Source organism: Capra hircus, chromosome 1, assembly GCF_001704415.2.
Source record: "Capra hircus breed San Clemente chromosome 1, ASM170441v1, whole genome shotgun sequence".
Lineage (NCBI taxonomy): Eukaryota > Metazoa > Chordata > Mammalia > Artiodactyla > Bovidae > Capra > Capra hircus.
In genome coordinates this window covers 85,335,718-85,624,075 of record NC_030808.1, presented here as the reverse complement: position 1 = coordinate 85,624,075, position 288,358 = coordinate 85,335,718, and the positions used below count along the sequence as shown (strand labels likewise).

The 288,358-nt window shown below is 38.3% G+C and overlaps 1 pseudogene; it reads right to left on the bottom strand.

Annotated features, from left to right (window-relative positions):
* Positions 97,453-210,402, bottom strand: LOC108636353 (annotated as a pseudogene).

Sequence of the window (288,358 nt, the reverse complement as noted above, 5' to 3'; positions counted from 1 at the left end):
CTTGCAAAATAAATTGATTTAAAAAATACTTATGACTCTTGTAGAAAATCATAGCAAACACAGAGAAGTATAGGCAGAAGAATAAAAATCATAGTCCCACAATGAGAGATAACCACTATTAAATATTTTGTTATATTGTCCTTTAAAGAATGTTTTGTTTTACCTGGTTGAAATCATATTCAACTTTGTAGCTTCCTTTTGCTTATTTAAAATTTTATCATAAGTGTGTTCTCATGTCATTAAATGTCTCTATAAACATTTTAATTGCTGCATGCTATTCTGTCTTATGGCTATACCATAACAGATAATTGTCCATGTATATTATACACCCTTATTTTTAAAATGCAAACAAAAAATCTAGGAGAAATTGTAAGAATACTTTCTAGAGAGAAAATTACACATAGTTTATGTGCAGAGATATAACACTGTCTCAATTTCAAGTGAGATGGGATTTTTGAAGTCATGCTGTGTGACATACACAGAACATATGTTTATATCACAGTGACTAAGCTAAATGTTAGTGTGTGCAGAGGGCACCAGAGATGCCATGAGAGACTCTAGGAGGCTTTAGGAGAGTGCCATAAACTGAATGTTTGTGTTCTCCACCCCCCACAGATTCTTATGTTGAAACTTAATCCCTATTGTAATAGTATTTGGAAGTGGGGCATTTGAGATATGATTAAGTCATAAAGGTGAAACTGTTGTAAATGGCATTAGAGCCCTTGACTTGCCAGGTGGCGCTAGTGGCAAAGCACCTGCCTGCCAGTGCAGGAGACATAAGAGGCATGGGTTCAGTCCCTGGGCCGGGAAGATCCCCTGGAGGAGGGCTTCACAACCCCCTCCAGTATGCTTGCCGGGAGAATCCCATGGACAGAGGAGTCCATGGGGTTGCAAAGAGTTGGACATGACTGAAGCAACTAAACACAAAAGAGACTCCAGATAGTCCAGTAACCCTTCCCCTGTGTGAGAATATAGTAAAGAAACATGGCCAGTTATGAACTAGGAAGTGGGCTCTCACCAGATACCAAATATGCTGACACCTAATCTTGAAAGTTACACAGCCTCCAGTACTATGAGAAAAAATTTCTGTAGTTTATACAGTCATCCAGTCTGTAGGATTTTTCTATAGGTTCCTAAGGGGACTAAGACATGGAATCTGTATGAGTGGTGGAAGTAAAGTCTCCTGATCCATTAATTCATTAAAGAGCCCTTTCTTAATCAGGTCTGTGGTATTCCCCATGCATTTCCTTTAGGCCATGTGGACACAAGGGACTTCAGTCTGGCATCAGGAAGGGTCTACAGATTAGGTATATGGCATCTAATTTTGATTATTTCTTCCTTTGCAAACTATTGGGGAAGCCCTGTTTCCATCTCAACCCATTCACAAACATGGAGGGTCAATAATACCTCACTAAAAGCCATTAAATTAAAAGACGCTTACTCCTTGGAAGGAAAGTTATGACCAACCTAGATAGCATATTCAAAAGCAGAGGCATTACTTTGCCAACAAAGGTCCGTCCGGTCAAGGCTATGGTTTTTCCAGTGGTCACATATGGATGTGAGAGTTGGACTGTGAAGAAGGCTGAGCGTCAAAGAATTGATGCTTTTGAACTGTGGTGTTGGAGAAGACTCTTGAGAGTCCCTTGGACTGCAAGGAGATCCAACCAGTCCATTCTGAAGGAGATCAGCCCTGGGATTTCTTTGGAAGGACTGATGCTGAAGCTGAAACTCCAGTACTTTGGCCACCTCATGCGAAGAGTTGACTCATTGGAAAAGACTCTGATGCTGGGAGAGATTGGGGGCAGGAGGAGAAGGGGACAACAGAGGATGAGATGGCTGGATGGCATCACTGACTCAATGGACGTGAGTCTGAGTGAACTTCGGGAGTTGACGATGGAAAGGGAAGCCTGGCGTGCTGCGATTCATGGGGTCACAAAGAGTTGGACAGGACTGAGTAACTGAACTGAACTGAATGTGTGAATTAAACATGAGATAATGTTCTAGCTTTTAAGAAAAACAATAGATAAATAGACAAACTGCAATGAAATGTTGTAAGTGATATACATAGAGAGAGAGATGAGAAAAAATAGAGAAGAGGGTAAGTAACTCTGCCTGGGAAGGCACCTTTTAAGCCAGACCTTTGGGGTTGAGAGGAAGATGAAGGAAGGGTAGGGTTGTGCAGGTTATTCTACATGTGCCCCTCTCAATCAATTCTTTACTGGGCTCTGCCCTGTTGTGTACCCTTGGAAGTTATCCCTCAGAGTCTGCATCAGCCAGGATCCTTTCTGGCTTCCATTTGGATTCAGCAATTGGAGATTAGAGCAGGAGGTTAGAGGATAGGAAATGGCAACCCACTCCAGTGTTCTTGCCTGGAGAATCCCAGGGACAGGTGAATCTGGTGGGCTTCTGTCTATGGGGTCGCACAGAGTCGGACACGACTGAAGCAACTTAGCAGCAGCAGCAGCAGAGGATAGGAGGAGAGAGACAGTGGAGTATTTCTTTTTCTGCTCCCTGCCATCTTTGCTGCATCATTCTGCCAGTAATTGGTTTCTCCACATCTGGAATGATAAATTGGAGGCTGATATGACCATCACTGTGTTTTGGGAAGATGGTGGCTGACAGAGCTAAGCATAGAGTGTAGTGGGAAGAAACAATCAAGAAGGCTAAAGAGAAGTAACTATTATAGTAGTTCCCACAAGAGATGAGGAAGGTCTGTATTAAGGCCTGTTTGGACAAGGTGGCACATTTCAGAGACATCTCTGAGGTAGCTACTGTGAGATTTAGAGATCAGTTAGGATAAGGAGTGAGAGAGGAGTTAAATGTGACAAGGGGTATTGTATTTGGGAAGTTTTTATAAGGAAATTGGTGACAAGATAATGGGAAGGTGGGGGTGTGGGGAGAAACTGGAAAAAAATAATGAGTTTGGAATACTGTTTTGAGCCGATTAAGTCTTCATTGCCAGAAAGACATTGGGTTGTACCTATATGCCTCCTTGCATTTATTAAGGAATTTTAAATTAATTTGAGTACCTAAAAACCTACTATGTGTAGCACACTTAAATTACCATGCAGAGATTATAAGATGGGAGTTTTAGCCATGGAAGAGTTCAGTGACTCTCAAATTAGCGATAATACGATAAAGAAAACTTTCATCCAATGCTTTAAAAGTATAAAATCATAAGTGAAAATATTTTGGGGAATGTGGAAGCGTGGAGAAGATTTGAAATAATTGAGAATGAGTGCAAAAATAAGTAGCTTCTGTTGTTCATACACGTTTTTCTTTTTAAATTTGGCATTATTCCTGGCAAAATTTAGTTTTTAAAGGGTAGCTTTATAAACCATTATTGAAGTCAATTTCCAAGGCTAAAGTGTGAGGGATGATTTTCCTGTCATTTGTCACCCAACAGCCTACACTTTCAGTGCTGTGATTATTTCGAGGTGAAAGGTGAGAAGAAATGCCCCTTAAGGTTTATTCAGCTAGGATGTCAGGAATGGTAATCTCAGTCGCTATGGTGTTTGAACCTGTAGGCTCTGAAAGGATTTACTCTTTTTTCACAAAGAGAGCAGAATGGCAGTGTCAAAGATAAAAAGAAATGAGATTTCGAAAAAGTGGATTTCTGTGTCCACAAAATAGCTTTTTATTCAGGGAAGCTTTAATAGGAATTAGTAGTATTGTTTTACATAAAGGGCCAGATCAATGCAGTGTGATGAAAGGTAGATGTATTTATAGTTAAAAATGTATACTTTTCTGTGACATAATTTGAATCAAAAATTCAGCGATGCATGTAAGGCTATTTCTTGTGTAATTATTAAAACACTGCTATTTTACATTTATAAACATATACATAGATTGAAACATTTTATCTAGAAAGATCCTTTTTTGTATCTGAGGTGGTGGAAGAGAGCAGGCAAACCCAGGCATTGGGAAACAGGAAGGACCTTCCTTTCTGTAATTTCAGTCAAGGGCCATATCTCCTTGCTGTTTGACTATGATTTCTGCAAATGGTGGCATTAGACAAACTTTTGGGGGAATCATTTTATATATACTGGAAAAGTTGCAGTGAACAAGAAGATACAATATCAGCTCTCTAGGAGTTTATAGACAGACAAAATCAGTGGCCTTAGAAGTAAATAGATCTCATTTTTATTTTAGTTGCTTCTGGTCTTGGAAATGGGGTTTTAGAGATAATATCCAACCCATTCATTCATTTTTCAGATGAGAAAACTGATGCTTGGAGATGTTAAGTAACCTGCCAAAGGTCTCAAAGCTAGTCTGTGGCAAAGCTAAGACAATTTAAGCCCAATTCATTTTCTGGGGGTACAGCACAGCTCACTTTGAGCACATTGGAGGAAAAGTGAAGAAAAGGGGGGGGAAGTATGTTAGTAGGGTCACTCTTTGACTCTGATTTTGGGGTCTTTAATAGTTCATGCTCATATTTACTATTTTCTCAATGTAGACTTCATTATTTCAGGATTAAAGGTTATTTCAGAGGTTAAAGTCATAAAATCAGATGAGTGAGGTAAAAGGGAATAGAAGTGAGAGGTTAATGTTAGAAAATCAGATGAGTGGGGTGAAAAGGTAATAGAAGTGATGTACCTAGAGCCAGACATCCTGCAATGTGAAGTCAAGTGGGCCTTAGGAAGCATCACTATGAACAAAGCTAGTGGAGGTGATGGAATTCCAGTGGAACTATTTCAAATCCTGAAAGATGATGCTGAGAAAGTGCTGCACTCAGTATGCCAGCAAATTTGGAAAACTCAGCAGTGGCCACAGGACTGGAAAAGGTCAATTTTCATTCCAATCCCAAAGAAAGGTAATGCCAAAGAATGGCCAAACTACTGCACAATTGCACTCATCTCACATGCTAGTAAAGTAATGCTCAAAATTCTCCAAGCCAGGCTTCAGCAATACGTAAACCGTGAACTTCCTGATATTCAAGCTGATTTTAGAAAAGGCAGAGGAACCAGAGATCAAATTGCCAACATCTGCTGTATCCTGGAAAAAGCAAGAGAGTTCCAGAAAAACATCTATTTCTGCCTTATTGACTATGCCAAAGCCTTTGACTGTGTGGATCACAATAAACTGTGGAAGATTCTGAGAGAGATGGGAATACCAGACCCCCTGACCTGCCTCTTGAGAAATCTGTATGCAGGTCAGGAAGCAACAGTTAGAACTGGACATGGAACAACAGACTGGTTCCAAATAGGAAAAGGAGTACATCAAGGCTGTATATTGTCACCCTGCTTATTTAACTTATATGCAGAGTACATCATGAGAAATGCTGGACTGGAAGAAACACATGCTGGAATCAAGATGGCTGGAAGAAATATCAATAACCTCAGATATGCAGATGACACCACCCTTATGGCAGAGTGAAGAGGAACTAAAAAGCCTTTTGATGAAAGTGAAAGAGGAGAGTGAAAAAGTTGGTTTAAAGTTCAACATTCAGAAAATGAAGATCATGGCATCTGGTCCCATCACTTCATGGGAAATAGATGGGGAAACAGTGGAAACAGTGTCAGACTTTATTTTTATGGGCTCCAAAATCAGTGCAGATGGTGATTGCAGCCATGAAATTAAAAGACGCTTACTCCTTGGAAGAAAAGTTATGACCAACCTAGATAGCATATTCAAAAGCAGAGATATTACTTTGCCAACTAAGGTCCGTCTAGTCAAGGCTATGGTTTTTCCAGTAGCCATGTATGGATGTGAGAGTTGGACTGTGGAGAAGGCTGAGTGCCAAAGAATTGATGCTTTTGAAGTGTGGTGTTGGAGAAGACTCTTGAGAGTCCCTTGGACTGCAAGGAGATCCAACCAGTCCATTCTGAAAGAGATCAACCCTGGGATTTCTTTGGAAGGAATGATGTTAAAGCCGAAACTCCAGTACTTTGGCCACCTCATGCGAAGAGTTGACTCCTTGGAAAAGACTTTGATGCTGGGAGGGATTTGGTGCAGGAGGAGAAGGGTACGACAGAGGATGACATGGCTGGATGGCATCACTGACTCAATGGACGTGAGTCTGAGTGAACTCCAGGAGTTGGTGATGGACAGAGAGGCCTGGCGTGCTGTGATTCATGGGGTCGCAAAGAGTTGGACACGACTGAGCGACTGAACTGAACTGATGTGTCAGAAGTTTGGGTTTCCTTTGAGCTTCACTGGCTGTGGGATTTTGGACACAGTTTCTCAGGTTCTCAGCTAATACTTGCTTTTTAATATTACTATGATGGACATTTCGTGGCCTCCCAATATCCATTTCTCTCTCTTTTTTAAAGACAACAGCTTGATATCCTTTTTGGGATTTATTCGGACTATTACTCAAGGTGTCATTTCTCTCATCAAAGAGCGGACATTCAAACTAGCCTATTAGTCTTTCTCTGGAACTGTGTTTCCTGAGAGGATTTACAGAAAGGTGAAAAAAGATGTCTCATTTCTGGCTTATGTTGGTGGTGAATTCCTTAAGAGGCATCTGTCAGTTCTTGCTACTTGGATCCCTGGAATTGCCTTTATTTTAATTTCTCCCCAGATGAACAGATGCTTCTTCGGCCTTCCCTTCAAGTTATCAAAACAGTAGCTAGATTTAGTTTCTATTGCTTACAACCTGGGTTGATAAACCAATAGACTTACCATGAGGCTAAAATAAGAAGTAAGCCTCTGCTCAGATAGATGTTATCATTACTCATGTATATTACTCCTTTCATTCTCCAGTATTTTCTAAATTATATATCTTACATGTCTTACCAACTGGGTATGTTGTGTTCCTCAGTTATTTTATATTTGTGCTGCTCATGTCCATCCTTATGCTCATGTCATCCCTTATTATTTCTCCCCCATTCCCATGTCATTAGCCCTCTGAGAGAATGAAACATTAAACAGGAAATTCTATATTAGTCAGAAGGCCACCCACAGTGTTTCTTCTACAATGACACCGTGAGAAACCTGTGAGAATACCTTAATCATTTTGTAGGAGGTCCTTTTATGTAAATATACATAAAGCAGTTGTTGTTAAATTTTAGCATGCATCACAGTTCCTTAGGAGGCTGGATAAAAAGGCTTTGGGCACCCATCTCTGGAATTTTTGATTCATTTGGTCTAGGGAAGGTCCAAGAATCTGCATTTCTAATGATGCTAATCTGAGGGTCATGCTTTGAGAACTGTTTATCTAGGATAATATTTTAAGTAATAAATTAATATGGTTTCACTTATTTTTTTGGTTGCTCAGATTGGATGTTATGATTACTCACATATATTACTCCTTCCATTCTCTGGTATTTTCTAAATTATGTATCTGTTTGGTGTTAAATATCTTATCAACATTTCTCTGAGATGAGGGTTGGGGCTTAAATTAGGGTTGTAACTGTATGGGGTGTAAAGAAAAATAAAAAAAAAATTAACTATTCCAAAGAAGAGTTTTCAAGCATACAAGGTTGACAGACTTGAAAGTGAGAAGTAGGTTGTTAAAGAAAAGAATTCTGTAAACTCCATCTCTTCGTTTAACAGAAGAAGAGGCAAGCCAGCAAACCAGATCATGGAGTTTTCATTTTCTTTTGCTTTTCTGACTATAGAGTTTTAAATATGGAGGGACTTAGCGATACAGGGGAAAAAGTAAAAGCGGGTTTTTTTTTTTTTTTTTAACCCTCCTAGAGTTAGAGTTGAAGGAAATGGCAACCCACTCCAGTATAGAAAAACTGGTAATGAGATGTCTTTCTATGCTGCAGTCTTACAGGGGGAAGTCATAGATACAGGGATTCTGCTCTAGTTCCTATTGCAGTCCGGAATCAGGTAACCTGCCTGGTTATGTCCAAGTTATTTTGGCTCAACACAGTTGAAGAGAGTATCCAAGTTATTAGGTCTAAGTCTCCCTTAGATCCCATGTATTGTGGAAAGGATCCAGAAGTTCACTTGTGTCCTATGGAGGGATAGGAAAGATAGCTGGTGCTGAGTTTATCTAAAGGGTCTTTCCTTGTGATGGGGACCAAGTCTATAGCCAAGGGCTGTGGTGTAGACACTTGAACCAGAAACAAACTGGGAGTCCCCAGGCTGCTTTAGGGAAGATCATAGCCCTGCTGAGAGCTGGGATGGGGCCTAGTTCAGCAAAGAAGTGACCAGTGCTCCCTGAGAATATTGTCTCAGCCCAGAGAACACCTGTAGCCTTCAGTAGCATCAGGTGCCTGCAGAATAATCAGGGATGGAACTAGTCACACCTAACTGGTCAGCAATCTGTGAAGCAGCTAGAACATCCACTCTACTGTGGAAGTCATCAAGGAGTTCCGGGAACAACTTGTGGATGAGAGAATCTAATTCTCCTCCAAATCCCCCAGGCCGTATTTCTCTCTTACACACCTGCTGCTGCTGCTGCTGCTGCTGCTGCGTCACTTCAGTCGTGTCTGACTCTGTGCGACCCCATAGACGGCAGCCCACCAGGCTCCCCCGTCCCTGGGATTCTCCAGGCAAGAACACTGGAGTGGGTCGCCATTTCCTTCTCCAATGCATGAAAGTGAAAAGTGAAAGTGAAGTCGCTTAGTCGTGTCCAACTCTTAGCGACCCCATGGACTGCAGCCCACCAGGCTCCTCCATCCATGGGATTTTCCAGGCAAGAGTACTGGAGTGGGGTGCCATCGCCTTCTCCGTCTTACACACCTACATACTTTGTTAAAGAGTCATGGTAAAGCTCAGAGCTCTGTAATACTGCAAAGTCTTTTAAATAGTTCAGTTCAGTTGAGTTCAGTTGCTCAGTCATGTCCAACTCTTTGCGACCCCATGAATCACAGCACGCCAGGCTCCCTGTCCATCACCAACTCCCGGAGTTCACTCAAACTCACGTCCATGGGGTCGGTGATGCCATCCAGCCATCTCATCCTCTGTCATCCCCTTCTCCTGCCCCCAATCCCTCCCAGCATCAGAGTCTATTCCAATGAGTCAACTCTTTGCATGAGGTGGCCAAAGTACTGGAGTTCCAGCTTTAGCATCATTCCTTCCAAAGAAATCCCAGGGCTGAGTTAAATTATTGGTTTTAACTGAGGTTACCAGATAAAACTAGTGTATTCTCCACCCTACCTTCCCCACCTGATACTACACAATCACAGAGAAATAAAGATGCTTTCTTTGTACAGTTGAGGGTGGAATTGTTAGGTTGTATATTGGGAAAATCTAATAAGAGTATCTCAGGCATTGTTGCCTATAGGGATTCAAAGAACATCTGCAGAATTTTCTTTCTATCTGTCAGGTCTGTTTTGTTTTGTGTTGACTTTACTTTCAGACAGGATTTAACAAGTGGTGGTAAAGAAGGTCACTAGCAGCTCATTATGCTTCGTAAAATCCTAACATGCTGATCAACCCTCCCAGGCAGACTCTGACACTGTGAGGTCACATGCTGTCCCACTTGGTGGGAGGGGTAGGGCTAGGTAATTGACATCTTCACCTGGTTGATGAGGAGCCTTTTCTTAAAAAAAAAAAAAAAAAAAAAAAAAACTGAACAAGCACTTAAAAGAGATGGTCCAGAACATAATTGTGACCATAGGCCCCACTGTGATCATGATTCTGCCTGATACCTGGGCGGAAATAGCTTATGGGAAATTATGAAGTGTCCCGGTGTCATTTGCATGTGTGCCTTTGGAATTTGGAATCTGAGAGAGGCTTATTAAAGGAATTTGAAGAAGCAGTATCTTCCACATGTGTGACATTACACAATTTTAGGGCAAAGGAAATGTGTTAGGAAAATACTTGAGACAAGATACCATTAGCTCAACTTGGATGTCTGCTAGGTCCTCCGCCCTCTTCTTCATTTGGTTAATTCATTCTTTATCACTTACCTCAGGCAGTGTTTCCTCCCGGAAACCCTCCTAGTGCTGGAGAAAGTACCTTTCCATGGTTGCTATAGTATTCCTATGAATATGATCACATAATTTATTGTCTACCCTGGGACACATTTGAAGTCAAAACTATTAATAGTAACTTAAAAAATTATGCTAGAATAACAGGTATGAACTGCATTTATCTGACGCAGTGGAAAGTGTGGTCCTCCTAACTACACATGCCCTGGCAATTACTTACTTGTTTGTCTTCCCAACTAGCTGGTGAGCCATTTGATAATGGAGATTATTTCCTATTCCAAATGCTCAACACAATGCTTGATGAATGCTTTTTAATGTTGAACAAAAAAGCCCTCTGTGGTTCTTGAGGGCTGGCAGATTTACTAAAGTCTCCCTGGATCTAGAGGGGTTAATACATGCTTCAGGTATATATGATCATTTCCCTTCCCCTTCCTGTTTATTCTTGAATGTTGATGCAGATACATGTATTTTAAAGGTCTTCCTTCCATATCACTCCAATTGGATGAGGCTAAGGATGAGGCTAATTACATGACTCTGTTTTTATCAAATCTGAACCACCAGTAAAAGGGAATCAGGCTGGTTCTACTAGTGTTTAGATCCAGTAACTAACTCTTTCCTTTAGCTTTATTTGAAAATTCTTATTTCATATATTATCACGCTATAAACCAACAGACTAAACACAGTAATAACTTAATTTATTTTGCTTTTTTTATGGTAGGTTTGTATATAAATGCATTTTAAAATATAATCTTCTAAACTCACAGATATTCATGATCATTTAGAAATGATTTTAAAAAGTTGTCAAATACCTGTAATTATAGAAATTGTCACTCAAATTACAGGAAGCTTAGAAAAGCTTTATTGCTGTTTAGTTTTGTTTGAATGCTCCCGAGTGTGCTATTGAGAGAGTTGATAAATCGAGAGGGCTGAAAGAAGGAAATGGTCATAGTGTTTAAGTTATGTTACACTTAAATCCATTTAATTAGCTATTTTCACAAATATGGTGTTCTTTTGTAAGAAACATTAAAAAAATCATTTTTCTTCTGTGTTTTCCTCTATAGAACCCCCCCAAAATTATCCCTGCTTGCTTTTGTATTTCTCATTCTTTGGTTTTCTTCCAATGCATGTATATAATTATATGTTCATGTTGTCATGGTGATTCAGAGCCTGAATTGTAAGACTGTTGTAATCATTTGCCTAAGCCTGAAACCTGCTGTCCAGCCCAGCTAAATCAGCAATGTAATGATAGATGGTCAATGTATTCTTTGTTGAAAATTAATCTGTTGTTGAAATATTCTTAAAAATATTTCTTTAACTATCAGAATTTATTCAATGTATAGCAACAATTTGTATTAGAGAGTTAAAAATGTAGTTCTTCAGCTTCTTATATTTAAATTTCATTATGATTTTTTTTTTCAAAATCATATTGTTAGATGGCATCTTCCTTCCTAGCTGTTTTTCTTCCTCCTAAGCATATAGTTTCTTCCAAAAAGGTGTATATATACATATATATAGTAATTTATAAAAGTAAAACATGGCATTTAAAATATTAAAGTCTAAAGTGTTGGGTGCTCAGTTGTGTCTAACTCTTTGCGACCCTATGGACTGTAGCCCACCAGGCTTCTCTGTCCCTGGACTTCTCCAGGCAAGAATACTGGAGTGGGTTACTATTTCCTTCTCCATTAAAATATTAAAAATACATAAATCCATAAAACAAATGCTTTCTCTACTTTAACTTCCTCCCCTCAACTTAATAGCACCACAAGATAATCCCTTTTCCTTCCTTTTCAGCTGCACAGAATGGGCATGCAGGATCTTAGTTCCCCAACCAGGCATCAAGCCCATACCTCCTACAGTGTAACCATGGAGTCTTAACCATGGATGGCCAGGAAAGGTCCCCCACAAGTTTACTTTATCCTTTTTAACATCTGCATAGTATTCTGCTGTTGGAGAAGGCAATGACACCCCACTCCAGTACTCTTGCCTGGAAAATCCCATGGGTAGAGGAGTCTGGTGGGCTGCAGTCCATGGGGTCGCTAAGAGTCAGACACGACTGAGCAACTTCACTTTCACTTTTATCCATTGGGGAAGGAAATGGCAACCCACTCCTGGAGAATCCCAGGGACGGTGGAGCCTGGTGAGCTGCCATCTATGGGGTCACACAGAGTCGGACATGACTGAAGCAACTTAGCAGCAGCAGCAGCAGAAGTTTTCTGCTGTATAGATGCAGTATAGTATCCTTGATAAGTCCCTTAAGTGCCTCACCTTTATATTGTTTCTTACCTTTCCAACTACAAATTAAATGGACGAGCATTAGATACATATATCTTTTTGGACTTCTATGTGTGTTTGTGGGAAACATTCTTAGTCATCCTTACCTACAAGCTCAATTATATAATACGTCTGAATGTGTTTATAGTGGGTTGAAGAGACATGTACACATAGAACTTCATAATGTGACCTTATTTGGAAAAAGGGTCTTTGAAAAAGAATTAAGCTAAGGATCTAAAGATGAGATTATCCTAGATTTAGGATGGACTAATGATTGGTGTCCTTATAGGAGAAAGGAGAGGGAGATTTGACAGACAGACATGGATGATAGAGGGCCATGTGAAGACAGAGGCAGAAATTGGAGTGATGTGTCTACATTCCAAGAACACCAAGTATAGTTGGCAATCAAGAGACAAAAATTTACCAATCTAGAATTCTGCATCATGAAAAATTATCATTCAAAAGTGAAACAGAAATAGATTTTCTCAGGCAAACAAAAATTGAGAAAATTTGTCACCAGTAGTCCTGCCTTGCAAGAAATATTAAAAGTTCTTTAGAGCAAGGAAAATGATAGTTCAGAAACTTTGGATCTTCATAAAGAAAGGAAGGACTTCAAGGAGTGCCTAAGTGAAGGTAAACTAAAAATGTTTACTCTGATTATTAATTGATATAACAGACAGCATATGAATACTTATGAATGGGTATGTATAGGTGAAATGAATGACAGCAGTGATACAAGGGAGAGGGTGGAGTGATTAGGAATATTGTATTATAATAAGGTACCTGCACTACCAATAAAGTGAAAGTGGACTTGGAGTAGTTTTAAATATATAGCCCAAACTTTGGGGCAGCCAAAGTAAAAAAAGTAAAGTTCAAGTTATATCTTAAGGAAGAAGAGAAAATGGAAGCAAATAAAATGCTCAAACTCATAAAAGGCAGAAAAAAAAGTAGAGTACAAAAATAGGAACAAATAACAAGAGTAACAGAGAAAACAGTAACAAATATGGTAGACAGATATCTAATCATATCAATAATCACCTCATACATCAAAGGTCTAAATATATCCATTGAAAGATATAGATTGTCAGAGCAGATTTAACAAGACCCAACAATATTGGCTTCATGAAACCCACTTTAAATATAAAGACCCATGTAGATTAACCCATATAGATTGACTGTGTAGATCACAACAAACTGTGGAAAATTCTTAAAGAGACAGGAATACCAGACCACCTTACCTGCCTCCTGAGACACCTGTATGCAGGTCAAGAAGCATCAGTTAGAACTGGACATGGAACAAACGGACTGGTTCAACATTGGGAAAAGAGCATGTCAAGGCTGTATGTTGTCACCCTGCTTACTTAACTTACATGTAGAGTACGTCTTGTGAAATGTTGGTCTGGATGAAGCACAGCTGGAATCAAGATTGCAGGGAGAAATATCAATAACCTCAGATATGCACATGATGCCACCCTTATGGCAGAGAGCGAACAGGAATTAAAGAGCTTCTTGATGAAAGTGAAAAAGCTTGCTTAAAACTCAGCATTTGAAAACTAAGATCATGGCATCTGGTCCCATCACTTCATGGCAAATAGATGGGGGAACAATGGAAACAGTGACAGACCTTATTTTCTTGGGCTCCAAAATCACCATGGATGGTGACTGCACCTATGAAATTAAAAGATGCTTGCTCCTTGGAAGAAAAGCAATGACAAACCTAGACAGCTTTTTAAAAAACAGACATGTATACTATCATGTAAGAATCGAATCGCCAGTCTATGTCTGACGCAGGATACAGCATGCTTGGGGCTGGTGCACGGTGATGACCCAGAGAGATGTTATGGGGAGGGAGGTGGGAGAGGGGTTCATGTTTGGGAACGCATGTACACCCGTGATGGATTCATGTCAATGTATGGCAAAACCAATACAGTATTGTAAAGTAAAATAAAGTAAAAATAAAAATTAAAAAATAAAGTGAGAATGATAAAAAAAAAAAGACAATACTTTGCTGACAAAGGTCCATCTGGTCAAAGCTATGGTTTTTCCAGTAGTCTTGTATGGATGTGAGAGTTGGACCATAAAGAAGACTGGGCACTAAAGAATTGATTCCTTTAAACTGTGGTGTTGGAGAAGACTCTTGAGAGTCCCTTGGACAGCAGGGAGATCCAACCAGTCCATCCTAAAGGAAATCAGTCCTGAATATTCATTGGAAGGACTGATGCTGAAGCTGAAGCCCCAATACTTTGGCCACCTGATGTGAAGTATTGACTCACTGGAAAAGACCCTGCTGCTGAGAAAGATTGAAGGCAGGAGAAGAATGGGAGAGGATGGGATGATTGGATGGCATCACCAACTCAATGGACATGAGTTTGAGCAAGCTCTGAGAGATGAAGGACAGGGAAGCCTGGCATGCTGCAGTCCATGGTGTTGCAAGGAGTTAGACACAACTGAGTGACTGAACAACATATAGATTAAAAGTAAAGGTATGGAGAATGATATCCAAGGTAACAATAATCAAAAGAGTAGGAGTAGGTATGTTAATTTCTGACAGCAGGATTCAAAGCAAGGAAAAATATCAGAAAAAAATGGCATTAATTAATAGCATAATGCTAGAGGGATTAATATCCTAGGAAGACATTATACTCCTTAATGTATATGTGCTTAACAGTAGAATGTCAAATTATGAGGCAAACCTTGATAGAATTGCCAGGAAAGAGAGAAATCCACTGTTAGCAAATCTTCAGCTAACGGTCCCCTATTAGAAATCAACAGATTCAGCAGAAAATCAGTAAGGAAGTAATTGAACTCAAAACACCAACAACTACAATCAATTGGATATAACAGAACTTTTCATAGGTTATTTCACCTAACAACTGCAGAAAACACATTCTTCTCAAGTTCACTAAGATTACATTCTGGGTCAGAAAACACACCTAAAGTTAAAAGTATAGAAATCCTACCATGTCTGCTCTCAGACTAAAATAAAATTGAACTAGAAATTAATAAGAGGGAGAGTTGAAAAATCCCAAGGTTAAATGACAAACTCCTAAATAATACACGGATTAAAGGGGAAATGCCAAGAGAAATGAAAAGAAAGTATTTGGAGCTAAATAAAATCACAACCTATAAGAATTTGTGGGATGCAGCTAGATCAGTGTTTAGAGGCAATTTATAGCACTGAATGCATATTTTAGACAAGAAGAAAGATTTAAAATGAATCATCTAACCACCCCTTTATGAAATTAGAAATTGAGAAGCTAATTAAATCCAAAGTAAGCAGAAGAAAAGACTAATTAGCTATTAGGCAAAAGCCAGTGGAATTAAAAAGATATGTATCACAAGAGAAAATCAATGAAACCAAACACTAGTTTTTTGGAAAGATCAATAAAATTATAAGCCTCTAGTCAGGCTAAGATAAAAAGGAGCACAAATTACTAAAATCAGAAATGAGAGAGACGTCATCACTGTAGATCCCATGGACATTAAAAGTAAAAGTGAATTCTATGAACAACTCTATACCTACAGAATTGATAACCTAGATTAAAGGGGTCAATTCCTTGAAAGACAGTCTTCTAAAACTCACGCAAGAAGAAATTGACAATCTGAATAGGTATATGTCTATTCCAGAAATTTAATTAATAATTAATAAATTTCTAAAAGAGAAAGCACAAGGCCCATCCACAAGATGGATTCACTCGCAAATTCTACCAAACATTTAAGGAAGAAATTACATCAATTCTCTACACTCAGAAGATATTAATAGAAGCAGAGGGAGTACTTCTTAACTCATTCTGTGAGGTTGGCATTACCCTCATACCAAAATCAGACAAAGATATTGCCAGAAAAGAAAACTACAGACCAATATCTCTCGGGTGTAAAAATCTTCAAAATTTTAGCAAATAAAATTTAACAATGTAAAAGATAGTCATACATACAACCAAGTGATATTTATCTCAGGTACTCAAGGCTGGTTCCATGCTAAAAAATCAATTAATATACTTTATCACAGCAATAAGCTAGAGAAGAAAAATTACATAATTATATCAGTCGATGGAGAAAAAGCCCTGACAAAATCCAACATCCATGAATGATGAAAATTCTCAGCAAACTAGGGATAAAGGAAAGTTTCCTCAATTTGATAATATTTACCAGACTTCCCTGGGGGTACAGTAATAATTCACCTGCCAATTCAGGGGAAATGGCTTTGATCCTAGTCCAGGAAGATTCCATATGCCTCGGAGCAACTAAGCCCATGCGTCCCAACTACTGAGCTTGCACTTTAGAGCCTGGGAGCTGCAACTGCTGAGCCCATCAGCCACAAGTACTGAAGCCCCTGTGCTCTAGAGCCTGTGAGCTGCAACTCCTGAGCCTGTGTACCTGGAGTCTGTGCTCTGCAGCAAAAGAAGCCACTACAATGAGAAGTCTCCACACTGCAACAAGAGAAAAGCCCACTCACAGCAATAAAGACACAGTGCAAGGAAAAATAAATAAATTAATAAAAAGCTTTTAAATTTACAAAAACCTACAGTTAACATCATAATTAATGGTGAGAAATTTGATACTTTCGCTTAGTATGCACATGTTTACAAATACATTCTTTCTGAGCTGTGTGGAATATTTTCCAGGGTAGACATTATACTAGCCTATAAAAGAAAAGAAGTCTTAATGTACTTAAGAGGATTAAAATTATATAATATGAACACAGTGGAATTAAACTAAAAATCAACAATAGAAAGAAACTTGGAAAAATTCTCAATTTTCAGAATTTAAAAATACATTTTTGAATAGCCCATGGGTCATAGAAAAAAAAAAAACAACGAGAAATTAGGAAGTGTTTTGAACTAAATGAAAAAAAATATATCAAGATTTAAGGTATATGCCAAAACAATGTTTAGAGGAAAATTTATATCAATAAAAGCCTTTACTAGCAAAGAAGAAAAAATTTAAATTAACATTAGATTCTGCCTTAAACTTGAAAAAAATTAACCAAAAGCCAAAGAAAGGGGAAGGAAAAAAATAATGAAGTTAGAACATAAATCAATTAAGCTGAAAACAGAGCAATAACATTGACAAAAGATTGGGTAGATTGATCCCTTGGCAAAGAATGGAGAAGACAAAAATTACCAAAATCAGGACTGAAAGAGATTTTCTTTCCTCAAAATTTAAAAACCAATTTTATGCCAACAAATTAGATAGCATGGATTAAATGGACAAATTCCCTAAAAGAAACAAACTACTAAAGTTGATTAAAGAAAGAATATTTAAATAGACCTGTAACAAACATATAAATTGACTTAATATTAAAATCTGTGCACAAAGGAAAGCCCAGGCCCAGATAGATTTATTGGCATAGTCTATCAAATATCTAAAGAAGAAGTCATATCAGTATTTCAGAAGCTCTTCCAGAACATAGAGGAAAGGGGGACATTTTCCAGCTCATTTTATGAGGTCAGTGTTATTATTCTGATACCAAATACAGAGCTACCATAAGAAAAGACTACAGACTGATATGTGTCATAAATATATACACAAAAAATCTACAACACAATATTAGCAAACCACATCCAGAAACCTACAAGAAGGTTATACCTTGTGATCAAGTGGAATTTATCCCAAGAATGCAAGATTTACTTAATATGTGAAAATTAGTGTAATACACTATCTTAAAAGAATAAAGGAAGAAAGTCACATGGTCATTTCAATAGATGCAAAGGAAGGGCATTTGGCAGAACCCAACACCCATTCATTTGAGCAAACACCAGGAAATAGTAAGGACAAGGAAGCCAGGTATGTTGCAATCCATGGTGTTGCAGAGTCAGACACGACTTAGAAACTGAACAACAACTTCCATTCATAATAAAACTCTTAGATCAGGGATTGAAAGGAACATCCTTGACCTGATAAAATGCATCAGTTCTTTAAAAAAGAAAAATCCTTAGAGCTAAAATCATACTTGACAATGAAAGACTGAATGCTTTTCTCTGTAAGTTTGGAAATAAAGCAAGGATGTTTACTCTTAGCACTTCAGGTCAACAGCATTCTGGAAGGAAAGAAAGGAGAGAGAAAGAGAAAAGAAGGAAGAGAGGAAAGGATGAAAGAAGAAAGAGAAAATGGAAAGCAAGGAAATAAGAGAGGCAGGGAGATAGGAAGGGAAAAGAAAGATAGGAAGGAAAGAAAAGGTAGGGAAAGAAAGGTGGGGAGAGAGAGGGAAAGGGAAGAAAGGAACAATAAAATTAAATTGGAAAGAAGAAGTAAATGATTTGTATTTGCAAAAGATATAAAACCTTAAGGAATTCATAGTTGTAAAGAATTTGCCGGCCAGTGCAGGAGTCATAAGAAATATGGGTTTGATCCCTGGGTTGAGCATGGCAGCCCACTCCAGTATTCTTGCCTGGAGAATCCCATGGAGAGAGGAGCCTGGCAGGTTACAGTTCATAGCATTGCACTGAGTCAGACACAACTGAAGTGACTTGGCACACATAATAAATATGCAGTGTTGCAGAATAAGACCAGTATACAAAGATCTATCATATTTCTCTATAAAATCTCAAGAGGCATATTTTTGCAGAAATTTGACATGGGAATGCAAAGGATACCAAACAGCCACAATAGCTTTGAAATAGAAGAACAAAGCAAATGTAGGACTTAAACTTCTTGCATTCAAAAATTACTCTAATGCTACAATAATCAAGACAGTGTGGCACTAGCATAAGTATAGATTAAGAGTTTAAAATATTTATGGTCAATTGATTTTGGACAAATGTACCAAACCAATTCAGTGGAGCAAAGGATTGTCTTTTTTATCAGACATTGCTGGGGAAATTTGATATCCATATACACAAAATTCAGAAGATTTTATGTTAAATATAAAAGCCAAATTATTAATTTCTAGGAGAGAATATTTGTGACCTTCAAGTTCAGTTGCTCAGTTGTGTCCGACTGTTTGCAATCCCATGGATTGCAGCATGCCAGGCCTCCCTGTCCATCACCAACTCCTGGAGTTTACTCAGACTCACGTCCACTGAGTCAGTGATGCCATCCAACCATCTCATCTTCCGTCGTCCCCTTCTCCTCCCACATTCAATCTCTCCCAGCAACAAAGTGAAAGTGAAGTCACTCAGTCATGTTCAGCTCTTTGTGACCCCATGGACTGTAGCCTACCAGGCTCCTCTGTACATGAGATTTTCCAGGCGAGAAGACTGGAGTGGGCTGCCATTTCCTTCTCCAGGGGATCTTCCCAACCCAGGGATTGAACCCGGGTCTCCTGCATTGGAAGCAGACGCTTTACCATCTGAGCCACCAGGGAAGTCTCCAGGGTCTTTTCAAATGAATCAGCTCTTTGCATCAGGTAGGTGGCCAAAGTATTGGAGTTTCGGCTTCAACATCAGTCCTTCCAATGAATATTCAGGACTGATTTCCTTTAGGATGGACTGGTTGGATCTCCTTGCACTCCAAGGGACTCTCAAGAGTCTTCTCCAACACCACAGTTCAAAAGCATCAATTCTTCAGCACTCAGCTTTCTTCACAGTCCAGCTCTCACATCCACACATGACTACTGGAAAAACCATAACTTTGACTAGACAGACCTTTGTTGGCAAAATAATGACTCTTTTTAATATGCTATCTAGGTTGGTCATAACTTTCCTTCTAAGGGGTAAGCATCGTCTTTTTATTTCATGGCTGCAGTCACCATCTGCAGTGATTTTGGAGGGCCCCCCCCCAAATAAAGTCTATGACTGTTTCCACTCTTTCTCCATCTATTTGCCATGAAGTGATGGGACCAGATGCCATGATCTTAGTTTTCTGAATGTTGAGTTTAAGCCAACTTTTTCACTCTCCTCTTTCACTTTCATCAAGAGGCTTTTTAGTTCTTCTTCACTTTCTGCCATAAGGGTGGTGTCCTATGCATACCTGAGGTTATTGATGCTTCTCCCGACAGTCTTGACTCCAGCTTGTGCTTCCTCCAGCCCAGCGTTTCTCATGATGTGCTCTGCACCTAAGTTTAATAAGCAGGGCAACAATATACAACCTTGATGTACTCCTTTTCCTATTTGGAACCAGTCTGTTGTTCCATGTCCAGTTCTAACTGTTGCTTCCTGACCTGCATACAGATTTCTCAAGAGGCAGGTCAGGTGGTCTGGTATTCCCATCTCATTCAGAATTTTCCAGTTTATTGTGAGCTGACTGTATAGAGCTTCTCCATCTTTGGCTGCAAGGAATATAATCAGTCTGATTTCACTGTTGACCATCTGGTGATGTCCATGTGTAGAGTCTTCTCTTGTGTTGTTGGAAGAGGGTGTTTGCTATGACCAGTGCATTCTCTTGGCAGAATTCTATTAGCCTTTGCCCTGCTTCATTTTGTATCGTAAGGCCAAATTTGCCTGTTATTCCAGGTGTTTCTTGACTTCCTACTTTTGCATTCCAGTCCCCTATAATGAAAAGGACATCTTTTGGGGGGTGTTACTTCTAGAAAGTCTTATAAATCTTCATAGAACCGTTCAACTTCAGCTTCTTCAGCGTTACTGGTTAGGGCATAGACTTAGGTTACCATGATATTGGATGGTTTGACCTGGAAACAATCAGAGATCATTCTGATCTTTTTTGAGTTTGCATCCAAGTACTGCATTTCAGACTCTTCTGTTGACTATGATGGCTACTCCATTTCTTCTAAGGGATTCTTGCCCATACTAGTAGATATAATGGTCATCTGAGTTAAATTCACCCATTCCAGTCCATTTTAATTCTCTGATTCCTAAAATGTCGACGTTCACTCTTGGCCTCTCCTGTTTGACCACTTCAAATTTGTGACCTTGGGTTAAGCAGATATCTTAGATACAACAGAACCATGACCAATAAAAAAATAAATTGATAAATTAGACTTCTTCAACATTAAGAACTTTTGCATTTCAAAAGACGTTAAGGAAATGAAAAGACAACCTTACAGGATGGAGAAATACTTTCAAATTGTATATCTGATAAAGGATTTATATCTAGAATATATATATAGAACTCTCAAAACTCAATAATAAAATAAAGCAATCTGATTAAAACTGAAGATTTCAGTAAATATTTCATCGAAGAATATATGCAAATGTCTAAACATGAAAACATCTTGAACCATTAAGGAAGTGAAAACTGAAACCAAAATGAGATATCTCTACAATGTCTAGAGTGGCTATAATAAAAAAATTTTAAAAACTCAATATCTAGTGTTGAAAAAGATGGATAAACTGATAGGACTATGAACTTGTAAAGCCTCTTTGGAAAACAGGGTGGTATTTTCTTAAAAAGTTAAACAGAAACATAGTATATAACCCAAACAATTTTATTCCATGAAAACTACCCAAGATACTTGAAATCATATGTTCATATAAAGATGTGTACAAAAATATTCATAGCAGCATTACTTATAATAGACAACCACTGAAACAATGAAAACATCTAAGAACTGATAAATGAATAAGCATAATGAGGTATATCCACACAATGGAATATTATTTAGCCATGAAAGGGAATGAGGTACTGACATGTGCTGCAACATAGGTAAACCTGAAAAAAATAGTGGCTAATTAAAAGCAGCCACGCACAAAAGATTATGTAGTATAGGACTCCATTTACATAAACATTTCAGGAAAGGCTAATTCAGAGAAACAGTAAATCAGTGGTTGGCTCGGGCTGAGGGTAGGAATTGAGGGCTAACTGCAAAAGGACACGAGTGAACTCTTTGGGGTAATGGAAATATTTGTAGTGATGGTTGCATAATTCTATAAAACTTACTAAAAATCATTAAATTGACACTTAAAATTTTATTATGAATAAAGTATGCCTCAATAATGCTGTTTAAAAATATTGTGAGGACTTGAAGCCTACAGGAGCAGATTTTCAAGTTCCTAGAACCTCTTAACTAAAAATAAAACTGAAAGTCTGTATGTTAATGATTTGAGGACTTGTGGCAATATTAAGAAATGTATGGTAGGTGTGATCTGCATTCGGAGTGTGAGTATGTTATGAAGGCAAAGAAGAAATTGTAATTTTGTTCTGTGAAAAAGAAATCAAGTTAGAGTGTGCAAAAACTGAGGTGGTGGTACACATTTATTATTATTATTAAGTCGGCTGTTCAGTTTCCATCTCTTGCTAGGCAAGGAACGTGTTAATAGTCTTATCCAGATGTCTTGAACAACCACACTTTTGTTGATAAGGCTTGCTTGTGCTTGGTGTGTGGTACAAGATTAGGGCAGAAAAGTGGAATGATTTTGGGATCGGGAAAGACAGAACACAAATTCACCATAACCTGGATTGAAATGTACCTAAAACAAATGTTTTGTTTTTTAAACAGACTTTATTTTAGACCAATTTTAGGTTCACAGCAAAATCGAACAACCAGGTACAGAGAATTCCCATATACCACATGGTACATTTGCTACAATCAATGAACCTACACTGACACATCATTATTACCCAAAGACCATAGTTTATATTAGGATTTATTTTCTTTATTTGGCCACACTACATAGCATGTGGGATCTTAGTTCCCTGACCATGATTGAACCTATGCCCCCTGAAGAGGAAGAATGGATTCTTAGCCACTGGACCACCAGGGAAGTCCTTAGGGTTAATTCTCAACGTCCATTCTATGGGTTATAACAAATTATGGTAACATGTTATCAACCATCATAGCATAATACTACCCTGCCCTGAAAATCCTCTGTGCTCTTCCTGTTCATTCCTTCTTTCCCTCAATTCCTGACAACCATTTTACTATCTCCATACTTTTGCCTTTTCCAGAATGTCATATAATTGGAATCATACAGTATGAAGCCTCTTTAGATTGGGTTCTTTCACTTAGTAATATGTATTTAAGGTTTCTCCTTATCTTTTCATGGCTTGATACTCATTTCTTTTTAGCAATGGGCAGTATCCCATTTTATGGATGTCTCATAGTTCATGTACTCATTTACTGAATGACATCTTGGTTGTTTCTGAATTTGGCCAATTTTGAATAACATCTGTGTACAGGTTATTGGGCAGATCTGTTTCCAGTTCATTTGGGTGAATAACAAGGAGTGCAGTTGTTAGCTTGTATAAGCAAATGTCTTTTTGATAAAGGACAGTATGCTACCATTACTGAAGAAAAGATATGATGTTAACAGTGGATTTAATTATTTTTTAAATTGTCTGTTGTTTATTTTCCTTGCTACAACTGAAACTCTGGGGGGGCTGGAGTTTTGTTTATTAGCTTAATGTTGTATCTCTAGCACCTAAAATAGTCATAACTGTAGCATCTAACACTTATTGAATGATTACTTTGTGCATGCCATACATTTTCTTTCATTAAATGCTTAAAACAGCTTTGTGAAGTGGATACTATCAGTATCTCCATTTCCCAGTTTAAAAGACAGAGACAGACAGGTTGGGTAACTTGCCTCAAACAACACACTATTGAGGCAGAGCTATGATCTGGACCCAGGCAGCCTGATTGGACCTGTGCATTTAACCACTGGATTAGACATTTAGTTTAAAGGGTTCAAGGTCTAGAAGAGACATGTCTGGATCCAATGGAGAGAAGTTCATGGCACCTTCAGAACTTCTGGCTAGATGCAGAAACATACATAGCTTTGGGTTGTTTTCCTTGTGGGAGAAGTGAGTGCTTTCCTTTACTGTATGTGTACATGTTGGAATAGCTATGTTAGAATAGATGTCTGTTGATGGTGTAAAGTGCAGTGGACTTCTGTAGTTTTTATCTGCCCAGCACACCATTCTCTCTTCTTTAAATGTTAGCCTCCCTTTTGCTTTGAAGGGGCTTCCCTGGTGGCTCAGACTGAAAAAAAAATCTGCCTGCAATTCAGGAGACCTAGGTTTGATACCTGGGTTGGGAAGATCCCCTGGAGAAGGAAATGGCTATTTACTCCAGTATTCTTGCCTGGAGAATTCTATGGACAGAGGAGCCTGGCTGGCTACAGAATCCATGGGGTCACAAGAGAGTCAGACACTGAGTGGCTAACACTTTCACTTTGCTTTGAAGAGTTTTTCTCCTTGCTTCAGTCAGAACAAGCTGTCTCCTGCATCTGTCTACTAGAGCATTTCCCTGGGATTCTTATATACTAGACTAGAAAGGGAGCCCCTTCTGTCTTTTTCTCCTCCTTGAGTGTATTAGCATTTGAATTTAGAATTCCATAAAGACAACAAAATTTTCCAAGACTGACTGCCCCTGTGTGATGGAGTAAAATTACATTCAATTTACAGTAGAATTAAGTTAAGCAAAATTCTTTTCACATTAAATGATGGTAATTATGCTTACATTAATTCCCAAATATCTCATTAAAGCATTAGGAAAAGCGCTTAATTGAATATGATTTGTCTTCTGGTCGAGGAGGGTTCCTTTCCTTGTACAAAGTTCTGCTGGTCTTCTGTGAGTTCTACTGTGGTCCTGTCTCTCAATAGTCTATGCCAGGGTTAGTTACTTCCTTTCATTGGAGCAGCTTGTTCTTGCAGTAGCCTGAAATATGGGCCCCGCACCCTAGAAAGATATCAAGTCTTAATTTCTGGAATCTGTAATGTTACCTTATTTGGAAGAAAGATCTTTACAGATATGATTAAGACTCGCGATGGGAAGATCATCCTGGTTTATCCTAGTGGATCCTAAGTGCCATCATGTGTATCTTTATTAGAGGGAAGCAGAGGGAGATTTTGTTCAGAGATGGCAATATGAGGACAGAGCAGAGGGAGATTTCAATATACTGGCCTTGAAAACTGAAGTGATGTGGCCACAAATCAAGAAATGTTAGAAGCCACAGGAAGTTGGAAGAGACGAGGAACAGTTTTTCCACTAGAATCTCTGGAGGGAATGCAGCTATGCCAACACCTTGTTTTTGGTTCAATGACACTGGCTTCAGACTTCTGGGCTTTAGAACTGTAGGAAAAGAATTTCTATTGTTTTCAGGCACCAAGTTTGCGGTAATTTTATACAATAGCCACAGGAAAATAATACAGTACTATTTCCTGACACTTCTTATTTATCCCTAAATCCTTTTAATTCAAATCTTTGTCAATAGTATTTTCAAGGTGGTTTTCATTTTTTCCAAAAATGTTTTGTAGAATGTGGGTTGCTTGCTCTATTTTTGACTCACGTAGTATGCACATCTTTCCTCTTCTCTCACCTTCCCTCTTTTCCATGCACTCTTTGTTTTGGCTATGATATTTTAGTTTGGTCTGTTTCTGTATTGACTGCCCTCTGGGGTGTATCAGGATAGTCATATTCTCATCCTTCTGATAAAAAGTAACTTTATTATTGGGAGCCAAGCTGATACAAATTTCTCCAGTGAGAAGAAATATGAATATCCCTTATGGCTGCTAAGACCTGGCAGTTACTAATAATGTCATTTTAGGTCAGGAAGCAACAGTTAGAACTGGACATGGATCAACAGACTGGTTCCAAATAGGAAAAGGAGTACGTCAAGGCTGTATATTGTCACCCTGCTTATTTAACTTCTACGCAGAGTACATCATGAGAAACACTGGGCTAGAAGAAGCACAAGCTGGAATCAAGATTGCCAGGAGAAATATCAATAACCTCAGATATGCAACTAACACCACCTTTAAGGCAGAAAGTGAAGAGGAACTAAAAAGCCTCCTGATGAAAGTGAAAGAGGAGAGTGCAAAAGCTCAACATTCAGAAAACGAAGATCATGGCATCTGGTCCCATCACTTCATGGCAAATAGATGGGAAAACGGTGGAAACTGTGTCAGACTTTATTTTTTTGGGCTCCAAAATCACTGTAGATGGTGATTGCAGCCATGAAATTAAAAGACACTTACTCCTTGGAAGGAAGCTTATGACCAAACTAGATAGCATATTCAAAAGCAGAGACATTACTTTGCCAACAAAGGTCCATCTAGTCAAGGCTATGGTTTTTCCAGTGGTCATGTATGGATGTGAGAGTTGGACTGTGAAAAAGGCTGAGTGCCAAAGAATTGATGCTTTTGAAGTGTGGTGTTGGAGAAGACTCTTGAGAGTTCCTTGGATTGCAAGGAGATCCAACCAGTCCATCCTAAAGGAGATCAGCCCTGGGTGTTCTTTGGAAGGACTAATGTTAAAACTGAAACTCCAGTACTTTGGCCACCTCATGTGAAGAGTTGACTCATTGGAAAAGACCCTGATGCTGGGAGGGATTGGGGGCAGGAGGAGAAGGGGACGACAGAGGATGAGATGGCTGGATGGCATCACCAACTCAATGGACATGGGTTTGGGTAAACTCCAGGAGTTGGTGATGGACAGGGAGGCCTGGCATGCTGCAGTTCATGGGGTCAGAAAGAGTCAGACACGACTGAGCGATACTGAACTGAACTGAATGCTCAGTAGCGTATAAAGTACCTTTTCTTCTTAGTATGTCTTAAAACATTTTTGTATACTTTAGTAAGTCGAAAGAAAATTCAGAGGGCTTTATTCAATGTGAATATTTTATTGTGTGAGAAACAAACTGCTAACAGGGAGACTTCAAGTGGAAAGTGGTTAGACTTTGGCTTTCAGTAGTTATACTTTGGCTTATAAAGCCTGAATGAATAAGCACATTGTTTTCTCTTGTGATTGGTTAATTTTGTGTTTGTTTGATTGCCTACACTTAACTTGATTGTAGCTGGCAAGCAAGGAGGCTGGAAAGTCTTGCTGTAAGGACATGAAGAAAGCTTAAGTTTTGTTTATGATCAGCATTTCTAATAAATCAGGACAGTTCAAGTTTTGGTTATTGACTGAGTTTTTTATTCAGTGGTATATTCAAACAGTGACCTCAATTTTTTTTTCTTTAGCAGAAATGAAAGTGGGCACCTGAGATCAAAGTACTTGGGATTAAATCTCAACTCTTGCACTTCTTAATTAATGACTTTTTGTAAATTGTCTACACTAACCTGTTTAAGCCTTGGAATTTCTTATCTGTAAAATATGGATGGTGATAAGGTTATTGTAAGGATTAAATGAGTTAATATATGCAAAGCACTGAGACACAGACAGTGTCTGGCACATAGCAAATGCTTGTCCAATGCTGCTTCTATCATCATCATCAAGATCATTGTCAATGATGATGGCATCATGTCCATTGGACTGGTTGGATGGTCCATGGACTGGTTGGATGGCATCACTGACTCAATGGGCATGAGTTTGAGTAAACTCCGAGAGTTGGTGATGGACAGGGAGGCCTGGCATTCTGCAGTCCACAGGGTCATAAAGAATTGGACATGACTGAACAACTGAACTGAACTGATGACGGACTGAAAACACAAGCTAATAAAATAACAGCAGGTTGAGTCAGATACTTCGAGGACCACAAGCCAGATTCTGAGAAGAAGACAGGAAACAGCAAGGTTACATGGGGCAGGATGGGTTCCAAGGTAGCAGGGGAAGGCTCTCTGAGGAGTGGACATCGAGGAGAAATTGATAGGATGAGAATGAGTCTGACATAAGAGGAGCTGCAGAAAGAACATTCTGGTTAGAGGGTATAGCACATGTTTGTGTGTTAGAAGATGGCAAAAAATTCCAGAGTGTCAGTAGGGAAGAGGACAGCTCTAGGAGCTATAGGAGATGGCTTTGTGGCCGTAGGCATGGGCTGCATCACGCAGGAAGTGACAGGTCCTTGGAAGGAGTTTGGATTTCATTCCAAATGCAGTGGGAAGCCTTTGAATAATTTTAAACTGTGGAGTCTTAAGAGGGCTATGGCTGTAAGAGGACTGGGGAGGGAGGTGGGCCTTGGTGGTTGGAGAAGGGGAATGAGAAAGGTCAGTTGGTTTGCCCTTGGCATCACTTCAGACAGAGGTTATGTTTTCTGGACTTGGGCCCCAGCAGCCTATAAGAGATAGATCGGCCATTTTGGGGGGAGGTAAAATCAAAAAGACTTGTCGACTGATGGGATCTGGAGTCTGAGGAAAAGGGAGGGATCAAGAATTATGTCAATGTTGTAAAGTAATAATAGAAGTGTAACTCATGAAATCAGTCATGGTTCTTCTTGTTAGCAAGTCATTTTTATTTAGAATGTATGCAGGTAGGATTAGCATATGTGCCACACTATCATATAGTTATCTATATTTCGAAATCAATTTGATTTTTCTCTGGGACCAAAGTGGTTCCATTGCTTAAAAAGCTCTGCCTTGATCAGTGCCTTTAATAGCCATTAATATAAATAGAAGTGTTTTAAATTTTGATTAGGATAGCTAAATTTTGCTAAATCAGACTGATTGCAAAATTGACTTAAATAGTTTGAGTTATGTAACATTTTTCAAGGGAAATCAGTTTTATTACTTTGAAATTCATAGAACATCTCAAACTAGACTAAGAAAATACTGCCAAATAGAGGAGATACCATAGGACCCACTTTAGTGATTGATAAGATGGTTTTAATTAGCACTGCAAGTATTCATAATTGAATGTTACTATAATTTTTGAAATTTTTATTCTACAGTAAATTAAGTGCATCCATTTCAGTTTTGCTTACATTATTTCCTTGACAAGATCCTTTTAAAAATAGATACTACAGGTATTATTCTATGTTTAAATTACTTTCATTTGTTATTAATAGAGTACCAGTAACAGAGCTTTATAGTTGTATAACTTCTCAGTCAGTATTTAAATGTCTTCAAGTTATACAACAAGAAATGTCTGCTTAAAAATTGAAGCTGAGGAGAACTGCAAAGTATCTGTGTGCTTTTATTTTTCTGTGTTGTTATCCTGAGTAGCTATTTCTTAACTTAAAATCCATTCATTTGAAGTAGACTAACCCCTCTTCCAGTTAGGCCTCTCACAGCTCTTGACAGACAAGAAACACTTGTGTTTCCTCTATAATCTTCAACCCAAGTGGTAGTTCAGCCTGTCTGAACATTGTAAGTATTAGGGATAAACCCCTAAATGAGCTCCTTTTATTTGGTTAGGGACCATGTTAAACTAGATACTTGTTTATGTTGATATGAAAGTCTCTGTAGCTTTTACTCGTTAATTTTAGTTTGACTCACAGAGCTACTCAGGACATATGTGTTGCCCTTCCCCGCGTGAGGAGGTGTGTGTTTGCGTCTACACCCACATCTAGATGGGCATCTACCTGTACATCCACCTCCACGCCTGCACCACAGGCTATGTCTGTGTCTCTCTCTCTCTGTTTTGAGAGCTGCATTAACTTAAATGTGAAGCGAAATTTTTCTTTTCTGAAAGGTGTTTTGACTGATCTTCTCTAGTTTCTCTAGATTTTTCCCCCTCATAATAATGAACCTCAAGGGAAACACTGGTGCATTTTGGGTTGTCCTCTGCTGGACAGATAGCATTACCTTGAGTTAGTTCTGGGGCTGTTACCATTTGAAGTTTTGCTACCTCAGGTGTGTTGAGTTCATGACACTGCCATTCTTAGAGCTGAAAACTCCCTCTCTCTGCTCAGTTTGGGGAATCTTACAGAAGTGAGGCCACTTTTCCTCTTCAATCATGGAACTCTGAAGCCTTGGTGTTTTCCCTTCTGAAACACTCCAACATGATATCCATAGGCCTAGGGCTTTGAAAACAAAGACCTGTTCAGGGTTGACTTGGGAGTGGCCCAGCCCATCTAACTCTTCTTTTTTTTTTTTTAAACAAAAACGAAAAAGACTCACCTCCCCCTTAGACCAAGGCAAGTCCAGAGTTGAAGGACATAAGGCTTGGCCAGTATTCTGTTTTTTAAAATAAATAATTGTTCAGTGCTTATTCTTCTCCCTACTCTCTGTCAGGTACTATTTTAGGTGCTTAATAAATAATGGTAACCAAACCAGACAGTATTTCTGCCTTCATGCAGCTTATATTTTTGGTGGAGGGGACTAATGCTAAATAATAAACATGGTATACAGCTAAGGATGATATAAGCGTTAAAGGTGATATGTACTAAAGACAAAGTAAAACACTCTCCTGTGTCATGTGAGGAGTCCCATTTTTACTCCCAAGTTAAAATAAGAAGTTAGATTTTTCAATGTTATTCCCTTATATTAAAAATCCCAATAAATTGCCTAGCTGTAATCATCACTGCCATACCTGAGTGCCTACAGTGTGGCAGGTGTGTGGTAGATATTGTTGTATTTAATTCTTACATCAGTACAAATGTTACAGAGCACTTACTATATTCTAGGTAAATTCTAGATACACACATTCTAGATACTGTGTTAAGCATTTTATGCAATGTTATCTCACCTATCTTACCCTTGGAAAATTAAATATAATATCCTCATTTGCAGGGGGGGGTGCTTCCTGGGTAGCTTAGCTGGTAAAAAATTTGCCTGCAATGCAGGAGACCCTAGTTCGATTCCTGGGTCAGGAAGTTCCCCTGGAGAAGAGATAGGCTACCCACTCCAGTATTCTTGGGCTTCCCTGGTGGCTAAGATGATAAATAATCTGCCTGCAATGCAGGAGACCTGGGTTTGATCCCTGGGTTGGGAAGATACCCTGGAGAAGGGCATGGCAACCCACTCCAATATTCTTGCCTGGAGAATTCCCATAGACAGAGGAGCCTGGCGGGCTGCAGTCCTGGGCTGGCAATGAGTCAGACACAACTGGGTGACTAAGCACAGCACATACTCATTTTTCAGAGGAGAGAGTTGAAAACCTATGAGGTTAGGTAAGTTGTTCCAGGTGACACAGTCCTACGGGACAAAGTAGGGATTCAGAAATGAAAGAAGTCAGTCTAGCTGAAGCCCACAGCCTTCCCTAAGATTCTGGACCACCACTCAAAGGGATGACTTTGTCCCTGTGTGGTCCCCTGCTGCCTCAATACTGGCATATTGAGGGACATATTTCATTAATGCTGTTATTCATTCATTCCTGGAAAAAACATTGACTGTGCTAGGATTCTGATTTTCAAAGATGGAGAAGCAATAGCCCCGACCCAGAACGAACTCATGGTCTGATGAGGAAATAGATATGCAAAAATTTATTTTCATAAAATGTAATCAGTTTTATAATAAAGGTATGCCTACCATGGCAAAGCTCTGAGGCCCTTCTGACCTCTGAACTTAGAGAAGGCATTTTAGGGCACTTTAGGACTTAGAGTTTCTGGGGTTTATACCTACAATAAGAAATATATTCTAGATCATGAACAATACACATGTACACATGCAATTAAAAGTACAGTGTTTGGCTGAAACAAAAATTTCATGGAAAAACAGCTCATGCCGAGTGCAGACACTATTCTAATATGCTTTCTTTAAAACACTTATATTCTTGAAACAAAACATTTGGTCTTAAGACCTTGTATGAAGATGTGAGACTAATCAGGTATTGCAGGATGAGGTAGGGAAGGGTAATCTGGAAAAAGAATGTCTTCTACAAAGGCCCTGAGGCAGGAAAGGAGTGTGGAAGGATAAAGGCTGAAGCTGAAGCTGGAAAGATACATGGGCAGCAGCTTGTGAAGGTTGTGACCAGCCTATGGGTGAGCTCACATGTGTGCATGTGTTCTGAATCACTTCAATCGTGTCCAACTATTTGTGACCCTAGGGACTGTAGCCCACCAGGCTCTCTATCCATGGAGTTCTCCAGGCAAGTATATGGAGTGGGTTGCCATGCCTTCCCCCAGGGGATCTTCCCAACATGAGGACTGAACCTGCATCTCTTGCATCTCCTGCATTAGCAGGAGGGTTCTTTACTACTAGCGTCACCTGGGAAGCCCACTGGTGAGCTCACAAATATATTTTATTCTTTAGATCAGTGCGTCTCAGATTTAATGCCCACATGAAACACCTTGAGATCTTGTTAAGATGCAGATCTTGTTCAGTAATTCTGGAATGGGGTCCTAGTTTTTGCATTTCTGACAAGCTCCCAGGTGATGTATATTGGTTAGCGCAGCTCTATATCATGGGGGTACTATTGAAGAATTTTAATCAGAAATGAAATGAGTAGATTTTTCCTTTAGAAAAATTATTGTAATGTTCAGGTAGAGAATAAATTCTGAGAATCTGAGTGGGAACTCAGTTTGGACATTGTAGCTTAAGTCAAATCTGCTTGAGAGCCAAATGAGAATAGGAATTTGACTAAAAAGAAGAGGAGAAAATGTAGAGGAATTTATAAGATATAATTCAGAGGTTTTGGTGAGTAATAGAGGTTGAGACTGAAAGGCCAACAAGAATGGGCTTGGGATTTGTTGCTTGAGAAAAAGTGTTGCTTTTTATCCAGATAGAAAAGGAAGATTGTTTGCTCTGAAGAATGTTTGTTTGAGCTGCCCTTCCCTTTCTTTTTCCTCCCCTCCCCTCTCTGTCTCTCCAGTCCTGCCCCCACAACTTGCTTCTCCCATTCCCTGAAGCCTTGTGGAAAACAATGAGGTTGATTTTTTAACATAATGAGCTGGCTTTAGGACTGGAGTTAGGGGAGTGGATTTGGGAACCATTAGCATACAGATCAGAGGAGATCTTAAAGAGGAAAAGGTGGCCTGAGATTATGTAGAGAGAAGTGGATCAAAGTAGAATCTTTCCGAGATGAGGGAGAGTCCCTCATTGAAATTGCTGGAGCCAGGAATGTGGAATTAGAGGCACTGGAGAATCAGGGAGGTGGTCAGAATCCAAGAATCCAGGGAGAGAGAGTTTCAGGAAAGGTGAGTTAGAGAGTTAACAGACAGTGAGTAAGTCAAAGGAGAGAATTACTGCTTTCCTGAATGAGGCCATGGAGAGCGATGAGAGGGTTAATTACAGAACCTTGAAAAATTATATGTTATATTTTCAGGACTGTATGTGACTTAGGAAAGAGCTGGAAGTCTGAATACAGTAGATCAAGGAGAAAATTGACTCATATTTATTGCCTGTGAAGCACAAAAGAAGGGAATGATTCAGATATGTTGTCGTTATTTTGGGTTTGGGCACTTAGGATGATACATGAACAGAATCAGAGGGAATCAGGAGAAGGACCTGGGGTTTTTTGTGTGTGGGAAAGGGCATATAAAGATATTTTGGATATGTTGATTTGAGGCTTCAGTGTCATAGCCTAATAGAAATGTCTTATCATTTACCATCTGAGCCACCAGGAAAGCCCATAGTTGACCTGAAATGTGGCATTAGTTTGGATAGGCCAGGGTTGGAAATGTAATTTTTCAATAAAATTTGTAAGAAGAGGGAACCCTCCAATACTGTTGGTGGGAATGTAAACTTGTGCAGCCACTATGGAGAGCAGTTTGGAGGTTACTTAAAAAACTAAAAACAGAGTTTCTATATAATCTAGCAATCCCACTGCTGGGCATTTATACAGAGAAAACCTTAATTGAAAAAGATCCATGCACCCCATGTTTATAGCAGAACTATTTACAATAGCCAAGACATGGAAGCAACCTACATGTCCATCAACAGATGAATGGATAAAGATATGGTATATATATGCATATATATGTAGTGTGTATATGTATATACACACACACAATGGAATATTAGTAATGAAATAATGCCATTGGCAGCAACATGAATGGACCTAGAGATTAGCATACTAAGTGAAGTAAATCAGGCAAATATTGTATGATATCACTTATATGCGGAATCTAAAAAGTGATACAAATGAACTTATTTACAAAGCAGAAACAGACTCACAAACACAGAAAACAAACTTATGGTTATCAAAGGGGATAAAGGTGGGGGAAAGGATAAATTTAGAATTTGGAATTAACAGGTACCACACTGCTATATATAAAGCAGATTAAGTCCTACTGTGTAGCACAGTAAGTACTCAAAATCTTATACTTCTTTCCTATAATGGAAAATAATAAAAAAGAATACACATACACATATATATTTTTACAGTATATATACATCCATATAAATATATGATGGAATCACTTTGCTATACACCTGAAACATTGTAAATAAACTATACTTCAATAAAAAATAAATACCATTCACAGAGATGTGATTGTAAGAGTTGGGTTCCTTGTAATTCTGAAAGGAACACATATTTTAGACCTTGAGTTATTTTATCTATTTTAGGGAACCCTTGTCTATTTTAGGGGCCTGCTATGTTAAGTCAGTTTTAAAATTTGTACACTTCACTGAGATGCCAGAGGGGTAAATAGGGGGCAAAATCTAGCCAGGAGTTATGCTGATCCAGTGTATATATCCATCCTGGGGTGGGGAGGGGGGTGCCATTTAATAACTCTTATTCCCAGAGGAAACATCTTTCATTAATTTGCAGAAAGGCACTATATGTATCAACATGCCTTGAAAGGGAGCCAGGCTGATATGTGGACAGATGAAGAATAATTATTTAGATTTACCAACATGAATGGTAATGTTGGTTATGTGCTCTTTGTAAATGAATTGGCCATCAAGTCCCTGGGAAAACCCTTCTGTCTGAGTTTCAAGCTCATAGTTTTCTTCTTCACATGGTCTTCCATGCTGTCAACACAGCTATGCCTTACTGAAGCATATAAGGTAATAGCACCATGGACACGACTGAGCGACTTCACTTTGACTTTTCACTTTCATGCATTGGAGAAGGAAATGGCAACCCACTCCAGTGTTCTTGCCTGGAGAATCTCAGGGACAGGGGAGCCTGGTGGGCTGCCATCTCTGGGGTCGCACAGAGTCAGACACGACTGAAGCGACTTAGCAGCAGCAGCAGTATACATAATTGGATGTATACCCAGAAGTGGAATTGCTAGCTATGGCACTTCCATATTCTAGAAGTTTTCTTCTTATTAACAGAAGTTTCTTGAAAAGTCTAGCACTTAACTGCCATTGCTTATTCCTTGTAACAAAGGCATGATATACATATAACTCCTATACTGAGTAATCTGTATTCAGTTCACTTCTCTGCAGCTTCAACTATGCTCTGTCATGTTCCTGGCAGTTAATAATATCTTGGGATATTCCATAACTTTACAGTCACATATTGTTGCTAAATACTGGTGCACCCAGTTAAACACTCTGGGCTTCTCACTTTCCTTCCCTCCCCTTGCCCCCGCCCCCGCCCCAGTTCAAGCTTGACTGAGCAATTAACAGGGGTAAGGGGTAAGGTCTGCTCTTCCATGTACCTCCCTTCCTGTGCTTAGTTTATGGCTCCCCATGGGTACAAGGAGAAAAAGGCCAAGTGCCTACCTCTTGGTTTTTACTCTCCTTTTCTAGACATTTGCCATAGAGAAGCATTTCCTTGGCTGCAACTAGCAAGTCTCTATATTTAGCCTCACCTGCAACAAAACTACTTGGGCCCTGTTGAAACTTCTTAGGAGTCTTCGGCTTTGTCTTCTGCCCCTAACTGATTGGATCTCAGTTGTCTGTGTTTATACACAGAATCTGTATATATTGGTACATGCATATCTTCCCCTGTTGTCTGATGCCTTTGTACTGACAGCTCCTTGGGGCAGGAATTTTTGTGGATCCATTATGTTTGGATTTTGTTTGTATCTTAAACTTTAAGCTTAGCAATTCCCAGTTGTGGAAGCACATCTCCTTTCCTTATCTTAGTGCTAAACACTGAAGCAGGTTTTGGCATAGATTCTGACTTAGCCTGTGTGCTGTGCTAAGTTGCTTCAGTAGAGTCTGACTCTTTGCGACCTTATGGACTGTAGCCCACCAGGCTCCTCCTCTGTTATGGGATTCTCCAGGCAAGAATACTGGAATGGGTTGCCATGCCCTCTCCCAGGAGATCTTCCTGACCCAGGGATCAAACTGGCATCTCTTATGTCTCCTGAACTGGCAGGCGGGTTCTTTACCACGTAGCACCACCTGGGAAGCCCTCCCCTTAGCCTGGCCTACCTCTGTTTCATAAATACTGCTGTGGCTTGGTGCTCCTCCTAGTTTTCCTCCTTCTTCATAAACAACTCATAAAAATAAGAGTTAAAAAATGTTTAATTTCCTTTAAAAATTAAAATGTAAAAAGAAAATAAATGTCACTTGAAATTACATTATCCAAGAATAAATACTATTGCCACTTTTAATGTATATATCTATATTACATATATAAAACACATATACTATTCTCATATATATATATATATATATATGTATATGTATATATATCTCTCAAATCTGTGTGCTTAGTCTCCCAGTCGTCTCCAACTCTTTGCGACTCCATGGACTGTAGCTCACCGGGGTCCTCTGCTCATGGGATTCTCCAGGCAAGAATTCTGGAGTGGATTGCTATTTCCTTCTCCAGGGGGTCTTCCTGATCCAGGGATCAAACCCAGGTCTCCTGCATTCTCTACTGTCTGAACCACAAAGGAAGCCCATATCAAATATACATATTTGAAATCACATAATATATGGAGTTTTATATCCTTAATTTTTCAGTTAGTATGAATATTTTCCCATGTCAGTAAGAAAAGGATCTCTAATGGGCGTACTACATTCTGTTGTATTTATCACAATTTAGTTGATAATTTCCAAATGTAAGCATTTATAAAAAAAATATCTAATACCTATTTAGTACTTATGATGTTTCAGCCACAGCTTTAGTGCTTTATATATATTAACTCTTTTAATTTTTGTAATACACTTTTGATATCCCCACTTTACAGATGAGAAAACTGAGGCATAGAGGAGAGGTTAATAATGAAAGTCATGAGGTTGTCATTAGAAGCTGGTGAAGTTAATTTGGAACTCAGCAAGTCTGGCTCGAGAACTTGAAGTCCTAATCACTATCCTATAACTGTCTGACTCACTGTATAATTATCTTTGTGGGAAGAAAATCTTTATCTGCATTTCTGATAGTTTGTACTAGGAAGATTCCTAGAGATGGAATAACTGGATTAAGAGTTATGAAGGCTTTCAAACTCTTGAAGAATGCTGTCCAGTTTACCCTTCGGAAAGTTCATATCCATTTACATTTACACCGATAGTGGAAAGAGCTTGCAGGCACACTGACTTCAATCAGTGTAATTTAGTTCCTTGAAGTTATGGTCTCTCTGAGTGGTTAAAATAGCTGAGGGATCAAGGGTCCCCTAAAAACAAAGAAGGTAAAATTTTATACAAATGAATCATTTGTGTATATGTCTCAGATAATACTATAACCTTGTTTTATTGATCTTTATACAAGTGACCTTCTGTATGTCATTACTACTATGTATATGAGTGTATACTCAGACTGCTTGTGCCCAGGATTTGGGGGTCATTACACCTGTCAAGGGTGCCTTTCAAAATGCAGCCTTATTTTGACAGCTGCTGTCACAAGTGATATTTATGGTTCTTTCTCAAGCTTTCAGGCAGTTGGAAGCCCTTTTATATTAATGATCTTATACTACCTTTTGGTTTAAAAAATAGCACAGTAAAAATATATCCTGCTCACATGTCTTTTTACTTTTCATTTGCTTTATGTGATATGCAGAAAGTGTTACATGTATCTGCATTTCCAGGTAATAATAACCTTTAGTAACCCAGGTTTTATCTCTCTGAGACATGAATTCTCTACTATCATCCTGAATTCAAGGAACACTAAGACTAGCAGGAAGAAATTCCAATTATTTTTTTAAAGAGAAGCTGAAATTTCTTTGCAAGTATAATAGGGAAGAAATTTTTAGCAATTTCTACAGTGATCTGGGCAACTTCAATGGGGAATCTAAATTATTCCTTGTGGTTGGATGAAAATCAATCACCTTTCCTACACTACTTCTTTGATTTGTATTTTATCATCACTATTCTTCAAAAGAATCTTCATAGAATCACATTTCATTAGGCTTCATTAAGATTCTATTTCTTTTAGTCACAGGTCCAGGTTAGGCTTCAGATGATTTAAAATATAAGAAAAACATGCACACGGAGAGGCAGGCAAGAGGCTGGTAACCTGGAGCAAAATAACAAATGCACGTTCAGCTGTGTAATATCTTGAAGCCTGTGCTGCTTGGGATTCTTTCTAGTTTTTATTTTTAAGTGTGACTCTTGGTTGAAGCTTTGTCTTGAACACAATGCTGTTGTTAATAGTGAATGAAATGACTGGAGCTGTGCTGAGGAAAAAAAAGAAGTCAGCTGAAGGATTTAAAGCAGACCACTGCAAACCAAACGTTGCAATTATCTGCAGCTGAAAACAAGTAGCTTTTAATGTGTCCATTTGGCCAAGAAGAGAGGAGAATTATAGACCATTGCTCTTTCCTCTCTCACTCTCACACTCTGTCTTCTTCTTTATATAGTTTATCATCCATAATTTCAGGATGTATTTTGCTTCTTTAAGCTGTTTTATCTGTAGGCTTATGAGGTCACTCATGTGTGAATTCCTTTGTTAGTCATCTCACCTTTTGCCTTGATGATAGAAAATTGATCAGGCCTAAAGTACAAGTTCAATAGACAACCCCCTTGGTCCTTTGTCTAGGAGAATAGCTACCATTGAAGGCCATGAGCAGGTTGCTATTAATATGACAGCCTGCTCTATCTCCCACTGTAATTTATAATGAAATACCTAATCTCCATTATTTTGATCCAAGCAGGCGATCCCATGAAAAAGTCTTTTCATCCAGTTCCCAATGGCTGTTACATGAGAAATGGCAAACCAATAATTTTTGTCAAGTTTTTTAAGCCAACAGAAATGCTTTTCCACTGCTACAGTTTCAAAAGGCACAGATAAAGCTCATTCACTGAGATGAATGAAAAAGCCATCTGGGGTTTTTCTTTTTGACTTCCTTTCCTTTTCTCCATCCTTGTAATCAAATTTGAGCAAAATCAAATGGGGCTTTCTATGAAAGTACCTTTTGTTGATCTGAACGAGCTGGTAATTTACAAAATACCCTTCCTTTGTGAGGAAGGCTAAAGAAAAAAAGAATCAGTAGCTTTTAAAGCTGGGCCTTAGTGGGACTCTAAATGCAATGAAAGCAGTCTGTGTTGAGAGATTGAAATGCATTTCAAAGCCAGGCCTGACTCGGGTACAAGGAAGAACAGACCTATGTGCATTTTGTAGGAAGAAAAATGTGAATGGAAAAGAGAGAAAGGGAGAGAAACGGGGAAATCTGGATAATACATTAAAGTAACCACAATTTTGGAGATGCATTCGTCTTACTGAAATTGTGTATGTAACCAGAGATACGGAAGTCGGATATTTGCTCACTCAGGATGCTCAGCAATTTAGCCTTTAAAGTTTGGAGCTGCATGGGTTTGTGGAGAAAGTCGGCTGGTGATGTGTGTGATGTTTTTCTCCAACTTTTTCTTCATTGGTTTGGGATCCTTTGGGAAGTACTTCAAGAAAACCTGAAGATGCTAATTTTTAGACAACTAATATTTGCTGTTTTTCTCTCCTTTTGCCTGATAGATTTCCTCGTGGCAGTGATTCTTCTTCACCCCTTTGAATTCAGAAGGATGGCATAGATGCCTTCAAAATAGTAAGTAATGTGTGATTTTTTTTTTCAATTACTGTTAATAGTTAAACATAGTAAAGCTGAAATTCAGTTTTTGGAGTAGTTTGGAATCAGCATGCATGCTTAGAAGGAAAATACGTTTTGTGCAGCATTTGCATTATTTGATGTGAATGACTTTTGGTTCGATTTAACTATCGCAATATTGTGCTGATGAGTGTCTTTTTCACTACTACTTTACTCTGTGTATTCTGTAATAGCTAAGTTTTGTGTGGCATGTAATGTACGCATTCTTAGCACAACAGTTCAAGAAACAATGCACAAAATTGCAGGGAACTATCTTGGAGATGAAAGATAGAAAACTATCTTTTCTCCATGTACCACACAATCTTCCTCACACATTTATAGTTCTGACTCCTATCCATCATGCCCTTTCTACTTGTGCTTGAAATAAAATTCTTGTGTAAGCTACATGAGCTTACTTCTTTAAAGCAAATATCCAGAGACAGACGCAAGAGTTGTTATGATATTATAAACTAATCAAACATTTTTAAGGCTCTTTAAGTTACATTTCCTGTAATTTAATAAAGCATTATAATTGAAATGAGCTTTGTTGAGAGAGATTATCCCTTTTTAAGAAAAGTGAAAAGTCTATTTTCAGCTTCCTAAAAATAATGGCATGTGTTGTCTAAGGACATGTTACTTTTAATGAGAGCACATGTCACAAGTATTTTTTTTAAACATACTTGCAGCATTGGCATTCTTACATAACTATGGTGCATATTTAAAATATGTAAATACTTTAAATTGGAACAAAGGGATATGGGGCAGCATCAGTTCTAATGTCTCCTGGATGAACAGTAACTGCATTAGTGTGGGCACTGCCAACTCGAGTGTGACCTGAGAATTCCACATAGGCAACCCTGAGACCTTTCTCTGGACCCAGAAAACAAGTTTAAATGAAACCGAGACCTATGTTGTTTAACCCTTAAGGTAACCAGTTTCTTAGAGATGATGAAATGGGAAGTAGGATCCAGAAGGTTTCACAGAGGTCTCTATGAGGGCCAAATACTTTCTCCTTCTAACTATTCCTCATAGCAAATCTAAATTCCTGGAAGTTTGTATTTAAGATGAAATCTGTTTCCTATGCTTTTGCTGCTTTGGGTCTCTTTTCCAACTTTATCTTTGCCTGTGGTTTTGAGCCATTTGCTGCCTCCTAATGCCTAGCTGTAAAATAGCACACGTGGCAGACTGCCAAGAAGGTGGCAGTGGGTATTGGTTTGTATTGGATTTGAAGTTCCAAGGTTGTTGTTACCCATAATTTACAACAGTTGCTACAAAACAGATGATTAAAACCTGAGGGGTGGGAGGGAGGGAGAAGAGTAAAACTAATTGGCACACTTTTTCATGCATCTAAGTGGTTTTTTCCTGCGAAAGCAAGTCGAATTGTTGTGTCATCTACATGGACACAATAATGTTCTAGACGTTCTGTACTGTACCATTGTAATCACTGCCTGTGATCTCAGACTGATAGAGAAGCTCAACATAAAAGAGCTTTTGTTTGAAAGATGTATTTAATGGTAACAGTTACACAGATTTTTCTTATAATGTTGATTTCATTTCTTTTTCTAAAAATTAAACTTGTTTGGTAAAGATTGTTGCCAGTTCTTAAAGAATAAGTTTATTATTTAGATGTCTTAGTTTTATTGCTAAGCCAAATTGGTGCCTGAACAATAATACTTCGTCTTTTACTTACTAATTTCATGTCTAGTCAATCTTGTAAGCCTTTTGCAAAATTGTTCTTCTATGTTATCTTGAAGTGCTTGTGGTAAGGGCTAGAGTTAATTTGTTTTGGTGTAGTTGTGAAGAATGATGATGGTGAAGACTTGCTAAGGAATATACAATCCACTCTGAAAATCAGCTAAGGTTCCTGTTTGCTTGGTTTGTCAAGGACTGCCTGCTCTAGAGCTCTTGCTAGTGGAGAAATGAGTGTTTCCTCTTTCCATCAACGTAGGTGTAAACACTGTTCTGTAAACACCTGGATTTGGGGAAATTGGAGAGCATGGTATCTCCCAGCTAACCACTGGGGCAACTTCTCAAGTCTTTTGCTTACAGCCTCTGTTCCTGGATATAACTGATATGCCATATGCTGTACTATTTGCTAAGCCAAAACAAAACCAAAGACAAACACGTGAAAACCCACTTCTGGAAAGTTTAGAAACTTTGGTCTTTGTGCTGTCTTCAGAAGTTATCAGAGGAAAGGAAAAGGCCACACATTTGTCAGAACTCTAAAGCACCTGTGACTTATTTTAAAGTTCTGTTTTCTTTTGTGTAAAATTGAAACTTCCTTGGGTTTTGCACTAGGAACTGGGTGCTACCTTTCCATTACAATGATGGTATTGAGATTTTGATGCCTTCATGAACTTGCAATAAATTTCAAAGGTGGAGATGAGGCTTGTATAGCTCTAATCTTTCCAAGGTTGGGGCTCTGGCCCCTGCATAAGCTGTGTCATTGAAAGCTATTATCTTCAGTAGAATCAAATAAATGTGCCCATGACTTGATGTTCTGACAAGCTATGGATTGTCTGAGTAAACGAGTGTGTTAAGCACTCACCTTCTGTAGTGCTGAGAATGCAGGAAAGTGATTGGCTGGGTTTTAATTTCAGTTTTGTATTGATGATGGACTGATCACTGGCATTTTGGGGCCTTGCTTCTCTCAGTTGTGATAGAAATGTTATCTGTTGCTTTTGTTTCTTTTCTTGCCTCCTATGGATGGGGCAGGCATTTTGGCGTGATTGTGATGGTTGGGTCTGATCAGCTTAGTTGGTAGTGATGTAAAGATAAAGAAGATAAAACCAAGTTTCCACAGGCAATGCCTCATTGCTAATCCCAGATGGGAGCCAATGCTAGATAATAAAGGGGACAAGGCAAGACAGTTTGGGACAGGTTTTAATCAATGCCATGGTCACTCCAAGTATTGGTCATACAACTCCGTGAAACTATAAGCAGGGCAGCAGCATTTAACATGGAAGAAGATGCTCCAATTCCCTTCATGTCCTAAAATTCACTATGGGGATCTGGAGAGGATAATAGAAATTCTTTAATACCACTTTTTACAAGGGTTTTGCTGCAGATTGTAATACAACAGAATAGATATAGGATGAGCAAATAATTATGAGTAGAAAAAATAAAATTTGGTTTAAAATGCAGGAAGAAAAATACAACACATCTGAAGACTACATTTCATTTTCTTTCTTTTTTTTTTTTGAGTCACAGACTTGGTTCAGGGTTTTCAGCAGCTACAGCAAAAATGGGAAAAAACATCATTAAAAAAGTAACTTCCATATAGTGAGTATTTTGTACATTTTAGCCCTAATCCTCCTGAAACCCCAAAGCCTGCTATCATTACACCCATTTCATAGTGGACATACTGCAGGATCAGAAAGATGCAGTGACTGGACTTTGTTAATATAGGCAGTATGTGACTATGTGGATTAATTCCCGGTCTGATTTTTTTTGCTGTTTCTTTTTTAAGTTATGAAAGTATATTAACACATTTACCTGAGACTTGGAAAATATAGAACAAAGTTAGATATAGTTATACTATATAATACAATTATTTCTTAAGCAGATAAATTAAGATTTTTAGTTGCCATTTCAATATCAAACTCTCAAAAATTAATAGAATGAATATACAGAAAAGTAGAAGGATATAGTGGACCTGAAAATCACACTGAATGAGTTCTACATAGTTAAGAAATGTACAATTTCTCTCTGATACCTGGGCCTTCTTGGGGTAACACAGATATTAGCTGACCTTGCGTCTCTGGCACATGCATAACCTCTTTCTGGTTTTGTCCAAGGTCAACCCACAGTCACAGATACCAGCTTTTCCTTATGTTCGCCAATAGACCCCTCTTTCACAGAGGAGTGAGTGAGCAGTGAAGATCTTACCGAGGGAAAGGTGAGGGGAATAGTTTATATGTATATCTGATGTCAAACCGCTCGAACATTCTGGCTTGCACAGTGCCTTAATTTGCCAACACTGAAGGTTCCTCTCTGGCCCTTCCCTCATACTTTACCCAGCTTCCCTAGCTCTGCTATCCCTGGCTTCCCCCTTCTCCCTCCATCTTTAAATTACTCATACCTCTATTATGCAGGAGCACCTTGACTTGCCCAGCTCCTAAAACTAAACATGCGTATCTAAGCCCAGTGATCTGCTTAGCACACCCTCAAAGTTTTCCTGGTAGTAGTTCTTATCCTACTTAATAGTCTTGAGAATTATGTAGCAATTGAAAAAAATACCATTACACATTTTCCATGAGGGAATAAAATATCAGTATCTTAGCTTGTCAGGCACTTAGTTATGAAAACAGTATTTTTCAGTGGGACTTCTTGGAGGATGCAGAGGACAGTCTCCTTGATACTAGGACATAAGAGGGATTTCATGCACATTTGCTTGTTGCTGCCCATGGGGATGAGTCCAGGGTGCTAAAGCAAAACTCAGACCTTACTAATCTGTATGGAACTTTGAACAGAAAGCTAAGGATGGAGGAAAGATGACATTAAGAATGAGAAAAGAAATAAAATATGGAGAAATAACTCATTTAGTAATATGCTGGATATGAATTTGAGTCTCTTTTTTCAATTGTGTATCATAAATTCTACTGTACACTGCAATAGAGACTATATTCTTAAATTGCACATTAAATGATCAGTGCAGAATCTACTTAAATAATAATAGAAAGTTAATGCCTAGAAAGAGGCCACGAACACCGAAACCAAGTCCGGAGCTTTAATACCACAAAGGTATAGACTTGCAAGAATACATGAAATCACATGATTAGGTGCAAGGGCTTTTATCAGTTTGGCCTCTTTTAGAAAATTTGAAGGAAGCAGTGCATGCGTTAACTATAATGGCTCAACACATGTAATTTGTTTGGAGTTTGGGGCGTGGAGTGAGAATTGAGAAACACTTTACAAACCCTTTTGAAAAACCAGGTTTAGAAAGCTTTCAGGAGTCTATTGCCTACACACTCGTATACTTTCAGCATAGGTTTTCTTTAAGTTGATTAGGTCTTTGCTTCTGCTTTTTGGCTTAAGCAATTGGTGTTATAAGATTCTTGGAGCCTTGAACTTGACTGTCAACAGTGTAACTCTTAGGCAAAGTTGTCCAATCTGTCAGCCATTCAAGATTGCCTATGTTGTCATAGTCTAATGAGTATGTCCTTCAAAGAGGAAACTGGAGGCTAAAAGAAATGCCTTTTGATTTTCATAGACTCCTTATAAAGTGCTCTAAAACCAAGGGCAAGATTGTAGTTTTTTTCTTACAATAAGACAGTTACAAAAACAGATTTAATAATGGAAGCTAGCTTAGTGAGGGTAAACACATAGGTAAAATGACAAAAATGTACTGTGAAAAAAAATAGCCCAAAGTTATTTTCAATTTCTTTCATAAATTGAAAGAAGGGCAAAGCACTTTTTCCTATAGTTTAGCAATTCTAACATTTCTAAGATATGACCAAGCAGGACACAGTGAAATAAAGATGTGAGCAGAAGGAATGTTAAGACTTCCCTTCTAGTTTTTGCTGTGCAAAAAATTTGAATTCAGCTATGGCTTATGCATGAATTCAGTGAATTTCTCTTGTTTGCTTGGGAATCCAGATCTGGAAAGAAGGCCTTTCTTCTCAACCATGCTTGGAAGTCTTCCCCAAAGCAACTCAGAAAATTTTTATTTTTTTGGACTTCCATGTATAACCAAGGACATGGTCACTTGCATTTATTCATAGAAAATTCCAAAACTGACAAGTTACTTTTCTGGCCTCCCAAAAAAGAAATGTCCAGCTGTCCACAGGGATAGCACAATCCATGATCAATGCAGTGAAAATAAGAAAAATAAAAGGGGTGGGTGTTTAGAAGTATGAACAGAGGTTAGAGGACAGAGGATGAGGGAAAGAAAGGGAAAATGCCACAAATATTCAGAGATCAAAACCACTTAAACTCTTTATAACCAGAAGTTGCACAATTTTTGAGCTGTACTCAATCTTAAAGAGCTTCTAACCCTGGGGTTGTCAACTGAGAGGATGAGCAGTAGAAAGGGAAATGCGACTTCAATCCACTATGGGCAGCAAGATCTTCCAGAAGCTATATACTGTTTCAAAAAGCCTATGAATACATTTAATATTATAGTATAATTTTACATTTGGAAAATACAACAAGTGCTATTATTTTAATAGTTTAAACACCAGAAACTAATGCTCCACAGGATCATCTTGGTCTGATGGAAATGTACAATCATGCTCAAGCTGTAAAAACCTCTGGGTGAAAGGTGGGCAGCTCTGTCAGAATGTGTTTGGTACCGAGGGGCATTTGGATTTTATATTCTAATAAAAAAGAGGGTACAGGATAAAACAGGCTAAGAAATGCTTACCTAGACCAAGAAGAGCAGACTTGGGAGGTATTCTCCATTCAACAAATATTATTGTTTAACATTCAGTTTAAGGTGTCTTTGCAGACAATGGGGTCTATAAACATGGAGCTGAAGTTGAATTTTGGGCTCAAGACAAAAACTTGGGACCATCTTAGAACTGAAGTGTCAAGTATGTTAAGGACTGAGAACAGCACACTGTATTTAGCAACAAAGAGATTGTGATTAACTTTGCAAAAGCAGTTTTGGGTAGAGGGATGATGTGGAAACCAGATTGTGGTAGGCTAAGAAGAAGGTAGGAAGTGTGAGAGGGGAGACTGCATCCATTTCATGGGCAGTTATTTCAGGCAGCTTCACTAGGGAGGTGTTTGGGTCAAAGGGTTTAGGTCAAAGTTAGAGATGAGCTTGAGCATTAAGTGAGAGTTAAAAAAAAATCTTTTTAAAGAAAATAGGCTGATCAAATGTGACTCAGAAGGAAAGAGGGTGTTGAATCTGAGTGCACCTAGAAATAATCACATTCAGAATGCCCTATTTGCTGAAACTTGCTTCTTGAATTAAGGAAAATGTTTTAGATAGGAGATAATTAAATGCAAAGTATTTAATATATATAGCTAACCAACTATTCATTCACTAAAAGTTCATTGAAAATACATTTTGAGATGGAATGTAAAATAAAGAATACACAGTTCTTGCTCTAAGAAAGTTTGCAAGCTAGGTCACTCAGTAAGGCCAATCGCTAATCACAATAATTGGCTGGAAATATTATGACCCATCAAAGTAGTATAAATAGTCCTATGTGGATTAACATATCAAAGATCAAAAGTTATTTACCCCTGTGGGATCAAGAAAAGTATTATGGAGCAAGCAGACCTTGAAAGGATGAAAGATTACAACAGAAGGAGTTTGGGAACCAAACACAGAGAATGTGAAAGGCCATGTTAGGTTTTGGGTTATACAATAGTCTTAAAAGATCATGGAAGGCACACCGGAATTTTACTGTGGGGTGCTGAATTCCAAGTTCATATGTATGGTTCAATTCTGTGAGCAATTGGAAGGTTTTTGTGTAAGATAAGGATGTGTCCCACAGATCTACATTAGGAAAATTAACTTGGCAACCAACACGTGGAAATGTTTGGAGTAGGTTGAAAGTAAGGAAGCTGGTTAAGAAACTTGTAAAATAGACCTGGTAAGAGGGAACTAGAGTCTCAGTCAGAGTTGTGACAGAAGGAATGGAATGAAACAGAATTTACTCAGTCATTAATTCAACAGATGTTTACTTTGTGCTTGCTATGTGTTAGGCAGATGTAGAGTCTTTAATCTCAAGGAGCTCTCAGCCAAATGTGTGATGTGAGTAAGTTCTGTAATAGACAGATAAACTCAACTATGAGATATTACACAGGAGGGAGAGAGATGTGTATAGAGGAAACCAGAAACCAAGGGAGCAGACTTTCAAGAAAGAAAGAGTGCTATAACCAAAGGCAAAGAGGAAAAGGAGTCCTGAAATGATTCAGGACTGCTGGTTTTTCAACATGGAGAACGTTAGTGATGTTAACAGCAGCAATTTCATTAAAGCAGAGCTGTTATAGATTCAAGACTGATTAGGAGGTGAGGAATTGAGGACAGGGAGACAGGGGAAACATTTTAGAGATAAACATATGGTAGCCGCTGAGGTCAAGGTAATGAAGGATAAGAGAAAAGAGTGATTCTATGATTTTAAGTCTCAGGGAATGATGCCATCACTTGGCAAAATAGAGACGTCAGGAGAAAGACAAGTTTAAGGGATCTTTGGTTTTGCCCTTGATTGAATTTGAAATATGAATAGACATTTAGCCTATGATTTGAAAAAAGGATAAAAAACTTTAAGTAGTGTTAGGGCTACACACAGCTAGTTTTGATTTGTATAAAACAGGCAGTTGAAGCCAAAGTCATAGAAAATACAGTTGACCTTTAAACTCTATGGGTTTGAAGTGCACAAGTCCACTTACATGCAGTTATTTTTCAATAGTGAACACTACAGACCTCAAGGTAGTTGGTTAAATCTGTAGATGTAGAGCGACCATGCCTGTGGAGGGCCAACTATAAACTACGTGTAAATTACACACACACGCCTCTCCCCCGCCCACCACCAGATGCTCAAAGGTCAACTGTGAAATTATAAAAAGAGAAAAGAGTATGGAGGACAGGAGAAAGGGATGAGAAAGAAGATTAGGAGCCAGTGAAGCTGACTAAAGAGAAGTGGTCAGATAAGCAAAGGAAACAACAAGGGTGAATTATGGCAGCCAAGGAGAGCTTAGCTTCCATGGTTGTTTAATCTTGGTTAGAATGTTATTTACTCTAAAGCAGAATAAGTACCAAGTAAACGTCATTGATTGTTGAGAGCTAAGAATTTTTGGTTTTCTTGGGAACCATTAGCCGTTTTAGTAGATTAATCCAAAAAAAAAAAAAAAAAAAAAGAAACCGAGTTGTGAAGGGTTAAGGTGTGAGTGGGATTTCTTTTTTATTTTTGCACGGAAAGTGAGACAAGAACTTAATTTGTGATTGTGGCAAGGTTGAGAGGAAAACTGAGGAAGTTTATATGTATAACTATGTGCAGAGAAAAATAGAGTCATCAGGGGTGAGAACTGAGGAAAAGGAGATAATTGATGATGAAAGTTTGGGTAGAACAACCATACGATTTATCTTCTATCTTGGTATTTCTATCAGAATTTAATGAGGTAATGAATATGAAGTATCTGATAGATTACTAGATTTGTAACAAATGTGATGTATTAGTAATTTGGAGTCAAGTGGAATGAAGAAAACAGTCATTGAGCATCTGCTCTATACCAAACCCATGTTATTTTTTTTAATTTATGTTTAATTGAAGTGCAATTGCTTTACAGTATTGTGTTGATTTCTACCAAGCATCAGCGTGAATCAGCCATAGGTTTACCCATGTCCTCTCCCACTTGAATATCCCTCCGTCCTCCCTTCACATCCCACTCCTCTAGGTTGTTATCGAGCCCCAGTTTGAGTTCCCTAAGTCATATAGCAAATTCCCCTAGGCTATCTGTTTTACATACGGTAATGTATATTTCCGTATTATTCTCTCCATACATCCCACCCTCTCTTTCCTCCCCTCTATGCAGCCATGTCCATAAGTCTGTTCTTAATATTTGTGTCTCCATTACTGCTCTGCAAATATGTTCAGCAGTACCATATTTCTAGATTCCTTATATGTGCATTAGTATACAATGTTTTTCTCTTTATAATAGGCTCCATGTTCATCTGCCTCATTAGGACTGATGCGTTCCTTTTCATGCAAGCCCCCGTTGTTTAGCTTCACCTTCACAACAGTCCTCTCAGCCAGGTGTCATCAGCCAGTTTTATACACAATAAAACCTAGTGGTTGTCTTGCCTAGGTTCACAATGAAATATTAGCAACTGCAGAGCTGGGATTTGAGCGCAAGCTTATCAGATACTAAAGATACCATAAGGCCTTTTAAGTTTTTTTGAACCGTTTTGGTTTCCCATGGGGTAACAGAGTAAGAGAAGTAATTAGAAAGCATTCTTATTGTGCAGGCTTGGTGTTCTTTATAAAATGAGAGATTAGATACCTGCTGAGAAGGAGGAGGTCCATAAAGAGAGATGGAAATGGGGAGGTCCTTATAGAGACAAAGGAATGAGTTGAAACAGCAACTCTAGGGCATTCAGTTCAGTTCAGTCGCTCAGTCATGTCCGACTCTTTGCGACCCCATGAATCGCAGCACACCAGGCCTCCCCATCCATCACCATCTCCCGGAATTCACTCAGACTTGCGTCCATCGAGTCAGTGATGCCATCCAGCCATCTCATCCTCTGTCGTCCCCTTCTCCTCCTGTACCAGTAAGAGATGAAGAGAAGAAGTGGTTTAGGTAGCATGGATTTCAACGAACCTTGTTACATATTGAAACCTCAAGGTGAGGTCTGATTCTGCAGCAGGATCTGCTACGTCAGGGACCAGCAAACTTTCTGTAAGGTGACAGATTGTAAATATTTCAAACTTTGTGGGCTGTGTGGTCTCTGTTGCAGCTACTCAACTTAGCTGTTGTATCATGAAAGCAGCCATGCTGCTGCTAAGTCACTTCAGTCGTGTCTGACTCTGTGCGACCCCATAGAGGGCAGCCCACCAGGCTCCCCCGTCCCTGGGATTCTCCAGGCAAGAACACTGGAGTGGGTTGCCATTTCCTTCTCCAATGCATGAAAGGGAAAAGTGAAAGTGAAGTCACTCGGTCATGTCCAGCATCCCTATGGACTGCAGCCTACCAGGCTCCTCCATCCATGGGATTTTCCAGGCAAGAGTACTGGAGTGGGGTGCCATTGCCTTCTCCGGAAAGCAGCCATAGATAATGCATAAATGAGAGTTAGCTGTGTTGTAGGAGAATTTTATTCATGTTGGGCGATGAACATAGTCCTATGATATCATGATGAATACACAGATATACTATACACTTATCCAAACACACAGAATGAACAACATAAGAGTGAACCCTAATATAAACTGTGAACTTGGGGGTGATGATGACGTGTCAGTGTAGGCTTATCAGTTGTAACAAATGTCCCATTCTGATGAGTGATGTTGATGATGGGGAAGCCTGTGCATACATAGAGGCAGGGGCTATCTGGGAAACCTCTGCATCTTCCTCTCAATTTTGCTGTAAACCTGAAACTGTACTGCTAGAAAAATAAAGTCCTTAAAAAGAGAAAAAACGAGGGACATTGAAATGTTAATATTTTCGTGTCATGAAATAGTCGTCTTCTTTTGATATTTTTTAAATCACTTAAAAATATAAAACTTTAGCTTGAGGATAGTACAGAAACAATGAGCCACATTTGGCCTATAGACAGTAGTTTGACCGCTCCTGTTTTGGGTAAAATATAGATTACTGGGTTTTACACTAGACCAACTCAATCAGAATAATTGGGGTGGGGTCCAAGAATCTGCATTTTAAAAGAGAGAGAAATTTTGTGTGTGTTTTAATATACCATTCTGAGGCAATTGCTTAAGGCCAGTGCTAGTAAATAGAGAATAAATTCCCTAAAAAATAACAGAGTTTGCAGATCTCAAATCATAAGGCAATGCTCAGCGGCACAGGACTGGGAGCCAAGGAGGGCCCATAGTGGTCTGGGACTTGGCATGGAAGGAATGGCAGAAAATACAGGGGCAGGGAATTCTAGACTTGTGGTTAGTGCTTCACTGAATGACCATCCAGGGCACCCAGGTTGGCAGGAAGGCAAAGAAAGATAGGAGGAAGCTGATTAACTTAAAAAATCAGGAGGGTTGAAAGGATTAGGTTCCTAAGAGTAGGACACAGACTTGGAAGTCAAGGATCAAAGGGAGATGAACAGATATCTGTGGTCAGAGAGGACATCAGAAGAGATGTGAACTGTATTGGAGAATGAGGTAGGACTGTGTAAGGAATTGTATGGTGGTGTGGAGCTGGGTATTACTGGAGATGAGAGGTCAAGGACTTTTGAGGCCAGGGGCCTACAGAAGATTATATAACACAAATGGACAACACAGCTAGATAGAGTATCCAGGATAGAAATGCAGATGGCCAGAGGGGTGAGAAGAGAGGCTTGTCAGCCTGGGCTGACAGTCTGGCCAACCAGGCCCAGAGAAGAGTGTAAATGTGATGTTTAGATAGGTGGAAAGCAAGGAGGGGAGGAGGAAGGAGATAGATCTTGGTCATCTGCCCTGTTCCTGTTTAGTGGCTCTCACTCATACCAGCTCATTTGGCCTTTGCAACAAACCGCCTATTGGAGCATTATACACATTCAGAGGTGAAGAATCTAAAGTTTATAGAGGTTAAAAGTCCAAAACCACACAGAATAAACTGAGAAACTATTGTCTTTTCCTTTTTTATTTTGTGTATCAACTCTAATAGGCTTGTCAGTAGTAACTTCCTAAAGCACTGTGTTCAGAAATATTCTGAGGTAGAAACTAAGATCAGAAAAAGTTGTGATTAATGAATTAATGTGCCTTGGAAACTGGATGGGAGGGAGCTTCCCAGGTGACACTAGTGATAAAGAATCCGCCTGCCAATGCAGGATTGATATAAGAGACAAGGATTCAATCCCTGGGTCAGGAAGATCCCCTGGAAGAGGCCATGGCAGTCCACTCCAGTGTTCTTGCCTGGAGAATCCCCATGGACAGAGGAGCCTGGCAGGCTATGGTCCATAGGGTCGCAAAGAGCTGGACACAACTGAAGTGACTTAGCACACTTGCACACATGCTATGTTTAACAATAGATTATGGCAGGACCTGGTTGGATGAAGAACTCAGAGGCATGGAAGGAATAAGCCTGTGAATAGGATGACAAGTTCCAGGTTTTGGGTTTGACTTGATCCTGGGAGCAACAGAGGATTTTAAAAGGAAATGGCATAATAAAAACAGTGGCTTAGGAAGTTCTGTCTGGTGGCTGAGAACAGGAATCAGTAGAAACACTGTTCTAAAGTTATGAAATGTTGGAAGCTTAGTTCAGGGAATTATTCATTAGTGTATGAATAGCAGGAATGGAAAGAAAAGAGATATTTCAGAATTATTAGTATTTGTTAACTACTTGGATACAGGAAATAGCATAAATAAATGATGGGAAAGTCAAAGATGACTAAGATAAGATTTTATGTGCTTTTCGGTGCAGCTGGTTCTTTCTGAGAGGACCTTCCAGAAAGAGTCCTATAATCAAATATATTTGTAAGCAGTATATGCTCAATCCTCATTTTGGAGATTTCATAATACACATTAGCATATAAAAGGCTCTGAGAAGTCCTGAAGAAAAGAAACCTTTTAAATTGTGCTTAACTCTTCTTTCCTTCAAATTAACTGAACATGTATCCCTTTCTCACATGAAAGAATGGATATATGACACATACTCTACAAAATGATGCAGAAAACGGTGACGCCATGGTCAAAAAATGAGGAAGCTCTTTTGAAGAGAAAAGGAGTTTTGTTTGCAGCTATGTTGAATTTGAAAGCAGGTATCTTTGAGTGGAGACACTCTAAAGCTTGGTGAGGAGATTGGGGCTGAAGATGTAGATTGCAGAGTAATAAGCATAAAGGAGATTGTTGAAGCTGAGCTATGCTTAGTCAGTCATGTCTGACTCTTTGCAACCCCATGGTCTGTAGCCCACCAGGCTCCACTGTCCATTGAATTCTCCAGGCAAGAATACTGGAGTGGGTTGCCATACCCTTCTCAAAAAGATCTTCCCAACCTAGGGGTCGAACCCAGATCTCCTTCATTGCAGGTGGATTCTTTACCATCTAAGCCACTGGGGAAGCCCAAGAATATCCCCTACTCCAGGGGATCTTCCTGACCCAGGAATTGAACCAGGGTCTTCTGCATTGCAGGTGGATTCTTTACCAGCTGAGCTACTAGGGAAGTCCATAGAAGCTGAGAGTGTCTAACAAAAGCTGTTAGCTGGGCAGAGGGGTAAATGCTTGTCTGTTCTCTAAGTTAGGGAACGGGAGATGGTAGAAGAGTCAGCTGAAGGATACAAGGGATCAATGGGTCAATGGACAAACAAGTATACAGAGAACCTGGGTAGGATACGCCACAAAAAGTAAGGGAGGAAGTGATTTCTGAAGGGGTCTGAGTGTCAAATACTTTAGAGTATGAGGCAAGGCCACTGCGTTTGGCTAGAAGGAAGTTACCGGTTACCCATTAGTCAGGTCATGTTGATGCTAAGAATTCATTCCTCCAGAGGGTATTGAACATCTTCTCTAAGAGGAAACAACATGGTCCCTGCTATTCAGTAACTCAAATCGTCTCCTGAGAAGACAGTTGTCACACATAAGTGACAAATATGCCAACAGAGATGTCAACTGTTACTGAGGTGTGGGAAAGGGAAGGACTATTCCTGCTTGTCAGAAGCCTTGAAAGTCTTGTTAGCAGAGGTGGTTCTTGGTGACACTGTGAAGCTGGGGACGTGCGTCTGGTCGTTCCCGAGCCCTGAGTCTCTAGCCTCTTTGTTGCTGCCTCTTCTCCATTTGCTTGAGCCTCCCCTGGTTCTGCTCACTCTTAGGCAAGAATCTGTCATTCTTCACCTTGAAGCCAAACGGGAAGTTCAATGTGCCTCTTTTTAAGTGCCATTACATTATAAAAGGTGATCAAAGCCAGAAATAGAATGTCTGAATTTCTGAAAACGTGGTTTTTTCCCCTAAACACAAATGTTTAAATGACATTTTAGCATACTGATAGTATATAAGAAAGTGGTTAAACTATTATGTATCTTACATATAATAATGATAAACATTCATAATGGATATAGCACATATATAGTATACTCATGTCCTCCTGTGTGTGCTCAGTCACGTCCTACTCTTTATAGCTCCATAAACTATAGCCCACCAGGCTCCTCTGGAATTTCCAGGCAAGAATACTGGAGTGGGTTGCCATCTCCTGCTCCAAGGGATCGTCCCAATCCAGGGATCATACTTGCATCTCCTTTGTCTCCTGCATTGCAAGTGGATTCTTTACCTGCTGTGTCTCAGGAAAGCCCATATAGTATCCTAATGTACTATATTAATATATATTAAATGTATTTTTGTATATATATATATTTGTAAACAAGCATTGAATTAACTCATCAGTTAGAAGCCTGTCATCAAAATGGGGGTTCACTATGTTCAAGATTTAGTCATTTTTAATACTTTTAAGGCATAATATATGAAAATAAAATAATAAGATATTTACAGTTTATTAGCTGTGGTGAGAACAGAGAAAGAAATGAAGAGAATAGCCTAAAGATAAAAGAGACCTGATTTTACACTATAGGTTCAATTCAGTCCCTCAGTCGTGTCCGCCTCTCTGCGACCCCATGGACTGCAGCATGCCAGGCTTCCCTGTCCATCACCAACTATCAATAACATTAAAATTAAACTTTGAAAATTGATTTATGTTCCAAAAAATAAACCATATCTGTTTCTACAAAATGGCTAATATATTATGTTGGCCTCAGGAAATGGTAACAATTTCATGGAGTGACCCAGAGCAAGAAAACTTACATCTAGAGGAGATTCTTATGCCTCAGAAATGTGAATAACAATAATAATTATAATTTAGGAGTGCCTACTCATGACTGCATGACTGAGTGACTAAGCATGTATGCACTCTATGCCAAGCAATTTATAAATCATACTTTATGCTATCTCCTTTACAACAATGGGAAGGTGAACATTACAGCAACCAAGCAGGTAAATATTATTACTCCCAATTTATAGATGATAAAACTGAGGCTCAGAGGGGACAGGAAACTTGCCCAGCATCATAAAGCTGGGGTTTGAATTTAGTCTGTGTAAAACCCCTTATTCTTTCCACCTCTCTACGTGTGAAGTTCTAGTACTGTTTTGTGTGTGAAGTCCTAGTATTGTGACAAAATTTCTTTTTAAGTTGATGTCAGCATCTTCACAAAATGATAAAAGGTAGTGGTAGATTATCAGAAGCTTCTTATGACAATAACAAATGAAGCAACTGACAAATAATTAATCTCAAAAATATACAAGCAACTCATGCAGCTCAATTCCAGGAAAATAAACAACCCAATCAAAAAATGGGCCAAAGAACTAAACAGACATTTCTCCAAAGAAGACATACAGATGGCTAACAAACACATGAAAAGATGCTCAACATCATTCATTGTCAGAGAAATGCAAATCAAAACCACAATGAAGTACCATTTCACGCCAGTCAGAATGGCTGTGATCCAAAAGTCTACAAGCAATAAATGCTGGAGAGGGTGTGGAGAAAAGGGAACCCTCTTACACTGTTGGTGGGAATGCAAACTAGTACAGCCACTATGGAGAACAGTGTGGAGAGTCCTTAAAAATTGGAAATAGAACTGCCATACGACCCCGCAATCCCACTGCTGGGCATACATAGTGAGGAAACCAGAATTTAAAGAGACATGTGTACCCCAATGGTCATCGCAGCACTGTTTATAATAGCCAGAACATGGAAGCAACCTAGATGTTCATCAGCAGATGAATGGATAAGAAAGCTGTGGTGCACATACACAATGGAGTATTACTCAGCCATTAAAAAAATACATTTGAATCAGTTCTAAGGAGGTAGATGAAACTGGAGCCTATTATACAGAGTGAAGTATCCAGAAAGAAAAACACCAATACAGTATACTAATGCATATATATGGAATTTAGAAAGATAGTAACAATAACCCTGTATACGAGACAGCAAAAGAGATGTAGATGTATAGAACAGTCTTTTGGACTCTGTGGGGGAGAGTGAGGGTGGGATGATTTGGGAGAATGGCATTGAAGCATGTATATTATCATTTGGGAAACGAATTGCCAGTCCAGGTTTGATGCATGATACAGGATGCTCAGGGCTGGTGCACTGGGATGACCCAGAGGGATGTTATGGGGAGGGAGGTGGGAGAGGCGTTCAGGATGGGGAACACGTGTACACCCATGATGGATTCATGTCAATGTATAGCAAAACCAATACAATATTGTAAAGTAATTAACCTCCATTTAAAATAAATAAAGTTATATTAAAATAAAAAGTTTCCTATGAATATATATCAGGCTATCTATGTAGTATTATAATATTAGGGAAGAGTTCCAAGACATTCCTATATTACTTAATACTCAGGTGTTGAATTATGGAACATTTTGAAAATCCTTGGTGGTAGGCTTAAAATTGAACAGTTATAAACCAGAAAGGTGAGTAAACACTAATAGAAGGAAAAGGAAATTGCTCTTCGACTTTGTTCATCCTGGAGATACATGATAAGTTTGTTATAAACACCAGATGAAAAGTACGCGCTGTCATGGGAAGTAGTGTACAGAGATATTGTGCCCTATGTTTCAAGCTATTTTAACCTGTAAGGGAGAAAATTGTTACAGGTCATGGTTAATTGTCTCTTGTTTAGAAAGATTTTACCCAAGGTAAGTTGGCAGCAGAGGATAAGATGGTTGGATGGCATCACCAACTCAATGGACGTGAGGTTGAGAAAACTCTAGGAGATAGTGAAGGACAGGGAAGCCTGGCATGCTGCAGTCCATAGAGTCACAAAGAGTCAGGCATGACTGAGTGACTGAACAACAAGTTGAACTTAATAACTGTATGTTTTGGGAAAGTTTAATCCTTGTTTCTCTCTGCCCTGAATGTGCCCATCCATTCCGTTGATCCCTAACCTCTGCTCACTGCATGAAGAGTTCCACTTTTCTTATCAAAAATTTCTTGTTCATTTTGTCTTCATGTTTGCTTTACCCACCCCTAGCTTTGGACTGTTATTATTTCATTTACCTGTTTGCATTTTGTTTTCCCTTTGTGTTGGGGGGTGGAAGTGCATTTTTCTGGACAAAACCCTTCAGTAAAGGTTTGTTCTTTTCTCTTGCAGCTTTTGTTGCAATCGTGTACAGCAGCACACCCCTATCCCACTTGCTTCCCTTAACTTTAGCCCAAGACCTTTTACCATTTCCTCCAACTCGCTACCAAAATTTTATAGTTTTTACAGTTACTTTTTAAAAGATTCTCATTTAAGACATTGTTAAGTTCTCCAGAATAGTCTCTCTTCATCCTACCTTTCTGTTTTTCTTTATTCCTTTATGCTGCTTTCATTTTCTATCTGATTTAATTCTGTCTTTCCTCTTATTTGTACCTTCATATTCCTGCTTTTTATTTTTCTACAATTCTGGATGAATAAATTTCTCCCTGTGATATTCCTTTTCCATAACTTTTCTTGGAAACTCTCCTTTATCTTTTAACTTTAATTCCCTTTTACTCTTATTAAACTCCGCCCCACCCCCAATCCATTAACTTTTCTTCATTCTTCAACTAAAAACCTTTCCTTCAGTCTATTCCAAATCCATCAGAGGTTTGAATCACTTCCTCACCTCTGACTTTCTTCTTGACCTTCTCTCAACTACTTTCTCACTATCCTCTGCACTGAAATTGTACTTACCAAAGAAGTTCTAATGACTTCCTTCTGGACAAATTGAATGTTCTTTCATCTGTGAGCCTCATCTTTCCCGGCAATAACTATCCATAGGCCAGTAGATCATCTTTGAAATACTTTTGAAGCAAGATAGGCTTTTTTTTTTTAACTAACAAAATATCTTCTAGAAAGTGCATTGTTTTGTTTACTTTGCTTATGAGAGTCAGAGACAACTTTCTGTTTGCATTTCTAATAGCCGTCTTGAAAAGTGTCTTGGCATTTTCCTGTTGGTTTTAAATGGTCAGAAAATGGCTTTCTGAGTGTGGGTAGGGTTCTTTTCCCTGAAGGACAGACTTCTAAGTCAGTGTTATTTCCTTCCCTGCTCTCCGACCCCCAAACACACACACATTCTATTTCTCTAAATCTAATTTGCAAGTTATTACCACAGTTAGGAAATCTAAATAAATGACTTTTGGGAAATACTTTCTTTGGTCATTTTAAAGGTCATTTCCTTAAAACCGCCCCAAACTCAAATTCAGTTGAAAATTAGAATTTTAAATATTTCTGAATTAAACTTGAAAAAGTAAAAACACCATTTTACAATTCTAATTGATGATGAAAAATAAAAATGCACTAGCCTTTATAGGGCTCCATGAGTGTATTCTTTACTTTTTTGATTATTTTTGTTCTTGATAAATGTTAATCATATGAGAGTAAAAATAAGAGTAAGACGTTCCAGTGATAAGGGAAAAAATGATATATAACGTATAAATGTTGCTGCTTTGTAACAAAAGCTTTAGAATTCCAAGTTCAGGCTGCTGCTGCCTATTTTTCCTTGCTAACTTGAAGGGAGTGTAGTCTTAGACTTCAGTGATTACTTTGTGCAGGTTTATGTCACTCCTATTAACATTATTTAAATATAGCTTTCTTAATTCCTGACAATGGTGCTGAAAATAGTGTTTTGACTAGTTAAATGGAGAAGACAAAGAGACTGAGACAAAAGCGAGATATGCACTGACTGATTTATGTCATTTTAATAACATAATTACTTGATAAGCACTTACATGATTTAGTTACTGATCTTCAATCTTTCAGAGCTAGGTAATGAGTTGCTGATATATCATACCAAGGTACTGTCAAAAATTCAGAGCAATGCTGTATTCTGTGGTATTTCAGGAGGCATATTCCTGAGTTGTATCATTAAGTAGCTCATCATATAAAATAGGGGACTTTAGAGAAAATATTTCATGCTTACATGCTAAGTCGCTTCAGTTATGTCCGACTCTTTGTAACCCTATGGACTGTTGCCTGCCAGGCCCCTCTGTACATGGCATTCTCCAAGCAAGAATACTGGAGTGGAGAGCCATGCTCTCCTCCAGGGATCTTCCTGACCCAGGGATCCAACCCATGTCTCTTACTTCTTTTGCATTGGCAGGTGGGTTCTTTACCACTACACCACTTGGGAAGCCACAGTATTTCATAGTAGAACCAGATTGTTTTTGAATTGATGCTCTCCTTAATTTCTCCAGGCTGGATATATTTTAAAGTAGGGAAGAGAATAATGTACATTTTTTCCCAATTTATGAATAATGAAAAAATTCAGAAGTGTGATCTAGTCAACATTCTATCAGGATTAGGCAACTGATTGCATTTTCTAGAACATCAAGTCTAGGCACTGCCTTGGACTTAGATTCATTCCTAAGTGGTGTGTCTTCCAGTACCTGAAGAGGAAGTACTAATCATAATTCTTAGAAATAAACATGCTAGTCTGCCTGCAGTAAATCCTGTCCTTAGAGCAAATTACCCAATGTGACCCTGTCCAACTCCTCTTACAGTGGTGAAGTCAGGTTTCAATGATCATTATGGGCAGTCTCTAGGAGGTGAATGTCAACATCCATTTATTCACCAACTTTTTTCTTTAATTGAGTGCTTATTTGATGCAGATACTCTTTGAGATGCCAGGGATGAAGCAGGGAGTAAGAAATTGTTCTTAACTAATTAGGGGTGAGAGGTGATTAAAATTACAAGTAATTCCTGATACAGTAGGATAAGTACTACCATAGCTTTAATCCAGTGGTGTAATGGGAACACACAGGAAGTTCATTTAGCCAGGTCTGGAGGTGCATTGGGATGGTTTAGAGGAGATGTCCTGAAGAAGTAGAGGTGAAACTGATATTTGAATAATGAGTAGTGTTGGACAGGTGAATAGATGGCAGGGAAGGGAGAATATTTCAGGAAGCAGAAACAGTATGTGCAAAGTCCCAATGGTGAAAAAATGTGACTCACTCAGGGAGTGTTAGATGGTGATAGGAGAGGAGTGGGGAGAAATAAAGATGGAGAGAAAAGTAAAGCCTGAATCATGACTAGCTTGTATATCCTGTTAAGGAGTATGGCATTTATTCTAAGCATAATAGGGAGATATGTAAGTATTTTGAACAGAAGATATATTTGTTTTAGAAAGATTACTTTAGTTACATCATGATTACCTTAGTTGCTTCATTTCAGGTGAAGCAGGAACAGATAGAAATGGAAAGCAGGATTTGGTTGTGACATTTTAAATAATCTTTTAGGAAAAGATTTTGGTGCCTGAAATAAGGAGGTGAGTAGATTTGAGGGAGATATAGGAGACAGAATTGATAGATAAGGTGACTGGATATTGGGAATGAGAGAGAAGGAAGAGAATAGAAGGACTCAAGAGTCTTTTGTAGGCAATTTGAAAAAAGTGTGCTATTTAATGAGAGAGAACAAGAAAGGAGGGCTATATTTGGGGGCAGAGGGTTGAGTTCAATTTTGGATATGTTAACTTTGAATGAGTATTTCAAAGAGGACAGGGCAATCCTGTTCTTCTTTGGGGGTTGCTAAAGGAAGTTTTTCATCAGGCAATTATAGTAGTATCAAGAAGTCTTCTCAGCATTAATTTTATATTTTAGAACTATTTCCCAAAGAAAAGCTGATTACTCACAAAAATAGAGCTGAAGTTTGGGCAGAGACTTGTTCTTAGCTCTTCTCTCAGGACTGGAAATGAGGGGTTTCATGGGTGAACAGGCTTGGTGGACAATGGAGTTTTGCTGCCAAGAATTGCCAATAGACTACTTAATATATCTTGAAGGAACAGGCAGGTGTGTGCTGCAAACTTCAGGCAGGCTAAGGGATTGTCTGTTCTTGGAACAATAACCAGAATGTAATCCAATTAAAAACCAAAGAGGCAATGTATTCAAGGTAAAAACAGAAGCTAGGGGTGCATTGTGCAGTTGAGGAGAAAGGAAAGTAAGAGTCTGATGTGTTACAAAATGAAAAGCATAAATATATGAGCTAGGTTATCAAGCAAGAGATATGGAAACTCAGAGGCCTAACACAGAAAGTAATGAGTTTGGTTTGTAAGCAAATGAGCTGCTGTGGGCCTGTCCCAGAGGCTGATGCTGAAGGCTGCCTTTTGGATATTCTCAGGGTCATGGTGCTAGATATTCACAAGGTCAGCAGTAATGCTGTTATCTATGTCTCCATCTTAGGTTCCCTTTTCTTGTAGGCCTGGAACCTCTTCAATTTGGAGGGTGGTTTTAGTGTTAGAACTTTAGGTTCGAATGCTGCTGCTATGGGGGAATTACTTGCTTGGGATTTTGAATTAGGGAAGGATGGCTGGAATGGAGGACCTTTGGGATATGCAGGCAAAGCTGGTGCCTAACTCTGAGGAGGATTGTAGCGTGAATCTTCTTAAAAATGTCAGGGTTGTGAGAATCCTTTAATGAGTGCCTGAGAGTAAAGCGTTGTTCTGAATAATGTTGTGCTTAGTCACTTAGTTGTGTCTGACTCTGGACACCATGGGCTGTAGCCCACCAGGCTCATCTGTCCATGGAATTTCCCAGGAAAGAATACTGGAGTAGGTTACCATTTCCTACTCCAGGGGATCTTCCCGACCGGAGATCGAACCTTATTCTCTTGAGTCTTCTGCACTGGCAGGTGGATTCTTTACCACTGATCTGGATAATAGATGGTAGTTAATAGCAGCTTCTTTGAGTGGTCCACATGCTGTTCCAAGGAGCCAGTCTCTTGGGTCACTTGGCCCTAGCAGGAAAGCTCATTAACATTTCCCTTGACTGGAAGTTGGTTAGGTAGGAAACTAAGCTTTTGAGGTGGGGCTTTGTGATGATTGATTTTATGTGTCGTCTTGATTGGGACACTGGGTGCCAGAGTAAACATTACTTCTGGGTATGTCTATGAGTGTTTCTAGATGAGACTGGCATTTGAGTCAGTGGGCTGGGTGGAACAGATTACCTTACTCTAATGTGGGTGGTCATTGGGCAATCTGTTGAGGACCTGAATAAAATGAAAAGGTAGAGGAATGGGGGGTTTACTCTGTCTGCCTGACTGGTTGAGCTTGAATATTGGTCTTCCTTGCCCTTGACTGGAACTTACATGATCCACCTTCTAGTTCTCAGAACTATACTGCTGGATTTTCTGAGCCTCCAGCTTTCAGACTGCAGATTTTAGAACTCCTCAGCCTCCATAATCATGCAAGCCAATTCCTTAAAATAAACTACATATGCGTGCACGCACACACATCCTGTTGCTTTGGTTTCTCTGGAAAATACAAACTTACAATGAAAAGCTCACCTTTGTCTCTCATTGTATTCTGACCTGGACCTGGAGGCGTCTGCCTGTTACCAGCAGAAGGAGACAGGGTGCCTCTGCTGTCAGAGTCTGCATTGCCATGGAGACCAAAGGTGAGTCCCAGTGGCGATGAGTGTCGAGCTTTGTGAACTGGGACCATGCTGAGTGGTCAGACCATTAGAGCACAAGCAAATCTAGCTTTCTGCCCACACATCAGTTTTGTAGGCAGCAGAGAAGGGCAGGTTTGGATGAAAATCCACACAAATTCTTGCTTCTCAGGAGGAATGACCGTGGGTGACACATGCAGGGCTCTGACCAAGAACATTTGTGAGCATGGACTCTGCCCTGCCTGGAGTTGACGGCGGTTAATGTAAACCATTCCTTTTCCCTAAGGGTTGTTTCCTTCAATCAGTTCCCAGCCATTTGGTCACCTCAGCATCCTGGCTTGGGCACTTCCTCTAAAGTGTCCCAAGGCACACTCATTCTGCATAGGATGGTCTTGATCATATTTAGGCAGAAATCCTAAAGGACACTCAGTAAGCTTTCTTTCCTGTCTAGGAACCTGTTGATTTGGCTTTTGTGGGAATCTACTTTGGAGGAAATTCTGAGTTTGCTGTTGTCATATGATTGCGGTCTCTTGTTTCAGTGATTCAGGAGCTTTGACAGAAGGTGGGGGTGATTCATGATGACAAGAGTGCCCTAGATATATTTGGATGGTGTCAGTGCACATTTAACAGGCCAAATAGAGTTTTGGCTTATATTTTTTTTTTAAAAACCCTCATATGTCAAGCTGATATGCTTATTCTGAAAAAGTTCCAAAGGGATAAAATCCCATCTAACCACTATTCATTCATTTCAGTGTCTCACAGCTTTTAAATATCCTCAGATTTTTTTTGTTACATAGGCAGGGAGCCATGTTTAAAGCATAGAATTAATTAGGATTATAAGGGATGATGGAAATTATAGTTTATTAGTTTCATACTGTTCTGAGGGATAGAAATGAAGGTCTGAGCAGGGAGAGCTGCAGACCTTATTCTTATCCTCATCACAAATATGTGGTATTAACAGCTTCACTTTCAGGTAAGATTCCTTTGCACGGAGCATTTCTTGGCTAAACAAAGAGTTTAAAAATCATTAGTGTACTATGGGCTTTTCAGGTAGCATTATTGGTAAAGAATCTGCCTGTCAATGCAGGAGATGCAAGAGAATCAGATTCAATCTCTAATTGGGAAGATCCTCTGGAGGAGGAAATGGCAACCCACTCCAGTATTCTTGCCTGGGAAATCCCCTGGACAGAGGAGCTTGGTGGGCTACAGAGACGTCCATGGGGCTGCAAAGAGTCGGACACAACTGAGTGACTGAGCATGCACACACTCAGTATACATTACTTTCTTATTTGTAGATGTAAAACCTGTTCCTTAGAGCAGTAATATGACCTGCTGAAGAACCCAGAAGCATTGACTCAAGATAGAGTTTTAGCCTCCTTACTCCAGTCTGGTTCCTTCCTACTTGTCTCCTAAATTCTCAGTGTGGCTCCAGGGATAGCCAATGGCCTGAGTGATCCAGTCTTAAGGCACATTAGAGATAAACTGCTGCTGCTGCTGCTAAGTCGCATCAGTTATGTCCGACTCTGTGCGACCCCATAGACGGCAGCCCACCAGGCTCCTCTGTCCCTGGGATTCTCCAGGCAAGAATACTGGAGTGGGTTGCCATTTCCTTCTCCAATGCATGAAAGTGAAAAGTGAAAGTGAAGTTGCTCAGTCATGTCCGACTCCTAGTGACCCCATGGACTGTAGCCCACCAGGCTCCTCCGTCCATGGGATTCCATGCAAATTTATTAGAGACTTATGAAGAGAAAAATGTACTCATGTTAAACAAACTTTGGAAATTCTAACCAAAGTTCTATAGTTTTATCTAGCTTATTTCTCCCCACAATTTAAAATATTGCTAATGTGAATCTCAAACCTTTAACAAGGAAAAACAATATGTGCAGTTTCTCAAATGTAGGTGACCGAGGAATCTTCTTTTCATGGAGTAACCTAAAGGGGCAAATTTTCCATGAAACACACCCTGGGAAGTACTCTATAAAAATATAAACTTATCTCTGAAGATATTGACCCACTCCAGTGTTCTTGCCTGGAGAATCCCAGGGACGGTGGAGCCTGGTGGGCTGCTGTCTATGGGGTCGCACAGAGTTGGACACGACTGAAGCGACTTAGCAGCAGCAGCAGCAGCAGCTGAAGATATTGAATCATTGATAATCTAAAAATATTTTGGATATGGAATGTCTTAAGCAGAATGTGCTTACTTTGAATTGTATGTGTAATATCACTGGCTGTCCGACTGGAAGGTGAGAAGGTGGTTACCCAAGTAACTGCATAAAATAAATTGTTGAAAATATCCTTTAGGGAAATGTAAATCTGCCCATGATGCTAACTATATGTATGTTGTAGGTGATACAGGGAGAAGGGGGTGGGGAGACCACAGTCCCTTTTTTAATTCCAAATGTCTTCAGCGCATCATAAGTTCAACCATTACAGTCATTCTCTGGGTTACTATACCATTATAATTACCAGTACGAAAACACTACTCAATGTGCCACTCTAAAATATCTATCATTTTACCAACTTGGTTAATAGTCAGAAGAGAGAATACTGTACATAAGTTAACAGCAAAGGTTCTAACAGAAAACATCTCAGATTTGTGTCCCTGCTTTGCCATTTACTGACTCTGTGATCTTTATAGTAAGTCCTTTGTGTGTCAGCTTCTTCATCTATAAAATGGGGATACTATTTTTGGAGTACAAGTGTAAGGTTAAGAGACAGTAAAAGATACTGAAGATACACTATGAATTGAACTGGACTTTCCCACAGCTAAGACTATTAAAAGATGACTGGAGTAAATGGCAACCCACTCCAGTGCTCTTGCCTGGAGAATCCCAGGGACGGGGGAGCCTGGAAGGCTGCTGTCTGTGGGGTTGCACAGTCAGACACGACTGAAGCGACTTAGCAGCAGCAGCAGCAGCAGAGTAGGGAATGGCAACCCAGTCCAGTTTTCTTGCCTGGAAAATTCCATGGACAGAGGAGCCTGGTGGGCTACAGCCCCTGTGGTCACAAAGAGTCAGACACGACTGAGTGAGCATGCATGCATGCAAAGATGAATGTAGGAGCTGAGGTTGCTACCTGAAATATTTACAATGGAGAAGGGAGATTTGACAAAGTAGGCATGAAATTCCATGCAAGGAGGACAACAAAGTTGGTATCTGCTCTCAGTCTTATGAACCCAGCTCTTCTAATGAACTGATTGTATCTATTGACTTTGTATTCCCATTGGACAGTGGACTTCTGAATGGCAGGAACTACACATCTTAATTTCTCATTCAGCTTTGTCTTGTTAGCAATTAGTATACTGCAACTTAACTTGTTTTTTTATTGGGTGTTGAAATTAAATAGGTTTGGGTTGGAGGATGGATTTTTCTCAAGCAAAATAATGTAATCATTATCTTAAAAAATATGAAAGAAAGTGAAGGCAGTGGCTTCTAGATTAAATCTAGTTGATCAAGCACAAAGTTCAGAAGATTATTTTCTGGTTTAAGTGTTGTGCAAGTCTACCAAATAGAATGATAAGTAGTTGGGAGGATTGATACCACTTTGTAGATGTAAGGTAAAAAATATACTAACTCAAAAATAATTTGAAGTACCTTTGTAGTCTAATCATTGTGCTCTGTGCATAGTTGCTCAGTAGTGTCCGACTCTGCAACCCCATGGACTGTAGCCCTCCGGGCTCCTCTGTCCATGGGGATTCTCCAGGCAAGAATACTGGAATGGGTTACCATGCTCTGCTCCAGGGATTCTTCCCAACCTAGGGATTGAAACCAGGTCTCCTGCATTGCAGGTGGATTCTTCACCATCTGAGCCACCAGGGAAGCCCATTGCCTTCATTCAAAATAATCCCATGTGATAATATTAAAAAAAAAAAAGCTTTATTCTTAAATGTCTCAATAAGTGAAGTTTTATAAACTCCCTGGGAAATTTAAATTTTTATTCATAATTTTTATCTGCTTTAGTTCCCCAAATGATTTGAAACTTCTATTAGTAGTTAATTTTACTTTTAATTAATGAGGTTCATCTTCATGTGGTGCCTGGATTATTCTTCATTTCTTTCAAAGATCTTCATGGTAATGTTATATTGTCTCAATCTAATTTGGAATTTACAAAAGAATAAAAAGTTCCAACTATTTTCCTTACAATCCAGATTAGATTTATGCATTCTCCTAAGGATTTAATGGCTGTTGAGTAAAGTAGTAGTATAATTTTCAAGTTCTTTTATTCAATTCTGTATATTGAAATGGGGCCTCAAATGTAGTGGCATCTGGTTTTCTTCCTGAGCCAGATTCACATGCTGCTTTGACTGTCAGTGGCAGAGATAAATCATGACCAACCAAGCTTAGGCGGCAGTTCCAAGACCTCCTAGTACTGCCTGCAGAGCAGTTAACAGTAAACACATGGCTGGGTAATTCAGTAATACGGTTAGTTAATTAAGAGTCCTAAAAGAAAAATTTTCTATTTCCCAATTGCTGAATTATACTTTTTATAATTATAATAATTGTCAAAATATTTTTTTTCATATTTTTGTTTCACAAGTCCATTACAATTATAGTATTTTAATTGGCTCTTCATTGCAAAAAACATTTCTGGATGTTTATCACTTTTCTTCTCATTTTGCAGATGAGGAAACCAATAAAGACTTGTTTATGACTTTTGTGAATTTAAGGAATCATTTCTGTATTTTATTATCTATTTTATTAAGGTATTTGTGGAATTTGAAAGGGAAATAAGAAAGGATATTTTACTTAAACATTGATATATCTGGTAGTAATTAGCTCCTATTATTTTAGAGAGATGTTCATGTCAAATTCCTGAATGTATTTGGTTTTAGACCCTTAATATTTAAGCATGTTCAGTGAGCTGGTTGGGAGTATAATTAGGGGAGTGGTCATATACTTTTCTGTTAGTCATTTCATTTGGGGTTTGTTAAACAGAGGTTAGAATACATGGTACGGGTACATCCAGTTTTTTAAAATTTGAAAACCACAATTATCTGAGACATTCCCTACATCATTGACTGTAATTAAACAAAGATGAGGAAAAAATGAAGTTCTGACTCTGACGTTAAACAATCAAAATCAGGAAATAGTAGGCGGAGATTTCACGTCAATACCCCAAGAGCTTTTACCCAAATATCTTCTCTTGTCATATTGTTCAGTGTTGGCCGTATTTAATTTCCTTTTTATATTTATTTAATAGAAAATCAGAGCAAAATAAACAGAACTCAGTTAGTCATCAGTGTTAATGGAGCAACTACTGGGGCCAGAACATGGTTCCCAATGCTTTGGAGAATTGTGATGAAGCCAAGTCCCAAGTCCTTAGGGAAAAAAAAACCTACCTAGTGCGCAGTGAAAGTGAAAGCTGCTCAGTTGTGCCCGATTCTTTTCACACGGACTGTATAGTCCATGGAATTCTCTAGGCCACAATACTGGAGTGGGTAGCCTATTCCTTCTCTGGTGGATGTTTCTAACCCAGGAATTGAACCGGGGTGTCCTGCATTGCAGGTGGATTCTTTACCAACTGAACTATCAGAATGGGAAATGGGGATATATAAACAAATAGCAATCCTTAGACACTTCTATTTCTCTAGAAGGCCTGAGATGAAATTATTCCAGAAAGCGAGAACAGAAAAACAGAAATAGACAAGCTGGGAGTCAAGGATGTGTATTAATCTGACATGGCCTCTTTTCTAACATGAAATTAGCATGAAAATCTTGGGTCTTTTAGGATGTAGGTATTTATGAAGAGACACACATGCTGTAAAGTATATGTAACCATCGCTGCTAACTCCATGTTTCCAGGATAAAGGAAGGGTCTTTAACTACAGAAGCTCAGCGGGTTTTAGTTTCTACTCACTCCAAGCAGAGTTTTGTGCTAGAGGGGAAGAGAGTGGGTGGAATTATCCCAATAGTGGAAAGATTATTTTTTTTAAGTTAATTTTTTTTTTTTGGGCTGCTTCTCATGGTTTGCATGATCTTAGTTTTCTGATCAGAGATTGAACATGAACCCTTGACAGTGAATGTGTGGAGTCCTAACCACTGGGTTGCCAGGGAATTCCCAACAGTTGAAAGATCCTTGGGAAAAATGGGTCCTTTCTAGTCCAGTCAAAGGATGGATAGCCCTTCTGTCAGCCTATTGTGGGTAGATAAGCAGTGGTATAGGTATAGCATTGACCATGTGTCCTTTTAGGTTGGTTTATAGGGGAAGCCATCAGTGTCTTCTGTTATAAGGTCAGTAAATGTAGTCTTCATCCTTAAGCGACCAGATCGGTAGTAGCTGGAATGCACAGATCAAAACGACCTCTCACTCACCTTAAAATGTGTAGTTAAATACCAGTCACACACACATTTCAAACATTACATTTGGGCTCAAATACAGACTCCTGTGATACGATAAGGTTGCATCAGCCTGCAAAGACTATAGCTTTAGGGGTCAGTCTATTGACCAAAGAAAGGAAGTTTCATTACAAACTGTCAGTTTCTTGGAATCCTGACAAATAGTATGATGAATTGAGTAGTTTTCTTACTGGAGCATAGAGCACTATCTAATTTAGATCTTATATAGATTCCTTAATATAGATTCTAAAATAGAATAGCAATTCTATCCTATATTTTAAGCATTAAGAACAGTTCGAGAAGTTGCCATGTGATCCAGCAATCCCACTCCAGGGCATATATCCAGAAAAGATGAAAACTCTAATTCAAAAGGATATATGCACCCCAATGTTCACAGTGGAACTATTTACAGTAGCCAAGACTTGGAAGCAAACTAAATGTCCATCCAACAAATAAGTAGATAAAGAAGTGGTGTGTGTGTGTGTGTGTGTAAAGTAGTAGTAGTGTGTGTGTATGAGTGTGTGTGTGTGTAAAGTAGTAGTAGTGTGTGTGTGTGTGTGTGTACTGGTACATTCAGTTCAGTTCAGTTGCTCAGTCGTGTCCGACTCTTTGCGACCCCATGAGTCGCCAGCACGCCAGGCCTCCCTGTCCATCACCATCTCCCGGAGTTCACTCAAATTCACGTCTATCGAGTCAGTGATGCCATCCAGCCATCTCATCCTCTGTTGGCCCCTTCTCCTCCTGCCCCCAATCCCTCCCAGCATCAAAGTCTTTTCCAGTGAGTCAACTCTTCACATGAGGTGGCCAAAGTACTGGAGTTTCAGCTTTAGCATCATACCTTCCAAAGAAATCCCAGAGCTGATCTTTAGAATGGACTGGTTGGATCTCCCTGCAGTCCGAGGGACTCTCAAGAGTCTTCTCCAACACAGTTGGAGAAAGTTCAAAAGCAGCAATTCTTCAGCGCTCAGCTTTCTTCACAGTCCAAATCTCTCACATCCATACATGACCACAGGAAAAACCATAGCCTTGACTAGGTAGACCTTTGTTGGCAAAGCAATGTCTCTGCTTTTGAATATGCTATCTAGGTTGGTCATAACTTTTCTCCCAAGGAGTAAGTGTCTTTTATTTCATGGCTGCAATCACCATCTGCAGTGATTTGGGAGCCCCCCAAAATAAAGTCTGACACTGTTTCCACTGTTTCCCCATCTATTTCCCATGAAGTGATGGGATCGGATGCCATGATCTTTGTTTTCTGAATGTTAAGCTTTTAGCCAACATTTTCACTCTCCTCTTTCACTTTCATCAAAAGGCTTTTTAGTTCCTCTTCACTTTCTGCCATAAGGGTGGTGTCATTTGCATATCTGTGGTTATTGAGATTTCTCTTGGCAATCTTGACTCCAGCCTGTGCTTCTTCCAGCCCAGCGTTTCTCATGATATACTCTGCATATAAGTTAAATAAGCAGGGTGATAATATACAGCCTTGACACACTCCTTTTCCTATTTGGAACCAGTCTGTTGTTCCATGTCCAGTTCTAACTGTTGCTTCCTGACCTGCATATAGGTTTCTCAAGAGGCAGGTTAGGTGGTCTGGTATTCCCATCTCTTTCAGAATTTTCCACAGTTTATTGTGATCCACACAGTCAAAGGCTTTGGCATAGTCAATAAAGCAGAAATAGTTGTTTTTCTGGAACTGTCTTGCTTTTCCATGATCCAGCAGATGTTGGCTATTTGATCTCTGGTTCCTCTGCCTTTTCTAAAACCAGCTTGAATATCTGGAAGTTCATGGTTAATGTATTGCTGAAGCCTGGGTTAGAGAATTTTGAGCATTACTTTACTAGTGTGTGAGATAGGTGCAATTGTGTGGTAGTTTGAGCATTCTTGGCATTGCCTTTCTTTGGAATTGGAATGAAAACTGACCTTTTCCAGTCTTGTGGCTACTGCTGAGTTTTCCCAATTTGCTGGCATATTGAGTGCAGCACTTTCACAGCATCATCTTTAAGGATTTGAAATAGCTCCACTGGAATTCCATCACCTCCACTAGCTTTGTTCGTAGTGATGCTTTCTAAGGCCCACTTGACTTCACCTTCCAGGATGTCTGGTTCTAGGTGAGTGATCACACCATCATGATTATCTGGGTCGTGAAGATCTTTTTTGTATGGTTCTTCTGTGTATTCTTGCCACCTCTTCTTAATATCTTCTGCTTCTGTTAGGTCCATACCATTTCTGTCCTTTATCGAGCCCATCTTTGCATGCAATGTTCCCTTGGGATCTCTAATTTTCTTGAAGAGATCTCTAGTCTTCCCCATTCTGTTGTTTTCCTCTATTTCTTTGCATTGATCACTGAGAAAGGCTTTCTTATCTCTACTTGCTATTCTTTGGAACTCTGCATTCAAATGGATATATCTTTCCTTTTCTCCTTTGCTTTTTGTTTTGCTTCTTTTCACAGCTATTTGTAAGGCCTCCCCAGACAGCCATTTTGCTTTTTTTGCTTTTCTTTTTTTAGGGGATGGTCTTGATCCCTGTCTCCTATACAATGTCATGAACCTCCGTCCATAGTTCATCAGGCATTCTATCTTTCAGATCTAGTCCCTTAAATCTATTTCTCACTTCCACTGTATAATCATACGGGATTTGATTTAGGTCATACCTGAATGGTCTAGTGGTTTTCTCTACTTTCTTCAATTTAAGTCTGAATTTGGCTATAAGAAACTCATGATCTGAGCCACAGTCGGCTCCCGGTCTGGTTTTTGCAACTGTATAGAGCTTCTCCATCTTTGGCTGCAAAGAATATGTGTGTATATGTATGTATATACGTGTGTGTGTGTGTATATATACCTGAATTACTTTGTTATATGCCAGAAATGACCACAACATAGTAAATATACTTCAATAACATAGATAGATAAACTATAAAGAAAAAACACAAGAAAAGAGGAGCTAATTGGCAGAGAACAGTGCCATTCTGAATTTTGAATTTTGAGTAAATATTAGAAGAAAGTTGGATTTTTTGTTCTGGAAAGAGTTTATACAATGACAATTGATAAAGGTAAATTTTACTGCCATTTAGAGAGAGAATAACAAAAGGAATGTGATATGGAGGATTCTTATTCAGATATTAAGTATTTTAGATTGAAAGAAAACAGATAATACTCTGCTCATTTTACAGATGAGAAAAACTAAAGCTTAGAAAGTTTAATTATTTTTTTCCTGAGGTTATATGGATAATTAGTAAGGTCTGGGGTTGAAACAAAGTGTTTCTGAATCTAAAAATCCGTGCTTTTATTCTTGACATAATAAGGTAGGTATAATAAATATAATAGATGAAATAATTATAGAACCTAACAGTGGATTCAGAGACAGGGAAAGAAATTTGCTTGAGGAAATTGGAAGATAGTGGTACATTTCCCTATGGACCGTCACTAATATTGCTAGATGTTGATTTAATTTATATCAAGAGGCTTTACAGCATCAAGAGTTGTCCATGGACAGATGAATGGATAGAGAAAATGTGGTACAATGGAACACTGTGAAAGTGAAAGGTGCTTAGTCGTGTCCGACTCTTTGCGACCCCATGGACTATATAGTCCATGAATTCTCCAGGCCAGAACACTGGAGTGGGTAGCCTTTCCCTTCTCCAGTGAATCTTCCTGACTCAGGGATCAAACCCAGGTCTCCTGTATTGCAGGTGGGTTCTTTACTAGCTGAGCCACAAGGGAAGTCCAAGAATACTGGAGTGGGTAGCCTATCCTTTCTCCAGGGGATCTTCCTGACCCAGGAATCAAACTGGGATGTCCTGCATTGCAAGCGGATTCTTTACCAACTGAGCTATCAGGGAAGCTACTCAGCCATAAAAAGGAACACATTCAAGTCAGTTCTAATGAAGTGGATGAACCTAGAGCCTATTATGCAAAGTAAGTCAGTCAGAAAGAGAAAAGCAAATCACGTATGTTAATAGATATACGTGGATTCTAGAAAGGTGGTACTGATGAACCTGTTGACAGGGCAGCAGTGGAGATGCAGACATGGAGAGCAGACTTATGGACAAGGGCGGGGGAGAGGAAGGGAAGGAGAGGGTGAAATGAGTGGAGAGAGTAGCAAGGAACCATATACACTACAATATGTAAAACAGCCAATGGAAATTTGCTATGTGACTCAAGGAACTCAAACCAGGACTCTGTAACAACCTAGAGTGGGTAGGAAATGGTGGCAGGTGGGAAGGAGGTTCATGAGGGAGGGGACATATGTACACCATAACTAATTCATGTTGGTGTATGGCAGAAATCAAACCAGTATTGTAAAACAATCAATTAAAAATGAATATAATTTTTAAAAGTTTCTGAAAATTGAATAAAGTATAGGATCCTTATTTTAATCATATAATAATTATTTTACTAAATTTTTTGTTATGAGAAATGTCAAACACAAAGTATACTACAATTAACAATTATATATGCATTACATAGCTTCAATAATTTTCAACATTTTGCCAATTTAATTTCACCTATTTCCTCAACATTATTGTTGTTTGTATGAATATTTAAAGAATCAAGCATTCTAGAGTTTCAATTCTAGATTTTTCAGTATGTATCTCCAATAATAAGGGTTTTAAAACTATAACAATGATATTATCATCCTTAATAAAATTAATAGTAACAGTATTCTCTAATATCCTGTCCATTTTCCTGATTACTTCAAAAATGTCTTATATTTATTTGTTCAAATTAGCATCCAAACTGCCTATTCATGTTACATTTGGTTGTTTTGTGTCTTAAATCTCACTTATTTTGTAACATTTTCTCCCGATTCTTCCTCTCTCTCCACCCTCATCTTGCATGCCATAAAACAGTTGGGGACACTGGGCCATTTGCTCAGTAGAATTTCCTGCATTTTGCATCTGGCTGACTGCATCTTTATGTTGTTGTTTATGTTCTTGATATTGTTCCCATGTCCATTGTACCGATTATAAATCGGTGATTAAATTTAGCTTAATTAAATTCAGTTTCACTTTGTTTTTTGAAGAAAAGTTTTTTTTTACTTTCTGTTGTCTTGCACCGTGAATCACATTATATTTGGTTTTTCTACTAGTTTCTATAGTGGTTGTGGTGGTATGTTGGCCAGATCCTTCCATTATAAATGTTCCCATCAGTATTTTGTTAATAGTTTATCAAGCATTAATATTCATTGTCTAGGTCAATTATTTTGTTAAGAGTTAGAAAATGGTGATTTTGTAATATGACCATTTGTTTTGCATTAGCTGGAATTCTTCTGTAAATAAATTGCATTCACTGGCCCTGAACTACAGTTTGCACAGGTAGGGCAAGATACTTGTTTGACTCCTTAATCTAAATTATCAGTTTTCATGGTAATGGATTGGTACTCTAGCAACCTCCAATGGTGCCAATGAAACATTTTTAGTATCATTATGAACTTGTGTGTGTGTCTATATCAAATTAACTCAGGTATAATCATTATTCTTTTTGATGCTCAAACTGACTCTTTTAAGGCCAGTGAGAGCCCTTTAAGTTAACTCCTTTATTCTTCCAATATAACCATATTCAGTTCAGTACAGTCGCTCAGTCGTGTCTGACTCTTTGCGACCCCATGAATCGCAGCATGCCAGGCCTCCCTGTCCATCACCAACTCCCGGAGTTCACTCAGACTCACGTCCATTGAGTCGGTGATGCCATCCAGCCATCTCATCCTCTGTCATCCTCTTCTCCTCCTGCCCCCAACCCTTCCCAGCATCAGAGTCTTTTCTGATGAGTCAACTCTTCACATGAGGTGGCCAAAGTACTGGAGTTTCAGCTTTTGCATCATTCCTTCCAAAGAACACCCAGGGCTGATCTCCTTCAGAATGGACTGGTTGGATCTCCTTGCAGTCCAAGGGACTTCAAGAGTCTTCTCCAACACCATCAAAAGCATCAGTTCTTCGGGGCTCAGCTTTCTTCACAGTCCAAATCTCACATCCATACATGACCACTGGAAAAACCATAACCTTGACTAGACGGACCTTTGTTGGCAAAGTAATGTCTCTGCTTTCAAATATGCTGTCTAGGTTGGTCATAACTTTCCTTCCAAGGAGTAAGCGCCTTTTAATTTCATGGCTGCATTCACCATCTGCAGTGATTTTGGAGCCCAAAAAAATAAAGTCTGACACTGTTTCCACTGTTTCCCCATCTATTTCCCATGAAGTGATGGGACCAGATGCCATGATCTTCGTTTTGTGAATGTTGAGCTTTAAGCCAACTCTTTCACTCTCCCCTTTCACTTTCATCAAGAGGCTTTTTAGCTCCTCTTCACTTTCTGCCATAAGGGTGGTGTCATCTGCATATCTGAGATTATTGATATTTCTCCCAGCAGTCTTGATTCTAGCTTGTGCTTCTTCCAGCCCAGCGTTTCTCATGATATACTCTGCATATAAGTTAAATAAGCAGGGTGACAATATACAGCCTTGATGTACTCCTTTTCCTATTTGGAACCAGTCTGTTGTTCCATGTCCAGTTCTAACTTTTGCTTCCTGACCTGCATATAGGTTTCTCAAGAGGCAGGTCAGGTGGTCTGGTATTCCCATCTCTTTCAGAATTTTGCACAGTTGATTGTGATCCACACAGTCAAAGGCTTTGGCATAGTCAGTAAAGCAGATTAATCTTTGATAAATTTCTATTTTTTTGTCACAACAGATACTGGAAACTCACATACATTTCTTGCTCCACTTAGAATCAGCCATTTTCCCTAGTATCCCTGGTTCCTTTTTTTGGAAATGGTAATTAGAGAAAAACATAATGTGTTTATGCTATTATAATTTAAATGGAAAACTATGGATTTTTGCCTAATTTTTATATTTTATGCTTGTATTTTTCTCTACTAAAAATCTTGCTCTTCACAATATTAGAATAATCACTTATTTGCTTTATGCTATGATATACCTATAATAGCTACACTAATAATGACACCAATATTAGTACTAACAGTAAGACTAACAAATATAATTTATCTTTGAGAGTTTTTGTCCTTATATTCCATGAGAGATTTATAATCAATATTCTGTTTTGAAGTTATTTGAGGTATTTCTCTATGTAGTTATGCCACCAGTTTGATGTACAGTTCAGTTTATTTGTTTTCATTTATTTTATTCTTAAGAAATGTTATTTTCTGTTTTGATTTTTAATTATGTAAAATATTGACATAATTCCAAACTCAACCTATGTAAAAAGATACAGTAAACAAATATTTTCATCCCTGCCCCCTCCACGTTTCCTCTTATCTTCCCCACAGAAACCAGTTTTTATTAGTGTTTGGTTTGGCCCTATATTATTTCTTCTTAAAAATATAAGGAAAATTTTTTTCACAGTAGTATTTCCCTTTGTTGCTGCTGCTGCTAAGTCACTTCAGTCGTGTCCGACTCTGTGCGACCCCATAGACGGCAGCCCACCGGGCTCCCGCGTCTCTGGGATTCTCCAGGCAAGAACACTGGAGTGGGTTGCCATTTCCTTCTCCAACGCATGAAAGTGAAGTCGCTCAGTTGTGTCTGGCTCTTTGCGACCGCATAGACTGCAGCCCACCAGGCTCCTGCGTCCCTGGGATTTTCCAGGCAAGAGAACTGGAGTGGGGTGCCATTGCTTTCTCCTATTAGTATGTAGAGATCCTGCTTATTCCTTTTTACAGCTGCATGATACTCTAGTGTGTAGTGATGCCATAGTATATTCAGCCAGTCCCCTGTTCATGGACATTTTGTCTGTATCCAGTCTTTTTCTATTGCAAATAGTGCTGTGATAAACACCTTTGTACATAGAAATTTTATGTTTTGCTTGTTTATATCTTTGGTATAGATTCTAAAAGGTATATCTGGCATAAATCTCAATGGTTAAAGGCACAGGGAAATTGCCCTATGTATGTAATTGTACATTTTGCATTCCTACCAGTAGTATATGAGAGTTCCTATTTTTCCTAGACTCGCCAATAGAATATGTTCTCAATCTTGATTTCAGGACAGACCACTTATAAGGGAGAAAATTATTGTAGACTCCCTGTGTTGACTTAAATGATTTATGTTATTACTTAAATATGAGAAAACATAAAACTATATATAATATAAATTTTACACTTATTTGTTGTTGCTTTTCAGTAGCTCAGTCCCCCAGGTATTTGCCATGAAGTGATGGGACTGGATGCCATGATCTTTGTTTTTTGAATGTTGAGTTTTAAGCCAGCTTTTTCACTCTCCTCTTTCACCTTCATCAAGAGGCTCTTTCATTCTTCTTCGCTTTCTGCCATTAGGGTGGTGTCATCTGCACATCTGAGATTATTGATATTTCTCCTGGCAATCTTGATTCCAGCTTGAGCTTCACATGATGTGCTCTGCATATAAGTTAAATAAGCAGGGTGACAATATTCAGCCTTGATGTGTTCCTTTTCCAATTTTGAACCAGTCCATTGTTCCATGTCCGGTTCTAACTGTTGCTTCTTAACCTGCATATAGGTTTCTCAGGAGGCAGGTAAGGCGATATACTATTTTCCACAATTTGAGGTGATCCACACAATCAAAAGCTATAGCATAGTCAGTGAAGCAGAAGTAGATGTTTTTATGGAATTCTCTAGCTTTTTCTATGATCCAGTGGATGTTGGCAGTTTGATCTCTGATTCCTCTACCTTTTCTAAATCCAGTTTGTACATCTGGAAGTTCTTGGTTCCCATACTGTGAAGCCTAGCTTGGAGGATAGTTTTTATAAAACTGTAAAAGCAATTATACATACTAAGTATAAATAAACTACAAACCCGATACAATTTGTATTAACAAAATCAGTTTAATATTGCTAATGATTTCTCTGAAATGAAAATTTTTCTGCAATGAAATGGCCACTTAAGAGTGTGAATATGGTACTGCCTATTGCAACACTCAGCTTCTTTTCCATTACATATGAATGTGCTATTGTGTGCCAGACATATTGATCAAGACCCTTTTGATTACAGGGACAGAAACTCAGTTAAAACTAACCTAAGCAAGATAATAACAAAAAATAACTTTGGGAAATATAATGGATCACACACACATAATCTGGAATGTTGAAACCAGTATGTAACAGATGGGTAGACCCAGGGGTTTTAGTTCTTTTATTTAAGTTCTGTCTCTACTTTTGCCCTTAGTTTCTTCCATGAGAACTTCATTCTCAGACTATCCCTCTCAGTTCATATCATAGCGAAGTTGGCCCATAGGCAGCTCCAAGCCAAAGTCATCTTTACAGATCAAGGTTGTCCCGGAAAAAAGACCCTCCAGTTCCTTCCCAGTATCCATAACCACCAACCAAAAAGGACTTTAATTGGCTTGTTTAGATCACATGCTCCTCTGAACCAATAACTGAATCTTTTGATCAGTCAGCTCAGATCTTATGTCTAACTCCAAGAAAAGAAGATGGTAGCTCTCATGACTTGTAGTCTTATCAAAACTACCAAAAGGAAGACTTACAAGACAGAAAACTCTTACAGCTATCTACACCATTGTGGAAAGACTCAATTTCCCTGCTACTTTTCTCTATAGAACCTATTGAAAAATCTTAGTCTGGACACTGATTACCATTATGTGACTTGTTCTTCACAAGACATGGTGCAAATTCCTCATTTACACATTGGGTCTGCCCTTAATCTTTCTTTCAGTCAGACTGTAATACTGCAGTAGAGTTACTTGAAAGAAACATGGTCACTGAAATTACATTACAGTTCTCAGTTCTAGCAGGTCATTCAGAAGATACTCAGGTGATTTTAATTTGAACTGTCATAACAATGATAACGCAAGATTAAAATATTTGAGAAAACATCCAGGAACCTGTGCCTCCTCTTAATCTATCTAGATGCCATCGAGGACTATTTAAAACATGATTGAGGTTTCCCAGGTGGTGCTAGTGGTAAAGAATCTGCCTGTCAATACAGGAGACACAAGAGATGCAGGTTCAGTTGCTGGATTGGAAAGAGCCCCTGGAGTAGGAAATGGCAACCAGTGCAGTATTCTTGCCTGGGAAATCCCATGGACAGAGAAGCCTGGTGGGCTACAGTGCATAAGGCTGCAAAGAATCATACATGACTGAATACAAGCTAAAGCATGAATGCTGCTGCTGCTGCTAAGTCACTATAGTCGTGTCCGACTCTCTGCAACCCCATAGACAGAAGCCCACCAGGCTCCCCTGTCCCTGGGATTCTCCAGGCAAGAACACTGGAGTGGGTTGCCATTTCCTTCTCCAATGCATGAAAGTGAAAAGTGAAAGGGAAGTCGCTCAGTCGTGTCTGACTCTTAGTGACCCCATGGACCACAGCCCACCAGGCTCCTCCATCCATGGGATTTTGCAGGCAAGAGTACTGGCGTGGGGTGCCATTGCCTTCTCCAAAAGCATGAGAAAACATGCGATAATTGATTTATATAGTTTTCTAATGATCTGAGTGCTTTTAAATCTGCTATTAAATTGAGTATTGTATTTGGTATCCAACCTGAAATTTATAAAAGCAATATTAGCAGAAATATAGAATGAAAACAAATGTAAATCTAAGTGTATATGTCAAGTTCAGAACTTAATGTCCACAAGAGCTCCAGCTTTATTTGGTTTACTTAAATCCATTTTTCTGAACTCTCTCCTCCGTATGGTAAGAAATCCAAGTCTTTCTGAATATCTTTTCTGATTCTTGGGACTGTCAGGTTTCTCTTTTCTATATCTTACCTCAGTCTCCCCTCACCTATAATATGAATTAATTAGGGGTGGAGTTTAAAGGTTAGAGAAATTCACTGTACTGCTTAGGAAGTTCAGTCCTAGGAACTGAGAAAAATCTTTGAGATACTTTTAACTATTTAAAAGTATATAGACAAAACTTATATGGGCATTTAGAAAAAAAACTGTCTTAAGAAAACTCTTTTTTAAAGATAGGTGTAACCACTTCAGGATGTGTGTGCAACCTAAGTCACTTCAGCTGTGTCTGACTCGTTGTGACCCCATGAACTGTAGCCCACCAGGCTCCTTTGTCCATGAGATGCTCCTGGCAAGAATACTGGAGTGGGTTGCCATGCCCTCCTCCAGAGGACCTTCCTGACCCAGGGATCAAACCCTTGTCTCTTATGCCTCTTACATTGACAGGCGGATTCTTTACTACTAGTACCACCTGGGAAGCTCGCTTCAGGATGTGAAGGACAGCAATCAAATGAAGGTTAATGGTTTTGCTTAGCTTCAGAGGTTGTAATACAGCACTGAGAATATCAAGCTAATTCAGCAAGTGTTTCTCATATACCTTATCACCTCTATTGGCCAAAGTTTTCTCATATATAGAATGACATGTGGGCTATATCACCTCCACAAATGCTTCGTATCTTTATTTTAGTTTATGAGACATGGTCTTTAGTGCTGAAGGAATGAAACTGTGGATTAATATAGAGGTTAAAGTAAGACATCAGAGAAAATTTGTTTCCCTGTGTATTTTTACCTTTAAGCAGAGATTCCTTTCCTCTCATAAGGACAGAGATGGTAAAATGGAGAATCAGCTTTGTGGTTGGCATGAAGCTATCAGGCCTTTGTTTTGAAGTTTCAAATCTTCTCTAATGCTAGGAGTAGTTCTTATAGAAGTCGAGGTATAGTTACAAAAAATGAACTGGAACCAGTCCTTACAGAAGTTTGCTTTATTAAAAATCCCATATAGATGCATTAAAAAGGAACTCTGATGATAGTTTTTATATTTTGAAAAAACATTTAATGGAAGAAATTGCCACCAGTAGCTTACAGACCATACTGAAATTATTGTGGAAAGACTGAAGTGACTGAACTCAAGAATACAGATATTGATTTGCAGATGTGTCCCATGGTGAAAAGAGTAAGATACCAAATCCTGGGTGAGGCTGACTTTATAAAAGATCCATTTTCATGTAAAAACTTGCACCTTTATAATGAGCCAGAATTTTTGTGAGTGAGTTATGTTAATAACACTGAGACTTAGGTGTGTAAAACCTCTGTGTCATTGACAGATGGGATCCTTTAGTATGTGAAGTGTGTTTAAATCAAAGGTAACTTGCATAAGATCCGTATTGGTTGCTTAATGCATAGTATGGCTGACCTCTAGTGCATGCTAAAAAGCAACCTGAAAACCCCAAACATAACATGGTTTTGTGCATTAATGCTGCTGAGGAAAGTGCTAGCTATTAAATATTTTCAAAGTATTAAACATCTGATATTCAGTCTTAAGCAAGATTTTTAAAATCACTTACCATCATGTTGCAGTTGGTATGTAAATTTTTACAGTTTTACAGTTTAATGCATTTAAACTGTCTAAAAATGCTTCCATTTTAAAATAGTTTGTATCATGAAGAGTTAATTCCAGCTCTCTCATACCGGTAAAATAATTATTTCATCAAGTGGAATTGAATCTTTATCTCTCAGTTTGTACAAAAAAAAGAAAATTCAAAAGTGGAATAAGAAATTAAATAGAAGTGTAAGCAATATGTTTTTAGTAAAATAATAATAACATATGGCTGATGTTTTCAAAGCTTAGCTTTTATTTTATTTTAAAATTTGTTTCATGTATAGCTTCAACAGGGTTTTCCAGCAGGTGTCACTGTAGGCAAATATAAAATGACAGATACATCGTTTATGCAGCTTGCTGCTGGTGGTTCCTTGAGAAAAGAGCAGGTTATGTTCAGACTTCTCAATTATTATTTTGTATTTTGTTGTTGTTGTTGTTAATATCAGTCTCCTAGTACTATTTTCTGTTCCTGTTGATGCATTCACGAGTTTGTATGGCAAAACCTATACAGTATTGTAAAGTAAAATAAAGTAAAAAGAAAAAGAAAAAAAGAAATATTAGTCAGCTGAGTGAACAGAAGCAGCACAGTGTATACTCTGAAATGATGACATGACAAAGAGCTTCCGTTTTCAGGGGTAGAACTGTTATAATTTTGTAGGAAAGAATGTGGAATCTTGAAAAGTCAAATTAAAGACTAATATTTTAATTCTGATGTCTCTCGGGGATCTTCCCTAACAGTATAATAAATTTCTAATTTTTATGGTTACTGTATAAGATTGTTATAAAACTAAAGTTTCGGAAAAGCTTTCAAATTATTCAGCAAAAGCATTAGTCTGGAATAAGTATGAGAAAGGGAAGAGTAGTAGTAATATTATTGGTTCCTTGAAATTATGCTTTAATAGGTGAGTTAGATTTGAATTCATATTATTCAGCCTGCAAAGAATATCTCATTAGGCCCCAGAACAGCCATTTCTGAGTATATTCTCAAAAGGAAATCCAGAAAACTCATTATTTCTGCCCCCCTCTTCTTTTTAGTATGCACAGCACAGGGAAAGGGAAGCAGGGTGTTAAGGTACTGACGGGAGGAATTTTTCAGGAGTTATTTTTGCTGATTTCAAAGTTTTGCTGTTTCCTGGTGGCTAAGAGCATCTCTGCATAGCTTTCATAGCTTCTAAAGCAGGGTTTACTCTGCATCTGTAGACTAGATTTGGCTGTTGACAATTTGACATGTGCATATAGAGTTTAAAGAGAAATGCACAACAGAAAGTGGTTCAGCATTCTCTCTGATCCCGTTCTCAATGAAAAATGTCTGCATGATGGGAAAAATTACATATTACACAGTTCATTCTTAGGAGGACAAAGTTATATTACATACATCCAGGTAGGTAAGTAAAAATATTACTTTATTCATATTACAATCAACTCACAAACTCTCGGGGAAAATTGCTGGTTTCTCTGACTAGAGTTCTTGAGCCCAAAATAGGAGCCACATCTCCTGACTCACTTCTTTCTTCTAGAACATGTTGCCTAAAATAGGAAGTCTTGTTTTTTTTTTTTCCCTCACATCTGAAAACACACTCTTTTTAATAAAACTGCTAGGGTTGATTAAGGCCGATTCTTTACCTGGACTGTGCTAGGTGTGTCAAACATGTTCTCTTGGTAGATTTCTCCTTCTCCTCTTTCCTAGGAGGTGGGGTATGGTGTCCTCCTATGACACTGATACAGGAACAGATTCAAAGCATTTAACATGTTCCAGGATCCTATAGCCAGAAAGAATGGAGAAGGGGCCTGGATTTGGGTCTTTTCGAGTCCCAAAGCCTTTTGTTCTTTTTTAAAAAATTAATTTATTTTTAATTGGAAGATAATTGCTTTACAATTGTGTGTTGGTTTCTGCCACACATCAACATGGATCAGCCATAGGTACACATATGTTCCCTCCTTCTTACACCTCACTCCCACCTCCCACCCCAACCCACCCCTCTAGGTTGTCACAGAGCACCAGGTTGAGCTCCCTGTGTTATACAGCAACTTTCCATTAGTTATCTATTTTACATATCTAATGTTTACATTTCAATGCTGCTCTCTCTATTCATCCCACGCTCTCCTGTCCCCGCTGTGTCCATAAGCCTGTTCTCAAATCCTTTGTTCTTAACCTCTACACAAAGTGGACTGTTATATAGGAGAATAACAAAATTCTCATTGGCAAGTCACACAAAAAAGGAAAACATCCCTTTTCCTGCATTTTGTGGGCTTTTAAGTTAAGCCAGCTTCAGCATGTCTACAGCGTTCGGGTACAGTCCTGTGGGGTGACTGGCTATTGTTCAGGGTGATGATCCCAGGATCCCTAGTGCTGTTTCCTTGATTTTGCTTATTAAGCAGAACCATATATTTATACGTTTAAGGCAAGATTCTTAACAAAATCAAATGCTCTTCTGGATAAAGAGAAAACTCAGGAGCTACAAACTCAGCATTATAATCTCATAGCATATTACATTTAGGGTTAGGGTTAGGGAAGGACTAAGAACTACCTTAAAGTTCAGTTTGTGACATGTTAGAATGGTTCCATTTGAGGCTTTGGAGTCATTTAGACTGTAACTTGTATAACTGTAACATGATTCAGAGTTTACAATGGATTTGAAGTCAGAGAATCCTGGAATGAAACTGTGACTAACCTTCCTAACCTCTATTTTATCATCTCTAAGATGCTGCTGCGGCTAAGTCGCTTCAGTCATGTCCGACTCTGTGTGACCCCATAGACGGCAGCCCACCAGGCTACCCCATCCCTGGGATTCTCCAGGCAAGAACAATGGAGTGGGTTGCCATTTCCTTCTCCAATGCATGAAAGTGAAAAGTGAAAGTGAAGTCGCTCAGTCATGTCTGACTCTAGTGACCCCACAGACTGCAGCCCACCAGGCTCCTCGGTCCATGGGACTTTCCAGGCAAAAGTACTGGAGTGGGGTGCCATTGCCATCTCTAAGATGGGATAATAGCAAATACCAGCAAAAAAAAAAAAAAGAATCCAGTGGTTAGTATGTGTGAGGCACTGTGCTAAGTGCTTTAAGGGTATTTCACTGTATCTTTCCGTAAGCCAGTAGGACAGGTACTGTTATTTTATCCCCATTTTACAGAGGAAAGAACTGAGGCTGAGAGATTAAGTCCTTCACCTGAGACAGTGAGCTAGTAAGTAGTAGAAATGGGATTTCAACAAAGCTTTGGATTCTTAATGGCTCTTAACTACCATAGGAATAGTTATTATTAATATTGAGAAAAATTTAAATGAGGTAATGTACAGGAGGCATTTATATAGGCATATAGTAGAAAGACAATTTTTTGGTCTGTTTTTGAAACTACGGAGGAGTCTGATAAACTTAACCTAAGAATACAAGAGAAACTAAGAATCTGTCTTAGGGAAATACTGCTGCTGCTACTGCTAAGTTGCTTCAGTCGTGTCCGACTCTGTGTGACCCCATAGACGGCAGCCCACCAGGCTTCCCCATCCCTGGGATTCTCCAGGCAAGAACACTGGAGTGGGTTGCCATTTCCTTCTCCAATGCATGAAAGTGAAACGTGAAAGTGAAGTCGCTCAGTCGTGTCCGACTAGTAGCGACCCCATGGACTGCAGCCTACCAGGCTCCTCCATCCATGGGATTTTCCAGGCAAGAGTACTGGAGTGGGGTGCCATTGCTTTCTCTGCTTAGGGAAATAAGAATCTATTTTAAGGAATCACTGATTATTTGGTTCTCATTTTCCTAGTATTTCATTAGTTAATGCTTATGGTAGAAATTAAGCTCAGGTACTCATGTACACACACAGAGTTTTTAGTTAAAAATAGAATATAAAAGAACATACAATATATTATAAATCATAAAAGTTAACTTAAAAGTTTATATAAGATATCAATTTACTTTTAAAAATATAACTATCTACAATATCAAAGGTATGCTCATTGTAGAAAACTTGGAAATTAGAGAAATTATATATAGAGAGAGAAATCATGATCCTAGCAAACAGAAATAAGTACAGTTAACACTGTGTTCTTTTTTAAAATATATATTCTTTTACTTAATCCACATGACTTTATAGTCTTTAAAATATGCTATTTCTTTATATTAAAATTTGTTACAGATTTGTATTTTTAAAAAACATTTGAAGTCTCTTGTGATTCTTAACATTAAGACATGACCCACTGGGCAATGGAGAATTCACTGATCAAAGTGATTTCTTTTTGGTCCAACAAGACAACAAGGTATTGTTTTCTGTTTTTAGTATTTGAAAGCAGTCTTTCAGCTGTCTCTCCCACAGTGCATTAGACATGTCAGGAGGTTCTTGCAGCACCAATGAAGAGAAATGCTGAGGATTGGAGCAGACTGGAGGCTGTGTGGACTGAGGGGAGGTGGTGTGCTGGGCAGAGTGTGGGAGTTCCATCATAGAGGTCTAGTAGGGTGGAAGTACAGGGCTGATGGTATCATGACAGACTGCTGGAGGGAAAGAAATAATGAAGCAACAAAGCTCCATGCAAGTACTACGTTAGTCTGGTCAGGCTGCTATAAGAGAACACCATAGGCAGGGTGCTTATAAACACCAGGAATCTATTTCTTGTGGTTCTGGAGGCTGGAAAGTACAAGATCAAGGTACTGGCAGATGTGATTTCTGGGGAGGCCATGCTTCCTGATTCATAGACAGGCACCTTCTTATTGTGTCCTCATATGGCAGAAGGTGGCAGAGAGCTCTCTGGGGTCACTTTAAAAGGCACTCATATCATTCATAAGGGCTCCACCCTTAGGACCTCTTCTCCTCACAGAGGCCCTACTTCTTAATACTGTCACATTGGGGGTTAGGATTTTTAACAAATGAATTTTGGGAGAACACAGGCATTCAGTCTACCCAATACTCTCTTATGGCTTATATGAGAAAAGAATCTAAAAAAGAGTGGGTATATATGTAACTGAGTAGCTTTGTTATACACATGAAGGGAACGCATCATTGGAAATCAACTGTAGTCCAATTAAAAAAACATTCAGTCTGTACTAAGTAGTTCTGCTTTGAAACAGGAAGATACAATGAGCTTAAACTCAATAGAAGAGTAAGAGGACAAAGCAATGTTTTCTCTCTGATAACTATTAGGAGAGCTCTAAAGGCTATAGATGTCAAGACTCTCCAAGACCTTGAAACACGTGATCAAAAACAACAGAAAGATATGGACGTGCCTGGTTCTGTGGTTACTTGATGCTGGAATCCAAAGTATGAGACATTTAAGGCTTTTACCTCAAAGTAAAATGAAAAACTGGAATTACATTAAGATGGTTCAATAATTGTTGACGTTTACTGGAAAAAGTACTTAAATTTCTTTCAATTTTGTCCTAAGTTACATATTATAGTTGCCTTCTGCTTTTTGTGACCCCTGATCACCATTTCACTTGGCATACAAAATTATTTACTTCTTTACTTCTGAAGATGTAAATCGGGTCCCGTTACCTGCCTGCTTACAAGTTTTCCTAAATGGCTTCCTGAATGTGACTGGTAGGGCTCTTGACTCATAATTCCCAGGCCAGTGGCCTTTTTAATCTCTATGGAGCACTCTGACTCTGAGCCTGCTCCTGCTCCCACATTTACTTGGTGGATGTCAGTTCTCAATTTGGTGTCCCTGCATCCCAGACAAATACAGACCTAAGTCCTAAAGAGAATAGAAGTATAGCATTCATTGGAAAAAAGAACAGGTTGTTCTTTGAGAATTATTTATGAAAATTTATATACACATATATAGGTGTACACAAACTCACACAGACACACACCTGATATCATTTCCAGGAGCTCAATCAAGTGATTTTAAGGATTACTCGAGAGTATTCATGATGTTGAAGTAGTTTTTATAATTTTGTGTGGGTCACTAACTGGTTAAATTAAGAGAAAAAAATACATAATTTTAAAATGAGGAGATGAGATGCTGGTAAAGAGGGGAAAAAAAAGCAGAGATTTGGGCAGTGGACACTTATAAGATTTTAATGTCAATCTTGGTAACCAGACTTCTCTGAGTAAACTGCCTGAGGGGATATGTCATTTATCCATTCATTCCCTTCATTCCACTATGTATCTTCCTTTTTAATCTTCCAAAAAATTTTAAAGTATCTTTCTACATTTCCCAGGAGAACTGGCATTAAAGCACTTTTTTTTTAATCTGAAGAAAAAATTGGGGAGATTAAAACTAAGAAATCTTTAACCATTCCCAAAGGCCCATCCATCCATCCATCTATTCACCTATTCATTAATTCATCTGTACATACATACATCATTCATTCACTATTAAATACCAACTCCATTCTAGATGCTATGCTGAGAATTGGCATTCAAGGACAAATATCCTTCCCCATTGCTGGGGGTGAGTTTATTACATTATGAAACAGGTTCAAGTTTTAGAATGATCATTGAATTGAGAATCAGAGGAACTGAGTCTGCCTTTTTCTTTTACCCTTACTCATTTCCCTGTTTTCTTCTCTACTGAGCCCGGGGCACCCATTTCCTCATCTTGTCAGTGAAAAAAATGTAGACCTCTGACACTTGAGAGACATTCTCTTGGCTATAAACATACTGCCCAATATGTAGTCAGCTTTAATAACACTTTATTAAATAAATGAATGAATGAATAAATAGTCAATGATAATAAGCAACCTTTCCCTGTCAAATCAATCAAAATATAGCTAGTTGAAATAACCTGTTCAGATGGGAGAAGATGGTAAATGTCAAATTGTGAAGCTCTATCATGATGACCTTTCTTCCCCAACTTAGACCATTTAACCCTTTCATGCTACAAGATCATCCAAGGCCACCTCTGAGTACCTTAGGGTAGAGAAAAATACTCATTTGTTTAAAATTATGTATAAATCCAGAATAAATTTTATGATTTTCACATTCTCATGAAGTGGATAAAAATATAAAACTGCTATCAGGATATGTTCTGAGAAATTTTTAGAGTTAGAGAAAAGCTCCTAATGCTTGGAAAGGTAGGGAAATCATCCTGTAAAATATTACCTTGGGGAAGTACGTTATTACAGTGAGGGCTTGACCAGATGAATGATAGTTAATATTTTCTGAGTGTTCTGGTGCTTTACATGTATTAAATCATTAATTCTCACAGCAACCCCGTAGTTGAGCCCTATTATTATTATTAAGATCTCTATCTTAGAGGTGAGAAAAGGTGCACAGAAAGACCAAGACTTAAGTTCTTTGCACTGGTAAGTGGTAGAGCCAGGATTCGAAGCCAGCCAATCTGATTTTAAGGTACACATTTTAAACCACTTCTTATTATGCTTTCAAAATATGTTTTGTTCTTCTTTTGTACTATTTTTTTTAGATCACATCAAGCTAAAAGTTAAATAAAAGTATATAAGGAAGATGGTTACACGCCCAAAAAACCCAGTGGCATCAAACTATTAATATGCATGTTAAGGAATTTTACTTGTATTTAAAAACTTTCATTTGGCATTCTTTATATATAATGATAAAATATATGTATATATTTCTTCTCATTTCTGGGCTCACAGTAATTATGTAATTTCCTTCACTTAAGGTAGAATAAACTGTTAATAAATTGAGTGGTTGGCGCTTAAAGACTGTTAAAAACCACTTCAGATAACATGACAGTCTCATCTTTACAGTAATACCAGGTTGTTAATTAGATGAACTACCCAAATACAGAGATTATAGTTAAAATCGCATTGAGTAGGTGGTGGTAATGATGCACTGCCTGTTTTACAACATCCTCTATGCCATGCACTTCAACTCCCATTTTTAAAAATAAAAATTTCCAGCACTACTTAAAAGTTCCTTTTCCTAAGCATGAGATTTTCCTGAAAAAAATAAAGGTCTTGCTAATTAAATAGTTCTATAGACAAAGCATCTGCATCAATGTGGAAATATGTAGGAACAAAACGCTCAAGGCAGGAAATTACTTCTACTCTAGGTGCGGAAGAGGAGAATGTCATTCCCATTGAACCTTTTGGTGATGCTAGTTTTAGAAAACTTTAAAGTACCCGGATAGCCGAATTAAAAAAAAAATTTATTTAAAAAAAGTCATTTTTACTTTCAGTAGTGGCCACCTTTGTATACTTTTGAGCACAGTAAAGAGCTCTCCAGTCTTAATGTCACCACTCATCTCCAGAGAAGGACCCAGGATCTTTTTCCCCATGGTCTTTGATTGTTTCCACATTCCCAGTAGCAGCGTCTCTCATCAGGATTGAGTCTTGAGCAGTCATAACAATTCTATTTAATTCTGTAGCCAAACAGCGTTTGTTCCCATAAACAATTCTTAAGTATTGTCAGTGTCCCAGGCCTTGAGCAAGAATGGGGGAATACCTTTTTGAGTAAGAAATGGCCTTGAACTGACCTGAAGAAAGGGTCTGTCTAAGAGTGTCAGAAAGAGCATTTCAATCAGAATTAAAGGACTTAAAGACTAAGAGTGGGGCTGAGGAATTGGTCAGGCTTGAATTTGAGGTCTGTGCTATGTAGTCTGAACAAGAATCACTGGGAGGATTCATGATAAAGGTATGTGATTCCCAGGCCCAGTGCCAAGCACAGATATTTTCATAGAGATTCTTTCAGGTGGTTCAGATCACCTCCTGACCACCCTTTCTAAAGTTACCTCTTACCCCAGCCAGGATCTTTATTTAGTCACATAATGATTACCAACCTTCACCCCTCATCCCCAAGACATACACTAGAATGTAAGCTCCATGATGGCAAGGATTTGTCTTGTTCATTGCTCTGTCTCCAGCACCTGAATAGTGCCTGGCACATAGGAGGTGCTTAATAAAGATCACCAATATTACTAATGGTATAAAGCATGGAAGTACATGGTGATTCATAGACATTGTATTGCTGTAGATCAGGGCTCATTTATGGGGTAGAGGAGATGAAGCCAGAGGCACACTCAATGTTTTTACTGAAAGCTGCTAAAGGGTCTGGATTTTATCTGGCAGGTATTAGTAGATATTTGAACAAGAATCAAAGTTCACCTTGTTCATAGTCATTGGGAGCAGAAAGTCGTCAGCTGATTCTTGGTGTTGTGATTTAAGAAATGCCAAAGCCTCATTTTGACTTTTGAGAAAATTCTCCCAGTTTTTCTTCTGAAGGCACTGAAGTCCTATGTGTTTGGAAGGAGTCACACAGACTTTCTGTTCCAGCCAAACACTGTTCACCTCCATAAAGAAAGTAAAATGCTTATTATTTAGATAAGCAGATTTCTATGTTGTTTCTTATTGGTCCAAAGAGAATCTCAACTGGACTTGTTTTTGATTTTGTGAGGGAGGAATGGAGTCTACCCAGATGGTTGTAGAGCTGCTGGTTCTCCGTTATGTTTCTTCTATGTGCTCCACTGTCTTTCCCTCATGTTTTGTCCACCTGTCTTCCCTAGCTTGGCCTTCTGGTGAAGCTGCCATTCACAAACTCATTGGGCACAGTGATTGGCTCAGGAATGTGCACCTGACCCAAGCAGGGCAAGTTAGAGTCACTCCTGGGGTAGATACAGATGCCTAAAGGATTACTTGATGTTTGACATTAATGCCACTCATTAAATGAATGGGTTGAATAGGTCATATTTAAGTCTTGTCAAGTGGGATTGCTATATAACAAACAGTTCATAAAATAAGAACTTCCCAGTTTTATGATACATAATATCTTCCTAAAAACCTGCAGTATTATAGAATAGACTAAACATGAGCTATTTAGTTATTTGTTAGATGATGTTACATGGCAAATAGGGTGGCGATGGCATCAATATAGTATAGGATATTTATTTGGCAACACCAAATGAATAGAACCAAGAAATGACATCTTACCTGTCAAGTTTATTTCAACTGGACTTATGCTTAGTGTTCCCAAAGGCTGCTAAAAGTTTTATGATTATATTAAAAAGATAAAATATTAATTTTGTCCGAAATTGTGATTCTAGGTGCTTTGACAACATGTATATTTAACCTTTATAAGTATTTTTGTGGACTTCACTGTGAACCCTAGCATTTTAACAACATGTACTTTACAGCATATATTCCACAAACATTTTATGCCATGCTTTTCTCTGCTCTTAGCTGCTATAGTACACATCAGGCTCAAAGAGGTTCTTTTTCTCTCCTTGGGCTGAATGGTCCATTTTTCCTATGGTGTAGTGAGCATCATTTACACAAGTATGGCAACCCACTCCAGTGTTCTTGCCTGGAGAATCCCAGGGACGGGGGAGCCTGGTGGGCTCCTGTCTATGGGGTCGCACAGAGTCAGACACGACTGAAGCGACATAGCAGCAGCAGCAGCAGCAGCAGCAGTAGACGTATAGACTTCACTGCCTTGCCAAAGGCTCTGTGCCAAGGGCTGTATCTATAAAGATGATTAAGATACCATGTATACCCTCAAGAAGTTCACAGTCCAATGACCAGGTTTATTGTCTTATCTGGAACTTTAAAGTTCAAAGGCTGAACAAAGTGGCTAGGAGGAGTCAAGAGATAAAGACGGAGTGGCAAGCACAGAATGGATAGTAAAAAATTCTGTTATTTCCCCATTCCCAGATTTGGCCTTTTGTTCTGGAGGCTGTCTTCTCTTTGAAAATAAGGAAATGACAGGATTAGATTTGAATGTTAGCAAAAGCACTTTGGTGGGAGTGAAGAACAGGTTAAAAGGGATCTGTTATAAGTTGAACTGTGTCCTCTATCAAAAAAGATAGTTGATTTTCTAACTCCTAACCCCTCAGATTGTAACCTTGTTTGGAAATAGAAGGTCACTGCCAATGTAATTAGTTATGATGAAAACATACTGAGTCAAGTGGTTCCCTAATCCAGTAGGATTGGCGTCCTCATAAAAAAGGGAAATTTGGACACAGAAACAGATGTTCACAGAGGGAAGATGATGTGAAGAGGCACAGGGAGAAGACGGTCATCTCCAAGTCAAGGAGAGAGTCCTGGAACAGATAGTTCCCTCATAGTCCTCAGGAAGAACCGACTCTGCTATTACAGCAATTTTTCACATTTGCTGTCCAGAACTGAGGCAATCAATTTCTGTTGTTTAAGGGAGCCAACTTGTGGTAGTTTTTTTTATGAAACAAATAACTGAAGATTGTAGGCCAGTTAAGAAGACCAATGAGGGCCTAAACTAAGGTGGGACGGGGTGAGGAGAAAGGATTTGAAAAATATTTAGGAAGAAGAATTGACAGACCGTGGTGACCAGTTGGATATGTGGCGTTAACATAATGATTAAAATGAACCTAGATTTTAGTCCTGGTTCTCTTCCTCCTCACCTGTTTGAATCTGAACAAGCCATTCATCCTCTTTATGCTTCAGTTTCTTATCTGTAGAGTGAATCATGATAGTTCCTATCTCATTGGGTTGCTGTGATAGTCAAGAGAGTGCAGGTTAAAATTTATTACAATGATATGGTAAATAATTAATGTGATTATCTTGGTAAATATGGTAAATGATAAGTGTTTTGATTTTTTTTTTTAATATGTGGGTTGTATGAAGGGGATTGAGAATGACTCAGATTTCTGACTTGGCTATCAGACAGGGCCATGCTATTATTCAGGGAGATGAAAAAGAGAAAAACGGATTTGGGAGGCAACATAGTAAATTCAGTTTTAATTAAATTTAAAACATACAAGCAAATTTTTTGTCATTAAAAATATACTGCCTTACTTTTTATGTTGACTTTCACAGAGTTCAAGTTTATATTTTTAACTTAACAAAAGTTTACGTTGTCAATGGGAGATAATCTCACAAGGAAAATGAAATGAGCACCATTGAGTTTTTAGGTTGCTAGAGAGAAAGGATTGTAAAATCATAATTGTTTAAAATTCCTTAAAAAAAATCTGTATTGATTGAAATGGCTATTATGGTGGTGAATTGAAATATTGACTTGTCAGTTCAACCAATAATTATTTCTTAATTAATCTTCAGTTGTCACGTATGACCACCCTCTCTCTTGGGTAATGATCTTAGATGTGGCGATCTATACCAGAGAAATTGAGTCATCTGATGGAGGTTATCCTTGGCTCAGTTTTAGTTCTAAGTTTGCCAGATAAAATACAGGAGATCCATTTATTTATTTTTGTTGTTTTGTTATGTTTTGTTTTCAGGAGACCCATTTAAATTCGAATCTCAGATAAATAATGAATACTTTTTAATCTTCAATATACTTCCCCCCAAATTGCACAGGACATATTTATACTAAAAGAAAGTATTTGTCATTTATAATGTGTCACTTAAATCCCCATTAAGTGATATCCTGCATTTTTATGTGTTAAATCTGCCAACCTTATCTTAACTGTCTTGATGGAATGTACTTCTGTAGAAATATTTTTAAAAGTGAGCTTGTAATCTTCCTGACTTGAGACACAGTGTGCTTATAACTTGCTATATACTATTTCTCAAGAGAATTTCTTGAGCTCAGGGATTTGCAATTAATGATTTAATGGTGAAAATATAAGCAACTACAATGGGAATAAATACTGCCAAAGATAATACAGTATTTAACAATGTATAGAGGTCAAAAGGATCAACCACATATACAGTTTCTTAGAGTGCTATTTTTTGTGAGACTTTATTTAGCAGATTAATTCCATGAGAAGCTATTTTGTTTTCTGTCTACTAATGAGTAGATTAAAATATAATGACTGCCTGCATGTTTAGTGAAGATGACAAACCCTCCATGCTGTGCTTATCTTTGTATATGTGTTTCATATATAGCTTATATGATTATACCCTAAGAAATAAAATCATAAGCTACTTTAAAAATTATTAGACTTACAGTGACGTTTTAGATAGAGGATGAGATGTGGTTAAATGCCATGTGATTTCAATTTAGGCTTTGATTTTATCCATGAGGCCCCCTTTTGCTTTCTTTCATCTCATCTATTCCTATACCTTTTGAATGTGACTAGAAGCCATCATAGGATCATTCTGCCTCTGTCTTGAACATTCATAGCCAAAATATTTGGCACAAATGGGAAAACTGGTAAGTTTTTCTTCTAAATCTAGGCATGTGATTTTGTTTGCTGCAGAAATTGTAGTGGTTAGTTTGTGTTTGTTCACTTAAAATTAATCAGATCTTTTGATACAAGTCATGCTACTTTGACTTTTTAGAATGATTTATCTTCTTACTTGCTGTAACTTACTATAATGCTTGTTAAGTAATCATGAAGAGATGAAAATTATACTTCTCACTTTCCCAGGTATTCACTTAAGTATTTTAAATGAATGCTAGTTATTAAAAATGCCCAAGAGAAATTCAAAACACAAATACTTTGAGATTCACTCCTAAGGAGAACAAAATAATATCAGAGAGTTCCTAGATTACAAATTTTCTGAGAAATTGATTTATAAAATTCTAATTTATGTTAAAAAAAAAAGGCAATACAGGGATTGTGCTCATCATTTTTTTCATTAGCCCATGATCTGTCTTGCCACTTCTGGAGGCCTTCTGGTAGAAATGATTGTTTTCCTTCAGCAAATAGGCACCCCTTTTTCCCATCATTTTTTGTTCTTTATTTCTAAGGGACTGTGGAGAGGAATAGAGGGATACATTCATTACAAGAACCATAAGACTCTACCCTGTAAACGTTTGTTACTTCTGGGTTTGGGATAAAAGCAATGCTGCAAAGGAAGTTTCGGTTCAGTTCAGTTGCTCAGGCGTGTCCGACTCTTTGCGACCCCATGAATCGCAGCACGCCAGGCCTCCCTGTCCATCACCAACTCCCGGAGTTCACTCAGACTCTCGTCCATCGAGTCAGTGATGCCATCCAGCCATCTCATCCTCTGTCGTCCCCTTCTCCTCCTGCCCCCAATCCCTCCCAGCATCACAGTCTTTTCCAATGAGTCAGCTCTTCACATGAGGTGGCCAAAGTACTGGAGTTTCAGCTTTAGCATCATTCCCTCCAAAGAAATCCCAGGGTTGATCTCCTTCAGAATGGACTGGTTGGATCTCCTTGCAGTCCAGGGGACTCTCAAGAGTCTTCTCCAACACCGCAGTTCAAAAGCATCAATTCTTTGGAGCTTAGCTTTCTTCACAGTCCAACTCTCACATCCATACATGACCACAGGAAAAACCATAGCCTTGACTAGACGGACCTTTGTTGGCAAAGTAATGTCTCTACTTTTGAATATGCTATCTAGGTTGGTCATAACTTTTCTTCCAAGGAGCAAGCATCTTTTAATTTCATGGCTGCAATCACCATCTGCAGTGATATTGGAGCCCCCCCAAATAAAGTCTGACACTGTTCCCACTGTTTCCCCATCTATTTCCCATGAAGTGATGGGACCAGATGCCATGATCTTCATTTTCTGAATGTTGAGCTTTAAGCCAACTTTTTCACTTTCATCAAGAGGCTTTTTAGCTCCTCTTCACTTTCTGCCATAAGGGTGTTGTCATCTGCATATCTGAGGTGATTGATATTTCTCCCAGCAATCTTGATTCCAGCTTGTGCTTCTTCCAGCCCAGTGTTTCTCATGATGTACTCTGCATAGAATTTAAATGAGCAGAGTGACAATATACAGCCTTGACATATTCCTTTTCCTATTTGGAACCAGTCTGTTGTTCCATGTCCAGTTCTAACTGTTGCTTCCTGACCTGCATATAGGTTACAGAACTACAACATACATAAGGAGCTTTGGAAGCGTTTAGGAGGAGTACCTAACCAATGCCATGATTGAAGGAAGATTGCTGAGAGGAAGTGACTTCTGAATTGAGAAAAAAAGGATGAGTAGAAGTGGATAGTGAAGAGAATATTCCAGGTGGAGGGAAAAGTACATAAAAAGATCCAAGAGCTGATAGAGATCTGCTAAGTTAGAGAATTGAACTTAGTTTAATTTGCCAACTAGAGTTCTAGGCCAGATTAAGAACGTGTCATAAATCATAAAAAAGAGAATTTTACCCTGAAGACTTTGCTGAAGAATCAATGGAAAGTTTAATGTTGTGGAGGACATAGTAAGATTTATACTGTTTCAGAGATGTGGAGAATGGACCTGAGGGTTAAATGAAAGTCGGGAGAGCTGGTATGATGCTTTTCCAGTAATCCAGGTGAGGTGATGGAGACCTGACCAGGAAATTGGCTACAGGAAAGAGCACACTGAAGAGCTCCAAGAAATATTTAAATGGCAGAGTTGACTGAACATGATTGTTGGTTCATGGAGAATGAAATGAGGGAGGTCAGAGGATGATTTCCAAATGTCTGGATTGGGAAATTAGTTGGATAAGCTGTGATATAATAAAAAGTAGAGGAACAAATGTGGACATGGAAGAGTTAAGGGCAAGATAAAAATGAGTTAAATTTTAAGCATATTTTGAACACTTGTGGATACTGAATTATTCAATCAACACAATTAATGAAATACCAACTACATGCCACATAGTGTGAATGAAGATCTTAGAAGTAGAGACAGCAGTGATATATTTTAAAGATTATAATCTAGTTGAGATAAACAGTATATAAGTAATAAAAATAATAAATATATACAATAAATATGATTCCTGCACGTAGTGGAGGAAAGCACATTCGTGAATTGATTTGTTTCTACTTAAAAGTATGTTCAGAGACATCAAGTAGATACAATACTGCCTGGCAATAGCGTGTTAATCTCTTATCCTCAGAGTACCAGCAGCCCCTTTTCTCTTCTCACTTTCAGCACAATTCACAAAAGAGAAACAATTCATCTTTCTGTTATGAAAATCTGTCAGCCAGATTTTTAGATTTATATCCACATACTCTTTCTTCCTATTTATACACAAGGATAAGGTGTCTTTATCCTTCCTGAGGTCGTTATCTCCTTGTACACAGAAGCCAGTGTTCTCTTTTCTACTCAAGGGCATCATGTAATAATCCCATCTTAAAAGTAAACCATCTTCTCTGACTTCATGTGTTCTTCTACCCCCTACCTTATTTCTCTGCCCCTTTTTATAGCAAAACTCTCTATAAGAGTTGTTGATTCTTTAATATCAGCTTCATTGAAATATAATTGCCATGTAAAACTGTAAGATATTTAAAGTGTGCATTGTGGTGATTTGATGTGCATATACATAATAAAAGAATTTTCAGCCATCTAATTAACACGTCCATCTCCTAACATATTTATCTTTTATCTGGGGAACGGAGTGAGAGCATTTAAGTTCTGCTTTCTTAGCAAATTTAAATGGTATGTAATATTTAAAGAGGAAATAATTTATGACAAAATAGGCAAGATTGTTCAAGAGGGCAAGCATTGTCTCTTCAATAAATGGTGCTGAGAAAACTGGACAGCCACATGCAAAGAAGTGGTCTATTTTTTTGACAATTAATTTTTATTAATCTTACTCAGTGAATGCATAGAGTATTAAATAATTTTTGTAGTGAGATTGCTGAGGAAACTTCAGGGGGCATACTTCATTTCTTCTGGCCTTTCCTGCTGACTTGGTGACCTTCCCTGCTGAGGATGGCTCCAGTGACCATTTGTCTCATGTCCCACACATCACAATGGCCTTGAGCTGGATACTCAGAGAACATTTCCACACACATGCCCTTGCTGGGGATCTGTGCATCTGCACATGGTGTGACTTCAGGGTCTTTGGGTTGTCCTCCAGTTCCTTGCCTGAGCATCAGTCAATCTTTTCCCTCAGCTCAGCAAGCTTGCAGAAGATGTGGGCTGATTGGGAAATAGTTGGGGTGGATCTTCCAACTATTGTGTCAAGACAATCACTTGTGTCATAAAGCTACCAGCCTCCATCTGGTAGCTGGGGGAGGGGTCATGCCAGCCATTTTCCATGATGAAATGTCCTTCACAGGTCAATTCTTCACACTAAAGCCCACCTGTCATCTGGAAGGGCCTCAGGCAGGGTCTCCTGGTGCATCTACACAGCCTTGACCTCTGAGGTGAGGTTGGTGGGGCAAAGGTGACCTCCATCCCAAGTTTCAGGAAGCTAGTCTCCAGAAAGTCCACAGACACAGGGCCAATATTTCCAGTCATGTGCACGTCTTGCAGAGGCAGCCTCAGGGGCTCATTGACCAGTTGAGTGGGTGGGAAAATGGAGTCCAGGTTTTCCAGGAGAGTCATCCCTGTGGCATTTCCCTTCTTCCTCTTGACCTTCCAGCTCTTGAACATGGGCATGTGGATGCTGGACTATGCTAGCCTGAGATGGGCAGGAAGGCCATGGCAGCCGAGTTATAGCTGATCTTCTTGATGTAGGCTCTCACTTCCTTCGTGATCTTGTGAAAGCATGCAGTGCATGGGTGGGCTTGGTGGAGTCTGTCTCACTGACAGCCATGATGAGTGGCTTCACACCCACTGTGTAGGCCAGTAGTGTATTTGCAGATCTGCCTATTCTTCAAGAGGCCTACTTCAGATATGCCCATGTTGCTGGCCACAATGACCATGGCACAGTCACCTGGGATGAGCCAGTGATCATGTTCTTGATAAAGTACCTGTGGCCTGGGGCATCAATGATGGTAATGTAGTATTTGGTTGTCTCAGACTTCCATAGCGAGGTTTCATGGTGAAGCTACACTCTCTTTCTGCCTTCATTTTGTCCAGCACCCAGGAATACTTGAAAAAGCCTTTGTCCATCTCTGCTGCTGCCTTCTCAAACTTCTCATGGTTTTCTTATCAATACCCCCACACTTGCAGGTGAGATGTCCAGAGGTGATATACTTGCCAGAGTCTGCATTGTTGATGATGATAATATTGATATGGGTCTTCTTTTTTACCCATAATGGTGGGTTCCTTAGAATCGCTGATCCAGATATTACCACGAACTTCACAGGCTCTAAAGCAGGAGCTGTGTATTATTGACGCTTCTGTTTCCTCCCTCCCATTCTGTTTGTAAGCCATGCAAAGGAGTATTTTTCTCTATCACTCCACTGTAGTCTCCTTTCCCAAGGTGTTGGTGACCTCAGCAACACCTTCCATCTTACCAAACCAATGTTTAGTTCTGACTATATTTTATTTTTTCTCTCAGCTTTTATTGATATCTCTCCCTTCCTTGAAACTCAAAGATTTCCAGATACCACAGTTTCCTAAATTTCCATCTATTATCCTCAGTCTCCTTTGCCAACTCTTTCTTTTGGCTTTCTCTTATGTAGTTCTAAATATGAATTTCCTCTTGGTAATTTCACCTATTCATGTGGCTTTATATACTGCATATATCTTGATGATTTCTAAATTTATAGCTCCAAATTTTTTGAACTGAAGTCATATATTCAACTGCTTATTTAATCCCTTGAGATATGGCAACAGAATTCTTAATCCTACATGTCCTTCTCTTGCTACCCCTACACCACCAAGCTTGTTCTTCTACGCCCTCTTCATTCTTATTAAATGGCTTCTCTTTTCAACCAGATGTAGGGTTTAAACACCTAGATTGTGTGCATTACCATTCTCTTTCATTTATGTTTCCTATATTCAGAAGGTTCTGTTGACTCAATCTTTAGAATATATGCCAAGTGTTATTAAATTTTTACTAAATTTACTATACAGTGTTAACCACCATTGTAGATTAAGTCTGTGTAGCCCACTGTTTTACCCATGTTCCCATTTCTGGACCCTCTCATAATCATTTCTCCACAAAATAATTAGGGTAATCCAATAGTTTCTCATTATATTTGGAACAAAATTCAGACTACTTGCCATGACCTATAAGGCCATTCATGACCAGCCCCACCTACCTCTTCATTTTGAACCTTTCTCCCCCTTGCCCTTTATAATCCAGTGTAGAGAAGTGAAATGATTTATATCTTAGAAGCTGAATTAATAATATTTATTAATGGATTAGATATAAGTGATGAGGAAAGCAGTATATTAAGGACAACTCAAAGGTTTTGGTTTGAGCAACCAGGTGGGTGGCAGTTTGCAAAACTGACCATCAAATGAATGGAGTGGTGCTGTGAAAGAGCATCTTTCTTCTGAAAGAAAAAAGGAGAAGCAGACTTTTTATTGGTTTGCATTTTTCATGGAAGAGGGTGAAATAAGTGTATTTAGGAACAAAATACAGTAGCTTTGATTCCTTGTGAATGGGATCTATAGGTAGTTGATCAATTGAAAAATCTGTTTAAGAACAGATTCATTAAAAATAGTACTAACATAACAGAAATCTTTTATTTTGGCTAAGAACATATAAGAGTATTTTCATTCACCAGTTTTTTTTTTTTTAATGTAGGTTCAAGGTATGTTCTTTGACATGGCTCCATTAAATTTCTTCTTTTACATAAACCACATCCATAATATATTGTATAATATTTCTAGTTTTGATTTATGTAAAAGCTGGAGCTAAAGCTTAAATTCACATCTGAAGAAGTTGCAAGGCAAAAAAATTTCCAGATTTTTATAATTTTCTCCAGTCTTTTACATTTTTGTTCCCCGTAAACAATTTAATAAAAATTACTTGTTAGCTACTTGTTCTTATTTTAAAGCATCTGATATATTTTTAGACCACATCATTTTGTTTTCTCACTTACATTTCATCAGATATATAGTAACACTAATTAAAATTACAAACTCACAATAGTAAGTACCAGTGAAATGAGAAAGTTTGGAAACAAATTTAATCAATTCTTGTCAAGCCTAAATGCAACTGAAGATGCAGTTGCATTTGGATTTTCTAGAGAGCAATTTACCAGTTGTGACTATTAAGTATGACTTAGGTTTCAATTACAGTATATGGAGATTACTTAAAGATAATTTCTACTGTGTATATACACTAGATTTCACATACATAAAAATATATTTTATGTACATACATTGTAAATACCCTGAAGGCCCTACCTTTCAGGAAAAAATTCTCACAACAGTTTCCCACCCCCTCAAAGTAGTATGGCGTGGGGATGCACAAGATTGGAGAGCATGACAGCCATTATCAATCTGAGCAGGATTTTGCTAACTGCAGAGTGGTGTCTTTAAAGAGAAAATAGAAATAAAGCAACTAAAATGGCTTTTGTTGAACTTCAAAGTCAACAGTTTAGTGCCCCCAAAATGTGCACTAGGACATAATGACTATGTTTGGCAACAAGGAGGATTTTCTGGGATTGAGAGCACCAGATGGTAAAGACAGCCCTGTCAAGCTTGAGAGCAGGGCTGTGTTCTGTTTGGGAGGTCCTGGTGTATGTATCAACAGAACATCCTTAAATGTCAGTGTTCACCAACACAAATGAAGTAGATAATGACTGTTAGTCAGTGACTTGTGTTAGATAAATTAAAGCCTTAACTATTGTCTTTCAAGTCAACAAACATTTATTGATTGCCTGCAATGAGCATGGCACTGTGCTTTCGGCTGCTGCTAAGTCGCTTCAGTCGTGTCCGACTCTGTGTGACCCCATAGACGGCAGCCCACCAGGCTCCCCCCGTCCCTGGGATTCTCCAGGCAAGAACACTGGAGTGGGTTGCCATTTCCTTCTCCAATGCATGAAGGTGAAAAGTGAAAGTGAAATCACTCAGTCGTGTCTGACTCTTAGCAAACCCATGGACTGCAGCCCACCAGGCTCCTCCATCCATGGGATTTTCCAGGCAAGAGTACTGGAGTGGGGTGCCATTGCCTTCTCCCATGCTTTCGGCTAGGGATTCAAAAATGAAAAACATGATATATCGCAAGTTCATACTCTAGTCACAAGTAGGCATTTCAGAACTAATAATGATATAAATCAAACTAGACAGTGCTATAATGGCCCTATGAATTTTTATTAATTTCCCTTTTCAGTGAATTTTGGTTCAGTGAACTTTTTTTGTGCTTTATGAGGTAAGTCATCTTACATAACCACTCTTAACTTGTATAGATTTCTCACCTTTCAAATGAGCCAGTCATATTCTGGGCAATAATGCATTTTATTATAAATGATATTTCAGTGGATAACTCCAGTTAAGAGATGCCAATTAATTATCTATCATTTATAGCTAAAATTTTTTTATTTGGCATCAGCCTTCTGTATCATTCTCCCAGTGTTGGTGTTATTGGAGATCCCAGTAGTCTGTCCTTGAAGCCCTTCCACTGAAATAAGTATGAATTTTGGTTAAATTGGATGCTTTAGTGTACACTGAATGTTAAAAGAGTCTGGCTTTATTTAGTGGGCATTTATTGCTGTTTAGCCTGTTTGTTAGTTCAAATTCTACCCATCTCTAAGATATCAGCACACTTCCGAATAATGTCCTTCTAGTTAGGTCAAGGCCCACGGCCAGACACTGTCATAGGACCATGTGCCTTTTCTTCAGAGTTTTGATCTGTTATAATGTTATATTATTGGTGCGATTTTTCAGCTATTTATTTGTCACTCCATTCAGGCACTAACCCAGTTGGCTCTAAACTTAACAGAGCAGGAACCACAGAAGTTTTACTCTTCAGCTCTGTCTTAGCTTTTAGCCTGGTGCTTGGCACTGAATAGAGGAATGAACTTTGACCTGAAGTCTTATTTCCTTCTTGTGTTAACTTTTGTGGGAGGGAGGTTGGGGGAGATGATGCAGATGAATTTGGGTTCTGTAAATTTGCTAATCACTTCTTCCTTCTAGTTTCCTAAACTTATTTTACTAAAGTTTCAAGGATGCCCCACCATTCTATTGGGGAACAAGCCTGTGACCATATTACCCAGATTATTTGTAATTGTAAAAATTTTAATCAAGTTCCCCATTAAGAAGTTGCCTTTCCAGGCTGAAGAGGCCAGTGTTTCAATGTGCCTCAAATAGCCACACCTTAACACGTTGGTTGCTGTTTCCTCTGTTGTGTGCCTTCTCTAGATTCATTATTAAAAGTTTTGATATGTAATAGCATAATCTCACTTAGCATTCAAAAAGTTTAAGTAGTGAAGCTTTCTAGGATGCTAATTTCAGTTGAGTTTCTACTCTTCTTTCACTTCTCCTTTCCTCTCTCTCCCTCTTCCTTCCCTCCCACACCCACCCCACCTTACTGCTGCCCCTCATCCCCTCCCATCCCATCTCTCTCCTCTTCCTCCTTATTCTCCTTTTTCCCGCACACAACTTTTTATATAACTGGAGATTTGTACCTTTTAATCCCCTTTACCTATTTTGCCCCCACCCCACTCCCCAACCTTCTGGCATTTACAAATTGTTCTCCATTGTATCTATAACTCTGCTTTTGTTTGGTTTGCTTGCTTTGTGTTTTTAGATTCAACATGTATTTAGTAGTTTTCTTTATAAATTGATGTTTTCTTCACTTTTCAACCCCATAGATGATTCAATTAGTGTCTTTGGGAAACTAGCAATGACTCCTAGACATGTACTTCCTCTGCCTGAAGCTAATGGTTCAGAGCTGTTCATTTTATGCCTGTCATTTATCATAAAATATGTTACCATATACTTTCTAAGTTGAAGTCTACTGATTAATTTTCTATCCACTTGTACAAATTGGTAAGATTTTCCTGATGGCTCAGATGGTAAAGAGTCTGCCTGAAGTGTGGGAGACCTGGGTTCGATCCCTGAGTTGGAAAGATCTCCTGGAGAAGGAAATGGCAGCCCACTCCAGTATTCTTGTCTGGAAAATCCCATGAATGGAGGAGCCTGGCAGTCTATAGACCATGGGGTCACAAAGAGTCGGACATGACTGAGTGACTTCACTCACTTCACTTATACTATACTTTACCTTTTTTCTTAGCTACAAACTGGGAGCTTTCACACTGAATAAATTTGGTCTCTTTGAACATTTATAAATGTGTTAAATATGATTGACATTAATCTTGATTCCCAAAGAACTTCATTCTGGAGGAAACTACACATTTATCCCTATTCTGAGTAAAAGTCATTCCTGGCCTGCATCTACCCATGATAAAACTGCCCTATGGCACTACACTGTCCATAGGGATTTCTGTCTTCCTGTTATTCAAAGGTAGGCCAATTTGTGGCTATTGTGCACTAGTATGGCTGTGCTGATGGCTTATGCGCAGTGTCCTTTCTGATTGAGGGTTCTCTTCTGATTGCTTGAAGTGCAAACATTGCCTATTGTTAAATATTTTGAATATTTAAGGTGATCACAAAATCACTAAGTGGCATCAGGATTATGTATTATCTCTGGGCTTCATATCCATCTTTTAGGATAAACCATAATGGATAATTGAGTCACTTTGCTGTATAGCAGAGATTGGCACAACATTGTAAATTAACTAAACTTCAATAGAAAAAAAATGAACAAGAAAAAATAACATTTAAAACTATTGTTTCACTTCTCTTTACTGGGTAGAGGACTAACATAGCCATAAAATAGGCTGAAACAAAACTACTGATGTAAAATAGAGGATTTGGATTATTTGCAAACTATACTCATGAAGTAATGGTGCTTTTATAGGTCTGGCTTTAAGGTCATGAATCTGAGTCTTCTGGAAACTGAAAGTTCTTTGGATTTTGGGAGAATATGTTTCTTGTCTCAGGTAAAAGGAGTGAATCCACTAACTTAATGTCTTCCCTCTTCAGTTCAGTTTAGTCACTCAGTCGTGTCCGACTCTTTGTGACCCCATGAATCACAGCACGCCAGGCCTCCCTGTCCATCACCATCTCCCGGAGTTCACTCAGACTCACGTCCATTGAGTCCATGATGCCATCCAGCCATCTCATCCTGTGTCGTCCCCTTCTCCTCCTACCCCCAATCCCTCCCAGCATCGAAGTCTTTTCCAGTGAGTCAACTCTTCACATGAGGTGGCCAAAGTACTGGAGTTTCGGCTTTAACATCATTCCTTCCAAAGAAATCCCAGGGTTGATCTCCTTCAGAATGGACTGGTTGGATCTCCTTGCAGTCCAAAGGACTCTCAAGAGTCTTCTCCAACACCACAGTTTAAAAGCAACTTTTCTTCCAAGGAGTAAGTGTCTTTTAATTTCATGGCTGCGGTCACCGTCTGCAGTGATTTTGGAGCCCCAAACAATAAAGTCAGACAGTGTTTCCACTGTTTTCCCATCTATTTCCCATGAAGTCTTAAGTCTGTTATTTTATAAGGAAATAAGTCATTCCTCTTATTTCCTTATAAAATAACAGACTTATGACATGTTTTTGTCAGCATGGTCAAAATATAGCAGAGCTGTGTGAAAAATCTTAGTTTTTTTTTTTTTTTTTTAAGAGGCTGGGCTATAGCTGCAGAGTCGCTGTTAGAGACATGATGGTTCTCTTTTTCATTATTTTAGTGGAGTCATGTAGACACAGTGGTAAGAGGGGAACATGTCCTTAGTCTATCATAGAAACCATGGTTTGTATGAAGATCCAACTATTTATTTTTGAATTTCATAAATCATTAGCAGAAGGAATCCATTTTGAATTGACTTCAATAGGTTGAGATTTAGCAATTATTTTTCAGTAATTTTGCTTAATTCTATAAATTGTTTGTGAAAGTGAAAGTGTAGTCACTCAGTCGTGTCCGACTCTTTGTGACCCCATGGACCATAGGCCACCAGGCTCCTCTGTCTATGGAATTCTCCAGGCAAGAATACTGGAGTGGGTTGCCATTTTCTTCTCCAGGGGATCTTCCCAAGCCAGGGATCGAACATGGCTTTCCTACACTGCAAGCAGACTCTTTACCCACTGAGCTACCAGGGAAGTGCCAAAGTGTTTTTAACTGATTGCTATTTTATACATAGTAGTGTATATATGCCAATCCCAATCTCTCAATCCATCCCCAATAAAGCATTAAAAAAAACCTTATTGCTCAATTTTCCCATGGTCTAGACACTGTTTCCAAAAAGAACCTGAAAATAATTAAGATTTCACTAGGTACAATGTTGTATTACTTTATGGAGTTAAGATTTTCTCTATTATTGGCCCCCTAAGAATGTTCAAGATCAGGCTAGATGATCAGTTGGTGATTTGTTGTAAGCAAATCCTTGCTCATCAAAATGTAGTCCATGGATCAGCAGCATTGTCATCATCTGGAAGGTTGTTAGAAAGGCTCCCTAAAGCCCCAGGTGGACTTCCCAGGTGGCAGTATGGTAAGAACTTGCCTGCCAGTTCAGGAGACACCTGTTTGATCCCTGAGTGGGGAAGATCCCCTGAGGAGGAAATGGCAACCCATCCCAGTATTCTTGCCTGGAGAATCCCGGGGACAGAGAATCCTGGCCAGCTACATTCAGTGGGGTCACAAAGAGTCAGACATGACTTGAAGTGATTTGGCATGCACGCATACAAAATCCCCAGACCTACTCAGTCAGAATCCACAGTTTGTCAAGATACCAAGTGATCCATACCTACACTAAAGTTTAAGAAGCTTGTTGTAAAGTGTATCTAATTAGGATGAAGTTGGGGAAGGACCCTGGTAAATATAAATTATCTTTCAAGTTTTGTGTGATTAAGTTTCTATGATACTCTAAGAAGGAACCACTTTCAAATGGGTGTTTTTGGATCTTTCAACATATGACTAGATGGAAGATGGTAGATGGTTCAGTTCTAGATAACTAGATGGTGAATGGGATGGCAATTTAACTTTCTTTCACTTTTGCTGTTTTTCAGTGTGTACAGGTACTCTAATTCTTGGCATTACCAATTTTGATTCTGATCTTCAAAAATACAACTATGGATTTGAAGGCCCTATGAGAAAAATCTTGAACTGGATTTGCCATTTTTATGATTTATCATTGTTAATTATCACTTATGTTCATTTTTCTGATTTTTAATTTAAAGCTGGCAATATTATGTAATAGAATTCCAAAGAATGAATTTGGTCTCAGATTTATTGGCTCTACTGACAACAGTATAACCACACTTGTCTAAAATTAGTCCCCAGGTCTTGCTTTCTACAGTGAAAGTTATACAAATATTTATTTAGCTATTAGCAGCTGCTGGTGGTGGTGGTGGTTTCCTTTTGCCTTTGGATCTGAAAGCAGCTTGAAAATAGAATAATACTTAAATAATTGAATTTTGGCTAAATTTTCTCAAATTCATTTTACAGTTCTTCGTAAAGCAAGCAAATATGGACTAGTACACACACAGACACAGTCTTTGTATAAATACTTTGAAAGATCTTTAACAAATGAATTGAAAACATATTCAATACTTTCCTCTTACAACTGTTTCTGAAACCCTTTTCCATTTAATTTCTTCAAATCTGTTAAATCGTCTGGGGTGGTTTGACCATAGCTGCAGGCATTTTGTTACAGCTAGGGGCTGGGGGTGGGAAGGTGCCACTGGCATCGGGTGGTTGGAGTCCAGACATCTTGCCTGAACATTGTACAGTGTTCAGAACATTCTTGCAACAAAGAGTTAGCCAGTCCCAATTGTCAATAGTGCCAAAGTTGAGAAGGCCTCTGTTAAACTGAATTGGTTAATGTTTAAACTTGAAGTTAACTCCTGTGCATGGGAATATGCTATTTAGAGACAAAACAATTTATTGACTGCAAATATAAAGTCTAAATACAGTATCATTATTTTTACAAAAGCAATTGAAATGTCAAAATTCAGACTATAAGGCAAGATAAATCCAATAGAGGATATATGATGTTGCAAATGTTAGAAATAAGTTTGACAAGTATCTTCCCTCCCTTTTCCCCTTCAACCTCAGCAGTTGAATAGGTTTCCTGTTAAGGGAAGCTAAGCAAAATACTGTCATGAAAATATTCGATATTTCAATTAATAAATTCCAAATAAAAGTGGAATTAAGCTAAAAATTATAAAGAGTCCTTGAATGGCTTGTTGATTAGAAACTAATGTAACTCCTTGTCTAGGATAAAACACCAAACAGGCAGCAGCTGCTGGTAATTTGGTGCAAGTAATTGTAGAGCCAATAAGTTGAAGAAGTGCTTATTAAAAGAAACTGCTTTCCTATCTGCTTGTAAGTTCAATTGAGTAATGCACTCTACATGTGGTCTGACACTGGGTAAATTATACACCTGATTTAAAAACACTCCATCCATAAGAGCTCCTATTTTGCTCATCCATAAAATTTTTACTTTCTTCATTACTACTTGCAGCAGTGTATGGCATAATATCTATCAAATTAGGCTTTGAGGACATCTCAGGCTGGCACCCTGCTGACTTGAAACATGTGCTTAATATTACTGCAGTGCTTTTAACCCCATGAGTGCCCTGGGTTAGCCCATATAGGCACACAGAATCTGTTATTTTTATTTCCTCTCTTTGCTGCTATATCCTCCACCTACAGAGAATGAGAAGCATCAAAAATAAAGGAGTGGGGGTGGGATTGGGGTGTAGTCACTGGATAGGAGAAATAGCCAAAGTTTATAGAAATAAGATGGACAAAAATGAAAACTGTGTGATTGGCTGTTTCACAATATTCAAATCTGTGAGCTAGATGTAAACATTTGAAATCAAGGCATTCTATTTATTTGACTACATAACTTTGAAAAACAAGGGGAAAACCCCACACAATAGGACTTTTGGATGAACTCACATTTAAAGCTAACTTTGGAAGGTATTTTGTTTGTCTGAACGATTTAATTTTAATAAGTATTTATTGCCTTCTCTACTAAGTGCTTGGAGAAGGGCATGGCAACCCACTCCAGTATTCTTGCCTGGAGAATCCCATGGACAGAGGAGCCTGGCGACCCTCAGTCCATAGGGTTGCACAGAGTTGGACATGACTGAAGTGACTTAGCACACTACTAAGTGCTAAGCAATGTGCTTGATGGTAAAGATACAGTGATGAGCCTATGTGGCCCATGACATCTTTCAGCTCAGATTTTGCAAAGGGATCAATATTTCAACAAATAACTATAATGTAATGGTAAAATAAAAATAACCTCAAGACTCTTGTTCATCATTCATTCATTCATTTGTTCATTCAGGGGAAATGATGCCTTTAATAATTATTCTACTTACTGGGTCCCATCGGCAGCTCTTGCTCTATTATTGAGCTAAATACACCTGTGACTACAGACTGATGCTGCTAAATATTTGAGTCATGTGATTATTTCCCCCTATTCTTATTCCATGCTGACCTAGTAGTCTTCTGAATATAATTTAACTTCCCAACTGGAACGTTCTTTTGGGGAAAATGAGCTTATGAGAGAACTCCAGTGGTCATTCTTTTTTTTGGTAATAATATTACTTGTTCTAAATAAATGAACCGGTATATTGATCATAATTTCGCTCCCTATGTAATGCTCTGGGTTGATGACCCTTTGATATACTACTTTTCATTATAAGTGAATACTTCATTTATCTTATGAGATTAGTTAATGCGACTTTATCATCAAAGAAACTGGACCCACTTTCTGAGTGCTGACAAGTCAGATTTGTGGCCAATCAGATTCCAGAAATTAGTGCAAAGAGTAGAAGTTACTCGAGGATGTGAGAATGTTTAAAAAATAGTGTGTGTGGAGAGAGAGAGGGAATAAGAGTCATACCAAGGCTAGCTCTCAAGGTGTGTCAACCAGCAAAGGAAAATGGAGGACCTGGCTAACAGGAACCCAGAGAGAAAAGGGTCTAGAAAGGGGCAGGGAGGCAGAGATTGGTGAGTCTGAGAAGCAGGCCACTGAATAAGGTAGTTCAGTCCTTCAAGAGAGCAGTGTCAGTGGAGAAGTGGGAGGGAGTAGGGAACCAGATTTCATGAAGTTACGGAATAAATACCTGGCAGAGAAGTGGATGTGGCAAGTGTGGGCTTCCCTTCAAGAAATTTGACAAGAGAATGACAGCTTGAAGTGTTCTCTTCTGAAAGAAAACACCTCAGTGTTTGTGGACAAAATGCAAAGTGCTGCTAGAGAGGAAGGGAACACATGACAGAGTAAATGTCCTGGTAGGCATTCATGAGCATGTTATTTACTCCTCATTCCTTCTTCCCTGTAGAGAGCACAGAGTAGAGGTTAGGCACACAGATGTTGGAACCAAATGGCCTGGGTTTGAGTACCAGTTCCACTATTACAGCCTTGGGCAAATTAACCTCTATTTGGACCTGCCTCAGAGGGTTATTATAAGGAGTAAATGAATTAATATTTTTAAAGCATGTAGAACTATACCTGGTATACGGTAAGCATTTAATCATATTTAATAAGTAAAGAAAGGAGTTAGCCTGGAAAAGGAATAAAATATCTGATCCTCTAGTAATCAACAATTTTTTTCTATATTTCTTGAACTTCTTATAAAATGTATTTGAGATTTGAAATTACCCAGAGCTTGTAGTGAATAAAATTGCTATATACATCAGCACAAAATATTCTGACAATCTTATTCCTAGGTACAACTAGGTAAAATTGCAGAATTCCATAAAGGAGTTAAAGGAATTTCCTGAAGAAATTGCCAACTAATTTTGTCACATTTTTGTGGAATTTGGTGTATCTAACTCCAGGCTACTTTCAGAATACCTCTGGCTTCATATCTTTCTTTGAATTTAACTGCCCTTTCTGCCCTCTCTCTTTTACTCTAGGTATCATTCAGAGCTCAGAAAAGTAAATCTGTAAAATTAAAAAAAAATTATTTCTTGTGCTTCTCAATTGACATTGGCTCAGAGCATATAGAGTTAATTTAATAAATGCATCAGATGGCTATTCCCTTGGGCATCTCAGTCAATGGGAATGTAATTGCTTATTAATTTGTTAAGAACATTCTGCTATTAATGAGGAAAGATGAGTGAATAATTCACTAGACTGTCTCCCTCCTTTCCTTCTCTTTTTCATGGATATATTCTTTCATTTCAGAGAATCATAAGCATTGTTCATTTTGACTAGCGGCCCACTATTTTTTGAACTCAATATAGGAAAATAAATACATGAATAAATTATTAAATACTTTGGTGGCGCTATTGGTAAAGAACCTGCCTGCCAATGCAAGAGGCATAAGAGACTTGGGTTCAATACTTGGGTCAGGAAGATCCCCTGGAAGAGGAAATGGCAACCCACTCCAGTGTTCTTGCCTGGAGAATGCCATGGACAGAGGAGTTTGGCAGGCTACAGTCCACAGGGTCCCAAAGAGTTGGACATGACTGAAGTGACAGATCTCTCGCTTCACTTTTCACAAAACCAAGTGATAGCCTATTCAGAACAGCAAACCTGTCTCTCTTCTCCCTTACCTGTTGCTAGTCTTGGCTCACTTCATCTCTGTTGTACAAGGAGAGAAAAATTCAAGTGTATATTTAATTTTTAAGTTGCATATTGGAAAATAATCCTGACAGCCACCATGAGAATAGACTAATAGCAGATGACTGTCCTCATCCTCCCGTCCATCTGGGGACTGTCTCCAAGGCTGTGGTAAAGGATTCCAAGTGGGCACATTCAAGGTTTAACTCAATGGTTACCTGAGAACTTGGGTCTGGGAGCAGGTCTGGGATACTCTCTTGATTGGAAATGGGAGCTGAAGGAGCTGTCCACTGGACAGAAGACATACCATTTAAAATGGTAAATTTCAGATGGCTGCAAAGAATGTGCAGATTCCAAAGTTGAAGGCATCATCCCTGTGCTCACCAGAATGTGAATCTCAGGCCCTTTGTATTCTAGCTTTGTGATCTGGTAAAAATTGTTTAACTTCCTTGGGAATACTCCTTAGACTTTATAAACTTTAGCAAACTACAGATGTTGATGTTTCGCCTATGTCCCCACACAGAAATAGTGTGAACTGGATATGAGAACTTTTTGTACCACATGGAACGACTCTTAGTATTATGATTAGGATTAATCTTAATATCAGTGTTATTGCAGGTATGTGCATACTACTTTGCTTCAGTTGTGTCCAACTCTTTACAACCCAATGGACTGTAGCCCACCAGGCTCCTCTGACTATGGGATTCTCCAGGCAAGAACACTTTAGTGGGTTGCCATGCTTCTCCAGGGGATCTTCCTGATCCAGAGATAGTTAAATTAGAACCGAAGTTGAATTAGAAAGAAGTTGAACTTAAGAGCAGAATTAGCCTTAGTTATTTGACTGAGTAGACTTCAAAAACAGTTAGCATCTCTCCTTTTAAACAGACTGAATAGGACAGAGATATAGGCCAGGAAAAAGATAGGATTTAGAGGCACCAGAGTCCATGACAGTACCTGCTGCACATAGACACTTAGATATGCAGCTTGCATGAATGTGCTGGAAAGAGATTTAAATTATTTAAAATTTCTCCTTTATATTTCTTTGGGTTTCTTTCCAAGTTTGATGCAAGCAGGACTTATTAATTTTTAAATTATTAACACCACTATTTAAAAGAAAATATGATAGAAAACCTAAACATGCAATATGAGAGTACCACAGAAAACAGGAGCAGTGATATTTAGAGGGGGAGACTTGGGGAATGACTAAGAGACCTCACATTTTTGGCAGACTTTTGTACTAGGCAGGTAAGAAGTGCTCTGTATGTTTTATTGTATTTAATCCTTTTAAGAAGACTATATGGTAGATGGCAGTATTAATCTCACTTTGCAGATTAGGAAATGGGCACAGGAGATTTCCAACAGATTTCCAAACTCTTATGTCTGGTTGGTGGCCAGGTCAGGATTCACACCCAGTTCATGTGGCTCGAAAATCTGTGCTCTTAACACTGAGCTGTGTTAACTTCTGAGATGATGTGGACAACTTCCCATCTTGGAAATAACAGACAAGAGCTGCTGTTCTAATATCAAACAAGTACAAAAAAAAAATCAAAACAGTCTGCCATACTAAGCTCACTCATTAATCAGTGCTGCTGCTGCTGCTGCTGAGTCGCTTCAGTTGTGTCCGACTCTGTGGTGACCCCATAGACAGCAGCCCACCAAGCTCCCCCATCCCTGGGATTCTCCGGGCAAGAACACTGGAGTAGGTATTAATCAGTGCACTATGTCTTAAACAACAATCTTTTTTCCTTTCCTCTAACCTGTATACTTATTTCAGTTTACTCTTGTAACTTGCTAAATTATCCAGCATTCTGATGCTTCTAGCTTTTTCTCAGAAGTGTTCCTCTCTTTTCTCTCACTGGGACTCCAAAAGGGCTAGTCTTTGCCTATCTTTGTGCTTATGTTCTTCTCGCCAAATCAGTTCAGTAAAGTTCAGTCACTCAGTCATGTCCGACTCTTTGTGACCCCATGAATTGCAGCATGCCAGGCCTCCCTATCCATCACCAGCTCCTGGAGTTCACCCAAACTCATGTCCATAGAGTCGGTGATGCCATCCAGCCATCTCATCCTCTGTCATCCCTTCTTCCTCCTGACCCCAATCCCTCCCAGCATCAGAGTCTTTTCCATTGAGTCAAATTCACATGAGGTGAAGTTTCAGCTTTAGCATCATTCCTTCCAAAGAACACCCGGGACTGATCTCCTTTAAAATGACCTGGTTGGATCTCCTTGCAGTCCAAGAGACTCTCAAGAGTCTTCTCCAATACCACAGTTCAAAAGCATCAATTCTTTGGCGCTCAGCTTTCTTCACAGTCCAACTCTCACATCCATACATGACCACTGGAAAAACTATAGCCTTGACTAGACGGACTTTTGTTGGCAAAGTAATGTCTCTGCTTTTCAATATGCTACCTAGGTTGGTCATAACTTTCCTTCCAAGGAGTAAGCGTCTTTTAATTTCATGGCTGCAGTCACCATCTGCAGTGATTTTGGAGCCCCCAAAATAAAGTCTGACACTGTTTCCACTGTTTCCCCATCTATTTGCCATGAAGTGATGCAACCAGATGCCATGATCTTTGTTTTCTGAATGTTGAGCTTTAAGCCAACGTTTTCACTCTCCTCTTTCACTTTCATCAAGAGGCTTTTTAGTTCCTCTTCACTTTCTGCCATAAAGGAGGTGTCATCTGCATATCTGAGGTGATTGATATTGCTCCCGGCGATCTTGATTCCAGCTTGTGTTTCTTCCAGCCCAGCGTTTCTCATGATGTACTCTGCACATAAGTTAAATAAGCAGGGTGACAATACACAGACGTACTCCTTTTCCTGTTTGGAACCAGTCTGTTGTTCCATGTCCAGTTCTAACTGTTGTTTCCTGACCTGCATATAGGTTTCTCAAGGGGCAGGTCAGGTGGTCTGGTATTCCCATCTCTTTCAGGATTTTCCGCAGTTTATTGTGATCCACACAGTCAAAGGCTTTGCCATAGTCAATAAAGCAGAAATAGATGTTTTTTTTCTGGAACGCTCTTGCTTTTTTGATGATCCAGCAGATGTTGGAAATCTGATCTCTGGTTCCTCTGCCTTTTCTAAAACCAGCTTGAATATCAAGAAGTTCACTGTTCACTTATTGCTGAAGCCTGGCTTGGAGAATTTTGAGCATTACTTTACTAGTGTGTGAGATGAGTGCAATTGTGTGGTAGTTTGGCCATTCTTTGGCATTGCCTTTCTTTGGCATTGGAATGAAACTGACCTTTTCCAGTCCTGTGGCCACTGCTGAGTTTTCCAAATTTGCTGACATATTGAGTGCAGCACTTTCACAGCATCATCTTCCAGTATGAAATAGCTCAACTAGAATTCCATCACCTCCACTAGCTTTGTTCATAGTGATGCTTTCTAAGGCCCTCTTGCCTTCACATTCCAGGATGTCACTCTAGGTGAGTGATCACACCATCATGATTATCTGGGTCATGAAGATCTATTTTGGACAGTTCTTCTGTGTATTCTTGCCAACCTCTTCTTAATATCTTCTGCTTCTGTTAGGTCCATACCATTTCTGTCCTTTATCGAGCCCATCTTTGCATGAAATGTTCCCTTGGTATCTCTAATTTTCTTGAAGAGATATCTAATCTTTCCCATTCTATTGTTTTCCTCTATTTCTTTGCATTGATCGCTGAAGAAGGCTTTCTTATCTCTACTTGCTATTCTTTGGAACTCTGCATTCAGATGCTTATATCTTTCCTTTTCTCCATTGCTTTTTACTTCTCTTCTTTTCAAAGCTATTTGTAAGAACTCTCCAGACAACCATTTTGGTTTTTGCATTTCTTTTCCATGGGGATGGTCTTGATTCCTGTCTCCTGTACAATGTCACGAACCTCTGTCCATAGTTCATCAGGCACTCTATCAGATCTAGTCCCTTAAATCTATTTCTCACTTCCACTGTATAATCATAAGGGATTTTATTTAGGTCATACCTGAATGGTCTAGTGGTTTTCCCTACTTTCTTCAATTCAATTCTGTATTTGTCAATAAGGAGTTCATGATGTGAGCCACAGTCAGCTCCCAGTCTTGTTTTTGCTGACTGTATAGAGCTTCTCCATCTTTGGCTACAAAGAATATAATCAGTTTGATTTTGGTGTTGCCCATCTGGTGATGTCCATGTGTAGAGTCTTCTCTTGTGTTGTTGAAAGAGCGTGTTTGCTATGACCAGTGCATTCTCTACTCAGGGGTGCACCAAAACCTTGTTAATTAAGGAGTACTCCTTTAAGAAAATGAGTGCACAATTATACATTCAAAGTAAAATAAACTATTAATTTTAAAATAAAAACAATAGATTACATTAAAAAAAAAAAGCTGACAGATACTGTGGCACCTGATGATGAAATGGTTAGATAGCCTTACTAACTCAATGGACATGAATTTAGCAAACTCTGGGAGATAGTGAAGGACAGGGAATCCTGGTGTGCTGCAGTTCATGGGGTCACACAGAGTCAGACATGACTTAGTGACTGAACACACACACACTTGCATGACTAAGGTCACTCTCAAGACTTTGCAAATGGCCCATGCAAGTAAGAATACCTGAACTCCCAGAGTCACTATCTCTTCCCCAGCTTCTCCTGAGATCAGCTGAGCATTGTTGTAACACAACCCCTGTCAGCTCTTCCAGTCCTAAAGGAAAGAGCAGTCATAAAAGCCTTTTCTTTTGGTCTCACACACAAAATCAGAAATTAATAATTAAAAAATAAACAAAACAGAGACTTGTCACAGTAAAACTTGAAAAGATGGATTTGGTATCAGATGAATTGGAAAGCAAGGGCAAGGCCAAGTAGTACGTGTAACACTATAGGCTCCCCACCCTTCCGCATTGTGTACTCTACCAGAGGGTCTTCCAAAGAGTGAGACTGAAATGCCTAGAGAATGAGGTTGGAATCCTGTGTGTTAATAGAGGCAGAGCAATTCTAAGCAAAGAAGAGTATCTCTAGGCTTTTCTCCATTTTGCCTTAATTCCTCTTGAGTAGAGAGGACAGCTCTTGATCTTTTCACTATCCTTGGGTTCCAGGTTCACTATCCCTGAGGTCCTACCTAAATTTTCCTGCTACTGGCTTCGCAGGAGGTTGGACTTGTCCATAGTGTGAGGTAAAGTAGTTGAGATCTCAGTGGTATAGAGGGAAATCAAGATTTCCTTCCATATTCCATTCTTAAAAAACAAACAGAACATTCAGCAAATTTGGAAACTGAAATATCTGGATCTAAGTAGGGCTATAGGTTGAAGGCTCAAAACAATCAGACAAAATAAGTTTAGGCTTCTGCTCAGAGCAACAAGTTAATACAATGATTATTATTTTTTTCAGTGAGGTATAGTTGACTTACAATATTATATTGGTTTCAAGTATACAGCATAGTGATTCAGTATTTTTATAGATTATATTCCATACAAAGCTATGATAAAATGTTGGCTATATATATACATTATATCCTTATATCTTATTTATTTTATACCTAGTAGTTGGTACCTCTTAGTCTGCCTTCCATATCTTGCCCCCTGACATCTCTCCACACTGATAACCACTAGTTTATTCTCTGTAACTGTGCATCTGTTTGTTTTGCTATATATTAAAAATGTTTTATGTTTTAGATTCGACATGTGCAAGAAAACATATAGTACTTGTCTTTATCTAACTTATTTCACTAAGCATAATACCCTCCAGGTCCATCTTTGTTGCTGCAAATGGCAAAATTTCATATTTTTTTGTGGCTTGGTAATATTCCATCATATATGTATGTATGTATATGTGTTTGTGTGTGTATACTGTTGTTGTTCAGTCACTAAGTCACTAAGTTGTGAGTCTTTGCAACCTCACAAACTATAGCATGCCAGGCTCCTCTGTCCTCCACTATCTTCTAGAGTTTGCTCAGATTCATGTCCATTGAGTCAGTGATGCTATCTAACCATCTCATCCTTTGCTGCCTCCTTCTCCTTTTGCCTTCAATCTTTCCCAGCATCAGGGTCTTTTCCTCTGGGTTGGTTCTTTGCATCAGGTGGCCAAAGTATTGGAGCTTCAGCAGCAGTCCTTCCAGTGAGTATTCAAGGTTGATTTCCATTAGGATTGACCGGTTTGTTCTCCTTGCAGTCCGAGGGAGTTTCAAGAGTCTTCTCCAGCACCAGTTTGAAAGTATCAATTCTTCATATGTGTGTATGTGTTTATGTGTATATGTGTGTATCACATATACATATGTACATACATACATACACATATATATGGACTCAGTAGTAAAGAATCCGCCTACCAATGCAGGAGACGTGGGTTCGATTCTTGGGTTGAGGAGATCCCCTGGAGAGGAAAAAGGCAACCCACTCAGGTATTCTTGCCTGGGAAACCCCATGGACAGAGAAGCCTGGTGGACTATAGTCTATGAGGTCTGAAAAGAATCAGGACTGAACGATTAAAACAACAACACACACGCATACACACATACACATCATATCTTCTTTATCCATTTATTTGTTGATAGATACTTAGGTTGCATCCATATTTTGGCTATTGTAAATAATGCTGTTATGAACATTGGGATGCATGTATCTTTTTGAATTTAGTGTTTTCATTTCTTTGGATATCCTCAGGAGAGAAATTTCCAAATAATATGACAGGTATATTTTTAGTTTTTGAGAAAGCTCCATACTGATTTCCATAGTGCCTGAACCAATTTATGTTTTTACCAACAGTGAACAGTAAGATCCCTATATACAAATCTTCAAGTTGAGAACTTTCAAAGATGCAAACATGTGTTTGTGTGTCCAGGTGTGAAGGTTAGTTTACAAGTCTGGCATATATTGTCACATGCATATATCCTCTACTAGTGGTTGTGCTTTTGTGTACTTTATAGAATACAGTAGGACAGTATCTTTATTTCAGTCCCAGGAAGTCCAGAAGCAAGTGTAAAAGCAGCAGTCAGTGATGTAGCTAGTAATGCTAAGAAGTGCCAAGCGATAGTGATGGAAACAAAAGTGAAAATAATTGAGAAAGTGGAGTGAGGCAAAAAGATGGTAGACTTTGCTCCTTGTTAGTACATGAATCATTCAACCATTGGCGTGATTCTAAAGAACAAGGACAAATCATAAAACGTGAAGTTTGCTGTGCCAGTGATATTGACAATAATGTTGAAGCAGGGAAAAGTATAGAGGAAATGAAAAAACTTCTCAGTGTGTGGATGCAGGATCAGCATTAGTATCAAATTCCATTCAGTTTAATGCTGATTCAAGAGAAAGCTAAAAGCTTCTATGAAGACCTGAAGAAACACAGAGAAAAATCATAGGGCCCATCTTTTAATGCCAGCCATTTCATCAGTTCCAATGCTAGAGTCTACCTTTACAATTCCAGAGTAAATGGCAAGGCAGTGAGGGTAGATATGATCAGTTCAGTTCAGTCGCTCAGTCGTGTCTGACCCCATGAATTGCAGCACGCCAGGCCTCCCTGTCCATCATCAACTCCCAGAGTTCACTCAGACTCACGTCCACTGAGTCAGTGATGCCATCCAGCCATCTCATCCTCTGTCGTTCCCTTCTTCTCCTGCCCCCAGTACCTCCCAGCATCAGAGTCTTTTCCAATGAGTCAACTCTTCGCATGAGGTGGCCAAAGTACTGGAATTTCAGCTTTAGTGTCTTTTCTTCCAAAGAAATCCCAGGGCTGATCTCCTTCAGAATGGACTGGTTGGATCTCCTTGCAGTCCAAGGGACTCTCAAGAGTCTTCTCCAACACCACAGTTCAAAAGCATCAATTCTTCGGTGCTCAGCCTTCTTCACAGTCCAACTCTCACATCCATACATGACCACAGGAAAAAAACATAGCCTTGACTAGATGGACCTTAGTCGGCAAAGTAATGTCCCTGCTTTTGAATATGCTATCTAGGTTGGTCATAACTTTTCTTCCAAGGAGTAAGCATCTTTTAATTTCATGGCTGCAGTCACCATCTGCAGTGATTTTGGAGCCCCCCAAAATAAAGTCTGACACTGTTTCGTTTCCCCATCTATTTGCCGTGAAGTGATGGGACTAGATACCATGATCTTCATTTTCTGAATGTTGAGCTTTAAGCCAACTTTTTCACTCTCCTCTTTCACTTTCATCAAGAGGCTTTTTAGTTCCTCTTCACTTCCTGAAATGCTTCAAAAATTATTGATGAATGTGCATATTTACTCGAGCAGGTTTTTAATGTGGACAAGACAGGACTGTACTGGAAGAGGATACCAGACCAAAGTAATATCAGTAAGGAGGAAAAGTTGATGCCAGACTGAAAATCAGCAAAGTGAAAGTGAAGTCTCTCAGTTGCATCTGACTCTTTGCGACCCCGTGGACAGTAGCCTACGAGGTTCCTCCATCCATGGAATTTTCCAGGCAAGGGTACTGGAGTGGGTTGCCATTTCCTTCTCCAGGGGATCTTCCCTACCCAGGGATTGAACCCAGGTCTCCAGCATTGCAAGCAGACGATTTTACTGTCTTAGCCAACAGGGAAGCTCAAAGGATAGGCTAACTCTGATGTTTGGTGGCAATGCTTCTGGCAGTATGAAACTGAAGCCTCTCTTAGTGTATCAGGTAACCCAAGATTTATTAATAGCCATGGGCTCCCTTTCTGTTATGTGGAAGAGTAACCCCAAAGCCTGGCTTACAGAGGCCATTTTCCAGGACTATTTTTTCCACTACTTTATCCTGGAGGAAGAGAAATATTACTTGAAGAAGGACATCTGATTCAACATTCTTTTACTGCTTGACAATGCTCAAGGCCACTTCCCATTCATGGACAACTTTCATCCTAACATCAATGTAGTGCATCTGCCACCAAATACTATGTTGCTCATCCAACCTATGGACCAAAAAGTTATATCAACTTTCAAGAAATATTATTTACATCATGACAAATCAGGAACAATGTTACAACATTTTTGGATGGACTATAACATCTACAAGACCATTGACTTTGCTTGGTGTGAGGTTATGGCTGTCACTATGAATGGGGTTTGGAAGAACCTTTGCCTGCAGTGTGTTCACAATTTTCATGGATTTGAGAAGGTGGACAAAGAGTCCAAATAAGTCTTCAGCAACTTAGTGATCTTCAGTGAGAAGTTGGAGCTAGATCTTCAAGAGGATGACTTCATTGCACTCCTTGTTGTGCAACATGAGGTGCTTATTAATGAAGACCTGATGGAATTAGAGGCCCAAAGAAAGGACAAAGAGAGATAGAAGTAACAGAAGAGCTGAACAGACTCATGACACAGGAAACGGCAAGGGGATTGTCTTTATTTGAGGAGGCACTGTTAGTTTTTGAGGCACAGGACCCAAAAGTCAAATGGTACATGAATGATGCAGCAGCTAGTTGTTCAGAATGCAATCCAGTGCTACTGTGTCATCTATGATGAGAAGAAAAAAAAGAGCTACTACCCAGACATCAGTGGATCATTTTTTCTTTAAGAAAAATTCTTTTGGCCACACAGCACAATATGCAGGATCTTAGTTCCCTGACCAGGGGTTGAACCTGTGTCCCCCTGCAATGGGAGCATGGAGTCATAACCACTGGACCACCAGGGAAGTCCCTGAATCATATCTTCAAAAGGGTAGATAGAATTAAATCCAGCAAAGAGCCAGAACCTATGTCATCAACACCAGGCATGCGTGAAATTGCAGCTTGCCCTCTATTTCCTATTGTTCAGGACCCTTCAGCTCTACTATCTCCCACCTCCTCTCCCTCCTCCAGTCAGTAACTCTTCTTGTGTATTCACTCGATGCCAGCCCCTGTATACCACCCTTTGTACTGTACTTCCATTATTTTCAAAGTACTGTAGTGTAAGAATAAAAATGTTTTACTTATTGTGTTTGTCTTTCATGTATTATTTGTGTTAAAAGTGTTATAAACTTATATTACAGCACAGTAAGTATATAGCCAATTGTCTTAGTTGGGTACCTAGGCTAACTTTGTTGGACTTATGAACATGCTATCAGAACAGAACTTGTTCATATGTAGGGGACTTAGTGTACCTGGATTTCCCCTTCTCTGCATCCTGGCCAACACTTATTATTTGTTATCTTTTTGATAATATCCATTCTGACAGGCGTGAGGTGGTATTTCATTGTTGTTTTGATTTAGATTTCCCTGATGATTAGTGATGTTGAGGTTCTTTTTGTGTGCCTGTTGGCCATCTGTATATCTTCCTTGGAAAAATACATGTTCAGGTCTTCTGATCATTTTTAAATTGGGTTGTTTGATTTTTTGATATTGAATTATATGAGTTCTTTATATATTTCATCAGAGATATTGGTGTGTAATTTACTTTTTTGGTAGTGTCTTTGTCTGGTTTTGGTATCAGGGTAATCATGGCATCATAGAATGAATTTGGAAGTGTTCCTTCTTCAATCTTTGGGAATAGTTTGAGAATAGGTATTAACTCCTGTTTATATGTTTGGTAGAATTCCTCTGTGAAGCCATCCAGGACTAACTTCTGGTTGTTGGGAGTTTTTTTTAAATTACTAATTCAATTTAGCTACTAGTGATCAATATGTTCAGATTGTCTGTTTTTTTTTTCCCAAGTCAGTCTTGGAAGATTGTATGTTTCTAGGAGTGTATATATTTCTTTTTGGTTTTCCAGTCTGTTGACATATAACTGCTTGTTTTATTTTCTTGTGATTGTATCTCTGTGATTGTTTGTAGCTTCTCTTTTATTTCTGATTTTGTTTAGTTTTGTTGCTATTTTTTTCTTAATGGCCTGGACTAAAGGCTTATCAATTTTGTTTGTATTTTCAAAAACGCGGCTCATTGGTTTCTACTGGCTTTTTTTTTTTTTTTCGGTCACCATTTTGTTTATTTCTGCTCTGACTTTTATTATTTCCTTTCTTCTGCTGACTTTGAGCTTTGTTTGTAATTCTTTCTGTAATTCATTTAGATGGTAGGTTAGATGGTCTATTTGAGGTTTTTCTTTTTTTAAATATTTATTTATTTTTTAAATTTTACTTTACAATACTGTATTGGTTTTGCCATACATCAACATGAATACGCCATGGGTATACATGAGTTCCCAATCCTGAACCCCCCCCTCCCACCGCCCTCCCATACCATCTCTCTGGGTCATCCCAGTGCACCAGCCCCAAGCATCCTGTATCCTGCATTGAACCTAGACTGGCGATTTGTTTCTTACATGATATTAAACATGTTTCAGTGCCATTCTCCCAAATCATCCCACCCTCTCCGTCTCCCACAGAGTCCAAAAGTCTGTTCTGTACATCTGTCTCTTTTGCTGTCTTGCATACAGGGTTATCATTACCATCTTTCTAAATTCCATATATATGTGTTAGTATACTGTATTGGTGTTTTTCTTTCTGGCTTACTTCACTCTGTATAATAGGCTCCAGTTTCATCCACCTCATTAGAATTGATTCAAATGTATTCTTTTTAATGGCTGAGTAATACTCCATTGTGTATATGTACCACAGCTTTCTTATCCATTCATCTGCTGATGGACGTCTAGGTTGCTTCCATGTCCTGGTTATTATAAACAGTGCTGCAATGAACACTGAGGTACACATGTCTCTTTCGATTCTGGTTTCCTCAGTGTGTATGCCCAGCAGTGGGATTGCTGGGTCATATGGCAGTTCTATTTCCAGTTTTTTAAGGACTCTCCACACTGTTCTCCACAGTGGCTGTACTAGTTGCATTCCCACCAACAGTGTAAGAGGGTTCCCTTTTCTCCACACCCTCTCCAGCATTTATTGCTTGTAGACTTTTGGATCACAGCCATTCTGACTGGTGTGAAATGGTACTTCATTGTGGTCTTGATTTGCATTTCTCTGATAATGAGTGATGTTGAGCATCTTTTCATGTGTTTGTTTGCCATCCATATGTCTTCTTTGGAGAAATGTCTGTTTAGTTCTTTGGCCCATTTTTTGATTGGGTCATTTATTTTTCTGGAATTGAGCTGCATGAGTTGCTTGTATATTTTTGAGATTAGTTGTTTGTCAGTTGCTTCATTTGCTATTATTTTCTCCCATTCTGAAGGCTGTCTTTTCACCTTGCTTATAGTTTCCTTTGTTGTGCAGAAGCTTTTAATGTTAATTAGGTCCCATTTGTTTATTTCTGCTTTTATTTCCAACATTCTGGGAGGTGGGTCATAGAGGATCCTGCTGTGATTTATGTCGGAGTGTTTTGCCTATGTTCTCCTCTAGGAGTTTTATTGTTTCTGGTCTTCCATTTAGATCTTTAATCCATTTCGAGTTTATTTTTGTGAATGGTGTTAGAAAGTGTTCTGGTTTCATTCTTTTACAAGTGGTTGACCAGTTTTCCCAGCACCACTTGTTAAAGAGATTATCTTTACTCCATTGTATATTCTTGCCTCCTTTGTCGAAGATAAGGTGTCCATAGGTGTGTGGATTTATCTCTGGGCTTTCTATTTTGTTCCATTGATCTATATTTCTGTCTTTGTGCCGGTACCATATTGTCTTGATGACTGTGGCTTTGTAGTAGAGCCTGAAGTCAGGCAGGTTGATTCCTCCCATTCCATTCTTCTTTCTCAAGATTGCTTTGGCTATTCAAGGTTTTTTGTATTTCCATACAAATTATGAAATTATTTGTTCTAGCTCTGTGAAAAATACCGCTGGTAGCCTGATAGGGATTCCATTGAATCTGTAGATTGCTTTGGGTAGTATATTCATTTTCACTATATTGATTCTTCCAATCCATGAACATGGTATATTTCTCCATTTATTAGTGTCCTTTTTGATTTCTTTCATCAGTGTTTTATAGTTTTCTATATATAGGTCTTTAGTTTCTTTAGTTGGATATATTCCTAAGTATTTTATTCTTTTCATTGCAATGGTGAATAGAATTGTTTCCTTAATTTCTTTTTCTGCTTTCTCATTATTAGTGTATAGGAATGCAAGGGATTTCTGTGTGTTGATTATATATCCTGCAACTTTACTATATTCATTGATTAGCTCTAGTAATTTTCTGGTGGAGTCTTTAGGGTTTTCTATGTAGAGGATCATGTCATCTGCAAACAGTGAGAGTTTTACTTCTTTTCCAATTTGGATTCCTTTTATTTCTTTTTCTACTCTGATTGCTATGGCCCAAACTTCCAAAACTATGTTGAATAGTAGCAGTGAAAGTGGGCACCCTTGTCCTGTTCCTGACTTCAGGGAAAATGCTTTCAATTTTTCACCATTGAGGATAATGTTTGCTGTGGGTTTGTCATATATAGCTTTTATTATGTTGAGGTATGTCCTTCTATGCCTGCTTTCTGGAGAGTTTTTATCATTAATGGATGTTGAATTTTGTCAAAGGCTTTCTCTGCATCTATTGAGATAATCATATGGCTTTTATTTTTCAATTTGTTTATGTGGTGAATTACACTGATTGATTTGCAGATATTGAAGAATCCTTGCATCCCTGGGATAAAGCTCACCTGGTCATGGTGTATGATCTTTTTAATGTGTTGTTGGATTCTGATTGCTAGAATTTTGTTAAGGATTTTTGCATCTACGTTCATCAGTGATATTGGCCTGTAGTTTTCTTTTTTTGTGGCATCTTTGTCAGGTTTTGGTATTAGGGTGATGGTGGCCTCATAGAATGAGTTTGTAAGTTTACCTTTCTCTGCAATTTTCTGGGAGAGTTTGAGTAGAATAGGTGTTAGCTCTTCTCTAAATTTTTGGTAGAATTCAGCTGTGAAGCCTTCTGGACCTGGGCTTTTGTTTGCTGGAAGATTTCTGATTACAGTTTCAATTTCCGTAATGGGTCTGTTAAGATTTTCTATTTCTTTCTGGTTCAGTTTTGGAAAGTTGTACTTTTCTAAGAATTTGTCCATTTCTTCCACGTTGTCCATTTTATTGGCATATAATTGCTGATAGTAGTCTCTTATGATCCTTTGTATTTCTGTGTTGTCTGTTGTGATCTCTCCATTTTCATTTCTAATTTTATTGATTTGATTTTTCTCCCTTTCTTTCTTGATGAGTCTTCTGGCTAATGGTCTGTCAATTTTATTTATCCTTTCAAAGAACCAGCTTTTGGCTTTGTTGATTTTTGCTATGGTCTCTTTTGTTTCTTTTGCGTTTATTTCTGCCCTGATTTTTAAGATTTATTTCCTTCTACTATCTGGGGTTATCCATTTCTTCCTTTTCTAGTTGCTTTAGGTGTAGAGTTAGGTTATTTATTTGACTTTTTTCTTGTTTCTTGAGGTATGCCTGTATTGCTATGAACTTTCCCCTTAGCGCTGCTTTTACAGTGTCCCACAGGTTTTGGGTTGTTGTGTTTTCATTTTCATTCGTTTCCTTGCATATTTTGATTTCTTTTTTTATTTCTTCTGTGAGTTGTTAGTTATTCAGTAGCGTGTTGTTCAGCCTCCATATGTTGGAATTTTTAATAGTTTTTCTCCTGTAATTGAGATCTAATCTTAATGCATTATGGTCAGAAAAGATGCCTGGAATGATTTCAGGTTTTTGAATTTACCAAGGCTAGATTTATGGCCCAGGATGTGATCTATCCTGGAGAAGGTTCCGTGAGCACTTGAGAAAAAGGTGAAATTCATTGTTTTGGGATGAAATGTCCTATAGATATCAATTAGGTTCAACTGGTCTATTGTACCATTTAAAGTTTGTGTTTCTTTGTTAATTTTCTGTTTAGTTGATCTGTCCATAGGTGTGAGTGGGGTATTAAAGTCTCCCACTATTACTGTGTTATTGCTAATTTCCCCTTTCATACTTGTTAGCATTTGTCTTACATATTGTAGTGCTCCTATGTTGGGTGCATATATATTTATAATTGTTATCTCTTCTTCTTGGATTGATCCTTTGATCATTATGTAGTGTCCTTCTTTGTCTCTTTTCACAGACTTTGTTTTAAAGTCTATTTTATCTGATATGAGGATTGCTACTCCTGCTTTCTTTTGGTCTCTATTTGCGTGGAATATCTTTTTCTGGCCCTTCACTTTCAGTCTGTATGTGTCCCTTGTTTTGAGGTGGGTCTCTTGTAGACAACATATATAGGGGTCTTGTTTTTTTATCCATTCAGACAATCTTTGTCTTTTGGTTGGGGCATTCAACCCATTTACACTTAAGGTAATTATTGATAAGTATGATCCCATTGCCATTTACTTTATTGTTTTGGGTTCAGGTTTATACACCTGTTTTGTGTTTCCTGTCTAGAGAATATCCTTTAGCATTTGTTGGAGAGCTGGTTTGGTGGTGCTGAATTCTCTCAGCTTTTGCTTGTCTGTAAAGCTTTTGATTTCTGCTTCATATTTGAATGAGATCCTTGCTGGGTACAGTAATCTGGGCTGTAGGTTATTTTCTTTCATCACTTTAAGTATGTCTTGCCATTCCCTCCTGGTCTGAAGAGTTTCTATTGAAAGATCAGCTGTTATCCTTATGGGAATCCCCTTGTGTGTTATTTGTTGTTTTTCCCTTGCTGCTTTTAATATTTGTTCTTTGGGTTTGAGTTTTGTTAATTTGATTAATATGTATCTTGGGGTGTTTTGCCTTGCGTTTATCCTGTTTGGGACTCTCTGGGTTTCTTGGACTTGGGTGGCTATTTCCTTCCCCATTTTAGGGAAGTTTTCAACTATTATCTCCTCAAGTATTTTCTCATGGTCTTTCTTTTTGTCTTCTTCTTCTGGGACTCCAATGTTGGAGTGTTTCATATTGTCCTGGAGGTCTCTGAGATTGCCCTCATTTCTTTTATTTCGTTTTTCTTTTTTCCTCTTTGATTCATTTATTTTTACCATTCTCTCTTCTATTTCACTAATCCTATCTTCTGCCTCCGTTATTCTACTATTTGTTGCCTCCAGAGTGTTTCTGATCTCATTTATTGCATTATTCATTATATATTGACTCTTTTTTATTTCTTCTAGTTCCTTGTTAAACCTTTCTTGCATCTTCTCAATCCTTGTCTCCAGGCTATTTATCTGTGATTCCATTTGTATTTCAAGATTTTGGATCATTTTCACTATCATTAATCAAAATTATTTATCAGATAGATTCCCTATCTCTTCCTCTTTTGTTTGGTTTGATGGGCATTTATCCTGTTCCTTTATCTGCTGGGTATTCCTCCTTCATCTTGTTTATATTGCTGTGTTTGGGGTGGCCTTTCTGTATTCTGGCAGTTTGTGGAATTCTCTTTATTATGGAGTTTCCTCACTGTGGGTGGGGTTGTATCAGTGGCTTGTCAAGGTTTCTTGGTTAGGGAAGCTTTCGTCAGTGTTCTGGTGGGTGGAGCTGGATTTCTTCTCTCTGGAGTGCAATGAAGTGTCCAGTAATGAGCTATGAGATGTCACTGGTTTTGGAGTAACTTTGAGCTGCCTGTATATTGAAGTTCAGGGCTGTGTTCCTGTGTTGCTGGAGAATTTGTGTGGTATGTCTTGCGCTGGAACTTGTTGGCCCTTGGGTGGTGCTTGGTTTCAGTGTAAGTATGGAGGCGTTTGATGAGCTCCTATCAATTAATATTCCCTGGAGTCAGGAGTTCTCTGATGTTCTCAGGATTTGGACTTAAGCCTCCTGCTTCTGGTTTTCAGTTTTATTTTTACCTTAGTCTCAAGACTTCTTCTATACTGCACCTTTAATAAAACATCTAGGTTAAAGGTGAAAAGTTTCTCCACATTGAGGGACACCCAGAGAGGTTCACAGAGTTACATGGTGAAGAGAAGAGGGAGGGGAGAGTTAGAGGTGACCCTAACGAGATGAGGTGGAATCAAAAGAGGAGAGAGAAAGCTAGGCAGTAATCACTTCCTTATGTGAGCTCCACAGTCTGGACCACTCAGAGATGTTCATGGAGTTATACAGAGAAGAGGAGAGGGAGAAAAAAGACAGAGGTGGCCAGGAGGATAAAAGAGGGGAAAGAAAAGGAAAGAGACAGATCCAGCCAGTAATCATTTCCCTAAGTGTTTTCCACCATCTGGAACACAGAGATTCACAGAGTTGGGTAGAGAAGAGAAGGGGGAGGGAGGAGACAGAGGTGACCTGGTGGAGAAAAAGGATAGTCCAAAGGAGAAGAGAGCAGTCAAGCCAGTAATCTCACTCTCAAGTAAAAATGAGTACAGAAAATTGGGTTTTTGAATGTACAAAATTGATAACAAATACCAAAAAGCAAAGATTAAAAATCTAGAGTAGAGGTTGGATTTTCAAAAATACAATATTAAAGAAAAGAAGAAGAAAACCAAAGTCACAAGAATTATTTAAAAAATATATATATATATGAAGTTTGCTTTAAAAATAGGGTCTTTTTTTTAAAGTAATAGTAGGTTATAAAAATGAAAATTAAAGGAGAAATAGAGGACTTAAAAATTTTAAAATGTTGAAAAAAAAGAAGAAAAAGAAAAAACAAACAAAAGAAGAATGATCATAAAAATAGTAAAGATATAACTAGGACTTTCTCTGGTGGTGTTGTGGGCACTGTGGGGTCAGTTCATTTTCGGATAGTTCCTTGATCCAGCTTATATTTCTCAAGATCTATAGGCCCCTTCCTATGTAGTCGGTACTAATGACAGAGTTTTAATCTATTTCGCCTGTCACTTCCAAGGTGGTTCCCTCTGTTTTAGCTTCTTCTGTATGCTGGTCTCTTCAGTGTCTGATTTCCACCCTGACAAAAGGCAGGCGGTGGTGGACACTATTTTTTCAGGCTCACTTGTTCAGTTGTGCTGTGGGGAGGGAAGGATGCTGCAAACAAATACCACTGGCACGTGCTCGCAGTGTCTCATACACGCTGGGCCTGCCCCTGCTCATGGCACACACAGCTCAGGCTCTAGGTTGCTCTGCTGGGAACCGTCTGAGACCGGCTCTGGGCTGCATGCTCCTCCCAGGTCTAAGCCGCTCAGGCACTCAAGTAGTCCTCAGAGGCGCAGACTCAGTTGGCCCTGCGTTTTGGGCCCTTCCCGGGTCCGAGTAGCTCAGGTGTTTGGCAAGTGCAGTCGCTGCGACTTATCGCCTCTCCCATCCCTACTGCTCAGTTTTCTGGGTGTACAGCTGACGCATCTTCTCAGGCAGATGGTGACTGTTTTTGAAGACAATGAGCTGCTTTTCTGGGTGCCTGATGTCCTCTGCTGGCATTCAGAAGTTGTTTTGTGGAATTTACTCAGTGTTGAAATGTTCTTTTGATGAATTTGTGGGGGAGAAAGTGGTCTCCCCATCCTATTCCTCCATCTTAGGACTGCCCCCTGAGGTTTTGCTTATTTCATGATTTAGGCATGTACTGGGCTTCATTGGTGGCTCAGATGGTAAAGAATCTGCCTGCAATGCAGAGACCCAAGTTCAATCCTTAGGTTGGGAAGATACCCTGGAGAAGGGAATGGTTACCCACTCCAGTATTCTTGCCTGAATAATTCCATGGACAGAGGAGTCTGGTGGGCTACAGTTCATGGGGTTGCAAAGTGTTGGACACAACTGAGCAACTAACACGTCACTTTACTTCATACTGTTAAGATTGAAAATGATGCTTGATATAATTTCTATCTCCTTAAATTTTCTGAGACTTATTTTGAGGACTAGCATGTGATCTATTCTAGAGAATATACTATGTACACGTGAAAAGAATATAGATTCTGCTGTTTTTGGATGGAATCTCTTTTAGACATCTATTAAGTCCAAGTGATCTAACATGCCATTTAAGGCCACTGTTTCCTTATTAATTTTTTGCTGTATGATCTATTTATTTAAATGACATGTTAAAATCCCCTATGATTATTGTATTACTGTCAGTTTCTCCTTTTATTTGTTATTTGCTCTATATATTTAGTTGCTCCTATATTAGATACAGATATGTTTGTGAATGTTATAGACTCTTCTTGGATTGATCTGTTTATCATTATATAATGCTCTACCTTGTCATTAATTACAGACTTTGTTTTAAAGTCTACTTTGTCTTATATGAGGGCTACTACCCCAGCTTTCTTACATTTGCATGGAATATCTTTTTCCATACTCACTTTCAGATTCTGTGTGTCTTTAGTCCTGAAGTGATTGTCTCGCAGGCAGCATATAGATGGGTCTTATTTTTCTTTAAATCCATTCAACCATCCTCTGTCTTTTGATAGGAGCATTTATCCCATTGTTATTTAAAGTAATTATTGATAGATATGTACTTGTCACTATTTTGTTATTTGCTTTCTGGTTGTTTTGTAGTTCTTCTGTGTTCTTTTTTTTCTTCTTTCAGTAACTTCCCAGCTGAGCACTGAAGAATTGATGCTTTTGAATTGTGCTGTTGGAGAAGACTCTTGAGGGTCTTCTGGACAGCAAGGAGATCCAACCAGTCCATGCTAAAGGAAATCAGTCCTCAGTGCTCATTGGTAGAACTGATTTTGAAGCTGAAATTCCAATACTTTGGCCAACTGTTGTGAACAGCTGACTGATTTGAAAAGACCCTGATGCTGGGAAAGATTGAGGGCAGGAGGAGAAGGGGACAACAGAGGATAAGATGATTGGATGGCATCACTGACTCAGCGGACATGGGTTTGGTTGGACTCCGGGAGTTGTTGATGGACAGGGAGGCCTGGCATGCTGCTGTTCATGCAGTCGCAAAGAGTAGGACATAACAGAGACTGAACTGAACTTGTGATTTTATTTTATTTAGTATTATATTTGTGTTTATTTCTCACTAATTTTTGTGTTTCTGTTGTAGGCTTTTCATTTGTAGTTTATCATGGAGTTTATATATGTTGACCTATAGCGTTATCTGCTTGTTTTAAACTTATAATCATCCAAGTTAAAACACATTTTAAAAGATCTACATTTTTACTTCCTCCTTGCAAGTTTTGTGTTTTTGAGGTCATTTTTAACATCTTCATGTTTTTTAACTGCTTATTGCATTTATAGTTGATTTTACAATTTTTATTCTTTTAGCCCTCATACTAGCTTATTTAAGTTATTCATCACTGCCTTTACTATATATTTGTCTTTCAGTGCAGTTCAGTCACTCGGTCGTGCCCAACTCTTTGTGACCCACGAATTGCAGCAGGCCAGGCCTCCCCGTCCAGCACCAACTCCCAGAGTTCACCCAAACTCACGTCTATTGAGTCAGTGATGCCATCCAGCCATCTCATCCTCTGTAATCCCCTTCTCCTCCTGCCCCCAATACCTCCCAGCATCAGAGTCTTTTCCAATGAGTCAACTCTTCACATGAGATGGCCAAAGTACTGGAGTTTCAGCTTTAGCATTAGTCCTTCACATGAACACCCAGGACTGATCTCCTTTAGAATGAACTGGTTGGAACTCCTTGCAATCCAAGGGACTCTCAAGAGTCTTCTCCAACACCACAGTTCAAAAGCATCAATTCTTTGACACTCAGCTTTCTTCACAGTCCAACTCTCACATCCATACATGACTACTGGAAAAACCATAGCCTTGACTAGATGGACCTTTGTTGGCAAAGCAATGTCTCTGCTTTTGAATATGCTATCTAGGTTGGTCATAACTTTTCTTCCAAGGAGTAAGCGTCTTTTAATTTCATGGCTGCAGTCAACACCTGCAGTGATTTTGGAGCCCCCCAAAATAAAGTCTGACACTCTTTCCACTGTTTCCCCATCTATTTGCCATGAAGTGATGGGACAAGATGCCATGATCTTCATTTTCTGAATGTGAGCTTTAAGCCAACTTTTTCACTCTCCTCTTTCACTTTCATCAAGAGGCTTTTTTGTTCCTCTTCACTTTCTGCCATAAGAGTGGTGTCATCCGCATATCTGAGGTAACTGATATTTCTCCTGGCAATCTTGATTCCAACTTGTGCTTCTTCCAGTCCAGCGTTTCTCATGATGTACTCTGCACATAAGTTAAATAAGCAGGGTGACAATATACAGCCTTGACATACTCCTTTCCCATTTTGGAACCAGTCTGTTGTTCCATGTCCAGTTCTAACTGTTGTTTCCTAACCTGCATATAGGTTTCGCAAGAGGCAGGTCAAGTGGTCTGGTATTCCCATCTCTTTCAGAATTTTGCACAATTATTGTGATCCACACAGTCAAAGGCTTTGGCATAGTCAATAAAGCAGAAATAGATGGTTTTCTGGAACTCTCTTGCTTTTTCCATGATCCAGCAGATGTTGGCAATTTGAACTCTGGTTCCTCTACCTTTTCTAAAACCAGCTTGAACATCTGGAAGTTCACGGTTCACATATTGCTGAAGCCTGGCTTAGAGAATTTTGAGCATTACTTTACTAACATGTGGGATGAGTGCAATTGTGCGGTAGTCTGAGTATTCTTTGGCATTGCCTTTCTTTGGGATTGGAATGAAAACTGACCTTTTCCAGTACTGTGGCCACTGCTGAGTTTTCCAAATTTGCTGGCATATTGAGTGCAGCACTTTCACAGCATCATCTTCTAGGATTTGAAATAGCTCAGCTGGAATTCCATCACCTCCTCTAGCTTTGTTCATAGTGATGCTTTCTAAGGCCCACTTGACTTCACATTCCAGGATGTCTGGTTCTAGGTGAGTGATCACACCATCGTGATTATCTGGGTTTGAAGATCTTTTTTGTATAGTTCTTCTGTGTATTCTTGCCACCTCTTCTTAATATCTTCTGCTTCTGTTAGGTCCAGACCATTTCTGTCCTTTATCGAGCCCATCTTTGCATGAAATGTTCCCTTGGTATCTCTAATTTTCTTGAAGAGATCTCTAGTCTTTCCCATTCTGTTGTTTTCCTCTATTTCTTTGCATTGATTGCGGAGGAAGGCTTTCTTATGTCTCCTTGCTATTCTTCAGAACTCTGCATTCAGATGCCAATATCTTTCCTTTTCACCTCTCATCTTTTCAAAGCTATTGTAAGGCCTCCCCAGACAGCCATTTGGTTTATTGCATTTCTTTTCCATGGGGATGGTCTTGATTCCTGTCTCCTGTATAATGTCATGAACCTCATTCCATAGTTCCTCAGGCACTCTATCTATCAAATCTAGTCCCTTAAATCTATTTCTCACTTCCACTGTATAATCATAAGGAATTTGATTTAGGTCATACCTGAATGGTCTAGTGGTTTTCCCTACTTTCTTCAATTTAATTCTGAATTTGGCAATAAGGAGTTCATGATGTGAGCCACAGTCAGCTCCCAGTCTTGTTTTTGCTGACTGTATAGAGCTTCTCCATTTTTGGCTGCAAAGAATATAATCAATCTGATTTCAGTGTTGACCATCTGGTAATATCCATGTGTAGAGTCTTCAGTAGAATTTTTCCTCCCTCTGTTTTCTTGTTTCAGCCTTTTCTTTTTCACTTAAAGAAAACCCTTTAACATTGCTTATACGGTTGGTTTAGTATTGATGAACTATTTTTTTTGTTTTACTTGTATGGGAAATCTTTATTTCTACTTCAGTTCTGGATGATAATATTATTGGGTATCCTAGGTTTTAGGTTTTATTCCTTTCAGTACTTTAAAATATATCATGGCACTCCCTTCTGGCCTGCAAAGGTTTTGCTAAGAAATCACTCAATAATCTTATGGGGCATCCCTTGTATATAACTCTTTGTTTTTCCCAGTTGCCTTTAAAATTCTCTTTAGCTTTTGTCATTTCTATTATGATATGTCTTGGTGTGAATCTTTTTGGGTTCATCTTGTTTGGGCCTCACTATGCTTCCTGAAACTGGGTATCTGTTTGTTTCTTTAGGTTAGGGAAATTTTCAGCTATAATTTCATCAAATACATTTTTTAACCCCTTTCTATTTCTCTTTTTCTTCTGGGACCCCAATGACATGAATGTTAGTATGCTTGATGTCATTCTAGAGGTTTCTTAAACTATTCTCATTTTTTAAAATCTGCTGTTTTGACTAGATGATTTCCACTATTTTATCTTCTGGATTATTTATGCATTTTTATGTATCACCTAATCTGCTATTAATTCCTTCTCATGTATCTTTCATTTGAGTTATTGTGTTCTACAGCTCTGACTTGTTCTTTTTTTATATTTTATATGTCTTTGTTGAAGTTCTCACTGTGTTCATCTAATTTTGTCCCAAGTTCAGTTAGCATTATTATTACTATGGCTTTGAACTCTTAATCAGGTAAATTATTTATCTCTGTTTCACTCAGTTTTTTCCAGAGGTTTTATCTTATTCTTCTCTTTGGAACATATTCCTTTGTGTTCTCATTGTGTTTAACTTTCTCTCTTTGTGTCTATTAAATAAGGTAAAACATCTACCTGTCTGGGTCATGAAGGCATGTCCTTGAATTGGAGCATCCATATGTAGTCTACATGTGCCCTGTGGTTCAGTGAGAGGACTAGATCTGGAGTGAGCACAGGCTATATTTTCCCCCAGGGTGTGTGTTGGCAACTTCTGACTTGATGAGAAGTAGGGCTGGATTCAGAGGGGCTGGACTCATATCCATTGTGAAAGAGGGTTTCTTGAATTTTAGCCTACCACAGCTGTGTGACCCAAGACCTTTAAAGTCACATATTTTCTCTTTGGAATAAGTGTAATAATTCCTTCTCCATATACCTCACCACAAACTCAACTATAGTGAATTTTTTCTGTAAAATGAATTTCTCATCATAATTAAAATATTTTTTCCTAAATGAAGTTTTATACTGACTGAGTAGCATCTTAGGGGCTTCCTAGGTGGCACCAGTGGTAAAGAATCTATCTGCCAATGCAGGATACTTAAGAGACAGAGATTAAATCCCTGGTTCAGAAGATTCCCTGGAGGAGGGCATAGCAACCCAATCCAGTATTCTTGCCTGGAGAATTCCATGGACAGAGGAGCCTAGCAGGCTACAGTCCATAGGGTCACACAGACTTGGACATGACAGAAGCGACTTAGCAAGGCACTGCACAGTAGCATCTTAGAGATCTTGAAGGCATGGGGAATACTTGAAATACCTAGTTTACTTTGGTAGCTATACTATATACCGTCTTACACACAGACCTAAAGATCAATGAATGAGCTTTAGATATGAAATAAAAATAATTTATTTTATTCCCTTTTCTGCAAGGAAAATAATTTTCTGTACTCTGGCCTTACTCCAAGTTGTGAAAGTGTCACTGGATGTAGGAAATCAATCCTTAGAAGTAGGCACTAAAATAATACAACATCTAAGAATATCAGATAAATAACAGTATGAAATTTAAAATGCTTTTCATAAAGATTCTACTTTATATTTAGCTAAGTAATATATGGAAAAATTGCCACCTTTAAACACTGAAGTGATTACCACCACTGTTACTGCAAAGGCTGATGCTTGGGCAATACCTGCAGTGGAATTAAATTAATGGAATTGATTTGTAGATTCTTTTTTTTTTTTTCTTTCAAAAAAGTTGCTTTTGGAGAAAAATACAAATTTTCCCTTAATTTTCAAAATTTTCCCATAAATGTTACCTATGTCTAATTGATTTCCTGCTATTGAACCCATGTTTCTAGAACAGATCAAGACTTGATTATTAGACATTTCATACTTTCTTAGAAAAACACAGTGATGAAAGCAAAGCTGGTAGCACTTTATATGTAAGGAAAAACATTTAATGGATGCTTATTACATGCCAAATCTTGGCTAATCACTTTACATATGTTGGCTAACTTAATTACTCAAAAGAACAATGTAGGTATTACTGCTGTCATATTTTTGCATATAGGCTCTGAGGGATTATGTAACTTGTTCAAAGTCACATAGATGATAAGTGTGGACCTGAACTAGAACCCAGAATGTCCAAAGTATTTTCTCTCTAGATTCTTCATTTTTCATGAAATGTGCTGAATGGCACTCTTGACTGCCTGTCTTTTCATCACTGCCATTTGATTTCATTTTGCTGTTCAACAACTTGTATGCTTAGGAGATATTTGATTCTACAGGGGAGCAATGGGTCTTTTTCTCCTCACTTCAACCTTATTTTTATGGATAGATGGTTGTGAAAAACTAGGGAAAATGGAGATAATGAGAAGTTCAAGGTATATATTCTATGTGTTAGAATAAAAGAAAAAGAATTTTATCATAGTCACAGCCCCATTGTGATTCTGAGAAATATTATTATTAAATAGAAAAGTGAGAGCATGTACTTTGTAATATTTTCATGTTTTCTCTGTTCTAAAAATCTAGATTTTTTTTGTTTACAACGGAACCAAACCAAAGTCAATACAGTGCAAAAATAATAATTATGTGTGTGTGTATGCATATATACATGTACAGCTGACCCTTAAACAGCAAAGGTTTTAACTTCACCAGTTCACTTATCTGTGGAGTTTTTTCATAGTATATACTACAGTACTACACAATCCACAGTTGATTGAATCTGTGGATGTAGAACTGCTGAGGTAAAAGCTGGATAATTGACTGCAAGGAAGGCTGGCACCTCTAAACCCCTATGTTGTTCAGGGGTCAACTGCATATATATATGCAGTATACATATATAACTGTAAATATATATTACAGGGTCAACTGTAAATATATATTTATATTTATATTCCTATTCAGTTCAGTTCAGTCACTTAGTCATGTTCAACACTTTGAAACCCCATGAAGTGAAGGACACCAGGCTTCCCTGTCCATCACCAACTTTCAGAGCATGCTCAAACTCATGTCCATTGAGTAGCCAGTGATGCCATCCAACCATATCAATCTCTGTCGACCCCTTCTCCTCCTGCCTTCAGTCTTTCCCAGCATCAGGGTCCTTTCCAGTGAATCAGTTCTTCATATCAGGTGGCCAAAGTATTGTAGTTTCAGCTTCAGCATCAGTCCTTCCAATGAACACCCAGGACTGATCACCTTTAGGATTGACTGGTTGGATCTCCTTGGAGTCCAAGGGACTCTCAAGAGTCTTCTCCAATACCGCAGTTCAAAAGCATCAATTTTTCAGCACTCAGCTTTTTTTATGGTCCAACTCTCACATCCATACATGACTACCAGAAAAACCATAACTTTGACTAGATGGACCTTTGTTGGCAAAGTAATATCTCTGCTTTTGAATATGCTGTCTAGGTTGGCCATAACTTTTCTTCCAAGGAGCAAGCCTCTTTTAATTTCACAGCTGCAGTCACCATCTGCAGTGATTTTGGAGCCCCCCAAAATAAAGTCTGTCACTGTTTCCATTGTTTCCCCATCTATTTGCCATGAAGTGATAGAACCAGATGCCATGATTTTAGTTTTCTGAATATTGAGTTTTAAGCCAGCCTTTCACTCTCCTCTTTCACTTTAATCAAGAAGCTCTTTAGTTCTTCTTCACTTTCTGCCATAAGTGTGGTGTCCTCTGCATATCTGAGGTTATTGATATTTCTCCCAGCAATCTTGATTCCAGTTTGTGCTTCATCTAGCCTAGCATTTCACATGATGGACATGAGTCTGAGTGAACTCTGGGAGTTGGTGATGGACAGGGAGGCCTGGCGTGCTGCGATTCATGGGGTCGCAAAGAGTCGGACACGACTGAGTGACTGAACTGAAGTGAACTCTGCATATAAATCAAATAAGCAAGGTGACAATATACAGCCTTCATGAACTTTTCCAGTTTGGAACCAGTCTGTTGTTCCATGTCTAGTTCTATCTATTGCGTCTTGACCTGGATACAGATTTCTCAGGAGGCAGGTCAGGTGGCCTCGTATTCCCATCTCTTGAAGAATTTTCCACAGTTTGTTATCCACAGAGTCAAAGGCTTTAGGGTAGTCAATAAAGCAGAAGTAGATATTTTTCTGGAACTCTCTCCTTTCTATCGTCTAACAGATGCTGACAGTTTGATCTCTCATCCCTCTGCTTTTCCTAAATCCAGCTTGAACATCTGGAAGTTCTTGGTTCACATACTGTTGAAGCCTCACTTGGAGAATTTTGAGCACTACTTTGCTGGCATGTGAGATGAGTGCAATTGTGCAGTAGTTTGATCATTCTTTGGCATTGCCTTTCTTTGGGGTTGGAATGAAAACTGACCCATTATTTAGATGTATCTATTGGTAGATAAGGTATGTAGGTACATTTTTATGTAGGTACATATGTAAGGTATGTTAAGGTACATTTGCTAGGATTGATGTGACAAGCTATATACCTTAGTTGAGGATGGGGAATTATTTATTGAACCTGATTCTAAAGTTCAAATTTATACTTGCAAGGAATTAGTCTGAAATCTCATGTACAAATAGCAACAATAATATTGATAGCAGCTAATATTTAAGCAGCAGTGCTTTGTGCCCCTCACAGTGCTCATTGCTTTATGTGTGTTCTCTCATTCTTACCTCCATAGGATAAATTAGGAACGTTCAGAAGTGAAAGCCTCTGGCAAAATCTCAGTGGCCACAATGACAATGCATTGTTTTCTTTGTGTGCTCCTTGTCCCCACTTCTGCCCCAGACAGCCTTAGATAAAGGTCTTGAAGAAAAATGTCCTTCTGCCACTATTCTTGTACTAAGTAGCAGTCAGATTTATTGGGGCCTATTGTGGCCATTAGCTATGCACTTGACCTTGGTGTTCAGGTGTGTTACTGAAGTGTTACCTGCTTGTGTTTGCATAAATGTTGTCAACCTAGATCCAGCCTCTCAAGAAAACCTGCTAATAACCTGCAGTGCTGAGAGTTCTGTTATTGGCTTCCAAGGACAGTGACTTGCTGTAGGCAGGATAATTTGTCCTTCTAACCCAGCAGAAAAGGGTAGGACATAGATAGAAAATAAGCTTCCCTGGTGGCTCAGAGGTTAAAGCCTCTGCCTGGAATGCAGGAGACTCAGATTCGATCCCTGGGTTGGGAAGATCCCCTGGAGAAGGAAATGGCAACCCATTCCAGTACTCTTGCCTGGAGAATCCCATGGAGGGAGGAGCCTGGTAGGCTACAATCCATGGGGTTGCAAAGAGTCGGACACGACTGAGCGACTTCACTTTCTAGATAGAAAAATAGCAATTTCTTTGATGCATTCTAAGTACTTTCCCAATACCTTAGTACTTAGCTACAATGGAATGAATGACCAATCTGTGCATTAATATATTTCTGTACATCACCAACAAAGAAAGGTTGGTAGTGGATTCCTTTTAATTATAAAAATTCTTTGACTTATTCAATACTGCCAAATTGGTGGCACATCTATAGTGTGGTGGCACAAAAATAGTTTTTGTGTGACTTTGCAATCATTTGTGCAAAATAGTTAAAAAAAAAAAAAACCCTAACAAAGAACAAAGTGAAAGTCATTCTGTTGTGTCCAACTCTTTGTGACCGCATGGACTGTACAATCAATGGAATTATCCAGGCCAAAATACTAGAGTCGGTAGCCATTCCCTTCTCCAGGGAATCTTCCCGACCCAGGGATTGAACCCATATCTCTTGCATTGCAGGCGGATTCTTTACATCTGAGCCACTAGGGATGCCAAATTGCTATGTTAGAAAACTTTAAACAAGCCAATAACTTGAGTTAACTCTGGTACCCAGTGATGGAATTATTTGAATGACTGATTATTTCTTTTCTGGCTTCAGATCCTGAAGTAGGGAAGTAAGTATATAGCAGATTTATAGGAACTTTTCTTCCTTGTGTCAAAGGGCATAGCACTCTTTCCGAGGACTGGACACAGAATGCCCAAAGTAGGGCTTGACTTAGCAGAGCCAGAAGACTGGTTTCTATCAGAAGCATAGAGAGAGGAGGTGGGACTTCACAGAAACTGATTTCACTTGCTAATCAAGTCATAGTTTTGGGGTTTTAATCACAGTTATGACAACACTTAGCTCTGTGCTCTGGCGAAAATCACTTTATTCTGTTATTCTTACCCTTGTGCATGCTGTGTGCTAAGTTGCTTCAGTTCTGTCTGACTCTGCAACTGCATGGACTGTAGCCTGCCAGGCTCCTCTGTCTATGGCATTCTCCAGGCAAGAATATTGGAGTGAGATGCCATGCCCTCCTCCAGGGAATCTTCCCAACCCAGGGATCAAACCCTCATATCCTACACTGGCAGGCAGGTTCTTTACCACTAATGCCACCTGGGAAGCCCACTCTTAGCCTCACCATCTCTCAGATGAGTGAGTCTCATGAAATGACACCAAAGGCCTTTCTAACTTCAAGTCTAAGAGCTCTCACTCTGACCATTCACCTGTTGAAACCTTGTGTGGAATTCTGAGGATTAGTTTGTGAAGGTCTCTGAAGCATTTGTGAAAGTTTCAATTTAGAAAGTAACCAATTTTACATTGACCACATGAAGCCCCTTATGCATATTTTTGGAAGGGAAATGTGGGGCCACTTAATATTTTTTAACTAAAAGAATCCATTAGTTTGATCTTCAGTGTCATATTTTTCTTAAGAGGAGCATGTAACTTTGTGAATGGAACATAGACCTTACATTACAAAGGCATCTTCATCAGTATTTTTGTCTGTATTACCTATATATGACGAAAGTCATTGGATGAAATGCTTTTCTGACATAAATGAGAAACTTAGCTTTTGTGGTTATGGAAAAAATGACAAAAGATAGTAGTCAGAAAGGTCTGGCTCTTTTTCCCCTCTAAATAATTTGACCAGAAGTTCACACTTGCACATCTATAGAAGCTTTCATAAGCTTTTCTACATTGACAGTAAATTCACATCTTTATACCACTTCCCACATTAAACTGAAATCTTGTCTTCCAAATAGCCTGTGAATTGTTGCCCACCACCATGTCTGTACACAGATGTGGGATATTTCTTGTGGAAGGACTTTAAATGATACATACGATGTTTGTATATTTAGAAAGGTAGAATTCCTTACTATATAAGTGACGGCTAAACACACACATATGACATCTCTTATGTGCAGGATTTTGACTGATGAAAAGCTTAACTCTGTTGTATCTATAATACTGAATGAAGCCTCACAGAGTTTGGGGGAAAATCTTGCTCCTTGACAAATATTTTCAAGGGATAATAGCTGCTTTTCCAGCTGTAAAAGGCAAGCTGAAACCATCCTATAAGAAGAAACACTGGACCTAGTAAACCAATATTTTATACTTGGACAAGAAATGCAAATTTAAACAGAATTTTTTAAAAAGACAAAAGTTTTTTTTTATTGTTTTTTAAAAAAATATAAAGTCTTCACAGTAAAAGAAAAAATTAGTTGTTTTTTTTCCCTCCTACAAGAGGTTTAGGACTGTATAGAGATAGTTACATACATGGGCATCTCAAATGAGAGGGCACCAAACGTACATGTAATTGGTTGCTTTTTTCTTTCCCTCGGCAGTCTGTAAAAAATGTGAAAATGCTCCTGCTTCTGCCTAGCCATTAAAAGGCAGTGCCTGCACCATACTGTGATTTGGGAGCTGAAGAAAATGGCCAGAACTGACTGATATCTGATAAACAGTAACAGGAGTCAGTTTATTGCACCAATCGTTAAATAATGGTGCTGATTATAAGGCTGCTAACTGCAGATGCTGTAATTGTCTGTCATAAATCTTAGTCATTTGTGACAGGAGCACAATGAAAGGGAGCATCTGCTTGAGGGCAAATGACTTCTGATAAATATCAGCTCTACGAAAATGTACTTGGATGTGTCTCAATATTTTGGAGAGCCATTCATGTTGCTTCCACAAATGTGAAGTTATTATTGGTTTGTATTGATTTTGCCACCCTTTTTTTTTAAAGAGACAGAGTGACTCAAGGTTGAGTTGAATAGCATCTCAGCTCTTTATCTGATCTACTCATTTCTCTCAAATGCATGTTTGAGTGAAAAAAAATAATTGCACTTTTTTTCAGTAGATTGCTGTTCAGAAACACAGCCTGGGAAATTCAATATGCAGCTTATAAAAAAATAACAAAAGCCAACATTTATTGAAGGAGGAGGGAAGGCTTTTGGATTTTTACAAAGGTTATCTTTTAGAAAATATTTTAAGTCCTAAAGTGCCAATCTGTAATGAATTTTAACTGCATGGAAATGAATTACATATTCTATTATGCCTATAGAAAAATAGTGAATATTATCATATTCATTATAAAATTTACTCAAATAATAAAAACCATGTAACAAGGACTTTTAAGTTTAAAAAACTTAGAAAAGTTCATATCACATAGAACTAACAGCCACATCTTTAAAATAGCTGCCTTTTTCCTGAAATATTTATTTCATATTAAACATTTAGTTGCTACATCAAAGACATCTTAGAAAAAGTGCAAAGCAAATAGAGTGAGGAAATACACATTTCCTGATGTGGAAAATCAACCTTGTAATGAGCTCAGACTTACAAATGTGGTTTGAAGATGGTGAAAGTTATTAATAAGTGCAGGCTATATCTGTTTATGGCTGTTGATGATTATCAGAAATATGGGTCTCTTATCAGAAGTTTCCATATTAAGAAAGCAAAAGTTTTGCGATCTGTTCCATGTAATTGCTTAGTTTGGGAGAATCCAGCTGAAGTGGTACAGGGGTGGCTCAGGGTATAGGGCTGAGGGAATGTGAGGACACATCGTGGAAGTGGGGGAATGCACTCAGAGAGGGAATCAGCAACTTTCTTGTGGGCTGCCTGGACTCTTTCCTCTCACTTCTTCTGCCTCTGTTTACAGCTCAGTGCCTTAGGTTGAAATACTGGGATGTAAAGTCATCCATACATCCATAGAACAGACTCTAGGTGATAGTATTTTTGGTTTCACCATCCTATTCACAAGATAGTTTTTCTAAAAAGTTATCTCAGACTTTTCATTCTGTTCTTGACTGCAGGACAACTTGTGCTCTTTGGAATCCCTAATAACTCTAATAATCATAGATATCAAGAGCTTCCTGGTAACAGCCAGGAAGTGGGACTGTCTTTAATGAAGGATTCCCTTAAAAGGAAAAGTCTCCGGTATTATTATAACTAAATTTCCTGAGAGAATATCTGAAATATAGTGCTTTATAGTGACCCTAATTTTCAAAAAGGCAGATTTGGACAGGTTAGGTAGCCTTCATTGGTATTTGAAGAAATAGAAAAAATAAGTCCTAAATTTCAACCTTTTAAAAGAACATGGGAGGAAGGGAGATACACACACACCAAAAAAACAGCATACTTTGGTATCAGATCAAACTATATTTGATTCTCAGCTCTACCAGGCAATTTTTAACCTTTATCATCTGCCATTTTTTTAAGAAAGACCATTTTTATTAATACTAGAGTTGTGAGGAAGATCTGTAGTATCTATAAACCATTTGGTACAGTGCTTGGCACAAAGAAGACATGCAATAAATGTTTATGAAGTGAAATGAAGTGAAGTCGCTCAGTCATGTCTGACTCTTTGCGATCCCATGGACTGTAGCCCACCAGGCTCCTCCGTCCATGGGATTCTCCAGGCAAGAGTACTGGAGTGGGTTGCCATTTCCTTCTCCAGGGGATCTTCCTGACCCAGGGATCGAACCCAGGTCTCCCTCATCGTAGGCAGACGCTTTAACCTCTGAGCCACCAGGGAAGCCAATAAATGTTTATAGCTATTCTTAATTATGATATTACTCCTGGTGTATATTTACTAATTAATATTATATATTGCTGCTGCTAAGTTGCTTCAGTCGTGTCTGACTCTGTGCGACCCCATAGACGGCAGCCCACCAGGCTCCCCTGTCCCTGGGATTCTCCAGGCAAGAACACTGGAGTGGGTTGCCATTTCCTTCTCCAATGCATGCAAGTGAAAAGTGAAAGTGAAGTCTCTCAGTTGTGTCTGACTCTTAGCGACCCCATGGACTGCAGCCCACCAGGCTCCTCCATCCATGGGATTTTCCAGGTAAGAGTACTGGAGTGTGTTGCCATTGCCTTCTCCAAATATGTTATATATTAGTAGCAATTATAAATTGTATATGCTTATCTGGATTTGCATTTGCTTGTCAGTCATCTCCTGATTTTGATATTATGATTTATCTTTTTCTTCTGGAAAGAAGCTGCTAGGAAACTTAGATAAATTGTGGATTTCTACTTTTATGGGTATATCCCTATGACTAAGTGAAAAGGTGAAGCAACTATAAGTTAAATACCTAAGTCTTATCCTACTAGGGTTGGAGATAACCAAAGGGATTCAGGGGAATAAGTTTTCTGACATTCATCCCTGCTTTCTCAGAGCTTGCTGTATTGTTGGATAGAAAAACTAGCAGATAATAATATATTAATTGCCTCATTTTTATTAAATAGTGTAATGTAATAAAGTGCTGGAATAATTGGAGAGAGGACCTGAGCGAGGCTTTCAAGACCCAAAGTGATTTGGATAAGTCTAGTCACCTGACTTCAGGGAGACCAACAGCATGAGTTGAAACATGAGATTGACATGGAATGAGTTTGATGTATTTGAGGGACTCATTGAAATAAAGCAGAGAGTATATCTTGGAGCAGCATGGGAATAAATAAAGTTGAATTGGTGGTGGTGTTTGAGGTCTGGTTAGTAGTATTACCAGTTTTCTCTTTAATACCTAGCACTTATTAACTCTAATGTGCCAAGCATTAAACTAACTTCTTTCATACTTGATTTCAGTTATACCCAATGGCAAGCCCATGTGATAGGTAATGTTATTAGTCCTAATCTTCAGGTAAGGAATTATAAATCAGTTTAGAGGTGAGTCAGTATAGTATGATGGTAAAGAGCTTCATCACTATAACTGGACTGCCTGGGTTTGAATGTCAGCTTTATTAATTACCAGCTGTGTGACCTTGGGCAATTACTCATTCACTGTGTTTCTGTTTCCTCGTCAGTAATACAGGGATAATAACAGTACCCAGCTCATAGGATTATTGTAAGGATCCAATGAGTTAAGTTTACTTTTATATATCCTTTGGAATACTGCTCAGCATATAGTCACATGTTATATAAGTGTTTGCTCTTAAGTAAATAATGTACAGATATCAATTTTGTGGAAGAAACAGAATCACTATATGACTATTACTTATGTTGACCATTAGTTAAAGCTCAGAGGATAATATACATAAGTAATTTATATTCATTATAGAAAAAATAGAACATACAAATAAGAAAATTAAAAATCTTTATACTCTATTTCTCATGCATAATCATTACTCTTTGTATGTTCTTTCAAAATGTGTATTTATGAATGTATTATATGACCTGATTTTCACTTAATAACAATTAGAGTTTAGAAACATTTTCTATATAAAAATATAGCTACATTGTATTTTTTAATGGTTAGTAATCCAATATAAACATATGGCATATACAATTAAACTAATCACCTACCTTTATATGCTATTTCCAGTTTCTTTTTTCTATTAAAAACAGTGCTGCAGTTTATAGAATTTATAAAACTGTCTGCTTAGGATAATTCCTAGAAGTGTAAGTCCTGATACAAAATTATTCCTATTTGTCAGATACACTATATTTATATATAAAAATTTATATACACACACACACATATATATATTACCAAACAGCCCTACAGAAACTTTTTGATAATTGCCAGTTCAATCAACAGTGTACGAGAATTGTCATCTCCCATTACCTTTGCTAACACTAGTAATTGCCCTCCTTTTAAATAGCTTTCAGTCTAACATATGAAATGGCATATCATCATTTGAAATTGCTTTATTACTAGTGACCATAAAACTTCCAATATGCTTCAGTTCAGTTCAGTTCAGTTGCTCGTTGTGTCCGACTCTTTGTGACCCCATGAATCGCAGCACACCAGGCCTCCCTGTCCATCACCAACTCCCGGATTCACTCAGACTCACGTCCATTGAGTCAGTGATGCCATCCAGCCATCTCATCCTCTGTCATCCCCTTCTCCTCCTGCCCCAAATCCCTCCCAGCATCAGAGTCTTTTCCAATGAGTCAACTCTTTGCATGAGATGGCCAAAGTACTCGAGTTTCATCTTTAGCATCATTCCTTCCAAAGAAATCTCAGGGCTGATCTCCTTCAGAATGGACTGGTTGGATCTCCTTGCAGTCCGAGAGACTCTCAAGAGTCTTCAACACCACAGTTCAAAAGCATCAATTCTTTAGCACTCAGCTTTCTTCACAGTCCAACTCTCACATCCATACATGACCACTGGAAAAAACAGCCTTGACTAGCTGGACCTTTGTTGGCAAAGCAATGTCTCTGCTTTTGAATATGCTATCTAGGTTGGTCATAACTTTTCTTCCAAGGAGCAAGCATCTTTTAATTTCATGGCTGCAGTCACCATCTGCAGTGATTTTGGAGCCCCAGAAAATAAAGTCTGACACTGTTTCCACTGTTTCCCCATCTATTTCCCAGGAAGTGATGGGACCAGATGACATGATCTTCATTTTCTGAACGTTGAGCTTTAAGCCAACTTTTCACTCTCCTCTTTCACTTTCATCTAGAGGCTTTTTTGTTCCTCTTCACTTTCTGCCATAAGAATGGTGTCATCTGCATATCTGAGGTTATTGATATTTCTCCCGGCAATCTTGATTCCAGCTTGTGCTTCTTCCAGCCCAGTGTTTCTCATGATGCACTCTGCATATAAGTTAAATAAGCAGAGTGACAATATACAGCCTTGACGTACTCCTTTTCCTATTTGGAACCAGTCTATTGTTCCATGTCCAGTTCTAACTGTTGCTTCCTGACCCGCATATGCTTACTTAGCAATTTTAAATAAATTTTCTATTAATATTATTTCCTCTCAATTTTTTTAAAGAAGTTTAAATTTTGTATTGAAAACAAATTTTCATGATTATGATAATAACCTTTTGTTTGGCATATTTAAAAAATATATGTGTGAATATGCTTTGATTAAACTATGATAAGGGAAGAATGAATTTGGATCCACTGGAGAGACTTTTCCTAAATTTCAAACATAAGCATATTATACCCTTGCTTTAAAACCTTTGATAGCTTCCCTTTAGCATGGCATAAAGTCTGTAGTTTAAAACTTGGCATGTTGGTTCCACCATGACTTAGCTCAGTTGACTTTTCTCACCTCTTTCCCAGCCACACTCATGAACTGGTGGTATGCTAGGCCACAACAGCTTGTGAGAGCAGACTGTGCACATCTCTTCTCAGCTCCACATTTAGTGATGTCACAGTGTCATGCTGGTGGCTTGAAATCAGCCATGGAGAAGTATTTATACCATTTTACTATTCAGTCACCCAGTCATGTCCGACTCTTTGCAACCCCATGGACTGCAGCACACCAGGCCTCCTTGCCCCTCATCATTTCCCAAAGTTTGCCCAAGTTCATGTCCATTCCATTGGTGATGCCATCTCATTCTCTGATGCCCTCTTCTCCTGCCTTCAATCTTTCCCAGCATCAGGTACTTTTCCAGTGAGTCAGCTGTTCACATCAGATGACCAAAATACTGGAGTTTCACCTTCAACATAAGTCCTTCCAGTGAGTATTCAGAGTTGATTTCTCTCAAGATTTACTGGTTTGATCTCCTTGCTGTCCAAGGGACTCTCAGGAGTCTTCTCCAGCACCATAGTTCAAAGGTATCAGTTCTTCAGTGCTCCACCTTCTTTATTGTACAGCTCTCACAACCATACATGACCACTGGGAAGACCATAACCTTGACTGTATGAACCTTTGTCATCAGAATAATGTCTCTGCTTTTCAACACACTGTCTAAGTTTGTCATAGCTTTCCATAGACACCAGCAAACACTAGAAATTAGTTGGGTTTTTTTTTTTTCTTCCAGAGACTCAATCATCGAATATTTATCAGCATTCCACTACATAATACCCTCAACTGTAGGTATCCTAAACATCTTAACATTTCTGATCCAGTGCACCACTGAGACATGTAAGCATCTCAGATAGGGTAGTAACCAGTTGCTCCTGCAAACCATTATTTGGTCAACATACATCAGTGTGTGGGAGAAGCAGAAAAGCAGGCTCTCTAGTGGCAGGACTCCTGCCTTGTGCCTATGTTCTGACCAACTTGTTCTGCTCCAACATTGCCCACCCTTTATAATCACACAGAAAGTGAAAGTGAAGTTGTGTCTGACTCTTTGTGACCCCATGGACTGTAGCCCACCAGGCTCCTCTGTCCATGGGATTCTCCAGGCAAGAATACTGGAGTGGGTTGCCATTTCCTTCTCCAGGAGATCTTCCTGACCCAGGGATCGAACCCAGGTCTCCTGCATTGCAGGCAGACCCTTTAACCTCTGAGCCACCAGGGAAGCCCTAATCACACAGAATCTGCTGCTAATCAACCCATCCTTATGAAGTCTTAGGCCCACCCCTTGAGAGTCTTACCACTCCCTCATCCCCAGCTCAAGTGGCTTATCAGAGAAGTTCCTCTAACCATATACAGTCCCTTCCTTGAGGGCCATTCTGTTAAATATAGCTTTTTTCTGTCTTGTTTTAGTACCTCTTAAAGAATAGGATCTAAGACCATAGACTGGCTACCCCCACCTTTAACCTGAAGCTACCCTCAAGATAACTTCCTTCCCTACCTTGTGCCTAAGTACATGTGTTCTTGCTTCCTTTCACCTTCCCCTACCCATCTGGTTGATAAGTTCCTTCTAACAGTAATCTCTTCCATGTCTATAAGTCTTGATAGTAATAGAACTTATCACATGAGCCACTTTAAGCAGTAACTTTGTATCCATGAGTTTGAGCTAGCTCTAGGAGTTGGTGATGGACAGGGAAGCCTGGCGTACTGCAGTCCATGGTGTTGCAAAGAGTCAGTCATGACTGAACGACTGAACTGACTGACTGTATCCTCATCAAAGAACCTTATAATGAAGGACTTAGATCATGCTTGGCTTTATGGATATACTTGAGGAGATAGTGCCACTAAGGAAGCATTTTATTAAGGTGAATATTTGGCAGAAGTGTGCAAGATGACTGAAGGGAAAGAATTAAAATGGTCATTGTTAGGAAAACTGGATAGGGTATTGAAATTTTGTAGGGAAGATCATCTAGTCATGAAGGGGTAGTGAGCTCCTGGAGGTGGGTGGTAGTAATGAGGACACAAAGAGCAGACAGACAGCAGAACTTAGTGAAAGGTGGCCTAAGAGAAGAAAAGCTGGACAAAATTTAAATATCTTCAAGCTTCTAATTTAGAAACAGACATGGAGTCATCTGTGTAAAACCATGAATTCACAAGGAAGAGACCTAAAAAGTAAAAGTAAAAAGTAAAAGTTGAGTATTAGAAAATTTTTACATCTGGAAAAGGGGTACAGAAAAGGAGAAAGAGGAAAAATGATTAATGAACTAGAAAAAGAATCTAAAAATTGAAGTATCCTGAAACCTAAGGGAAGAGATTTTAAAAGAACAAATAAGGTTTTAAGTATTTTAAAATTAGTCAAAGGCAATAGAAAAAAATTGCAAACCATCACTACTGCAACAACCAAAAAACCAAAGGGTAAAAGGACCAATATATATATATATATATATATATATATATGTATGTATGTATGTATGTATGTATGTATGTATGTATCATTGGTGTTGACAAGAAGATCTCTAGTAGCTTTGGAATTGACAGCCTCAAAAGTAACTGAACAGTGGAAAGTCACTAGACCACAACTCAGTGAATCCAGTTCAAATTCCTGTGCCACCTACTGACTGTAATACCTTGGGTAAATGTCTTAATATCCCAGAAATTCAGTTTCTTTTATAAAGGGAAGATAATTATTGTCCTACTTATTTCACAGGGTTAGTGTGAGGTTCAAAAGACAAATGTTTATGAAAGTATTTTGAAAACTAAGTTTAATAAGAGTGTGAGTTTAATAAGAGTTACTTATTTCCATTACTATAGTCATGAAAATGTGTTAGTCACTCAATCGTGTCTGATTCTTTGTGACCCCATGGATTGTAGCCTGCCAGGCTCCTCTGTCCATGGGAGTTCTCCAGACAAGAATACTGGAGTGGGTAGCCATTACCTTCTCCAGACTGTTGTCATAATTGGAGCCAAATGAAAGGCAAGAAGGGTTAACATAATCCTAGGAGGGCTAATGTAAAGAAAGGTAAAGGATGAGAAGGGGAAGGAAGAGATTGAGCAGTACTAGAAGAAGGAATAGGGTAGAATGAAACCTTTATTTACTTTTGTTTGAAGCTGGGCGAGATTGGAGGCAGGAGGAGAAGGGGATGACAGAGGATGAGATGGCTGGATGGCATCACTGACTCGATGGACGTGAGTCTGAGTGAACTCCAGGAGTTGGTGATGGACAGGGAGGCCTGGCATACTGCGATTCATGGGCTCGCAAAGAGTCGGACATGACTGAGTGACTGAACTGAACTGAACTGAAGGCACAGGAACCCTGAACATGGGTGAAGACACAGGGGGTGCACTTTCAATGTGGAGGAAGGATGATTGTGGGGATGGCACCCAGAGGAAATAAAGACTGTGATCTTTAGATATAAGGACAGACATCCCCTCCTCTGAGATTGGTAGGACGGGTGAGACCTTGATATAAAGACATGTCAGGATGAAGACAGCATAAATAAAATTGGTCTTATGGAGCACTCTAACCATGTGCTCAAAGGATAAGGGAAGGGTGTCCAAGGAGGGTCAGGGAGAGAGTGACGGCATCTGGCTGGAGAATCAGAACTATCATAGCAGAAATGCTGTTTGAACTTCTTCTATGATAGTATCTCCTTATGTTGGAAACAATTCCTTGAAAGGAATTGCAAAGTCTAACATCTATGATCTCAACCCCATGTAATCACTGAACATTAGCTTAGTCCAAGTAGCACAACATTGCCTAATAAGAAAAAGAGTTATTCAACTCCTCTGCAGTTGAATTAGATAACAAATGTGATCATCTGATTTTCTGAACTGAAGATTTAAGTACATGGTTGGATACAAAATTTGTATATATTTTCCAGTTTTGAAAATCCATCTTGAAGGTGTGCCGGGGTCCAGCCCCGGTGGATCCAGGGTAATTCGGAGGGGAGACGGAGTAGGCATCCTAGGAAGAAACTTATTTAATTACAGATATATAGAGAGATTAGAAACGGATAGTGTAGTAGGAAAATTAGTGGAGAAAAGGAGGCTGAATAACTTGGTTTACGTGGAATACCAATCACCACCTACATAGGCCACTGGCGTCTTTCCATTCTCCCGAAGGAGAAGAGGCACTGAGGCCTCCCCGGTCTGATCTTAGAAGCCCAGGCAAAATTAGCAGGCTTGGTGAGTACCCATGTACCAGATGGGAATTCAGCCAGAAGGGGAAAGAATGACACGGGGGAATCAGTCTTTCCAGAAACTGATCCCATTTCTTTATTTTTCAGGTTTGCTTATATACTTTTTGTTAGACATAGGGATGAATACAGAGTCACGCGGGGGTCAGCAGACCTGACCCTTGTCAAAATCAGGTGCTTCATATAAATGTATACAAAAGTCTTATGGGTTTTACATCATCTTTTGTCCATGAGGCCTGCTGACATTTTATGGCCCTTTCTGATAACGATCAGTCAACCAGAAAACTTATTTTTCCAGGGGTGATTTTTTCTTAAATCAAGTGCCACCCTCCAAATAAAGTTGCATTCCTATAGGGTGAGGGTGTAGTGGGTTACAATCAAGAAAGGAATTTACTTAGCTTAAGGTTAACATGATTAATCTTAAAGGTTAACACTTATTTCTCCTATATGCTAGTTATAGTCATTATAAGGGCAGGGAATATGGAGATTTAGCAGCAAATATTGGCTCAACAAATGAAAAATCCTTCACCAATATAATTTCTAATCAACCCACTATACTATACTAATAATTTTCTAACTTCTCAAAAGAGTCTGTATTTAGAAAGTTTTAAAGCATCTCATGCCTCTCACAGTTGGGAGGCTGTAAACAATCACATGTGGCTGGACGAACCCACTCAGGCAGGCTAGAGAACCTTCAGAGGAGTTTGTAAGTTGAAACACTCTTGTTGTGCCCAGGAATTTTTATTAACTGGAGCTGTAAGTTAACTCCTTCTCCGAAAGAGGTGGTGATGGGGGAGAGCCCCCTGTAAAGTCAGAGGTGTAGGTGAGAGCATAAAACAGACTCTGGTTTTGGGGGTAGATGCCCGGGAACAGGGGGTTTCCTGAGGCTCGATCCCGCCTTTGCGTATGCCGAAGCCTCCTTCCTCATGACCTTTGCCATGGGCGGAGTTCCTCACACTGGCTCCCGGCAAAGGTGAACTTTGTACACTGAAATGTTGCATTCTCCAGGACATTTTCATGGTTTATAAGTTGGAAGCGAAAGTCATTTTGCAAATCAGGACTGTCTTAGAAATATGAATCACGTGATGCACATCTATGGTGACTTACGTCTTTGGATAACAAGGGACTCACATTAGGATGTAAATGTGTAAGGTAGAGTTAAAATGGGATGAGAATATACCTCTATTCCAGCATGGTAATTGATTGGTGCTGAGTAGTGGTTTTTTGTGGGAGTAAGTGCCTTTTCCTCTGCTGTTTGCCCCTACCAGATGTTAAGGTAAAGAATCAATTATCTTTCAATACCACACAGATTCTGTTATTTCTCTGACAATAAAAAAAGAAGTTCTCTCGTCCCACGACTCGATCAAGTGTGGAAAAGGAAAAGTGAGAGGTTTACATGGTTTACTTTGTCAGGAGAGTGTGTAATTTCCTCGGTTCTGTCTCACCATAGCAAAAATTAGAAGCGATGGGCAGACCAGTGTTATAGCTCAGTTTTATTTAGAAAGCAAAGGAAAATACATCCTCAAGGTGTGAGGCCGAGTCGGCCCAAAAGACGAGAAGAGAAGCCCCCCCCCCCTCAATTCTTGCTCCTCTTTTTATATGGTTTTTTCCTCTTCCCCTTGGATCTGCCCTATGTAAATTGGGCTAGCCAGGAGGGCTGCTTGTTTTACCTGAGGTCCTCGAACCTTCCTTTGTTCTATTTTCAGGGCTTTTCCCTTCTTTGTCTTTTAACCATCGCCATTCTGGATTCCTTTTTCCTATTCTAATTACCTAACAACTTCTTCTCTTGCCTGACTCTGGTTGACATCTGTGTTTGGGAATCCTACTATAACCCAATGGTTCTCAAATTTAGCTTGTGATGCATGATTATATTGAGATCAGTCCTGTGGTATGTTAACTACTTATTTAAAATGGCTAAAGTTCAGATAACTGTAAATAATAAATTTTGACACATTAAACACTGTCCAAATTTATCCTATAATATTATTTCCTTATCACTTATATTCTGATATATAATTTCTTAGGCAGGCGAGAAACATTATGCTAAAGTTAGAATAATGGGAACATCCATGGAATTATACCACATGAAAGTACCACTTGTCTGTGTGTCCAGAGAGAAAAAAAAGTTGAGAACTGATGCTCTGGCAGTTGATGGAGCAGTGGCCCTATAGTTATTTTAGACATCACTAAAAAATCATACATGGTGAATACTTTCTGCAAAGCCATATTCTTTTAATTTGACTTTGGTCAAACACATGCCTGGTTGAAGGAGTCAAATAGTTATTATAAGATTCATCTTGAAAAGCCACAGGTCTCGTGAGACTGTGGTTCCCCACCCTGTTCCCACTCCCCTGAGACATTTGGGTTAAATGAATAATTGGTATTTGCCTTATGGTAATGTAAATTTTCTTCATAACAGATTCTTTTGTGTTTGGTTGTGTCTGACTCTTTGCAACCCCACGGACTTTACCCTCCCCCACCCCCAGGCTCCTCTCCGTAGGAGTTTGCCAGCCAGTTACTAGAATGGGTTTCCATTTCCTCCTCCAGGGGATCTACCCAACCCAGAGTTCAAACCTGTGTCTCCTGCATTGGCAGCCAGATTCTTTACCACTGAGCCATCTGGGAAGCCCTTGTTATGCTAGTACTAATGTACCATTGGGTCACAAAGAGTTGGACATGACTGAGCGACAGAACAAACAAAAATTGGACTTAATCATTGCCTCATATTTTGTTAGATTTTTTCCTTAAATTGTCTGTTAGAACTATATTCCTGTCAAATGGTCAATATGTTAGGTAATTTATCAGTTTCATTTTGATTGGGGACATTCCTCCAGAACCCCTCGTTTTTTGCTCCAGCCCAGACTAGTTGCTTTCTAGGCTGATACATAAGCATTGTCTGGGATTTCCCACTGCCTTAGTTCTAGAAATTTACTTTGCTTCTCTTGCTTGGTTTGACTCCCATGTCTAGTTTTTCTCCTTTATTTTCTTATTGTGGTGGTTTCTAGTAGCTTCTTGAGAAAGTGAGTAAAAGGGGTAAATATTTTTAAATCCTTCAGGTCTGAAAATGTTTATAATCTACTTGACACTTGGGTAGGTGTAGAACTCTGGTGTGGAAGAAATGTATCCTCAGTATTTTGAATAACATTGCTTCATTGTATTCTAGCTTTTCAAGTTCCTATTGAAAAATTTAAACTCTGATTGCTGATCCATCAGCTATAACCTCTCTAGAAGCTTTTAGGATCTTCTTTTTATCCCTAAAGTTCTAAAATAATCACAGTGATGAGTTATGACATATAACTTTTGTGGTCTAGTTTGGAATCTGTAACTTCAAGTCTTTTAGGGATTGGGAAATTATAGTGGTTAGTTTGTGATGGTTTCCTTCCCTTTCTTATGATTTCTCTTTCTGGAATTCCTGATTGTCAGATTTTAAGATTCTTGGATTGATTCTCTACTTTTCTTATGTTTTCTCTCCTACTTTTGCATTATTTTGTCTTTTTATTCTACATTCTGGAAGATTTCCTCAACTATATCTCCTAAACATCTTGTTGAAGTTTTGCTGTCATGTTTTTCAAGATTTTAAGAGCTTTTTATTGGTCTTATTTCATGGATGCAATAGTTTTCTTGTCTCACTTTTAATTGCTGCTGTCTGACTTGTCTTTGTTTTCCGAAAGCATTTGGTGATCTTTGGATTCATTTCATATTTTTTAACTTTTTATTTTGTATTGGGATATAGCTAGTTAACAATGTTGTGATAGTTTCAGGTGATCTATGAAGGGACTCAGCTATGCATATACATATATCCATTCTCCCCCAAACTTCCCTCCCATCCAGACTGCCACATAACATTGGACAGAGTTCCGTGTGCTAAATATGTAGCAGGTCCTTGTTGGTTATCCATTTTAAATATAGCACTGATCACCAAGAAAGTATTGGGAGTTTTGTGTGTGTGCATGCACACACACATGTACACATGGGTATGTATTCACATGCATGTGCATGTGGCAGAGACAGAAGAAGATTTCCTGATCTAGTTGGTTACCCTGCCTGATATGAGGTGGCTGCCTACAAAGCCCTGGGGTGTTCTGGGGTTAGTGCTGGTGGGCAGAGCCAGGTTCTGGGGTGGATTGTTGTGTGGCCAGGAGTCTCAGATTGAGCGTTGGCCACTGATGGGTGAGAGAAAGATGAAAGTGTGCTCTATAATACCCAGATATTATGCAAAAAAATCCTATTTTTTGTATAATACAGGTGTCTCAAAGGCAAGGCTGCAGGTGTGGTTTCTCAGTTTGTTCAGTGTTATGAAGGTGCCTGACCAAGGAACAGGCAAGGAGCACCTTTTTATTCACTCCCAAGATCCCTCTTCTAATTGGCCTCTCCAGAGGGGAACATTTTTTTAAAAATTGTATTTAAGTATAGTTGATTTACAATCTTGTATTAATTTCTGCTATACAGAAAAATGATTCAGATATATATATATTCTTTTTCATATTCTTTTCCCTTATGGTTTATAACAGGATATTGACTACAGTTCCCTATGTTTTACAGTAGGACTTTATTGTTTATCCATCCTGGTTTTTACCTGCTAATCCCAGACTCCCAATCCTTCCATCCCCACCATCCTTTCCCCTTGGCAACCACAAGTCTTTCTGTTTTACAGATGGTTCATTTGCGTCAAGTTTTAGATTCCACATATAAGTGATAACATATGGTATTTGACTTTCTCTTTCTGTTTTATGTCACTTACTATGATAATCTCTAGGTCCATCCATGATACTGCAAATATCATTATTTCACTGTTTTTCATGGCTGAGCAACATTCCATGGCCCCCTACTCCAGTACTCTTGCCTGGAAAATCGCATGGACAGAGGAGCCTCGTAGGCTGCAGTCCATGGGGTCGTGAAGAGTTGGACACGACTGAGCGACTTACCTTTCACTTTTCACTTTCATGCATTGGAGAAGGAAATGGTAACCAACTCCAGTGTTCTTGCCTGGAGAATTCCAGGGACGGGAGAGCCTGGTGGGCTGTCTTCTGTGGGGTCGCACAGAGTCGGACACGACTGAAGCGACTTAGCAGTACCAGCAACATTCATTGTGTGTGTGTGTGTATACCACATCTTTATCCATTTGTCTGTTGGTGGACATCTAGGTTGTTTCCATGTCTAGGCTATTGCAAATAGTGCTGCTATGAACATAGGGATACAAGCATCTCTTCAAATTATACTTTTGTCTTGGATATATGCTCAGGAGTGGGATTATTGGATCACATGGCAACTCATAGGGTAACATTTTAATCATCTGCCCAGAGAATAGCATCTTTTCCCAATTATTGCAAAGTACCTTAGAGGTAGTCCCATTGCAAGATGAGTCCTAAACTGAAGGTCAGAAGAAACAAGACATAAACAGTGGCTCATCCCCTGGTGCATAAAGATTTGGAGAGGTTATTGGAAAGGCATAGGAGGGATAAAGCAATATTATAAATACCTCAGAGGAATCTAGAAGGAACAGATGTTATTTAACTTGGAAAAGAAAAGAGAGCACATATTATAAGATGTTTAAAAAATAAGAGATGAACTCTTTCAAAGAATAGAATGACTGGTTGCTCTTAAATTTTATCCCAAGGGGATCAGTAGTGCTTTACTGGAGAAACAGAATCACTTCCTGGCAATAAAGACTTTCATCAACATTAGAAGTTGTGGCAGATCCTCTTTAAGAGACATTATAAAATGAGATGTATGCCTACCTGGGAGGAGTGTTAGTTGATTCCCCTTTAGATATTACAGGATTAACTAAAGTTTCTAAATGTAACAGTTTTGTAGTTGTTGTTCCTTTTGGTTAAAAAGGAAGTATGGGAAGCCCTTGATTTTCATAGACACTTAGTTCTAGAGTTCTCCAGTGGGGAGATTCCTGAGTGCCCAAAATTGTCATGCAGAGAACTGCTGATGATGTTGAGAGTGGTGGGTCTAGAAATCAGGAGATCATTTATTCTAGTATAAATATCTCTTTGCAAAAAATGTTTCAGTCTTTTTCCTTTCTGCTTCCTTACCTTTCTTATCTGATAGTCAAAATTTGGTTTCTGATACAGGCTTTTTTGCTTGAAAATTTATTAAGTTGTAACTACTGTTGTTATTATTATGTTAATTTCCTGCTCTGGGCACACAGTGTTCTCTGTTTCCCATATATACTTCCTACCTTTTCATACATTCATTTATTCTTGCATTCATTCAACAAATATTTACTAGAGCTGTGTATGTATCACTAATGTGCTGGTCACTGAGGATTAAATGGCAAACTAGATATGACCCTTACACTCAAGAATGTCTCACTTTAGAGGAAAGATAGGCAAATAAACAAAACTACTTCCCACATCAGATGCTCATGTCCTAAAATGGTTTCCTGCATATGTCAAATAGCAAGATTCTATCTAGTACACCCACCCAGACATTGACTTTGTTTACACATGTGACTTTTCTCATTTATTGCTTTATGTACACAGTGTATGTATATGTGCACACACATATATATATTGAGTGTGTATATACATTTATACATAGTGTGCATATTGCTATCATCTATATCTATCTTGCTCCCAAACTAAATTTTAAGGTAATTAATAACTAATATTTATTGATAACTTACTAGATGTTTGGTGGTGTGCTAAGTACTTTATATATAATCATGTTATTTATTCCTCATAGCAATCTCTGAGTGTTGGTTCAATTACTATCCCCATTTGCATATGAAAAACCAAGCACTGAGAGGTTAGGTAACTCACCCAAGACTATAGAGCTAATAAGCTGCAAAGCCAGGATTTGAACCCAGAAGTCTGACTTCAAGGTTACAAAGAACTTTAGCTTGTATTATCCCATCTGATCCCTGCAATGCTCTATCCAGCAATCAGGGATTTCGTTCTTATTATAGAGATGAAGACCTTCATGGTTTTGTTGACTGAGGGATATTGTTTTTGAAATTTTACTTTTGCAAGGACAAGATGATACTTGCCGGTAATATTTAGGGCGTATAAAAATTTTAATGTTCAGTCGTGAGTGTATATGTACATGTGTGTGTGTTCCGTCAGTTAGTCTTGTCAGATTCTTTATGACCCCATGGACTGTAGCCTGCCAAACTCCTCTGTCCATGGAATTTTTCCAGGCAAGAATACAGGAGTGGGTTGCCATGCTCATGTCCAAGAGATCTTCCCAACCCCGGAACTGAACTCACATCTCCTGCATTGCAGGCAGATTCTTCAATGATAAGCCATACCAGGAGAGCCCCTTTGAGAGTTTGTGATGTGAAAGTCACTCAGTCGTGTCTGACTCTTTGTGACCCCATGGACTAAACTGTCCATGGAATTCTCCAGACCAAAATACTGGACTGGGAAGCCGTTCCCTTCTCCAGGGGATCTTCCCAACCCAGGGATTGAACCCAGGTCTCACACATTTCAGGTGGACTCTTTACCAGCTCAGCCACCAGGGAAGCGTTTAATTGCTGCTAAATACATCCAGAGCATTAGGAGGGCAGCAGGATGATGGCACCTTGAAGGCTGTCACCTTTATATGCTCCCTCAGTTTATCTAATCCTATCCCCAAGTCTGAAGAGCCAACAGCTTAAGGGCAGAATTTAGGGGGCAGGCAGATTTGCTTACATGACAATGCTCAACTCATAAACATTGCCTTTGCTAAATTGGTTTTGCTTTCAGTTTTTGTTGTTCTTATATTTTAATAAATATTCATCAAATGTTGAAACACTTGCCATCCTTCCAGTTAATCTAGATTTGAGACTTTTGACTCATTCTTAGAGTTTCTCCATCCCATCTCATTAAAATCCCTCCCAATTCCTGTGGCTGCTTCCTTTGTAAAAGGTTTTGAGTTCCTTAGTACTCAATTCTTTCACTATCTGTTCTCAGTATGTTATGCATGCTTATAGGTAATGAGAAGAAAATACAGAATGAAGACTTTCACTGGCATAGGTGACAGAATTTGTTGTTCAATCATTTAGTCCTGTCCAACTCTGCAGCCCTAGGGACTGTAGCATGCCAGGCTTCCCTGTCCTTCACTATCTCTCAGAGTTTGCTCAAATTCATATCCATTGATTCGGTGATGCCATCCAACCATCTCATCCTCTGTTGCCTGTCCCCTTCTCCTGCCTTCAATATTTCCCAGCATCAGGGTCTTTTCCAATGAGCCAGCTCTTTGCATCAGGTGGCCAAAGTATTGGAGCTTCAGCATCAGTCCTTCCAATGAGTATTCAGGATTGATTTCCTTTAGGATTGACTGGTTCGATCTCCTTGCAGTCCAAGGGACTCTCAAGAGTTTTCTCCAATACCAGTTTGAAAGCGTCAATTCTTTGGCCCTCAGCCTTCTTTATGGTCCAACTCTCATACCTATACATGACTACTGGAAAAACCATAGCTTTGGCTATATGGATCTTTGTTGGCAAAGTGACAGAATAGTGGACAACTATTTTCCTGTGTTTAAAAATTATTTATTATGAATATATACATAGTAATAATTTTCAAATAATATCACTGAAATTATATGTTAATACTAATTGTACAAAACAAACAGCAGTTTAAATCAGACTGTCTTACACTTAACTGATGCTATTTACCTGGGATAATGAAGCAGTCCTACTGTAAATGGCAAATCACTTGCTGAAAGAGAATCAGACTTTGAATAAATGAGATTTTACTGTGTTTATGTACCATAGGTTTCTGAACTAAGAATTAGAAGGTAGATCCTTGGTAATATCTAGCAAAACCCCTTCCCCACCACCTGCTACAGTGTCTCTTTTACATGTTGAAAGGGGTGATATTATGGACTCAATAGTGCTTCCTCCATTTGTATGTTGAAGTCTTAACTACCAGCACCTCAAAATGTGATTGTACTTGGAGATAGGGCCATTAAAGAAGGTATTAAGTTAATATGAGGCCATTAGAGTAGGTTCTTGTCCAATCTGACTGGTATCTTTATAAGAAGAAGAGTCCGAGACATATAGGCACACCAGGATTGTGCATGCACATAGGAAAGGCCATGTGAGGACACAGCGAGAAGATGTCAAAAGGCCTCAGAAGAGACCAGTCCTGTTGACACCTTGGTCTTGGACTTCTAGGTTCCAGAACTGTGAGAAAATAAATTTCTGTTGTTTAAGCCTCCCAGTCTGTGGTATCTTATTATGGTGGCCCTGGTAAGCTAATGCAAACTAAAACTCTGGCCTTTAGTTCAATTTCTCCAGTGACAGAAAACTTTTGACCTCTCTAAGCCACCCAATTTTGTATTTGGCCTATATTAATTACTTTATAGATCTTTCTAATATTGAGCTATAATTTTCTGTCTTGTAACTTCTTCCCATTGGACTTATTTCTGATGTCACATTAAATCTGTTTTTGTTGTATCTTTTTTTTTTTTTTTTTTTTTTCACAAATGATGTTTTCAAATATCTGAAGGATGGGGAAGTCAGTCCTGAGTTTTCATTGGAAGGACTGATGCTGAAGCTGGGTCTTCAATGCTTTGGCCACCCGATGTGAAAAACTGACTCATTTGGAGGGACCCTGGTGCTGGGCAAGATTAAGGGTGGGAGGTGAAGGGAATGACGGAGGATGAGATGGTTGGATGGCATCACCAACATGATGGACACGAGTTTGAGTGGGTTTCGGAAGTTGGTGATGGACAGAGAGGCCTGGCATGCTGCAGTCCCATGAGGTGGCAGAGAGTCAAAAATGACTGAGTGACTGAACTGAACTGAACTAATTATCTTGTAGTTTCAATTCAGCATTTGTATTTACCATTTTCCTCTGTATTATGAATCTGTCTTCATAGTCACTGTTCTTTCACAGAGTCCAATCTGCCATTAATCCTATGTTTTATAATTTAATATTATATTTTCCACTCCTAGAATTTCCATCTAGTTACTAGTTCTATCTAGTAGTCAGAATTTAAAAATCTCTCTTGATATTCCTCATCACTTTAGTCATTGCATCCATCTTCTACAGTTTCCTTAATCATATTTATATTATATAGTTCTTATATATTAATGTTAACATCATGGTTGTTTGTGGCTATACTTCTATTGATGCCTTTTTTAGATTATGGGTCTGCCTCTTTGCATGTCTAACATTAAACGTTATTGGTAATACATTGTGAAAAACAATCAAATATCTGAAGGTAATTATTTCCCTGTATGACTTGTTTTTTCCCCAGAAACATTCCCCACCAATTCTTCACTGTCTTCATATTCTATTGTTTTCATGCCATGTCTTTATTTTTTTTTAATTTAATTTTTTTTACTTTACAATACTGTATTGGTTTTGCCATACATTGACATGAATCCACCACAGGTATACATGAGTTCCCAACCCTGAACCCCCCTCCCACTACCCTCCTCATATCATCTCTCTGGGTCATCCCAGTGCACCAGCCCCAAGCATCCTGTATCCTATATCGAACCTAGACTAGCGATTCGTTTCTTACATGATAGTATACATGTTTCAGTGCCATTCTCCCAAATCATCCCACCCTCTCCCTCTCCCACAGAGTACAAAAGACTGTTCTTTACATCTATGTCTCTTTTGCTGTCTCTCATACAGGGTTATCATTACCATCTTTCTAAATTCCATATATATGTGTTAGTATACTGTATTGGTGTTTTTCTTTCTGGCTTACTTCACTCTGTATAATAGGCTCCAGTTTCATCCACCTCATTAGAACTGATTCAAATGTATTCTTTTTAATGGCTGAGTAATACTCCATTGTGTATACGTACCACAGCTTTCTTATCCATTCATCTGCTGATGGACATCTAGGTTGCTTCCATGTCCTGGCTATTACAAACAGTGCTGTGATGAACATTGGGGTACACGTGTCTCTTTCAATTCTGGTTTCCTTGGTGTGTATGCCTAGCAGTGGGATTGCTGGGTCATAAGGCAGTTCTATTTATAGTTTTTTAAGGACTCTCCACACTGTTCTCCATAGTGGCTGTACTAGTTGCACTCCCACCAACAGTGTAAGAGGGTTCCCTTTTCTCCACACCCTCTCCAGCATTTATTACTTGTAGACTTTTGGATCACAGCCATTCTGACTGGTGTTAAATGGTACCTCCTTGTGGTCTTGATTTGCATTTCTCTGATAATGAGTGATGTTGAGCATCTTTTCATGTGTTTGTTAGCCATCCATATGTCTTCTTTGGAGAAATGTCTATTTAGTTCTTTGGCCCATTTTTTGATTGGGTCGTTTATTTTTCTGGAATTGAGCTGCAGGAGTTGCTTGTATATTTTTGAGATTAGTTATTTGTCAATGGCTTCATTTGCTATTATTTTCTCCCATTCTGAAGGCTGTCTTTTCACCTTGCTTATAGTTTCCTTTGTTGTGCAGAAGCTTTTAATTTTAATTAGGTCCCATTTGTTTATTTTTGCTTTTATTTCCAGTATTCTGGGAGGTGGGTCATAGAGGATCCTGCTGTGATTTATGTCAGAGAGTGTTTTGCCTATGTTCTCCTCTAGGAGTTTTATTGTTTCTGGTCTTCCATTTAGATCTTTAATCCATTTTGAGTTTATTTTTGTGAATGGTGTTAGAAAGTGTTCTAGTTTCATTCTTTTACAAGTGGTTGACCAGTTTTCCCAGCACCACTTGTTAAAGAGATTGTCTTTAATCCATTGTATATTTTTGCCTCCTTTGTCGAAGATAAGTTGTCCATAGGTGTGTGGATTTATCTCTGGGCTTTCTATTTTGTTCCATTGATCTATATTTCTGTCTTTGTGCCAGTACCATACTGTCTTGATGACTGTGGCTTTGTAGTAGAGCCTGAAGTCAGGCAGGTTGATTCCTCCCATTCCATTCTTCTTTCTCAAGATTGCTTTGGCTATTCAAGATTTTTTGTATTTCCATACAAATTGTGAAATTATTTGTTCTAACTCTGTGAAAAATACCGCTGCTAGCTTGACAGGGATTCCATTGAATCTGTAGATTGCTTTCGGTAGTATACTCATTTTCATTATATTGATTCTTCTGATCCATGAACATCATATATTTCTCCATCTATTAGTGTCCTCTTTTATTTCTTTCATCAGTGTTTTATAGTTTCCTATATATAGGTCTTTAGTTTCTTTAGGTAGATATATTCCTAAGTATTTTATTCTTTTCATTGCAACGGTGAATGGAATTGTTTCCTTAATTTCTTTTTCTGCTTTCTCATTATTAGTGTATAGGAATGCAAGGGATTTCTGTGTGTTGATTTTATATCCCACAACTTTACTATATTCATTGATTAGCTCTAATAATTTTCTGGTTCAGTCTTTAGGGTTTTCTATGTAGAGGATCATGTCATCTGCAAACAGTGAGAGTTTTACTTCTTCTTTTCCCATTTGGATTCCTTTTATTTCTTTTTCTACTCTGATTGCTGTGGCCAAAACTTCCAGAACTATGTTGAATAGTAGCAGTGAAAGTGGGCACCCTTGTCTTGTTCCTGACTTTAGGGAAAATGCTTTCAATTTTTCACCATTGAGGATGTTTGCTGTGGGTTTGTCATATATAGCTTTTATTATATTGAGGTATGTTCCTTCTATTCTTGCTTTCTGGAGAGTTTAATCATAAATGGATGTTGAATTTTGTCAAAGGCTTTCTCTGCATCTATTGAGATAATCATATGGCTTTTATTTTTCAATTTGTTAATGTGGTGAATTACATTGATTGATTTGCAGATATTGAAGAATCCTTGCATCCCTGGTATAAAGCCCACTTGGTCATGGTGTATGATCTTTTTAATGTGTTCCTGGATTCTGATTGCTAGAATTTTGTTAAGGATTTTTGCATCTATGTTCATCAGTAATATCAGCCTGTAGTTTTCTTTCCTTGTGGCATCTTTGTCAGCTTTTGTTGTTAGAGTGATGGTGGCCTCATAGAATGAGTTTGGAAGTTGACCTTCCTCTGCAATTTTCTGGAAGATTTTGAGTAGGATAGGTGTTAGCTCTTCTCAAAATTTTTGGTAGAATTCAGCTGTGAAGCCGTCTGGACCTGGCAAGCCCTATCTTTATGATGATCATGTTCTTTTCAATCTTATAAATATTCTATTTGTGCTGTGCTGTGCTGGCAAATCCCATGGGCAGAGGAGTCTGGTAGGCTGCAGTCCATGGGGTCGCTAAGAGTTGGACACGACTGAGCGACTTCACTTTTACTTTTCACTTTCATGCATTGGAGAAGGAAATGGCAACCCACTCCAGTGTTCTTGCCTGGAGAATCCCAGGGACAGGGGAGCCTGGTGGGCTGCCATGTATGGGGTTGCACAGAGTCGGACACGACTGAAGTGACTTAGCAGCAGCAGCAGCAGTGCTGGTCTTAGTTGCTCAGTCGTGTCTGACTCTTTGTGACAGTATGGACCATAGCCCGCCAGGCTCCTCTGTCCATGGGGATTCTCCAGGCACAAATACTGGAGTGGGTTGCCATGAGCTACTCCAGGGAATCTTTGAGGACACATAGGAAAAGTTTCCAGGTGGTATATTTAGATCACTAATGTGCCAAATTAGGACTTCCCAGGTGGCACAGTGGTAAAGAATGGTAAAGAATCTGCCTACCAATGCAGAAGACACAAGAGACAAGGGTTCAATTCCTGGGTCAGGCAAACCCCCTGGAGAAGGGAATGGCTACCCACTTCAGTATTCTTGCTGGGGAAATCCATGGAGAGAGGAGTCTGGTGGACTATAGTCCATGGAGTCACATGGAGTCAAACACTACTGAGCACTCACCCATTACATGTGCATGTAATGTGCCAAACAGACCTATTTCTTTTAGGTAGGAAGAAATTTATGGTAAAAGAGGGAACCAGTAATTTGAAACATCTTTTTTTCCTTCGATGTCTAAAACAGAAGTAATCACACATTTAAGGTAAAAACATGGAGAATTAGTACCATGACTCCTTGTTGTTCAGTCGCTAAGTCATGTCTGACTCTTTGTGACCCCATAGACTGCAGCACTCCTGGCTTTCCTGTCCTTCACTATCTTCTGGAGTTTGCTCAAACTCACGTCCATTGAGTCGATGATGCCATCCAACCATCTTATCCTGTGTCACCCCCTTCTCCTCCTGCTCTCTGTCTTTCCCAGCATCAGCATCTTTTCCAAAGAGTCAACTCTGCATCAGGTGGCCAAAGTATTGGAACTTCAGCTTCAGTATCAGTTCTTCCAATGAGTATTCAGGGTTGATTCCTTTAGGATTGGCTGGTTTGATCTCCTTGCTGTCCAAGGGACTCTCAAGAGTCTTCTCTAGCACCATAATTTGAAAGCAATTCTTTGTTACTCAGCCTTCTTTATGGCCCAACTCTCATATCTGTATGTAACTACTGGAAAAACCATAGCATTGACTATACAGACCTTTGTTGGCAAAGTAATGTCTCCAGTTTTTAACATGCTGTCTAGATTTGTCATAACTTTTCTTCCAAAGAGCAAGTGTCTTTTAATTTCATGGCTGCAGTCCCCATCAGCAGTGATTTTGGAGCCCAAGAAAATAAAGTCTGTAACTGTTTCCATTATCCCCCATCTATTTGCCTTAAAGAGATGGAACTGGATGCCATGATCTTCAATTTTTTCAATGTCTAGTTTTAAGCCAGATTTTTCAGTCTCCTCTTTCACCTTCATTAAGAGGTTATTTAGTTCCTCTTCATTTTATGCCATTAGTGTAGTATCATCTGATATCTGAAGTTGTTAATATTCTTATGGCACTCTTGATTCTAGCTTGTGATTCATCTAGCCTGGCATTTCTCATGATGTACTCTGCATATAAGTTAAATAAGTAGGGTGACAATATACCAGTCTTGATGTACTCCTTTCCCAATTTTGAACCAGTCCATTGTTCCCTGTCTGGTTCTAACTGTTGCTTCTTGACCTGCATTCAGGTTTCTCAGGAGGTAGGTAAGGTGGTCTTGTATTCCCATATCTTGAAGAATTTTCCACAGTTTTGTTGTGATCCACGCAGTCAAAGGCTTTAGCATAGTCAATGAAGCAGATGTTTTTTCTGGAATTCTCTTACTTTTTCTATGATCCAACTGATGTTGAGAATTTGATTTCTGGTTCCTCTGCCATTTCTAAATCTAGCTTGTACATCTGGAAGTTCTCGGTTCATGTACTGTTAAAGTGGTGTTAAAGTGCTGCACTCAATATGCCAACAAATTTGGAAAACTCAGCAGTGGCCACAGAATTGGAAAAGGTCAGTTTTTATTCCACTCCCAAAGAAGGGCCATGCCAAAGAATATTCAAATTACTGTACAATTGCATTCATTTCACATGCTAGCTAGGTAATGCTCAAAATTCTTCAAGTCAGGCTTCAACAGTACCTGAACCATGACTCCTTACCACAAGGCAAAACTATCACTATGTTCTTGTAGACAGAAACCTACTTTTCTCTACCATCTGTAGCTTGACTTTAAATTTTACTTAATGATAATTAATATATTTTGTGATATATTTAATATAAAAGTAATTTTTAAGACTAAAATTCTATATAATTTTAGAAGTAATTCTAATAATCATGATATTAATTTCTTTTTGTCATTTTTGAGGATTCATTCATTTTAAAATATTTTTTATTATCCTTTATTATTGAAGTATATTTATCTTATAACACTATTCTAGTGTACAACATAGTGATTCAGTATTTCTATATGTTGTGAAATGATCACCATAATAATTGTAGTTATTATCTGTTACTATACAAAATTATTACAATATTATTGACTATATTCCCATGCTGTGCATTTCATTCTGGTGACTTATTTTATAACTGGAAATGTGTACCTCTTAATCTTCCTTGCCTATTTCACTCCTCCCCCGACCTTTCTCCCCTCTGGCAACCACCTCTTCATTTACTGTATCTATCGATCTGTTTCTATTTTTAATAAATATTTATTTAGTCTCTATCAAATGGCAAGGTTAGTTTGGATTGGGGGGATAGTTTAGAAATCACATGTATCACTAATCAGCAATTCAGTCAAATTATCATGCATGTTGCATTTATACTGTTCGTGTCTCCTTTGACAAATGGTATCACAATAATGTATTTTAAAATTATCCCCCTATGGCCTGGGGTTCAGGGTTGTCCCAGAAAGTGCTAGAGTATGAAGAGAAAATGAGAAAGGTGGCCAGACATGTGCCCCAGGAAGAATTAGGAGAGGGTGCTTTAGAAGAGTAAGCTTTGTGTATTCACCCACACTGAAAGGAGGAACAGTTCCAAAGATTGATCTTTTTATACGGTACCAACTTTGTTTGTCTGACTCTTTGCAAGCCGCCCCCATGAACAGTATGAAAAGGCAAAATGATAGGATACTGAAAGAGGAACTCCCCAGGTCAGTAGGTGCCCAATATGCTACTGGAGATAAGTGGAGAAATAACTCCAGAAAGAATGAAGGGATGGAGCCAAAGCAAAAACAGTACCCAGTTGTGGATGTGATTGGTGATAGAAGCAAGGTCTGATGCTGTAAAGAGCAATATTGCATAGGAACCTGGAATGTCAGGTCCATGAATCAAGGCAAATTGGAAGTAGTCAAACAGGAGATGGCAAGAGTGAACGTCAACATTCTAGGAATCAGAGAACTAAAATAGACTGGAATGGGTGAATTTAACTCAGATGACCATTATATCTACAACTACAGGCAGGAATCCCTTAGAAGAAATGGAGTAGCCATCATGGTCAACAAAAGAGTCTGATGCAGTACTTGGATACAATCTCAACAATGACAGAATGATCTCTGTTCATTTCCAAGACAAACCATTCAATATCACAGTAATCCAAGTCTATGCCCCAACCAGTAACACTGAAGAAGCTGAAGTTGAATGGTTCTATGAAGACCTACAAGACCTTTTAGAACTAACAAAAAAGATGTCCTTTTCATTATAGGGGACTGGAATGCAAAAGTAGGAAGTCAAGAAACACCTGGAGTAACAGGCAAATTTGACCTTGGAATGTGTGAATGAAGCAGGGCAAAGACTAATAGAGTTTTGCCAAGAAAATGCACTGGTCATAGCAAACACCCTCTTCCAACAACACAAGAGAAGACTCTACACATGGACCTCAACAGATGGTCAATGCCGAAATCAGACTGATTATATTCTTGGCAGCCAAAGATAGAGAAGCTTTATACAGTCAGCAAAATCAAGACCAGGAGCTGACTGTGGCTCAGATCATGAACACCTTATTGCCAAATTCAGACTGAAATTGAAGAAAGTAGGGAAAACCACTAGACCATTCAGGTATGACCTAAATCAAATCCCTTATGATTATAGAGTAGAAGTGAGAAATAGATTTAAGGGACTAGACCTGATAGATAGAGTGCCTGATGAACTATGGACAGAGGTTCGTGACATTGTACAGGAGACAGGGATCAAGACCATCCCCATGGAAAAGAAATGCAAAAAAGCAAAATGGCTGTCTGAGGAAGCCTTACAAATAGCTGTGAAAAGAGAAGCGAAAAGCAAAGGAGAAAAGGAAAGATATAAACATCTGAATGCAGAGTTCCAAAGAAAAGCAAGAAGAGATAAGAAAGCCTTCCTCAGCAATCAATGCAAAGAAATAGAGGAAAACAACAGAATGGGAAAGACTAGGATCTCTTCAAGAAAATTAGACACACGAAGGGAACATTTTATGCGAAGATGGGCTCGATAAAGGACAGAAATGGTATGGACCTAGAGAAGCAGAAGATATTAAGAAGTGGCAAGAACACACAGAAGAACTATACAAAAAAAATCTTCATGACCAAGATAATCGCAATGGTGTGATCACTCACCTAGAGCCAGACATGCTGGAAAGTGAAGTCAAGTGGACCTTAGAAAACATCACTATGAACAAAGCTAGTGGAGGTGATGGAATTCCAGTGGAGCTATTTCAAATCCTGAAAGATGATGCTGTGAAAGTGCTGCACTCAATATGCCAGCAAATTTGGAAAGCTCAGGAGTGGCCACAGGACTGGAAAAGGTCAGTTTTTATTCCAATACTGAAGAAAGGCAATGTCAAAGAATGCTCAAATTACCACACAGTTGCACTCATCTCACACACTAGTAAAGTAATGCTCAAAATTCTCTAAGCCAGGCTTCAGCAATACGTGAACCGTGAACTCCTAGATGTTCACGCTGGTTTTAGAAAAGGCAGAGGAACCAGAGATCAAATTGCCAACATCCGCTGGATCATCGAAAAAGCAAGAGAGTTCCAGAAAAACATCCATTTCTGGTTTCTTGACTATGCCAAAGCCTTTGACTATGTGGATCACAGTAAACTGTGCAAAATTCTGAAAGAGATGGGAATACCAGACCCCGTGACCTGCCTCTTGAGAAACCTGTATGCAGGTCAGGAAGCAACAGTTCGAACTGGACATGGAACAACAGACTGGTTCCAAATAGGAAAAGGAGTACGTCAAGGCTGTATATTGTCACCCTGCTTATTTAAGTTCTATGCAGAGTACATCATGAGAAACGCTGGACTGGAAGAAGCACAAGCTGGAATCAAGATTGCTGGGAGAAATATCAATAATCTCAGATATGCAGATGACACCACCCTTATGACAGAAAATGAAGAGGAATTAAAAAGCCTCTTTATGAAAGTGAAACTAGAGAGTGAAAAATTTGGCTTAAAGCTCAACATTCAGAAAATGAAGATCATGGCATCTGGTCCCATCACTTCATGGGAAATAGATGGGGAAACAGTGGAAACAGTGTCAGACTTAATTTTGGGGGGTTCCAAAATCACTGCAGATGGTGATTGCAGCCATGAAATTAAAAGACGCTTACTCCTTGGAAGGAAAGTTATGACCAACCTAGATAGCATATTCAAAAGCAGAGACATTACTTTGGCAACAAAGGTACCATCTAGTCAAGGCTAAGGTTTTTCCAGTGGTCAATGTATGGATGTGAGAGTTGGACTGTGAAGAAAGCTGAGCGCCGAAGAATTAATGCTTTCGAAGTGTGGTGTTGGAGAAGACTCTTGAAAGTCCCTTGGACTACAAGGAGATCCAACGAGTCCATCCTAAAGGAGATGAGTCCTGGGAGTTCTTTGGAGGAAATGATGCTGATGCTGAAACTCCAGTACTTTAGCCACCTCACGTGAAGAGTTGACTCATTGGAAAAGACTCTGATGCTGGGAGTGATGCTGGGGGCAGGAGGACAAGGGAACAACAGAGGATGAGATGGCTGGGTGGCATCACTGACTCGATGGACGTGAGTCTGAGTGAACTCTGGGAGTTGGTGATGGACAGGGAGGCCTGGCATGCTGCGATTCATGGGGTCACAAAGAGTCGGACTCGACTGAGTGACTGAACTGAACTCACTGAACTTTGTTTGATTAGTCCAGGGGTTTGAAAGTGATCTGACCTTATAGATCAAAGGCTTTTAGTAAGTATAACTTTAGAAGCAGACTTGAGTCTTCAGATAAGAATAAGAACGGCAACAAGGCAAAACCAATACAATATTATAAAGTAAAAAAAAAGGAAACAGGTGATTGATTAAATGAATGAGTGAAAAAAAAAAGTAACAATAACAGCACTAATAGCAGTTCAGTTCAGTTCAGTCGCTCAGTCGTGTCCGACTCTTTGCGACCCCATAAATTGCAGCACGCCAGGCTTCCCTGTCCATCACCAACTCCCGGAGTTCACTCAGACTCATGTCCATTGAGTCAGTGATGCCATCCAGCCATCTCATCCTCTGTCATCCTCTTCTCCTCCCGCCCCCTATCCCTCCCAGCATCAGAGTCTTTTCCAATGAGTCAACTCTTTGCATGAGGTGGCCGAACTACTGGAGTTTCAGCTTTAGCATCATTCCTTCCAAAGAAATCCCAGGGCTGATCTCCTTCAGAATGGACCTGTTGGATCTCCTTGCAGTCCAAGGGACTCTCTTGAGTCTTCCCTCAGTACTAATAATAGTTATATGAGTATTTATCACCCTCTAGCCACTTGCCTGGAGAATCCCATGGACGGAGGATCCTGGTAGACTGCAGTCGTTGGGGTCACTAAGAGTCGAGCATGACTGAGCGATTTCACTTTCACTTTTCACTTTCATGCATTGGAGAAGGAAATGGCAACCCACTCCAGCATTCTTGCCTGGAGAATCCCAGGGACAAAGGAGCCTGGTAGGCTGCCATCTACGGGGTTGCACAGAATTGGACACAACTGAAGTGACTTAGCAGCAGCAGCAGCCACTGTTTTAAGTGCTGTACCCTCAAATTCATTTACTCGCTGGACATTTACTGAATGCCTATTATATGCAAAGTGCTATGAACAAAATATACAAAAGCCTCTGTCCTTAAGTTTATCTTAGTGAAGAGGTATTTTTTTTTTTTCATCTTTATTGCATCAAGGACCCGGAATAGGTCCCAGTGAGAAAGTAAGATTTAAGCAAATTCTTGAAGGAGAAGCCACATTGGCAGGCGGGTCTGTGGAGCGGGGGAGGGTTCCAGGCGATGGAAGCAGTGAGAACAGAGACCTAAGTGCAGGAGTGTGCCTTTTGCGGTCCAGGAGCAGTGGGTCTGTGTGGCTGAAGCTGCTTGAGTGACTGAGGGGAAAGTGGGAGGGTATCAGCAGAGCCAGACAGAGCAGCGTGGAGGACACTGTAAGCCATTGTGAGGACTTGAACTTTGACTCTGAATTAAATGTGGAGTCTTCGCCTGATTTTGATCAGAATAGTGACTTGGTTTGACCAAATATGAATAGGATGACTCTTGGCAGTCATGTAGAGAATAGATCTGTGGGGTTGGAAACTGATTTGGAAACTAGAGACGGTAGTGACAACCATGGAGGTAACAGTGGTCAAATTCTAAATTTATGTTGAAGGACAAAGGGATTAACTTATCTGAGGTTATGAAGCTAATAAAAGACTGAATGGGAAATTGAACACAGGCAGTACAGACTCAAAGATAATTCTGATACACAGAATAACCTGACCAGTATAAAGAGATGGTAGAAAGATAGGCATCAACTTAGTAAAAAGGCACAGCTTTCTGACTATTATGCCTGTAAGACAGTGATGTTCTGTGATTAGAGGGGTGTAAGACAAAACAAGAACGCTGTTTGTCTTTGACAGTAAGGGAGATTCATGCATTGGGGACAGGGAGCTATAAAATGACTTTGAGTTCCTTTCTAACTCTAACATTCTATAATCCACACACAAAATGACAAAGTTTATTGTTTTTCAGTAGAAGTTAACAATTCTAATTAATAATTACTACTATTTTTTAAACCATTTTATTGCCTTCATCTCACATACTAAGATATAAACAATACCAGATTTGGCCTCTATCCTTAAAGAAAGGGTAAAACCTTGATAAATCTGATAAACCTCTGTTGCAACTCAAAATGAGCCCATGGAAACTGCCCTTTTAAATGCACATTTGAAATATCTGTGTGTTTGCTGTGCCAGTGCTACTACTAGGCAGTTCAGAGGAGATAAATTAACAAAATAACAGATGGTGGTCTCAGGTTAGGATTCTCCAAAATCATTGCAAAACATCCTTCAATACTCCTCTGGGGGTCTTGGCTTATAGTTTATATATTTCAGGTGCTGTGCCTGACTGTGTGTGTTGATGGAATATCACAAGTGAAATATTGTGTTTGAGTTTCTGTTTATGAAACAGACACAGCCCTATTCCTGCTTATAGTTGTGGGCTGACGTGCTGGGAGGTAATCCAAAAATATGACTTTATCTAAATATTTTAAAATATTCTTTAGCCTAATATCAAAGTGTTCTGAAGAAACTCCTTCGAGATATGATACATCCCATTGCAAGCAACATATGACAAGTCTATAGAATCTACTATCTACTCACAGTGCATTCAGCAGACAGGAAATGTGGAAATCTGGGAGAAATGTTTTGGAATATTTCTGATTGTACTAAGAAAATATGGGGAGAATAGATGAATGCACATTGTTTGGTGGAATGGGAAAATGAGGAAGCAAAATGAAGTTGAAGTAGATCCCGACAAATGACAAAGGAGATGCCAGGGCCCCTATTTTGGATGAGAGTTTCTTGAAATTCAACTCATCTTCAAAGGTGGAAAATTGTAGGTTAATATGCTTTACCTGAATCTGGATATATCTGGAGTCCTACTGACTAGTCTTCTCAAAGAAGGAAAACTAAACCCAAAAAGAATAAAGATAAAAATACTCCTTCCCCACTACATATGAAGTGGAATCTTGGATAGTGTCCCTGTTGGACTGGATTCTGATCTTAAAAGGAACTTCCCAGGTGGCACTAGTAGTAAAGAACCCTCCTGCCAATACAGGAGAGGTAAGAGACACAGATTTAATCCCTGAGTCTAGAAGATCCACTGGAGGAGGGCATGGCAAACCACTCCAGTATTCTCCAAAATCCTATGGATACAGGAGCCTTGTGGGCTACAGTCCATAGGGTCACAAAGAGTCTGACATCACTGAAGCGACTTATCACACATGCTGCTCTCAAAAATTAAACATGGTTCTTCTTTATACTGGTGGTGGTGGGGTGTGTGGGTATATGTAAGTACTTTCATCATGCAGATGTTCTAAGATATAACAGAGAGAGCCATTAGTTACATGAGGCAATTTACCAGCCTACTATAGAGCATAAGTTCAGATCTTAATGGTGACTTCTTCTCATTTGCACTGTTTGAATGGTATATCAAAGGAAGAGAATCTCAAATAAGTTGTCTAAATTTAGTAAAGAAACCTCTTCTCCCTGGTGGTTTTGCTTTATATTTCTTCTGGAGCACCATAGATATAATAGATAGCATTAAGAAATCCAGGGCTGATACTGTACTTTGTGAAAAGCTGTGACTTTCATTTCAGATTTTGTTTGATACTAGCAACTGATGTCTGAATCATGAAACAAGACCATATCAATCTTACCTCTTAGAATGTAAAATTGCACTCCTACTTGGACTCTTGCTGTTTAATTCATAGTGCAATTTTAATGAGTTTTTTTTTCTTTTTTGTTTTCTTCATGTGTAGCATGCAACTTACATACTCTATTAAAATTTTAGGTCAACTTTTATAATTCCCAAATATTAATTGTGGAAAAGTTTTGGTTTGTAAATGTGTACATGTAGAGAACTAGCACCCCCTAGTGTATTAACTGACCCCAAATATTTGGTTTGGCATCTAATAAGCTTAAAACAACAAACAGGAATGTGTCCTAATGGACAGGTTATGCGTTAACTTTTATCACTGCCATTATGACATAACTTGTTTAGGCAAAGGGCAAGCATGTTTTTAAGTTAATAAAAATCATCAATGGGCTAAAAGGATGGAAGACACATTTCCGATATTGAAACTAAAATTAGATAACCATTGTTGGCTATTTGAACTGTTGGTGATATTTTAAGGCTGTAAAATTAAACAGTAATTGTGGTCATGTTGTTAATTTTCTAAATTCTCTTTCTTTTGAAAAATTTCAGCAACATACTTGCATGTTTATGGAAGACTATAAAACTGAAAGTGTTTAGGATTTCTCTTCTTTGGGGAACTGTTATAGTGTGTGTTGCTTAATGAAACTGTAAGCTGAAAATTATAGCTTCATTCCAGAGAGTGAGAGGACTTATTCCAACAGATGGCATCAAAACACCGGTCTAAACTGTATGATCGCTGATTGTTAATTGCATCTGTAAAACAATCCTTTTAAACAGAGTAATGCATTTTATCATACAGATTATAGTTCTACGCTTTTTGGTTTTTCAATGTGTGTTAACATTTTCTGCTCCAATGTAAGATTTAGTGCTTGCATAATTATCAGATTAAACAAGAGAACAACAGTGACTCAATCATTTTTAAGAACTGTGCATAAGAAAGAGAGAACCATGAATCACATTTTTTCGAGGAGGGGGCATGCCATTTGAGAAATTTGGGGGTTCTTAGTATATAAAACAGGAAGAATGGGCTGGATCTCACCCTCATCAAATTAAAATAGTGGAAACCTATAAAAAGATCTTAAATATATGGTAAACATATACTGTATTTTTAAATATATCTCATGTAGATAAAAATATGTTTAATCTACATGAATATTTTCAATGAAAAGGAAGTATTTGAGGAACATGGTAAGAAAGGACTATTCTCTGAAAGATTTAGAGATAAGGCACACAGCTTCCTTTTAGAAACTGTTGCAGCGAAATCCTGCCTAGACACAGAGGGATGGGTTTGACAACATCATGAATATCCTTTCAGTAAGATTCTTCTGGTACAGATGCATTGGAAAGATGGAATATGAAGACTTGATTGTTTGGTTAGTTCTTCAGCCTAAGTGATTTGAATCTTGGAGCCTAAGTGTAGAGATATGAAGGGAATAATTTAACATTCGTGTCATCATGAGGCAGTTTTTGGTTTGCGCGTGTCACATGTGATTCTGTTTACTTCTAATTATTAAATGTAAGCAGAATTAATTCCTCCCCCCCCCCAACTCTTTTTGTTTTGAGTTCTTGTGTAACTACTGGGAAGGGACTATAAATTTGCTTATTGAATTAGAATATGCATAGTAAATTAATTTGTGTTAATTCCACTTCTAAGTTTTTGGATATCTTTATCTGATATATAAGTGTTACTAAGATAATGTCTGATAAGCAATTCCTCCTAAGTGAAGTATTATCAATATAGATTCTATATAGAAAACCTCAGAACCAAAAGCATGAATGTAACCACAGAGGATGTCTAAGCAGCAAAAAAGAAAAAAAAAAAATTTTCTTATGAATCTATAATAAACCTTTGCCCAGAGCCCACTTCTTTTATTTTGAAAAGAATTCTGACAAGTTTTTCTGATTTTAACCACCACAGATTACAAAGGCACCTTACTAGAGGCAAGCACATGGAGTGACTTCCAATGCCTCGCTCTGAGTAAAGAACTGGAAAACTGTATTAACAAATCAGAGAAATATTTATTAACTACCATAGGGGAGGTAGGACCTTGGAATATCCCAGCAGATGGGATTCTACCACCCAAAAGATGATCAAAGTTAACATCACCAATAATAAGATACATTGTGTCATGGTCCCTGATGTACCAAAGAAATGGCTTGGCCTTACATCTGTTGTGTTTTTGCCAAAAATGTATATGCCCAAAAGTCCCAATATAATCACTGGAAAAGCCAGAAAAATTTAAAGACATTCTACAAAATAGTTGACCAGTACTCACCAAAAGTGATAAGATCAGGATAAAGAATACAGGCTGAAGAGCTGCCACAGATTAGAGGAGACCAAGGAGACAAAACAGTGTGAAAATCTGGGTTGGATCCTGAAACAGAGAAAGGACATTAGTGGAAATACTGGTAAAATTTGAATAAGGTTGCATGATATTTATTGTACTGATATTAATTTCCTGTTTTTAATGATTACATTGTGGTTATTTTAAGATAATAACATTGCAGAAGTTGGGTGAAGAGTCTATGTAGAGGTTCTCTATACTATTTTGCAACTTTTAATTAAGTCTAAAATTATTTTAGGATAAAACAATTTTTAATCTTATACAGCTCTAAGTGTGTAATAGTCTGAGGCCACTTAATACATGGACAAAATGCCCTGTTATATACCTGAGTTGTATAAAATCATTATTGATAGCCAATATGCTGAGCTGCAAGTAAGAGTTATTTTCATTATCATTTGTTTTGTGTAAATCATCATGAAATATAGTTTAGAATAATTTATATTAAAATTTTTAACATAAATTTGAAACTATAAATGAATAAATTTCAATTGTTTGGAAAACTATTTTTTGGACAATTTTATTAATAATGTTGTGTAATGAACCATTATTTTACCATAAGAATTTTCTTACCTATGCCAGAATTTTCCCTCAATCCTCTACCCAGAGAGAGGTAAAGTGTTACCTATCTTGTAGCAATTGTGTGGCTCTGTGACATATCCAGATCTTAATTTGAACCTGTGATAAAACTAGATTTGAAAACTGAGCTGTAAGTTGAAAGAGTTTCATCATTCTGTGATCTTGATATTGTGTGGGAATGGGAAATTCAAATGATTTCCTTCAAGGCTTATCTCTGATCTCTGCTTTACAAATAGAAGTGGGAGACTTGAGTATTTATAGATCAGGTAGTGTTAATCAGTCCATAGTTCTCATCCTCAAATCTGTCTGCTAATAATCTCTTATTTTTCAATGAAGAGTGACAACCAGGGTTTTCACCAAAATCCTTTTAAGATGGCCCTGAATGCAACAAAGGGTAGAAAGCTCCGCTGTTTGGGCAATCAATAAGAAATGGAATCATATTTTCTTCATGCTTTTTTTAGCCTACAGTTTAGCAAATAAGCCTGAATTTCTCTCATGTATACCATTACACTTAATTGTCTGAGAGAAGCTTGTAACGAGTATTTGTTGAACACCCACCATGTATCAGTTTGGGTGAGGTCCTGTAGGATTTAGAAGTATGCTTTAGTTCTTCTGTATCTCGTAAGATTAAAGACCTCATGGGGTCTTACAAGATTAAAAAACGTATACAATTGGAAACCAACAAGACTGTATTCACTTAGGTGTTCAGACCAGTGGTTTCCAAACTTATTGAGATTAAAGTTTCCTTTTAAATGTTAAATATCTCACAGACTCTATCTGACAGTTGATCTGTGTGTAGTACTTGAAATTAGAAAAATACATATAGCAGAAAACAAATATGAATTATTTCAAATTGTGTATTTTATTAGTCTAATGAAAATGAAAGTAAAAATGTTAGTCACTCAATTGTGTCCAACTGTTTGTAATCCCATGGGCTGTAGCCCAGGCTCCTCTGGCCATGGGATTGATTCTCCAGGCAAGAATCCTGAAGTGGGTTGCCATTCCCTTCTGCAGGAGATCTTTCCAACGCAGGTCTCCCTCACTGCAGGCAGATTCTTTATCATCTGAGCCACCAGGGGAAGCCTTAATGGTATTTGCTTATTTTGAAAAAAACAGTATCAAGTACTTGTGAGTTGCATATAATTTAGTATATACTTTGGTCCATATAGGAATCCATAACCCATGAATTCTCCCCATGTCTATTCCATGGATGCTTATCCTCGGGCTGAGTCACACTGTTGGAGCAAAATTCCTTTAGGGATCCAACTGAGAAAGATTGCCATTGTTAGCGAAATCACCAGAGACTCCCTGGTAGGGCTTAAGGTGTGCCCCAGAGTCTACAAAAAGCTAGAGCATGCCCAGGGGAAGTCATGGAGAAGCGAGACTGAGGTAGGCAGACTGAGAGGCAATGAGGAGCCAAGGCTGGCCAAAGGGAGGGCTGTGTTGGGGAATTAGAAAAAATAAAATGGGTTAAATGAGGCAAAGGGAGATTATAGAGATTATGAAAATCAAGCATAGGAGTGACAAACTTCCATTAAGACAAAGCACTGGAGTAGGACCCAAAGGAATGGTAGTAGTCCTGGCTCTACAGTTGCTAGCCTCAGGCAACTTATATTTTAGAGCCTCAATTTTCATCATTAATATGACTGGGATAATAATACCTGCCACTCAGAGAAGACAGCATCTGTGAAATTTCCTAGTGGATTTTCACTGTATTTTGGTTGCATCTGAAATAGGAAACTATCTAAGATTATTGAGCAGGGAATCAGCATGATGAAAGTGATATATTAAAGAAGATTAGTTTGGCAGCAATGTGGCAGGTTGGATTAGAGTCAGGGAAGCCAATGAGAAAACTGCCCCAGTGATCCCGAATCAAAGACTGTGAAAATAGGGACAAAAGGAGGTTGAGATGAAAATTGATGGGCTTTTTTATTTGATAAGGTGTCAGGGATAATATGAATCAAAAATAATCTTGAGATTTTAAATAGCTAGTGACTGTAGAAGGATGGTTGAAATGCTGAAAAAGGAAATGGAGGGGAAAGTGATTTGTAGAAAAAGGATCTTGGGTTTGAGCGTGGTAAATGGTATGCCAACAGTCAAGTCGAAATTGAGTCTAAACTCTTGGGAATATGCAATCGGAATGAAGGTGAAGTTTGTGCTAGAAATGGCAAGATGTGGGGCCCAGGAGCCTAGTGGTGACAGCTGAGTTGCTCAGTGGATGTGCCACTTAATAGAGATTATAAACAGAAAACCAATGATCTAAGGTGAAGCCTATGTGATACTTGCTCTTGAGAAACGATTCCCAAGGCTAATCAGTTCTTTACTCTGTAGCTAACATAAGATGGAATTGAATTTTAATTATCTTATGGGGCATTTAATTTTTAATTTAAAAAAAAATTCTAATGAGCCAAAGGAATATAAATACATTGCTTTTCCTTTCAAGGGAATGACTGATTACTTGCTTTTAACACTCCTTCTGAGATGAGGCATCGAATGATACTCCTTTCAGGTCCTTTCTTCCCGAGTTATGGCAGGGAAGTATGACAACATTTCTGGAATTTCTGGTTGGCAAAGCCACTCAAGACAGGCCTGTAACCAGGGGGGCCTCTCTGGCATTCAAAATTCCTCTAGATCTGACTTCTTCATTGTGTATTATTGCCCAGTTCCTACCATCTGCATGAGTTGGGAGCTAGTCTTATGCTAGCTCTGAGCTCTCACTTTTCCTCTACATGGAAGGCCCTTCTCTCTGAATCCTTTAAGACCCAGTCCCTCCTCATCCCTGAGGCCCTGTTGCTAATTCCCCAGTAAGAAAGAATCCTGTCTTCACTGGTGCTTCCACCTCTGTGACACACTCCTTCTAGCCTATATTGCATCATCCTTGTTTGTTTATATCCTTGTCCCCCCCGCCCCCAACCCCACTACATGGCTGTGAACTCCAGCCAGTAGGGGGTATGTCTGACTCCTATAGTGCCTGGCCTATTCTCTCACTCACTGCTTACCCAACTCTGAAGAAAATGGCAATTTTCCTAGCAACATTTTAGTAAATCAAAAAGGCAAAAAAGCAGCCATTGGGGAAAAGGGAAAGAAGAGTCCTCTATCTTTAGTTGGAAATTGAACACAGCAGAAAAGGAGCTGGTGATGGTGGTAGGGGGGATAGCCGTTTCTGTGGGTGGCTTAGGAGAAAGACACAGGGGGTTGCTAGAGAGTAAACATGGAAGTCTGACCTCCTGTGGAGCTCTGAATCTCAAAGCATTGGAAGTACATACCAAGGACATGACTGCTCTGTGGAGAGTTTTAGGTAATGTGGTGAATTTTAGGAGAACTATTCAGTTGGGGTAACCATGGTGTATCGGAGGTGGGTCATAGGTTATAAGGCTCTGAGAGGGGCAGCCAGAGGTTGTGGTTGAAAGGAAGGATGTCCAGTCTGAGTACAAAAACTAAATATTTGAGAACTTAAAACTTCAAAACAGGGCAGAGGAAAAGTAAAGGGATTATTTTGGAAAGAGAAAATCCAATTCAGGCTTGATTAATCCAACCCCCAAATTAGCAAGTAAGTAATAACCTATCACATTTGGTTAGAGCTATTGAGCCTTCAATTAAATAGAGGCTGAACATTTAAATTTGATTAAGTAAGGTGACTTCTAATAATACAGGCAATTAGCCTATGGAATGTGCAGGTGGAAAATGAGAAGGAAGAAACAATGCTGCCTTTTGAAAGCTGGTCTAGTGATTTTTAATATAATAACACCTTCTGCTTTTATAGAACTTTCCATTTACAGTAGTCCCTAATCTTCATTATCTCATTTGAGCCTTGCATCCCGCTGTTGGGCAGGTTAACAAAGCTGTGCTCACATCTGGGTCTCTTCACTTCAAGCCTGGACTTCCTGGGTTCCTTCCACAGGCCCTGCTACCTCTCTGATGGAAGTGAAGAAGGATCCAGTGTGTTTAGAGTTCTTAGCTGTCACTTAGTTAATACACAAAAATGTGATTGGGCATAAGCTATTTGAATGAAAGTCTCGCAACTATAGTTTACTTTTGCAACTATTCTGTACACTATGTGGCACAGTGCTATGTGTGGTAAATATCCACTGATAATTGAGAAGCAAATGAGCTATTACATGGTTCCCCTAGGCATCCTCGAGCTTCTAGAAAGGTACCTGAGAGGTAGCCTGGTGGGGCACCTGAGGTGGTGAACGTGGGCAGGGGAGAAAAATGAAAGGACAGGCCTCTGATGCTCTAGTCTCTTCAACCCCGGCACCCTTTTCTTGATCTTATATAGTAAGTGTTATGGGTTGCATTGTGTGTCACCCTAGAATTCATATGTTGCAGATCTGACCTCCAGTACCTCAGAATATGAATGTATTTGGAGACAGTCTTTAAAAAGGTAACTAAGTTAAAATGAGGTAATGGGCCCTAATCCATTCTGACTGGTATCCTTGCAAGAAGACGAAATTTGTATACAGAGGGAAGACCCTGTGAAGACACGAGAAGACAGCTATCCACAAGCCTAGGAGGGAGGCCTCAGAAGAAACCAACCCTAAGGGCATGTTGATCTTCTACCTCTAGCCTCCAAAATTATGAGAAAGTAAATTTCTGTTGTTTATGCCACCCAGTATGAGGTACTTTGTTGTGGCGGCCTGAGCAAATGCATGCATTAATATTCCAAGCATTTAAGGGAATTAAAGAGAGAAAGAGAGAGAGAATGTTCTTAAGAGAGTTATAAAACTATGATTTTATGGTTTAAGATTACTTTCCATGAGGGTCAGATAAATACTTCTTTTATCCTTAAATCATATAAACTATCAGTAAGTAGTGGTCACTCTTTCAGGTGACCAAGTCTATAGTTTTATTGGGTAAATAGATCAACACAGCTGCTAAACTTTATTTTCTGGCCCTAAAATATTAATCAATCTAGGCACACATTGCATCTTGCAGCATCATTACCACTGTTCTTGAAAAAAGAGGTAAACAGTTTCTAAACTGTATATGGCACAAACTGATTCCGTGGCTACTGAGTTCTCCACTCTTTTGCACTAAACACTTCAAACTAAAGTCCATGAAGAAAAAACTCAAACCATTTCACAAAAGCTGGAAAAGAAACATGGCCTTTTTTGCATAATTTGAACCCTCTGGAGAAGAATTCTAGATTTGTTAATACTACTATTTGTTTCAAAATTATCTTGGTTCCCCTGGAACTGAGCAAATTGCTGAGAAAAAACAAACTAGCTCCCCAAGAAGTTTTAGGATGGTGTGGTCAAATCATCATCAATTAAGGATGTCTTTTTCAGGAGTATCATTGTGAAGAAAACTTCTGCTGCTATTTACAAAAAGAAATTGGTGGGAGGGCATGAAATAAAATTATTTCTAAAAGTGCTATGTTTAAGCATTCATGTTTGGGACCCATTGTCATTTTCCTCGATTCCAAGGCTGTATCATTTGCCGATGAATTAATGTCAAATTTCTATTCTTCATGCCTGCTGTGGTAACAATGCTAAAACTGCTCCGAAGGACCCATATTTTGTACTCTCAAGTTTGAACCTAAATTTTAAAGAGATTTGAATGGAGTAAAATGTGAAAATGTATTGTTTAGTTAAAAAATTAAGGAACAAGCAAAAACAAAACTCACATAGGACAAGAATATACGCTTGCTGCCTTTCACAATAGACATTGTATGGTATTCTTTAAGAACGTACATGGTTGAAGCCTTTTGAAAAATGGTCAGACAATTGTCTAATTAGAAAGTGGAGAAGAAAACTATTTGTTTTACTTCCAGCCTAGAAAAATAATGATTCACATTAAAGCATAACTTATCCTGAATGATCTTTTCTGTCAGTATCTGGCAAATTTTTTAAATGAAGACAATTACGTATGTATATGCAAAACAGACCACCTATCATTGACCATTTTCTGGTGATGGGATCTGCAAACTGCTTCTTTTATAGGATCATCCTTTCAGGCTATGATGTAAGTAGGTAACAAGACCAAAATGCATATGTGATTACCTTATTGGCACTCAGAATCCTGGCAGACTCCTCCCATAGAGTCTATTGTTTGTAAAAGGTCATTGGTTAGACTGGCTTTGAGCCCAATATTATTTATTTACATAAGTACTGGAGCGCATATGACCTGTCACCTTAAAACCTAGGGTTGGTTGGGCAATGAATGACAGAAGTCAACTGCTATGCAAAGGACAAAAACAGAGCACATCTTCTTGTATATGCTGGGAGCTGGCAGTCTTACAGAAATAATTCTAAATTGTCATTCCCAGCACTCTCTCAAAGGTGGGGATATCTTACAGTCTTGCCCTTACTGCCACAGATCACATTAGGTTTGCATAATTTAAGCTGCTTATGAGTGAGTCTGACTACAGTATCAGGACAAGAAGCTGTATTTCACTCTACATGAAGAGACTAAAGCAAATTCCCAATTCCTTATGAGCGTGTAGTTCGCCACTGTGAGTTCTAAGTCAGCATCTCTTTATGGTTTTTAGTATCATGCATTGTTCTTGAAATGATAAATATTCCCTAACTTTTTAAAAGTTGAGTCTCATACATTTGTTTTCAAATTAGTTCAGATTTCAGAGGATAATTTTTTCCTCTAAAATGTGATTAAAAATATGTCAATAAAAGCCTGCATTTATTAGAGCTAATATAGTCAAAATACTGCAAGGTTTCAGCTGCATTCTTCACTAATAAACAAAACTAGAATAAAGTGCAATTAGAATTAGTTTCATATTTATCTTAGTCACTGGGGTCTAAGGAAAAGGTTTAATTAGAAAAAGATGAGGAAGAAAATGGGGACTTCTCAGTACCTGAAGGACTTTAAAAGGGTGAAGACCTTAATGATGTCAAGCCTAATGATGGAGACGGTTTACCTTTCCTTGACACAAATGTGTTGTTAACCATTCTTTAATGCTTATCGATAATAATTAGTATTGTTCTTTGAGCTCACAATGGTGCATAGACAGAGGGTTTGAGAGGCTAAGGGAGAAAACTATTTCTGAAGAAATGAGCAAGGATTAAATGTGTTGGAAAGAGAAAATGAGATATAAGAGATATAAGTACACATATGAAAAAAATTTATCAGGATAAAATTTATGATGATTTCAAGTTTGAAATACAAGGAAAAATTATCTAACCTATCATCTCCTTGCCTGCAAGGAGGAAAAGGAAAGAGTGGACAGAGGCTTGGGGCTCAATGACTCCCCATTACTATTATTCTGGGTGATAGTATAGCTTGACAGCTACTCAGAATGGGGAAAAGGGCAGGAGATGGCAACAAAGAAAGGCAAGAACCCATGGACCAGCTACTTAAATAGGGCTCAAGGATAATTTACTATACTAGGTGTGTTAATATTATACCATTACAGAAAGGTATTATTTATGAGATCATAACCAGTGCAGTTTTGTGTTGTATGCTTACCGTCTTCTAGATACTGTTTGTAACATTTATAAGCATTATCTCATTTAACCCTATTAATCCTTAAAGAGATATAATTGCCACCATTTTCCAGATAAAGAAACATTAAAGTATCTTGCCCAAAAGAGCAGAGCTCTGAACTGGTAGTCCTGAGAGTTGAACCCTGAACTGGCTGCATTGAACCAGTGCTCTGGTCTGGAATGAGACATGATGTCCCCTCTTCCATCTATATTGAGGTATCATTCCATTAAAATAAAAGAAAAAGTGTACACTTGGTACAGTACTGAGTGCAGACTGACTGTTCACTAAATATTGTGATTATCATCTACCAAAATAAAGTATTGCTTGTTAAATACCAACACAGCCAACATGGGGTCTTGGTATTCTCTTGATTTTGCTTCTTTCAGCATTTTGGTAGTTTTCTTTCTGCCCTCAGGCATCTCACTGTCATATATTTCTATCTTGGAAATCCACTGATTTCCCTTTCATGTGTTTGCCAGCCTATCATCTCTGTGAGAGTGAGGGACTGTTTTGGCACATAGTAGGCACTCATTAAATACTTGTTAGATTAAATCATTTACTCCAGCAACTGAACTGTTTACTTTGGATGTGTGCACACATACTTAGTCTCACAGTCATTTCCAACTCTTTGTGACCCCATGGACTGTAGCCCATCAGCCTCCTCTGTCCTTGGAATTTCCCAGGCAAGAATACTAGAGTGGGTTGCCATTTCCTACTCCAGGGGATCTTCCCGACCCAGGGATGGGACCTGAATCTCCTGAATTGGCAGGTGGATTTTTTACCACTGCACCACCGGGGAAGCCCCTTTCTTTGGTAGTAAGGGACAATAGAAAAATTTAGTTCCATGGACAAACACTTGTACTTTAATATAGTATAATAAAAAATTTGAAGTAAAACTTTAGAAACATAGGGTATTTTTTGTCCAGAGACTGTGATAACACATTTCGTAATTTACCATTAGGCTTTTGAATGTAAATAGTGTATTTCTGTGTTTTCATTAAACTACCAACATGAACAATTTAAGCATTACTCTTCACCAGTTATATAAGACACTTCATTTGAATTCTATTATACACATACCACTATGCCTCCCTTCCTACATTTAAAAAAATTACATTTCAAAGCAAGAGTGAATATTGTAGCTTGCAAGTTCATAATCATGTCTCTGAGATTTACAGTCTGCCTTCTTTGCTCTGGCTGTGTATCCATTCATGGGTGTAGAAAACAAGACTATTTTATTCTTGTTCTGATATGTCCTACTAATACATGTTTATGGAATAAAATTGCCATGGTTATTAAAAGAGTCTATGACATTTTCTAAAGAGTGTGGATATTGCCTGCACAGCCTGGCTGAATTCCAGTTTGGGTAATTACATTCTGCTGTCTGGTTACCTTAGCGATCCTCGCTTTTGCTCTGTGGGTCCTCACGGTGGTTGAGCTCAGCTGAGATATTCCTGTTTGCCATCCCTAGTTTCAAATAACAGGAGCTGAAGGGAATCTAGTCTTTGGAAATTTATATTCCATCTATTTTAGCAAACTTAAAATTTTGTACACATTCTGAGTCATATAGTAAAGCTTGGTTTTCTAATCTGAATTTTCTGGAACTAGAGTGGGCAGTCTAATCAGGGAGAAAACTGTGAACCTTGGGTTTTTTCTGTTTTTGATCATATTTATTATTCCTATGGAAATTGGAGCAATTTTCTAAGTCTATTTAATCTCTCCTATCTCTGAGCCTTCATAGCAATTTGCTAGAACTTCTATTATTGTTCTTACAATCTGCCTTGAGGTAGAGCTGCTTGTGGGTTTATCTTAGGCCCAGGATGAATGTTAAATTTCTAGATTATAGGGCCTCTATATTTTTCTTTTCATACTGATAAAAACTTTCACAGAATTGCATGTTGTAGATGTTCAATAAATGATGGATGAATGACATTTCCTTTGGGTTAACATTATTTACTATTAAAGACTGAGCCTATGTTTTGGACACCAGCAGACAATTTATTATGCAGCCTAATGGGATTGTTTCAATTGCAATATTTCAGTTCCTGGACATTGGCATCACTATATTGTGGCAGGTTGCCCATAGAGACAGCTGCTTCCCTCCCTTGCACCCTCCTACACCAATTTTCTCTTAGAAAGCTTAAGGGTCCCAAGCCAGGATTATTATAAGATTATTATTGGGACTGCAATCACAGTTTGCTCTGCACTGGAAGATTCAATTTGCTTAGAAAGGGCAATTCAGAGTGGAGAATTTGTAAACTTTGATCTACTATATCAAAAAGAATGGAGGATCTAGCTATAGCTGCCCCATTTTTTCTCCCATGGAAGGAAGCATATTAAAACGCAAATACCTTAGAATGACTTTACTATAGAGTTGAATTGGCTCTAAATTTTGAAATGTAAGTAATTTATAGATGTCAGTATTTTAAGGAATGAAATTCTTGGTCCACATTTCTCCATAGAGCTCCACATGTTCATGTCTTACTTCAGATTCCAGTTGTTCTCAGGGACCTCTCAGGCCACTATGCTATGCATCTCATCTTGGGGAATGGCTCATTCCATTCTTGGTACTCCAGTAACATCAAACTTCTATCCATTACCTGCACACAATGGATATTTCTTTGGCCTGGAATGCCACGTTACTGGTACTGTCTGGCTGACACTCATACAACTTTAAAGACCCAGTTTCACCAGAAGTAAAAACCCTAGAGGCAGGGTCAGGTCTCCCTCATCTCTGGTTCCCTAACATCTTGAATATAGCTTCACATATAGCCTTTTTTGTAGAAGTGATTTCTTTTTATGTTTTCCTTTATTCTTGGTGAAATGGAACTAAAATTCCTTATATTGCATGTACATAGCAGAAACACTTGCTGGGGACTAATTATCTTTATTGTGGGGTGACTCTTCTCAGGACTGTAGTCTGCAAGGAAAAAGTAAATACAAAGGACAATGAAAATAAGATGGAGCCAGAGCAAGGAGAATCGTTTTTACCTATGTCTCCTTTTCCTCTTTCCATGTGTTAAAAGTAGTTCAAGTATTTACTGTTTTGCTAAAAAAAAAAAAAAAGAACTGTTTTATAGTTAATAAGAAAAGAATTTAATTGCCTTCCCGTTCAGTTCTTAGGGACATCTTTGTAAAAGATTAGTCTGTAAACCTCAAATCTTGCTTCTCTTTTAGAATTGATATTTTCTGTTTTTCAAATTTTCAAAGTTGAACCTTCGTGCTTTAGCAAGGAATGAATCATATTGGTAAATACTTCTAATATTTAAGAGTCAGAAGTTCATAGGTTTTATTCACGATTGACTCACTGCTATGGTGCCATGGTATCAGTGAATAACAAATAAAAAATTCTACATTGTACCTGAAATCTGAAAAATGATTATTATATTCTTCAAAATACAGTGTGATATAGTCAGAAGAGTCCTGACATAGGGCAGGAGAAGGCTAACATTCCAGTCTCAGGTTTCCAACCAGCTGTGGACTTCGGGAAAATTATTTGGCCTCTTTGAGGCTCAGTTTCCACTTTTGCAAAATCATGATATTTGGAAGCTGGGCTGATGACCATAGCCCAGCAACCACAGCAATCAAAACTAAAAAACTAGAAGACATATCCTGCTGCTCCGTGCAAGAAAACAATTGGAGGGAACCTAGACAGTTTTTAAACATCCTCCTTTTCATATGAAACATTGCTGGGAAAAAGCTGGCATTATGGAACCCACAGGAGACTAGATAGAGGTATTGAAGCCATGCCAATCAGCCTCAGTCAAATCTAGGGAGGCAATATAATCTAGTGCTTAGGAACAAGGGCTTTAAATCTTGGGTTTGCTCCTTATCAGTGTGACAATAGACAAGTTGTTTAACCTCTGTGGAAATCAGTCTTCCCATGTGGATAAAGAAAATAAGGTCTAACCAAAGGGTTTTAAGAAAGATTACTGGTGTCATTGTATGGTAAAGATACAATAAGTGATAACAGTTATTGTGAAGTGGTCTATCTGAGTCTCAGAGTCATCTGGTATTGGGCCCCAACCTTGTTAGGGTCATCATTCTCAGTCTTAGTGGCAAGAATCATGTTAATGGGTAACAATAAACGACATTTATAGAATAGGTTATAGACTTGCACATAGATTACCTCATTTCCCATCATAGTAATCCTGAAAGCAAGGCAGGTATTACTCCATTTATGGATGAGAAAACTGAATCCACTAATTTAAATGATATAGCTAAGATCACCCATCTAGTATGTAGCAAAGTTGGGCTCAAACCAAGGTCTTCTGTCTTCTGTCTTCTAATCTCATTTGTTCCTTGTGATCCTAGTTCTACTTATGATTTGTGGTCTCAGGTCAATTGCCTAACTTGTCTGTTCAGTTTAATAAAATGATTAGAAAAGCTTTAAGATGCTTCTGTGATTCCAGAAATGTCCTGTCCAGTGTGGTGGGTCACTATCTCTTTTGCAACCTACTAGAAACACAGGTGCTGAGTCACGGGAGGAAACACTCCCTGTACTCTTGCGGGAGGGGTGGTGCTGCCTGCGTCAGGACTCCATCTTACTTAACACATGCTGTGGCAACCGTTGGATGGAACCACCCTTTGTCCAGTCCTAACTGAATCTCCTGAAGGAATCCACATAACCTTATGTCAGAGATGTTTTATACTGGATAATTATATCATGGGGAAAGTTTATATTCCCAAATAATCCTGTCACTTCCCATAGTTAGTCTTGACTTTAAATTTGGGACCATAAATTTATTTATATTTCTCTTTTCTGGAACTGTGGGATTGGTTGTAGGACTGTTAAAAAAACTAAGAAAATCAGAACTTTTGAACAAGTTGTCTTGTTCATGAACAGTCTATTTTGAGGCACAGTTTCAAGTTCCTACTAATCAAACAAAGGTGCAAATGGACAGCACAACTGCCAGTGAGTCAGAATCCTTATGCCACCGCTGCCAGTGACCTAAACTCACACTGGCACAATGCTTTACAGTTTACAAAGCACGTTCATATATAAGTTGCCTGAGTGTTAGTCGTTCAGTCGTGTCCGACTCTGCTACTCCATGGTCTGTAACCCACCAGGCTCCTCTGTCCAGGGGATTTCCCAGGCAAGAATACTTGAATGGGTTGCCATTTCCTTCTCCAGGGGATCTTCCTGACCCAGGGATTGAACCTCAGTCTCCCCCACTGCAGGTAGATTCTTTACCATCTGAGGCACCAGGGAAACCCTCATACATAATACAATACTATTGTATTAGTGTGCTAATACAAATAGTACATTAATAGAAATTGCTAATAGTGTTAAGTGATCTTGCCAGTTGAAGACATCAAGGGGCAGAGTCTAGGATCAATCAGCTTGTGAAGGCTAGAGCTGGGACTGGAACTCACATTTTTTACTGCAGAACGACAAATTGTCTTGGTACTGTATTATCTTTATTTGCAGCCCTCCATCTAGTGCTTGGGCTTCCCGGGTGTCACTAGTCATAAAGAACCAGCTGCCAATGCAGCAGATATTAGTGACATGGGTTCAATCCTTGGGGAGGGAAGATCCCCTGGAGAAAGACATGGCAACACACTCTAGTATTCTTGCCTGGAGAATCCTGTAGACCAAAGAGCCTAGCAGTCTACAGTCCAAAGGTCAGACATGACTGAAGTGACTTAGCATGCATGCATTTAGTGCTTATTAGCTTGTGAGCTAGTCACTTACACCAGATTGCTATTATCTTGGTTTAACTTTCACCTTGCTTCCCTGGTGGCTCTGCTGGTAAAGAATCCGCCTGCAATGTGGGAGACCTGGGTTCCATCCCTGGGTTAGGAAGATCCCCTAGAGAAAGAAACAGTCTCCCCTCTCCAGTATTCTCTCCTGGAGAATTCCATAGACTATGTAAGTCCATAGAGTCACGAAGAGTCAGACATGACTGAGCGACTTTCACTTTTCTTCAGTTTTAAAGGTTTTAGCCTATTTCCTACTAAAACGATTAACCAAAACACTCTAGAAGTTACCAAATGTCCACAGATTTTAATGATTCTGGGCTATTTATATAGTTTACTACTACTCTTTAGAGTTTTCCTTCCAGGAACAGGAAAGGGGAGTTGACTTCACCAGAAATAAGGATATCAAGACAAATAGTCCACCACAGATCTGTCAATAAAACTAAACAATAATCATGGTTCCTCTCCTGGGGCCCAGGATTTTGTCAGTGGTTCAGGTTAATTCAGAGGTTTTCTTTGCATTTTTGTCCTGGCGTCTAACACATTGGCTTATACAAATTTGGAACTCAATTGATTTGCTTTAATTTTACCCTAGGCCTTACATTCTCTGCTTCTAGCCTGTTCTTCTGCTATGGTTTAAAAAAAAGAAAAAAGAACACTTTGCTCAAATCAGTCAAAGTAATCATTAAAAAGAGAATTACTTCAATGATTTTCTGAAATTGGTGAAATTGTTTACACAGGGACTTATGCCTTCTTCTACTATACTTTAAAACTTTATGCCATGTTTTTAAGACTTTCATTGCAAATATCCATTCTTAGTGTAAATTTTACTTATGAGATAGTTAATTAATATCTTCCAGTTACTTTTCTGGGAAATATCTTTTCTTCTTCCTAGTAATTTATCCAAAGGAAAAATTATGTTTCATCCTTACCAAAGATGAAGACCCTACTAAGTGAACAATGAGTTTGGTGCTTTTACTTGCAGGGTGGCATTTAGTTCTCATCACTGACCCTAAGGGGTAGGTCACATTATCGCAGTGTTACAGATGAGCAAACAAACTCAAGGAGGTGAAATAACTTGCCATGTACCTGCCATACACCAAGATGTTACAGAGCAGGTGGATCTGAATCTTTTCATAACATCACATTCTGTACAGAGATGAAAATCAGTGGTGGAGTAACCATTTTATTTATCAATCCCATAGGAGCTGCTCAATGGATATACTATTAAATGACCAACTACTGTCTTCATGAGATATCTGGCTTTGTGGCCCATTTCAAAGTGAATTGGACCATTAGTTCAGAGAAAAAGCATTCAAAATTGTGCATGAACTTAGAAGGAGACTATTTTCATATGCACTGATTCAGCTAAGCAGAGCAATCTAATCAAAGTCCTACAAAATATATATTATCCTCAAGAGTTCCAGGACGAAACTCATTTCAACTCAGCAAACATTTTGTGTGTGTGCATACAAACTTACTAGGTGTAAACACTCTCCGTGAACATTAATGGTACTCAAAGATAACTAAGATGTGATTTCTGCCCTTCAGGATCTCAAGATCTAATGAAGAAGACTGAAATCTATAAATACAAGGCAGGACACAGATTTTTTTTTTCTTCTAATTCCTTCACTAGGATCCTATCCTCAGTCATTTTCTTTTGTTGCTTCTTTTCTTACCCTAAGAAAATCATTTATGTTCTTTATTTCAGCCATCAAATAATGAGCTGTACAGTTCTCTCTCCTAGATTCTAGTCTCCTATTTAAAACTATCTTCTAGACATACCCAACTGTGTTCTTCAGATATTTTAAATGCTATATATACAAAATGAAACCTTGCCTCCTTTTTAATATTCTCTGTTTGATTTGATGGCATCTCTGCACATCAGTTTTCCACACTAAAAACCTCAAATGCATGATTTATCTCTCCATCAGTCTCTCATTCCTCATGTTCAATTGTTCATCAAATCCTGTGAATTTTTATCTCCTTAATATGCCTTGAATTTGATATTTTATCTCTATTTTCATAGCTATGATTTCAGTTCAGCTACATTTCATCTCTTATCTGAGCTAATACAATCATCTAACTCATCTCAGCCTTTTCTTTCTTTTCTTCCAAATCCAGCCTCTATAAGTTGCTTGGTTGATCTTTCTAAAATATAGTTGCTAACATGACTTTCACTTGTCTAAAACCTTTCAATGGTTCCCTCCTATCTACTAAAAGAAGTTCACATTATTATCCCACATTATTATCACATTATTAGCCCTACTAACCTGTTATTGATCTCAACCTTCCTGCCACTCTTTTTGTGCCAAGCACATTCATTGATTTTGTTTCTTGACTATGCTGGCATGCATAGGTAAGACCATTTTTAATTCTGATTGGTCAGCATACACATCCACTAGTTGTTAAGTATTTTAAATACCATCCTTTTCTTCAGTAATCTAGTCTGTTTTCCATTCCCCTGTCATGTACTTTTAAGCCCTTTGAATAGTTAGTTTTATATGGCAGGAACATTATTCCCTTCTTCTCTACCTGGCAGATTAATATTAATTCAAGACATCTGCTCAGATATCACCTCCTCTGTAGTATCTTTCCTATTTTTCCCTATTTACAGGCAGAATTTTTGTTTCCTCTGACCTTTCAAAAACACATTGTCCATATGTTGGTTATAGCATTTATCACATCATATTGTATCACTTACCAATTTAGGAAATATTCAAGAAAAGTTTTAAAAAATCTCTGTTGTGTAGCTTAGTATTTGGTATACAGCAAAAACTATAATAAATGTTTATTGAATTGATAGATGGATCTAGAAACATTTAAAAAAGTGGAATTCAAGTTTTATTTTGAAGATGAAAGAGATTAAGGAGTGGTGTTTTTCAAACTTCATTTCAGCAGGGCCTCTCTCATTAGCACTATGCTATGATAGTGGAAGACGGGTAGCCTGTGGGTGACCACAGTCCAAGAAGGGTCAGATGAATAAAACTCTAAGTTTAGGGGAGCGCAGAGTTGGAAATAAAGATGAGATGCACTTTGGAGGCAGAATTGGCAAGATTTTGTAACTGATAAAGTATAAGGTTAAAGGGAGAGAGATTAACAATAATTACAGTATTTCAAAATTGAGGGATTAAGAGACCAGACATGGCCCATCACAGGAGGCTTTGTGGAGTTTAAGTTAAATAAGGCAGAAGAACATAGATGCTGACAGTTATAGACTCATGTTTTTACCCTAAGAGCCCCAATTATAAGGCTTACTTCACATATTTTCTGTTTATCTTAATTTCCAGTACAAAGCTCACTGGAAAATTCAGAAGCAGTGCTGATAATCATTTCTAATCACTATTGTGTAGACTTGATGAAGATAATTCAACTCATATATCCAGTTAGGAATGTTTCTTTTTTACGGGGTTAGGGAAGTACAAGATCCATCTCAAACATACTTATTGCCAAAGGCTTTGTTTCATATATTGGAAAATACATTATTTTCATATCATTTGCTATGCCAGTACATTATTAACTTACAGCACAAGAGAAAAGAACAAATCTCATTCAGTTAACAGGGTACAGAGTGTCTGTGCTATCGGATATGGTAACTACTAGCCTGGGGTCGCTGAGAGTTGGACACGACTCAGTGACTTCACTTTCACTTTTCACTTTCATGCATTGGAGAAGGAAATGGCAACCCACTCCAGTGTTCTTGCCTGGAGAATCCCAGGGACCGGGGAGCCTGGTGGGCTTCCGTCTATGGGGTCACACAGAGTCGGACACGACTGGAGCGACGCAGCAGCAGCAGCAGCAGCCGCCGCCGCCTTACATGGCGGAGAAGGCAATGGCACCCCACTCCAGTACTCTTGCCTGGAAAATCCCATGGATGGAGGAGTCTGGTGGGCTGCAGTCAATGGGGTCATGAAGAGTCGGACACGACTGAGCGACTTGACTTTCACTTTTCACTTTCATGCATTGGAGAAGGAAATGGCAACCCACTCCAGTGTTCTTGCCTGGAGAATCCCAGGGACGGGGGATCCTGGTGAGCTGCCATCTATGGGGTCGCACAGAATCAGACATTACTGAAGCGACTTAGCAGCAGCAGCAGCCTTACGTGGTGGTATGCCTGTGTTAGTTGCTCAGTCGTGTCCAACTCTTTGTGATCACATGGACTGTAGACCGCCAGGGGCATCTGTCCATGGGATTCTCCAGGCAAGAATATTGGAGTAGGTTGCCATGCCCTTCTCTAGGGGATCTTTCCAACATTTCAAGTATTCTGTACATGGTTACCGATCATTTGAAATGTGATTAGTTTAAACTGAGGTGTAGAATGCACATTAGATCTTGAAGACAACACAAAATGAAATATCATCAAATTTCTCAATTATTTGTTATAGTCATTACATGTTGAAATGATACTACTTTGGATACGTTGGTTATATGAAGTGTATTATCAAAATCAATTCCACCTGTTTCTGTTTACTTTTATAATGTGGCTACTAGAACATTTAGAATTATATACCATGTTCACATTATATTTCTCTATTTCTATTGGGTGATGCTGGAATATTTTTCTTACTCAAAAAACCACCCAACAGATATTTAGTTTCTAGTATACAGATGGTTATGCTATGTACTAAAAGCTTTGAAGTTAGCTGAGGAGTTGCAGTTGCATAAATTATGTATATTTAGAGCTTGATAACATTTCGATCAATATACAGGACATTGGTTAGAAAAGTAGATTGAAATGTCTGTGGATTTGCTCTGTCCTCCTTTAAACGTTAGTTTTATTCTCTTACACTTTCTCCCCAATATCCTATTTAGTGATTTGTAAGGAACCACTGATTTTTTGTCTGTTATATAACAGTGGGGACTTTGATTTACAAGATCTTAGAACCCTCAAGCTAGTAGAAAAGAATTAGCTCATATCCACATATGGTGGCCAGGATGCAGAGCCCTGAAATATAATCACTATGCTTAATTCTCAAACTATACTCAACAATGTTTCTGAAGCATCAGAAGAGACTTGCCAGTGTCATAGGCTTTCGGGTCATCCAGAATATTACCTGCTAGCCACGGTACAGAAAAAGAAGAAGAAAGAGGAGGGAGAAGTGGAGAGAGGAGGAGATTATACACAGTTTATAAATGTCGGAATTTTAGATAAAAAAGAATTTAGTTTGTGTTGAAAGCCTTAGTGATAGTGTATTTGCACTGCCCTTCCAGATAAAACATGCAAATGTGTGTCATTGTATAAAAAGAACTGTTTTTTAAAGCAAAATGACTTATTATTGGCCAATATCTTAATTTTTATTTTTTGATTGAGGCATTTAGTTTTCCATGCCTTGGTTTCTTCACCTTTAAAAACAGAAGAGATTTGTATTCTTTGTGTTTTGTTTTTATGGAAATGAGAAGTACATGCTTTATATTTTTAAAAAGCTAAGTTTCTAATTATAATGGAAAATGCTTCAATGCTACAACAATGTACTGAATAGACTAAAGTTGCAGAAACGAAGTAATATAGAAGATGCAAAATATTCTTTGAAAATGGCGGCTTCGTTTTAGCTGAGTGTTTCGCCGGGTTAGAGTAATGTTGATGGAAATAAATAAGTAGCTGAAAACCATTTATGAATACCAAGATATGAATGCAGTTTAGCTTTGCAGTTCTCAATTAAGAGCCTATGTGGGAACATCTCTTATTTAAAAAGGGCTGCCTGAATTGAGTTTATGTTCAGTTGCCGAAGTGCCAGTCTGGCTATGGTTTTTTGTTTTTTTTTTTTTTTTGATTACTAAAAAGGATTTTATTTCCTTTTTAAAAAGAAAATTTGCATCACTTACTGAATAGCCCACATCGTGGACTAAAATGCTGTAAAAGTATGCACAAGCAATGAAAAAACAGGAAAATGGCTAAATTTTCGTGAGTAGTGCTCATTTCATGTGTAAAGAATTGCATTATTCAAGGCTAGACTGCATATTCAAATATGAGCTATGCATTTTCCTGAAACATCGTTAACATTTTGTTGACTCTGAATAAGTGTTAATAATACACAGATTGTACCTGTATATTCTGGCTGCATAATATGCCAAATGTACCAATGTTTCTATGCATTTGGAGTGTTTTTGAGTCAGTATTAAAATATATGCTACTAACATCAGTATCTACTCAGTCTTAAAACATCTATGGCAATGGCATTGTTTCTTTAAAGAATTCATATTCTTTGAAGTATCAATGACACTTAAACATTTTGGTTTTTACTTAAAGCCTTATAATAAAAGAAATTAAACCATTTAAAAAAATAGAAGCAGCTTACTCACTGAAGCAAAGATACCTGAAGTTCTGTCTGTTAGGCTAAGCCCTCGCAGGATTAATGAAGTAGACAGGTCTGCAAATATGGAGGAACTGCATTGGCAGCTAAAATAACTGAGAGATTCATCATTCTTCAGCTTCCAAACCATGTCTTTGTATTGCGCTAAGTGTTCAGTCATTGATTCAATAATTATTAAGTTCCTATTATAGGTCAGCCTTGAACAAATAAAACATGATTACTGGCTTCATGATACTTCCTAACTAGTGTATGGGAGGTGAGAGTTGACAAATAGTGGCTAGGTAATTGTGCAAATAAATATGGCAATAATACGTGGCTAATAGCACACACTCTGGATCCAGACATGCGTTGAGTCCTGACTCCACCACTTTGTAGCTGTGGTGTGGAATCTTGGGCAAGTGATTTAATGTCTCCACTCCTCCTTATCTTCCTCCACAAGGTTGCTATGAGGTTTGGGTTGGAATATCTATTAGCCTGACCCATCATAAACGCATTATATTTGTATTCTTCTTTTATTAAACCGTAATAAGGGCTATGAGTGTATATAATAACACCAGTGATCTATTCTGGAGCTGGCAGTAGGGGTCAGAGAAAGCTTTTCTAAGGAAAAGTTGTTTGAATTAGGATCTGCAGAATGGGTAGGACTTCAGTAGATTGAAAGGATCAGAGGTAAAGAAAGTGGGGTTGAAGTTGTAAAAGAACTTTCTAAGCAGAGGGAAAAACATGTGCAAACACTCTGAGGCAGGAGAGAATATGCCTCCTTCAACGCCCCAAAGTAGCCATAAGAGGCTAGGGTACAAGGAGAGAGAGAAGAAATGCTGAGACAAGAGGTGGTACTGACTTTGCTCACTGCAGGAACTTGAGCTTCCTTAAACTATTTTTTTTTTTTTTTTACAGTTTTGCTTTCTCTCCCCCATTCCCACCACTCACCCCCTCCTAGCAAAAGATAGAGGAACAAATAGTTCTTTGTGCTTTCTCTGCTCAGCCTTGCAAATAAAAATAATTCACAAGTGGCTCTACATATATAACCAAAATGCAACATTGTGTCTAAATATTAGATGTAAATTAAATTGCTTCTTGGTGTTCAACTTATCTTTTTGTATCCATTATAATCCTCTATTTATGTTTATCCTCCACAGCTGGAGAGCTGCAACTAGCTGTGGAAAAAAAATTATAATACTCCATACAAAAGAGGTGGGGTGGATGGGTACTAATTAAACCTAAGTAGTAAGAGACTTAAGGAAAAAGAGATTTCTGTATCTCTCTTAATGGGATGAATGTCATGTTCCAGTTCCTACTTTATGTAAAATCCATTATACAATATGTAAAATAATTCTCCAAATCTTGATTTCCTCAATTGAAAATGACCCTGAGCAAAAACTCTAAGTAGAGGAAGGTTTGAATTTCTTGATCTTTGCACTCTTTTGTTCTCTCCGTACGTGATGTCTTAAATCAGCAGAATAATTTAGGAATGGTAGATATTGAAACAACTAATTTTTCTTTTCTGTAATCTGCATAGACTTCAAAATGCCTACAAAGCACAAAGTGCCAGTTCATATAATTTGTTGGCAAGGATAAAAAGAAGAAAGGAAATTATTTCCTAAGCGTGTGAATCAGCCCAGCTTTAACAGATATTTTTCTGTCATGTGCAGCCTGAGGGCTTATGCCTATCTGAGCTTTATTTGACAATTACCACTTGCCAGCATAATTAAATGATAATTTATAAATACTAAGAAAGCATAATGGGGAAGAGCAAATAGGTGCTTATCAGGGCATTGAATAAAGTTGATCTGCTTCAGTGGCAATTTTCATCTCTTATCTTGGTTGTTAACTGGTCTCACTTTTGTCTGTGTTTTGTTTAGGTTTGATATTTGTTAGGGTGATATTATCTACCTACATATTTTCCTTCCATACAGAATTCTAATATTTCTTTTATTGTTCATTTTGAAGCCAATGTATTTATGAAATATTGCTTGTATTTTAATTCAAAACATAGATTTGGCACCTAGAATTTCACATATTTCCAGAGAAACCCTAAACAAATTAGTAATTTTTCTGTTTACTTCCCCCTCACCTTTTTTTTTTTTTTCCAGTAAGTAAGTTCTTTTCTGTGTTGCATCTGTGATTTTCTTTAATCGGTTTTTTAATCACCTGGGCTTTGCAGTTAATTACATTCCACGGAGTCTCTTCATCTATCTCCTAGAATGCTGGCAGATTTTTTGTAAGTAAGAGTGAAAGCATACATGTAAGCCAGGACTGGCGAGAAGGGCTTCCTAACCTTGCGGTGATAAGAATGATACTTGATATGCAGCACAGAAATTTTGCTGTGTTCCTACTGAATATAGAAATTGCCCAAAGAATTCTGTAGTGTAGATAGCCTTTGTCGCATCAGTGTCTCTTCTCAAGGTTCCTTACCTATTATAAATATTAGGGCAGTCTCTGCAGAAGCTGTTGTGGGGCCATGAACAGAAACACAGGTTTGTCCTGGGTGACCTACATAAGGCAGTGCAAGAGCAATCCTCTATGTGAAAGGCAACAAATCAGTAGAATGGCAAATAGATATACGTACTGAATTTCCACACTTTTAGAAAAGCATGTTTGAAGAAGTCAACAGGGTGGGGAAAAGCAAGATATTGTTAGTGGGTCGCAAAGAGCCTGAAGTCTTTTTTTTTTTTTTTTTTTACATCATGAAATTAAATAATTTTAGCAACTGCTGATTAGAGTTGTGGTGATTTGAGTGAAAAGCGTGAGGTTGGCTTATCAGAGAAACAACAAAATAAAAGGCTTTGGTGTTTAAAGTTATCAATTCCTTGAATTATTCAGCATTTTGTCCTTATAAATAGCAATTATTTGCCTTTTTAGCACTGAAAAATTATCTTTCATATTCAAATATTTAAATATACAGAGCCATCATTGGGGCAAAAAAAAAAAAATCCTAATGTCAGAACAGATTTTTTATACAAGAAATAATTTGAAAGTGGTGGATTAGTTTCCACCTTTTGAAACACAGTGCTTTCTATAATCTTCAAACATTATTTAGGATAATGGAAGCCATCATCCTGGTTCTCAAATGTTAGCACTTCCATTAGAATTTGCAGCTACCTCTTATTTTTTATATTAAAATACAAGGCTTAAAAGGTATTATCTTACTAAAGGGGGGCAATTGTAGAGATGATTTGATTGAATAAAGGAAAAAGCTGTACAGGCCTTTTAAGATCAAGGATGTATTGATGGAAAGCTATCATTAGAGACAATTAATGTTCTCCAAGGGAAGAAATTGATTATGGACAAAGATGGACCCTAAGGAGCAGATATGTCTTAATGCTCTAAGGCCTTAAGGATTATGCATTTCATTCACAGCATCTGTATTTTAACCCTTTGAAGTGACTAAATACTAGCTTATTCTTGCAGAATGGCATGAATTAAATTTTTTAAAAAAGATTGTGTCTTGTAAAAGATGTGATTGACATTTGATTCCTTAAATAATAATAAAATAAATTTATAGCATCATTTCTCTATATTGCCCTTCAGAGTAGATCTAGACATAAATACATATAATAGAAGAAATGAAATTAGATAGTGATGGCCATTCTTCAACATTATGGAAGTATGGTAATGCCCAATAATTGCACTAAAGATGTGCTTTCATATGGAACCCCTGAACTTCAGCTGCATTTATGTTTCCAAATAATATATCCTTTAACTTTGCTTGTCCTTTCTATAGATCTTATACAAAGCATTCATCATGTTTTTAGCTAGTCCCTCACAGCCGTGGATCACAATTGGGTACTTAATAAGGTGGCAACCCCACTGGGAACATTTCATATAATTATTCTTAGCAGAAAGAAGATTGTTATGGCTTTTTTTCCCCTTTTTGAGTTTGGCAACATTCCAAGTGATTCAGTTTGGACTCCTAAAAACCAGTTTTATACTATTGGTGAATTATACTTCATGAGTACTCTGTATCCTTACTTCCCAGTAGAATGCTGTGTTGCAGGCCAGCAGAGTCAGTTTAATTGTACAGCTGGTCTCCTTGAATCTGTGACCACACCAGAACAAGTGATTGATAAAAGCTGCTTTTTGGCCACAAATTTCAGAAGGTGTCGATCTGAGCATGGAACTGTTTTTAGAAATCAATTTCTCTCAAGACTTCAGGGCTCTCTCTGATTTTTTCATAATTTACGTAATTTCCATTGGCCACATTGGACTGGTGAGAAATGGCTTTTAGAAGTCCCTTGTGTGGTTTATGAAAAAAGTGAGAATAACTAATAGGAACTCCAAACCAACTAAATATCTATGTATTATTCTGCTGTGCTTAGTTGCTCAGTTGTGTTCGACTCTTTGTGACCTGATAGACAATAGCCTGCCAGGCTCCTCTGTCCATGGGGATTCTCCAGGCAAGAATACTTGAGTGGGTTGCCATGCCCTCCTCCAGAGGATCTTTCCCACCCAGGAATCAAACCCAGGTCTCCCACATTGCAGGTAGATTCTTTACTGTCTGAGTCACAGTACAGTATGGTTATAGCTAAATATTAGGAGAAGCTCACTCATAGTAGTAAATAGCTTATCCAGAGAGCTCTATGATTTTAAGTATCAGTTAAGGGAAGGGAGGGCTTCCCTGGTGGCTCAGACAGTAACGAGTTTGCCTGTAATGCAGAAGACCTGGTTTTGATCCCTAGGTTGGGAAGATCCCCTGGAGAAGGAAATGGCAAACCACTCCAGTATTCTTGTCTGGAGAATCCCATGGACAGGGGCTCCTGGTAGGCTACAGTCCATGGGGTTGCACTGAGTCAGACATGATTGAACAACTAACACCTTCATTTCACAAGGGAAGGGAGGTTAGGTCCTGGGTCCTAACTTTAGGCTTACTGAGTTTAGGAATAACCTATTTAGTTAGCTCATATCATTAAAACTGTTTAAATTCTAATATTTAAAAGTATATCTTGATGCTCTTGGACCTTAAAGATGATGCATTTCATTCATCACTAAGTGAAATTTGTCAAAAAATTCAAACAATTTGAAACAAATTAAAGAATAGTGGGTGAATATACATGATACATTCTGTTGTGGTGCAACTGGATTACAGGTTTAAGTCTCCCAGCTGCTGTTACCAACTAATGTCCCTGAGCACTCAATACTTACTTACTCAAGCACATACATTTGGTGACTATGTAAGTGACTGTAAGTGGCTTTTTTGGATAAGACAAGCACATGTGAGAAGATAGTCTCCTATATGGTTTCTCTTAACAACAACAAATAGAGCACAGGACATTAATTACCCAAAGGTCTAAATTAAAGAAAGATTATGGCTTATTTTTCATATAATTCGGATAAAAAGAAGAAAATGTAATTTTTTCATAATTTACATAATTTCCATTGGCCACATTGGACTGGTGAGAAATGGCTTTTAGAAATCCCTTGTGTGGTTAATGAAAAAAGTGAGAATAACTAATAGGAACTCCAAACCAACTAAATATCTATGCAGTTTTGAATTTGAGTGCCTGGGGAGATTGTGGTACTACAGTAAAAATCAATGCGGGAAGCTGGGGTGAGTCATATTGCTTTCGAGTGTCTGGTCAAATTAAAGTAGAGATGCTCAGCATGAAATTGAAAAGTTTAGGAAACAGGTCAAAGTTTAGAATACTGGCTTGGAGAGATAATAAAGAATCAAAATGGTAAGAGGAAGAACAGGATAATGCTGTGAAAAAAAAAAGAAAAACAGAGAAGAAACTTTTAGGGAGAGAGTAGTTAGGTGCCATTAATGAACCAGAAAGTACCAATGAGAATGAGAACCTAGAAGAAGGCCATTGTGTTTGACCATTGATAGCTCATTAGTATGCTGAGAAGTCAGATGTTTGTTGTCTTTGTTCAGTCAATTAGTCGTGTCCATCTCTTCACGCCCCCATGGACTGCAGCAGGCCAGGCTCCTCTGTCCTCCACTCGCTCCCAGAGTTTGCTCAAATTCATGTCCATTGAGTTGGTGATGCCATATAACCATCTCACCCTCTGCTGCTGCCTTCACCTTTTGCCTTCAATCTTTCCCATCATCAAGGTCTTTTCCAATGAATCAGGTCTACTCATTAGATGGCCAAAGTATTGGAGCTTCAGCTTCAGCATCAGTCCTTCCAGTGAATATTCAGGGTTGATTTCCTTTAGGATTGCCTAGTTTGATCTCCTTGCTGACCAAGGGACTCTCATGAGTCTTCTCCAGCACCACAGTTTGAAATCAGATCGGCTTAGGTTTCAATGCTAGTTCCCCAACTATTAGGGGAAATTTTTGTATCCTTGGGGAAGTTACTTAATCTCTCTAAGCCTAACTAATTTATTGCTCACAGCAACCCTCCAAGTGATAAAGTTATTAGGACACAGCTGAGTTGCAAATAAGTGAGTAGCTTCCCCACAAGAACCACAGCTAGTAATGTCTGGATAGGGATGAGGGTCAGTAGCCAGAAATAAAGGAAGAATAAACAAATTGATTAAAGAGGCAGAGTCAAGATCCAAACTCATACCCATCTGAAGCTCAAATAATATCTGTTCACTCTGTCTTTTCCAACTACTATGAGATTTTGGAGAAGGGATAATTTACAAGGATAAAAAAATATTGGATATATTCACTTAACGTGGCTCAATTTAATGACCTATGACTTCTGTAGCCTGATATTAGAAGAACCTAGAGTATATTTTCTGGTCCAGCTGCATTGGCATCACCTGGAAACTTGTTAGAACTGCAGATTTTCTGCCCCACTCAGACCTGCTGACTCATAAACTCTGGAAGTGGGGCCTGGAAACCTGTGGTTTAACACACCCTGCAGCTGAGACTCTCATACATGCTAAAGTCCAAGAACCGCTGTCTTCACCTCACTTTGTTTACAGGTGTTTGTTTCTGTCGGTGACTACTGCCAAGCAGCCAGGTAGATCTGAGTGTGGCTCAAACTGCAGTTCCCAGCCTTGAGAATGTCTAAGGGTTATTGAAATGTAGGTGCTATTTTCAGAAATTTTTGTTTAATTGGTCTGATGTATGGACCTAGGCATTGAGAGTTCTAAAACTTCCCCAAGTGATTTTAATGCACACCTCAGGCTGGGAACATCTCATCTAGAACCATTGTTCTCAAACTTTAGTAGGAATCAGAACTTCACCCAGGGATCTGGTTAAAAGTCAGATGATTAGACACTCCTCCCTCTGAGTTTCTAATGCAGTTTGAGATGGGGTCAGAGTTTGTATTTCTAACAACTTTCTAGGTGATTTCTGCTGCTCTGGGAACCACACTATGGGAATTGCTAGTCTAGAAATCCCATGTTCAGCTTGGGACTTGTGATGAACTGAGCTGGTAATTTTGGTCATAGAGTTCCCATTCCTGCCCCCAAGTCAAGGGGAAAGTCCCAGCCAAAGTGTCCTAGTGATTGCTCCATGTCTGTGTCTCACTGACAGGGGAGACTTGGTTCATGTACCTGGATAGGGGCTTCTTAAACAGTGCACAGAGCACCAAGGGATCTTGCTAAAGCAGGTTCTGATTCAATGGGTCTGGGACAGGCCTGAGAATCTGTATTTGTGACAAGCTCCCTAGTGATGCTGAGGCTGCTGGTCCATGGACCATGGTGAATAGTAAGACACTAACAGTTTTTCTCAAATGTGCCTAATCATCCAAATCACCTGAAGCGCTTTTATTATGGATTTTTGGCTTCATCTCAGTCCTGTTGAATCACAATATCCAAGGGAAACAGCCTCAATACCATGTCAGTACCTTTGTTAAGCAATTCATTAACTTATTTAAAAAATACTTACTGAACATTTACTCTGTGCTAGGATCTATGCTACATGCAAACAAGACAAATGCGTAGTTCCTGACCTCACGTGGCTTACATTTTAACCAAAGAAACAATAAACAAATCTGTTTTTTAAAAGTAACTTACAATAGTGACAACTGCCTCAAAGCACGCAAAGCAGGGTCATATGTCCAAATTCATGGTGAAGAAGCATTGAATAGGATCTTCAAGAAAGACCTCTTAAGGAGGAGCCATCCTGGTCTCACTCAGTTTTTGTGAAGATCGTAAGAAGGAAGGTGCAGAGACTCTGAGGGTAGACTGAGCTTGGCTGACTGCCAGGAGTTTAGAAGGGGGTGGGGCAAAAGTAGAGCAATTGAGTTCCCCTAGGTGATTTTCATACTTCAGAGGGTAAAGAATCCACCTGCAATGATAGACACCTGGGGCTGATCCCCAGGTTGGGAAGATCCCCTGGAGGATGGCATGGCAACCCACTCCAGTATTCTTGCCTGGAGAATTCCCATGGACAGAGGGGCCTGCCAGGCTATAGTCCATGGAGTTGCAAAGAGCTGGACATGACTGAGCTATTAAGCAGGAGCTGCACATTTGGAAAACACATCTAAACTTTCTTACTAGCTGTCAGAATAGTGTAATGCTTGTTGATGAAACCATCATTAGTCACCCCATCACTAGTCCCTAGAGGAGGAATGTAGAAGCTGCCAGTCCTCTAATGGCCAATAAAAAGAAATTACCTCTAAAATGCATAGGATTAAAACTATAATTATTTCCTACTAATTATTTAACTATGCAGAGGTGATCATGTTCACCAAAAGTAATGAAAGGATCAGAGAATTGTATCCGACTTAGAGAATGTTTCTACAACTTTGAGGGTTGTATAGCATAAAAATACTTTTTGGAGGGTTTGTGTCATTTCCCAGAAACAGTATAATTGAAAGGAGCAAGAGAAATTCAGAGAGTCAAGAAAAATATTTGAAAACAAGGAAAGATTAGTGGGGTTTGGGGGAGGAAGTAAGCTTATGTGGTTTTAGCATTGTTACAAATTTGTCTTATGGATACTATTTATATAGATCGTAATTTTGATAACTTATTTTTTCCATACATGGTACATTCAAGAACTATGTAAATAGGTATGAGAGAAAAAAATAAAAAGTCTTTGGGCAGAGGCAGCTTTCACCTGTATTTTTTTTTCCTTCAAGCTGTGAGCACTCCTTAATTACAAGTTAAAAAAAAAATTTAAGATTGGTAACATATGTTGTTGTCAGCATGTATTTAGCACCTGCAGAAATGAACATGAAAAATGTGACAGCACATAGGTGGAACACCCACTGCGCTGACTGCAAACACTGTCAACAAATTTTACTTTGTTAATTTTTTCTTATTAAAAAGAAAAAACCTAAGAAAAGAATTTAATAGTGCAGGTGTTCAGAACATCACACAAGATGATATAACGAAGGGGGAGGTTATAAACCTTTAGCGTGAAAGCCAGGGTCTGGAGTTGTAGATCTTTAAGCTTTGTTTCTCACACACTTCCTTCTTGTTCCTTAAAAAAAAAAATTCTCTCTACTTCTTGGTCTTGGCAGTCTCAGTTGTGGTGGAAGGCATGTCTCCTTGAAGTAAGCGTGAGAAGCAGTCAGGACAGATCAGCTGACATATAGGACAAGACACCTTAAACAGTCTTTTCTAGAGCATGGGAATTGAAGGATTGTGTTTGCACTCGATTTTCTATTAATAAAGTTGTAATAACTGTAGATAAGAGGTCCCATATCAGCTACTTCCACAGCAGAGGTTTTTTGAGTATAGGTTCTGTCTTCTGAACTCTGTCGTCCCTCTTACTTAGAGCAGAGACCATTGCATTTAGTGATGGCATTCATTACAATGCACTGCTAGGCAAGGAGTAAGACCTTCCTGAACAATGCTACTACCTTCTGATCTTACTGGTTCCTTCACTATTGAAGGAGACCCTTGCGAGTTACTTTCTGTGATCTCCCTTCATTGATGATTTCATTTCCAAATTCTGTAAACTGGTTTACTCAACAGGAATGGGTAATGCTTTTCCTTTGAAGAGTCATTTCCTCCCCCACAATGAATTTGCCCAGACTGAAAATAAATTGCTGATAGGTGTGTTCATTTTTATTTTGAAAATTTTGAACTTCTCAAGTTTTCAGAGTACCCACAGGATATTTCCCATTCTTTCGTCCCCTCATTCAACACTTCAGTGTTGGCCTATGATCAGTCCTTTTTTCTGGTAGTTCATCAAAAGACATTTCATAAACCCAAAGTATTTCAGAGGCACAAAATAGAAGGATTTAGGTTAAGTTTGTTCGACCAATTCCCAGGCTCAGCAAAGGCTCTTGACTCTGGCTGCGTGTGTGGGAAATATTTGCACTTCTCACAGCTGAGAGAAGACCCTGGAAATGATACGTTTTTTACACCTCTTAGATGAGACTTGGGAGCTAGAAAGCATTTCACTCCCATCCCTCTGGGATGAAGAATCTGTTTGCAGTAATCACTGGCAGTGTTGACAGAGTGTTCAAAACCATCTGCTCAAGGGCAAGTGTTAACTCTATCAAATCCTAATATTTTAAGCACACTGATCCCCAGGCCCAGGAGACCTCCTGACAGAGCTCTCCTTGGGCAATGTGTCAGCCTGCCATCAATTATTACTGCAGTGTAGAAAGGCCTGCTACACCCGCCAAAACTCAGTGAGGAAGGCAGCAGCCGAGCCCCCTTCATTCAAGTCTTGTTATTAGGAATCTGAGGCTTTCTGGGTCTTTTATAGAAGAGCTTCTCTGTAATATATGCATACTTTTAGCCTTTAACTTGTTTGTAAACAGTCTTTTGTGTTTTTTTAGGCCCCATGCGTACCATCTTCAGTATGGATTTTATATAAATTCATGCAGACTCTCTGTACAAACATAATTCTCCTCAAATAAGCACACAGACAGGTTTAAATTAAAATCCTCTACCAGAATTACTTAATGAAACATAAAATCCAGCTGGTAGGCTTTTGCTGTATCACCTCACAGCCCTTATTAGCAGCCATCAAGTTGTTTAAACTGGTCAGAATATTTACTTATTTATTTACTGTCTATATAGTTTGCCAGTACAGCTGCACGTCAGAAAAAGTATGTTTTAGAATTCAAAGTATAAAGAACAATTTTTTAAAAAAGCATGTAGCAGTAAAAACATTACAAAGTCCAATGAGCTGAAAACATCGCCTTATCAAAAGGAAGCCAGTTCAAAATTTCAGGGACATATCTGAGCCATTTTCCCCCAGTAAGGACCCCACTGGAAAGCAAATGCACTGGCCTGAATCATCTGGGAGAACATCTTCCTTGTCAGAGACATTTCAGTAAAGCTGATATTATTTGCCATAATAGCTCAGAAGCATTAAGGGAAATGCTAAGAATAAACTCAACACGGAGAGAAAGTTCTCAGTCACAAAACTTCAAAAGCTCAAATATGACATTTTTATTTTTAAATTTTATGTATTTTGAGAATTTCATCCCATGCCACTTACCAGGTCAGTCCATTGTAGATACTCAATAAATAATATGTGTTGAATAAATAGACATAGGTTTTGCTGTACTAGAGCACTAATATTATCTGAATTTATGTTCCAGATATAAAGGAGAGTAATTGGGAGAATTCTGTGGTTATGATCACCACCACCAATGCCACCCGTATAGCTAACATGTGGTGTGTGCTATTACATGCCAAGTACTTTAAGCACATTATCTCATTACCTAACTAGATCAACAGTATTAAGTAGGACCTATTATTATTATTAGCCACATTTCTTTCTGAGGTTTAGAGAGCTAAGTGGATTGGCCAAGATCAGGCAACTAGTAAGTAGTAGAGTCTAAATTAGAACCTGGGCAGAGAGTTCCAAAGCTTATCTTTTCAACATAACACTGAACTGTCTCTAAAAGAAAAGAACTTAATGTGTATGAAATTCTTAGAGGCCAAAGAGCATAGATAGGACTTCATATTTTCCCGTAGACTCCCTTTGAATGCCATCCACTCATTATTGGTCTGGCACTATTGAAGGCCAGAGGGTATGTGGAGATTGGCCTCAGAGCATAGGACAGAAGTTCTTTACTTTTTTAGTTGCGTATCCTATTGAAAGTCTGAAGGAAGTTATGAAATATCATTCCCAGAAAAATGTGCAAACAAATAATTTTGCATGCATTTGCCAGTGTTTTCTTCTTGAGGGGTGGTATATGAGATGTGGTGTAGCTTTTGACTGTGAACTTGTAGGAGAGGCTGCCATGTAATTAAATAGAGTAAAACTTGGTAGACATTAACACAAATTCTAGAATAGTGCAAAGAGTAGGTTTGGTAACTGACTTGGAGAAGTCAGGGAAATGAATCTTATTAGAGTTCTATGCATTAAACAACTAGACTAAGACCTATCTGTAGGGTCTCACCTAGTACCTAAGAGTTCTATATTTTAGTTGCTTCATCTAAAGATAGCCTTCAAGATTTCTCATTTGACAGCTTCTGGAGGTGATATACGTCCGTATTTCTATTCTTTTGTATTTATTTCTGCCATCCAGAGAACACTGTGTGTTGCTCTCAGAATTCAGTATTTTGCTGTAGCTCTCATTTAGCTTAACTATAAAAGTAAAGAACTTCTGTTCTGTGCTCTGAGGCCAATCTCCACATAGCCTCTGGCCTTTGCCTTTCAGTGTGTGTGTATGTGAGAGAGAGAGACAGACAGACAGACACTTGGTGAATATATAAATTAAAAAATTACAAATTTACTCATAGTTAGTCCTGGCAAATAGAAGCTTTTAGATCATCTGGGCCTCTTGGATCAGTTGCTTAAGGTTGTGAGCTTCAGTTTCCTCAGCTAAACAAGAATACTTAGTTTTCAGGGTTATTATAAACATTAAGATAATATGAAAAAAAGAATCAGTACTTTATCTGACACATTTTAAATGTTCAGTGAATATTAATTCCCTTCTCTTTTCTCCTCTTCTCATCTTGGGTTCTTCGTTTGCTATTTGTAAAAGCAAACAATGTTAGTAACCTTGGTTCACAGGGAAGGAAAGGTAACATAATGGCATATACATATAACACTCTATGGAGAAAGGTTCCTTGAAAATTACCTTTTGCTTATGTTTGATTATTGTGCCTTTTGTGATTGCTTGAGATAAGGCTACAAAAAATCCTATAATTAAAATAATACATGGGAATGATAGTTGCTGTTTAAAGATTTTTTTAGAGAGGTGATTTTTCCTTTTGCCTGCATCTTGAGGGCTAACCTTTGGAGTTCTTCTGAAACATGCAGAGCTCTGCACTGATGCTCTCCCCCTCAGTATGCTACCATTTATTCTTTCAAACACCTGTGTTGGGGTGGAATGCAGCACTGTCCCAGGTGCTGAAGGGACTGTCAGAAATTAGAAGAGCCATAGATTCAAGACTAGGTGATTACGAGCAATAATTTTTATATGTATATGTGTGTACAGGTAACAGATGTTCTCAAGGGTGTCCTGTACCTCTGACAATGGAATTTGGGAATGATATACAAAAGCACTCTCTAAAATTCCAACTTTAAAAATTAAAGTAGATAATAAGCATAAAGCACCTGTTGTTGTTGTTCAGTTGCCCCATCATGTCCGACTCTTTGTGACCCCATGGACTGCAGCACGCCAAGCCTCCCTGTCCCTGTTAATTCACAGTAAATAAAGTCCTGTATAAATGTAAATGATTATTTTTACCTCAATTTCTATGATAATCCCCAGGAATAAAATGAAATCTTTATAAAGTGAGTGTTTTTTTACTTATTTACATTACTAGTAAAGAAGTTTAATCTGTTCTATAAACAGTGACTTCCAAAAGTACAGACAGAACATTCAACTTCTCACAGATGGCTGTTTTTGGGGTTTTTTGGGGTTTTTTGTTTTGTTTTGTTTGACAGATCTTCTGAAGAATGTTAATTTGTTATTTACTCTCATTTACAAGATGTGTTCTAGTCTCTCTACTGCCCAGGAATTATATTCTTTCAAGAATCTTGACTCTTGGTCATTTGGATTTTCCTGAGTGATAGGAAGCAGGAGGTAGCATTCCCCTGTGGAAGGTGAGAAGGGGAGAGTGAGTCCCTGCTACCACTTAGAGAGAATAACAGTAGTGGGCATCCCCTTTTTTTTCATAGCTAAGGCCTAATATAGATGAATGCCTTTACCCTTTGGGAAATGAGCATGCAATAGAAGAATTGCCAGCATGGATATGTGTCTTGGGTGAGCCTTGATCACAGAGGCCATGAAGGTTTAAAGGGGCAGAGGGAAGGCTGAAGTGTGTATTAATTTTTTCTGTAGGCTGAAATGGAAAGGGGGAAATTACCTAAGTCCCCCTTGGAAGTAAGTGTCTTCCTAACGCTCTGTGGGTATTTAGGGAGTATCACAAGCTGTGAGCGTCTCTGAGTGCGTCTTGTCTCTCGCTTTTGCTTCGCTGAGCCCTTCCCTCTGCGGATCCATTCTTCTAACTGCTTCTGTAAACTCTCCCCTGTGGCATCTAATTCCCCATGGCTGCCCAAATGTGATTCCCCCGAGCCTCCTTTCCTCTCCAGCTGCATCTGTTCACCTCCCCTGCTGATCGATCCACTTCTTTAGCTCAGGGACAGTGAGAGGAAATGATTCCAGCAGCTAAACAGCTTTTATGCAGAGAGAATATTTAAATATTCTCAGTTCTCATGGTTCCCTTCACCTCATGCTATGATCAGAGGTTAATGGAGACATTTGGGGCTTCTCTCCGATGGTATAGACAGGAAAACTTTCTGAAATGAAGGCTAAGGTCTTGTCAACACCTTCCCTCAATTTCCTTCCAAATGCATTTGTTTATTTAAGAGAGTAACAGTACCTTTCCTTGTCAAAGTCCTTTTTAGAGAGTAGACCATACTCCATACCCTGACTCGGTACGATGCCAGCCAAATCAGAAGCTGTTATTAATATTTATTGTTTCTGGTGGTTGGAATTTAAAAAGTGAATTTTGAATTCTAAATGTTTATATCACTAAAATTTATCTTTTGCTATATAAAGTGTATTTTTATGGTGATACTTAGATTTTTTTTCCCTTTTTTTGAAATAAGTTTATTTTTGCAAATTTGAGCTGTGAGACATTGTACAAAGTAACCTTCCAGGCAGGCTTGTCCTAGGTATTAAATATACTGATAACCTAGCACAATGCCTGACCAATAAAGCCCAATAAATTAATTTATAAATATGTATTAGGAGCTTTGTGCTTCCCTGGTGGCTCAGATGATAAAGAATCTGCCTGCAATGCAGGAGACCTGAGTTTGATCCCTAGGTCAGGAAGATCCCCTGGAGAAGGGAATGGCAACCCACTCCAGTATTCTTGCCTGGAGAATCCTATGGACAGAGGAGCCTGGCAGGCTATAGTCCATGGGTTTGCAAAGAGTGGGACATGACTGAGTGACTAAGCATACATATATATATGTGTGTGATATATATCCTTTATACACTTGTCCAATATATGTTTATCTTTTCATTAATTTTTGGGCTGCTCTCTGTCTTCATTGCTGCTTTCTCTAGTTGCAGTCAGTCGGGGGCTACTCTCTAGTTGCTACATGTGGGTTTCTCATTGTGGTGGCTTCTCTTGGTGTGACGCATAGGCTCTAGGGTATGTGGGCTCGGTAGTTGTGGCTTAGTTGCCCCGCGACATGTGGGATCTTCCAGGGATCAAACCTGCCTTGGCAGGCAGAGTCTTAAGCCACTGGACCACCAGGGAAGTCCTGTACATGTTTATCTTTTAACTGATTGTATAGTGCCTCCTTATGTTATAGTATCAGTTTTCTTTTTTATTTCCTTACTCTTGACAATTTATTTTATTTCCAGTTTTCATCTCCCTCTCTCTCCTTTCCTTGTTTTCTTCCTTCCATTCTCCTTTGTCATTAAAAATTTTCCCTCTATAGCTTTTCTTTCTACAAGCCTGCTTCCTTTATTGTTTTACTTTGTTTTCTTACTCCAAGAGATATTGAGAAGAACACCCCCTATATGTCTCTTTTTGGAGTCTTCACTGTTTTATAATATCCCCGAATAAAATTCCTAGATCAAGAATCTGAACAATGCTTGTCTAGACTGGAGTTGAGCCACATTCTCACAGTAATGTACACTCTTACATATGCCAGATTCTTCACAGTCCTGCCAGCAATGGGTTTTCTTATTTTTCATTTATTTTTGTGTATTTGATGTTTCTAATGGGACTTTCAAAAAATTTTTTGTTCTATTAGCAGTTATAATCTTTCCATTTGAAATTTTCTTATCTGTAAACTATCTTCTTATACTTCTTATCCTGTGAAATCTGGGTAATGATATAATATAATCCTTTCAAAGTATCACATATTTTTAGTAGTGACCCAGCTAGAAATATTGAGTGACTATTTTGTGCTAAGTGTTGTTCAAGGAACAATAGGGAACTGGAGATATAATGGTAGAGACATGGTCTCTGACTTTCAAGAGGTTTGAGAAATTTATCTAGTAAAAGGTGACAAGTATATAAACAAAGTGCATCATAGTGTAACAAATATTTTGTGATGGAAATGTCTAGGGTTCAGTAGCATCACATAGGAAACGGGATGATTAATCAAACCAGGGAATAAAGAAAGTTTTTATCATCGAGGATCATAGAAGAAACCTTCACCAGTTACATGTGTCGTTTCTTTTCCTTCCGATTCTGTTGGATCTGTGCTTTTGATTGTTTAACAAAGCAACTCCTTTGCTTCCATTTGCCTGGTAATACCACAGCATTCATGACTCTTGGTAATATGTGTATGCAATACAGCATCAGGTGCATTTAATATGATGGACACTTTAGGGTTTAAGGTGAAAATAGAATGCAATTAATGCTGAAAGAGACATATTCCCCCTTGCATTGTTTATTATTTGAAGGCCCAAGTAGTGATCTTACACACTAGTGCTATTTGGGGTTGATCCTCTCATGCCTACACACCATGGGACTCTAATATATTCCTACCAGGAAGTGCATGGGAGAGTGTCTTAGGGAATAGTGACCTCTGAAATGTTTCCCTCCAAACTTCCTACTCCTGAGGACTCAAACAACTGCAGAAACTTTGACCTTTCTGGTATATCTTACAGAAAATCTTCAGAAAGATCTTCCACTCTTTCTAAATGATAGTGGTACAAAAAGGTCCTGGATTCTAGGGAACAGAGTTTATCTAGTTTTGTCTTCTGCTAGCTTTGACAGATCATTTTTTGGGTGGACTAATCATAACTACGCAAGAACTACTTCCATGCTTGGTCGACTGGTTGGGTTTATCAATTTTTAAGAACAGCCACATGAAAATGTCCACTTTTTTGCTTTTGGAGACCCAGCCTCACTTTCCAGACTTTTATTTCTCTTCCTCCTGTACTACTTGCTTTTCTCAAATGTGATTATGTTAGTCCGTGAGCTGCTTGAGGGCAGGAGTTCTGTTCAGTCCTCTTTGTATCCCATACACATAGCATACACATCCCATACACGGTGCTAGCTCATGGTGGGCCCTCAATAGTGCTTACCATATGAATGAAGCATGCTCATCTTGTCTTTGCAGTTACCCAAAATGTTGCTCTTCTTTTTCTTCAGTTCAGTTCATTCGCTCTGTCGTGTCTGACTCTTTGTGACCCCATGGACTGCAGCACACCAGGCTTTGCTATCCATCACCATCTCCCAGAGCTTTCTCAAACTCATGCCCATTGAGTTGATGATGCCGTCCAACCATCTGATCCTCTGTCATCCCCTTCTCCTCCTGCCTTCAATCTTTCCCAGCATCAGGGTCTTTTCCAATGAGTTGGCTCTTCTCATCAGGTGGCCAAAGTATTGGAGCTTCAGTTTCAGTATCAGTCCTTCCAACGAATATTCAGGGTTGATTTCCTTTAGGACTGACTGGTTTGATCTCCTTGCAGTCCAAGGGACTCTGGAGCATCTTCTGAAACACCACAGTTCAAGAGCATCAGTTCTTCAACACTCAGCCTTCTTTATGGTCCAACTCTCACATTAATACATGACTACTGGTAAACTTATTTTTCTTAGTGTCCAGTAATAATATTACGTCTTTATGTGCCCAGATTTCCAACTCATGACCAGATTCCATGTGAGAGAATGGCTTTGACTCCAGGAGTTTGTATATCCACTAGAGGGCACTGTTTTGTCAGAGGCTTTCTTTGATACCAAGATACCTTAACTTCATCCCATCCCAGCTTCAAGTTCTTTTTATATTTGTTTATAAATGACACTGAACTTCCTATCACAACTACACTTGTAAAAATAGAATCACTATAGTATATCATGACCAAAGATAGTTGTAATAAGTTAGATATAAGCTAATATTACTAATTGATATGGCAAATATATATTTAACAACAGAAGGACATATACTGAATAAGAATGCTCATATACATTAAGGACATTTTTCTGTTCTTGCCCATTATTTTTTAGGTTTTCTTCTAACCAAAACTAGAAGGGCAAGTGAAGTTTTCATTGTCTCCAATTTCATTTTTGCATGTCCCAAATATAAGCATTATGCTAAGACTAGAGAAATTCCAAACTAAATACTTTACATCTGAATTCCAATAGTAACTCCCAAGGAAATTTGTTTTAAATAGCATGGCAATATCAAGTCTGCTGCTACTTTTTAAGCTATAAAATCTACATTTTCTGAAGGTTTTTTTTTTTTTTTTTTTCCTTTCCATCGGTTCTAATCCCACAGAACTATCTTTAGGCAGAATCAAATGAGTTTCCTGGTCTTTAATGTCAAACAGTTCAAGTTTGCAAATATTGTCAGCTTACACGTGCATCAACACGGGATACATGAGAAGACAAAGCTGCTTGCACTGTCATCGAGCTTCCAAACACATCATTAACCCAGTGGTGACTCGTGAGGCCCCACTGGAGCTGTCTAAGGAAGCTGCAAAAGAAGGAGAAGCCAATAGGGAAGGTATCTATCCCAAGTGTAAAATCTTAACTGGGAATCATGTCATAGAATTGAAGGAGCTAGTGGGGCCCAGTACCCTATCAAATATAAAGGGATAGACCTGTAAATAAGAACTCTTAGTCTTCTCACAAGAATTTGTGATGATCTGTTAGTAAACTCTATTTAAATTATGCTTAAAGGCTTAAGTGTTAGTTGCTCAATCCTATTCAACTCTTTGCCACACCCACAAGGCTCCTCTGTCCCTGGAATTCTCCAGGCAAGAACACTAGAATGATAGTTATTTCCTTCTGCATGGGATCTTCCCAACCCAAGGATTGAACCCAGGACTCCTGCTTTTCCGGCAGATTCTCTACCATCTGAACCACCAGTGAAGCCCTGAAGACTTGAAAAAAAGGGGGCCTTTTTTTGTGTGCCAGGCCACAAAGCCATTTGTGACGTGTTTAATTAAACTTACTCTGATTAAAAATGTAGGCTTAAAGATTTGTTGATTTTGTGACAAACCATAGATGTTAATGGTCTTGGCTGGTTTTATTTTGTATTCTCCAGACAACAGGATCATATATGCATAACTGTGGTTGGGGGAACAGGAGAGAAAATACAAGTTTTGAAAAGAAACATGTATTTAAGTTAGCCAGATGTTATAAAACCATATATATAGGAACCATATATATTTTTCCTGAGAGAAAAATTTGGATGACATAGAAAAGGAAAAAAATGAAGTTCCTCTCTCTCAGAATTTGCATCTAAAAGAAATGGATGATAGGGTTTTTTTTTCTTTCACAAACTTTGAAATCTAGCTTCCTACTCAGTAATCCTAACATATAGATGTTTGTAAATGATACCATTTCCCTTAAATATTATGCTTCTTTTCTGGAAGGCTTTATAACTTCTAATAAGAGGAGAAACCATTTCTCTCTACCTATTTGATGTAGCAGATTATTTATGGAGCCAACATGTTGACACACTATAAACTGTAAAAAATGAGACCTAATAAGGTTAATTGTCATCTGAACCTTCCTCTGTAGGCTGCAATCTGTAGGCTTTGATTGTTTCTCTGGGGGAAACTCTGCCCAGATGGTGAAATCTTCAAGGCCCTGACCCACAAGAGGCCTGCAGAGATGGAGAACAAGGTGCTTCTCCACAGACTAATTAATTTACTAGTATAGCACCTGTTCCAGAATAGATAGGGCTGGAAGGGAAAGCAGTCCCTGGGCACAGTGGCAAGCTCGCGGGTAAATGGATTTCAGCTGATTATATTAAGCTGATGCTTTGATCATCTAAAGGCGTTAAAATGGAAATATGTTTTTTTCTGGCTGTTGGCCTCTGTGAGTGTGGCTTATATTATTATTATTATTATTATAAATGTTGGGAATAGAAAAGGCTGTTTTAGATTTCAGCACGTTCCATTTGGAAGGTGCGCCATATATTTGTCTACTTCTTTTTACAGTTTTAGAAATGTGTGTTGTCATAAAGCTGTACCTTTTAAACAATTCTGCTTTCTTGTTTCCATTTTATTCCAGCCAAATTACTAGCTGGAAATCAAACACCAGCACAGATTCCTTTTAGCTAGAACATTTTATTATGTACTCACACCTTTAATTCAATGTGTGTAATTAGGCTTTAATCAGCTGAACACTATTTGTGAAAAAATATCAGACACTTCTTTAAAGAAAATTCTGGTAAAGTCATGCTATTAAGCTTTGGTGACTAGTTACTGGCATGAATAAATCCTTGAGTAAACAAGGCTTGGTAGTAAATGGATTTACAATGTGAGTCTTTCTGCACTCAATTTCACTTTATTGCCTCTTTGATTCCCAAAAGGATTAGAGGTAATTTTTTCAGTCCTTTAGATGCCATGAAACTGTTTCCCTTTCCAAATTAACACTGTGATCTTCCATGTAATGTGTTTGGCAAACACTAGGAATTTATAAGACCATTAGTCTGATGTTGCATAGTAATAGAGATACAAACATGATGTTTTAGATGTCATGGACTTATAGTGGCCAGCTTTCACCAAGGTTTTGAAAGTTTAGTTTTTTGAAAATAGAAAAATGATTATTGGTCATATGGAAGACATCTTAAAGAATGCTCGTGATAATGACTTGAACTATTTCTATTACCATTCTGTGTTAAATTCTCACATTGCAATGGGGAAGTGACAGCAACTAAACTTGTCTTCTTTTAGGAAGATATCACACATAAATTAGTATCTAATCCTCGGGCTTATTTCCAGAGAGTCCTATCTGATTGTGTCCTCATTATCCTTGGAACTTTCTGTTTGGTGGAAGAAATTGAAAATTTTATAGCTGCTTTGCTTTGGTTTTCTCTTCCAAAACTCCAAAAGCATCTTTTAAATGTTTGTCTTAGTGGGTTTATTTTTAATATACATTCTTTTTAAAAAATAAGTACAGCGATCTATATAGTGAAAATAGCTCACTGTTCACTCCTCACCCTGGTCCCTCTGTTTAGCTCCCCTCATTGACCAGTTCTCTGTGTGGACCTCCAGAGGTATTTTAACCACATTTGGTATAAACTAAAGGATGTTTGGGTTGCTTCCAGGAATTGACTTCTAGAATTGCTACTGTAATATCCCTGAGCATGTATCTCTGGGCCAGATGCACCTATAGTATATATTTCTAGAAGTTTTTGGATAAATATTAAGTGGTGCTCCAAATATGTTGTATGAATGTAACTTCTTGCCCCTAACCAGGTTTACTTGCCCCCTTTCAATCTGAAAGTTTGTACTGTATCTTATATTAATTTGCATTTCTTTATTTATGACTGAGGTTGAATGTCTTTTCAAACGATTAAAGATAAAAATCACTTCATTTTCTTTTGATGTGAACAGCCTGTTCATGTCCTTTGCTAGTCTCCCTATTGGGCCATCAGTGTTATTCTTGTGGGGTTGAAGAGCTCTTTATGGAATAAGGAAATCAGTGTCTGTCTGCCAATGTGCAGCGTTTGTCACTTCAGTGGCATTTCCCCTCATATCTGTTGTCTCTAATTTGCTGTGCCTTCTCTTCCTCTTCTTTTATCATTGGCAGTCTGGATTTAGGGTTGCTTAGTAACTTCTGGAAACTGGAAATGATAATGTCATGGGAAAGGGGTTAATTTAGGTGGTTTTCTAACTTTGACTTTTGATTAAGTAGGAGAAGGACTGAAAGGGCCAAATTAAAGAGAGGGTGAAGTGACTACTTTAGTGATTTGAAAAAGGGGCTTTTATACTGACAAGACCTTGAAAAAATAATATTTATACAAAAAAAGCAATTTATTTTACCCATAATTTTCTGCTTGCTTCTGCCATTATTACAGGTATTTGTATTAGAATAAGAATTCTTTTTCTAGAAGCTTTGGCCATACAGTAATATTTCTGCATTTTGGACATTATAATTTGTGGTCATGAATTGAAAGTGATTGTAGGGCCACACATTCAGCACAGTGACCTTGATCTTGGATGGAGTGGCAAAGGAAGAGTGAGAACAGCAAGACTGAAAGCCTTTTTTCAAGCACAAGTAACTTTTTATGTTCAGCTCCAATTGATGACAAAGTAAACACAGAGACAGGGTTTAGACATTTAGGGCTCAATGTCAAAATATCTTTTTGATGTCCTGAAGTTATCACTGTTATCTTCAGAGTAATGGTTAAAAGCATGGGTAGCTGCATGACCTTGGTTAAGTTCTCATCTATAAAAGAGATATGATCAGAAAAATGACTTCATAAGTTGTTTTGAAAATAAAATGAGATAATGTATGTGCCTGTCAAAAATGCCATTAATTTCAGTTATTATTAGCTTTATTAATTACCAGAGAATATTTGTAAAATATTGTCTAAATTGTTGTGTAGTCAACCTCATCTAAGTAAGTGAATGAATGTCTGTGAAACTTTCTTACATGTGGTAAATATGTTGCAGCCTTCATTTAACCATATCTGAATAGTTTCTTGGTAAGTTACTTCATGATATCTTTTCTCTCTTTGGAATTCTTGTCCAAACCAAGTTTAAAGGTTAAAAACATGATACTGTAGTAGAAGTTATCAAATAAAGTTTGCCCTTGCAAGAGGTCTCATGTACACCTCAAGTCCTACAGAGACAAGACTAGCTTGAGTCCACTTCAGTCCCACTGGCCTTCATGTGTTTGCTCATACTGTTCCTCTTGTTTGAAATGCTGTTCCTGGTTTTACCACTCACATAGAAATATATACATTACTCTGTTTGTCAGTAAAGTTGGTAGCTAATTTTTATTCTGTCGATGAAGAATGTAAAGGAACGCTGCTAAATTGGATATGACTACCTAATATTACAGAGAGGGCAATGGCACCCCACTCCAATACTCTTGCCTGGAAAATCCTGTGGACGGAGGAGCCTGGTGGGCTGCAGTCCATGGGGTCGCGAAGAGTCGGACACGACTGAGCGACTTCACTTTCACTTTTCACTTTCATGCATTGGAGAAGGACATGGCAACCCACTCCAGTGTTCTTGCCTGGAGAATCCCAAGGACAGGGGAGCCTGGTAAGCTGCCGTCTATAGGGTCTCACAGAGTCGGACATGACTGAAGCAACTTAGCAGCAGCAGCAGCATCCAGTATTATGAGGACTAATATGTGTGCTTACTTATTAGTTTTAAGTGAATGACTTTCAATCACTTCAGTCAACATTTCTAATGTGAATATTTCATGTGACATTATTGATATTGTGTTGGTTAGTTCTGCAAATCAGAACTTGTTTGCAGAACCCTATTGGGTTAATATATCTTATCATAATATTTGCCAATACCACAAGTTTTACAAATTAGTTATTGTGACTATGGTTTTCTATTAACATGAATTTACTGGTTAATTTATTTACTTTATGAGAATTCATATAGCACAGTGCCAGAGTTCAGTGGCTAAGAGTGAGTACAGGGAATCGTGGTATTAAAAATAACTGTCACTCATTGGACATTTTTATTCTGGCTCTAGATGCCCAGAAAATACCCAGTAGAAAAGATTATAAAATAGTCCCTTAGGAAATTAATTAGTAACATTTCAGGCAAGATCCTGAATCAAACCTATTCAACTTATGAGGGTTCCTTCATGAGTAATTGCGCTTCATCAGAAGAAGATCATTGGAATTGTAGTTCCTAACTACAATTTTTCTCTAGATAAAAAAAAAAATGAAAATAATGACTAAATGCCATTTCTATCTATCAAATAGATAAAAGTTCCTAAAGTAATGGTAAGTTCTTTAGAATGTAATGAGATAGGTACCCTCACTGAATAGTTGGTGAGCTTGTATATTAGTGCAACTTTCCTGGAAAGTAATTTGGCAAACATATTAAGAAACTAAAAATGGCCTTCTTGGCAAAATGTTTAATGGAGCATATGCATCTTGCCTCCCTGCCCTACAGGTTTCCATTATATCACCAATAACATGTAGAGATAGTTAAGTACATAGACTATGCTACTGCTATAACTACTGCTATTACTATTACTAATACTAATATCTGAACCTAGAATGCCAGATAACAAAAAAGTTGGGAAATGGTTGAGTGAGGGACAAGGAAGAAGTGAAGCGTGATATTTCTCATCTAATTCAGGAGTCATTAGATGCTGTTTGACTATGGGAAAAAATGTGCATGTGTGTGTGTGTGTTAAACTTAATCATTAGAAAATTCAAACAGAATATTTTCCAGATTACCAGAGAAACAAGTATAGGACAAAATAAGTGTGGTGCAAGATGCCAAAAAAAAAAAAAATTAAATGAAAAAGAATAAAGAATGAAGAAAGTAATGTAATAATAGAGAAAATAACAAAGCAGATAGCATGTCAAACTTGAATTCAATGATAAGTGGACAAGAGCAGTTAAATTTTATAATTCAATTTTTAAATTGTAAATAATGGCAGACACAGTCTGGTAACCAGAATAAGCAACAGGATTCATTCTGGATATCAACAGGCATGGCCTAGCTCTCAAATTAGGCCAAGAATTCTGGTTATAAAAATAATCTCAGTTACCAGAATAAGAAGGTTCATAATTTTCAGTCTAGAAAGATTCAGTAACCCCACTTAATTTCCATGGAAATTGTTATCCCTTATTATACTTGTTTCAACCCCAGGAAAATTATAATTAAGTACGAAGGGGCAAAAAGAATCAAAACTATAATATATAAATATTTTTGTGTTTACAAGTTTCATGTACATATTTAGTATCTTATATATTTGGAAGTATTGAAATTAACCTGCTGTATTAGAGTCTATTCAAAATTGATTAATTTGGGTCTATTATAACTTTGTAACTTCAATTTATTTCTGCACCTAGAAAAGTTAGATTTGTTGAATCAGGTAACTGAAGTACCTAAAAACATATCTATATATTAAGTGTGTAAATAGAGAGTGAAATGTTTGAAGGTGTTTAATTATCTGCAAATGTGATTGAGCATTACCGAAATTCCCTTAGAAATTATTTCTGACATCTCCAAACTTATAAATAGAATTTTAAATTTCTTAGTTCAGTTGCTTAGTCATGTCTGACTCTTTGTGACCCCATGGACTGCAGCATACCAGGCTTCCCTGCCCATCACCAACTCCTGGAGCTTGCTTAAACTCTTATCCATCGAGTAGGTGATGCCATCCAACAATCTCATCCTCTGTCATTCCCTTTCTTCCTGCCTTCAATCTTTTCCAGCATCAGGGTCTTTTCCAATGAATCAATTCTTTGCATCAGGTAGCCAAAGTACTGGAGCTTCAGCTTCAGCATCAGTCCTTCCAATGAATATTCAGGACTGATTTCCTTTAGGATGGACTGGTTTGATCTCCTTGTAGTCCAAGGGACTTTCAAGAGTCTTCTCCAACACCACAGTTCAAAAGTATCAATTCTTGGGTGCTCAGCTTTCTTTGTGGTCCAACTCTCACATCCATACATGACTACTGAAAAAACCATAGCTTTGGCTGGATGGACCTTTGTCGGCAAAGTCATATTATCTCTGCTTTTTAATATGCTGTCTAGTTTGATCATAGTTTTTTTCCAAGGAGCAAGTGTCTTTTAATTTCATGGCTGCAGTCACCATCTGTGGTGATTTTGGAGCCCAAGAAAATTAAGTCTGTCACTGTTTTTCCGTTGTTTTGCCATCTATTTGCCATGAAGTGATGGGTCCGGATGTCATGATCTTCGTTTTTTGAATGTTGAGTTTTAAGCCAACTTTTTAACTCTCCTCTTTCACTTTCATCAAGAGGCTTTTTAGTTCCTCTTCACTTTCTGCCATAAGGGTGGTGTCATCTGCATATCTGAGGTTATTGATACTTCTCCTGGCAATTTTGATTCCAGCTTGTGCTTCATCCAGCCTGGCATTTCATAGGATGTACACTGCACATACGTTAAATAAGCAGGGTGACAATATACAGCCTTGGCATACTCCTTTCCCAATTTGGAACCAGTTAAATTAGTTCCGTGTCTGGTTCTAACTGTTGCTTCTTGACCTGCATATAGGTTTCTCAGGAGGCAGATCAGGTGGTCTGGTATTCCCATCTATTTCATAATTTTCCACAGTTTGTTGTGATCCACACAGCCAAAAGCTTTAGTGTAGTCAGTGAAGCAGGAGTAGATGTTTTTCTGGAATTCTCTTAAGCTCAACCTAAAAATAAGGAAAAACAGATTTTAAAAAGTGGACCTTATTTCACATCTATTTCATGTCTATATGGAAGACATAGGTGGTAATTTGGGAGTTTTTTCCTTCACTGCTATAGACTTTGCACCTAGAATGATATATGACAGATAGTAGATGCTCAATAAATATTTATTGAATTACTAAATTGAAATGCACCCAAGCATTAATAATGATGATCTCTGAGTGGTAGGATCATGGGTGTTTTTTGCTCTCTTTATACCACATTTTCTAATTTTTTTACTACATACATTTATTATATTTTAAAAAACAACAACAAAAGAACCTTTAAAAATTGGGCCAGAAATCCCTCTATTACCAATCTTTATACTAAGAAGAACTCATTCTTTTCTTCCCTCAAGATTTTTTTTCCCCAAGAGACAGCAACAATGGTGTAGTCTTCATCATCTGAGGTAAATCATATCACCCTGCTGCTTAGGAGTTCTGAATGTTTGCACGCTGAATTTTGCACTCAGATTCTAAAATCTGGTCCCAACATATCTTCCTAACTGAATCGCCAACTCTTTCATGTTAAGACAATCCCTTACCATGTTCCTTCTCTGTTCTTAGTCTTTGCATCCAGGGAACGTCCAAGACTATTCCAGTCAAATGGTCATCTTGCTCTCCTTCTATCCCAGTCTTCAAAAGTCCTGCCAATCCTCATAGTCCCTCATGATTTGTCTCAGTGTCTCACTCCACGTGAGTTCCCTCTCTCTGTTGTCCTTCAGCACATATTGCACCTACAGAGTCTTTTGACTCTTACCTGCGCACTCTTATGGTTTTTCTGAAACATTTCATAAATGATTGTTTGATTTCCCCAAGGTGCTAGTAAACCTCATTGGCTTGGGGATAATGATGCTTGCTTCTTTAAATCTTATCAAGCCTGGCACTGTACATTGACTGTCACAAGCACTGAACATGTATTTATTGAAAATGACTATATGCTGTTCAATTTTGACACTGGTCAGAAAAATTTAAAAAGGAGAACTTGGGAGTATGATAAACTGGGATTCCCACTTCTGTTGATTACTATTTAACTTTGTGATCTTATATTAGTAAATCTCTTTGAGCCTTTAATAGCAGTTTACTATCATCCCTCATAGCTCAGTTGGTAAAGAATCTGCCTGCAAGGTAGAAGACCCGGGTTTGATTCCTGGGTCAGGAAGATCCCCTGGAGAAGGCAATGGCAACTCAGTCCAGAATTCTTGCCTGGAGAATCCCATGGAGAGAGGCACCTGGCAGGCTACAGTCCATGGGGTCACAAGAGTTGGACCTGACTTAGCGACCAAACCACCACCACCACAGAGATTATAAGATTTTCCTCCATCTTCTTGATTCTGTGATTTATTGTTTGATCTTGGGAAAATTTTTCTGCCTCTTTAAGCCTCAGTTTCCTCATTTGTTAAACAGAGACATAACAACCAATCAACTCATGGTATTGTCAGAAAGATTAAATAAAGCTTGGCAAATCCCTTAACATAGTTCAGAGCATATTTTCAAGGCTTGCTCATAAGATTACATTTATTTTGGTATTTGAGAGGACAGTAGTGGCAAATAAATGGTGTTATTTCTGAATTTACCTAATAGAATGCCAATAAATGTTAAATGAAATATGCTTAGCCTGATTCTGGCTCAATAGGTGCTGGTGATCATTATTTTAGCTTTAGGTACAATGGATTAGTAATATTTACTTTGAAGAGTTTTGGGTTGAGTTCAATGTGAAATTTGTATATGCACATAATTAACAGATTATAATTTTCCTCTTTATCCTCTCATTTCTCTTCCTTAATCCCTATACCTGCTACTAATTTTGGACCAATTTATATCAGAGTACTGAACACCTGAAGGACTGCTGGGGTATTCTAGTCATGTCTGAATGTAGAAATGCCTTGTGGAGAAATGGTGGTCTCCACTAAATTTCCATGTTGTTTGCCCCCCAGTGGCATTTACTTTGTATATTTTCAAACTGAAGGGAAGATTATATTCAGATTGTAGCAGCATGAGACCACATGGAAGCACAAATTCAATAACTTGTGTATGTAAAAATGGGAGACCCAGAGAGGTTCTGTTGTTTACCTAAGGTCACACAGCATATTGTCTCTGTAGTCCTATGCATTGTGCAAATCCACATTGCCTTTCCTCTCCTGAGCTTTGTGATTAGCTGTTACCCCTCTAGGACCCATGTGAGACTTGCATGTCATTCCTCAGAGAGCTGCAAATAAACCTACCTCATGCTGGATCTCCCAGAAAATACAAAAGTTTCTTTGCTCTTATTTTTTCCCCAAAGATCATGTTAGTCATTAAATGGCTATTTAATATAAAGAAACATTAAACAGGGGAGGGGAAGAAACGCATCTTTAATTTTTTTTCCCAGTTGCTTTTTGTGCAGGTGGATTGCTGCAGGAGTCCCCTCTTCTGAAGCCCATCTGGGATGTTAGTTTAGCTCTATTGATGTTTAAGACTCAGTCTTTCATCATAACCACATGCCAAGACAATAAGTAATTGAACCACATGTTTTGCCTTTTTAAAAAGGTGTAATCTCCTTCTGAAGTGTAGAGATGTTTAGCAGGATTTTTCTAATTTATCTGTCATCACACCATGCAGGCTAGGCTCCAAGCCCTGAATGCAGTGTCTCTTTATCACCGTCTTTTGATGAACACCTGTTTCCAGCATACAAATATATCTGCTGAAATGCAAAATTAAAATAATTTCAACAGTATAGGAATAATTAGGAACCTTTTTTTTGAAAGGTCCACCTGTTCCAAATATGAAAATATCATATTTAGTTGCATGTACATCCCTTTATCACTATATATTCTGTATGCTAGGTATGTATATACTTGATAATAATTCTCCTCTGATATTCCATTAAGTAAAAAAAATAAATATTTTCATTTTTAGATATTCAATTGTAAGCAATTTTTAAAAAACAACCAGAGTTCTCTATGTTGCTTGGGAGAGAGAAATTCTCTTTAGAAATCTACCTCCAAAACTTTTCAAGGGAAATTACTCCAAAACTTTTCAAGGGAAGAGACTTTGCAAATGTTCTGTTATTTATGACTGACTGTACCTTTTGTTAAGGATTTGACTTTATAAATATAACAAAGATTATGTGAATCTTAAGTTAGTTTCAGTAGATATTAGTATTTAAGTGGTAAAGATATAAGAACTCTTGAAAATATTTTTTGCAAAATTTGGTATATGAAAACAATTAAAGCAACAGACTTAATATGAAGAACTACTTTTTAATTATAGTTCCTGTCACTTTATATTTAAGACTTTATCCATCATGTTTCCTTCTGGCTTTCCCATAAACTATGGGTAGTTGGTGCCGTCAAAATGAAATTATGTAGCAACTGTAATCCCCTGTTTGTGGCCTGACAATGTGAGAGGAAAGATCCCCATTTCCAGGAATTCATATTGCAAAAAGAGAAGCCCAAACAGATTTAAATATATATATACATGAGAAATGCTGGGCTGGAGGAAGCACAAGCTGGAATCAAGATTGCCGGGAGAAATATCAATCACCTCAGATATGCAGATGACACCACCCTTATGGCAGAAAGTGAAGAGGAACTAAAAAGCCTCTTGATGAAAGTGAAAGAGGAGAGTGAAAAAGTTGGTTTAAAGCTCAACATTCAGAAAACGAAGATTATGGCATCCGGTCCCATCACTTCATGGGAAATAGATGGGGAAACAGTGGCAACAGTGTCAGACTTTATTTTTGGGGGCCCCAAAATCACTGCAGATGGTGACTGCAGCCATGAAATTAAAAGACACTTACTCCTTGGAAGGAAAGTTATGACCAACCTAGATAGCATATTAAAAAGCAGAGACATTACTTTGCCAACAAAGGTCCATCTAGTCAAGACTATGCTTTTCCCTGTGGTCATGTATGGATGTGAGAGTTGGACTGTGAAGAAGGCTGAGCGCCGAAGAATTGATGCTTTTGAAGTGTGGTGTTGGAGAAGACTCTTGAGAGTCCCTTGGCCTGCAAGGAGATGCAACCAGTCCATTCCGAAGGAGATCAGCCCTGGGATTTCTTTGGAAGGAATGATGCTAAAGCTGAAACTCCAGTACTTGGGCCACCTCATGCGAAGAGTTGACTTATTGGAAAAGACCCTGATGCTGGGAGGGATTAGGGGCAGGAGGAGAAGGGGACGACAGAGGATGAGATGGCTGGATGGCATCACCGACTCGATGGACGTGAGTCTGAGTGAAGTCCGGGAGATGGTGATGGACAGGGAGGCCTGGCGTGCTGCGATTCATGGGGTCGCAAAGAGTCGGACACGACTGAGTGACTGAACTGAACAGATCCAGAGCAAGAGACGTTATAAACAACAAGCTATGTAATGATTTCCGTTTAACATTAGTCATAGTGGTATTCACTCAATAAGAAGTAACCTTATATTTATTATCCAAACACCCAATAAAGCAAAATTCTTAGATGAAAGCCAAGTTAATGTAGAATTGTATTATAATTGGTCTTTATTTCAGAGAGTGAAATCTGAAGTGCCAGATTTTGTGTTTTTCTGACAGCCATGCAAAAAAGTAAATCACCAGTTGCCTGGCTGTTACCTGCAAAGTTGTCCACTAGGCATTTATGTGGCTGGTTGCTTTTTAGCTGTCAGGGACATTTTGGGCAGTCTTATATACATAAGACTAATTATACTAATTAACCCACACCAACATGTGAGCAGTAAGCATGACTACCACTAGGATGTAATTTTTTTAAATCCTTTATTGTGTACATTTAGAGGCACAGCAGTTTCAGATTTACCATACAATAGGAAAAGGAGTTATCCCAATTGAATAAATATACATTTTAAGTTGGGCAAATACATTAATGTATGGCACATGAAACCTACACTTTGTGTTACAAATATGCCCTTGCTTAAGAATGATTTTCTGTGTAGGTGTATGGATTGTAGCTTTTGTGGTTGTTAAATTGTGGGGCTCTTTATTCACTTTACTTAATATAATGTAGCAATATCACCTTAAGTCTATAGCTTTTGCTTCTGATGTGAGTAGTTGTATTATGTGGATTAATTGCCCCTCAGAAATATCTGTATTCTAATCCTCAAAACCTATGAATATGTAAGCTTACATGACAAACAAAAACAAATAACCTTGTAGATGTGATTTAGACAAGGATTTTAAGGTAAAGAGCTTATCCTGGAGTATTTTAGTAAACCACAAGTAACCCCAAGGGTCCTTCTAAAGAGGGAGGTGGGAGAGTTGGTGTCAGATATGATATAATATAAGAAATGAATCAGCCTTTTGGTTTTAAAGATAAAGAAGAGGCCATGAGCCAAAGTATATGGGCAGCATCTAGCAACTGGAAACGGGAAGCACGCTAATTCTTTCCTGAACCTCCAGAAAGGAATATAGCTTGCCACACCTTAATTTTAGCCCACTGAGACTTCTAGAATTATAATGTAATAAATTTGTTATGTTTAAAGCTGCTAGGTTTGTGGTAATTTGTTACATCAGCAATAGAAAACTAATATGGTTGGTTTGAGGGGTAGATTTTTTTGGTTTCTCAGAGCCTTAGATTCCTTGTCTGTAAAGAACTAATAACATTTGCTTATTATTTTTATAAAAACTAATGCATGTAAGTTCAGTTCAGTTCAGTCGCTCAGTCATGTCTGACTCTTTGCGACCCCATGAATCACAGCATGCCAGGCCTCCCTGTCCATCACCAACTCCCGGAGTTCACTCAAACTCATGTCCATTGAGTCGGTGATGCCATCCAGCCATCTCATCTTCTGTCGTCCCCTTCTCCTGCTGCCCCAAATCCTTCCCAGCATCAGGGTCTTTTCCAATGAGTCAACTCTTCGCATGAGGTGGCCAAAGTACTGGAGTTTCAGCTTTAGCATCATTCCTTCCAATAAACACCCAGGACTAATCTCATTTAAGATGGACTGGTTGGATCTCCTTGCAGTCCAAGGGACTCTCAAGAGTCTTTTCCAACACCACAGTTTAAAAGCATCAATTCTTTGGTGCTCAGCTTTCTTCACAGTCCAACTCTCACATCCATACCTGACTACTGGAAAAACCACAGCCTTGACTAGACAGATCTTTGTTGGCAAAGTAAGGTCTCTGCTTTTGAATATGCTATCTAGGTTGGTCATAACTTTCCTTCCAAGGAGTAAGTGTCTTTTAATTTCATGGCTGCAGTCACCATCTGCAGTGATTTTGGAGCCCCAAAAAATAAAGTCTGACACTTTCCACTCTTTCCCCACATATTTCCCATGAAGTGATGGGACCAGATGCCATGATCTTCGTTTTCTGAATGTTGAGCTTTAAGCCAACTTTTTCACTCTCTTTCACTTTCATCAACAGGCTTTTTAGTTCCTCTTCACTTTCTGCCATAAGGGTGGTGTCATCTGCATATCTGAGGTGATTGATATTTCTCCTGGCAATCTTGATTCCTATATGTAAAAGTGCTTTTAAATATTTAACATATTACAACATAAGGTCATTTATAAAATAAGTAAATCTATTTTTAAATTTTACGGTAACTAAGAGACTGTCAGTGTAAGACTTAATCATTTAAAAATCTTCCCTAAATCCCTATCAATTAAGAGCTAGTGACTAGAGAACATGGAATATGTCCAGCTTCATTAGAAAGCATCTGTCAGAACGTATCCAGGCAGCCAGTGAAAGAGATTGAGTAAATGACCTGGACAGGATGAAAAGCCAAGAACATAACTGATGTCAACAGGGCAGCAAAGATTCAACGGACAGGAAATTATCTCAGCAGGGCTGAAGAAAACAAAAAATACAGGGACTCATTAAAAGACCAAGCTAGATTATTTACAGCAAAAATAGCTTAAATGACCCTTAAACACTATTTTCTGAAAAGATGGGTAAACAATTCTTTTTGCTCAGGGGTATTCAGCATTGAATTATTTTAATTAGAAAAAAATTGAAAACCATCTTAAATGTCCAACATTAGGGAATGGTTAAGTAAAATATGGTTTAACAATAGCATTTGATACTGTAATTAGAAGTACTTATCAAAAGCTTTTAATAACCTTTGGGGGAAAATAGATACATATATAGAGTACAATAACAACTATGTAAAAATTCTCTTAAAAAGCTAGGAGGAAATATACAAATTAAAATGTTATCAGTGGCTACCTCTGAACGATGGAGTAATGGTGATGTTTTCCTGTTTTCAATTTTTCCTTTTCCAGTTTATAAAATATATATGCATTACTTTATAATTCTCCCACGACAGCACATATTTTAGAAAAGTCTTAAAAGGATCTTCTAACTGGGCAAATTTATTCACTCTTGCTATTTACCAATTAATGACTGTCTCCTGTCACTTTTACTTTAATCCAGTGACATTTACTGGATACTTAGTCGCACTTACTTTGCTTTGTTGGCTGTTGGTTTAGTCCTTAAGTCATGTCTGCCTCTTGCAACCCCATGGACTGTAGCACACCAGGCTTCTCTACCCATGGGATTCTCCAGGCAAGAATATTAGAGTGGGTTGCCATTTCCTTCTCCAGACGATCTTCCCAATCCAGGAATCAAACTTGGGTCTCCTGCATTGCAGGCAGATTCTTCACTGACTGAGCTATGAGGGAAGCCCTGAGCTATGAGGGAAGCCCAAACTTACTTTGCTAGGTGGTATGAAAAATATAACAGTGAGTAAAATATAGTATTATTAATGTAGTACTTAAATTACTATAATATTGACCTCTGGGATTTATAGGCTAATGGACAGGAAATGAAAATAAACATTACATCCAGGTTTGAGGTATAAAGACAAAGCTGGAGAAGAATAGGGCTAAGTGAGAGTCACCTTCCATGAGGTGATTCATGGAAGTCATAGAGTCTTAGGGACTTTCTAGATGACTAGGACATGAATAAAGAGATTGGGGAGGATGGGAGCATGTGTGGGTAGACATGCCGTTGGTGCTGTCACAGAAGGAGGAAAGGACAAGGGTATGTTTAGAGAACAATGGATTTTCCCAGTTAGAGTTTAGGGAGAATCATAAGAGGAAGGGGTGGAAGGAGAAACGAGAGTTGTAAAAGAAGCTGAAGGCCGGGTTGTAAAGGGCCCTGATGTCTTAGCTGATAAATCTGGGCATCAGCTTTGTGCACATTAACATCTTGACACTTAGCCATCACGACAGAAAAGCTAAGAAAGAAAGGCTACATAGTCACCTGAATGGTTGACAGCAAGATATTTGACTACATGTTAACTCTTCATTCAAATGTTTTACAATGTTGAAGTCAGACCCATAGGACACATGGATTCTATTAACTGTATCTTCTGAGCCTGAATTTTATTTTATTTTTAAATTTTTTGTTGAAATATAGTTGATTTGGTTTCCCTGTTGACTCAGTGGTAAAGGAAATGACAACCCACTCCAGTATTCTTGGCTGCAAAATCTCATGGACAGAGGAGCCTGGCAGGCTATAGTCCATGGAGTGCAAAAGTGTCAGACATGACTTAGCAACTGAACAACAATAGCTGATTTACAGTGTTGTGTTAGTTTCAAGTATACAGCAAGGTGATTCATGTATATGTATCTGTGGCAGAATTTTAAAGAAGTGATTCTGACTGGCCTTTTTGTCCCATCAGACCCCTGGGATGAATCTTGAAGCAATATGGTAACTAGGATTCAAATTCAGAGCTTTAGAGCCTGGCTGCTTCCACATGCAGGAAGTCCCCCCTCCCCCAGCTTCTTTATTTGGTATTTGTACACATACTATTTCCTCTCCAAAACCATAGCTTTTCAGTGGACAGAAATAGTGTCATCTTATGTTTGTTCATCTCCTTTCTCCTATTTGAGCATAGACAAATAACCATAAAGTTTTAATATTAAGTGAACTGTCATCCTATCCATTTGTGTCAATTCATGTGCAGCAGTACCTGCTCAGCATTTAGATTTAAGAGTTCTTTGGAAGAAACCATTGCCTGAGATATTTGGAAGGATCATGGCAACATCCTGAGTCCTCTGATGTTATTTTACCATTTTCCCCATTTCCACTACATTTTCTGACTGAACATGTAGCTTTGGATGGCTCATAATTTAATTCTCCTTTTTAAACTGCTAATATAAGTGTCTGGACTGAGAAAAATAATCTTTTTAGGAGGTGTCTTTCCACATGGTATTTTAAAATCTTTTCTGCCTTCATCAGTTGTCTGATCAAATGGCAGTACTTGCTCCATTCTCTTAGACTCTGTTTAATGGCATGTTTTCCAAGCCTTTTGTCATTATTACTACCCTTTGGATTCTTTCCAAATTAGCAATCTTATTTTTTTTACATAGAAAGAGTCCAAAATTGCATGCAGTTTTCCAGACAGAGCTTTAGGAGTATGGTGAATAATAGGATAATTACTTCCCGTGTGAACTTTATTGACACCCAAAGAGATTTGTAGGCATTCTCTTTTCCCTTTTTATCCCAAAGGGATATTCACTAAGAAATGATCAGATCTTTTATTAGGGAAAATTTAATAAGAAGTTTTGCTAAGTAACAAACTAGGTGATACCAAAATACTGTTAATTATCTAAAAGATGGGCATTTCTGTTTGGAAATACTACCTTTGTTGTAGATTTTAAGCTCTTTTTATTTTGTTCAGTAGTAGTAATAAGAGTAGAGACACTCTCAAGGAGTGGTTTGGGGTGGGAGAATACCTCATTAACACCACATTTAATCATGCAGCATGGGAACTTCCATAAAAAATGGTCAAGAACATAAGTAGAGGTGAAACTGACATCAGGTAGCATTGCATGTTCCTATATATTTATATATGTTTATTAAACATTCTGTGTGGTGCATTGATCTGTAAGCTCTGGCTATAAATGTGAACAAAACTGTTTCTGACTATAAACCAAATTTTTTCACTTCTCAAAAATCTCTAGTAGCTTCCTCTCTCACCAGGATAAAATATACATCCCTGACTCTGGTTTTCAAGGCACTTTGGAATCTGGGCCCTGCTCCCTCTTTGACCACATCAACACTCTGCTGTCAAACAGAGGGCCTCTGCCAGAATAGCTGGGGCCCAGGGTGGAGCTCAGAGAATCACTATCTATTAACTCTTACCCTGTGCCAAGCACTAAGCTAAACATTTTACAGACATTGTTGTATTCAAGCCAAAGGAGAAAAATACCTTTAACTGATTCTATTATTTTTTACTAGTAGTACGTTGAACATTACTAATATTAGTAGTAATATTAGACCATTATTACTGTCTTATTGTTTATTGAAGAAGAGAAAAAGTTATTGAAGATAAGTAGTTCATAGTCATTCAACTAATAGTTGATTGAACCAGACAACTGTGTTAGAAAGACTTCCTTGTCCTTGGATACTCTGTTGAAAGATTTCAACAGAGTTGAATTGTGTAGATAATGGGAAAAAAAAACTGCTTTTCTTCAAGAAACTTTCAATTTAATACACTTACTGTATGGATAACAGTCATTCAGTTTACCTTCTGAGTCTGAAGAATTAACTGTTCTACAACTGACTTCCATTTCAAGATGATTATTTGGACCTAAGTATTTAATGTTCCTCCTTTCCAAATTTCTATTGAAATTAACAAAGAAGTGTAAATTAGGAGGAAAAAAACTGTTTCAGACCTAGAAAGGTGGAAAAGATTGACCAATAGAGCAGAAACCCAGAATTTATGTTATATCCTGCAAATAGAATTGCATAACCTCCTGTTGTTGGAGTGCCCCAGGACTTTGGCCTAGGTACCTTCTTTCTTCAATTATATACAATGAAACCTATCTCTATTGCTGCTTTGAATTTTCTCCAGAACTCTAAATTTGTATACCCAACTGACTCTTGGACATCATCCATCAGGACTCAATGGGAATGTCAAATTTAAAGTAGTCAAAACAGAATTCATAATTCATCCACTCTCTGTCAAACCTGTCCCCCCACCAGGCATTTCTATTTCAGTAAACACACACCATTATCTACCCAATTGCTAAAAATAAAAATCTAAATATAATATTTGATACTCCTCTTGTTCTTACCGCTCACCCACTGCAAATTCAAACCATCAGCAGGTCCTGTGATCTCAGTATTCTGAAACATGCCCTGAAATTGATGACTTCTCTCTGTCTCCATCACCTGTCCTACTGATGCTCTTGTTTCTCCTAGAATAGTTTCCCACACAGCAAAAGTGGGAGCTTTTACAATAAAAAATTGTATTATGTTACTCCTTCCCCACAGTAAAAACAGACACAAAAACAAACCCCACAATTTAAAACCCACAAGAGCTTTGTATCACACTTAAAAGCCATATTCCTTGTGATTTATGAAGTCCTACTTTATCTGGTAACTGCCACCTTTTATCACTTTCTCACTCTTTTAATATGCACCAGCTCCTTTCAGTTTTTCAAAACTCACCAATTCAGAGGGTGGGACAAATTGAGAGACTAGCTTTGACATAATATACCACCATGTATGAAACAGATAACTAGTGGGAAGCTGCTGTATAACACAGGGAGCTCAGCTCATGTTCTGTGATCACTACGTGGGTGGGATGGGGCGGGCTGGGAGGGGGAGGGGAGATATATATATCCCCTCAAAAGGGAGGGGATATATATATACTTATGGCTGATTTCACATTGTTGTACAGCAGAAATAACACAACATTGTAAAGTGATTATACTCCAATTAAGAAATAAATTTTAAAAAACCCACTAACTTTTCCATCTCAGGGTCTTTACACTAGAGCTTTCCTTTCCCCAATCTCAGGAGAATCATTACTGATCTTCACCCTATTGGCTGTTTCTCGTCAAATTGATGTTCGCCCTTTAGAGAGACCCTGCCTAATCTCCCAATCTGAAGTATATAACCCTTCTTTCTCTATGTAGTAATTATCACTGGCTGAACCTTTTCCTGTATATTTGTTGTCTATTGTTCTTTTCACCTTCTAAGAAAAATCCCCCAGAAACAAGGACCATGTCTGTTTTGTTTAGTGCAGATTTTGTCCTAACTATGTGATATATAATAGGTACTCAATGAATATTTTAATGAATGAATGATGTTTAATATGGTTTTGTGATGTAATACAAATATCAAAAATAATAATTATTATAATCTAAATATAAAGATCATTTCACCCAAATCTAAGCAATATGGTAAATCTATATAAAAGAGTTATCATAAGAAATACAAAATAAGATGATAGAAGCTAGACCAAATGCTACCAGTTACTTCAGCAAGTTTGGGTTAAGCTCCACCATTAAACAACAAATATTTCAGATTGGGTCTCAAAATATAATAAAACTGCTTGATATTTATGAGACATACCTAAAGTAGAAAGATAAAGAAAAGCTATAAATTACAGGAAAGGCAAAGAAAAATCTGGAATATGGAAAAATGGGTAAAAATAACAGACAAAACAGCAAAAAAAGAGACATATATTTTACACTGATAAAATGTACATTGCAGAGAAACTGTAACAGTGATATAGTGGTACCATTGTGCACTCAATATAAAATACATAAATCAGTAAACTTAAAAATTCCACATTAAAAAATCACAATCATAGTAGAAGTCTTTAGTATACCTTTTTTTGAGACTTTGATGAAACAAATATAAAGGAAATAACACTGTCACTGATAACTTTTTGTTTAAATATATATAGATTTTGTTACTCTACTAACAGAGATGGGAATAGCAGACCACTTGACTTGCCTCTTGAGAAACCTATATACAGGTCAGGAAGCAACAGTTAGAACTGGACAGGGAATAACAGACTGGTTCCAAATAGGAAAAGGAGTACGTCAAGGCTGTATATTGTCACCCTGCTTATTTAACTTATATGCAGAGTACATCATGAGAAACGCTGGGCTGAAAGAAGCACAAGCTGGAATCAAGATTGCCGGGAGAAATATCAATCACCTCAGATATGCAGATGACACCACCCTTATGGCAGAAAGTGAAGAGGAACTAAAAAGCCTCTTGATGAGAGTGAAAAAGTTGGCTTAAAGCTCAACATTCAGAAAACGAAGATCATGGCATCTGGTCCCATCACTTCATGGGAAATAGATGGGGAAACAGTGTCAGACTTTATTTGGGCTCCAAAATCACTGCAGATGATGATTGCAGCCATGAAATTAAGACGCTTACTCCTTGGAAGGAATGTTATGACCAACCTAGATAGCATATTGAAAAGCAGAGACCTTACTTTGCCAACAAAGGTCCATCTAGTCAAGGCTATGGTTTTTCCAGTGGTCATATATGGATGTGAGAGTTGGACTGTGAAGAAGGCTGAGTGCCGAAGAATTGATGCTTTTGAGCTGTGGTGTTGGAGAAGACTCTTGAGAGTCCCTTGGACTGCAAGGAGATCCAACCAGTCCATCCTAAAGGAGATCAGTCCTGGGTGTTCATTGGAAGGAATAATGCTAAAGCTGAAACTCCAGTACTTTGTCCACCTCATGCGAAGAGTTGACTCATTGGAAAAGATCCTGATGCTGGGCGGGATTAGGGGCAGGAGGAGAAGGGGACGACAGAGGATGAGATGGCTGGATGGCATCACCGACTCGATGCACATGAGCATGGGGTGAATTCCGGCAGTTGGCTTCCCTTGTAGCTCAGACAGTAAAGCGTCTGCCTACAATGCAGGAGAGCCAGGTTTAATCCCTGGGTCGGGAAGTTACCCTGGAGAAGGAAATGGCAATCCACTCCAGTATTCTTGCCTGGAAAATCCCATGGACGGAGGAGCCCAGTAGGCTACAGTTCATGGGATCGCAAAGAGTTGAACTGAGCGACTTCACTTCACTTCACTTCCGGGAGTTGTTGATGGACAGGGAGGCCTGGCGTGCTGCGATTCATGGGGTCGCAGAGTCGGACACGACCGAACGACTGAACTGAACTGAAGCAGTATCAAACTGCAAGAAAACTAAACATTCTATTTTAAAAATATATTTCTCAAAAAGAACTGAAAACTTCCACTGTTAATGAAATTAATACATTTCAAAATTTGTGAGATGCAGCAACAAATTCATACAGAGGAAAATTAATAATTTAAGTGCTTTCATTACAGAAGGATTAATAAATAAACTAAGCATATGAATGAAGAATTTTAAAAGCAACTGAAGAAGCATGAAAAAGAACAGATATTAATGAAGAATAAAATAGAAACTATGGAAGTATATTTCATTCTCCTGTGAAGGCTGAAGTCCCTGATGATATTCTCCCTGGATGGAGGTCCTCTGTACATCAGCAGTGGAGCAGCACAGTAGTTCAATTAGATCCATGTTTTGAAATCTGAATATTCAGAAGCCCTTCCCTTCACATCATTTCATAGATATTGCCTCCATCCTCTCTGAGTGCTTAGTGTATGCTGCCTACTTGATAATCATAATTTTATTTAATTTTTGCAAAGACCTGTGGGTACTATTGTCAATTCCATACTACAAATGAGGAACTACCCCAATTCATGAAGATAGTCAATAGAACTAGGAGATTTAAACTCATATCTGTATGACAGCTAAGCCTGTGATCTCAACCACCACTAACCCACATCACCTTCTCCCCAAAATTATGAACAGTTCTATAATGCATTAGTGTCAGCAGTATTTACCCTTGATACAAAAAAGACATTAAGGCAAGAAAGTAGGTTTTGTCTACTCAGTTCTAATATATGATTTTTTTTCATTTTACAGTTGAATAAGTAGCATTTGGGTTGTTTTACAGTTTTAGGTGTTATAGAGTTTTGGCCAGAGTGATGCAACTCACTTTAATGTGCATCTACTCAAGGATGCTGTGAAAATGAAGATTCTGCTTCAGCAGGTTTGAGGTGGGGCCAAGAGTCTGCATTTCTAACAATTTCCCAAATGATGCTGATGCTGTGGTTCCACCAAACATACTTTGCGTATCAAATGACTAAAGGATCATCACCAACTTTTTGTTTTCTAAATCTGGAATAGTTACTAGGTATGAGATGTTGTTCAATTTGTTGTACAGTTGCTCAGTTGTGCCTCACTCTTTGCAACCCCATGGACTGCAGCATGCCAGGCTTCCCTGTCCTTCACTATCTCCTAGAGTTTGCTCAAACTCATGTCCATTGAGTCATTGATGCTATCTAACCATCTCATCCTCTGCCACCCCCTTCTCCTCCTGCCTTCAATCTTTCCCAGCATCAGGGTCTTTTCTAATGAGTCAGTTCTTTGCATCAGGTGGCCAAAGTATTGGAGCTTCAGCTTCAGCATCAGTCCTTCCAATGAATGTTCAGTTCTGATTTCCTTTAGAACTGATTGATCTCCTTGCAGTCCAAGGGACTCTCATGAGTCTTCTCCAGCACCACAGTTCAAAAGCATCAGTTCTTTGGTACAGGTATGAGATGAGGAGGATAAATGACTAGGCTCCAAGATGACATACTGCTTCCATACAGAAGAAATTGGATGTATAGACAAGTTCTAAAGGCCTTGATTATATATTTGCCTAGAGGTTCTTGGCCAAAATTAGCTCACAAGTTGAAGGAGAACAGGAACAAATATTTACTGAGTGATCAGGGTGAAGCTCTGTGTTGGATACTTCTGTTATCTTGTTAGTCCTTCCCAGATCCCTGTGAGGGGGATGGTACCCACCCTATACCCCTACATATCATAGAAATGGGATAATGTGGAGGCTGATGGAGGGCAAGTGTAGAGAAGAGCAGAAACAGCTTGTGAGCAACACCATGTTCTTGTATTGCACCAGGCACTTGCATTTATGTCACTTCATTTCAACCTCATGTCTGACATGTGAAATAAACATTCTTACCTCTGTTTTTTCTAAATGAGAAAACGTAAGCTCAAAGACTTGTCTAAGGCTATTAAGCTCTTAGGTGGCAAGAGTAAGGTTAAAATCTAGAATTGCTTGACACCCCAGTTCCTGTTTTCTGCCACACCCTAATGTATTATCAACCCCTCCTCACTTTGTGGAGACATGGATGACAACGTTTTATTATAATTAGAGCCCATGATTCATGGTTTATAGCACACCTATTCTAACTCATAAACACAGGTGTAAAGCAAGTCAACATGAGTGCAACCAGCCTTGTTTACTCATTTTACACACATCTAGGCTTGTGAAGTCTTTTATCACCCAGAGGTTAGAAAAAGGAGGCTGCTATTTTGTAGTGATAAAACTCTGTTCATTGCCCCAGTTGGGCCATATCCAGTAATGGATTCCATAGGCACTGCATGCCTTCCTCCTTACATTATCTCCATTGGGCTTTATCTCCTTTGTCCTGGGGCTGTTTGTGGCATCTTCACTTTGATTGATGATCTCTAGGAAGGAGAAGGCTCAACTCAGCACCTCATTTGACAGATCCAAAAGGAGATCAACAAAAGAATAAAAAATTGAGGTGGCATTCTCCCCCTGTTCCCTCCTTGGAGACGTTGCTGCAGTGAATCCTTTTCCACATCCTGGACCTTTGGCCCTTTCACAAACCAGCTGATTTTTGTCTGGAAGTGCAGTGATGATATTGAGATGACTCCCTCTGGCAACCCTGCTCAGAGTGGTTTCACGGGTCATGAATTAGCTAATCTGAAGAGAGCAGATCAAAAGTAAAAATGTGAGTCCACAAGTAGCTAGTAACTTAAAAGTTCTAAACAGAAAGTGTGTTTGTGTACACATGTACATTACATTAGAGGATGCCTCTGACATCTAATCAAGTTATTATGTCCATATATTTGTTTAAACGTAGGCTAGAAAAAACAGGGTAGAGAAATACAATTTAAAAATGTTTTCTACAGATGGCCACTGATGTCTGACAGTGTTTTCTGTACAGAATCAAATGATGGCTGAGACTGGAGAGGAGGGAGGCAGAGAGGAAATCAGGAATAGAAATGCTCACACAAGAAAGGAGACAGAAGCAACAACCTCCTACTGCTACTGCTAAGTCGCTTCAGTCGTGTCTGACTCTGTGCGACCCCATAGACGGCAGCCCACCAGGCTCCCCGTCCCTGGGATTCTCCAGGCAAGAACACTGGAGTGGGTTGCCATTTCCTTCGCCAATGCATGAAACTGAACAGTGAAAGTGAGGTCTCTTAGTCATGTCCGACTCTTAGCCACCCCGTGGACTGCAGCCTACCAGGCTCCCCCATCCATGGGATTTTCCAGGCAAAGAGTACTGGAGTGGGGTGCCATTGCCTTCTCCGACTACTAGCGCCTCAGAAAGAGAGAGAAGAAGCTTGATTGTTTTCTGCGGGATAGTATAGGAAGGCTGAGCAGGAGATGAGTGTGGAAAGAGAGAGAAGCAGCTTGATTGTTTTCTGCGGAATAGTATAGGAAGGCTGAGCAGGAGGTGAGTGTCCGAGAGAATTTCAGAATTCCTTCTGTAAAGTACTTCTCTGGAAAAGCAAGAGAAATGAGTCTTAAGGAGGGGAAAAGTTTGTTATGAACAGACTTGACATTTTGCCAACATTCTGAACTTAAAACAGAGTAAAATGTATTTCTGACCACTGCAAGGGAGTTCTTTTAAGTTATTTTGTTACTTTCCTTATCAAGCCATGCAAACATTTGCATTTTGCATAATTTTAAAGTTTGTGAATTGTCTCCTAAAACCTTCCCATAAAAGCACCAGAAGAGTGTGGAAGTGAGGTGAACATGCTCAGTAGAGGAACTAGAAGGAACATGGGTGAAGAAGGCAAGGAAACAGAATTGGAATTTTAAAGAGAACAGTGATGAGTTCTGTTTCATTGGATTCTAGAATTCTTGATGTAGAGTAAAACAGTAATTGGTTGGCAGTTCATTAGGGATAAGATCACAGAGGTCTTAAAATTTCAGAGTGAGGAGTGGAGTTTGGAGTTTGTTCAATATACAAAGATTTTGGAGACAGAAGTGGCAACCCACACCAGTATTCTTGCCTGGAGAATTCCATGGACACAGGAGCCTGGCAGGCGACAGTCCATGGGGTCGCAAAGAGTTGGACATGACTGAAAACATACACACAGTTTTGTTCTGGGTACTAAGTCACTTCAATTGTGTCCAACTCTTTGAGACCCCATGGACTGTCGCCTGCCAGGCTCCTTTGTCCACGGGATTTTCCAAGCAAGAATACTGGAGTGGATTGCCACTTCCTAGCCAGAGGATGAAAAGTCTGTGAATGCTTAAACCTCCTATCTTTGAGGCATTCTGAACAGTTTTCATGTGCTCTGGCAAGTCAGGTCCCTAGTTTCCACAGCCACACATTTGATATTGGTCTTCTTCCCATCTCTCACTCGCCCTGTTTCCTCCCTCTTCCTTCCTGAACTCATCTCCTTCATCCAAGGCCTTGTCTCTCTCTCTGCTTAGTGGGAACCCAAACTATGACAGTAATACATACTTTCTAGAGCTAGTCAATTACACAGATCAGTCTGCCCTATATAGATTCTGTTTGTTCTTATTTCAAAGTGAATGTTTAAGTAGTTTTAAATTTTCAACCAATTACTGTGTGTACCTATTATGTATTCAACATTGTGCCAAGTCTTAAAAGAACGCACTTTGGAAAAAAGCATGATGTTGGCACTCAGAAGACCAGGATTCAGTCTTGGCTTTGCTGTACACCATCTACTACTTGGAACATTACTTATATTCCCTAACCCTTGCCTATAGAATAAAGAAAATAATAATGCCTCTTTCTGGGGAATGGGGAAAATATTGCTAATATTTTAATTAAGCATAACAGTGTGTGTATGCATTCATACATACATATGACAAATTCATACATACATATGTACAAATACAAATGTATTTGTCAATTAGTAAATTATAGGTTGGCATAAAAATATGGAATTGTTATCTAGGTAAGTGACACAGTCAGGGTCGTCACTTTTCAAGTTGCTTGTACATATGTTTTCTAGGTTCCTGATTTGCATGCTAAAGAAAATAGCATCTTGTTAGTTTTGTAATTGTAAATGGTAATCTGTGTGTGGATGAGACAGAGGCAGAGGCACAGGGACAGACACAGAGGGAAAGGGAAAATCAGCTCCCAAACGACTATTTGCATCTCCCCAAAAGCTATATCTTTGGTGACTAGGAAAAGATCCTACTGAGATAGGAGACAAATGGTAGCATACAGAGTAAATCTACTAAATGTTAATCCATTTCAAGAACTCGTGTAAAGCAACTATCAATACATCAAGGCTCAGCCTTGAAATTTGAGCATATTGGTTTAGATGGCGATTTTAAGACACAAAGCAAGCAAAGATCATTGAGATAGAGGGTAAATATAAGCATTTGTGCTATTAGCAATAACTTGACCTCAGTACATTTTTCTAAGTTTCTCCAAATAACTTGGAATTTCCAAAGGATTCTTATGAAGTGCTATCTGGAACTACCCCAAAACTAGAAATGTGTTTTGTTTTGCTTTTTGTTATGGAAAACAAACTGAAAGTAATGCTAATCAACTTTCAAAGACAATGACTTATATCATTTCCTCCTGCCTGATGGGTTTATCTTTGTGATCTCCCCTAGTAACCCCCCTAGTATTTCTTACCTAGTTTTAAGAATAGATTAAGATTTGGCTGAGATCTTTGGACCAGAGTTAGAGCCAGGCTTTAGAGGTAGTAGGGATGGTCTATCCCTACGAGTCTTAAGTCAGGGGGGTCAGAGCCCTGGACCAACAGGCACAGATTCATTCTTTGTGGCAGCACTTCATGAGTCTGATCCTTGATGATAATAAGGTTGGGGGAACAGATAAATTAAAGCAGAGGCAATCTAACCCTGCTGTAGGGCTTCCTAAATTACCACTGGTGATATGTGAGATAATTTTAAGTGATTTATAAATGACTAGTTTTTTATTTTAAAAGATGTATGTTTATTTCAGTATTTATTATGTACCTTCTATATTATGGTAAGCAATTACAGTGATGGAAAATAAATACATAAAAAGGAGTGAGTCAACTAAAAGATGTTGGCTGCTTTCAACGAATAGGATTCATATGACTCATTAGATGGTTTTAGATGATACAGAGATGAATATTTCTTAACCTTTTTAAAACTGGGAAATAAAACATATATATATAAATGTACATAAAACAAGATATAGAGTTTAATGACTTGTCAAAAAAAACACCCATGTAACTACCACCAAATCAAGAAAAAAAAAAATGGTATTACCATAAACTCTGCATTTGCCTACCAATCTCTACCCTCTGCTGGCCCACAAAGAACTACTATCTTAACTGTTGCTGTACTAGGTTCTATGCTCTTCCTTAGTTTTTCTATATTAAGATGCACTCCTCAATACCATCAAGTTAGTTTTGATGATGATTCAAATTATTTGTGAATGGAACTCTGTATTATGTATTATTTGTGCCTGGCTGTTTTAGTTTTTGCTTATGAGATTCATCCATGATGTTGGATGTAGCTCTAGTTTCTTCATTTTCATTGCTGAGTAGTATTATATTGCTGCATATGCCATTATTTATTCTGTTGTTGATAGATATTGATACATCTTGCAGTTTTCAACTATTAACATTAATACTGATTTGAATATTCTTGTACATGTCCCTTGGGATGTATATGCACATATTTCTGTAGGATATGTAGTGAAAGAATAGAATTGTTGATTAATTCAGCTTTACAAGATGTTGAAACTGGTGATGATGAAAACTACTTTCATAGTTTTACCAATTTCTGTTATATGATTGCTTCAAATCCTAATTTATACTTACCAGTCATTTAAATTTCAGTCATTCTGGTGATATGTGTAGTGATATCATGTTATAGCTTTAATTTGCATGGTCCTGATTCTTAATGAAAATGAACACCTTCCGATATGTTTTTGGGCATTTGGATGTCCTCTTCTATAAAGTATCTGTTCAGATTTCTTGCCCTTTTCTATTTGGTCATTTTGCTTTTTCATATTTATTTTCTCTATATATTCTAGATACTACTTTTGTTGCTAAGATATGAGTTGGTTATCACTTAATAAGAAGTTCTTAATTTTAATATAATCATTTTTATTGCTTAAAATAAGTGCTTTTTGTTGTTTTAAGAAGTATTTCCTGTTTCCATATCTATAAGTCTAGGAAGAGAGAGTGAGATGTATGGAAAGAGTAACATGGAGACCTTCATTATCGTATGTAAAATAGATAGCCAATGGGAATTTCCTGTATGTCTCAGGAAACTCAAACAGGGGCTTTCTATCAACCTGGAGGGGTGAGATGCGAAAGGAGATGGGAGGGAGGTTCAGAAAGGAGGGGATGTGTATACCTATGGCTGATTCATGTTGAGGTTTGACAGAAAACAACAAAATTCTGTAAAGCAATTATTCTTCAATTAATAAATAGATTTTTTTAAAGTATTTAGTAACCAATAACAATAAATCAAGGAATCAAATACAGAAAAAAAAAAAAGAATAGGTCTGGAGTTGGGTGAAAATCTAGGCTAGAGGTATAAACTCAGAAGTGGCATCATGTAAGACGTTTTATTACGTATGATTAAATATGAAAATATGAATGTGGTTTTAAAAATACAAAATTATATGAAGCAGAAAGAAAAGGTATTTCCTATCTTAAGGTCATGAAAATATATTTCTATATTATTTTCCAGCAACTTTGTTGTTTAGTCTGACATATTTAAATCTATAATCCAAATCCACCTGGAACTTAATTTTTGAATAAGCTGTTAGATAGGGTGCAATTTTCTATTTACATCACCATTTATGGAAAACACTATTCTTTCTTCACAGCTCTGTAATACCATCTTTTCATAAATTATGCCCTTTATGCAGAGGTCTGTGCCTGAGATCTCTATTCTATTCCATTGTTCTATTTGTCTATTCTTTGCCAGTACGATTACTGTATTGCCTTAATTCTTGTTGCTTTATAATAAGTCATGATACCTGGTAAAGCTTGTCTTCCCACTTTGTTCTTATTCTTCAAATCTGTTTTAATTGGTTCGTTCTTTGTTGTTGTTGTTCATTTCTGTATCAGTTTTAGAAGAAGCTCAGTAGTATGCAGGCTAATGGGGTCTCTAGGGGGAAAAAAAACTCTGATTTGTTAGTATTTGTCAATTTCCATAAGTTAAATATTTCCAAAATGGTTGGTTTCAAGCCACCACAAACACTAAAATAACTATTTGGCTTGGGTTGCATTGAACTTATACATCAGGCTGAGAAATGATGTAATGTATAATATAGAGTTGTCCAGCCCATGAATATAATATATTCTCCCTTTATTTAGATCTTTAGTTTCTCTCCATAATACATTATAATGTCTTTCTTTTTTATATGCTTTTTTGTAAAGATCTTGCTCATATTTTTTAGTTAACTTCATTACTAGGAATTTGACATTTTATTAAATGCAAATATATTTACATATAGATATATAATTTATAAGGGCTTCTCTGGTGGTTCAGATGGTAAAGAGTCTACCTACAATGCAAGAGACCTGGATTCCATCCCTGGGTCAGGAAGAACCCCTAGAGAAGGGAATGGCAATCCACTGCAGTGTTCTTGCCTGGGAAATCCCATGGACAGAGGACTCCGGTGGGCTGCAGTCCATGTGGTCTCAAAGAGCTGGATAGGACTGAGCAACTAACACACGTGTAATTTATATGCTAATTAAAAGTTTTGTTTTTTTAATGTTTGTTGCTGATATAAAGAAATATATATTTTTAAAAAGGTTATATTGTCATTGTACTCATCAATTCCCTAACTCACATACACATTTTAAAATTTATCTGTACATTTTTTTCATTTTCTATGTATGCATATTTTTGTGTGAATGATGATTTTATTTCTTTTTTATTCCTTGTTCCTTATATTTCCTCTTCTTGCCTTGCTGCACTGTATTTCCAGTACAATGTTAGATAAATTAGTGACTGCTTTCATGCTTTTTCTATTCCAGATTTCTGAGTAAAAGCTTCTAGCATTTTACTGTTAAATATTACTTTCTGTTATAGGGGTTTTTTTGTTGTTTTTTTTTTCCATTTGTTTTTGTTCATTTGTTTTTATACATTCCCTGTATTGAATTATGGAGGTTCCGTTCTTGTCTTAGTTTGATAAAGGTTTTTAATTATATATGAATGGTTGCTGAATTTTATCAACTGCTTTGTCTCCATTTATATAGACCATATTATTTTTCTTTTTTATGCAAATGTAATGAATAACACTAATCACTGTTTTAATATTATATCAATCTTAAATTCTATATAAACTAGTAAATATATATTACTGGTTTCAGTTTGCTAAGTTTAACATTTTTACATCTATGGATATGAATATAATTACCTATAATTTTCCTTTTATCTTAATATCCTTGTCAAGTTTTATTATCAAAGTATTCTGTTTTATGAAAGAAGATAGGGAGTACTCCTTTTTTTCTATTCTCTGGAAGAATTTGGATTTATTTCTAGGATTGCATTGGATTTGTTTATTGTATGGTTGAATTCACTATTAAAAATAAGAAATTATATTAAAGAAAATAGGGCTGTTCAAGTTTTTTTTACTTCTTTTTGTGTTAATTTTGGGAAATTGTATTGTTAGAACTTTCCGTTACGTAAACATTTTCAAAATTGGCAAAAAGGTGTCCATATTACCTTACTGTAAACTTTTCCAGATTTATATAATCCATACTGATCATAATGATGTCCCTGTTTTGTTGCTGGTACTGATTTTTTCATGCCTTTCTCTTTTTCTTTCATTAATATCAACATAAGGTTTTAAAAATTTTACTAATATCCTAAAAGAAACAATATCTGAATTTTGTTGATCTTTTCTGTTATTTATTTTTTATATCATTTTCTGCTGTTAACTTTATTTCTTCCTTCCCTCTATTTTCTTTGGATTTTATTTTATTGTTTTTTAACTTTTTAAGATGGATGCGTAACTCACTTTTAGCTTTTTTCCCTTTTGAATTCATACTTTTTAAAGCTTTAAATTTTCTTTAAGCATGGCACCATATCCTACGTATTTTGATATAGTAATTTTCTTATCTTCAGTTAAAATATTTTATAATCTTCAATATATTCTCTTCATTGAGCCCTATTTTACTTAAGAATATATTTCTTAATTTCTAAATTAACAGAAATATTCCAGGGAAATATCTGATAGTGATTTCTAGTATAATTGCATTGTGACCCTAGAATATACTTTGCATGACTTTGGTTGCTTGAAATTTGTAGAACCTTACTTGGTTCATAATATGATACATTTTTTGAAATATTCCATGTGTATGTAAAAAGAATGTGTATTATTCAGTTTTTGTCTGTATGATTCTATACATGTTAATTAGGTCATTTACTCTTCATGTCTTTCCACTTTATCCAAACTGATTTTCTGTTTGTTTTATTATAAAGAGAAGTATATTATAACCTTTCACTATAACTGTGTTTATCTATCCCTTTTTGCTGTCAGTTTCACATAGCCTTTAAAGGCTATGTTCAGTTCAGTTCAGTTCAGTTGTTCAGTGGAGTCTGACTCTTTGCAACCCCATGGACTGCAGCACACCAGGCTTCCCTGTTCATCACCAACTCCTGGAGCTTACTCAAACTCATGTCCATCAAGTGGGTGATGCCATCCAACCATCTCATCCTCTGTTGTCCCCTTCTCCTCCTGCAAAGCTATGTTATTAGACACAAAAACATACAAAATTTTCCATAAAATATTCTTACTTTTTCCTTAAGCTCTGTTTTCTGATATTATGGTTATACAAACTTTTATTTAATGGAACTTTTTTTTACTTGCTATCTTTCTATGTCAGTAGATTTTAGATATTCTCTCAAAAAGATTAGTGTTTTTAATGCAATCTGATAATGTTTATTTTTTAATTGGAATATTGTGCTCTTTATATTTAGTATACTTACTGATATTTCAGTTTAAATCTACCATTCTATTATGAGCTTTCTATTCTGTCTGCTTTTTTCTTTCCTCTTCATTCTCAACTTCATTTATATTGATAAATTTTTATTATTCTATTTTCCTTCTATTTCCCACAAAGTTATACACCCTTACTATTAAGTGGTTGGCTTACTTACTATAGCATATATTCTTGGCTTATGAAAATCTAGTTATCAATTGGTTCTTTCACACTCTACTCAGAAAATGAAAGTAGATCAAAGACATTAAATAATTTCATTCACCCTCATTTTACATAGATTGATTTAATTTTATGTATCTTCCTTTGAGTATAAATGCTATTATTTGCTATGTATCTTATTTATGTATATATTACAAGCCAAACAATACCTGATTATGACTCTCTTACATAGCCAATAATCTTTTTTACTCATTTATTTAGCTATTACAGTCAGTTTTCAAAAATAGAATAACCACTCAGCCAAAAATTTGTTTAGTTTTCAATACTGATGATGCCATACACATTTAAACAGGGTATGAATATGTTTATTACTTATGTAATGAAGCTGACTGAGGAGAGCAGGGCAGATCTCCTAAGATGGTCTCAAAAATTTGGGAGAATAGGAAGATGACACTTGTTACTGTTGTTCAGTAGCTCAGTCGTTTCCAACTCTTTGCAACCCCGTGAACTGCAGCACTCCAGGCTTTCCTGTCCTTCACCATGTCCCAGAACTTGCTCAAACTCATGTCCATTGGGTTGGTGATGCCATCCAACCATCTCATCCTCTGTCATCCCATACTCCTCCTGTGTTCAATCTTTCCCAGCATCAGGGTCTTTGTTAATAAGCTGGTTCTTCACATCAGGTGGCCAAATTATTGGAGCTTCAGCTTCAGCATCAATCCTTCCAGTGAATACAGGACTGATTTCCTTTAGGATGGACTGGTTGGATCTCCTTGCAGTCCAAGAGGCTCTCAAGAGTCTTCTCCAACACCACAGTTCAAAAGCATCAATTCTTTGCCACTCAGCTTTACAGTCCAACTGTCATATCCATACATGACTACTGGAAAAACCAAAGCTCTAACTATATGGACCTTTGTTGGTAAAGTAATACCTCTGCTTTTTAATATGCTGTCTAAGTTGGTCATATCTTATCCTTCAAGGAACAAGCATCTTTTAATTTCATGGCTGCAGTCACCATCTCCAGTAATCTGGGAGCCCAAGAAAATGAAGTCTCCCACTGTTTCCATTGTTTGCCCATCTATTTTCCATGAAGTGATGGGACCAGATGCCATGATCTTAGTTTTTTCAATGTTGAATTTTAAGCCAGCCTTTTCGCTTTCCTCTTTCACTTTCATCTAGAAGCTATTTAGTTCCTCTTTGCTTTCTGCCATAAGTGTGATGTCATCTACATATTCGAGGTTATTGATATTTCTCCTGGCAATCTTGATTCCAGTTTGTGCTTCATCCGCCTTGGCATTTAGCAGGATGTACTCTGCATGTAAGATAAATAAGCAGGGTGACAATATACAGCCATGACATACTCCTTTCTCAGTTTTGAACCATTCTGTTGTTCCATATCCAGTTCTAACTGTTGCTTCTTGACCTGCATACAGGTTTCGCAGGAGGCAGGTAAGGTAGACTAGCTTGGAGTTTTTATAGTGGTTAGAGGGTGGGATAACATGAGGGTTTGTGTGTAAGTAGGGGCCTAAATCATTCAAATCTCACACTGGTACCAGAGGGAATACCCAGACTTTTTTCTTAACCTGTTCAAATATGGAGCAGAAAGTCAAGAGGGAGAAGGGGTAGTTTAAAAACCTTTAGCGTTCAAACATCAAAACATGGCGCCAGGCTCCCTAATACTTAGGCTTTCCATTGCTTTTAATGACTTCCTGCATTTCTAAGTTTCCATCTGAGATGGAAACTTTCCATTGTACCTGAAGAACATCCTTTAATATTTATTTTAGTGTGTCTCTTTCTGGGAAATTGTTTTGTCAATCTGAAAAGATTTTTTTCACTATCAATTTCAGAAGATATGAGGTTGAAAGTTGTTATAGGGACGGTCCTAAGATGGCAGAGGAATAGGACGGGGAGACCACTTTCTCCCCGACAAATTCATCGAAAGAACATTTGATCGCTGAGCAAATTCCACAAAACAACTTCTGAACTCTGGCAGAGGACATCAGGCACCCAGAAAAGCAGCCCATTGTCTTCAAAAGGAGACAAATGACATCTGCCAGGAAGGCTGCAGCCAGAGATCAGCTCCACAGAAGAGACACATGGCACACTGGAGATGGGTGCACCCACTGCAACCCAGGAATCTGAGTGGCTGGCGCGGGGAAGTGATAGGATGCACTCGCCACCTGCGGAGAGTGTGCTTCCAAAGCTCCTGGTTGCCTGAACTGCTCGGACCAGGGAAGGGCACACACTGCAGGCCCAACCGAGTCTGTGCCTTTGTGGAGTACCTGAGAACCTGAACCTGAGTGGCTTAGACCTGGGCAGTGCACGCAACCCAGGGCCTGTTCCCTGCAGAGCAACCTGGAGCCAGAGCAGTGTAGACTGGGAAAGCACACGTGCTGTGAGTGGGGGCAAACCCAGTGTGGCCCAGACACTGTGAGCACTCCCCACACACACCAGTGATATTTGTTTGCAGTGTTCCTTCCTCCCCACAGCATGACTGAACAAGTGAGTCTAAATAAGAGACCACCTTTGCCCCCTTGTGTCAGGGTGGAAATTAGACACTGAAGAGACCTGCAAACAGAAGAAGCCAAACAAACTGAGGGAACCAATTTGGAAGTGACAGGTGCAACAGATTAAAATCCCTGTAGTTAACACCAGATACATTGGAAGGGGCCTGTAGGTCTTGAGAAGTATAAGCTGGAACAAGGAACTATCTGAAACTGAACTGACCCCGAACTGACCCCACACTACCTGCAACAGCTCCAGAGAAATTCCTAGAAATATTTTTACTATTATCATTTTTAATTTTTTTTCTTTTTTTAAAGTCCTCTATTATTCCTTTAAGTTTCATTTTTATAACCTACTATTACCTTGCTTAAAAAAAAACCTATTTTAAAAGAAAACTTCATATATATTTCTTATACTTTTTGTAATTTTTTTAAATATTGTATTTTTGAGAGTCTAAACTCTACTCTAGATTTTTAATCTTTGCTTAATGGTATTTGTTATCAATTTTGTACTTTTAACAATCCAATCTTCAGTACCCATTTTTACTTAGGAGTGTGATTACTGGCTTGATTACTCTCTCCCCCTTTTGACTCTCCTTTTTCTCCCCCAGGTCACGTCTATCTCCCCCACCACCTTCTCTTCTCTACCCAACTCTGTGAATCCCTTTGTGTGTTCTGGGCTGTGGAGAACACGTAGGGAACTGAGTAATGCCTAGATCTCTCTCTCCTTTGGATTCCCCCTTTTCTCCTGCTCACCTCTATCTCCTTCCTCCCTCTTTTCTTCTCTATGTAACTCCATGAACCTCTCTGAGGATTCCAGACTGTGGAGAGCACATAAGAAATTGTTTACTGGCTAGATTGCTCTCACCCCTTTTGATTCCCCCTCTTCTCCTCCTGGTCACCTCTATCTCCCTATCCCTCTTCTCTTCTCCATGTAACTCTGTGAACCTCTGGGTGTCCTTCACTGTGGAGAATCTTTTCACCATTAACCTAGATGTTTTATCATCGATGCTATATGGGTGGAGAAGTCTTGAGGCTACTGCAAGAATAAGACTGAAAACCAGAGGCAGGAGGCTTAAGCCCCAAACCTGAAAACACCAGAGAGCTCCTGACTCCAGGGAACCTTAATTGATAAGAGATCATCCAAAAGCCTCCATACTTACACCAAAACCAAGCACCATTCAAGATCCAACAAGTTCCAGAGCAAGACATACCATGCAAATTCTCCAGCAATGCAGGAACATAGCCCTGAGCTTTAATATACAGACTGCCCAAAGTCACACCAAACCCACAGACATCTCAAAACTCACTACTGGATACTTCATTGCACTCCAGAGAGAAGAAATCCAGCTCCACCCACCAGAACACAGACGCAAACTTCCCTAAGCAGGAAGCCTTGACAAGCCATTTATCCAACCCCACCCACAGGGAGGAACCTCCACAATAAAGAGGAACCATAAACTGCCAGAATACAGAAAGGTTACCCCAAACACAGGAATTTAAACAAGATGAAAAGGCAGAGAAATACTCAGCAGGTAAAGGAACATGATAAATGCCTACAAAACCAGACCAAAGAGAAAGAGATAGGGAGTCTACCTGAAAAAGGTTTCAGAATAATGATAGTAAAAAGGATCCAAAATCTTGAAAACAAAATGGAGTTACAGATAAATAACCTGGAGACAAAGATTGAGAAGATGCAAGAAATGTTTAACAAGGACCTAGAAGAAATAAAAAGGAGTCAATCAATAATGAATAATGCAGTAAATGAGATAAAAAACACTCTGGAGGGAACCAACAGTAGAATAACTGAGGCAGAAGATAGGATAAGTGAAGTAGAAGATAGAATGGTAGAAATAAATGAAGCAGAGAGGAAAAAAGAAAAAATAATTAAAAGAAATGAGGACAACCTCAGGGACCTCTGGGAGAATGTGAAATGCCCCAACATTCAAATCATAGGAGTCCCAGAAGAAGAAGACAAAAAGAAAGGCCAAGAGAAAATACTCAAGGAAATAATAGTTGAAAAGTTCCCTAAAATGGGGAAGGAAATAGTCACCCAAGTCCAAGAAACCCAGAGGGTCCCAAATAGGATAAACCCAAGGTGAAACACCACAAGATACATATTAATCAAATTAACAAACTAACAAAATTCAAATTAACAAAAATCAAACACAAAGAACAAATATTAAAAGCAGCAAGGGAAAAACAATGAGGGGATTCCCATAAGGATTCCAGCTGATCTTTCAATAGAAACTCTTCAGCCAGAAGGGAATGGCAGCACATACTTAGAGTGATGAAAGAGAAAAACCTACAGCCCAGATGACTCTACCCAGCAAGGATCTCATTCAAATATGAAGAAGAATTCAAAAGCTTTACAGACAAGCAACAGCTGATTTGGTGGTGCTGAATTCTCTCAGCTTTTGCTGAGATATATGCAACCAACATAGGAGCACTGCAATATGTAAGGCAAATGCTAACAAGTATGAAAGGGGAAATTAACAATAACACAATAATAGTGGGAGACTTTAATACCCACTCACACCTATGGATATATCAACTAAATAGGAAATTAACAAGGAAACACAAACTTTAAATGACACAATGGACCAGCTAGACCTAATTGATATCTACAGGATATTTCACCCCAAAACAAGGAATTTCACCTTTTTCTCAAGTGCACATGGAAACTTCTCCAGGATAGATCACATCCTGGGCCATAAATCTAGCCTTGGTAAATTCAAAAAAATTGAAATCATTCCAAGTATCTTTTCTGACCACAATGCTATAAGATTAGATGTCAGTTACAGGTGAAAAAAAAAAAACCTATTAATTCCAACATAAGGAGGCTAAATAACATGCTTCTAAATAACCAACAAATCATAGAAGAAATCAAAATATGCATAGAAATGAATGAAAATAAAAACACAACAACCCAAAACCTATGGGACACTGTAAAGCAGGGCTAAGGGGAAGATTCATAGCAATACAGGCTTACCTCAAGAAACAAGAAAACAGCCAAATAAATAACCTAACTCTACACCTAAAGCAACTAGAAAAGGAAGAAATGAAGAACCCCAGGGTTAGCAGAAGGAAAGAAATCTTAAAAATTAGGGCAGAAATAAATGTAAAAGAAACAGAAGAGATCATAGCAAAAATCAACAAAGCTAAAAGCTGGTTCTTTGGGAAGATAAATGAAATTGACAAACCATTAGCCAGGCTCATCAAGAAACAAAGGGAGAAAAATCAAATCAACAAAATTAGAAATGAAAATGGAGAAATCACAACAGACAATGCAGAAATGCAAAGGATTATAAGAGACTACAATCAGCAATTATATGCCAATAAAGTGAACAACTTGGAAGAAATGGACAAATTCTTAGAAAAGCATAACTTTCCAAGAGTGAACCAGGAAAAAATAGAAAATTTTAACGGACCCATCACAAGCACAGAAATCAAAACTGTAATCAGAAACCTTCAGCAAACAAAAGCCCTGGACCAGACAGCTTCTCAGCTGAATTCTACCAAAAATTTAGAGGAGCTAACACCTATCCTACTCAAACTCTTCCAGAAAATTGCAGAGGGAGGTAAACTTCCAAACTCATTCTATGAGGCCACCATCACCCTAATACCAAAATCAGACAAAGATGCCACAAAAAAAGAAAACTACATGCCAATATCACTGATGAATATAGATGCAAAAATCTTTAACAAAATTCTAGCAAACAGAATACAAAAACATATTAAAAAGATCATACATCATGACCAAGTGGGCTTTATCCCAGGAATGCAAGGATTCTTTAATATCTGCAAATCAATCAGTGTAATATACCACATTAACAAATTGAAAGATAAAAGCCATATGATTATCTCAATAGAGGCAGAGAAAGCCTTTGACAAAATTCAACATCCATTTATAATAAAAACTCTCCAGAAAGCAAGAATAGAAGGAACATACCTCAACATAATAAAAGCTATATATGACAAACCCACAGCAAACATTATCCTCAATGGTGAAAAATTGAAAGCATTTCCCCTAAGGTCAGGAACAAGGCAAGGGTGCCCACTCTCACCACTGCTACTCAACATAGTTTTCGAAGTTTTGGCCACAGCAATCAGAGCAGAAAAAGAAATAAAAGGAATCCAGATTGGAGAAGAAGAACTAAAACTCTCACTGTTTGCAGATTACATGATCCCCTACATAGAAAACCTTAAAGATTCTACCAGAAAATTACTAGAGCTAATCAATTAATATAGTAAAATTGAAGGATATAAAATTAACACAGAAATCCCTTGCATTCCTATACACTAACAATGAGAAAACAGAAAGAGAAATTAAGGAAACAATTCCATTCACCATTGCAACGAAAAGAATAAAATACTTAGGAATATATCTACCTAAAGAAACTAAAGACCTATATATAGAAAACTATAAAACACTGATGAAAGAAATCAAAGATGACACAAATAAATGGAGAAAGATACCAAGTTCCTGGATTGGAAGAATCAATATAGTGAAAATGAGTATACTACCCAAAGCAATCTATAGACTCAATGCAATCCCTAACAAGCTACCAACGGTATTTTTCACAGAACTAGAACAAATAATTTCACAATTTGTATGGAAATACAAAAAACCTCGAATAGCCAAAGCAATCTTGAGAAAGAAGAATGGAACTGGAGGAATCAACCTGCCTGACTTCAGGCTATACTACAAGGCCACAGTCATCAAGACAGTATGGTACTGGCACAAAGACAGAAATATAGATCAATGGAACAGAATAGAAAGCCCAGAGATAAATCCACATACCTATGGACACCATATCTTTGACAAAGGAGGAAAAATATACAATGGAGAAAAGACAATCTCTTTAACAAGTGGTGTTGGAAAAACTGGTCAACCACTTGTAAAAGAATGAAACTAGAACACTTTCTAACACCGTACACAAAAATAAACCCAAAATGGATTAAAGATCTAAACATAAGACCAGAAACTATAAAACCCCTAGAGGAGAACATAGGCAAAACACTCTCTGACATAGATCACAGCAGGACCCTCTATGACCCACCTCCAATAGTAATGGAAATAAAAGCAAAAATAAACAAATGGGACCTAATTGAACTTAAAAGCTTTTACAGAACAAAGTAAACTATAAGCAAGGTGAAAAGACAGCCTTCAGAATTGGAGAAAATAAAAGCAAACGAAGCAACTGACAGAATTAATCTCAAAAATATACAAGCAACTCCTGCAGCTCAATTCGAGAAAAAAAATAATAAAATGACCCAATCAAAAAATGGGCCAAGGAACTAAACAGACATTTCTCCAAAGAAGACATACACATGGCTAACAAACACATGAAAAGATGCTCAACATCACTCATTATCAGAGAAATGCAAATCAAAACCACAATGAGGTACCATCTCATGCCAGTCAGAATGGCTGCTATCCAAAAATCTACAAACAAGAAATGCAGGAAAGGGTGTGGAGAAAAGGGAACCCTCTTACACTGTTGGTGGGAATACAAACTAGTTCAGCCACTATGAAGAACAGTGTGGAGATTCCTTAAAAAACTGGAAATAGAACTGCCTTATGACCCAGCAATCCCACTGCTGGGCATACACACCAAGGAAACCAGAATTGAAAGAGACACGTGTACTCCAATGTTCATCGCAGCACTGTTTATAATAGCGAGGACACAGAAGCAACCTAGATGTCCATCAGCAGACGAATGGATAAGAAAGCCGTGGTACATATACACAATGGAATATTACTCAGCCATTAAAAAGAATACATTTGAATCAGTTCTAATGAGGTGGATGAAACTGCAGTCTTTTATACAGAGTGAAGTAAGCCAGAAAGAAAAACACCAATACCGTATACTAAGGCATATATATGGAATTTAGAAAGATGGTAACAATAACCCTATCTGTGAGACAGCAAAATAGACACAGATATATAGAACAGTCTTTTGAATTCTGTGGGAGAAGATGAGAGTGAGATGATCTGAGAGAATAGCATTGAAACATGTATATTATCATATGTGAAACAGATTGCCAGTCCAGGTTCGAGGCATGATACAGGGTGCTCAGGGCTGGTGCACTGGATGACCCAGAGGGATGGGATGGGGAGGGAGATGGGAGAGGGGTTCAGGATGGGGAACACATGTACACCCATGGCTGATTCATGTCAATGTATGGGAAAAACCACTACAATATTGTAAAGTAATCTGCCTCCATTTAAAAAAGTGTTTATAACACTTTATAAAGACACTGTTCCGTTCTTAGGTGATATTCATTGTTTCTGCTGAGCAGTCAGCTATGTGTCTGATTATCACTCTTTTAATGGTAATAGTTTCTATAACTTTTCTTTTTTTTTTCCATTTGGGGGTTTTAGCAGTTTTATTATTTAGTGCCTCGATGTGGATTTCTTTTTTGGATATTCTTCCTGGGATTTATAGTGATTCTGAGTAGATAGCTTGACGCCTTTCTCTGGTTTTAGAAAATTCTCACATACTATCACTTCAAAATTCACTTCAGTCTGATTATATCTCTCTTTTCTTTGTACTTCAGGTCTATTATTTTTCTCCTCCATTTTTAGAACTCTATTAAAATGTTATACCTTCTCACTGCATCTTCTACCTCTGTTATCATCTTTTCTGTTATTATCATTTCATTTTTACTGGGCTTACTAAGAATATTCCACGTTATTAATCTCTGTTAGATTGTGTATATTCTACTATTAAACCCATCTATTGATTCCTAATTTCAGTTCTTATTTTCAGGCTTAAAGATTTCACTGAGTTTTTCTTTCTCTGCCAAACTTCTTAATCTGTCTTTTATCTTCTTGAACATGAGAAGCAGATTTATTTTAAAGCTTTTATTTGGTTATATCTATTTCTGAAGCTCCTACAGATTAATTTTTACTGTTGTAGTGTCTGCTGGATTTTTCTCATATTCTCTTGCTCATCATGGAGCTGTTTTTAAATTATGTGCTAGAAGTTATAGCTTTAAATTGTTTATAGGAATAATATAGTGCCTGAGATATATTACACTATGTAGAAAGGCATTTGAGAACTTCAGCAAGATCTGAGTGCACAGGCATTCTTGGATACCAAAGACTAATAAATTGGTATTCCTTTAATTCTATTTCAAGGATTAAGATAATTCAAGGCTGAGCTACAAGAATTTGGCTTTTCTGACTTACCCTATTCCTTAGGATATATCCGTTTATGGTCTCATCCCAAAACAGGAGTATTCAGTGTGTCTGTTCATCACCTTGCAGGGCTCTGGACTAAAATCTTCTTAGAGCCTCATGAAAATGTCAAAGTTTCACTTAGCCTCTCAGGTGCTTATTCCAAAATTAGAAAACTATACCAAGGAAAATGGAGCTCTAAACTTCAGTTTCACCTCTGACTATCTCCCTCTCTCGCACTGTGGAACAAGAATTCTTCATTATCTTGTTGGCTTTACAGTACCTTCAGAATAAAATTTTTTAAAGTATTTTGCCTGATTTTTGTCTTTTGTCAGAACAAATGAAAAGTTACATAGTTTGACATTACTGGGAGTGGAAACGGGTGGAGTGAATATTTTTACAATTTCAGTAGTTAATTGTTTATGTAAATTTATACCAGAAAGATTGTTAGTATATCCAAACTATTATTTCATAGATATAATTTCTTAGAATAAATTAAAAATTTAACCAGCAAGTTGGAAGAATATATTCAAGAAATTATAGGTAATGATGGCAAAAATTATGAAATCTGAATGAAATTAATTATGTGAAACTACAGTTCAGTTCAGCTGCCTAGTCGTGTCTGACGCTTTGCGACCCCATGAACTGCTGCACGCCAGGCCTCCCTGTCCATCACCAACTCCCAGGGTTTACTCAAACTCATGTCCATTGAGTCGGTGATGCCAACCAACCATCTCATCCTCTGTCGTCCCCTTCTCCTCCTGCCGTCAATCTTTCCCAGCATCAGGGTCTTTTCCAATGAGCCAGTTCTTCACATCAGGTGGCCAAAGTATTGGAGCTTCAGCTTCAGCATCAGTCCTTCCAATGAATATTCAGGACTGATTTCCTTTAGGATGAACTGGTTGGATCTCCATGCTGTCCAAGGACTCTTAAGAGTCTTCTTCAACACCGCAATTGAAAAACATCAATTCTTTGGCACTCAGCTTTCTTTATACTCCAACTCTCACATCCATACATGACTACTGGAAAAACCACAGCTTTGCCAAGATGAACTTTGTTGGCAAAATAATTTCTCTGCTTTTAAATATGCTATCTAGGTTGGTCATAACTTTCCTTCCAAGGAGCAAGCATCTTTTAATTTCTTGGCTGCAGTCACCATCTGCAGTGATTTGGGAGGGGATACCCAAAAATAAAGTCAGCCACTCTTTCCATTGTTTCCCCATCTATTTCCCATGAAGTGATGGGACCAGATGCCATGATCTTTGTTTTCTGAATGTTGAGCTTTAAGCCAACTTTTTCACTCTCCTCTTTCACTTTCATCAAGAGACTCTTTAGTTTTTCTTCACTCTCTGCCATAAGGATGGTGTCATCTGCATATCTGAAGTTATTGATATTTCTCCCAGCAATCTTGATTCCAGCTTGTGCTTCCTCCAGCCCAGTGTTTCTCATGATGTACTCTATATATGTTAAATAAGCAGGGTGACAATATACAGCCTTGATATACTCCTTTCCTTATTTAGAACCAGTCTGTTGTTCCATGTCCAGTTCTAACTCTTGCTTCTTGACCTGCATACAGATTTCTCAGGAGGCAGGTCAGGTGGTCTGTTATGCCCTTCTTTTGAAGAATTTTCCACAGTTGGTTGTGATCCACATAGTCAAAGGCCTTGGTGTAGTCAACAAAGCAGAAGTAGATGTTTTTCTGGAACTCTCTTGATTTTTCAGTGATCCAGCAGATGTTGGCAATTTGATTTCTGGTTCCTCTGCTTTTTCTAAATCCCACTTGAACATCTGGAAGTTCAACAGTTCATGGCACTGTTTAAGTCTGACTTGGAGAATTTTGAGCATTACTTTACTAGTGTGTGAGATGAGTGCAATTGTGTGGTAGTTTGAGCATTCTTTGGCATTGCCTTTCTTTGGGATTGGAATGAAAAACAGACCTTATGCACCTTCTTAGAGTAATTCAGCTTCTACAAATATTTTCTTCCAGGGAATCCACTATTGCCCTAAATAATTCCTTATTGGAAAAACACTTTCTGTAACATTGAGTTCACAATTTTGTGTACCTTGTGCTGAAAATTAAGTACCTATTTATTTGAATCAATGCTAATACTATATAAGAAAAAGTTAGACTTTTTTTATCATTGGCTCTTTATATGAGTTTATTGATGTTGTGATGGGCCACAAAATGCCACTGAGGCCCCAGAGGAGTCCTATTTTATTACAGGTATAAGAAAGTTGCAAATCTGTCACCAAACTTTAACTGTTCTAGGTATTTTCCTCCAGGGCTTTCTAGTGCTTTATTATACATGTAGAACTAAAGTCAAACATGACTGAATGACTGAACTGAACTGAAAATATTTTCATTTTATTTTTGACTAAACGTTTTTCTTAAAGCCATGAAAATATGTAATTTCAAACCATAAGTTTTCTGTTTGTTTTGCCACATTCTACTAGAATTCTGTTTTTTCATCAAAGTGTAGTTGGTTTATACAATATTGTGATAGTTTCAGATGAACAGCACAGTATTCAGTTACATGTACATATATATATTCTTGCTCATCATAGGTTTTATAAGATATTGAATATGGTTACCTATGCTATACAGTAGGTCCTTACTGTTTATTTTATGTATCAGTTCAGTCCAGTTCAGTTCAGTCACTCAGTCGTGTCTGACTCTTTGTGACCCCATGAATTGCAGCACATCAGGCCTCCCTGTCCATCACCACCACCCAGAATTTACTCAAACTCATGTCCATTGAGTCAGTGATGCAATCCAACCACCTCATCCTCTGTCGTCCCCTTCTCCTCCTGCCCACAATCCCTCCCAGCATCAGGGTCTTTTCCAATGAGTCAACTCTTTGCATGAGGTGGCCAAACTATTGGAGTTTCAGCTTTAGCATCAGTCCTTCCAATGAACACCCAGGACTGATCTCCTTTAGAATGGACTGGTTGGGTCTCCTTGCCATCCAAGGGACTCTCAAGAGTCTTCTCCAACACCACAGTTCAAAAGCATCAATTCTTTGGCGCTCAGTTTTCTTCACAGTCCAGCTCTCACATCCATACATGACCACAGAAAAAACCATAGCCTTGACTAGACGGACATTTGTTGGCAAAGTAATGTCTCTGCTTTTGAATATGCTATCTAGGTTGGTCATAACTTTCCTTTTAAGGAGTAAGCATCTTTTAATTTTATGTATGGTGGTGTCTATTTGTTAATCTCAAACTCCTAATTTATCCCTCCCCTACTTTGATAACTGTCAGTTTAATTTCAATAAGTCTGTTTTGTAAATAAATTTATTTGTATCTTTTTTAAAACATTAGCTTCCACCTGTGAGTGATATCATGTGATATTTGTCTTTCACTGTGGGTTACTTTACTTTGTATGATAATCTCTAGGTTCATCCATATTGCTGCAAATGGAATTATTTCATTATTTTATATGGCTGAATAATATTCCATTATATGTATATACCACATCTACTTTGTCCGCTTATCTTTTGATGGACAAATAAATTGCTTCCATGTCTTGGCTATTGTGAATAATGCTGCCTTGAAAATTGGTGTGCATGTATCTTTGGGGGTTAGAGTTTTCATCCTTTCTGAATATATGTCCAGGAGTGGGATTCCTGGATCATAGGGTAATAGTTTTTAGTTTCTTAAGGAACCTCCATACTCTTCTCCATACTGGCTGAACCAATTTACCTTCTCATTACAATAGCTTGGGAGAGTTCCCTTTTCTCTACACCCTCTCCAGCATATATCATTTGTAGACTTTTTGATGATGGCCATTCTGACCAACATGAGGTAATAACTTACTGTAGTTTTGACTTGCATTTCTTTAATAATTAGTGATGTTGAGCATCTTTTCCTGTGCCTGTTGTCCATCTATATCTTTCTGCAGAAATGTCTACTTAGTATTTGGAGTTTTGTTCCAGCTGCCCTGAAGGAAAGGTGTGCTGACCTGAGTACAGCCTGGCCTGTGACGACCGCAACAGCCTAAAAAGTGTCCTTGCCACCATGGGCTGACACTGCTGCCCCATCGGGGCCCAGACACTCCCATGGGGCAACATGATCTAGATAGTATTGTCATTTTAACAATATTGATTTTTTCAATCCAAGAACATGGTATATCTTTCCATCTGTTGTGTTGTCTTCAATATTATCAGCATCTTATAGTTTTTGAAGTACAGGTCATTTGCCTCCTTAGGCAGGTTTACTCCTAGGTGTTTTTTCTTTTTTGATGCAATGGTAAATGGGGTTGATTCTTTAATTTGTCTTTCTGATATTTTATTGTTAGTGTATAAAAATGCAACAGATTTCTGTATATTAACTTTGTATCCTATAACTTTATCAAATTCATTTATGAGCTCTAGTAGCTTTTTGGTAGCATTTTAAGGATTTTCTTATTGTTTAGTTGCCAAGTCATGTCTGACTCTTTGTAACCCCATGGACTGCAGCACACCAGCCTTGCCTGTTGTTCACTATCTCCCAAAGTTTGCTCAAACTCATGTTCATTGAGTTGGTAATGCCATTCAACCATCTCATCCTCTATCATCCCCTTCTCCTGCCTTCAATCTTAAAAGTGGTTGTATCACAGCCTTGCCCATCCCAATGGCCTATGAATAATTTTAATATTTGAAAAATATATAGAGAAGTGGTATCATAGGAAATAACAAAAAATAAAGACAGATCACCATGTAAGTCAGAAGTTATTATTTGAAAAGATTGATTAACTAGATGTATCGCTAGGAAGACTGATTAAGAAAAAGCAAAATGGAGAGATAATAAATAAAATGGTTGAAATAACTATAGGTGGAAAAGAAATTAAAGAATAAAGAGACTATCATGAATGACTTTATTCCACTAAATTTGAAATCTTAAAGAATTCTATTTTTTTCAGTTTTATCAAAGTGACTCAAAAGAACTAACTAAATAGTTCTATGATTATATGAAGTAAATCAACAATAAAGACTTTTTAAAAGAAAAGAAACTTTCTGATGAACTTTCTGATAAACTTTTAAAAGAAAAGACTTTCTGATGAACTTTCAGGGTACATATAATTCAAAATTTACAGAAATTTTTCCAGTGATTAGAAAAAGAGGAAATATTCCTTAACAATTTTTTTATGAATCTTATATAGACTTGAAATAAAAAATAATCTGAGAAGAACAGTACAAAGAGGATAAATTATAGGCGTCACACTATACACAGAAATAAATTCCAGGTGAATTAAAGACTTCATTACCAAAGCAAAACTTCAAAATTCTCATGAAAAAATTTAATAATACATTTAAGATTTTGGTGTACAAAAGGATTATTTATGTGAGATAGAAAAAACACTACCTACAAATGAAAATATTGAAGGACTTGTCTACATTCAAGTTTTCTGTTTGTCAGAAACACTATTTTGAAAGTAAAAAGACATATCACAGGAGAATATATCTGAAACACATATAACTAATAATGGAAAAATGAAAGTGTATGCATAGTTTTAAATGCTCCCTAAAAATCAATACAAAAATTAAAATAATCCAATAGAAAAATGTCTCAAAGAGATATTTAGGTATTTCACAGAGGAGGAGATATGAATGGTCTACAGATACATGCAGTAAGTAAACAGAGAAATACAAATGCAGGCCTCACTAAGTACCCACCTGATTGGCAATTGTGTTAAACTGAGTCTGACAATACCAAGTGTTTCAAGAGTATAGAATGATGAGACTCTTAAGTATTCCTGGTTGAAATATAAATTAATAACTTAGAAAAGAAATCCAGCATAAATTAATATATTTGAAGATGTTTAAACCATATGACCCCCAGATGTATAAACCCTATGACCAGAATCATCACATGGTTCTGCCATCACCCTTCTCTATCTTCCACAGCACGGCATGTCCCAGACAGGGGCTACTCTCTTCATTCTGGAAAAGACACAGGGAATAAAGCTTCAGCTAATGCATAGCCTAGACAACATATTAAAAAGCAGAGACATTACTTTGCCAACAAAAGTCCGTCTAATCAAAGCTATGGTTTTTCCAGTAGTCATGTATGGATATGAGAGTTGGACTATAAAGAAAGGTGGGTACCAAAGAAGCGATGCTTTTGAACTGTGGTGTTGGAGAAGATTCTTGAGAGTCCCTTGGACTGTAAGAAGATCCAACCAGTCCATCCTGAAGAAGTCAGTCCTGAATATTCATCAGAAAGACTAATGCTGATGCTGAAACTCCAATACTTTGGCCACCTGATGCGAAGAACTGGCTCATTGGAAAAGACCCTGATGCTGGGAAACATTGAAGGCAAGAGGAGAAGGGGATGACAGAGGATGAGACAGTTGGACAGCATCACTGACTCAATGGACATGAGTTTGAGTAAACTCCAGGAGTTGGTGATGGACAGGGAAGCCTGGCATGCTGTAGTGCAGGGGGTCTCAAAGAGTCAGACCCGACTGAGTGACTGAACTGAACTAAACTGAACCCATAGCCAATGTAAAATTATGTAACATGAACAAAAATAACTTTTTTGTCAGTCATAGAGGTTTAGAGATTGTTACCTCAAAGCAGATGCTGCTGTAACTAAACCTTTAACTTATGCCCCGCTGAATTGGTGGCAGAATGGTGGAAAACAAAAAACTGTTGTTCGGAGGCTGGAAGGATCACAAAGCACTGTGCAGTGGTGAAGCATAGCTACAGTTCATTTCAGTTCAGTCACTCAGTCGTGTTTTTCTGGAACTCTCTTGCTTTTTCCATGATCATCCAGCAGATGTTGGCAATTTGATCTCTGGTTCCTCTGCCTTTTCTAAAACCAACTTGAACATCTGGAAGTTCACGGTTCACGTATTGCTGAAGCCTGGCTTGGAGAATTTTGAGTATTACTTTAATAGCGTGTGAGATGAGTGCAATTGTGTGGTAGTTTAAGCATTCTTTGGCAATGCCTTTCTTTGGGATTGGAATGAAAACTGACCTTTTCCAGTCCTGTGGCCACTGCTGAGTTTTCCAGATTTGCTGGCATATTGAGTGCAGCACTTTCACAGCATCATCTTCAGGATTTGAAATAGCATAGTAATATATAAAGCAGGTAATATACTGAATGACTTTGTGATCTTAGGCAAAGAGATTAGGAAACAGAGCATTACTAGCATGTCCTGTTGGCTACATCTGACATGGTGATACAGAAAAAGAAATGAGCTCACAAAAGGACTGGCCAGTTTGTAAGCAAAGATGAGAAGAAATGATAGACGATCATAAAGCTGGGGATTTAGAGGATTGGAGGATGCAACCTATTCTCATATCCCAGAGTAAAACTGAGAATGCTTCTGAGTGACAAAATCTGATTAAAACTTAACTTTGGAGTCATAGGCTGAATTAAAGATGTTAGGGGTGCCTTAGGTTGAATTGATTATGGTGATAGCTGGTCAATCTTTTCAGGGACACAAATGGCTTAAAAGAACCTAAGGGTATAGTGCCCTCAGAAAAGTCTGATAAAGTTCAACAGAGCCTCCATGGAAGACTGGAGAAAGAGAGGCATGTCTTGAAAGGAATTGCCTATGTGGCTGTTGGTACAGAAAAGCTGATGAACTTGGTGGGAGAATTACACCGCCAAAATAGCCATGAGCCTAGGATAAAGGAGATTGTGTCTGTTCTAAGTATAAGAGCAGGAAGCAGGAAATTCTTAACTCCCAAGAGTGCATATTCTCCATTGCCCATTTCAGAGGTGGCCCATTAGAGTAATAGAAAAGGAAAAACTGCCCAGAGGTTTGAGTCAAGAGTTGTTTATAACCATGGGCTGGGGAGCTGGAGACAGAGCAGAATGAACTTAATCCAGAGGCATTTCCTCCCCCCACTGTTGGAGGGCCCTCACAGCATTTGCCCAGTGGAATTTCAGAACTGCTATACTTGGCAGGCTGTTTTAGCTCATGGGTCTACAAATGAAGAGGAACTGTATCTGGACCCGATGTTCTGGACCTGATATTAAGGTTACCATAGAACCCTGGACCTAGAATCTGATACTTTAATGGATACATCATTTAAGCTGTTTCCCTTGAGGTTGGGGAAAGTATATCATTACCTGGAAGAACAAGAAATCAATAATTGTAACCAAGAGAACAAACTTGGGTCAGTTTTATTGTTTCCCCCTATTCTCCGTCATTTCCTGAAAGAAGATTATGCATTCCTGTCCTTGGTCATGTAGCTTGTAGTGCTCCTCCCTGCAATATACCTTCCTTACTTATAACAGGCTTGGCCAGTGAAATGTGATGGAACAAAGCCATTTCCAGCAGAAGTTTTAAGAGTCATCCATGGTGTTGCCACTGCTCTTTTTCCTGCACAATGAGACTGAGATGGAGCTACTCCTTTAGTCTGAGTCCTGGAATGACAAAGACCCAGAACAAAATCAAAGCTGACTCACAGACACACAGCCAACCTGTACCAAATGTGTACTTGAGCAAAATATTCAATATTTCTTTGTATAAGTTACCACTGAAGCATAACTTAGCAAAGCAGATTAATATAGGAAAATATATATGTGAGAAAAATTGAAAGGAAAAACAAGAGAATTGTAAGCACAAAATTTGGGATAATAGTTAACCTTTAGTGGGGAAGCAAGAGAATACAGGGAGGAGCACATGGGTATTTAGGTGATGTATATATGGATGTTCACTTTATCATGGTTTTACCTGACAGATACAGTCAATTGATTGACAGAGCATATTATATAGTACATATACATGTGTATAAATACATACACATGCATATATACATATGTACAATCTTTATAGAAATATACTTTTAAATTCTATTGCTTGTGTCAAACGTTTCATAATAATAAAATAGGAAAGTATATTAAAACCATGAAATAATAAACTGAACACATGCTTTGACGTATTCTTCTTCACAAAACCATACTAAAACAACAGCACGAAAACAAGGAGAATGGGAGAGGAAAAACAGCAACCACATTTTTGACTAAACAGCCCAGAGTAAGCTGAAACCTAGACTAGCAGCTTGACAAGCCTAGACTCAAGATGCTTCAAATCAAATTACTCCAGGGAAGTCCAGGAACTGTAGGCACAATGGACCTACAAGAAGGGTGTTCAGTTAAGGATGGAAACAGAAGAGTTACCTTAAAATGCTATAATTTGCAGTTGGACCCTCAGATCTGTTCTTCCATCATAAGAAGCTGAGTTACTGCTCATTCTCTATCCTGCAGAAGATGAGAGGTTTAATTCTAAAGATATTGAACTCCAGGATGTCAGGCAAAGCTGATCACAAAAATAGCTTTCTAAAACACAGATCAAATAAGAATCCACAGTAAAAAATGTTCCTCCAGTTTTTGCCGTATTCAATGCCAGAATTACTCTGAGAGAATAAGCAGTTAGTTCCACAAAGAGGTTAAAGTGATCGTTCTCCTAGGGCCATTACAACTCTTAAAATGTGTATATGTGGGGAATCCTCAATTTAGTTGTTCAAAAAAATATTTGATGCTCAACATCACTCATTATTAGAGAAATGCAAATCAAAACCTCAATGAGGTACCACTTCACACCAGTCAGAATGGCTGTGATCCAAAAATCTGCAAGCAATAAATGCTGGAGAGGGTGTGGAGAAAGGGGAACCCTCCTACACTGTTGGTGGGAATGCAAACTAGTACAGCCACTATGAAGAACAGTGTGGAGATTCCTTAAAAAATTGCAAATAGAACTGCCTTATGACCCAGCAATCCCACTTCTGGGCATACACACCAAGGAAACCAGAATTGAAAGAGACACATGTACCCCAATGTTCATTGCAGCACTGTTTATAATAGCCAGGACATGGAAACAACCTAGATGTCCATCAGCAGATGAATGGATAAGAAAGCCGTGGTATGTATACACAATGGAGTATTACTCAACCATTAAAAAGAATACATTTGAATCAGTTCTAATGAGATGGATGAAACTGGAGCCAATTATACAGAGTGAATTAAGCCAGAAAGAAAAACACCAATACAGTATACTAACACATATATATGGAATTTAGAAAGATGGCAATGATGACCCTGTATGCAAAACAGCAAAAAAAGACACAGATGTGTATAGCAGACTTTTGGACTCAGAGGGAGAGGGAGAGGGTGGGATGATTTGGGAGAATGGCATTGAAACATGTATACTATCATGTAAGAATTGAATTGCCAGTCTATGTCCGACGCAGGATACAGCATGCTTGGGGCTGGTGCACGGGGATGATCCAGAGAGATGTTATGGGGAGGGAGGTGGGAGGGGGGCTCATGTTTGGGAACGCATATACACCTGTGGTGAATTCATGTCAATTTATGGCAAAACCAATACAGTATTGTAGAGTAAAATAAAGTAAAAATTTAAATTTAATTAAAAAAAATATTTGAATAACTTCTATATGGCAAGACTGCCTTAAACAAGAGATAAAGAAATTTTCCTGAGTTCTCTCAAGAGGTGAGTGTTAGAGGGGATGACGAAGCATTAAATAAATGATTACACAAATTATTAACCAATTACAATGGTAATAAGTGCTTCATTGGTGACCAACAGCCATTCTTGTAAATATTTTGTACATAAAAATATTTAACTGTTATGTCATGGATATCAACTAGACTAGATTGGTAAACATTTCCAGTGCCTCCCAACTAAACAGTGTCACTGAATATAGGAAGTAATAGCCGCTCACTCAAAGTATGGTTACTCCATATTTATTACTAAAATTGGAAAAATAGAAGGAAGACTCTTTAGACTTGTCTAAAGGTCATACTGTGATATTAACAACAGTTAAACTGGAGTGCCATTCTTGAGTTCACGTGACATAGTATTATACTTAAACACAGTTAACTGATTTTCCACACTTGCAGGACAAATGAGGAACAGTAAAAAATAATCATAAAACCCTGGATTATTAAATGACCAAACAACTCTATAGTACTCATTGAATTTTTACATGCTAAAATTAATATCCTAGGGAGTAAGACAGAGTTGGCAGTCAGGGAAATGTGGAAGCAGGTTTTTGAGGTGAGAATATTAAGACCTATAGTAAATACAGAGGTTAGTTTTCCCCTTTCCTTAACTATAGGATCTGGGATCTTAAATTTGGATTATGGAAGTCAGAAAGGGTAGGAATCTAAAGGGTATAAGAAATCACCTACAGAGTGGAGGTTAAAAAAACAGTCTTCTTGATGTGTTTTGAATTCTTCGAGAGCATCTATCTTGTACAAAGCAGCCTTTTTTCTCTACTGACTCTGCTCTTTCTGCCTCCCTCATTCTTTTTCTCTCCTATCCCCCCTTCCAAACTTCAAGGTGACCTCCTCCGCGTGGTGGGTAACTGATGTATGAAGGAGACCACCCGGCTGGGCCTACCACACACTGCAAGTGCCACCCCGGTCTGGTAGGGTTCAGGAAGGCCCCCCCATTTAGCACGCTTTGTATTTTTTGTTGTATTGTTCCCCTAGCACTGGATAAAAAACATGGCATGAACAATAGAGCTGTGTGAGATTTAAAATATCTGAATACATAATAATTTTACCCAGCTTTCAGAAAAAACTAAAAAGTAAATAACAAAAACCACTCCTCAGAATGTGTGAGCCTAAATTTTCAGTCACTTTGGAAGCATTTTTCTTCCTTTTCTGGTTTTTCATTATCTAGGCCAGTTGGCAATAAAACAGCATTTAATTATACATAAACGTGAGAACTCTGGTGAGAGAATATGGATTGTGATCTAGTCAGAACTAGTTTAGGGCCAGAAATTGTTCATTCTTGATGGCTTCATTCTTATCTGCTTTTCCCCTATTTATTTTGTACTTTTATTTTCCCCTGCAGTTTTCTTTCTTAACTTTTTTTTTTTTTTGCTATATGGTCTTCATTTTCTGTTCCCTTTCATTATTTTCTCTTTTAAAAGTCCCACCTTTACCAAGGTACAAGCAGTCTCCTGGCAGGGAAAAAAAAAGAAAGAAAAAGAAAACTATTTTGTTTGGAAATAATTACCCAAAATTGGCAAATTTTTCTGCAGCAATGTAAATCATAGTCACATTAATGAGATCACATTTTACAGTGAAAGGTACTTTTAGGGAAGGTATGATAAAACATGCTCCATTTAAGTCTGAAGCCTCTCCTGTAAATACATCGTGGGCTTCATTTGAATAAAATTTATCCTATGAATCTGTTGCTTCTTATGGATTTTGAGAAAGTGCCCTGTTCTTCCTGTCAGTGGCAGACGGCATCTCTTTAATTTTTTTTCCAATAATATTGCAGTACTTCAGTACTCATTTTAAAGATAGATGGATTTTTTTTCTCTCATAAAGAAGAACATTGTGGGGGAAAAAACGCTGGATGTGATTTCAAAAAATGTCAAAATATGTCAAACGCAGATACCACTCAAGGGTTTCATTAACTGAAGCTTTGGTGATAAGTGTCATCTTGTCAAAGACCCACCCATCTCTTCCAATACATTACCAAATGTACTAATTTCCTTGCCGAGCTTGATGTTTATTGTATAGCTGAAATTGAAAATGGTCGGTAATGGAGTGAGCTTCAATCCAAGACCAATTCTGAATCTAAATTACTTGCTTCTTTCAATAGCATCGACAGAGGAGAGCTTTATGCACCTTGTACCTAATCAACCCTTACTGTGACCCTAAATTCAGCAGTCTTCAGAGATTAATAATAAAATCCTCAGTTCAAACAATTATTTGCCCTGAACAAGTTGCCCATTTCTTATGCTGAGAATGAAAGAATGTGACATTATTTTTTAAAAGCTCTGCATGTTGTGGCCCACCATTTATTTCTGATCTCTGACCCCCCCGCTGAAGCATGATTGCAAATCCTACATGCTTGCTTGAATATTTTTTGGAGGGTGGTGGGGAATTGAGAGGAGATTTCTTTGTTAGCATTTTAACATGCCTCTTCTCATTCCATATCCCCTTATGACTGTGGTTTTCACAAAATAAATGAGATACATTCTAGCCATATATGTATTACTAAAGTTTTTAATACAGGTCTTTAATGATCATGGAAAGCATGACCTAATTCTGGCTTTGTATAAAACTATTCGTAATCTCTAGAAAATAAACACAAACTCTGGGAAAATCAACTATATCTCTACTTTCTCAAATAAAAAATGTCAAATTCAGAGAATGTCTTCCTGAGACTCAAACCATAAATTTTTTAATGAAATGGTTTCCTTACTCCATCCCATTGGGCATTATAGCCCTTGAGAGATTAGCTGAGCAATATCATTCTTTTACTCATATTTACAAAGAAAAAATATTCGTTCACATTCAGGACCACAAGGTTGTGGGATTTGTTTTGTTTTGTTTGTATTTTGTATTTTCAACTTCCTTTGTCCAGTTAGTATTCATTCCCGTCTCTTCCCAGGATGGGATTCCCTTCCCGTGGTTACAATGATAGATAGAAAGGCTCAATCTTTGCTTTTCATAATGTTTGGGTTGGAGGAAAAATCTGAATCAAAAAGGTAAAGGAAATATTTGGACACCAGAAATGGATGGTTTCTTAGATTGATTAGTAAGAGTCACTCCTATGTCCAGGAACCTACTGGGGGAGGGAAGAGACCCATGGTACATTGCTGCCCTAGAAACTCTGCTTGACATTTGATATGGTCGATGTTTCCTCTGGCTGGCTGCTTTTGGAGGGAAACCCTCCCTAAAGACTGCCCTGGTTGACAAAATGAGTGTTTCCAGAAGAGTCTCATGCCTCTTGAATGCACTTTTTAATGCCCGACAGCAATAATGGCCATCTAAGTATTGATTATATAATATGTCTGCTGAGGTGGCAACTACATTATTGTTGCAAGAGGCCAAGAGGCTAAGAAACTAGGTTATCTATGAACTGTCTCAGCCATTGAGCATTTTCTTGAGCAAAGGTCAATATACAAAGCTATCTTTGGACCTTATTTTACCTTATTCTATGATTTCAGTTGACAGATAATACAACGAGATGGCCAGCATGTTCCAAGTCCTTTGAAAACAGCCTCAAGTTTATCATGGCATAGGCACACTTTGTTCATCACCACAAGGGGACAGTAGTCTTATGGAGGTCTGATTCACGAGGAAGACTAGGAATGGCCCAGGCTGTTGCTCTATGAGGGCACCCGGATGCTAATTAGCAGCAGTGAATTGGTTAAGTAGACTTTGAAAGGCAGTCAGGAAATAATTTAATATTTTTTCTTTCATCCAAAAAAATACAATAGATGGTATATAGTAAGTCTGCTGTGTATAGTAACAGCAATAAGGGCACTGAGCTTTTATTATACACTGAATTACATCCCCTGTGTGGGGACACTAGACAGCCTATCGTGTATTAAGAATTCAGCTGAGATCACAAGCTTGCCTCACCTAAACCTTCTGTGATGTGATGAGAATGACTTTTGGTTACTGTACATCAAAGGGGGTCTAGCAGGCTAAACAGTGATTGATCCATTCTCCTCTTTCAAGCCCTCTCTTCAAAAATAGCTTTAAAGCAATCATCTAATAAGTGTCAGAATAGAAGACAGAAAATGTTAGTACAAGCGCTAGGCATATATCTACACTAGCTAAATTTCTGCAAGATGTTCAATGACTGAACAGGGTTTTTAGAGCAAATGCTATCATTTCATAAGAGGCAAGAAGTACCAAGTGGACTGCCATTGACATGGAAACTAGGCTGAGATTTAAAATGATTCAAGGCAAAATACTGTGATTTGCTTGACTAGCAGAGAATTCTGTTAAGAAAATTTGTGAATAATTTTATTTATGCACAAAATCTGGTAAAGGGGTTACCTTCTTGCTTATGCACACAAAAGCAATAGTATCTTCACAATATTTGTTCACAAAACTGCATTGATTGTTTCTTTCAATGAAAGCTGAGTTAAATGGACCAACCATGTGAGTGTTCCAGCATGGGGATCATTAGAGCTATTCACAAGTACTGTGATTCTCTTCCTCTTCCCTGAGGTCAGATCTGGCTGCATGATTTTCTCTGGACAATTAAACGTGAGACAAAGTAACCTGAATAACATGTGGATGGGAGCTTGAAGAGCTAGTAGAGGATTTGCCACACCCTGTTTCTCTGTCTTGATGACTCAGAAAGTGTGAGTCAAGATGGAGCCTCTTTCAATCCCTGAGTCACTCATGTAAAACCTCTCTGCTGACCTGCACTGGACAAGTAGCACAAGCAAGAAATAAATCTGTTCTATGTTAAGCCACTGAGATCTTTGGAGCTGTTTGCTACCACACCATAACCCAGCCTATCCAGACAGATACATAAGAGCTAAGTAACTTAAGAGCTCCATTAGGTCTCTGAATAATGGAAAATGGTGTAGAGTGGGGCACTGTTACGGATCATATGCTTTCTTTTGTCCAGGCAACAAAGATTTATTAAGTATACACTATGTGCCAGGCAAGGTGCACATGAGGGTAACAAATAATTGGAGAGTGTGGCTTGATGTGTTGCCCTTTGTCACCTCTTTGCTAAATCCCCAAGGAGCAGATGAGTAATAAAGCTTGAAGTTTCCACTACTTTAAGATAACTAATCAAGAGAAAAATAATCTAAGATTAGTGATGTTTTGACATCCTTTTGAATGAATGGAATTTTTCAGAGGACAGTTTATTGGAGAAAAATGATTTCAAAAAACCCTGAGATTTCGTACATTGTCCAAAAATCTGTAATTGTTAACCCTGACAGTCCAGTCATTTATAACCATGTCAGGCATTTCCTAGGCTTGTTCAGGCTGTGCTCTCTACCTTGAGCACCCTTCTTAGCCTCTTCTCATCTTTCAAAGATCAGCTCATGTGTCTTTACATGAAATTTTCCTTTCTCTGCCTCTCCACAGCATTAGGTGAAAGTGAAACTGAAAGCTGCTCAGCCGTGTCCGATTCTTTGAATTCTCCAGGACGGAATACTCCAGTGGGTAGCCTTTCCCTCTCTAGGCGATCTTCCCAACCCAGGGACTGAACCTAGTTCTCCCGCGTTGCAGGCGGGATTCTTTACCAGCTGAGTCATAGATGAAGCCCAAGAATACTAGAGAGGGTAACCTATCTCTTCTCCAGCAGATCTTCCCAACCCAGGAGTCGAACCGGGGTCTCCTGCATTGCAGGCAGATTCTTTAACAACTGAGCTATCAGCATCCGGTACCTATCTCTGAATTGAAAGTGTTAGTGGCTCAGTCGTGTCTGACTCCTGTGACCCCATGGACTTCTACAGGCAGGAATACAGGAGTGGGTAGTCATTCCCTTCTCCAGGGGATCTTCCTGATCCAGGGATTGAACCCAGGTCTCCTACATTGCAGGCAGATTCTTTACCATCTGAGCCACCTACTTAGCATTTATTTCAGTCTGCATTATGTTATGACTATTGTTTACATGAAAACTTTCTGCTGCAACATTCGCTACCCCCCGCATAAAGGCTGTACATTCATTATAAGTAAAGGACTTTTTATTCTGTTGTATGTATCTCCAAACTGACTCCCCTGTCTACCACTTGGTTCATGTTAATTGATATTTTAATTGATTTGAGAGATATGTTTGGGTGGATCATGGATTTCTTAAAACAGATAGCAACTGCCCTGATTTGGAATATTGAAGAAACAAAGAAACCCTTTCAGCTGATACTTTTGGCTACTAGGGGGAATTAGTTCTGTCTTGGCCAAGGACCAAAGCCTGCCTCCTGAACACCCATCACACTTAGCTAATTTCCATTCTCCCCAGGGACCAAGACAGAAAGACAAAAGAAGAGGGAAGTAAGCATTTCAGAAGAGTTACCCACCCACAAAGAGCCAGTTGAAAGGGAGAAATGAAGAGGGGAGGAGGAAACTGGTGTTAAAAAAATTACCAAATGAATGTAGAATTTAAATTGCATTTCATTATCCATCTTCTCTGCATCATACCAATAACTCTCTAGACTTGCTCTCTCCCGGAGATGAGTCCCCGATTGCTCAGAGATTGCTGCTACTGGAGCAGAGATCAGAAACCTTCAGTGTTTGTGCCAAAAACACCAAGCCACTGTGTTCAGTCCTTCTCTCTCCTTCCCGTGTCTTCTTCCTCACTCGACCCCAGCATTTACGAGCCAGGACACTGCTATTCCCTTGATACTTGACCTGATGAGTACTAAATATGAGAGACGAGCAAGTAGTTTTTCTCTCCTGATTTATCCACCACACAGGCATTTTCTAACCTTTCATTCTTCAGCAAGGTGGAGAAAAAATGACTTTGGCTTCAAGCAGATGGAAGATGTAATCCTAGTTTAAAAATGTGCCTCAAATACCTTAGAATGTTAACCATTTAGCCTGTTTCCTCATCGTGTGAAATAGAGTTAAGTACATCTATATAAAGTGATTGTTAATATGGATGGGTGAGATATGATTGTAGGCACATAGTTAGTGATCAATAAATATCTTACTATTGTTATTACTAGTAAATGTTTCTCAATGGTTTTTCTCCTCTCCATGATATTTCCACTGTGATGATCTTGGTTGTATCCTAATGATCCCATGTCTAATATCATGCAGTCTCTTCTAAGTCATCTTCCTGAAACTAGAGATCAGAGCATGACACCTTCACAGAAGACCCTTCCATGCCTCTAAAACTTTTAAAAACTTTCCAACTTTCCAGTCATTCTTAGGGATGTATAAGGAAAAAAATCTTAACCTAGTATAGCAGAGGAAGGCTGAAGCCATCTGACATCTGTATCCAGTCTCATTGCCCATTGTTCCCCTCATTGAAACCGTGAGAGTCTGTTTCTCTACAGAATCCCAGAGAATCACACCTCCAAGGGTCCATGTAATAGTGCCCTCACATATTGAGAATGGGCTTGGCTGTGTGACTTGCTTTGGCTACTAGAATATCAGCACATGTGACTCGAGTAGAAACTTGATAAGTGTTTATGCACTGGGGCTTCCCCTCTTGAAACTCTGCTGGTACCATTTGAAGAAGTACAGCCCAGTCTTTTGAGAATGAATGACTTCTTGGCAAGAGGAGCTCAGCTAGCCCAGATGTTCCAGCTGAGTCCAGCCCAAGCCGACACTCCAGAGAAACAGGCTGCATTTGTGCCTGCAGCCAAAGCTTCAGAGCATCCATCCAGCCAACCCACACAATTGCGAAGAATTTTAGACGCTGTTTAAAGCCATGTTTCAGAGTCGTTTGTTACACAGCAGTAGATAACTGATACACAATGCCTTTTATCTCCAAAATAAAGAGTAACTACCGTTCAATGAAAATGTTATTTTTTGTCACACACCCACTCCTTTACAAATGCTGTTTTTTGTGCTTGTAATGCCCTTTATCCTTGTCTATTACCCTTTGTATCCCAGTGGAGGCTGGCATATACTAAGTGTTTGATAAAGTTTCAATGAACACACTTAAAATGTCAAAATATGCCGCAAAACCTCCAAAGGTCTACATTAGATTCACCATTGTTCTGATTGGGATCTTACATACAAATGCATCCATGTTGCTGCTTTTGTGAAAGGAAATACTGGTTTATATGCAACCATACACTTATATATCTGCTATTACAGAAAATGTCTTAGCTTCAAAAAAGATTTAATTTAAAAAAAAGAGATTTAGTTTTAATAAAAAAGAGACAAATTCTTTCACTACTTAGATAGCAACTTTAAAATTATATGGCGTCAGACATTACTTGTACTTGGGAAAATCAGGGTAATATTTGAGAGATGAATTCTGGTGCGTGTATTAAGAGCCATAAAATGTATATAGGTTTCCTTTGATACAGTAATTCCATTTATGGAAACCTAACTCATAGGAATAATACAAAATACAGAAAAATATGCACAAGAACCCTGAGCATGGCACTGTATGTTTTGAAAAGTATAAATAAATTAGATTCTGATCACCAGAGCTTGGCTCAGTCACTTTTGGTGCATCCATTCAGTGAAATGTCATGTGGCCACTTAATAGCTATGAAGTCTATCATGAAAAATACAGAAGAGCAAATGTTAAGAGAAAAAAATAAGATACATAATAATTGTATGTACCCAAAGATGATAACAGTATAAAAATATAAATGTGAAAATAGTTGTTGGAAATTATGGATCACTTCTTCTTCCACACCAGATTTTCTATAATCTTGTAACATTATTTTTATAATTTAAGTAGAAATTTTAAAATAAAAAATAAAGTATATCTCTAATTCTATAAAATATAGTATTATAGAAGTAATTTTGATGCTGAGCTTTTAATTTAATTCTCTACCTGAGACTGATCCCTCATAGTAATTGCTATTACTTTACAGAATCCAGAAATCATGGTGTTCCACCATCTGGTTTATGACATCTCTTTAATCAATATTTATGAATATACTTCACAGGAGTTTTGTGAGTCACCGTACCTTATAGAATTTTTAAATCATTTTGTGAATATTACTGACACTCCTGCATTTGTGAAAATTATTAATACTAATTGCCTTTTGCATGGGTCAATTTATATTGGGAAGGTTTCCTCAAGACAGTGGGAACTTTCTTTGCCAAGATGGATTTGCATATTCCATTTAAAGAGCTGCATTTTAGAGAGAGATCCCCTAGCCCCAGACACATCCCCAAAGAAAATCAATAAGGCATGACTCATGATAAGGGCCCAGTGACTTCAACTCTTCCTGCAGGTTGGAAGATCTCCAAAATTTCTATCTCAGCTGTTAGGACTTCCACAAGGTCCAATCACAGACTTCTGGATATATTTCCTACTGGCATGACCTGCTTTCACTGAAACTCAGTACAACTAAAATGTCCCCAACTGATTCTTTTCCTGACTTCCATGTTTCTTACATAAGTCACTTAAACTCTCCAGTTAGAAAATTAATGATTTTTCTCTCTCCTTCATACATACATATGAAACCAGTAAGGCCAGTCAGTTTTAATAATGCTTCTCAGATAAAAATCCTTCTTTTTGCTTTTCCTTGTCTTCATAGTTGTTTAGGTTTTATCACTATACAAAAGTCTCCTAATTAATCTGTCTTCCTCTACTCTTCTTCTCTATCTAATCCCACTATTATATGAATATGTCTTGAGTGGTCATGCAACTCCCCAGGACACTAAAAAAATGTCAGTACATTTCTCATTACCAACTGGGCTAAATCAGGTGCAGCATCCAAAGCTCTCTGTCATTTAGAGCCAATCTACCGTCCTAGCTTCATTCTCTCAAGGCTGCCACATTACACAACTCTGAGGGCACCATTTACACTGCAGAGTATGTAGGTTACGCCATACGATGTAACCTTACACCACAGTGGGACTGGTGCTTCTTGGAAGCGTGTGAATCGTGGCTCGGTAACCCTGTTCTCTCCTGTACCAGCCAGCCAAAACACATTCTTGAAAAGGCCTTTTGGCATCTGCATCTTTAGACCATCTCACCTAGCAAGTCTTGCCCACTCTTTAATATCCCTTCTCCTGGAAATCTTTCTTGGTTTCCTCAACCCTTTTCCTCTCCTCTGGTATTACTCTAATTACAGTTGTTAACTGCATGTACTGAGATAGGTCAGAATTGGACAGAGTAATTTTTAATTGTTCCTCATTTCAGCACTGTCTCTATGACCTTGGAGAAGTTATTTCTCTAGGCCTCATCTGCCTGTAGATAGAGATACCTGTACCCATTCCCACAGAGCATAGAGAAGATTAAACGATATCATGAATGTTCCCAGCACATGATAAATGCTCTGCATATGTTAATTGTGGTGGTGGAGGTGGCAGCTACTGCTGAGGTGACAGTTGTAGGTTTTATTTATTCTATTAAATGAGAAAGTAGGGCCTGGGAAGAAGGGTTTTATGCCAGGCTCTGCCATGTAAAAGCTGTGAAGCCTTGAACAAGCTCTCTTTACCCTGGTGAACCTTGTTTTCCTTTCCGATAAAATGATCAAATGATGTAATGGATAAGAAAATGCTTTCCAGACTAGCAGACAGTATAAATGTAAAATGGCAATGGGAGTAGGTTGGCAGGGTTTTCATTCATCTCTTATCCCCCTCAGGACCTTGCACTCAGTGTGGATAAGTACGTTCATTGTACTACTGTACAACCAATTAAATATTTGAGCAAAATTTTGTGAGTCCAAAGGGTTGTGGAACATGGTTGTTATGTATGTTTAGGGTTTCAAGAGATTTCAGAGATTATTTGCTTCAATGCCCCATCTCACTATCACCTAAAGTCATACCCAGGGTCATAAAGAAGTTAAGCAGTTGAACTCAGATCCGTATCTAATTTTTCAGGTTTTTCTTCCCATCATTCTTGGCTAACTCCCTGGATTAAGATCTCATTGATGAAAAAAGGAACACATTTAAATATCATAAGTTTTATTTTAACTAAAACCTTAGTAACCTAGCTAAGGAAATTCATGGAAAGTTTTCTTAAATACATTAGAAGAATTAGAAATAATGACTACTGGAATTTAGCACTGTTCTGCTCGTCAATGTTTTTTTCCTTCTATATGGAACAACAGTCACTGTAGCTTTGAGTGTGAGTCCTCTTGAGAAGAGAAAGGTATGGCTAGTGACTGACATTGAGCAAACAACTGGGGTCAGACACCTGGGACTTGACTTCTCCAAGCCTCATCTGCCTGTCAATGGAGATAATAGTACCCAATATAATTCAATGTAATGTGTAATTCAGTATCCACTGAATTATATTGAATTCACATTATATTGAATCATAATATATTGAATCCTTTGCTAATGTTTAAAAATTGGGAGATGTCACATTTTGAAAGAATCCAGATTTTTCTGGAAAAACTCAGCAACGGTGAGCTCATATTCCCATTCCCTTTTGATAAAGCAGATACTGTCTGTGTGCCACAGTAATAGTCACTGACCTAGACAATAGTCAATTGCCATCTGTTGGTCATGTTCAAAGTCTTAAAAATCCTCACTCACATTGCTTGCTTACATGACTTGCTTAGCCTCACTAGGTGTTAAGAGTTTACACCTTTGGCTTTAGTCAGTATCACAGCCCCTGCCCACACTAAAGAGGAAAAAAAGATGAAAAGGAGAGAAATTTTAAGTTAATAGTAATAATAGTTACTGAGCTTTTGCCATGAGTGTGCACTATGCTATTTTACATACCCTCACTATGTACTCTGTGGATGAAGAACTAGTCTTATCACCATTTTATAGCCAAGACTATGGTTTTATATGCTAGGTAACTTGTCTAAGGCTACAGTTCATGAATGTTTATAATTTGGATATTTCTGCCTCCAAAGCCTTTCGTTGGAACCGCTACACAGCTTTTGTACTCTTTCTTAACATATAAATGATGAAATCAGCACTATAATATACTTTCTTCATCTCTCAGAAAAAGCAAATATTGATTAACTATACTCAAGCAATTTCAAATTAGGCAGTCAGTCTTGAAGTACTCCAAATCTTGCCTATTTGTGTTCGTGCTATGGTGGGCTGGCATTAATAATACGCCTGGGTAAATTCTCGCAGCATTTGGTAGTTTGAAACATCCAACATACAGGTGGGAGGATGTGTATAGCAAAGTAACAGAAAATCTATTTCTTTTCTTTCCAATTGAACTTATTGTGACATGTAGGGAATTCATTCTGAAAGATGGTGGGTTTCTTAAATGGTGGCTAATTCTGATGCATCTGCAAACACTTGACTCCTTGGGTACCCAGGCTCCTTCTGCAGTTGTCTGTGCAGAAGGGGACGTTATCGCTGAATTAGAGGAATTAGAAGCAACCCACACTCTCTGTGTCATATGCTCAGGCCCCCTTGCAGAACAGAAAGGCTTTTTTGCACTCTTTCCAGTAATAGCTCCTATGTCTTAATCAAATACATTTCTCCCTGTTTTCAGTTTTTTTCTAGCAACCTTTCATGTTTTTTCTTTGTAGTTCTGCCCTGTGAATTTCAGGGGTGGGATGGGAATTCTTATCTAAACCAAATCTCTATTCCTACCCCCTACCATTATTAACCAGCATTATGATAGCAGATCTTATTGGCTGTTCCACATTGTGCTGAAGCCACACAAGGCCTTATCTAATTGTTTATATAAAGGTCTGTGTATGGAGAAACCCTGAGCTCATCTGGTGAGGCTGCAGTGGAATAGAAAGTTGCCTCATTCAAGGGATAACCATGGTATCAGAAGGATTGCTGCTTTGTTTTTAAGTGAATGTCTTGCAAAAACAAGTGCCCACAACCAAGGCACAGGAACATTTATTAAACCTATTTATTGAACATTTCATTACCATAAACCTTCTAGGGAGTCATAGCCTAAGCAGCAGCTTGGCCACATGGGGACAAATGATCAGTTAAGTCTAATTGGAGACAATTTCATAGATTTTAAATTGTTTTTCTCCTAGTGGGAAGAGTGTGTTCTTATGGCTAATGTAGACATTTGGATTCAATCAGAAATTGCATTCCTGAGAACATCCTGGATTACATTGTATGTTAGGATTTCGGACTGCATATTAATGTCTTCTTAAGTGTCCAGTTCACTGGTTTGTGCCCTTTTCATTTGACAGCTGCTACAAGAAGCTCCTTTCCAAAGCAGCTCTCTAGAACTGTGATTTCTGGGGTGCTGAAATCTCCTCTCAAATCCCCACCCAAGGATATGCTACCCTCAAATTTTCTGCCAGGCTGAGAATTCCCATTATTAGTCACTGCTCTGGGAGTGGAACTTTGTCCCTGAGAGAAGTAGCTGATTAAGATCCATAAATCTGCCACTGTAAAATTGATACATTGAAGACACCTCTGTTCTTATCATCTCTATACCTAGGCAGATATTTGGAGTGGTCTTACATCTCTTTGCCCCTTCTCCACTTGCTTCTCAAAATCAAAGGTCTGGCTTAAATATTATATTCCCTATAAAAATCATCCCTAACTGTCCCAGCCAAAGCACTGCCTACCCATATTAATGCCTTTGTGCATATTTATGCTTTCATTAATTCATCATTAAATGTAAACTAGGAACTTAGAAAAATGGTGAGAACAGAAAAATTAACATGGGCATTTACCCTTGGGTCATGTCTTCCAGGGCAGCTCTTCTTAAAGAAATAAATATCCCAAGGCGGGGTATATGTAATGATTTTAGATGATGAATTGATTATTTTTAAAATTTCAATTATTACATATTTACATTTACATTTACTGTCTAATTACATTTACCGTCTAAATGATCCTGGTTTTTCAGTCATGGAGTGATATAAAGGTACTTTAAAAATAAATGTATTTAACTAAAAAGCATTAATGGAAAGCTTTTTAAAATTATAACACAGGCAATACATAGATGTAGGGGGAAAAAAAACAAAAGCAAAAAGCCATGAAGTGTGTACTGAGCAATTATAGGCATGAGAAGAATCATTAAGGGAATATATGAAAAACAAAAATTTAGAAAGTTGTTTTAGGAAAAACAGACCTGAAAATAGACAAATTGTAATGCAGTTTGATAAAGACTGTGATAATGTTATACAAAGATATTAACACCTCTGGAGGAGCCTATCGAGGTATCATCTGCTGGGGATGGAGCATCACAGCCAAATCAGCTTGTTTACTGCTCACGTGATCCCCCATATCTGATCATGTTTGGGTGTATATCTCTTCTTCGAAACCATGTCAGGTGGCCCTGAGGGAAGGATTCGCTCTGCATCCTTATCCCTCCACACAGTAGTGCATGGTGTGAGCTAATCATTGTTCCTATAGCTAATATCTAAGGAGAGGTATTATTTTTCAAGGATCTAGCAGATAAAATAGAAGTGTATGTGTATGTTGACATGTTACTACTTCCAGACTCATAACCTTTTGTTAAGTATACTTGACCTCCAACACCGTGTTAATTCCAGGTGCACAACTTAGTGACTTGATATTTCTATACATTACAAAATGATCATCAGAGTAACTTTTGTTACCACCAGATTTACAATCTTGGTATCTTTGAATCAATAATCAGAATGCATTCATTTTTTATAATGTGTCCTGACAAATGAGCTAAAGGTCTTGGGATACACCTTTCCAAAAAAGATTCTGTTAAGAATAACCAAAGTCTGGCAAAATAGGGCTCTGTGTATGGTGCAAGGGCTACCTATAAATCCTAAAACTCAATATTTACAAGATGACGAGATCTCCGTAAAACAGATGGGCTGGAGACCTGAATAACTACACATCCTTTGGCTCTTTCCTTTCTGATTTCTACTGCTTCTGCCCTCTGGAGTGTCCATGAAAGTCATATCCCCTGGAAAATAGCAAAATGTCTGAGAAGAGCCCAAGACTGGTTGTCACACACCCTGAATTTGAGTCCTAGGTCTGCCCTTCTGAGCTGTGTGACCTCAAACATATTACTTAGACTCTTTATGTTTTTTCATCAGTAAAATGAGCTTCATAGCACCTTATCCTTACAAGATTTGCTCTGAGAATCTGAGATAAAGAATATAAAGCACTTGGCATATATCATAAGAATCATTTTGTAATTATTATTATATGAAGGAAAATTTCTCTGAAAACAGTGTTATGACATTAAGTGCTAGAAATACCCCTAATATCCAAAGTTCAAGATAAGCCTGCTGGTAAGAAGGAAAGAGAAGTAGAGAAAGCAGTGAAGGAGCTGTCAGATCCTTTCACAGCAGCTGAGATATTGTTAGAAATGGGGAATCTCAGGCTCCACCCCATATCTACTGACTCAGAATCTGCGTTTTAACAGGATCCCCAGGTAATAGGCTTGCACATTAGAATGGGAGAAACACTGTTGTTAAATGCTTCCTCTGCTCACATTTATTGCTCAGTTGCTCCGTCATGTCCAGCTCTTTGCAGCCCCATGGACTGCAGCACACCAGGCTTCCCTGTCGTTCACTGTCTCCTACAGTTCCTTCCTTTTTTATAGACGAGAGGATCTTGTCAGGCAAACGCAGTCACAAATTTCTTTTCTTTAAGCAGCTCAAAAATTAATGATAATAACAAAAGGAGTAATGGTGAACAACGTGTGTGTGTACTTGACATATATTAATTTAATACCCACAAAAGAACTAGAAATGGATACTATTATCATTCCCGTTTTACAGCTGAGAAAACCAAGGCACAAAGAAGTTCCTTACTAGGGGTTATATAGTAACTGCAAGTTTTGGGATGACAACCCAGGCATTTTGGCTCTAGAGTACTTACTGTCAACCACACTGATTCCATTGATCCAAGCAATGATGCCCCTGCCCCTTCCCTCGAGGCAAATATTATTCCCCTAAACGTCTGTGAGACCATCTACAAGTGAATCTAGGAGTATAGGTTCACCGGTTTTAATATTTCCCCACTGCTTCTGTCAGAGTTCAGAGCTAATTTCTTCTTCCTAGACTTAGGTAGTAGCTTCCTCAGCTGACTTGCCTGTGGTCTTTCACTCTAGGCTGTTCAAATATTATAGTCACAGTTATCTTTCTAAAGGACAGCTCTGATCACCTGTTCCCATGTCAAAACTTCAAAAGCGACCCAATTTCAACATAACCTACCTGCCTCAACTCAAGATTCCAGTTTATGCTTTGATCCCACCTTTCTAAAATAATTTCCATCCCCCCAATACATGCATGCTCATGGAGTAACCCAGGTGCATGCTCATTTTTTTGGGGGGGGGCCACACCTTTGCCTGTCTCTAAAATGCCATTTCCCAGATTCCACCTGTCTGAGACGACTATAGTCCCATGTAGGTATTATATTCTCAAGAGGCTTTTTTACATGTGTAGAGCCAAGAGTCATCTTTCTCTCCCCTCTTTTCCTGTTCAACTTTGTGACTGCCTTTTGGAGACATCTTGTATTAATATCAGGCAGGTACCCTTTACAAGGCTAGTTAAATGTTCTTTGAGTTAAAATATTGACCCGTAAGTAATGAATTCTACTCAATCTACTTTCAAACTTGACTTCCTGAGACACATATATCCAGGTTTCTCTGTGGAGTATGTGGCATTTAAGCAATTATATGATAGTATATCAGGGGAGGAGATAGTTGCATTTAAGCAATTATATGATAGTATATCAGGGGAGGAGATAGAAGTTCCCCTTCACCCTACAGCAGATCACTCTGAGAAACCTGATTCAGTCATTGATTTTCAACAAACATGAAATGCCATGAATCTTGCATGAATAGCAGTGAATAGCTTCATGGTATCCTACTCCATTCACCTATTCTCCCTTTTACCTCTTTGTCTTACACACATACATATGTTTTTAAGCATTTGTTGTTGTTCAGTTGCTCAGTTGTGTCCGATTCTTTGTGACCCCATGGACTGCAGTATGCCAGGCTTCCCTGTCCTTCATTATCTCCTGGAAATTGCTCAAATTTATGTCATTGAGTAGTTCCAATGAATATTCAGGGTTGATTTCCACTAGAATGAACTGGTTGGATCTCCTTGCTGTCCAAGGGACTCTCAAGAGTCTTCTCCAGCACCACAGTTCAAAAGCATCAATTCTTTGGCACTCAGCTTTCTTTATAGTTCAGTTCTCACATCCATACATGAGTACTGGAAAAACCATAGCTTTGACTTGAGCTCTATCATTGTCCAAAGGAGTTCATTTTCTAAAAAATGTGCATACCTTTGATGTGACCACTTGTCTGTAGTAATCCTAAGAAATTATCATTGTGTTCAACTGCTCAGCTGTGTCCAACTCTTCTTGACCCCATGGACTGCAGCATGCCAGGCTTCCCTGTCCTTCACCATTTCCCAGATCTTGCTCAAACTCATGTATCATGGATACATGCAAAGAAAATGATACAATATGATCTATGATACATGCAAAGATGGTGATACAAACCATTACAGGGCGGTTTATGTTATCAAAAATTCAAAATGAATTGTCCAAAATGGTAGTGATTTAAAAATCATAGTATGTTCTACCCATGGCATATTTTAGGGAAAGGGATATTGAAAATATTTTGTGGGAACAAGTTCATAATGTATTTTTAATTGAACAAAATATGTATGAAAAAATAGAGAACCTGGAAATAGTCCCACACAAATATGTCCAACTGATTTTTGACAAAGATGCAAAAATAATTCAATGAAGGAAGAATTGTCTTTTCAACAAATGATACTAAAGCAATTGAACATCAGGCAAAATGTGAAATAAAATAGGTAAAATTTGACATATTACATTTTGTAATGGATCATAGATTTAAATGTAAAGTTTAAAACTAGGAAACATAGAGAAGAAAACATAGGAGAAACTCTTTGGAACTTAAGGATGGGCAAACAGTTCTAATGTATGAAACTCTAAAGATGATCCATAAAAGAAAAAAATGATAGCTTGGGCTTCATCAGAATTAAAAACTTGTGCTCTGTAGAAGACCTCATTTAAAGGCTGAAAGGATAACCAAAAGGCCAGGAGAAAGTACTGCAAACCACATATGTAACAAAGGACTTGAATCTAGAATATATGAAGAATTCTTAAAACTCAGCACAAAATAAAGGATAAAAAGACCAAAAATCTGGCTAGAAAATGGGTAAAATACATAAATAAAACTTCCATCAAAGAAGAGATATAGACGATAAATGAACACATGAAAAATTGTTCAACATTATTAACCATTAAGAAAATACAGATGAAAACCACAAGATGTTACTTCACACGCATCAGAATGGACAAATGAAAACTGATAATATCAGATGTTAGTGAAGACATGAAAAAACTGAATAACTTGTATATTGCTAACTGGAATGTGAGATGGTGCGGTCATTCCCAAGTCTAGTTCAGCAGTTTCTTCCAAAAAAAAAAAAAAAAACTAAGCATGTTCTTACTGTATAAACCAGCGATCACATTTTGGGGCATTTATCCCAAAGAAAGGAAAACTTAAGGCCACATAAAAACCTGTGAATGATGGTTCATAGAAACAACCCAAACAATATTTAGTGGATAAAAGATAAAAATAAATTGTGGTATATCCATTCTGGAATACTACTCAGCTATATAAAGATTATTGATGTATGTAACAATTTGGATGAATCTCAAGGGAATTATGCTGAATGATAAAAGCCACTCTCAAAAGGTTGCACATGCATGATTCTGTTTAACATTTTCAAAATGAAAGATTATAGCTCAGTTCAGTCGCTCAGTTGTGTCCGACACTTTGTGACCCCATGAATCGCAGCATGCCAGGCCTTCCCTGTCCATCACCAACTCCTGGAGTTCACTCAGACTCACGTCCATCGAGTCAGTGATGCCATCCAGCCATCTCATCCTCTGTCGTCCCCTTCTCCTCCTGCCCCCAATCCCTCCCAGCATCAAAGTCTTTTCCAATGAGTCAATTCATAGAGATGAAGATCAAATTAATGGTTCCAGAGGTTAGAGATGAGGTGGAATAGGGAAGGAGAATGGATGTAACTGTAAAGGGTTAACACAGGGATGTTCATGATGCTGGATGGTTCTGAATCTTGACCGTGGTATAGATTACATGAATCTACATATGTGTTACAATTACATAGACTACACACAGATACAAACACAGGAGTGCAAATGAGTATATGTAAGACTGGTGAAATCTGATGATAAGGTCTGTGGATTGTACCAATATCAGTTTCCTGGTTTTAATATAGTACTGTAATTATCTAAGATGTTACCACTGGGGGAAAGGTATAAAATACCTCTGTGTACTACTTATCTAACATCTTGTAAATCTATAATTATTTTAAAATAGTTAAAAAAAAAACCTAATTTGCTACATGTGATAACTTGGACAGATCTCAAGGACATTATACTGAGTGGAAAAAAAAAAAAAAAAACCTCAGTTACATACTGTATGATTGCATTTATAAGAGACTGTATATTGGTTGGTTAATGAAAATGTTACCAGAGGCCCACAAGAATTTCGCACTAACTTCCCCTAAGAGATATTATTTAATATTTGCACATTAGTATTTGCAGTAACTTTATAGAACAAACTATGAATAACATGAATCAACTGTATGTAATTCTCACAACAGCAGATAGATAGAACAAATTAGTAGTTGCCTAGGGATAAGGATGAGGAAGGTGGTAATGAAGGGGTAGACTGTAAAAGATTTCCACAGGAGAGTTTTATGTAACGAAACAGGTTTGTACAAGGTTATGGTGGTAGTTACACAAATATATACATGGGATTAAAATGCATGAAAGTATATACAGTTGTGTTTGTGTGTATGTGCACATACACGGGTAGAACTCTGTAAATTCTCAACAAAGCAAAATACAGTTAGCGGTATTATACAAATGTCATGGGCTTCCCAGGTAGTGCAATGGTAAAGAATCTACCTACCAATGCAGGAGACGTAAGAGACATGGGTTCAATCTCTGGGTTGGGAAGATCCCTGGAACTGAAATGGCAACCCACTCTAGTATTCTTGCATGTAGAATTTCTTGGACAGAGGAGCATGGTGAGCTACAGACTATAGGATCTCAAAGGATTGGACATGACTGAGCACACATATACACACAAGTGTCAGTTTCATGCTTTAGCTACTGTATTACATTTATGTAAGATATAACCATTTATGTAGGATGTAACCATTGGCTCCTCTGTCCGTGGGATTCTCCACGCAAGAATACTGAAGTGAGTAGTCATTTCTTACTCCAGAGAATCTTCCCAAGCCAGGGATTGAACCCAGGTCTTCTACACTGCAGGCAGATTCTTTACCATCTGAGCCACCAGGGAAGTTCTCAGCCATTGGGGGAAGCTGGGAAATTTTGTACTACTTTTGCAACTTCCTGTAGTTTATAATTATTTCAAAATTTTAAAAGTCTACAAAACAATATGTATCATACAATCACATGCATATATAATTTAAAACATATCTACAACTTAAAATTTCAAGTCTTAATAATAATTGCTGATCAATATAAAAGTTAATGAGGAAATACCAAAATCATCTCAGATATAATTGTGTGCCAGCAGCAAAGTTTCTTTTCATTTAAACTTAGACTTGACTATAATTAATTAGGATTTAGATTTAAATTTTATTAAATATAGAGAAAAATCTTAATGTAACATAAATGTAACACATAGTGTTAGTGTTTTCCTATAAATTTGAAAATCAGCTGTAAATATTGATAGTTTACTTTTTACTTTCATATACTATTTAGTTAATTTGGAATATTAGAAGTTCATTGACTAATGTATCCAGTAGATTAGCTTATGTTCCCATTTAAAATATATCAAATTATTTAAAATTTTAGTTTTGATTTGAAAGTAAAAGAATTTTATTAAGATTATAATATTATTGGAAGTTTAAGAAAATTTAAGAGTTGTCATATTTAAAGGTTTGATATAATAGATTTTAAAAAGTTAAGTATTAGGGGAGATTTTTTTAAACAGTTGAAGTATTTAAAATGTTAATTTCATCTTCAACATATAAAATATAGTAAGTGTATGAATGTTATAAAG